Source organism: Trachypithecus francoisi, unplaced genomic scaffold (genome assembly GCF_009764315.1).
Source record: "Trachypithecus francoisi isolate TF-2019V2 unplaced genomic scaffold, Tfra_2.0 Lachesis_group4, whole genome shotgun sequence".
In the NCBI taxonomy this organism is placed as follows: Eukaryota; Metazoa; Chordata; class Mammalia; order Primates; family Cercopithecidae; genus Trachypithecus; species Trachypithecus francoisi.
In genome coordinates this window covers 98,925,376-99,206,492 of record NW_022681469.1, presented here as the reverse complement: position 1 = coordinate 99,206,492, position 281,117 = coordinate 98,925,376, and the positions used below count along the sequence as shown (strand labels likewise).

At 47.6% G+C, this 281,117-nt stretch overlaps 13 protein-coding genes, 6 long non-coding RNA genes and 2 pseudogenes across 25 annotated transcripts; 13 read left to right on the top strand and 8 right to left on the bottom strand.

The window, feature by feature from the left end:
* The first annotated feature begins 35,479 nt into the window (after positions 1 to 35,479).
* On the top strand, positions 35,480 to 35,841 carry LOC117072708 (annotated as a pseudogene).
* Positions 35,842 to 59,665: 23,824 nt separating this feature from the next.
* Positions 59,666 to 65,791, top strand: LOC117072547. The gene is made up of 3 exons (XR_004432837.1): positions 59,666 to 60,427; positions 65,328 to 65,423; positions 65,698 to 65,791. It is a non-coding gene; the product is annotated as an uncharacterized LOC117072547 (long non-coding RNA).
* On the bottom strand, positions 59,959 to 64,640 carry EVX1 (even-skipped homeobox 1). Of its 2 annotated transcripts, none has more exons than XM_033192848.1 (3): positions 63,937 to 64,640; positions 62,064 to 62,320; positions 59,959 to 61,481 (listed from the first exon to the last, which is right to left on the bottom strand). In XM_033192848.1, exons 2-3 carry the CDS (start codon positions 62,199 to 62,201, stop codon positions 60,939 to 60,941), a joined length of 681 nt encoding a protein of 226 aa, XP_033048739.1. In that variant the 5' UTR covers positions 62,202 to 62,320; positions 63,937 to 64,640; the 3' UTR covers positions 59,959 to 60,938. The 2 variants fall into 2 exon arrangements, with proteins under 2 accessions (XP_033048739.1, XP_033048738.1); XM_033192847.1 differs by having other exon boundaries at positions 63,882 to 64,532.
* Positions 65,792 to 100,571: 34,780 nt separating the features above from the next.
* Positions 100,572 to 107,404, bottom strand: LOC117072698. The gene is made up of 3 exons (XR_004432912.1): positions 107,304 to 107,404; positions 105,180 to 107,202; positions 100,572 to 103,102 (listed from the first exon to the last, which is right to left on the bottom strand). It is a non-coding gene; the product is annotated as an uncharacterized LOC117072698 (long non-coding RNA).
* A 329-nt stretch (positions 107,405 to 107,733) lies between these two features.
* On the top strand, positions 107,734 to 124,804 carry HOXA13 (homeobox A13). 2 transcript variants are annotated; one of them, XR_004432960.1, is made up of 3 exons: positions 107,757 to 108,681; positions 109,407 to 109,957; positions 124,731 to 124,804. XR_004432960.1 is itself a non-coding variant. In XM_033193253.1 (2 exons), exons 1-2 carry the CDS (start codon positions 107,757 to 107,759, stop codon positions 109,649 to 109,651), a joined length of 1,170 nt encoding a protein of 389 aa, XP_033049144.1. In that variant the 5' UTR covers positions 107,734 to 107,756; the 3' UTR covers positions 109,652 to 113,464. The 2 variants fall into 2 exon arrangements, 1 of the variants encoding a protein (XP_033049144.1); XM_033193253.1 differs by lacking the exon at positions 124,731 to 124,804 and having other exon boundaries at positions 107,734 to 108,681; positions 109,407 to 113,464.
* LOC117072829 lies at positions 118,487 to 119,327 on the bottom strand. Its single transcript, XR_004432961.1, has 2 exons — positions 119,068 to 119,327; positions 118,487 to 118,944 (listed from the first exon to the last, which is right to left on the bottom strand). It is a non-coding gene; the product is annotated as an uncharacterized LOC117072829 (long non-coding RNA).
* HOXA11 (homeobox A11) lies at positions 121,512 to 126,232 on the top strand. Its single transcript, XM_033193254.1, has 2 exons — positions 121,512 to 123,319; positions 124,731 to 126,232. The coding sequence occupies exons 1-2, from the start codon at positions 122,611 to 122,613 to the stop codon at positions 124,961 to 124,963; spliced, it is 942 nt and encodes a 313-aa protein (XP_033049145.1). The 5' UTR covers positions 121,512 to 122,610; the 3' UTR covers positions 124,964 to 126,232.
* A 6,102-nt stretch (positions 126,233 to 132,334) lies between these two features.
* On the top strand, positions 132,335 to 137,152 carry HOXA10 (homeobox A10). Its single transcript, XM_033194243.1, has 2 exons — positions 132,335 to 134,387; positions 135,564 to 137,152. The coding sequence occupies exons 1-2, from the start codon at positions 133,430 to 133,432 to the stop codon at positions 135,836 to 135,838; spliced, it is 1,233 nt and encodes a 410-aa protein (XP_033050134.1). The 5' UTR covers positions 132,335 to 133,429; the 3' UTR covers positions 135,839 to 137,152.
* On the bottom strand, positions 135,807 to 139,281 carry LOC117073421. Its single transcript, XR_004433230.1, has 2 exons — positions 137,994 to 139,281; positions 135,807 to 136,428 (listed from the first exon to the last, which is right to left on the bottom strand). It is a non-coding gene; the product is annotated as an uncharacterized LOC117073421 (long non-coding RNA).
* Positions 139,282 to 140,351: 1,070 nt separating this feature from the next.
* Positions 140,352 to 145,292, top strand: HOXA9 (homeobox A9). Its single transcript, XM_033194244.1, has 2 exons — positions 140,352 to 142,883; positions 143,905 to 145,292. Exons 1-2 carry the CDS (start codon positions 142,304 to 142,306, stop codon positions 144,141 to 144,143), a joined length of 819 nt encoding a protein of 272 aa, XP_033050135.1. The 5' UTR covers positions 140,352 to 142,303; the 3' UTR covers positions 144,144 to 145,292.
* Positions 145,293 to 150,417: 5,125 nt separating this feature from the next.
* HOXA7 (homeobox A7) lies at positions 150,418 to 152,893 on the top strand. The gene is made up of 3 exons (XM_033194242.1): positions 150,418 to 150,588; positions 150,932 to 151,519; positions 152,450 to 152,893. Exons 2-3 carry the CDS (start codon positions 151,141 to 151,143, stop codon positions 152,761 to 152,763), a joined length of 693 nt encoding a protein of 230 aa, XP_033050133.1. The 5' UTR covers positions 150,418 to 150,588; positions 150,932 to 151,140; the 3' UTR covers positions 152,764 to 152,893.
* On the bottom strand, positions 151,751 to 160,376 carry LOC117073418. The gene is made up of 3 exons (XR_004433229.1): positions 160,293 to 160,376; positions 155,973 to 156,079; positions 151,751 to 155,380 (listed from the first exon to the last, which is right to left on the bottom strand). It is a non-coding gene; the product is annotated as an uncharacterized LOC117073418 (long non-coding RNA).
* On the top strand, positions 155,113 to 201,429 carry HOXA3 (homeobox A3). Of its 4 annotated transcripts, none has more exons than XM_033194231.1 (5): positions 155,113 to 155,386; positions 167,484 to 167,585; positions 185,023 to 185,105; positions 196,830 to 197,475; positions 198,873 to 201,429. In XM_033194231.1, the coding sequence occupies exons 4-5, from the start codon at positions 196,950 to 196,952 to the stop codon at positions 199,676 to 199,678; spliced, it is 1,332 nt and encodes a 443-aa protein (XP_033050122.1). In that variant the 5' UTR covers positions 155,113 to 155,386; positions 167,484 to 167,585; positions 185,023 to 185,105; positions 196,830 to 196,949; the 3' UTR covers positions 199,679 to 201,429. The 4 variants fall into 4 exon arrangements, with proteins under 4 accessions (XP_033050122.1, XP_033050123.1, XP_033050124.1 ...); XM_033194232.1 differs by having other exon boundaries at positions 185,023 to 185,511; XM_033194233.1 differs by lacking the exons at positions 155,113 to 155,386; positions 167,484 to 167,585 and having other exon boundaries at positions 184,729 to 185,511.
* On the top strand, positions 159,604 to 162,112 carry HOXA6 (homeobox A6). The gene is made up of 2 exons (XM_033194241.1): positions 159,604 to 160,428; positions 161,778 to 162,112. Exons 1-2 carry the CDS (start codon positions 159,987 to 159,989, stop codon positions 162,035 to 162,037), a joined length of 702 nt encoding a protein of 233 aa, XP_033050132.1. The 5' UTR covers positions 159,604 to 159,986; the 3' UTR covers positions 162,038 to 162,112.
* Positions 163,701 to 166,619, top strand: HOXA5 (homeobox A5). Its single transcript, XM_033194235.1, has 2 exons — positions 163,701 to 164,629; positions 165,597 to 166,619. Exons 1-2 carry the CDS (start codon positions 163,735 to 163,737, stop codon positions 165,845 to 165,847), a joined length of 1,146 nt encoding a protein of 381 aa, XP_033050126.1. The 5' UTR covers positions 163,701 to 163,734; the 3' UTR covers positions 165,848 to 166,619.
* Positions 176,841 to 179,143, top strand: HOXA4 (homeobox A4). Its single transcript, XM_033194240.1, has 2 exons — positions 176,841 to 177,543; positions 178,090 to 179,143. The coding sequence occupies exons 1-2, from the start codon at positions 176,928 to 176,930 to the stop codon at positions 178,434 to 178,436; spliced, it is 963 nt and encodes a 320-aa protein (XP_033050131.1). The 5' UTR covers positions 176,841 to 176,927; the 3' UTR covers positions 178,437 to 179,143.
* LOC117073417 lies at positions 184,780 to 193,687 on the bottom strand. Its single transcript, XR_004433228.1, has 2 exons — positions 193,589 to 193,687; positions 184,780 to 185,742 (listed from the first exon to the last, which is right to left on the bottom strand). It is a non-coding gene; the product is annotated as an uncharacterized LOC117073417 (long non-coding RNA).
* A 3,036-nt stretch (positions 201,430 to 204,465) lies between the features above and the next one.
* Positions 204,466 to 214,365, top strand: HOXA2 (homeobox A2). Its single transcript, XM_033194236.1, has 4 exons — positions 204,466 to 205,558; positions 206,203 to 212,123; positions 212,327 to 212,421; positions 212,885 to 214,365. Exons 1-2 carry the CDS (start codon positions 205,174 to 205,176, stop codon positions 206,940 to 206,942), a joined length of 1,125 nt encoding a protein of 374 aa, XP_033050127.1. The 5' UTR covers positions 204,466 to 205,173; the 3' UTR covers positions 206,943 to 212,123; positions 212,327 to 212,421; positions 212,885 to 214,365.
* Positions 211,680 to 214,365, top strand: HOXA1 (homeobox A1). 2 transcript variants are annotated; one of them, XM_033194238.1, is made up of 3 exons: positions 211,682 to 212,123; positions 212,327 to 212,421; positions 212,885 to 214,365. In XM_033194238.1, exons 1-2 carry the CDS (start codon positions 211,770 to 211,772, stop codon positions 212,384 to 212,386), a joined length of 414 nt encoding a protein of 137 aa, XP_033050129.1. In that variant the 5' UTR covers positions 211,682 to 211,769; the 3' UTR covers positions 212,387 to 212,421; positions 212,885 to 214,365. The 2 variants fall into 2 exon arrangements, with proteins under 2 accessions (XP_033050128.1, XP_033050129.1); XM_033194237.1 differs by having other exon boundaries at positions 211,680 to 212,421.
* Positions 214,366 to 224,122: 9,757 nt separating this feature from the next.
* Positions 224,123 to 231,184, bottom strand: LOC117072584 (mitotic spindle assembly checkpoint protein MAD2A-like). Its single transcript, XM_033192896.1, has 2 exons — positions 231,018 to 231,184; positions 224,123 to 225,205 (listed from the first exon to the last, which is right to left on the bottom strand). Exon 2 carries the CDS (start codon positions 225,123 to 225,125, stop codon positions 224,478 to 224,480), a length of 648 nt encoding a protein of 215 aa, XP_033048787.1. The 5' UTR covers positions 225,126 to 225,205; positions 231,018 to 231,184; the 3' UTR covers positions 224,123 to 224,477.
* A 35,720-nt stretch (positions 231,185 to 266,904) lies between these two features.
* Positions 266,905 to 267,435, bottom strand: LOC117072498 (annotated as a pseudogene).
* Positions 267,436 to 281,117: the final 13,682 nt, after the last annotated feature.

The following is a 281,117-nucleotide window of genomic DNA, read 5'->3' as shown; positions in this document are numbered from 1 at the left end:
AATAGTATCACTTGTCTTAGTCTGCTCGGGCTGCTATAACAAAATACCACAGACTGCATGGCTTAAACAACAGAAATCAATTTATCACAGTTTTGGAGACTAGGAACTGCAAGATCAAGGTGCTGGCCAATTCAGGTTCTGGAGAGGAACCTCTTCCTGGCTTGTACATGGCCAACTCATATGGTAGAGGCTGGAGAAGGTGTTCTCTGGTGTCTCTTCTTATAAGGACACTAATTCTATTAAATAAGGGTCCCACCCTTATGATGTCATTTAACCTTAGTCACCTCTTAAAGGCCCTTTCTCCAAATACAGTCACATTGGGGGTTAGGGCTTCAACATATGAATCTTGGGACAACAGAATTCAGTTCAGAGCACTACTTCACAGGGTTTTTGTAAAGGTTAAATAAAGTAATGCATATAAAAAATTAGCATAGACTCTGGCATTTAGTGACAACACAATAACAGTAAAAAGTATCGACTCTGACTTATTAACAAAATACATAGAAAAAGCACAGTGCTTAAAGTCAGAAGACTTGTTTGATCTTGAGCAAGTCACTCAGCCACTCTCACTTCAGTTTCCTAATCCACAAAGTGGGATTGCACAAAACCTGAAGATTAGTGCCTTAACATATGAAATTTATTTTTTAAATTTATTTGGTGTGTTGGCTTCTATTCGATTGCTTGTTGTTTCATGATTACAAGATAGCTGCAGCACCTAAAGCTGTTTCATCTACATTCCACACAAGAAGATAGAAGTAAAGGCAAGGCACAGGCCAGCTGGATTTGTCTCTTTTACCAGAAAAACAAAAGTTTTCCCAGAAACTGGGTCCAACAGACTTCCACTTATGTTATGGTCATAACAGTGTCACATGGCTACTCTAACTGGAAAATAACTATGCAGAAGGGGTTTCTGTAGTGTTTGCCATAAAATAGGCTTTCTGAAGAAAAATCAGTGTTCACATACCCATATTATTGTGGTTGCACTAGAGATGACAAGGAAGCCTTATTGTGGGGTCACCAAGGATGGTCACCTTCATCATATGTGGTCACTGGTGATCTCTACCAAGAGCAATCTGATCTACAAAAAATATCAAGAACTGACTTGAGAAAGAGAGAAAAGGGGACGTTTACACTCAGACAAATTTGAAAAGAAAGAAAGAAAAAAACACACCACTACAGCACGTGCAATAGTAGACAGAGAGACTAGCTTCCTCTGTTTAGGTAATGAGGATGTCTCCATTCTGTCCGCCTTCCTCCTAGCAGACCCTATTTTCACAGAGACAATTAGGGAAGTCTCAAGGGAAACATGACTCACCCCCAGGTTCATATCACTCCTAGCCAAGCCCCAGTGAGAAGTCCCAAGCCCTGATCTGGTGTCTGGTCCTCCTCCAAAGGCTAAAAGGCTTTTTAATGAGGCGGGCAGGTGACTAGATCTCAGTCAGAAAATCTCATTCCCACAAAGGAAGGATCAAGGTCACAAAAGGCAGAATAAGCATTATGTAAAGCACAGAATCTAGGCAGAATGGGGAATCTTCACGCCATGGGGAGAGAAAATGTCTAAATAATGTTGCAGACATTCCAAAAATCTTCAACTCCTGAGGGGAAGAGAAGAGGTGGCCAACTCAATGTTTTTCATGAGTCTTGTCATTAAGGATCAGTGGCTTCTCTTTTATCTACAAGTAAAAGCAAACCAATGACTGAGCCATGTTTATTCCGGGAGGTTTCATGCAAATATTTTAAAATTCAGCTTTTGTCAAGCTGGTTTAACTAGGAAAGCTTAGTTGGAAGAATATGCTAATAAGTCATTAAAGTGCACTCATATCATGCCATATGGTACACTTGAAACATAAAACACTGGGTTCTATTCTTTGATCAGAGCCACTGATAAAAGAGAGCCCTGGGGAAAAGATTGTTGCCCTGTCCACCCGCTCTTTATATGCTAACTCTGATTCTAGGAGCTTGTTTGTTTTGATGAGGCTTGGCAGATATCTGTAAATGGCACTCCATTTGAGAACAGGATTGCAGATAATGTGTTCATCTAAAATCCAAGCTGGCAGAAATATGCTTGCATGAACTCAGTTTCCGGGGTGGCTTTTGTTTTGCTACTTATTAGTAAGTTTTTTGATAATTATACTCTAAGCTCCGTATCTATTATTTCTGGTCTTTAAAATACAATCATTTAAAAATGAAATATACTTGAGAGGGGTACATATGACAGGTAAACAGATTATACATTGATATTATGTGTTAGTGGATGTCTTTAATGTGCAAGTCAGGCCTAGGGAGATGTACTGGATTCAGAAACTCAACTTGGCAGTTTGGGTGTTTAATTGCACTGTGGCCTGTGGACTGCATTTGAGGAAATGTGCAGATGTGTGCAGAAACCCAATGCTCAATCGCTGGCTGCATCCTCACTTCTGAACTCAACCCACAACCTGGCAATTCAGAGAGGGGAGACGAACTCAGTCCCCAGAAGTACCACCAAAGTTAAGACAGCTACTGCTCAGCACTGGGTTATTTAGGAAAATATATATTTAGAAACTTCAGGACAGGGACTCTGCTTTTTACTTTTGCTTGAACCACAGTGTTTACTTCTGGCCCTGAGCACTTGGCACATGATTAATAAGACAAATAGGTTTGTCATACAATGTCTCACCTTGACATCCTATGGGGGAGTTTTTTAAAAAAGTTATTTGGAAAGAAAATTCTGTCTTGTAGTCTACGGAAGCAAAAGATGAAAAGAAGAAAGAGGGCCGGGCGCGGTGGCTCAAGCCTGTAATCCCAGCACTTTGGGAGGCCGAGACGGGCGGATCACGAGGTCAGGAGATCGAGACCATCCTGGCGAACACGGTGAAACCCCGTCTCTACTAAAAATACAAAAACTAGCCGGGCGACGTGGCGGGCGCCTGTAGTCCCAGCTACTCGGGAGGCTGAGGCAGGAGAATGGCGTAAACCCGGGAGGCGGAGCTTGCAGTGAGCTGAGATCCGCCACTGCACTCCAGTCCGGGCGACAGAGCGAGACTCCGCCTCAAAAAAAAAAAAAAAAAAAAAAAAAGAAAAGAAGAAAGAGAACCACTGCCAAGCACTTTGCCCATGGAAAGAGTTTTCCTGAGAAAGTCCACCGGCCACAGGGCTTCCTGGACTGCACACCGGCCAAATCCAGGCAGAGGCTGGAGGGAGGACAAATTTAAAACAGGAGTAAGACTTAGATCTTCTGGATTCCCAGAATGAAGCAGTATAACAATTATTTGTACTAATAAATTACATAAGCCTACCATTGATCAATTAATAAGTATGACTTCAATTTTTTTACCTCCATCATTACAATTTCTGAGTAATGCCTACATAGTAACTATAGTTATAAGAACTACTATAGGCCAGGCACAGTGGCTCACATCTGCAATCCCAGCACTTTGGGAGGCCGAAGCGGGCGGATCATCAGGTCAGAAGTTTGAGACCGGCTGGGCGCAGTGGCTCAAGCCTGTAATCCCAGCACTTTGGGAGGCTGAGACGGGCGGATCACGAGGTCAGGAGATCGAGACCATCCTGGCTAACACGGTGAAACCCCGTCTCTACTAAAAATACAAAAATTAGCCGGGCAAGGTGGCGGGCGCCTGTAGTCCCAGCTACTCGGGAGGCTGAGGCAGGAGAATGGCGTAAACCCGGGAGGTGGAGCTTGCAGTGAGCTGAGAACTGGCCACTGCACTCCAGTCCGGGCGACAGAGCGAGACTCCGCCTCAAAAAAAAAAAGAAGTTTGAGACCAGCCTGGCTAACATGGTGAAACCCCATCTCTACTAACAGTACAAAAAAATTAGCCAGGTGTTGGCCAGGTGCAGTGGCTCACCCCTGTAATCCCAGCACTTTGGGAGGCCGAGGTGGGCAGATCACGAGGTCAGGAGATTGAGACCATCCTGGCTAACATGGTGAAACCCCAAACCCCATCTCTACTAAAAAAAAAAAATTAGCCAGGCATGGTGGCACGCGCCTGTAGTCCTAGCTACTCAGGAGGCTGAGGCAGGGGAATCACTTGAACCCAGGAGGCGGAGGTTGCAGTGAACCAAGATCGCACCACCGTACTCCAGCCTGGGTAACAGAGACTCCGTCTAAAAAAAAAAAAAAAAAATTAGCTGGGCGTGGTGTAAAACTAGCTACTTGGGAGACTAAGGCAAGGAGAACCGCTTGAACCTGGGAGGCAGAGGTTGCAGTGAGCTGAGATCTCGCCACTGCACTCCAGCCTGAGTGACAGTACCAGACTCCATCTCAAAAAAAAAAAAAAAAAGAACTACTATAACTGCCTATATAATAATGACTCCACCTCCCTAGATATAGTGTTAAATTAAAAAGCAATTTGTAAAACCATGTCTAATATGGTGTCATTTTATTATGATTACTTTTCATCACATCCAAATTGGTTGGGTTTTGGGTGGGGGGTTCCCAGTGGCAAATAGAATACATGCTCAAACAAGTTCAAACACAAGAGTTAGCGCTAAATGTCAGCTCCTGTGATCCCCTCCCCACACAACTACCAGAGATAACTAGAGGTAACAGTTTAGCAGATTTTCTTCCACACTTTCTCTGTTAGGTAGGATTTTTATGGTAAGCATTTCTGAGATGGAGGTGTGTGTGTGTGTGTGTGTGTGTGTGTGTGTGTATGTGTGTCTTAATAAGCATGTGATGCTATTATCTGAAAAAACAGTAAGCCTATACAATTTAAGAAGAAAAATTTTTCCATCTTTTCCAAAATTTTCCAAAAATCCAAAAGGCACAGTACAAAGAAATAAAGATTTTTAAAGTCACCAAAATTCTCCGTAACAGTTCTGGGTAATTCTGATTCCTCTGTTATCCCCTAGAGTTCAGGTGAGCATTCATAAATCACCAAAACCTAGAGGTTTCTGCATAACCAGGTACCTGGGACTCCTTTGAATATAATTACAGGAACCAAAATATGACCTGCTGCTTCCTTCTCAGAGAGATGACAGTCTCTGTGGTCACCCTTGTCCCTGTCTTTCTGGATCACTGCAACAGCTGCCTGCTGGAGCCCAGTGAAGTGTCCAGCACATCAATGTGGAGATGGACTCATCTCCCCCTGCTCCCAGCCTCCATCCCCATGGATCCTTTCCATCCTTCCTGGTCAGATTAATCTCAGAGGGCGATGGGAGGAGATGGCTGGAGCACAGGTTTGGAACCAGAGACCTCAGTGTCAACTTCTCAGTGCTCCTCCACTTCCTAGCTACAGAGTTGCTTAAATTAGATAAACTATAAAAGGAGAGACAATCAGCCACTTTGTGCCTCCTCAGGAAAATACACATCACTACTTCTAAGTATTGTCGCCAAAAGAAGGACTTGGAGTGTGATTGAGCCCTTGTAAACAGCTATCACTACCAGTTTGCAGGAAATCAAAGGGGAGAGAAACACATTGCACCAAAGAAGGGCATGCATCGGCCAACTTCAGAATGTGCAAATACTCAGGACAGATCCTGGTTTCTTCAACAAATAATCTCCAAGGTAAAAAAAGGAAAGGGAGGAGGAGCTTTTCAATTAAAAGAGACTTAAGAGACATAACACTTTCAACATATAAGCTTTATTTGGATTGTGATTGAAACAAAAGAAATTATTTGTTTTTAATATATGTGACAATCAAGAGAACGTGAACAATGGTTGGATACTTGATGACATTGATACTAAGGAATTATTATCAATTCAGCAATGATAATAGTACTGTGGTTATTTTTTTTTCCGAGACACAGTCTTGGTCTGTCAACCAGGCTGGAGTACAGTGGCGCAATCTCAGCTCACTGCAACCTCCACCTCCCGGGTTCATGCTATTCTCCTGCTTCAGCCTCCTGAGTAGCTGGGATTACAGGCGCGTGTCACCACACCTGGTTAGTTTTTGTATTTTTAGTAGAGTCGGGGTTTCACCATGTTGGTCAGGCTAGTCTCAAACTCCTGACCTTGTGATCTGCCCACCTCGGCCTCCCAAAGTGTTGGGATTACAGGCGTGAGCCACTGCGCCCAGCCTCCCACTGTAGTTATTTTCTTTAGGAGTCTTTATCTTTTAAAGACATACATTGAAATATTTGTGGCTGAAGACATGTGACAACTGGGATTTCCTTCAAGGTAATTACTGGAGGGATGATAAGAGGGGATATCGGCCGGGTGCGGTGGATCACTCCTGTAATTCCAGCACTTTGGGAGGCCGAGGTGGGCAGATCACAAGGTCAGGAGATCGAGACCATCCTGGCTAACTCGGCAAAATCCCGTCTCTACTAAAAATACAAAAAATTAGTTGGACGTGGTGGCAGGCACCTGTAGTCCCAGCTACTTGGGAGGCTGAGGCAGGAGAATGGTGTGAACCCGGGAGGCAGAGGTTGCAGTGAGCTGAGATCGCACCACTGCACTCCAGCCTGGGTGACAGAGTGAGACTCGACTCTGTCTCAAAAAAAAAAAAAGAGGGGCTATCAATGAAACAAGATTGGCCATAAGTTGACAATTGCTGAAGCTAAGTGATGGATACATAGAGAGTTCATTATACTATTTTCTCTTTTTTTGTATACGTTTGTAATTTTCCAATTTTCTTAATCTTTTTTATTGTTTTCATCCTGTACTTTCTGGTATTCTGGATTGTATTTCATGTATCATTTAACATGCTCCTCTCTTCTCTGCTGGCCTGTAAACTATTGGTAGTGTTTAGAGACTTGACGCCATAGAAGCTCTATTTTTGGCAAGAATACTTTATGGGTGATTTTTGTACTTTTATCAAGAGGCACATAATAGTCCACAATAAAAACATTTCTTAAAGTTAGTTTTCCCAGTTGAAAAATGAAGATGCTTCCTGGAGAGATAATTTTGAGATGAAATTATTTATGTAAGTAAAAGACCAAGCACACAACTTGGCACATCATGGGTGCTTTACAGGTGTCAGATTTCTTCCCTCAACCTATTAATAAGCTCTCTAATAATGTCCATGATCTATTGGATCAAGATTGAAGTATACATAAAATTCCAGTTCTCCCATGATCTATTCCTGGTTTACCTTCCTGTCTAGTCTTGTTGCTTTTCTCTGCTTTAAACACACACATACACACACACAGTATTCATTAACCTCATTCCTTAGCTTACACTGATTCCCCCACTTGAGATGTCCTCCTTGCCTACTCTCTGCCATCCTTCAAGACTCAGGTCAAGCCCCACCTTCTTCAGGAGAATATCATGATCTTAACAGCCTGGTTATACCTCTCTTAACACTGCCTTGAGTTGTTGTTCAGTGCTTACATTAATAAACTTCCCATGAAATGAGCTACTTCACCAATAGCCCAGGGCAGGGCAGTGCACTGGCCCTGCTTATGTTTTTCATGGCAGTCTGCACCATGCACACAGCAGCATGCCACAGATGTCTGCCAAATTAAGAGAGAAAAGAATTAACCAGGAAATAGCTCCAACTTTAATAGAGGAGGGAAAAGCTGCCCAGTCACACATAAACAGATGCTCAATTTGGGGAAGAGGAGGAATATATGAAGATGTTTTTATCTCACCTGAAAGAGAAAATACCTGCCAAAATGTCCATCTTTACTTTGCTAATCTCACTCTAAAGTTCATGTATGAAGAAGTAGAAATTTCCCAGGCCCTGAAATTAATGCATTCGTGAACAAGATTGAATAAAATCAAGTGGCAAGCTCAAGTGTCTGAACACACAGTTTGGGTCACCAGCTATGACTGGATGGGGAGGGAAAGGGGGATTAAAGCGTATATACGGCTCATAGGAACCAACAGCCCCACAATCATTTCAGAAGACAACTACCCCTGTTCCAGCAAGATGTGCCTTGAACCTACCTAAACATTGAAGTCATGAAGAAGTCATGACTGCCTGAGTCATAAGGTGGCAAAGGGACTCTGGAACATTCTGTGGTTGAGGAGTCAAAATCCACCCTCTTCTCTTTTTCTCCCAAGACCCTAGAGAGGTCTCCAGGCAGCAAACAGGACAATAATGACCTTGAGACGACCCTGAAGTCTCCATAGCTCTTTGCCATATAATTAGGAGAGGTAGCTCTGGGAGGTTAGAATGTTTGTCTCAGATAGCAGAGTCGCACAGCAGAAGCATGCTTGGCCTAAAAATGTTTGTGTCACCAGCCGAATTTTAGCTATGATTATTTTTTAGTAATACTAACAATAGAGCATCCTAAGTCTCTTACATGGTACCGTTCCTTGGTGCCTGGCATGTAATGTGCATCTATGTCCCAGCTTACCAAAGGCTCAAGGGCAAAATCTGATGAAAGTGTAGCCCTTCCTGTAAGAAAAATGTGCGTGCGTATACATACAAAATGTCACATATCATTTTATATATGTTTCTGAAATGTTTGTTTTAAACAACTAGTTTACTCCCTCACAGTCCCACCAAACCTGCTTCTTACGATTTAGGAATAGTGAAATACTATTTCTTTACAAAAAAAATGAAACCTTCCAAAGCATATCACATTCCCTCGGAGAACATGTCACGTTCCTTGCTTTTATGCTGTAACAATTCTCCAATGTTTCAAGAACTATTTGAAACAATGGTCAGGGTCAAGTGGCCTTTATAAGAACTTTGGGCAATCTTGGATGATTCTTAATAAAGCAGTCATTATTTTTTCATGAGGGGGAAAACCCACACCACTTAATAGAATATGTTGAGTAAAAGCCTAACAGATCACGGGACTGTGAACGCGAGGTGGAAAATAGAGTGATATTGATTTGGGGCACTGATCTAAGGGAGCAGTTAAGGGTCCCTCTATGGGTATATCTTGCTCCATGCTAGACCCCTTTTTCTCCCCTAGTACAGTCCAGGAAAAGTATTTTGGCAGTCACAGTCAGTTATTAATGGAGTGACAAAAAGGGCACAATTCGCAAAGTCACTTTCCGCTGTGCCAAATTCTCCATTGTTAAAATGGCTCCTAACTTCCTCAGGCACTAAATTCACAAAAGATTCATCCATTTCCCTGTAGCCATGTTTTTACTGCAGTTCCAAAACAAAATCATCATCATGTTCCCTATTATCGTAACTGCCCATAGTTGATAACTTTCCTAATTAGCACTACACATGTTTAAGTCTCTCTAATTACTTAATGATGGTCACCAGGTAATCCATAATAGCAATTACATATCTGAACTGTCATGGACTATTGGACAAATATGTAATGGGGCATTATAAAAGCATTTAAAATGTAACGCTAATTAGAAAGGTTATCAAATAAGATACCACAATAGGGAACATGTTGGAATTTTTATTGCCAAAAAAAAGGAAATGGTTCTTATTAGGACTTAGATTCTGTGAAAGTAAGAATAAAATCAAAGGATGTGGAGAATTATCTGCAGCCAGATACATGAATTTAATGCAAGGTTCTTGTTTTATTTACCCATTTATTAGACAAGCAACAATTATGGGTAAATAAAACTCCATTTTTCTAAGTACTAAAAGCTAATACCAAAAAATTAAGGAAGACTATATTGCTTGTTTCTGCCCTTGGGAATCCTGATATCTGGTTGAAGAGACAGGTTGTAAAGAAATAGAATTACTGGAGACCAATGAACCAATTGCAATTGATATTGTCACCAAACAAAACAATCTGTAGGCTGGGCGCAGTGGCTCAAGCCTGTAATCCCAGCACTTTGGGAGGCTGAGACGGGCGGATCACAAGGTCAAGACATCGAGACCATCCTGGCTAACATGGTGAAACCCCGTCTCTACTAAAAAATACAAAAAACTAGCCGGGCGACGTGGCGGGCGCCTGTAGTCCCAGCTACTCGGGAGGCTGAGGCAGGAGAATGGCGTGAACCCGGGAGGCGGAGCTTGCAGTGAGCCGGGATCCGGCTACTACACTCCAGCCTGGGTGACAGAGTCAGACTTTGTCTTAAAAACAAAAAACAAAACAAAAAAACAACAATCTGTAGGCTGGGCACGGTGGCTCATGCCTGTAATGCCAGCACTTTGGGAGACCGAGGTGGGCGGATCATGAGGTAAGGAGTTTGAGACCAGCCTTGGCAACATGGTAAAACCCCGTGTCTACTAAAAATACAAAAAAAATTAGCCAGGCATAGTAGCACATGCCTGTAATCCCACCTACACAGGAGACTGAGGCACAAGATTTGCTTAAACCTTGGAGGTTGAGGTTGCAGTGAACTGAGATCATGCCATTGTACTCCAGCCTGGGTGACAGAGTGACTCTGTCTCCTAAAAAAAAAAGAGTCTGTAATTCAACTATATTCAAAGCATGAGAAAACATGACAAAGACTTCCATATGAGACAAATTTCAAGAAAGTTCTTGAAAGGGTTGGAGAGTAGAGGTAGACGTGCATCAACAGAAAGCCAAAGAGAAAGTATCACAGATTGAGAGTTTGCAAGAGAAAAGCTCAAGAAAGGACACTGGACATGGAATCAGAGAACTTGGGTTCAAATCCCAGCTCTGCCTCTTACTAGTTTTTTTTATCTTGAACAAGGAAACCTCTCTAACTCTTAGTTTCATATTAGAGAAATGAGGATAATAAAACCAATCTCATGGGTTGCTTGTAAAGATTAACTTAGTGAACACCGGTGAGAGCATCATGTTTAACAACATGTTTGACATAGAAAGAAGGCATAATGGATGCTTTTTAGATGAATAACAAAGCCATAGCCAGAAGTTGAAATAGGTAGTGTTTCAAGACTAATAAGGCCATATGATTGTACAAGTAGAGTTGGTTCGTCTGATAGAATTCCTTGAATACAAAGCAGAATCACTTCGGTTTGTTCAGAATCCATTGCCAGTTCTTGCATAGGGATGAGGGAAGGTAGCCGCGATATTGTCTTGACAGTTATGGGAAGACTGGATGGAGAAAGGATCAGACAGGGACTGGGAAACTAAAAGTCTCTGTGAGTGTTTAGACATGAGGAGATGCAACTACAAGCAAATGGAGTTATCAATCAAAAGAGAGAGAGGGAATCCCAGCACTTTGGGAGGCCAAGACGGGCGGATCATGAGGTCAGGAGATCGAGACCATCCTGGCTAACACGGTGAAACCCCATCTCTACTAAAAAAATACAAAAACTAGCTGGGCGAGGTGGCGGGCGCCTGTAGTCCCAGCTACTCGGGAGGCTGAGGCAGGAGAATGGCATAAACCCGGGAGGCGGAGCTTGCAGTGAGCTGAGATCTGGCCACTGCACTCCAGCCTGGGTGACAGAGCGTGACTCCATCTCAAAAAAAAAAAAAAAAGAGAGAGAGAGAGGGAAGCAATCACAATTGAAGATTAAGTATGGTAGTAATCTGCGTAAAGTTACTACTCAGCACTATCACCCTAGTCCAAGTCACCAATTCCCTTTTTAAAAAATTTTTGTGAGTACATAGTAGGTATATGTATCTATGGAGTACATGAGATATTCTGATACAGGCATGTAATGCATAATAATTGTATCAGAGTAAATGGGATATCCATCACCTCAAGCATTTATCCTTTGTGTTACAAACAAGTCAATTATACTCTTTCGGTTATTTTTAAATAACCAAATTAAATTATTAAATAATTAAATTATTATTGACTGTAGTCACCCTGTTGCCTGCTGTGCTATCAAATACTAGGTCTTATTCATTCATCTTTTTTTTTTTTTTTGAGGCAGAGTCTTGCTGCGTTGCCCAGGCTGGAGTGCAGTGGTGCAATCTCAGCTCACTGCAAACTCCGCCTCCTGGATTCAAGCAATTATCCTGCCTCAGCCTCCCAAGTAGCTGGATTACAGGCATGTGCCATTGTGCCCTGCTAATTTTTGTATTTTTAGTAGAGACAGGGTTTCATCATGTTGGCCAGGCTGCTCTTAACTTTTGACCTCAAGTGATCCACCTGCCTCGGCCTCCCAAAGTGCTGGGATTACAGGCTTGAGCCACCATGCCCGGCCTTTATTCATTCTTTCTTTCTTTTTTTTTTGAGACAGAGTCTTGCTCTGTCACCCAGGCTGGAGTGCAATGGCGAGATCTCAGCTCACTGCAAGCTCCGCCTTCCGGGTTTACGCCATTCTCCTGCCTCAGCCTCCCGAGTAGCTGGGACTACAGGCACCCACCACCTCGCCCGACTAGTTTTTTTGTATTTTTAGTAGAGACGGGGTTTCACCATGTTAGCCAGGATGGTCTCGATTTCCTGACCTTGTGATCCGCCCATCTCGGCCTCCCAAAGTGCTGGGATTACAGGCTTGAGCCACCGCACCCGGTCTCTATGTTTGTATTCTTATTGTCTGCCTCCCCCACTAAGATGTGAGCTATAGGAAGATGAATATCACCTTCTCGTTCACCCTTTTATGACCACCTTTTAGCACAGTACTTGATACATCATAAGTGTTCAGTAAATATTAGCTGAATGAACAAACACATTATCAAGAATTGGGGCCAGGCACAGTGGCTCATGCCTGTAATCTCAGAACTTTGGGAGGCTGGGTGGGAGGATCACTCAAACTCAGGAGTTCAAGACCAGCTTGGGCAACATAGTGAGACCTCATCTCTATGAAAAGTTGAAAAATTAGCCAGGCATGGTGATACACACCTGTGGTCCCAGGTGTGTATTTGGGAGGCTGAGGTGGGAGGATCACTTGAGCCCAGGAGGTTGAGGCTGCAGTAAGCCCTAATCACTCCACTGCACTCCAGCCTGGGAAACAGAGCAAGACTCCGTAAAAAAAAAAAAAGAATTGGTCTTAGATGATGAGAGGAGGAAAAAGAACCAATGAAAGAAGCAGAAAGTAATCAAAGGGATAAGAAGATATGCTCAAAGGAGTATATCTCATAGGCCAGGGGAAGATATGGCTTCAGGAGGGTAAGGGTAAGATTCACCAATATCAGATGCCACGAAAATATTAAAGAGAAGAAAGAGTTGAAAATGTCAATGGATTTGAGTTGGGGGAACCAGTGTTGAGTTGGGTCTAAAAGTTATGTAGGCAGTGCATGGTGTATCTCTTGCTTAAAGGTCCTCAAAAATCAAAGAGATAATGTAATGGCCCTGAAAGTAAATGGTTTGCTTCCCTTCTTGGATCCAAGAGACACTATATGTATCTTTTTTATGCTTCAATTTTCCAACTATGTAACAGCAAGAGAAATTTTTAAAATCTTCCTCCCTACCTTGGTGGGATACCTTGAACAACAAGTAACAGACATAAAATAATTTAAGCACCCAGGATGCTAAAAAACGGAATGTTTTAATACCAATCCAGGAGACAGATGTGTAATTGGAAAAGGACCCAAAACAAGCATGTTCATTCTTCTCCACTGGAATAACTAGTCCCTCCATATCATTCCATAATCTTTACTGCACTCTAAATCTACTCTGCCTAATATAACTTCCATACGTAATTATTACTAGTAGGTTGGCACAAAAGCCACACAAGTTTTGAGTGGAGAGACTGTGAGACTAATTGCTCATAAAGTTTTATCCTTTTCATTTAATTGTCGTGTGGTATGATTCAAGTCATCACAAGAGGAGCAGAGACAATTTGGAGACACCACCTATGAATCATATTAAAATGGAACTTGGTGAAATTTAGGAAAGAGTATTTAAGGGAAATCAGAAATGTCTCATGGCCATCCTTCCACAGTTATCCTCATAGCACAAATTCATGTGGTTATTTTCATTATACATCCACGAACTCTAAAATATTATCCTACATACTTTTAGAAAAGTCAACAGAAATAAATGCCTTACCTTCAGATCCACAGAGTAGGTTTTATTTGCACATCATCAAAATTGTTTCTTGTGAATAGCCCCATAGATGGAGGAAAAAGTGGATCAGAGGTTAGGTGGCCAAGATTCCATCTACATCCTTAACTGTGACAAGACCAAAGAACTCCACTAGGTCTTAGTAAAAGTAAGGATCTACTTAAATAGTCTGTTACTTAAGTCATCTAAAAATTAATGAAAGCACAGTCTTTAATTATAGCATAAAATGACATTTTGGAAATTAAAGTATGCTTTTTTTCATTGAAAAATTTAGTAAATGAATTGAGGGAAAGGATAGCTGTTCACTGTGGAGGTATAAATTAGAGGCCAAAAGGAAGAAATGTCTCAAGAAGAAAAATACGGCCGGGCGCGGTGGCTCAAGCCTGTAATCCCAGCACTTTGGGAGGCCGAGACGGGCGGATCACGACGTCAGGAGATCGAGACCATCCTGGCGAACACGGTGAAACCCCGTCTCTACTAAAAAATACAAAAAACTAGCCGGGCGAGGTGGCAGGCGCCTGTAGTCCCAGCTACTTGGGAGGCTGAGGCAGAGAATGGCGTAAGCCCGGGAGGCGGAGCTTGCAGTGAGCTGAGATCCGGCCACTGTACTCCAGCCTGGGCGACAGAGCGAGACTCCGTCTCAAAAAAAAAAAAAAAAAAAAAAAAAAAAAAAAAAAAAAAGAAAAATACAAAGAGATAGAGGAAAAAAGATAAAAGGCGTAAAGGATAGCTATTTTGTGAATAATAGGAATTCTAAAGGGAGAAAAACCAATGAAAGAGAGGTAATGATTAAACAAATGGAAGAAATATTCTTTAGCCTGCAGCTTAAAAGGGCATACCAAATTACTGGCAAGTTCAGTGATAGAAAGCACACCCCTGGGAGTATCACTGTAAGATTCCTGGACTCCAAGGATAAAAAGGAAAGCTTGCCAGCTTTTAGACAGAATGAATAACTCACAAAAGAGGAAGGCTGACACCAGATTTCTTTTCCTCAGCACAGGAATCTGAAATAACCTCACAGGTTTTCTAAGAAAAAGGCTATCCTCTTTCAAGCTGTCATTCACCTGTAGAGGGGAAAGGATGATATTTCCATTTATGGAAGGACTAAAAAATATATTGCCCATGGGCCTCATCTGAGAATATTACAGTTTAGATTAGAACAAAAATCACTAAATACCTCAGCCTAACCTAGGAGATGAGAGCAGAGGATGAGTGGGAAGGGAAGAAAAAGACTTCAAAGACCTTATCTGGAAGAGGAAGGAAACAGAGAAAAAGGGATAGGAAAGTAAAGGTCTCATTTATGGAGTTGAAGGAAATGGGGTCAGGGGGACATAACATCTTATCAAGGTACAAAGTAGGCTTTTTTTTTTTTTTTTAAAGAAATGATGTCTTCCTCTGTCGCCCAGGCTGGAGCACAGTGGCATGATCATAGCTCACTGCAGCCTTGAACTCCTAGCCTCAAGTGATCCTCTTACCTCAGCCTCCCCTCCCCTGCAAGTAACTGGGGTTACAGACACAAGCCACTGTGGCTCACTCCAGAGTAGGATCTCGTTTCCAGTAACTGTAGAAATACTTGTGTCTGATTGTGAGTATGCCAAGAAAGCACAGAAGCCAATAAGAAAGTCAATCCAGTGTGATTCCAGGTCATCCATAAAAAAAGATATGCCCGGTCCAGGCACGGCGGCTCACGCTTGTAATCCTAGCACTTTGGGAGGCCGAGGCAGGTGAATCACCTGAGGTCAGGAGTTTGAGACCAGGCTAGCCAACATGGCGAAACCCCGTTTCTACTAAAAATACAAAAAATTAGTGCCTGGTGGACGCCTGTAATCCCAGTTACTCAGGAGGCTGAGGCAGGAGAATTGCTTGAACCAAGGAGGCAGAGGCTGCAGTGAGCCGAGATCCACCACTTCACTTCAACCTGGGCAAAAGAGCAAAACTCAGTCTCAAAAAAAGATAAAAATACTAGGCCAGGTGTGGTGGCTCATGCCTGTAATCCCAGCACTTTGGGAGGCCGAGGTGAGTGGATCACTTCAGGTAAGGAATTTGAGACCAGTCTGGCCAACATGGTGAAACCCCATCTCTACTAGCCAGGTGTGGTGGTGTATGCCTGTAATCCTAGCTACTTGGGAGGCTGAGGCAGGAGAATCACTTGAACCCAGGAGGCGGAAGTTGCAGTGAGCTCATGCCATTACACTCCAGTCTGGGGGACAAGAGAAAACTTTGTCTCAAAATAAAAAAGACATGACAATGTGAGTGATTTAAAAGATGCCATTTTCATCTATCAGATTGGCAAAACAAGAATTGGCCAGGCACAGTGGCTCATGCCTGTAATGCCAACACTTTGGGAGGCCGACTGGGTGGATCACCTGAGGTCAGAAATTAGATACCAGCCTGGCCAACATGGTGAAACCCCATCTCTATTAGCCCGGCATGGTGGTGCGCACCTGTAATCCCAGCTACTCAGAGGCTGAGGCAGGAGAATCACTTGAGCCCAGGAGGCAGAGGTTGCAGTGAGCCAGGAGTGCAGTGAGCACTCCAGCCTGGATGCGTGACAGAGCAAGACTCTCTCAAAAGAAAAAAAAATTTAAAAAAAGAAAGAAATGAAAAAGTGTGATCATATCCAAGGACGCTGTCAAGGATGGTGGGGACAGGAAGATACACAGATTTTTGATAGGAATGTAATTGATGCATTTTTTTTTTGGAAGAGCAGTACTTATCAAATGTAATGTGAACATAACCCACAATGAATCATCCCGCTTGTATTTTTTTATGCACACATAAAATATGTATTATAGGCTGAGGCAGGAGAATGGCGTAAACCCAGGAGGCGGAGCTTGCAGTGAGCTGAGATCCGGCCACTGTACTCCAGCCCGGGCGACAGAGCGAGACTCCGTCTCAAAAAAAAAAAAAAAAAAATATGTATTACATTCGTGTTAGAACAGGAGACTGAGAAACTGTTATCATGGTCATGGTGGGGAGCTCAGAGCTTGAGAAAGAAACTTTTGCTTTTCACTTTCTTTTTTTTTTTCCTTCTGAGATGAGGTCTCACTCTGCCATCAGGCTGGAGTGCAGTGGCACAATCTTGGCTCACTGCAACCTCCGCCTCCCAGGTTCAAGCGATTCTCCTGTCTTGGCCTCCCGAGTAGCTGGGATTACAGGCGCCTGCCACTATACCCAGCTAACTTTTGTATTTTTAGTAGAGACGGGGTTTCACCATGTTGGCCAGGATGGTCTCAATCTCTTGACCTTGTGACCCACCCGCCTCAGCCTCTCAAAGTGTTGGGATTACAGGTGTGAGCTACTGCGCCCAGCCGCTTTTCACCTTCTATATAGATTGATCTTTTTACTCTAAGACATATTTTCTAAATTTTCATATTAGCTAAAAAACTAGATAATTGAAAATGCACGGGCCGGGCGTGGTGGCTCACACCTGTAATCCCAGCACTTTGGGAGGCCAAGACAGGCGGATCACCTGAGGTTGGGAGTTCGAGACCAGCCTGACCAACATGGAGAAGCCTTGTCTCTACTAAAAATACAAAATTAGCTGGGCGTGGTGGTGCACACCTGTAATCCCAGCTACTCAGGAGGCTGAGGCAGGAGAATCAGTTGAATCTGGGAAGCAGAGGTTGTGGTGAGCCAAGATCGCGCCATTGTACTCCAGCCTGGGCAACAAGAGCGAAACTCTGTCTCAAAAAAAAAAAAAAAAAAAAAATTGCACATGTCCTTTTACCTAGAGATTGCATTCCTAGGAAGTTACCCAACCATGCAATACTATACCTGCACATGTGTGGAAAAATAATGGTGTGATGTGTGTCCTTGTACATGGGTTTACAATAGGAAAACAAAACAAAAGTAGAAACCACCAAAATATCCACCAGTAAGGAACTGGTTAAGTAAGATTGGTACATTCTTACAATTGTATATTATACAGCCACCAAAAAGAATGAAAGAGATCTATATGTATAGATATAGAAAGATGAAGTTCAAGACATAATTTACTGAAAATCACAAGTTGCTCAACAGTATTGCAATCACATTTGTAGAGCTTTTTAAAGGACATATGTACATATGACAGTGAACATTGCTGGCAGGAAATTTTAACCCTGTTTATCTCTGGGTAGTATAATTAAACATTGAGAAGTAAGAAGGTGAACTTTTGTTTTTCTCCTTATCTACTTCTGTCTTTTGCATAGTTTTTTAATTTTTTCCCATTAACATAACCTTTTTAATTTAAAGTAACAGCTAACTTTTTAATAGTATAATAAATACGTGTGGACCAGGCTTGGTGGCTCACGCCTGTAATCCAAGCACTTTGGGAGGCCAAGGTGGGTGGATCACGAGATCAGGAGATTGAGACCATCCTGGCCAACATGGTGAAACCCTGTCTCTACTAAAAATACAAAAATTAGCTGGGCATGGTAGCATATGCCTGTAATCTCAGCTGCCTGGGAGGCTGAGGCAGAAGAATCACTTGAACCAGGGAGTTGGAGGTTGCAGTGAGCCGAGATTGTGCCGCTGCACTCCAGCCTGGCAACAGAGTGAGACTCTGTCTCAAAAAAATAAATAAATATGTGTGTGTGTATACACGTGTATGTGCATGTATGTGTGTGTGTGCATCTGCACCTCAAACATTAAAAAATCAGAGAGTATAAAACATCAAATACTGGTTACAAAAATATATTACTACATGGCATCTTTATTTTATTATTATTATTTTTTTTTTGAGACGGAGTCTTGCTCTGTCTGCCCAGGCTGTAGTGCAATGGCGCGATCTTGGCTCACTGCAACCTCCGCATCCCGGGTTCAAGTGATTCTCCCACCTCAGCCTTCCGACTAGCTGGAATTACAGAGGCCCGCTACCATGTCCAGCTAATTTTTGTATTTTTAGTAGAGACAGGATTTCACCCGTGTTAGCCAGGCTGGTCTTGAACTCCTGACCTCGTGAGCCACCGCTTTGGCCTCCCAAAGTGCTGGGATTACAGGCGTGAACCACCACGCCCAGCCATGGCATCTTGATTAAACAACTTGCATTTAATTTTAAAATTTCAAGCATTTTTACCTTGGTATTCTTGGATACCTTTTTCCACCTCCTGCAAATAATTACTCACACTGTTTCTCCCATAAAATGTATGGCCCCATTAGGAAGCCTGACTGGAGGGTACATGTACCATCCCTGTCTTCTGAAATCTTCAATATCTTGCAAAGCATTTGAGAAACATTTAATCCGTAATATATAAAAAGAGAAAATCAATTTAATGTGCTATTTGTAAAGTAGAGCATTTTGAAAATCTATGGCTGAACAGTTTCATCAATTATATTGGTGTAAATCAAATCTTTGAATAACAAGGATAGTTTTTAAATCTTATTGGGTCTGTTATAAGCATATTTTTATTTAAAAGGTGAACATCTGTTAATACAGCAACGTTACCTGCATATTCAAGAATCTGATGTCTTAGTATCTTTCTATTATAAAATATTTGCCTCATTTCTCTTTTGCAAGTTCATTAGAGTCCACAAATATTGCTCATGTCTCTCTCCAATGGGACGCTTATCTTCAGGGATGAGAGGTAAATTCATTAATACAAGAAGAAAACGTTCTCAGCACAGAAATGGAAGAGTACTATAATGACATATTAAGCATAATATTCAGAATAGAGATAAATCTTTAGAATACTAGGTTATCTCATCTAGTTAGTTTTCTATGAGTATTTTTATGTTATCACAAATACAGAACAAGTAAAGAAATTTGCGTCTTTCTTTTCACTTATGCATCTGCTTCTTGCTCTCATAAATGAGGAGGTAATGATCAAACTATTTATTTGCTATCACTGGACACCACCAAGCGCCTATAGAAATCACTGACCATTCAAACATCTTTCCAAATGGAAACTGCTCCTCAAAATAAAAACCAAGGTGGCTATGATAATCTATGATTCAAGGACAAGCTTTCAGGATTGGAGTCACAGAATCTGGGATCCAGTTTCAAGTTTCTCATTTTCTGTTACTGGGAGCTTTAGAAAACTACAGAGATTTTTCTGAGCAACACTTTCCTAGTTTTCCAAAGAGAAATGATAATTATGCCTATCTTCCATCAAAATCATCCAATAACTATTGATTCTACAACAGCAAGATTATATGGAAAGATAGATGACATAATATACTGGCAAACATGCAGTAGGTATGATATTGAGGGTGAGCTCTAGTCCCAGCACAGATCAGAACTTTCCTTGTGGGATGTGGAATTGCTGATTGTCTACACGCGCCACATTTAGCCACCTTGAGCAATGGCCTCTCTGGCTCCTCCCACCACATACGTCTAACAGAATCCTGGAAATTAAAATGCTCCATGGTTGTCCAAAAGCCCTCAACTGCCTACATGCTATAGGAGACACTCTGACCTAACCCTTTATAAGGACAATGAAATCCATTGCAGACTGAAAAACTAAAATGCTGAGCCCTGGCATTGTTGGAGTAATACACTGGCATCCCCCAAACCTCCTGGGAAAGTGCTTTCCTAGAGCAGTAGAAAAAATATAATGCAAATTTACTGTGATTTTTAAAAAATGTTTGGAGTCAGATTTTTTTGAGTATCTGATAGAAATTATTCCCCTCTCCCCAGAAAAAATACATATGCCTCTATCTATATACAATTTCACATACAATTTCAGGGAATTTGGGTGCTCCCTGAAACCCACCCATAATTAACTTCAGTTTAAAATATAAGTGTGCAGATAACAGAAGACAAATTTTTTAAAGGTCAATAGATACAAAAAATGTTTAAATCTAAGAAAAAGTATGCCAAAAAAAATTCTTTTTTTGAGACGGTCTCACTCTATTGCCCAGGCTAGAGAGCAGTGGTGCAATCTCGGCTCACTACAACCTCCACCTCCCTGGCTCAAGCAATCCTCCTATCTCAGTCTCCTGAGTAGCTGGGACTACAGGCACATGCCACCACACCCAGCTAATTTTCATTTTGTTTCATTTTGTTTTATTTTTGAGATGGAGTCTCGCTCTGTCACCCAGGCTGGGTTCAAGTGATTCTCTTGCCTCAGCCTCCTGAGTAGCTGGGATTACAGGTGCATACCACCATGCCTGGCTAATTTTTGTATTTTTAGTAAAGAGGGGTTTTGCCATGTTGGTCAGGCTAGACTCGAACTCCTGACCTCATGATCTGCCCGCCTTGGCCTCCCAAAGTTCTGGGATTACAGGCATGAGCCACTGTGCCTGGCTAATTTTTGTATTTTTAGTAGAGACAGGATTTTGACATATTGCCCAGGCTGGTCTTGAACTCCTGGGCTCAAGTGATCCACCTACCTTGGCCTCCCAAAATGCTGGGATTACAGGTGTGAGCCACTGCATCCAGCCCAAAATATTAATTCTAGGGTTTTACATCCCTTTTGCCAGTTTTCACTGTTTCCCTTGATGGGCTTATATAACTTTTATGATTAAAAATTCAAGTACATGAGGCTGGGTGCGGTGGCTCACACCTGTAATCTCAGCACTTTGGGAGGCTGAGGCAGGTGGATCATCTGAGGTTCAGAGTTCGAGACCAGCTTGGTCAACACGGTAAAACCTTGTCTCTACTAAAAATACAAAAAAATCAGCCAGTTGTGGTGGCGCACGCCTGCAATCCCAGCTACTTGGGAGGCTGAGGCAGGAGAATTGTTTGAACCCGGGAGGTGGAGGTTGCAGTGAGCTGAGATCATGCCACTGCACTCCAGCCTGGGCTACAGAGTCAGACTCTGTCAAAAAAAAAAAAAAAAATCAGGTACATGAATATTCACACAACACAGAAAAACGCAGTTTGTAACCTAAATCTGAACAATTATATTCAAAGGTAAAAATTCCTATTTGATATTTAAAGATAGGTCGGTGATTTTGTTGATACAAATAGGGTGAAATTGAAGAAAAATTTCCAGGAAGTGAGAGTTCACCACTTGTTTTTACTCGGTAAAAGACCTCTGGAAGAGGTGGGAGTCAGGTATGTGAGGAGGGAAGGTCCCTGATAATTTGTATCCATGGAGACAGTAACCATAGCAATGGAATCTGGTCTCCCCATTACCAACCCTGTTATCAACCCCAGTTCTGAACCAGAAAACACTGGGAAAGTCTGGATGAGCAAAGAAAAAACACAGCACCCTGCCCAGCTTGGGATCCTAAGGGCCTGGTGTTCAGCTAGTCTGTGAGTCACAACCAGTCAGAAAGACAAGGAGAAGGTCAGGTTGGCCTTTGAGAGCAAAGCAAATCAGAACATGTATTTACTCACGGATTCACTGCCTTGTGACAGTGCCAGCATAGTTGGGGACTAGCCCAGGTAAAAAGTCAGTCTATAAATCAGCTGCTAGGGTGGAGAACAGACATAGAAAGTATGAAGGAAATGACAACTGAAATGAACGTAAGTACCATTTGCCCAGAGTTTTATAACAAAGTTCCTTTCCTAATAATACTTAGGGTATCTTATTAGTCATTTGGTCCTAACCGCAATCCTTCTAGATATTAATAGAATGCATGGTAATTCTCAACCTTCCTCATTAAATGTTCCCACTGGTGGAGGCTGAACTTTGATCCATAAAGATCTGAAGAAGTAGCTCAAAACAGTACACCGAAGCCATGAAATATCTTTGGAGTTCCTGTGTGCTTATAGTTTGCTCTTTTTGTTTGTTTTTGAGACAGTCTTGCAGAGTGCAATGGCTTGATCTCGGCTCACTGTAACCTCCACCTCCAGGGTTCAAGAAATTCTCCTGCCTCAGCCTGAGAATAGCTGGGACTACAGGCACTCGCCACCATGTTCCCCATTCTATTTCTTCTTCTGAGTACTAGGGCTTGTTTTCCAGGAGGGGATTATCCTATACTAGGGGTCATTCTATAAGCATTTAGGACATTTTCAAAGTCCTTTTTCTACAAAGGAACTTCCATCAGTATGCAAGTTGAGGTCAGGATCAGTCAAGAGAACCTCTAAAAGTTCCCCTTGAGTGGTGTAGGTTTGAGCAATTACTTGTTGACAGTTATGTTCTATCTTTTCTTCATTGTCTGGAAGAAATGTGACTGGGTTAAGAGTTGCACAAGTGTGCAGTTGCAGCACTGGCCCTTCAAGTAATAGAGCCTGATACTTAAATAAACGGTTGTCTGACAGTCACAAGTCTCCTTAACAGTGAGTATGCTGTTCATATCATGAGATGTCCACACAGTAAGATCTCTTCCCTGTATTATTTTAACTGCTTCAGATACTAAGACTGCTACTGCTGCCACTACCTGTAAACAATGAGGCCAACCCTTTGCCACTGCATCAGTTTCCTTACTCAGTATGCCACGGGTTGCAGGCTCATCCCTCGGATATGTGTAAGGACTCCTAGAGCTATTCCTGCTTTTTCTGTCACATATAAAGAAAAGTCTTGCCCCATTGGCAAGCTTAACACTGGGGCTTGGGATAGGGCCTTCGCTGGGGGCTGGAAAGCTGCTTCTGCTTCAGGTGTCCATCTTACTAAATGGGTATTGGCTTTCTGAGTTTCCTTAATTCGTGTATATAATGGTCTGGTTTTCACCGTACCTGGGAATACATATTCAGCAGAAACCTGTTATACCAAGGAACGCTCTTAGTTGTTTTAGGGATTTGGGATGAGGATAAGCCAGTATAGGCTGGATACATTCCTCACTGAGGGCCCTGGTGCCTTTGGATAATTTTAGCCCTAAGTATTTAACCTGCTGTGAGCAGAGCTGAACCTTTGGTTTGGAAACCTTGTAGCCACAGGTAGTGAGGAAATATAAGAGCACTTGGGTAGCTTGAGGGCACAAGGTTTCTGAATGGGTGGCTAAAAGTAAATCATCCACGTACTGAAGACAAGAGTGTCCAGGTATGAGAACTGGCTCAAGTCTTGGGCTAATGCCTGGCAAAATAGATGGGGGCTATCCCTGAACCCTTGGGTAAAACAGTCCAGGTGAGTTGAGACGTTGGGTTCAAAGAATCTTCAAAGGCAAACAAGAATTGAGAGTCAGGATGTACAGGGATGCAGAAAAAGCCATCCTTAAAGTCCAGGACTGTAAACCACTCTGCTTCCTCTGGTATTTGGGAAAGCAGAGTGTAAGAGTCAGGTACAGCTGGGTATAGAGGGACAACGGCCTCATTGATAATCCTGGGATCTTACACTAACCTCCACTGTCCATTGTGTTTCTGTACTCCTAAAATTGGAGTATTGCAGGGGCTATGCGTGGTTTTACTAGGCCTTGGGCTTTTAGGTCCTTAACAATCTTTTGGGGTCCTTGTTGGGCCTCGGGTCTGAGGGGCTACTGCCTTTCGTAGGGAAAGGAGGGGGAATCCCTTAGTTTAACTTCAACAGGACGGGCATTCTTTGCTTGTCTATATTGTCCTTCTGTTGCCCAGACTTCAGGATTAATTTCTTCCTCAAGCAGGGGACAACAAATGGGTGTTCCTTCTCCTATGTTCAGGTATATAATGGCCCCTGCTTTTGCTAGAATGTGTCTCCCTAACAAGGGAGTGGGGCCTTCAGGCATAATTAGAAAAGCATGTGAAAGAGTAAAGTTCCCCAGTCACAACTTGGTGGCTGGGAGAGAAGTATCTAGTGACTGGCTGTCCTAGGACCCCTCGGATAGTAATAGATCTGGAGGACAGTTGTCCAGGACAGGAGAGTAAGACTGAGAAGGCTGCGCCAGTGTCCAGGAGACAGTTAACCTCCTGGCCCTCAATGGTCAAGCATATCCAGGGCTCTGTGAGGATGATGGCATGGGCTGGCACTTGCCCTGGGCACCCTCAGTCCTGCTGGTGGATCATCTGGTTAGTGGCTTCTGACTCAGAGGACCTTCATCCCCTGGGGCAGTGGGCCTTCCAGTGATTCCCTTGACATAAGGGGCATGGATGTGGGGGAGGCTTATTTCTACTTGGACAATCTTTTTAAAAATGTCCTTGTAGGCCGGGCGCGGTGGCTCAAGCCTGTAATCCCAGCACTTTGGGAGGCCGAGACGGGCGGATCACGAGGTCAGGAGATCGAGACCATCCTGGCTAATACGGTGAAACCCTGTCTCTACTTAAAAAAATACAAAAAACTAGCCGGGCGACGAGGCGGGCGCCTGTAGTCCCAGCTACTCGGGAGGCTGAGGCAGGAGAATGGCGTAAACCCGGGAGGCGGAGCTTGCAGTGAGCTGAGATCCGGCCACTGTACTCCAGCCTGGGTGGCAGAGCAAGACTCCGTCTCAAAAATAAAAAAAAAATAAAAAAAATAAAAATGTCCTTGTAGACCACACTGGAAGCAAGCCCTAGTAGGCATTTGATTGGCCCAGCTTTTCCCTTTTCCAGAGCCTCCAAAGTCTGCTTGCCTGAGGGTCATGACTAAAGTGGTGGCCTTTTGTTTATCCCGTTTGTCCCATTCCGCCTGCTCCTCCTGATTTCTATTATAAAAAACCAAGGTTATCCGGCCACTGCACTCCAGCCTGGGCGCGAGACTCCGTCTCAAAAAAAAAACAAAAAAAAAACCAAGGTTGCCAAGTTCAATAGGGTTTCTAAATTTTGTGGACTTTTGAAGTTTTTTCCTAATGTCTGCAGCTGACTGAGTGATAAACTTATCCTTTAAGATTAGTTGGCCTTCAATAGAGTCAGGTGACAGGGAGGTGTGCTTCCTCAGTACCTCCCTTAGTCTCTCCAGAAAGGCAGTAGGATTTTTTTTTCCTTTCCATGTGTTATAGTGGACATCACTGAATAATTCATAGGCTTTTTCCTAGTTTTCCTTAGTCCTTCTAGCACGCAAGTTAGCAAATGTCTGCGACACCAATCTCCATGTTCTGATTCTGTGTCCTAGTGAGGGTGTACACTGGGAACTGCCTGCTGGCCTGTGGGGAATTATTCTCTTTCCTCTGTTGTCATCCTATCATTGACCTGACTGAGATACCAGAGATCGCCAAACTCTCGGGCTGCAGTTATGGCGGCACTTCTCTCATTTGTTGTTAGTGTCTGATTTAGCAGTGACATTATATCTCTCCATGTCAGATCAAAGGATTGTCCTAACCCTTGTAAAACATCAGTATAGCCTTTAGGGTTATCTGAGAATTTACCTAGGTCTATTTTAATTTGCTTTAAGTCTGAGAGAGAAAAAGGTACATGCACTCTGGCTGGGCCAAATTCTCCTCCTCCCACTGCCTGGAGGACGCTTAACCAGGGAATATCAGCACCCTTTGGTTCATTGTTTATCCCTTTGTCTATCTCCTTTTGGACCATTTGTGTTGAAGGGGGATCCTTATTAGTTGGGGAAGGAGTTGGGGGGATGCTGGGGTAGGGAAGTAGACTCTAAGGGCTTCCTGTAGGGCATAAATCACACTTTTTACATAAGTGCTAGTTGTCTCTTGATGAAAAGAAAGTTTGTACATACGGCACTTCACTCCATTTGCCTGCTTTTCTACAAAAGAGGTCTAGCTGTAAGGTGGTGTTATAATTTATACTTCCCTTAGGAGGCCAGGTTTCTCCCCCTTGAAGAGGTTATCCTGGCCAGGCAGTACTGCAAAAGAATATAAGTTGTTTCTTTCTTAGCGTCAGAGGGTCAAATTGGTCCTAATTCTCCAGAATACATCTTAGGGGCGTTTTTGCCTTGGGGGGAATGTTTCCCATCTGAAAAAAGAACATAGGGATGACAGCACCCCTAGTCATTTTCCAATGAGCATTAGCACTAGAGTGTCCTCTGTGGTCCTAATGCTTATTCCTTTCCAGGGTGCGTAACCACCCATGTACCTCTGCTTATCAGATTAGTTACGCTCACCAATGTAGCTGTCCTGCACCCCTTTTCCCACCTCTCTTGAACACAAAGAAAGGGGTCCGGGCTGCTGGATTCTAGTGATCCTTTACCAGCGTACCCAACATTGCCTTCGTGCTCAGGGGTGAGTCCTAGAGCTGGGCTGGGTTCCTGAGTATTTCATAACAACCCAGCTGCCCCATCAAGATGAATTCCCATAACAACAGTTCTTATGCAAATTCATTTCAGAGAGGGTACAGGTAATCTTTTGAGTCAGGATTGAGATACTCTTTTTTGATTCTGTAAGTACTTTAAGGCTTGGCTAAATGCAAACAGCTCTCACGTTTGAGGAGACCGATTATTAGACAATTTTTCTAACTCTGCTTCCACAAGAGTCTCCCTATCAATTACTGGATGCCTATTGTGGTTTTTTCCTCAATCACCTGGGAGGAACCATCTATCTCCTGTCCTGAAGGGAGTTCCTCCAAGGTCTGGTAGGACCTTTGTATGGTAATTAAGATTTAAATCCCTTGTTAGGAAATCAGCTGGGTTAAGGGAATTACCAGTGGTTGGTGCTAAATTACCTTTTTCTAACAGAATAGCCCCATACTTTAAGATTTTTGAGTTAGTAAGCTACCTTTTTGCTTTTTTGACTTAAAATTTCTGAACTGGTGAGGTGTGCTCACAATGAGGTTTCCTCTGAAAGTTACTTTTCTACTCTCTTCTGTTAGCAAAGCAGTTGCCGCTACAGACTGAATGCATCCACGGGTTACTGGGTTAAGGATTTTTGATAGGAAAGCTATGGGCTGTCAATGGTCTCAGTGTTTTCAGGCTATGCCCTTGTTTACACTGACAACAAGGTAGTATTGAAGTGTTACAGGGTCACGGAGAAGACCTTCAATTATCAATTATAGGTTTCAAATTTGCCCTGGCTTTTAAAGGAATAGGGCACACTTTTTTTTTCTATTTCTTTCTCTTTCTTTTCTCTTTGACTCCCTCTTTATCTCTCTCCATCTCTCTCTCTGTCCTCCATCTCTCCATCTCTCTCCTCCGTCTCTCTCTCTCTCTCTCCCGTGTCTCTCTCTCTCTCCTCTGTCTCTCTCTCTCACTCCTCCATCTCTCTTTCCTCTGTCTCTCTCTCTCTCCTTCTCTTAGCCATTACAAACTTGGGGCTCTGGCAAGAGTGGTGGGGAATGGGTCCCACATAACTGCCCATGTCAAGAGCTGTATACCTATATCGAGAGGGACACCAGGGATAGGACTTCCTGGGTTTATAGCCTAGATGCGTAAGGACTCAGCATAGAACTTCCTTAGATCCCTTTGGAGATACAACTTGCTAGAGGAAATGAAAGTCTGAACCATTAGTACCTAGGAGGCAGGGATCAGAGGAAGTAGATTCAGAGGTAAGGAGAATTTTGGGGCTACACTTTCAAGAAAGTCATGGTCGGGACCCAGCAGGTATGGGTCAGAAGGAAAGGTAAGGGTGCACGCATGGGCGACTGTTGAGTAGAGACTTTTGGCTGTGCCATGATCTCAACCGGCTAATACCAGGAGTTCGGGACAACAGTTTTCTGACTCTAGTCAGCCCTCAGCTTCCTCAAGAAAACGGAAAGTGGAAGCTGGCTCCAGGCAGACCAATGTTCCCAACCGAGAAGGGTTGAGGGTTGTTAGAAAGCCCTTCCCCAGACAGCCTCACACCTGAGTCTTAAGTCTGGCAGCCACACTAATCATTTTTAACCTGCCAACAGGTGCCCAGTATTTTCCTCCAATTCTAAGGAAGGATAGGACAGAATAGCAAGCCAAAGTGGTCCAATATTACTCACCGCTTTGGAGGTCCCTTCATGGTCGCCAAATGTTACCAGGGGGTCCTTGCTCCCAGAGCTCCCAAGATGGTGGGGGGCTGCTTCCAAAATGGCAGCAGGGCCACTTCCAAGACGGTGGCAAGCCTTGTGTTCTCTGAACTGGGGTTCTTGGCCTCACAGATTCCAAGGAATGGAATCTTCGGCCATGCGGTGAGTGTTACAGTTCTATTAGAAGCCGTGGGTCACGGAAGAGAACCATGGAACCCAGTGACTAGTGTTCAACTAGATTAGGACGAACCCAGGCACTTATCTGTGCAGGAACAATGGCAAGCCTTTAGCCTGATCTGGAGCAGCAATGGGCACCTTGCTGGATCAGAGGCACAGCGGACACCCTGCGGTATCCGGAGGGATGGAAGTCAGCGGCAGGTCTGCAACGGCAGCAAACAGCAGTGGTGCACGGCAAGTGAAAATTCAGCTTGAGCCATAACAAACACGACCAGAAGAGAGTGTAGTTGCAAGATTTCATAGAGTGAAAACAGAGCTCCCATACAAAGGGAGGGGACCCAAAGAGGGTAGCTGTTGCTGGGTGGAATGCCTGGGTTTGTATTCCAATCATTGTTCCTCCCGCTGTGCTCTCAGGCAATAGATGATTGGCTATTTCTTTACCTCCTGTTTTTGCCTAATTAGCATTTTAGTGAGCTCTCTTTACTACCTGATTGGTCGGGTGTGAGCTAAGTTGCAAGCCCCGTGTTTAAAGGTGGATGCAGTAACCTTCCCAGCTAGGCTTAGGGATTGTTAGTCGGCCTAGGAAATCCAGCTAGTCCTGTCTGTCACTGCCAGGCTAATTTTTGTATTTTTAGAAGAGACAGGGTTTCACCATATTGGCCAGTCTGGTCTCAAACTCCTGACCTCAAGTGATCTGCCCACCTCAGCCTCCCAAAGTGCTGGGATTACAGGCGTGAGCCACCGCGCCCCGCTGTTTGCTCTTAAAATCATGCAAATTTCACATTCTAGTCAGTAGCATATCTGTTTAATCATTCAAAGTTATTGTTCCTAAATTTTCTAACAAAGTGAATGTTAGAACATTTTGCTTACTTGACAAGTAAAGAGTAAGGCATTACATTTTTTCCATTTTACAAGTGAGGAACCATTTTACAAGTGAGGGCCACACAGCTATTTAGTAAAAGAGTTTTTTATGTTGTTGTTGTTGTTGTTGTTGTTTGAGACGGAGTTTCACTCTGTCGCCTGGGCTAGAGTGCAGTGGCGCGATCTCGGCTCACTGCAACCTCTGTCTCCCGGGTTCAAGCGGTTCTCCTGCCTCAGCCTCCCAAGTAGCTGGGACTACAGGTGCCTGCTACTAGGCCCAGCTATTTTTTTATATTTTTAGTAGAGATGGAGTTTCACCATGTTGGCCAGGCTGGCCTCAAACTCCTGACCTTATAATTCGCCCGCCTCAGCCTCCCAAAGTGCTGGCATTACAGGCCCGAGCCACTGCGCCTGGCCAAGAGCTGAGTTTTAATCAGCATCTCCTTCAAACCTGGCTATATTCTTTCTATGATTACATGTGGTAAATCAGGAAAAGGTGGAGGAATGGGGAAAAGTAAAAGACTTCTTGGTGGAAAGTTTGCAGTCAGAAAATGAGATGGTAGATAAGGAAATTTGTTGAAGGGTTAAATAATGTAATAATCAGCCAAGTACATGAGAGTTTCAAAACTCTCTGCACCTCAGTTTCCCCATATATAAAATGGAGCCAATAACATTTACCTTATAGGGCTGTTGTTAGGGTCGAATGAGGTGATCTATGGAAATTCCTCAGCCCAGTACCTGACCATGGTAAGCATTCATTAAACAAATGATAGTCTTAGTTATTCTTGGTCAAGAGGACGTCTCTACCGTACATGTCTTGAGCACCTTAAATTGAATGTTCCCCAGGCCAAATGTATCACTCTTTTCCTTCCCTCTTCTCTTCCTTCTCCTAACCCACAAGAGAATGTGTTCCCCTTTCTGTGTAGTCTCAACTACTGTTAATGGCTCTACCATTCATCCAAATTAGACCTTTAAAGTCATCCTCAGTCCTCCCTTTTTCTTACCCACCACACCCACTCTGTTAATAACCTCGGAACATTCTATCTCTTACATAGATCTTGAATCCATTCCCTCCTCTTGTCCCCTTTGCTCCTGCCTTTCTCATGTCTCTCTGATAACTACAATAACTCGTCAGCTGATTTACCTGTCCTCTACACTGCAGACACAGTGATTGTTCCAACATATAAATCAGATAATCTCACTGCCTGATGAAGAAGGCCAAATTCTCTTCACAATCTGGCCCCGATGTATTTTCCCAAGTACTCATCCTCTCCACACACACACAAATACTCTCACACATGCATACACATATACATGCATGCGTGCAAACACATCAGAGCCCAGCCTCACAGGCCCTTTCAGTATGTCTCCTAAAACCTAGAATCTTCTTGCTCTCAATGATATGGGAAAACATCTACTCATCCTTCAAAACCCAGCTGAGCCAAGTGTTGTGGTTTGTGCCTGCAAGCCCTTCTACTCAGGAGGCTGAGGTAGGAGGATTGCTTGAGCCTGGGAGTTTGAGGCTGCAGTGAGCTATGATTGCACTACTGCACTCCAGCCTGGATGACAAAGTGAGACCTCACCTCAAAAAAAAAAAAAAAAAAGCTGAAATGCCAACCTTTGAGAAGCCTTTCAAACATTTTCCTTCTTGCCTGGCTCACCAAATTAGTCTCCTAATTGGTCTCCTCACATCCACCACTAACCTATTCCAGTCTGTTCCCCCTGCTGCATCCAGAGTATTCTTTTCAAATGCAAATCTAATCCTGGGTCAAGCCGTCTCCTCAGCGTAAACGGCTTCCCATTGCTAAACCCCAAATCCTTACCTTGACACACACACCACCTATGTTCATAGTCACATCTTGTGTCCCTTTCCCACCATTTTGTTATGATCCAACCACACTGGCCTTCTTTCAGTTTTCACAAACACATCAATCTCACTCACGCCACAAGGTATTCGAATACGCATCTCCTTCTACCCCTACCCTTTCGCTGGTTAAAGCTTACTCATCCTTCAAAACCCAGATCAAATGTCACTGCCTCCAGAAGCCTTCCCAGATCCACCACCCTAGACCAGATTATGGTGCCCCCAGCACCTAGCGTAGTGTCTGGCACATGAGAAGTATTTAGTAGATATTGGTTAAAATCTTTCCCCTGCACACCCCCCACCCCCCAGCCCTTACTCATACCTTGGCATTTAGCACACTGAAATAGAATTATTTGTACTGAACTGTGTCCATCTGAAGGCTCTGGAAAAAGGAAAAAGTTTTCTTTTTATCTTCTCTTTCTTCTTCTGTTTTACGTTGTATCCGTTTGTTTTGTTTTGTTTTGTTTTGTTTTTGAGACAGAGTCTTGTTCTGTCGCCCAGGCTAGAGTGCAGTGCCATGATCTTGGCTCACTGCAATCTCCGCCTCACTGTTTCAAGCAATTCTCTCCTGCCTCAGCCTCCTGAGTAGCTGGGATTACAGGCGTGCACCACCATGCCCAGCTAATTTTTTTTTTTTTTTTTAAGTAGAGATGAGGTTTCACCATGTTGGTCAGGCTGGTCTTGAATTCCTGACCTCATAATCTGCCTGCCTCAGCCTCCCAAAGTGCTGGGATTACAGATGTAATCCAGCCTGGGTGACAGAGACTCCATCATAAATAAATAAATAAATAAATAAAAAACACAGCCAGGCCGTGGCTCACGCCTGTAATCCCAACATTTTGGGAGGCCAAGGCAGGCGGATCACAAGGTCAAAAGATCATGACTCTCCTGGCCAACATGGTGAAACCCCATCTCTACTAAAAATACAAAAATTAGCTGGGCGTGGTGGCATGCACCTGTAGTCCCAGCTACTCAGGAGGCTGAAGCAGGAGAATCACTTAAACCCGGGAGGCGGAGGTTGCAATGAGCTGAGATTGCATGAATGCACTCCAGCCTGGAGACACAGTGAGACTCCATCACAAAAAAAAAAAAAAAAAAGAAAGAAAAAACAAAAACAAAAAAAGATAAACATAAACTCAAGCATATCAATAACTATATTAAATGTAAATGATCTAAGCATACCAATTAAAAGACAGAGATTGTCAAAATAGATTTTTTAAACATGACCGAACAAACTATACTCAGCATATAAGAAACTCACTTTAAATGTAATTATACAGGTAAATTGAAAGTAAAAAGAAATAAGACAAAAGCATGTAAATACTAATCAAAAGAGGGCTGGAGTGGGATTATTAATAGTAATCCTACTTTTTTTGGCATTTAGCACACTGAAATAGAATTATTTGTACTGAACTGTGTCCATCTGAAGGGTCTGGAAAAAGGTTTTTTAAAATCTTTTCTTTCTTCTTCTATTATATCCTTTTATTTCTCAGTATCCCCTCACACAACCCCATGCCTGTCGGTTGATGGTTGACATTTCAAAAAATATTTGTTGAAAGAATGAACTTTACTAACAACATAGTCTGTATATGGCATGGAGAAGGTCTAAGTCACCATTATTATTTATTCTAAATTAGGGTGAATTTTACAAACTGTCCGGTGGATCAAGGCTCTTTAAAATAGTATGGAAAGATTCCATTGTATTTCCTGGAGAAGGAGCGCAAGCATGTGGAATGATTCTGTCACTTTGGACCATTCTGTTTCAATGTGCTAAATGCCAACTAAAAATAGAAAAAGTAGACTTCAGAGCAAAGAAAATTACCAGAGATAAGGAGAGACATTATATAATAATGTAATAAAAGGGCCAATTCACCTAGAAAACGTAATAATAATTCTGTTATGAAAACATCATAATCCTAAATTCTGTTATTATGCACTTAATAACAGAGCTTCAAAATAAATGAACCAAAAACTGACAGAACTAACAGGAAAAATAGGCAAATTCACAATTGTAGTTGGAGGCTTCAACATTCCTCTCAATAACTGAGCAAACAAGTAGACAGAAAATGAGCAAAGACCGAGAAGGCACAAATAACATCATGAATCAATTGGACATATTTGACATTTATAGAGCACTCCACCCAACAGCCACAGAATACACATTGTTTCGAAATGCATATGAAATGGTCTTCTGACCTGTATCTTGGATCACAAAGCAAACATTAACAAATTTAAAATAATTAAAATCATACAAAGTATGTTCTCTAGTCAAAATGGAATTTAATTAGAAATCGATAGTATAGAATAACTGAAAAATCACCAAACATTTTTAAGTTAAGCAACACACGTCTAAATAATCCATGAGTCAAAGAAGGAATGTCAAGGGACATTAGAAAACAGTTTGAAATGAACAAAAATGAAAATATAACAAAACAAAATGTGTGGGATGCAACTAAAGCTATGCTTTAAAAAATGTATAGCATTGGCCGGGCGCGGTGGCTCAAGCCTGTAATCCCAGCACTTTGGGAGGCCGAGACGGGCGGATCACGAGGTCAGGAGATCGAGACCATCCTGGCGAACACGGTGAAACCCCGTCTCTACTAAAAATACAAAAAAAACTAGCCGGGCGAGGCGGCGGGCGCCTGTAGTCCCAGCTACTCGGGAGGCTGAGGCAGGAGAATGGCGTAAACCCGGGAGGCGGAGCTTGCAGTGAGCTGAGATCCGGCCACTGCACTCCAGTCCCGGCGACAGAGCGAGACTCCGCCTCAAAAAAAAAAAAAAAAAAAAATGTATAGCATTAAATAATTACATTAGGAAAAGAAGAAAGGCTGGGCATGGTGGCTCATGCCTGTAATCCTAGCACTTTGGGAGGCCAAGGTGGGTGGATCACTTGAGGTCAAGAGTTTGAGACCAGCCTGGCCAACAGGGCAAAACCCCATTTCTACTAAAAATACAAAAACTAGCTGGGCGTGGTGGCACACACCACCCAGCTACCTCAGAGGCTGAGGCAGGAGAATTGCCTGAACCTGGGAGGTGGAGGTTGCAGTGAGCCGAGATTGCACCACTGCACTCCAACCTGGGCAAAAGAGCAAGACTCAGTCTCAAAAAAAAAAAAAAAACAAAAAAGAATCAAATTATTCCACCTAAAGACACCAGACAAAGAAGAGTAAAATAGACCCAATGCAAGAAGAATAGAGAAAATAACAAAAATAACAACAGATCAATAAAATTTAAATCAGAACAGAGAAAATCAATTAATTCAAAAGCTGTTTAAAAAAAATCAGTAAAAATGATAAGCCTCTAGCAAGACTGACAAAGAAAAACACAGAGGAAACACAAATTACTAATATCAAGAATAAAAGAGGGACACCACAGATGCTGCAAACATTAAAAGGATAATAAAGGAATGTAATGAATGACTCAATACACATAAATTCCACAACTTAGATGAAATAGAATAATTCCTCAAACCAAAAATAATGAAGTTCATCTAAGATGAAACAGACACTCTGAATAGTCCTATATTTATTAAATAAATTGAATCAGCAGTTGAAAAGCTTTTTATAGAAGAAGTCTCCAGGTCTGTATGGATTCACTGGTAAATTCCACCTAGCATTTAAGGAAAAAAACAAGGCCAATTGCAGAGACTCATGCCTGTAATACCAACACTGGGAGGCAGAGGCAAGAAGATCGCTTGAGCCCCGGAGTTCAAGACCAGCCTAGGCAACAAAGCAAGAGATCTCATCCCTACAAGAAATTTAAAAATTACCTGGGCACGGTGGCATACATCTGTGGGCCTAGGTCTTCAGGAGGCTAAGGTGGGAGGATCACTAGCCCAGGAGGTGGAGGGCTCCATTTTGCCACTGCACTCTAGCCTGGGTGACAGCATGAGACTCTAAAAAGTAAATAAAAGTAAATAAAGAAAATAAAATTTAAAAAGTCTAAAAAGTAAATAAAGAAAATAAAATTAAAAAATACAAATTCTACATAATCTTTGTCAGAAACTAGAAGAGGAGGAATACTTCTCAACCTGCTTTATGATTTTGCTAACAAAATCATACAAAGACAGTAAGAAAATTATAGACCAGTATTGTAATCAACATAGATGCAAAAAATCCTCAATAAAATGTTAGTAAATCAAATCCAGGAATATATAAAAAGAATAATACATGACCAAACAGTTTGTCCCAGTAATACAAGGCTGACTTAATAGTCTACAATTTTAAAAATGCAATCCACCATATTAATAGTCTAGCTCTTTCCCTCAGAGCAGGCTGCGGCGGCAGCCTATGCAGCAATGGCCAAGATCAAGGCTAGAGACCTTCACGGGAAGGAGGAGCTGCTGAAACAGTTGGACGACCTGAAGGTGGAGCTGTCCCAGCTGAGTGTCGCCAAGGTGACAGACGGTGTGGCCTCCAAGCTCTCTAAGACCTGAATTGTTCGCAAATTGGACGTGTTCTCACGTTTATTAATCAGACTCAGAAAGAAAACTTCAGGAAATTCTACAAGGACAAGAAGTATAAGCCTCTGGACCTGTGGCCTAAGAAGACACACGCCATGTGCCGCTGGTTCAACAAGCACAAGTAGAACCAGAAGACCAAGAAGCACCAACGGAAGGAGAGGCTGTACCTGCTGCAGAAGTACCCAGTCAAGGCCTGAGTGGCCCATTGTCAATAAAGCACAGCTGGCTGAGAAAAACAAAAAAGTTTAAAGAAGATAAAACATAGGAACATAATAATTGATGCAGAAGAAGCACTTGGCAAAATTCAACATTATATGTATGGTAAAACCCTCAGCAAACTGGAAAAGAAGGGAACTTTCTCAAACTGATAAAGGGCATCTTCAAAAAACCTACAGGTAATAATATATTACATATTACTTATATGTGACTATACAAGTGACATGATATCACTCAATAGTGAAAGACTGAATGTTTTTCCTCTAAGACTAGAAACAAGGCAATAATGTGTACTTCTACCACATCTATTCCAAGTCACATTGAACTCCCAGCCAGTGCAATAGCATGAGAAAAAGGAATAAAAGTCATATAGATTGGGGGGAAAGATATAAAAAGAGTCCCTATTCTCAGATTATGTGATTGTGTAGAAAATCTCAAGGAATTTGTATTGAAAAACAAATTTCAAGACATAATTTAATTTGGCAAGGTTACAAAGTTAATAGACAAAAAGCAATAATATTTCTATACACTAGTAATAAACATTTGGAAATGAATAATTTAAATAACGTTTGTAATAGTTTTTAAAATGAAATACATATACATGTATACATGATATAAATGATATTTAATGGCATAAATCTAACAAAATAAGTACAGTATCTGTATCCTACGTACAATATAACGTTGATGACAGAAATCAAAGAAAACCTAGATAGGCCGGGCGCGGTGGCTCAAGCCTGTAATCCCAGCACTTTGGGAGGCCGAGACGGGCAAATCACGAGGTCAGGAGATCGAGACCATCCTGGCTAACACGGTGAAACCCCATCTCTACTAAAAAATACAAAAAACTAGCCGGGCGAGGTGGCGGGCGCCTGTAGTCCCAGCTACTCGGGAGGCTGAGGCAGGAGAATGGCGGAAACCCGGGAGGTGGAGCTTGCAGTGAACTGAGATCCGGCCACTGCACTCCAGCCTGGGCGACAGAGTGAGACTCCGTCTCAAAAAAAAAAAAAAAAAAAAAAAAAAAGAAAACCTAGATAAATGAAGACATATGCCTTTCCAACCAATTAGAAGATTCAATATAGGCCGGGCGCGGTGGCTCAAGCCTGTAATCCCAGCACTTTGGGAGGCCGAGACGGGCAAATCACGAGGTCAGGAGATCGAGACCATCCTGGCTAACACGGTGAAACCCCATCTCTACTAAAAAATACAAAAAACTAGCCGGGCGAGGTGGCGGGCGCCTGTAGTCCCAGCTACTCGGGAGGCTGAGGCAGGAGAATGGCGGAAACCCGGGAGGTGGAGCTTGCAGTGAACTGAGATCCGGCCACTGCACTCCAGCCTGGGCGACAGAGTGAGACTCCGTCTCAAAAAAAAAAAAAAAAAAAAAAAAAGAAAACCTAGATAAATGAAGACATATGCCTTTCCAACCAATTAGAAGATTCAATATGGGCCAGGCACAGTGGCTCATGCCTGTAATCCCAGCACTTTGGGAGGCCAAGGCAGGCAGATCACGAGGTCAGGGGTTTGAGACCAACCTGGCCAACATGGTGAAACCCCATCTCTACTAAAAATGCAAAAAAAATTAGCCAGGTGTGGTGGCACGTGCCTGTAGTCCCAGCTACTCTGGAGGCTGAGTCAGGAGAATGGCTTGAACCCGGGAGGCAGAGGTTGCAGTGAGCCTAGACTGCACCATTGTACTCCAACCTGGGCAAGAGAGCAAGACTCTGTCTCAAAAAAAAAAAAAAAGAAAGAAAGAAAAAAAAGATTCATTATAATAAAGATGCTATTTTTTCCAAAGATAGTTATAGATTTAATGCATTTCTGGGCAGGCACAGTGGCTCATGCTTGTAATCCCAGCACTTTGGGAGACCAAGGCAGGCAGATCGCCTGAGGTCAATCAGGAGTTCAAGACCAGCCTGGCCAACATGGCAAAACTCCATCCCTACTAAAATTACAAAAATTGGCCAAGCACAGTGACTCACGCCTGTAATCCCAACACTTTGGGAGGCCAAGGTGGGCGGATCACCTGAGGTCGGGAGTTCGAGACCAGCCTGACCAACATGGAGAAACCCCATCTCTACTAAAGCTGGGCATGGTGGCGCATGCCTGTAATCCCAGCTACTAGGATGGCTGAGGCAGAAGAATCGCTTGAACCCGGGAGGCAGAGGTTGCAGTGAGGTGAGATCATGCCATTGCACTCCAGCCTGGGCAACAAGAGCAAAATCCCATCCCAGTAATAATAATAATAATACAAAAATTAGCGGGGCATGGTAGCATGTGCCTGTAATCCCAGTTACTTGGGAGGCTGAGGCAGGAGAATTGCTTGAACCCAGGAGACGGAGGTTGCAGTGAGCTGAGATCATGCCACTGCACTCCAGCCTAGGCAACAGAGACAGACTCTGTCTCAAAAATAATAATAATATTAATAAAATAAATAAATAAAAATAAAATTTAATGCATTTCCAATCAAAATGCCAGAAATACTTTTTAAAATAATAAACAAGCTGATTCTGGTATTTATTTTTATTACTTACTTATTTATTTTTTTTTTTTTTTTTGAGACAGAGTCTCACTCTGTCACCCAGGCTGGAGTGCAGTGGCCGGATCTCAGCTCACTGCAAGCTCTGCCTCCCGGGTTTACGCCATTCTCCTGCCTCAGCCTCCCGAGTAGCTGCGACCACCTCGCCCGGCTAGTTTTTTGTATTTTTTAGTAGAGACGGGGTTTCATCGTGTCAGGTTTCGAACTCCTGACCTCAGCTGATCCGCCCACCTCGGCCTCCCAAAGTGATGGGATTACAGGCATGAGCCACTGTTCCTGGTCCTGTGATTTTTTTGTTTTTTGTTTTTTTTAACTGAACAACTCACCTCACCATCTTGGCGCCAGCCACTGTGCTTTGCATAGCCTTGATATTTCCAAGATTCAAAATGTTTCAAACAGGATTTTAGTGACACAATTTGCAATTCTCACTCCAAATAGATTTTATGTATAGATCACCTGCAGGGGAGGTAATCCCTGCTGATACAGTCTGCACTTCAAAGCTTCCTGCCTTATCTTCAGGTAAGGGAATTGTTAGAAGGGTGTGTGTTAGTAATTACTCAGTCTTTGGGGTAGGCAGGAAGTTTGTAGTATTGCTATCAGCTTTACATTCCTATTCAGGAGCTAGGTAAGTATTCTTCCTCAAGGAAGACCCTGAGGTTTAGGAAGCTAATTTTCACATACAGCCAGTACATGGTGAAAGGGGATTTGAACTCTGGTTTGCCTGGTTTCAAAGTCTAAACCTTTTCCCCTACATCAGGTTACCTCTTTCATTACTGAGTGAGCCACCGCACTTCCTATGAAAATGACTCTTCATTCTGAGCTGTTTTTTTAAAAAATGTTCCTACTGTTCTCCTAGCTGAGTTCAAATTATTCTATAGTGCAATAGCATAAACGAGTGTTTCACATGCTATGGAATTCTCAATGAACTGGGTTCATCGGTGAGTGTTATATTTAATGGGGATTGAAAATCATATAGGATGATTGTTCATTTGATCAGCTTCTTTGAAGAGACAGTAAGAGAAATAATTGCACAGAGACCAAGCATAAAGAATGTTGCTTGACATGAATACTAGAATTCTAAAGCTAGATTTCCAATTATATGTTAGATCAAAATAGTTGATATAAGAAAATATTTCCAGGCCAAGAAAATATTTCCAGGCCGGGCGCGGTGGCTCACGCCTGTAATCCTAGCACTTTGGGAGGCTGAGGCAGGGGGATCACCTGAGGTCAGGAGTTCAAGACCAGTCTGGCCAACATGGTGAAACCCTGTCTCTACTGAAAGTACAAAAATTAGCTGGGTGTGGTGGTGGTCTCCTGTAATCCTAGTTCCTCAGAAGGCTGAGGCAGGAGAATAGCTTGAACCCAGGAGGCAGAGGTTGCAGTGAGCCGAGATCTCGCCACTGCACTCCAGCCTGGGTGACAAGAGCGAGACTCCATCTCAAAAAAAAAAAAAAAAGGAAAGACTTCCAAAATTATAACCAAAATCATTAGTAGTGTATGATTAAAACACAATTCCTTTTAATAGAGCTTTTTCATGGCCACACCAACTGCAGAAAATTAAGTCAAGTTACATCAACTCTTTGTATATTGATGAGTGCTTATAACATACTAGAGGCTGGGGTGTGGTGGCTCACGCCTGTAATCCCAGCACTTTGGGAGGCCGAGGCAGACAGATCACCTGAGGTCAGGAGTTCGAAACCAGCCTGGCCAAAATGGTGAAACCCTGTCTCTACTAAAAATACAAAAAATTAGCTGGCTGTGGTGGTACATGCCTGTAATCCCACCTACTCGGGAAACTGAGATGGGAGAATCGCTTGAACCCGGGAGGTGGAGGTTGCAGTGAGCCAAGATCGTGCCACTGCACTCCAGCCTGGGCGACAGAGTGAGACTCCGTCTCAAAAAAAACACACAGAAAACCCAAGCTGTTGCATGGGCCAGTGCCCAGGACGCTCAGGGAAGAGGCCAGGGCAGTTTTCTGGGAATGAGAGCCCTTCTCCTACCTTTTTTTTTTTTTTTTTTTTTTTTGAGGCGGAGTCTCGCTCTGTCGCCCGGACTGGAGTGCAGTGGCCGGATCTCAGCTCACTGCAAGCTCCGCCTCCCGGGTTTACGCCATTCTCCTGCCTCAGCCTCCCGAGTAGCTGGGACTACAGGCGCCCGCCACCTCGCCCGGCTAGTTTTTGTATTTTTAGTAGAGACGGGGTTTCACTGTGTTAGCCAGGATGGTCTCGATCTCCTGACCTCATGATCCGCCCGTCTCGGCCTCCCAAAGTGCTGGGATTACAGGCTTGAGCCACCGCGCCCGGCTCTCCTACCTTTTTTTAAAGGATTCTCAGATCATTTGCAGGTTGGGGATTTGGGTCATGGGATCACTTCTAATTCAGGTCTGTTTCTCACCATCTCCCAGGGGTATTTCTGGCCTGGAAAGACACCTCTTCCTACCCTGCTCCCTCCACATATTCACGAGTTTTCAAATGTTTCAATGTTTTCAAATGTTTTACATGACAACCTCCTCCCCAGACAAAAGCTTGCTGAAATAATATTTACACTTACTTATACACTCTGATGGTTTCTCCTGTATTCCATTTAATTCCATGTCTTTACAAAGCATGCTGGTTGTAACCAGCTGGATTTCTTACTCCTTAGAGGGTGTCGGCCCATTGTTTGCAAAGCTCTAGCTTTAAATGAGTTATCCTCTGTTATACAAGAGCTTTAGAAGACTCCCGACAATAGAGAGCAGCCCTGGATTCACTCTCCCTGCCCATGCTGGCCCCATCCTGCCCCATACCATGTGTCCAGACTGTACCTGGACCACAAACTGGCCTAACTTTGAGTAGACAGTTGAGAGTTTTCTACAGTTTTGGGAGTCTCAGAAGGTTCCAGACTGAACTTGCAGCTCCCCCTCAGAGTATAGCTGATTTGGATCATAAATCTGTGAACATGGAACTGGAAGGGACTTTCCTTTTTTTTTTTTGAGACAGAGTCTCACTCTGTCACCCAGGCTGGAGTGCAGTGGCACGATCTTGGCTCACCACAACCTCCACCTCCTGGGTTCAAGCGATCCTCCTGCTTCAGTCCCCCAGTAGCTGGGACCACAGGTGGGTGCCACCATGCCCGGCTAATTTTTGTATTTTTAGTAGAGACGGGGTTTCGCCATGTTGGCCAGGCTGGTCTGAAACTCCTGAGCTCAGGTGATCCACCCACCTCGGCCTCCCAAAGTGCTGGGATTACAGGCGTGGGCTACTGCACCTGGCCAGGAGGAGACCTTCTTGAGGCCCACATTTTTATAGAGGAGGAAACTGAGGCCAGGGATTTCTTGTAGTCAGCATAATGAATTTGAGATTTATCCAAGTCGTGTGTATCAGTGGTTCATTTCTTTTGATTGCTGAGTAGTATTCCACTGATGAATGTACCATAGTTTGTTTCTCCATTTACCTATTGAAGCACACTTCGGTTTTTTCTAGTTTTTGATGATTATGAAAAGGGCTGCTATAAACATGTACAGATTTTTATGTGAACTTAAGTTTTCTTTTTTTTTTTTTTTGAGATGGAGTCTCGCTCTGTCGCCGAGGCTGGAGTGCAGTGTCCGGATCTCAGCTCACTACAAGCTCCGCCTCCCAGGTTCACGCCATTCTCCTGCCTCAGCCTCCCGAGTGACTGGGACTACAGGCGCCCACCACCTCACCCGGCTAGTTTTTTGTATTTTTTAGTAGAGACGGGGTTTCACCGTGTTAGCCAGGATGGTCTCGATCTCCTGACCTCGTGATCTGCCCGTCTCGGCCTCCCAAAGTGCTGGGATTACGGGCTTGAGCCACCGCGCCCGGCCTTAAGTTTTCATCTCTAGTAAATACTTATGTGTTAGATTGCAGGGCCTATGGTTAGTGTATATTTAGCTTTATTAGAAATTGCCAAACTATTTCCAGAATTGCTATATAATTTTGAATTCCTCCCAGCAATGTATGAAAGTTCCAGTTGATCCACATCCTCACCAGCATTTGATATTATCAGTTAAAAATAATTTTAAAAATATTTTAGCCATTCTAGTAGGTATATAGTGGTATCTCATTATGGTTTTAATCTATGTATCACTAATGGCTAACGATGTTAAAAACCTTTTCCTGCGTTTATTTGCCACTAGTATATCCTTTTTGGTGATGTTTCTGTTCGAGTCCTTTAAAAAAATACATTTTAGGCCGGGCGCGGTGGCTCACGCCTGTAATCTCAGCACTTTGGGAGGCTGAGGCGGGTGGATCACGAGGTCAGGAAATTGAGACCATCCTGGCTAACACAGTGAAACCCCATCTCTACTGAAAATACAAAAAATTAGCCGGGCGTGGTAGTGGGCACCTGTAGTCCCAGCTGCTCTGGAGGCTGAGGCAGGAGAATGGCGTGAACCTGGGAGGCAGAGCTTGCAGTGAGCGGAGATAGCGCCACTGCACTCCAGCCTGGGCGACAGACTGAGCAACTCCACCTCAAAAAAAAAAAAAATACATTTTAATTTTTTTTTTATTTTTATTTTTAGAGACAGGGTTTCACTCTGTCACCCAGGCTGGAGTGCAATGGTGTAAACATAGCTCACTGCAGCCTTAAACTCCTGGGCTCATGCGATTCTTTCAACTTAGCCTCCCAAGTAGCTGGGACTACAGATGTGTGTCACCATGCCTGGCAACTTAAAAAAATTTTTTTTGTAGAGACAGAGTCTTGCCATGTTGACCAGGTTGGTCTTGAACTCCTGGCCTCAAGTGATCTTTCCACCTTGGCCTCCCAAGGTGGTGGGATTACAAGTGTGAACCACTATGCCTAGGCCACGGTTCTTCATATATTCTGAACACAAATTCATTGTTGGATATTTGTGATTTGCAAATATTTTCTCCCCTAGCCTGTAGGTTATCTTTCATTTTGTTCTATTTATTGTTTTAATCCATTGACCAACATCTGTCCAAGCCATCTCATTTTCTTAATAGTGTCTTTTTCAGAGCAAATGTTTTAAAATTTGATAAGTCCATTTTTTTTTAATTTTATGTCAATTTTTTATTTTATGAATGTGCTTTTGGTGTCATATCTAAGAATTCTTTGCCCTAAACCCAGGTCACAATGGTTTTCTTCCACATTTTCTTCTAAAAGTTTTGTACTTTCAGCTGGGCATGAGCCTGTAATCCCAGCACTTTGGGAGGCCGAGGTGGGTGGATCACGAGGTCAGGAGTTCAAGACCAGCCTGGCCAAGATGGTGAAATCCTGTCTCTACTGAAAATACAAAAAATTAGCCAGGCTCGGTAACGGGCACCTGTAATCCCAGCTACTCGGGAGGCTGAGGCAGAGAATTGCTTGAACCCAGGAGGTGTAGGTTGCAGTGAGCCAAGATTGCGCCACTGCACTCCAGCCTTGGCAACAGACCGAGACTCCATCTCAAGAAAAAAAAAAAGGTAAGTTTTACCTCAAATAAGATATGAGGTTTAGCTTGCAGATTTTTGTTTTTTTTGTTTTGTTTTTGGCATAAGGATGTCAAATTATTCTAACACTAGTTGTTGAAAGGACTGTCCTTTCTTCATTTGCACCTTTGTCGAAAGCCAATTGGCCATATTTGGGTGGTACTATTCAGGGACTGTCTGTTCGGTTTCATCGATCTATTGTCTATTTCTTTCTAATACCACACTGTCTTGATTACTGTCGCTTATAGTAAGTCTTAAATAGGATAATGTGTTTCCTCCAACTTTTTTTTCATAATTTCTTTGGTTCTTCTAGTTCCTTTTCCTTTCCATTTAAATTCCAGAATTAGGCCAGGCGCGGTGGCTCAAGCCTGTAACCCCAGCACTTTGGGAGGCCGAGACGGGCGAATCATGAGGTCAGGAGATCAAGACCAGCCTGGCCAACATGGTGAAACCCCGTCTCTACTAAAAATACAAACATTAGCCAGGTGTGGTGGCGGGTGCCTGTAATTCCAACTACTCAGGAGGCTGAGGCAGGAGAGTCACTTGAAACCGGAAGGTGGAGGTTGCAGTGAGCCAAGATCGTGCCACTGCACTCCAACCTAGGCAAAAGAGCAAAACTCCGTCTAAAAAAAAAAAAAAAATCTATTGTGGAAATAAAATGTCCTTTGAAGATCTAACTCTTTGAGGGCCATTGTGCACTCTTACATGAATGTCATTTTACTTTGGCTTATTTTTGGCTTCTGAGATCGTTTTCCCATTTTCCTCTGAGATAAGCCAGACTGAAGAAGCTTAATTTTTCATCTTTCAGAAAATCAACATATATCCATTGATCTACTGTGCTAAGTAACTGATAAAATTGTCTAAATTAAGTATCCTCACTCCATCCATACAGCATTTTCAGGCATCTGTGTCATTCACTATGACTGACTCGTATTTCATGACTCAGTGTGATGGGAAGGGAGATGTCCTGAAGAATGAAATGGAATTGAAGGCAGAGCACTTATTTCAGACCCCCCTTCTCCCAAGGATGTATTGCTTTGTCCTGAAATTGGAATAACCGACTTTGAAGGAAGAAAAGAATACAGCACAGAACTTGTTCTAGGCCACATCCACTAGCCAATATCCAAGGCAACTTCCTTTAACCAGTGTGATTGTCCATCAACAGGCAGCACTCCAAAAAGCATTCAAACATGATCTATGTCAAGGTAATTTCTTGGGCACAATTAGTCTAAGAATTACATTGCGGGAAAAGGGCCAAACTAACTCTTTATGTCATTGGGACTTAACTTCACAGGTAAGGAGAAAAATTAAGGGGTCCACAGGTGATCGTTGAAGATAGAAATCCATCTCAAAATCATCATTGGTGTAAAACTACCATTCCACTACTAGACAAACCTATACCACACATCCAAAAATACACTATGTTAAAGTTGCATTCAGTTAAATTCACAACAATCACTTCTTTACCAAAGTCTCAACTACCCATCAGCTGAAACTGCCTCTGGAAAGGCTACTAATAAACTTTAAAAAGTTTTATAAAGCTGGGCATGGTGGCAAGTACCTGTAGTCCCACACACTCAGGAGGTTGAGGCAGGAGGATCACTTGAGCCCAGGAGGTTGAGGCTGTAGTGAGCTATGATCATGCCACTGCACTCCAGCCTGGGTAACAGAGTTGGTCAAAAAAAAAAAAAAAAAAAGAAGTTTTGTGAAACTCATCTAATCAGGTGGAGACTCCAATTTGAAGAGTGTTCCTTAGTAGAATTTTGGAGAGAGGTTGTGGAGAGAGAACTTGAATATCAGTTAACTGTAGGAAGGTTATGTGAAATGTAAAGTTTTAGAAATTAAAAGTCTGAGTTGTGGGTGACACATATTTTCGCATGAATAGTCCGGGAAATAAGCCCAAGCCACAAACAAAACCAGAACTTCCCTCTGTGGCTTGCCAGATCGGTGTAAACCTCCCATTTCATCCTCTTCAACCAAAGAGAGGCCATCCTGTAACATACAAGCATGGAGTATTCCATTAAATGTCCACCCTCAGACAGTCACGTGAAGTCATCTACACTTCTGCATTCCCCCTTGTGTATACCCACATGCCTGTATCCAAACCTGATTGGGAAAATACAGTGAAATTAGTTGAGGACCCCTTGTCACATCTTGCTAAAATGTGACATAAGATGAAATAAGAGTAAAATTTTTACCAGATCAAAATAATAATTCTAATTAACTAATTTATGAAAAGAGTATCAGATCTGGGATAGAGTTTCCAGTGTAGGAGTATGATCAGTTACTTTCCCGTAGGCCACCTCCAAGTGATTTGGACCTTGTATACTTAACAGCATGAGCTCAAATCCAAGTGTGGGTCTCCATGACCCAAGCAATGATTCCTGTTTCCAATAGTTGGCTTTACAACTTGAGTGATTTACCAAGATTTGTGGTTATATTCAACTCTCCCTTTCTTTCTTCTCTTCCCTCTTTACCTCCTTTGATCTAATGCAGACCTCTCAACTAATACAAGCCTCTGCCTATGGCATTACGGAGAAGACATCCTTATCAAGATGGCTCTCTTAGTTCAAGAATTACTATGTATGCATTGAATTAAATCTATTTCTTCAAAAAAATAAAATGACCTTTTTTCTCTGCAGGAAGTAGAATTATTGGCTCTTTTGCAGGGATATCATGATAGCAGCAGACCTATTCAGTCAGTGCCAAAAGCACTTTCCTGGAATTTAAAAAATTCTCTTTGGAACTGCTGGACTATTTTTGTACATATTTCTTCCACAGTCACCACTATCCCCAAAGACTATCTCTGATCTTAATCCTAATTCCCAAAGGCACCTGGCCAGTTCTGGCCATCTAGATAAGAAACTGGTGGGGCTCTCTAAACGTTTTTTCCCCTAAGGCACACTTAAGTCAACATGCAAGTTTATCTTCCAGAGTCTGCAACCTAAGCTTGCAACTCCTCCTTTGCACTTCCTTCCTGGTAGTTTAGAGGGGTAACATCTCGGTGGAAGTATGCCCGATTGCCCTGTTTTTCTCAATATTTGCATTTCACTAACTTCAGTTGCTGACCCTAGAGATGTACAACTGAAATGTCCACTTCCACTGAAGTTCCTAGACTGGCCATTAAGAAATGCAGCTTTGGGGCCACCACTTTGGGAGGCCGAGGTGGGAAGATTGATCACCTGAGCCAAGGAATTTAAGACTAGCCTAGAGAACACAGCAAGACCCCATTGCTACCAAAAAAAAAGAAAGAAAGAAAGAGGCCGGGCACGGTGGCTCAAGCCTGTAATCCCAGCACTTTGGGAGGCCGAGACGGGCGGATCACGAGGTCGGGAGATCGAGACCATCCTGGCTAACATGGTGAAACCCCGTCTCTACTAAAAAAAAATACAAAAACTAGCCGGGCGAGGTGGTGGGTGCCTGTAGTCCCAGCTACTCGGGAGGCTGAGGCAGGAGAATGGCGTAAACCCGGGAGGCGGAGCTTACAGTGAGCTGAGATCCGGCCACTGCACTCCAGCCTGGGCGACAGAGCAAGACTCCGTCTCAAAAAAAAAAAAAAAAAGAAAGAAAGAAAGAAAAAATAGTAATAATAACTGGACATGGTGGCATGCACCTGTAGTCCCAGCTGCTGGGGAGGTTGAGGTGGGAGGCTGAGGTAGAAGGATCTCTTGAGCCCAGGATGCCAAGGCTGCAGTCAGCTTTGATCACAACACCGCACTCCAACCTGGTGGACAGAGTGAGGCCCTGTCTCAAAAAAAAATGCAGCTTTGGCCTTTGGATCTGGACACATTATTGCAGCCCAAGTTAAATACAAAAGGCATGTAGGGCACCCAGCCTCTCCACTCCATCAAAATAAGATGAATAGAACTTGCGTATTTCCTGTGTAACATCCTGTATCTTCTCTAAATCCACTGTAGCCACAAAAGTTTCATTTTACTCACAGAAAACTGAAAGACCAATAAAGTGAAGTAGATTGGCTAATTGGTTATTTTGTTTGTTTGTCTGTTTGTTTGAGACAGCTTTTCGCTCTTATTGCCCAGGCTGGAGTGCAATGGCACAATCTCAGTTCACTGTAACCTCTGCCTCCCAGGTTCAAGCGATTCTCCTGCCTCAGCCTCCCAGCTAGCTGGGATTACAGGTGCGTGCCACCACACCCAGCTAATTTTTGTATTTTTAGTAGAGACGGGGTTTTGTCATGTTGGGCAGGCAGGTCTCAAACTCCTGACCTCAGGTGATCCGCCCACCTCGACTTCCCAAAGTTCTGGGATTACAGGCATAAGCCACCGTGCCTGGCCTGCTAAACAATCCTGAACATTGTTCCTGGCTCTAAAATGTCAGAGTTCCTCCAGTTATGCAGTATCTCTAAACTACTAAAACTTGGGTTAGTCAATAAATAATCTGAGTGGACCATGTGTATTTAAAGAAAATAAGGAGACCCAGATCCTTTCCCTATGAATCTCAATCTCAGGTCAATTACAATTCATTGCATTACTGAGTACCCACCAGGTGCTAGGGCATGCCTCTTCTTTCCCTTCTCCAGCAGTTCTCAATTTTCACTGTGCATCAGGATCACCTGGGGGAGCTTGGAAAAAGACTGATGTTCAGACTGCCCATGTCAAGACTTCAATTGATTTAGGGCAGAGTCTGTTGTAAAAATTAGCCCAAGTGATTCTAACATGGAGCCAACACTGAGCCTTCCATGGCTAAGTTTGTCACCACCACGTTCTGTGGCAAATTCCAACAGGCAGAATTTACATAAGTGGCCTCTATTTCCCTACATACCAGAGAAGGTGAGACTGGGAATTAAGTCATACTCTCAGTCCAGGGGGTAAATGGAAGTTAGGATTAGGGGTAAAGAGCAAGAAAAAGAACAAAGAAGACAGAAGGGAATTAAAAGGCTTTGTGTTTATTATCTCATTTAATCATAACCACCACCCCTCAGATAAACAAACTGAAGCTCAAGGGATTCAACAGTTCACCAGATCACTCAGCCAGTAAGCAACAAAACAAGAATTTAAACTAGCCTCTTACCCCCAAACCTAGATTCTACTCATGCTACCCTCCTCATCCTGCAAGTTTAACTTCAAGCTCCAGTACCATAAGCAACACCTCCTGTCTTCATTATCAACCAGATGTGAATCTGGGTGCCAGCGGTCACATCTCCCAAGTCCTGTCTCCTTGTGCAATCAATATTCAAAAATGTCTCCTGCTCACATTTGGCCTACTTAGTCTTAAATACTGTATTAATTAGAATTAGTTTCTACTCCATGGGACAGAAAATACAAAATAAGAGTGGCTCAATTAAGATAGTTCTTCCTCATGTAAAGGAAGCCCAAAGGTAGGTGGGTCCAGGGGGTTCCACAGCATCAGGGACCTGCGCTGCTTTGTGTCATTCTGCTTTGCTCAATCATGGCTTCCTCCAGGTACAGGGTAGCTTCTTCAGTTCCATCCATTCTGAGTGGTGGTGGTGGCTTATGCTATAATCCCAGCACTTTGGGAGGCCAAAGCAGGAGAATCACTTGAGGCCAGGAGTTGGAGACCAGCCTGGGCAACATAGTGAGACCTTGTCTCTACTATAAATGTTAAAAATTAGCCAGGCTTGGTGATGCACACTTGTAGTCCCAGGAGCCTGATTTACTTACTCTCCTTGTACCAGCTTCTCTTGCCAGTCCCACAGCTTTTCCCTTCACCTCAGACTTCTGGGTAATAACGTATCATCAGCTTCTGTGCCTTTTGCTGCTGGGCTCCACACCTCCACCTTCCTAATTGAGAAACCCAGTACCGAAAGCTTATGGAATCAGTCCCTTTAGATGCTGTGCCTTGTCGCCCAGGCTGGAATGCAGCCTTGACTTCCTAGGTTCAAGCAATCCTCCCACCTCAGCTTCCTGAGCAGTTTTAACTACAGGCACATGCTACCGTGCTTGACTTATTTTTTTTTTATTTTTATTTTCAGTAGAAATGAGGTCTCACTATGTTGTCCAGGCTGGTTTTGATCTCCTGAGCTTAAGGGATCCCCCCACCTCGACCTCCCAAAGTGCTGGGATCACAGGCATGAGCCATCATGTCTGGCCCTGGTTTCCCATTTTTGAGTCAGCTTTTAGCCAAGTTGATTTTACTTGCTGGGCCAGGCAGGGCTAGAAGACCTAACCCAGTATCTGACATGTCACCCCCCAGCATTATATTCATGCCATATGGCTTTCCATGACTCCAGCTGAAGCTATAACTTCATGGGAAAGAAGTTGGGCAGCTAAGTCAGACTGCAACAGAAAGATTCAAGGGCACAGGGTAAGACAGCCTGGACTGGAGTCTTTGATTCCCTGCTTACTAGCTGTGTGACCTTTCTGGGCTTTCCCCTTTATCTCTATTCTTTTTTTTTTTTGAGATGGAGTTTCGCTCTCGTTGCCCATGCTGGAGTGCAATGGCACAATCTTGGCTCACTGCAACCTCCGCCTCCCGGGTTCAAGCAATTCTCCTGCTTCAGCCTCCCGAGTAGCTGGGATTACAGGCATGTGCCACCACACCCGGCTAATTTTGTATTTTTTTTTTTTTTTTTTTTTTTTTTTTTTTTGAGGCAGAGTCTCGCTCTGTCGCCCGGACTGGAGTGCAGTGGCCGGATCTCAGCTCACTGCAAGCTCCGCCTCCCGGGTTTACGCCATTCTCCTGCCTCAGCCTCCCGAGTAGCTGGGACTACAGGCGCCCGCCACCTCGCCCGGCTAGTTTTTTGTATTTTTAGTAGAGACGGGGTTTCACTGTGTTAGCCAGGATGGTCTCGATCTCCTGACCTCATGATCCGCCCGTCTCGGCCTCCCAAAGTGCTGGGATTACAGGCTTGAGCCACCGCGCCCGGCCCTAATTTTGTATTTTTAATAGAAACAGGGTTTCTCCATGTTGGTCAGGCTGGTCTCAAACTCCCAACCTCAGGTGATCCGCCCACCTCAGCCTCCCAAAGTGCTGGGATTACAGGCGTGAGCCACCGCGCCCAGCCTCCCCTTTATCTCTAAAGTAGAAATAACAATTTTTATTTCACATAGCTGTGGTGAGTATCAATATGGTCACGTATGTGGAAATACTCTAAACAGAGTAAAGCTGGCCGGGCACAGTGGCTTATGCTTGTAGTCCCAGCACTTTGGGAGGCTGAGGCGGGCAAATCACTTGAGCCTAGGAGTTCAAGACCAGCCTGGGCAACATGGCAAAACCTGGTCTCTACTAATATTTATATATACATACTATATATATATATAAACTAGTTGAGTGTGGTGGCACATGCCTGTAGTCCCAGCTACTTAGGAGGCTGAGGCAGGAGGATTGCTTGAGCTCTGAAGGTGAAGGTTTCAGTGATTGGAGATCACACCACTGTACTCCAGCGTGGGTGCTGGGTGACAGAGAAAGTCATTGTCTCAAAAAAAAAAAAAAAAGGGTGTAAAGCCCACCATGGGAGACAAGGGTCTCCTACTTTCCCTTTTGTCTCTAGGCACCCTCCCCCAGAGTTTTGCAGGATCTCCCATGCTATCCCCTTTCTATTCTGCTTCCTCAGCCTCTTTCCTTGCAACGGTTACTGTCTTGCCTTTCCTACACTCTTTTACAGGGCATTGCAGGAAAAAATGAGAACTGTTGACATAGGAGGGTCTAGATGAAGAAATGCGTGCTTCATTGGATCAGAGGGATCACGTGATGATCAGAGCAAACAGGTGCTGTCCTAAGCTCTTCATAAATATAAGACCATATAAGCCTCAGAGCTATTATATAAAAGAGGGCCTGTGGGCAGCAGTTTCTAAGACAGCCTCCAGTGATCCCTGCCTCCTGGATTTGATGCTTTCTGTAATCCCCTTTCCTTGAGTGTGGGCTGGATCTACTGACTCACTTCTAACAAATATAATACAGCACAGTGATGGAAAGTCACTTCCAAGATTAGGTAACCAAAAGACTGTAGCTTCCGTCTTGGATGCTTTCTCCCTTCACCACTCTCTGTCTTGCTTACTCAGTCTGAGGAAAGACAGCTGCCACTTTATAAGCTACCGTATGGAGAGGCTCATATGGTAAGGAATAAAGAGAAACCTCTGGCCAACCACCAACAAGGAACTGAGGCCTTCAGCCAAATAGCCCACCAGCAAGGAACTGAATCCTGCCAACAACCCCATGAGTGAGCCCAGAACATATCCTCACCCAGTTGAATCTTTAGATAAGACCACAACCCCAGTGGAATAGCCTGGAGCCAGGAACACACAGCTAAGCTCACTAGATTCCTGACTCACGGAAACTGAGACATGGGTTAGTGAGTTAAGCAGCACTGCCTTCCTTGAGGCTAGATGCCCATCACCCAGAAGCTTGAAAAGTCCCAGCCTAGCAGCTGAGTTTCCTGATTGATGGATTCAGAAAGTAATGTTTCAAAATCAGCTAAAGAGTAAACTTCCGGCCGGGCACGGTGGCTCAAGCCTGTAATCCCAGCACTTTGGGAGGCCGAGACGGGCGGATCACGAGGTCAGGAGATCGAGACCATCCTGGCTAATACAGTGAAACCCTGTCTCTACTTAAAAAATACAAAAAACGGCCGGGCGCGGTGGCTCAAGCCTGTAATCCCAGCACTTTGGGAGGCCGAGACGGGCGGATCACGAGGTCAGGAGATCGAGACCATACTGGCTAACACGGTGAAACCCCATCTCTACTAAAAATACAAAAACTAGCCGGGCGAAGTGGCGGGCGCCTGTAGTCCCAGCTACTCGGGAGGCTGAGGCAGGAGAATGGCGTGAACCCGGGAGGCGGAGCTTGCAGTGAGCTGAGATCTGGCCACTGCACTCCAGTCCGGGCGACAGAGCGAGACTCCGCCTCAAAAAAAAAAAAAAAAAAAAAAAAAAAAAAAAAAAAATACAAAAAACTAGCCGGGCGACGAGGCGGGCGCCTGTAGTCCCAGCTACTCGGGAGGCTGAGGCAGGAGAATGGCGTAAACCCGGGAGGCGGAGCTTGCAGTGAGCTGAGATCTGGCCACTGCACTCCAGCCTGGGTGGCAGAGCAAGACTCCGTCTCAAAAAAAAAAAAAAAAAAAGAGTAAACTTCCTAGGCCGGGCACCATGGCTCATTCCTGTAATCTCAACACTTTGGGACACCAAGGTGGGAGGGTTCATTGAGCCCATGAGTTTGAGACCAGCCTGCGTAACACAGCAAGACCACCTCTCTACCCACCAACCAAAAAAAAAAAAAAAAAAAAATTAGCCAGGCATGGTGGCACATACCTGTGGCCCTTGCTACTCAGGAGACTGAGATGAGAGGATCACTTGAGCCTGGGAGTTTAAGGCTGCAGTGAGCCCTGATGGGGCCACTGCACTCCAGCCTGAGCAACAGAGCAAGACCCCCATCTCAAAAAGAAAAAGAGAGAGAGAGAGAGAGAGAGAGAGAGAGATTCCAACTACTGAAACAATATATAAACCAAAAATTGGCAATATTAGATGCATGAGACTTGGGCCTTCTAGTCAAATTCTGCAACCCTTACCTTTTGTTCACTGCCAAATCACCAGGATTCAGGAGGGGACCTTCTCTCTACTCTCCTACATAGTATCTCTGTTAAGGAGCTATTTCTGCAGTACTTATCCACTGACTTCCTTGCCAGTTCAACAAGTTCTTCACAGCTTTTGTCAACGCCCTTACCTTTCCCTCTATAGTTTCTCTACCCTGTACATACATACCCATCCTATTCTATTATCTTTGAAGTTCTTTCTCTTTCATCTTTTGTTATAAAACGTTATATTTGAGAATAACAGGGGAATATGAACTGATATTCTGCTCTCAGTTAAAAAATACATACTGCACCATGACTTGCACAGAGTAAGCCCTCAGATATTTGCTAAATAAAATTCTCTTTGACTGCATCCTGCAAGGTTTGGGGGAGACAGAGCATCTTATAAGGTGTTCAGTTCCCTAACTCTGGTGGGAAGCTGGAGAAAAGAAGAAATGCTATGCATCATCTACATCAAGCCCCATCTCCTGTCTCTCTTACACAGTAGAAAAATGAAGCTGGGAGAATAATGTAATAAAAATTCCACAGCGATTTAGGGGCAGAACCCAAACTAGAAGCCACATCTTCTGTCTTCTAATCCAATGCTGATCCCATGTAGGCACAAAGTGCCAGATGCATGACATGTGAGGACTGGGAGGCAGGGGATGGCCACCCCTCCTCAAAAGGGGGCCTTTGGTTCAGACCCCAGATGCTCCATGTCTGCCCTCCAGCCAACTACTCCGAGGGTTTGACCTCCACACCTCACTGGGGCTGGCTTCTATGTGGATTTTCTGTTTGACATGTGGAGGAGTTGGACCTGTCCTGGCATAGCAGGACACCCTAAAGAGGGCGCCCAGACCTTCCCTCCTCCTCTACCCCAGGGCTCCTCGCAGGCTGTGCTCCCACCTTCCTCCAGGCTCCAGAGAGCCAGACGGCTCCAGCGCAGGTCTCTGCACCGCGCGGCTTCCAAGTGCCTTGATGAGACGTGTTTAATCTTCCACCAGGATTATTTAACCTCCGCATCCTTGTTAACAAACAGCCATTATTAACGAGATGGTAGACCACATGGGGTGGGTTTGTTCAGACAATGAGAGCTCCCTTAGCCTTTCTGCAAGCAAATTCATAGTCGTCAGCGACTCAGCTGCCCCGAACCCTCTTACACAGAAAACTGAGTCGAACCCGGTGATCTGGGCCCTTCCCCACGACCCCCGGGGCTGGAGGCTCCATCCTCTGCAAACAGAGCTACATCTCTCCCTTTCTTCCCTGCCTCCCACTCTCGCTCGCTCTCCCAAGGGGTGGCTACAGTGCGTTATAAATTTTACCTTTCCAGTGTGCAGGAGAGGCGAGAGGAGGCTCTGTCCCAGCTCCGGGCCTGCCTGTCCCCGAGGACACCAATTAAAGACACTAATTGGACAGCAATACATCAAAGTCGCTCCCGGGAGTGAGTCCTCTCAGGGCGCCAGGAATCCGTTAGTTGGGCTTTTGTTTCAAACACAGAAATACAGAGGAAAAAACACGCACACACCTCTACGCGGGCAGGAGTAGGGGGCGTGCTGTGCCGCGTGGGCTTCTCTGTCTCCGCGCTCGCTGGGAGCCTCTCCCTCTCCTCTCTTTTTCCGGCTCGGCACATCTAACGATCGTTCCCGCTTCTCTGTTCTGAGTTCACCTCACTTACTTCTCCAAAGAGCGCCGCCTAGAAGGCCCGCTCTTCTGGGACACGCACACTAACAGAGCCCGCGTAGACGCGGCACACGGTTTTACCCAAGAGCGCCGGTTTCGGGAGAAACAAACGCACCTCCCGCGCACTTCGTTCTGGTCTTTCCCTTAATAGGTTGAGGGAGGGCAAGTAGACACCTGGGGAGGCACCTGTCGCCTGGACTCAACTGCACGGGGTCCTCACGAGGTTCCCGGACGCCTGCAGGAGGAGGGCGACGGAGGGGAACTGGCCTCACCCAGGAGGGGTTATTTCAGGATACAGAAAGGGACGCTTCGGTGGAGGAAGGAAAGGGTTCTTCTCTGGGGGAACTAGACGCTGCTGCTCACAGGCCCAAAGGCCCCCAGATGAGCCGGCCATGGAAGGGGCTCTGGCCCAGAGGGACCTGAAGCGACCGGGGCGCGCTTCACGTCCCCAAATAGCAAGCGGCGGGGATCGGGGGAGCTGTGGAAACGAGGTGATTTCCCTGCTATCGTCTTAGAAGGAAGGCCGAGCCTCCAGAGTCCAGAATTTACCAGCAACCTGTGCTGCGCGCGCAACGAGGCCTCCCGACTTCAGCTACAAAGGCCTCAGCGCCCTGTGGGTCAGACCCAGGCCAGGGGGCCCTAAGCCCCTTACAGGGAGGGACGGAGACCCGGGCACAAACTGGGACGTCCATGCGGTGAGCGTCCGGGGATCGCTGTTCCTCAGCTTGCCCAGCCCGGGCCACACGCGGCCGCTGCCTGCGCCGGGGAGGCGGGAACCTGAAGCTGGCGAGAGCGAGGCCCGGCCCGAGTCGCCACCGCAGCCACAGCCACCGCGCAGGCTGGTGCGCCGGGGACCCTCGGCCTCACCTGGGCCTTGGGGAGGCCAGAAGTGCCCCTAATCCTATAGGGCCGCGCCCGCTCCTTTCCCTCGGGAAGACAGATTGGAATGGCTGCTTTTGATCCCATTTGTTACCAACCCCGGCATTTGTTTTCCATTTTATAAACGCTTCCCTTTAAGTAATTGTCCCTGTTAACAGCGTATACCTTTCAGCAGCGCTCACTGCGCTATAAATAATCTCGATGAAGATGCAAGGATATGACTTTCACAAGATTGGACAATTGATTCAATCTGTGACCCGCGATGGCGAATAATATTGGAAGGCTATTTAAACAGATGAAGGCCTAAATTGTCTTGCTTGTATCTGAATTAATTTCTCATTCATCATCATTATGAAGTGATTGGTCTACTCAAGCTCTTCAGCCTGCTGGAACGGAGCGGGATTTAAATGAGATTGTAACACAATTTAAATGCTTGCCGACTTTAACGAGGCCAATTGAGCAGCTGCAATAAATACAAATATTTTTCTAAACAGCCTTGTTTTAAATAATTACTTAATGCTTTCATGTTTTTTTAAGTGGCAATCTTTCTCCCTCTCCTGCTCCTGCTCAGAATATCACACATTTATTTGCTGAGAAGGTGATTTTGGAAACGACTTTGTGTTTCTGTTTGCTTTGTAGACAGTAGGATGTGTTTTGTGATTGGGTTTTGTTTTGTTTTGACTTTTTCTCAGAGTCAACATTTCCAGGGTCCCTCAAACTGGCACAAATGGTGAGCTGAGCCTTAGTTTCACCCTAAAACAGTCTTCTGTGCTGCCCCCGCAGAGCTTGGGAGGAGCTGAGTGATGGAAGAAATTTGTCGTTTGGATCTAGTCACTTATCCAGATGCAGTTTAGCTGGGTTTTGCAAACGAATCCGTGTGATTGCTCTTACAAATGACACCCTGAAGAGTGGCATTGTTTCTGATTTGTACTGATGACCGTCATCATCTTGAACAAATCGGAATTCCAACATATCCCAAAGATGTCCCTTAGGAAGCTCAATCTGCAAGCAGTTTGGCTTCCTGCAAATCAAAAGGAGTAGGTGGAGGTTGACTGAGGATTTCTTTGTTAGGGAAGGGGCACAGAAAGAGAACTTGGCCATAACAAATGGTGGCAGGATGGCGGAGGAGGGGGTTGGTAATTAGAGAAATGCCAATTTTGTGGCCTCAACCTCCTTTCTCTCCTATCTGTACCCCTACTCCTACTCTTTCCTCTACCTATCTGGGGTGATGGTGTATGGAGAGGATGCTAAGATCCCTACTTTGAGAATGCCATCCGTCTGGACACCTTTGGCAGCAACGGTCCACCGCGACACTCACCTTCATTCTCCGGCGGACATATGGCGGCTGGTGTTTCCTCAGTTGGGGAATAATGGAAGCAACCAAGCGGGAGAAGCCTGAGAAACAAAAGAATCTTTTAAACTTTAGTGAAAGGGCTGGGGTTGGGGATGTGGGGGGACACTCGACTTACTGTGAGGACCTGAGTCCCATTTGGGGGTGACTGTCTAATACCATGTCCCCCAGAAGGCCTGGGGCAAAGAGATTCATTCTGAATCTCTTCTCCCTCAATCCCTAGTCGAGGGAGAGGGACTGCATGTCTGGAGAGTGCGGGTCCTAGTTTCAAACCTAGGAAGGTGGAGTGGACATAATCACTAAAGAAACCATTCGGGGGCATGCCACATTGGACAACAGGATCAAACTGTAGGATAAAAAAAATAGGGACAAGAATGCAGAAACCAAGTAGTGGTTTGCTATGTAACTGAGGAATTTAATGCCAGAGTTAGGGAGCTGCTGGCCAGAATCATTTTGTCTTCAAGGCTCTGCGGAGCTCATCCTCTTTATCCTGTTGTTTAAAATGAGCATTATCCCAAACATATGCAATGCAATCAGTTTGGTCACACTTACAAGAACACGCTTTAATAAGGCAATCAATCACACGCTAACAAGCCAGCAATTGCCAGGGGCCGGTGCGCACTCGGGCTGTAGGGTGGCCAGCCTTGCCCAGCTGGACGAATCTGGGCTGGGCGCTGGACCACGGTCCCAGGCCCTGCTGGCCAGCCGGAATTGAAGAGCCCTGGGAAAGCATGAGTCGGGAGTGAGGTGTCAGGTTTCACTGGGGGTTACCTCAGAATCTGTGCCCCAAAACAGGGTGAGAGAAGAGGAAGTGGGAGCCAGGAGCTCATAGCTACATCGGCCACTAATAGCTGTGTAGACCTGGAGTTTCTATTTTCCCACCTGCAAAATGGAACCAAGATGAGGCAAAGCCAACACTGAGAAAGTTGAAAAATGAAAACAACATCATGGTAGGTCCTGGTCTAGCCTTCTGTTTTACAGATAAGGAGTTTGTGATTGTGAAGGGGTAGTACCTTCTTCAAGTCAACTCCCACTTCCTCCCTGCTACCACTCAAATGGAACGTGTCATGCCAGATGGGGTTGCCTGATACAAGTGGGCTAAGAATGTTTGGGGGGGAGGGGGAGTGAGAAGGTTTGCCTAGTGCCAAACCGCAAACCTTGGCAAAAGGGAAATTTCATTATGAAGTAATGAGAAATTCCTCCTGGCAAGATGTATTGTTATATCTTCCACTTCAATTTGGAGGAAGAGAGGCTCAATTACCCAGAAAATACAGTCAATTAAAGGCTGCTGATTGGACACGAAGCCGGATCATTGATCTTGTACTTTCCAATATCGCTGCAGACACCTCATTTTCCCTCCCTATTAACTGAAAATACGCCTGGCATTAAGGCAACCCGCAGCCCATTTACCTGTCGCAAGCAATCTCTGCCCAACGTGGAGCAACGCAAAATTTACCGGGATTTGGCACTCAGGAGCTTTTGGCTGCAGGGGAGGGGGTGCTGGAAACCTCAGGGCACAATTTGCTTGGGAGGGCACCAGCTACTGTGTGCAGGAGGATTTGCTGTGGAACCCAAGGAGGGAGGAGGGCATTTGAGGAGTCTCTATGTGCTGGCAGATACAGTGGCAGAGGACCCCTCGTGTCTATGCAATCCAGAGCCTCCTGGACTCCCAGAAGGCTCCCATCTCTCCCCTGTTTGGGTGGGACTTCACACCCAGCCACATTTGGCTCTCCTTTGGGGGGTGCAGGTGGGGGCTGGAAGGTAGTTTCTGAGCACTGCCTTTCCTCTTGTCCTAATCCCTCAGAATCCCACCCTCAAGATGACTTCCAGTCTGAGGACAATTCAGACCAAGATGATCCCAACCAAGAAGCCTTGCTCCCTGCTGTCCTCCACCCTCAAGTGTGGACCCAGCTTGACCAGAACTCAGCTCTCTGCAGTACTCAGGCTCCACTGCCACTGCCCCACTTACCTTCCTTTGGGCTGGGGTGGAGGCAGGTTGCTCAGAGACCACAACCTGGGTCCCCTTTCAGTTGCTCAAAGGATTGGAACAACTGGAGAAGAAACCACAGGGGTGGGCCCCTGGCAGCATTCAGCTGCCACTTTACGCAGGAAAGGCTCCCAACATACCCAAAATTAAGGAAACATGCACCCCAGGGCAGCTTGGAGCCTGCCTTCTCCACCTCCATGCAATGTCTGTTTGGAGCCTACCAATGACAGAGGCTTGGAAGACTCTGTGGGTCCATCTTTTGGTTCATTTCCTACTGAAACCCATGGTGGCTGAACTAGCAATTTAAAAAGTCAATTAAGAGCTGCTTGCTGCCACAAAAACTAAAATGCTAAAGTGAGAATTATGTCCAGCTTTTATTGCAATACGGTTAACAAATCATAACAGCAAGTTCTTTGGGCTTCAAAGGAAAACCCCAAACCAAACCAAATTCATTCCCTACAGGAAGAATCACTCCCTCTCAGTCAGGGTGAAGCTTGCATTGGGTGTACACGTTCTCTTCTTCCTCAAAAACTGGCTGCAAGGATGAGTGTGGGAGTGAGGATTTGGGAGTGGCTCTAAACAAACCCTGGTGGAGGGTACAGACAGGGTCCCCAGAAGGGGCAGAAGGCTCCCACTGGTATCTAAAAGTCAAGCTCCAGTGGTAGCTTGGGGAGAAAATAAGAAAAAGTTGTAAAATGCCCAATGCAAAGGGTAGGGCCAGAAAACTCCTGGTGAAGTGAAGGTGAACAAGCAAAGGATGAAAATTGCCTACAATTTACCGCCAGATACTGAGAGAGGGAGGTGAAGTTCTCACTCCCTAAGCTCTTCCCCGGGCGCCTTGTTAACAGCTCCAGCTCTGGGCTCAGTGGCCAGCTCCGTGTTGATCATTATTACACATTCAACATTCATAAACCCTCCTCGCACACATCACTTGCTAATCAGGGTGTGTGCTGGGCCCAGGGAAAAAAGGCTTGGCCTCATAGAAGCGGCAAAGGGCTCCTGGAGCATCTGCAGCCTCCCTGGCCAACAAAAAAGTGGGGGCAGGGAGAGATGGAGCCGCAAGTTGAGAGGTGTCACAAAGCTGGGAATGAGGAAGGAGATCTGGTGCTGGCAGACGCCAGATCCAGAAGATGCTGTGTAGTCGAGGCTCCAGGTTCCATGCCAAGGGGCCGGATTCTCCCCAGCAGTAAATAATCCCTCACTCTCTCCTCCAAATGACTGGTATGTTGCCATCCACCAGCCCCTTGTCATGCCTTGGAAAGGCTGGCAAAGATTAATCTCTACCTGCTCTGCATACACAGCATTTTGTTCAGACAGACAGCAATTTCCCTTTCCAGTGCTTGAGTCTTGGCTGGGGAGAGGGGGCCCGGTGAGAAGGGAGTGTGAGATGGAGGGTGATGGGCCGAGGGGCCGGATATTGATTGCTGTTGCTGCTAAGTTTTGTTTAGATTTGGAGCTACAGCCTCGACCCTGATAGGGGGCGGTGGGTCCGGAGGCCGCCCGGGAGGAAGGTCTCTCAACCTCTGCTTCCCTATCCCCACTCCTGCTCCCCAAACGCGCCAGCCACGGCCACTTCCTAGGCTTTCCAATTCTCGCGGCCGGATCCCGCTGGTCCTTTTCCGCCCTCTCCTTTCCCCCTTGGCTTCCTAGGGGCGAGGAGCGAGAGGCTGAGTCCCGGGGATGGGGGGTGACCCCACGGGCGTCCTGGAGCCGGCAGCCGGCCGGAGGCCCCTTATCTAGTGAGGGGCACCTCCTCCCTCTGGTCCAGCGCGACGGAGGAGGCCTTGCTGAGCACCGAGGGCGCGAAGGTGAGGAAGGAGTCCGAGCGGGAGGTGGAGGCACAGGTGAAGTCCGAGGCGGCGGCAGCCCGGGGTGCCAGCCCGTTGGCCGGGCCGCTGTGACAGGCGAGGCAGGAGCAAGGGCCGCCGGCCGAGGCGCCCAGTCCGTGCGCGGGCCCGGGATAGAGCGGCGGGTGACGGAAGGCGCACAGCAGTTCGGGCCGCGGGTAGGGCTGCGACAGCACGCGGAACGTGTCGAGCGGGCGCAGCGGGCCGCTGAAGGGCGAGGCGGCGGCGGCGGAGGCAGCGGATGCGGCGCCCAGGCCCACAGGCGAGTAGTAGGGCAGGGGCAGGTGAGACGGGAAGGGGTAGGGCAGGCCGCCCGCGGCTGCCGCATGGCTCATCATGTAAGTGTAGAAGGCGGGGTCCGCCGGGTGCGGCCACGTCATGGCCAGGCGCTGCCGCTTGTCCTTCATGCGCCGGTTCTGGAACCATACCTGGGGAGAGGAGCGGAGCAGGTTCGGCAGCTGGACTCGGCCCGATAGTCAGAGGCCAGAAGTTTGGTCCCGCTCCGGGGACAGTGTTCTCAGGGCAGGAAGAGTCAAAGCAGACACCAGCTGGGTAGAGACGGACCCCACCACCACCACCACCTGGAGCTGGAATCCCTCCAGAGAGGTTTGGGGAGTGACTCCAGCCCGCTCCCTCCTTCCCTCTGCCCAGGTGGCCAGGCCCCGGGGTGCCAGAGGCCGGTGTGTGTACGGGAGGAGCAGTGAGAGGACGTGGACTCAATTGGTCTGCGGCCGCAGACGGCGTGTCCCCAGAAACTACCTTGTCACCCGCACAGGCACTCTATACCCTCCCCCTACTCCCACCCGCTGTCTATTTAACCAGGAAAGAGACAGAGTCAACCACATGGCAGCAATGCCTGCCTAGGAGCCGTCACGAGGGTCAATCTGCACGAGCTGGGCAGGGAGACCCCAGGCCCAGATTCCTGGCGTGCGGTTTATGGAGTGGGCAATTGGTATTTACTTCCCGCTAAGTAGGTGCACATCCGCCTCCCCAGCCTGGACCCAGCATACCTTGATGGTGGTTTCCGGCAGGTTTAGGGCGGCCGCCAGCTCGCATCTCCGCGGCCTGGATACGTAGTTCTCCCGGTAGAATTCCTTCTCCAGCCGCGCAATCTGCTCTCGGGTGAAGGCGGTGCGGTAACGACGCATCTGGTCACTGGCGCTGCACGCCAGGGTGCCTTGCGAGCCGCCCCCGCCACCGCCGCCGTTGCTCTTGGAGGTCTCGCTTCCTCCGTTCGGACTGCCGACCAGCGCCTCGGAGCCGGACCCTGCACAGCGACAGACACAGACACACAAATGCCACTGAAGTGGGGCTGTAGGCCTAAGGTGGGAGGGTGATTTGGGAAGGGACACCCTGTCAGCCACTCCGATAACTGTTTCTGCTAGGGTACTGCGGCCTCTGGGGAACCCAAGAAGGGAAGATAAGGGCCTGCCCTTGATTGGGTAGGTAGAGGTCTTTGGGGAGGCCTTCCCTTCCTCTAAGGCATTCTGGATACAGGGGTTCCCAGTCGCCCTTTCCACCTGCCCTGGGGCATAGGAGAGCTTTCTGCCTCCCGTTGGCAGGGGTGGGCAAGGGTGTGCACTTCTGACAGGCACATGAGTTGAGATGCACCTTTGTGCTAGAGCGTGGTAAACTCTGGGTCAAGTGCATTGTAGTATGCTGAGCAATCAGAGAGTTTCTTTGCTCTTCTGTGTGCCAAGCTGCCGGAACAGGTGTGGGAATGTGTACTAGGTTCCCTGTATTGCAGGGCTGGAGTGAGAATGCTTGTTGAGTATCTTATTTATTACCTTAGTATATGTGAGTGAAGTGCAGGTTGTTCTGAGGGCAGGTTGTGGGAAGGAGGCTGGGTGAAACTGGTGATAAGACAGTAAGGGGTATTCAACAAGGTGTTGGCTGCCAAGGCCAGGGGGTGGTCTTTCTTCCCTCCCAGGCTCTTTCCACCCACTCCTGCAGTTCTGTGGAGGAGTGTCTGCTGGTGGGCTCCCCTCTCCGCCCCCACCCCCAGTTTTCCACTCCCGTCTGGGGAGGTGGATTGTTGGCACAGAGGGAAACTCCCTTCCGAGCTATCCACCCCCTTCCCATTAGCCTTTGGTGGGGAGGGGTTCTCCAGTTAAACCAGCCCCCGTTTGGGCCTACCTCTGAGAAGGGTGGGGCTCCAGCCCCCTGCAGCTCCTTTTCCTTTGGGTGGAGAAGCGGGACTAGGAAGGAAAGGGGAAGGGGGGAGGACCCGATCTCTGCCTTTTCAAATGCAACCGGAGACCAAAGGCAATTAGACCATTGGGACCATTTCCGACCTGGCGCCGCCAAGCCCGGGAAGTGACAAGGTAATTTAGACCTCTGACCGACGTGCAAACTGGTCGGAGGGCTGCAGCACCCGGGCTGCCCAAGTGGGCCGCAATTTTACGGTCCTTTATGGACTCCTGGCTTCCGCGCCTCCATGCCTCTTACACCCCGCCAGCCACAAACTGCCCGGACCGGCGTTTGATCTTGCCCTCGCCTGGAGAAAGTGTCTTCTCCTAGCAGTTGAAGCATTCCCCGAGCAGTTGAAACACTGGGGGCTTGGGGTGAGCTTTGAATCCCCCAAGTCCAGGACTTGCATCCGCGCCCACTCCACCCCACACTCAAGGCACTGCTGTCACCCTTAGTCCCGCCAATGCCAGAACACAGTAGGAGACCCCCGCCAGAACGCAGATAGCAGGGAGAGTTGCTCAGGTGGGTCCCCCCAGCCATCCTGCCCTAGGGGAAGGGAGTGTCTTCCTCCTGGCCTGCGCCGAAGTGAAGGGTGGGCGCAATGGGAGGCCCGAGGAGCGGAGGGGCGCGGTGGCTACCTTTGCTGTGCTGGTACTCGGCGTTCCCGGTGGCGCAGTCCGGGGTGCAGCTCACCTCGATTTCTTCATAGAAATCCGACTCGGTGTCCGAGCTACTGGGTTGCCCCTGGCAGGAGAGGCTGTCGACGGAGGGGGCCGGGGGTCCCGGGCCAAGCATGGCCGCCCCGGCTACCCGGGGCTCGGCGCCCGGCCCCGCCGCGCTGCCTGCGAGTCCATCTACCGGCTCCTCCTCCGGGCCTCCCCCGCCGCGCTCCCGGGTGGCCGGAGGGACGGCCCGAGGGCTCAGGCAACCACGGGGCACCATCTTCTCGGGCGGCTCCGGCAGCGGGCTGTCCACGGTTTCGGACAAATTGGAGACCCTCTTGCCAACCAGAGTGCCAAGCTGACCCCCATCCAGAAACACAATCATGTCCTTTCGGCTTTCCATCCCGGGGCTCTCCGGTAGGGGAGGGGAAAGCCCCAAGTGAGTTCCTAACCCCGGTCCCCTGGGTCTCCAGCGGCCGGACGGATCTTGGTCGCAGGAGGGAGAAAGAGAGGCCGGGTTACTGGGATCGCGCAGAGCGGCTGGAGCGAGGTCCGTACCGCGACCGCGGCGATGGCGGTGGTGAGCTAGGGTCACCTTGTGATGCGAGCGCTCCTCTGTGCCGCACCGCCTCTGGGAGGAAGCCCCATTGCCCTCTTCTTTCTAAGCTGTCATCCTCCTGCTGCAATCGTCATTACAGTACCGCTGGTGACGCCACTCGGCGAGCGCAAGTGGATAAATAGAAACGTCTGCCACAGAGGAGATGAAAGGAGACCCGCAGCTAATGGCTCGGCAGTGATGCGCCAGGTGTGGGCCTCGCTCGAATGGGGAGGAGAGTGTGAAAACAGACAGAGAGACACACACACTGAGAGGGAGACACCCAGGCAGAGGGGATGCAAATGGAATTCCGCAGAAAGAAAAGAGAGCTTAATGCGCGCGGCGAGTTCCGCAGGGGCAGCGGGACTCGGTAATTAAATACGTTTTTGATTTTTTTCTTTTATTGTTGTTTTGATTTTTGTTTTCTTAACTTGGTGCCTTGATCTAACACCGATGAAAGAATCCATAACTGCATTTTAGAAGTGTGAAGCCCAGCTTACACGCCTCAATTCTGTCGGCATTATTACAACTGTCTGCCCCTGGCAGCTAACCTCAAACTGGCTGAAAAGTCTTTTTACAAGCTATGGAAAAATGTATCCCCCCGCCCCAAGTTGACTGGAGAGCTTGAGGCTGGGCCATCTTTTCCTCTCTTCTCCTCCCTCTCGCTACCCACCTCTGTCTCCTTACTCCTGGGAACCAAACTTTGCTATTTTTCTTCCCCAAGGGGCAAGAAATAAATACCTTACTTTTTTCTTAAATTTAAAGACCCACCTTGGCTGCTGTAAGAGTGTGTGCTGATTTCTTTTAAATACCTCCTTCCCATCCAGATGGCCTTAAGTTTTCCACAGCCTGGCTTCATCTTGAGACGGCTATTCGTAGAAGAAGTCGCTTTCCCGTTTGTCTGGGCCTCGCCTGCACTCCAGGTATGTTGGGTGGGGAGAGGTTCTAAGAGTTGTCTTTTTTTTTTCCTTGCCCATATTTTAAGGTATTCGTTCAGAATCAACGAATTCTCCTGGAAAGAGGTTTTCCAAATGAAGAGGCCCCAGGAAATGCGGCCCCTGCTGTGGCAGTACTAGAGGCCCCTAGCTGGGAGAAGGCAGTAGCTTTCATCGCAGTATTTTGGGCAGGGGTTCAGCCTCCCGGAGCACAAAAAGGTTGGGGTTCATAGAAGTTTGACTCATAAGGTCGTCTCCCAAGTCCCTGCCCAGGGGCAGTGGTCCCTGTCTCCAAAAGTGGATGGCGTTTGAGGTAGAAGAGAGTGAAGTCTCTGAAAATGCCCTGAAACAGCAAGTAAGTAGGGGCTCTGATGAAGGGCAGGAGGTGGGGGCAGGGGTTGTGGAACTTGATATTTGGGGGCTGCCATAGGTCTCTCTTGGCTCCTCTCCCAGGGAAGAAACTTGAATAGAACTCCTACAAACTGACACTTTGAGCTCCAAGCAAGTGTGCTGGGGCCAGGTGGGTGGGCTAAGTCTATCCCCACATTGCTGAGGGCAGGAGGTGGGCACCTTCTATGCTCTATCTGCCTTTCTCCGCCTCCTCCCCAAGAGCTTCCAGCCCTAGGCAGCCAGCTGCAAAGGGCAGCCCAGCACCTCCCTTCTTTCCATGTCCCTAGCAAACCCCCAGCTTTTACAGGTAAGTCCTCTTCCATGACCTTTTTGTCTGTTATCTCCTACTTTTCTCTCCTCCTGTTTCTCCTTCTGTGTTCTTCTCCCTCTTTGCTTCTCTCCTCCATCTTCCTATCCATAGGGTTAAGGAAGGTAGAGGAAGAAAGGGGTCCAAAGAAAGACAGTTTTCTCTCCACTCTAGCTTTCCACTTCTCCTTCAGTCTAAGAAGATGCTCATTAATCTTGCCTGGGGACAGAGGCAGTGGGATCCAGAAGGTGGTGTCCACATATATATCTCCACTCTTTGGGACTCCTGAAGCCACTGTGTGCTGAGCACTGCTAGCCCCAAAATCCAGGGAAGTGTTTTAGATGTGAGAAGAGCAATTGAGAGTGGGGGAGTCAAATCCTGGAACCTTTTGCTGCCTTGGAGAGCTGTCCAGGGATTCTATCATTCTCTGTCCTCCCTATGAGCAGCCACAGCCTGAGGCAGCACCTGGCTTGCTCTCTTTCCTGTCAATGGCAAGCCCCCTGGGCATCTGTCTTAGAGCTGCCAAGGTTGCCTACTCTCTATAGGGTCCTCCAGCACTGGGCCTTGGTGGTGGTGCCCACCCTCCTTTCCTCCTTGAGCACTTCACCTTCCCATGGGTAGCCTGCTGCCCCCATCTCCTGGGGACTGGGTCCTCAGAGGGACTCCTGGCTCCCCACCCCACCCCCAGCTCTGCATTCAATGAGAATCATCTGTTTGATCCTCTTTTCCTCTGGGTGAGATGAAAGCCGAGTAGGAGAGATCAAGGAGCCCTACTTAGTCTCCTTCCTGGGTCGGGCCCAACAGAGCAGGGCTTTTACATCCCAGGGAGAGGGCTGGATGGAGCTGAGGACAGGCTTTTCAGAGGGAGGTTGCCTCCCTTGGGCTCCAGATCTGAAGCTTCAGGGACACATCCCCTCAGCCCAAAGCCTTCCCCAGCCCTCTCTCGACTTCTGCCCCGCCCTTTCAAAGCTGACTGTTTCTCCAGTCTTAGGAGCCTAGGGAACCACCCCCACTCCCGCCCCTTTCCGTCGGCGCATTAGGGGAAAACGTTTTAACCAAATGTCACTTCTTCCAAAAGCATCCTTTCATCAACGTCACATTAAGAGTGGTTGGGTTTTTAAAGGAAAGAAGACAAAAAAAGAGGACTGGATAAGAGCACTGCTTTGGTTTTTTGGGTGGTGAATGTGGGGGGAGTATTTAATAACGTCATTATCATTGTATCGTGAAGGTTATTCGCGGCACAGCTCGAGAAGGAAGGTAAATTCCGAGAGCAAGTGAAGCCTTGCACAACCCCATTAAGCCTGGGCAATCCCGTAACAGCGGAGAAGGGGTGATAGCAGGTGAGGTGGAGGCCGCTCCAGGCCCTGTGCCTTCTCATTTCCCGCGGCGGGGAACACCCATCCCCCACCTGCCACATGGCAGGCCCCCAGTCCCTTCCCCGCCGGGGCGACGGGCTCCGATCCAACCGGCTCCTCTCGGATTGAAATTCTCGGGACTTCAAAAGCTCCCAGCTTGGCTTCCGCCGGAGCTGGGCTGGCCTGGGCCGGGGTGGGGGTGGGGGTGGGGGTGGGTGGGAACCCCGGGGAGGCGACGGAGATAAGGTGCGCGGGTCGTTTTAAATGGAATCGGAAGCCGGGTCTAGGCCCCCAGACGCGCTGGTCACCTGGAACAGCTTTGCTCCTCAAGAAAACCCGGCCCAGGAAAGCGGCGCCTGTGGGGCCTGCCTCCGCGGTCTGCCCGCCCGGCTCGGGGGAGACGGCCCATGGCCCAGATCGCCCTCCCCAGCCTGCAGCGGGCCTTTCAACAGCCACAGGGGCCGGAGAAGGGAAGAGAGCGAGGAGTCCTGCGCCCGGGGCCAGGAGCTGGCTTGTCGGCTCAGGTGTCGGTGAAAACGCGATCAGGAAAAAAAATGTTTTCGCTTCTCTTTGGTTAAAAAGTAAGAACAAAGGGAGCTTCCTTCTAAACAATAAGCGTGGTCTGGCTGTCGTGAATATTAGTCTTGGGCCCTCTATCATCTTCCAGCCCGTGGTGGGGGCGCCAGCCGTCGAAGTTCTCGGACTGCTGGGTCCTCGCGGTGGGGACAGCTGGAGGTGGGTGATTCTGGGACCCAGTTCCCCCTTCTGCCATGACAGCTGCTGATGTCCCTCTGGGAACCTGGTGCCACTGCTGGGTGCACCCCTGGGGAATAAGGTCGAGTGGATCTCACACTTGCAGGTCGATCGGGGTTGACCACTCCCCTCACCTCCTTGCACTGCAGTGGAATCTGCTGAGAAAGTCGGTGGCAGTCGTGCAACTGTGGCAGGCACCATGGAACAGTTTCTCCTTCAGACAGGGGGAACCTGTTCTGGAACTCTGATTTCGAAGAGTACCCCCTCCTCCACCTTCCTGGAACTGAGGGCCAGGTGCCTGAGACAGGAAGCTAGATGCCTCTCAGGTCTGGGAGGCAGCTGGCCCTGCTGCACACCTGCCAGTACACCTGTCTGCCTGGGCTCCTTGAGGCCAGCGTGGTAGCTTCCTGGCCCTGTGCTAAGGATGTCTGGTCCACAACCCCATGCCCACCACTGGCCCATCCTGGAGTTGGAGGACTCAGGGTGAGACTGGCAGCTGAGGACCTCCCCAAGCGCAAGGCTTGCCCCCACCTCAGCCTGACTGGAAGGGCCCAATGCAGTTTGTTTGTGTCTAAGAGCAATTCTGCAACTCCCAAGCACCCAAAGGCTCAGACATCTCCCTCCCCAACCCTAGCAGAGATGCTATGGATTCTTCTTCATCATTATTGTCCTGAAGTTCACTTTTATTACAAAGAACATTGACACCCATTTCTCATTTAATTTAACAGTTCTTTAAAAGGCCTCTTGTAGAATGACCAGTGGTCTTGACTCAGATGGCCATTTCATGGCTGAGTGTCAAAACCAGGCTGAGTCTTCCTTCCAAGGCCATGTCCCTTCCTGGCCTTCAGGTATGCCTCAACCCGCAGCAATGCTTTAACTCTCCATAAGGCAACCCTCCACAAAGCCTCAGCCTTTGCTGGGGTTTAGGCAGGTCTATGGGCCTCTCAGAGAGTGTCCTGCCTGCCCTTAGAAGCACCTGCACGGCTGGAAGGTTCAGGGCCCACAGAGCTGGACGGACTAGTCCTCACCTGGCCACCCCCATCCCTCACCCACACCACACACATGCTTTCCCAGGAGGGCAAACAGAAATTCCTTTAGAAGTCTGGAGTTCCCGCATAAGAGCAGTCAGGCTGGGCGCGTTGGCTCACACCTGTAATCCCAGCACTTTGGGAAGCCGAGGCGGGTGGATCACGAAGTCAGGAGATCGAGACCATCCTGGCGAACACTGTGAAACCCAGTCTCCACTAAAAATACAAAAAAAATAGCCAGGCGTGGTGGTGGGTGCCTGTAGTCCCAGCCACTCCGAAGGCTGAGGCAGGAGAATGGCTTGAATCCAGGGGGCGGAGCTTGCAGTGAGCGGAGATCATGTCACTTCACTCACTCCAGCCTGGGCAACAGAGCGAGACTCTGTCTCAAAAAAAAAAAAAAAAAAAAAGAGAGCAGTCGCAGATCTAAGCATTTCACATGTATTAACTCTCCAGCCTCACAACAGGCTCTGAGGAAGACAGCATGAATCATCCCTATTTTGTAGCTGAGAAACCCGAAGCACAGACAGAAAGCTGATGTGTAAATGAGCATCAGGATTCAACCCCTCCCTCCAGCTCAAAGGCCACTCTCACAATTTGAGCATTAGGAAGGTGCTAAGCATTGCCTTCTGAGACTTCCCTTCCAAAAATTCAACTTGTGATTTTTGTGGCCAAAACCTCTTCTCTACCTCATTTCTAGATTAACTCACAGAGGGGGTTAGGAGAGCCACCCTCAGGAATGTAGGGTAGGAGAACTGCTCTGCATAAGCATGTGGGAAGGGTCTCAGGGCCTGAGGCCAGAATGTCAGAAATATCACTGCAGCTGCTGATACTGGAGACCCTAAGAGACAAAGCCCAGTCCCTTGCTGACCATTGCAATCCATTGAGGCCCTGAGAACCTTTCTGTAAAGGAGCGGGACTCACCAAGGTCACCCAGACAGTTTTAACCTCTTAGGAATTAAGGCCCCTTCACATAGGCATCAGCCCTCTTCCCAGGAAAATGCAGAGGCAGAGAAGTTGGCCTTCAGTTCCCAGATCCCCCATCCCCTACTCCCTTGGAGCCACCATACTCCAGGCACAATTCCCTGAGCCATTTCATAGGGAGTGTAGCTTTACCAGGATATTTTTCCTTACATGGCTGCTACCTCCTTCAAACAGAACTCCAGGATTGATTGGTCCAAGGGGCAAAACCCAAGAGTCTGGCCAGGCCTGCCCACACCTGCAACCTGGCTGGGGACATCCTCTATGTTCTGCATGTGTCTCCATCCAAACCTCTAGGCTCTGGACCTGCATCAGAGAGAGAATGACCCCGCTGGGGTTTCTTCTGTAAAAGACTTGGACACTTCCTTTGGGATAAAGGGAACCCAGAGTCCAGGGAACTGTCCTGTTATTATCACCGTATTGCACTATTGCTTCCTTTCCATTATTGAGAAGAGATTGGAGTGGGGTCAGGGGAGGATATGTTTTCAGGATCTTTTGTTTGTTTTTAATAGATTTTGTCCAGACACAAATCCTTTCCAAGCACTGGACTACCCAAGGTCCAGACAAACCTGACCACCTTGCTCTGGTCCCCTGCCATGGGGCACCATCTCCACCCTCTTCCACCTCTGCACTGTAAGAGGTAACCTGCCCACTGCTGTGCCTGTCAGGGCCACCCAACCAGGGGAATGCAGGACCCCAAATCTGGATGGAGGCATCATTTCAGGCCCCTCGAGTTGTAAAGGGCAACTCAACGGTCCCAAAATGCTTCCTCCCAGGTGCAGGTCTCTCTCTGTCTCTGTGTGTTTTCTGACCCTCTGTCTCAGTTCCCAAGCTGAGGAGGCCAAAGCCCCTTCCCCTCTCCCTGACCTAGAAGACTCGGTGGCGCCTAATAAGGAGCAGAGGAGTTGGTTTACCAGGTGTGGGATGGGAGAACTCCCCCACCCCAGGCAAGGAAGTCCAACTAGTTGGGCGGGCTTAGCCTCTCCCTCCCGTGAAATGGAAAACTCTCTCTGTGCGGAGTTCTGGGGACTGACTTGCCTAGAGACCCCTCCTGGCCCAGACTAGTCCCCATCCCCCTCCTACTGAGCTTCGGAGCGCCCGACGAGGTACAGTCCCTCCCGTCGTGCAGCGGGAAAACGGACTCTCCGAGAGGTTGAGGAATTTGCTCAGAGTCACACAGCGGGGAGAGGCCGAGCGGGGATTTTAGCGCAAGTTGTCCAGACTCCAAGGGCCAGATTCTCCTTTGACGTTGACGCCGTGCCCCAGGACCGAGGACTGCTTTCCCTAACACCCAGACAACTGCGATGCCTTGGGTATGATTGAAAGACCCGGATAGGGGCCCCGCTTCCCAGGTAATTAAGTTTCTGTGATTCTCCAGGTGGGTTGGGCGGATGCGCGGTGAGCGCTGCGCGGGAGCCAGGTGAGGCTGGTATCCGAGGAGCGGAGCACGAGGGCCGGGTGGCTCACCGGGAGGGGCCGCAGGGCGCCACGGAGTGGAGGGACTGCGCGCTCCCAGTCCAGAAGCCTGGCGGTGAGTCTGTGCGGGTGAGTTTCAGAGGGTGGGGGACCGGCTATTAGGGGCGTGTTGCAGCGGGAGGAGGGTAGGAGGGATGCCAGCCCAGAAGCCAGGGAGCCGCTGGCTCGGGACTGAAGCACGCGCCACATGCTGGGCTCTGGCCGGGAGTGTCAGTCTCTCCCCTTGCCCCAGGTGCTGCCTGGAGCCCCTGAGCGTCCCTTTCCGTCCTGGAAGCTGGTCAGCCTCCCTGTCCTTTCTCCGTGGCCCCTTTCTGCGCCCTCCGCCCCTCTCCGCCTCGGTGACAAAGCGCAGCTCCCGAACTGCTGTCTTGGTGCGCCCCCCACTGCCGATCGCCAGAGGCGGAAGTCGCGGCGCGTCCCAGCATCCTCGCTGGCTCGGATCCCGCGGCTCTGCCGGGAGCAGCGGCCCCAATCCCCCAACCCCAGAGGGCAGCCGATCTTGACTGGGTAGGGAGTTCCATCCGGCCCTATGCGTCCGCTCTCTGAGCTGGACCCTAAGCGAGATGGGTGGTGGGTCACAGCCCCTTAGCCTCGGCTTCTCTAGACAGTTATTAATCGCGGGTGGGGCGGCAAATAACAAGCAGTTCTCCTGTGAGCTCCTTCCTCCGATCCCCACCCCACCTGGCACTGTCCTTTGAGAGGAAACGCTGAACACCTTCTCCCAAACTTCCCCCCCACACATCAGCCAAGGTCTGGATAAGGAGGGTCTCATGGGTGAGAGTGCCTGGTCAGCCTATATGTTCAATCATGCCACCAAGACACTAGTCGGCCCCATTTGTTGTGGCTCAGGAAGTCCAGGCTGTGGGGAGCCCCTGGACACTCCTATCTCTGTAGCTGCTGGGACTCTTTCTTGGGCCTGACTTAAGTCTGATGACCATTTCTAAAAAGACAGCCTTACAACAACTCTTCTCAGATTCCCTATGACAGTGATCCTTGTGTGGTCCCCATGTCACCTGGAAACCAAACAGAAATGAAATTCCTGAGGCCCCTCTCTGGACCTATTGAATCAGAAATTCTGGGGGTGGGCCCAGCAATGTTTTAACAAGCCCTTCAGGTGATTCTAATGCATACTCAACTTTAAGAACTGCAGCCCTACGAATTCCATTATTTGACTTGGTAAGTTTCTGTGATTCTCCATTCTGCCTGGAATGGCTTTATTTTTATTTTTTTATTTTATTTGTTTGAGATGGGGGTCTCACTGTGTTGCCCAGGCTGATCTCGAACTGCTGTGCTCAAGTATTCCTGTCACCTTGGCCTCCCAAGTGCTGTGATTACAGGCATAACCCACCGCAGCCGGCCTGGAATGGCTTTTTGAAAGTGTATCTTTAAAAAATAATAATAACAAAATAAAAATAAAAATAAATAATAATCCCTAGTACAGATTTCTGCATCTGTTACCCCCTGCTCCTTCCACCTTATCACCTCCATGTATCTCTTTGGGCACTAACTTATTACCTAATGATGCCATTATCTAACTTAGCTTCTAACTCATCCTGTCATTCATCCACTGCCTAAGGACATGGAAATCCTCACTCTGTGACAGCAGGTTAGAAACTGCTCTGGAACTGCAGGAGCTGGAGGAAGGTGGAAAAATTGTCCCACCTAGAGATTTCTTTCACAAAAGAGGAACAGAAGCCTTGAAATGTGATTGGCTTGCTGGCTCTAAAATGGAGAAGGCCAGGTGTGGTGGCTCACGCCTGTAATCCCAGAACTTTGGGAGGCCAAGGCGGGCAGATCACCTGAGCTCAGGAGTTCAAGACCAGCCTGACCAACGTGGTGAAACCCTGTCTCTACTAAAAATACAAAAATTAGGTGGGCATGGTAGTGGGCACCTGTAATCAGCAGGCTGAGGCAGGGAGAATTGCTTCAATCTAGGAGGCGGAGGTTGCAGTAGTGAGCCGAAATCATGCCACTGCACTCCAGCCTGGGTGACAGAGCTATATAGTCTGTCTCAAAAAGAAAGCAAATGGTTTTAGTAGGAGCCAAAAAAGCCTCAGTCATGTAGCTGTAGATGTAGATGCTTTTTCTTTCAGTCATATTTTTCTAGTATCAGGCTTACTCTGGGATGCTATTTGATAAATTTAACTTACAGCTAATGTTGCAAAGTAGGCAGTATGGGGCCAAGATGCCACCAAGAATACCCGAGAGTAATACCCTATATCCAAGAATAAAGATACCTACAAGTATGTTCTGTGTACTGGATAGTACACAAGTATTATGGCACTTAATTCTTACAACTCTAGAAGGTAAGTGACTACATAATTATCATCCCCATTCTATGGATGGAGAAACTAAGTGAAAGAAGGGTTAAATGCTTGCTCAGGATCACATAGCCTATTAGTGGCAGAGACGAAATTTGAATTCTAGCAGTGTGATGCTAGGAGTCAGGCTTCTACTCATTAGGCTCAATCCCTGCCTGTGACTACCGTGTGATCCCAAAAGATAGATTTCATTTCCAAAGGTGACCAAACTAGTTGAAGCCCTGGAAGAACACTGGAACTTCTTCTAGGATAACTACTATCAGTATTAATAATAATTAAGTTAGATGGTCTCTTCTTTTCCAAGTAACATTTTCACACCCACTGACCCATTTAATGCAATAGTCTTATCAAATGGAAAGAGCAGCTATTATTATAATCCCCACTTTACAGACGAGGAAGCTGAGACCAAGAGAGATTAGAGCCTCCCCCATGATCACTCAGCTAATAGATGGCAAATCAGGGAACCCTGTTGCTCCTTTCGACTTCCTTGTCTCTGTTTCTTATTTTTCTTTCATTTCCACGTCAGACACATATTCACAGATCATCATATTAATCCATCTATTACTTTAGGCTGCTCAGGCAGACTTGTGTCCAGCAGTTTTTTTGTTTGTTTGTTTGTTTGTTTGTTTGTTTTGCTTTGTTTTGTTTGAGATGGAGTCTCGCTCTGTTGCCAGGCTGGAGTGCAATGGCATCATCTTGGCACACTGCAACCTCCACCTCCCAGCTTCAAGCAATTCTCCTGCCTCAGCCTCCCAAGTAGCTGGGACTACAGGCATATACCGCCACACCTGGCTAATTTTTGTGTTTTTCTTTTCTTTCTTTTTTTTTTTTTTGAGACAGAGTTTTGCTCTTGTCTCCCAGGCTGGAGTGCAATGGCACGATCTCAGCTCACCACAACCTCCGCCTCCCAGGTTCAAGAGATTCTCCTGCCTTGGCCTCCCAAGTAGCTGGGATTGCAGGCATGCACTACCACACCTGGCTAATTTTTTTGTTTTTTTTTTAGTAGAGTAGTGGTTTCTCCATGTTGGTCAGGCTGGTCTTGAACTCTTGACCTCAGGTGATCCACCTGCCTCGGCCTCCCAAAGTGCTGGGATTACAAGCGTGAGCCACCCCACCTGGCCTATTAATTTGTGTGTTTTTAGTAGACCCGGGGTTTCACCATGTTGGCCAGTCTGGTCTCAAACTCCTGACCTTGTGATCTGCCTGCCTCAGCCTACCAAAGTGCTGGGATTACAGGCATGAGCCACCATACCCAGCCATGTCCAGTGTTTTATTAGCTCCTTTCCAGGTTTCTAATGAAGTTGGAGGTGCCAGAATTGTTCTTTTCAGTTTCCAGTTGAGGAAGCCAAGATTCGGAGAGTTCAGAGGACTTGGCCAAGTTCACAGAGCCATGACAAGAATCAGTCTCAGACTCTTCATGGGGCAAGAATATGAACTTTGTAAAGAATTCTGCAGAATGAATAAATTATTCTAGGTCCCTGCCTCATCCTTAAGGTCTAGAAATACTGACAGATGCACAAAAAGGCAGATGGTTGTGAAATGCTACCAACACTTTTAATTATACATGACATAACGTTTTTGGTTTTTGGTTTTTGGTTTTTTTTTGAGATGTTGTCTCGCTCTGTCACCCAGGCTGGAGCGCAATGGCATAATCTTGGCTCACTGCAACCTCTACCTCTTGGGTTCAAGTGATTGTCCTGCCTCAGGCTGGGCGTGGTGGCTCAAGCCTGTAATCCTAGCACTTTGGCAGGCCAAGGCAGGCGGATCACCAAGTCAGGAGATCGAGACCATCCTGGCTAACACAGTGAAATCCCGTCTTTACTAAAAATACAAAAAAATTAGCCAGGTGTGGTGGCAGGCATCTGTAGTCCCAGCTACTCAGGAGGCTGAGGCAGGAGAATGGCTTGAACCAGGGAGGCGGAGCTCACAGTGAGCTGAGATTGCGCCATTACATTCCAGCCTGGGCAACACAGCAAGACTCTGTCTCAAAAAAAAAAAAAAAAAAGAAAGAAAGAAAGAAATAACTACATAGCAAAACAAGGATGCATTAATGCATTTGTTGGAAAGCAGCAGATGTGTAGATGGTAAATGTGGAATTGAAATAAAGAATTATCTGGCTGCTATCTTTGCAGTGCTATAGTAAATGGCGTCCAGGATTTTGTGCCATTTTTGCAAAAGACATTCACTGGGATTTGGAATAGTGAGAAGAAAATCAAGGCGTGCCTGGTGTGATAAGGGAATGTTCCTTTTGTAGTAAAGGCATAAGATGATCCATAAATAATAACAGAGTACAATTGCTGCCCTCTTAATTACAGTGGCGATTTAGAATAATGATTAAGTGCCCATATGTAAATTAGACTGCTTGGGTTCTAATTTGGCCCCATCTGTAAAATGGCGCCATATGAGAGTAACATGAGTTAGTACATACAGAGCACTTCCAAGAATATCTAGCACTCACTAATCCTCAATAAATGTTAGCTATTACCACTGTGGCATGTTACTTCCCTGAATGTGAGCCTGAGGAATTTCAGTAAGTTTATGTACTGAAAGGAAAATGAAAGAGGCAACAACTCCATACCTGGAACAAATATACTAGTGGGTGGCCACTTATATTTAGAGCCAAATAAATTCTGGCCCATTGGAAGGTCAGCAGAAATGTCCTGTAGCAGACTCCAGGCACACTCTTTAAAAGACAGAGATGTACAAGCTCTTTGCATGGTTTTCTTTCTTTTCTTTTCTTTTCTTTTTTTTTTTTTTTGAGACAAAGTCTTACTCTGTCACCCAGGCTGGAGTGCAGTGGGGCAATCTTGGCCCACTGCAACCCACATCCAGGTAATTTTTGTAATTTTAGTATAGATGGGGTTTTGCCATGTTGGCCAGACTGGTCTTGAACTCCTGACCTCAAGTAATCCACCCATCTCAGCTTCCCAAAGTGCTGGGATTATAGGCCTGAGCCACTGCATCCGGCCAATGGTTTTCTTTATCATTCCTCCATCCTGTTGCCTGGATGGAGCTTGTCTACTGACATCTTGGGCCTGGATAAGGTAGAGCAACAAGGTAGAAGCAGCTCAGATCTCTGACATCATGAAGCATCACACCAGCCCTGGAGCCCCTATCCAGGCTTTTAGGTGGAAAACTGTAAACCTTTATCTTGCTTAAGCCCTGCTTATTTTAAGTTTTCAAAGACTGGAAGCCAGAGCTACTCCTCACTAGCACAATTATCTGAGACCAAATTCTTGGCCTGTAGGTGATGAGAATATGCTATGCCTGTGCCGTTACTCTGCCTTGCAAACATAAAAGTAAAGAGAACAGGGTCACAAGGACCGAAAGTCTACAGGAGAATGGGAAATGAAGGAGCCATGTTTTCCAAATGAGAGAGAGAGAAGAAGAAAATGTAAGTTTCCCAAGTCTTTCTGTGTGGTGATAAAGGGGTATGCATATGTGTTCATATATATTTTTCACTGACAAATTATACATCTTCATAGAACTTTAGGCTACAGTTAACGTTTTTCCAGGCAGGCAGCTGAACCTTTTTCCAGGCAGGCAGACTCAATTGTTTTTACGTGTACAACATACCACTTTAAAAATAAATTATTGCCGGGCGCGGTGGCTCAAGCCTGTAATCCCAGCACTTTGGGAGGCCGAGACGGGCGGATCACGAGGTCAGGAGATCGAGACCATCCTGGCGAACACGGTGAAACCCCGTCTCTACTAAAAATACAAAAACTAGCCGGGCGACGTGGCGGGCGCCTGTAGTCCCAGCTACTCGGGAGGCTGAGGCAGGAGAATGGCGTAAACCCGGGAGGCGGAGCTTGCAGTGAGCTGAGATCCGGCCACTGCACTCCAGCCTGGGCGACAGAGCGAGACTCCGCCTCAAAAAAAAAAAAAATAAATAAATAAATAAATAAATAAATTATTTTGCCGGGCGCAGTGGCTCAAGCCTGTAATCCCAGCACTTTGGAAGGCCGAGACGGGTGGATCACGAGGTCAGGAGATCGAGACCATCCTGGCTAACATGGTGAAACCCCGTCTCTACTAAAAAATACAAAAAACGGGCCGGGCGCGGTGGCTCAAGCCTGTAATCCCAGCACTTTGGGAGGCCGAGACGGGTGGATCACAAGGTCAGGAGATCGAGACCATCCTGGCGAACACAGTGAAACCGCGTCTCTACTAAAAAAATACAAAAAACTAGCCGGGCGAGGTGGCGGGCGCCTGTAGTCCCAGCTACTCGGGAGGCTGAGGCAGGAGAATGGCGTAAACCTGGGAGGCGGAGCTTGCAGTGAGCTGAGATCCGGCCACTGCACTCCAGCCTGGGCGACAGAGCGAGACTCCGTCTCAAAAAAAAAATAAAATAAAATAAAAAATAAAAAATACAAAATACAAAAAACTAGCCGGGCGAGGTGGCGGGTGCCTGGGAGGCTGAGGCAGGAGAATGGCATGAACCCGGGAGGCGGAGCTTGCAGTGAGCTGAGATCTGGCCACTGCACTCCAGCCTGGGCGATACGGCAAGACTCCGTCTCAAAATAAATAAATAATAAATAAATTATTTTGCCGGGCGCAGTGGCTCAAGCCTGTAATCCCAGCACTTTGGAAGGCCGAGACGGGTGGATCACGAGGTCAGGAGATCGAGACCATCCTGGCTAACATGGTGAAACCCCGTCTCTACTAAAAATACAAAAAACGGGCCGGGCGCGGTGGCTCAAGCCTGTAATCCCAGCACTTTGGGAGGCCGAGACGGGTGGATCACAAGGTCAGGAGATCGAGACCATCCTGGCGAACACAGTGAAACCGCGTCTCTACTAAAAAATACAAAAAACTAGCCGGGCGAGGTGGCGGGCGCCTGTAGTCCCAGCTACTCGGGAGGCTGAGGCAGGAGAATGGCGTAAACCTGGGAGGCGGAGCTTGCAGTGAGCTGAGATCCGGCCACTGCACTCCAGCCTGGGCGACAGAGCGAGACTCCGTCTCAAAAAAAAAATAAAATAAAATAAAAATAAAAAATACAAAATACAAAAAACTAGCCGGGCGAGGTGGCGGGTGCCTGGAGGCTGAGGCAGGAGAATGGCATGAACCCGGGAGGCGGAGCTTGCAGTGAGCTGAGATCTGGCCACTGCACTCCAGCCTGGGCGATACGGCAAGACTCCGTCTCAAAATAAATAAATAAATAAATAAATTATTTTACCCGCACAGTGATAACACCTAAGTGAGATATTAAGGAGGGATTGTGAAGAGGACAAATAAAACGATTTTCTGGAGATAGAATGAAAATGAACAAGCCTTTCTCAGGAGACTAAATGAGAAAAACAGTTAGCTCTGCTATTTCTGTTCCCAATTTGCTGTAAGACCTTAAGTGAGCTATTAAACATCTTGGACTTTATTAAAATAGGGTGGTAATTTCACATAGAGTGGGTGTTGTTAAGCCTTCTTGATTTCAAATCTAAATTGAGTTTCTCCCACAGAAACTGCAGCTTTTGTAAACTGTTCACTTACTCCTAGGGAGGTAAGAAGATATGTCTGAAGAGCTAATGCAGTCACAGATAAATATTCCATATGTTAACATAAATGCCTCAAACTTTCATTTCCTTAACGAGAAACATCTAAGTCTCTGGCCTGCTTTGCACGCTTTAGTCTTGGGTGGGGAATGCTCCCAAGTAAAATAAGAAGCCATTTCAGAAGTATTTCTTTTCCCCACACTGGTTGTTATCTCCAGCCATTCATTTTCCCTCCACTGTGTTTCCCTGTACTGGTTTTAAGATAGGGAGTTTCCACCCCTGTGGGCCTTCTGATAGTCTAGCCACTTCTTTCTGGCTTCCAAATGAAAAATGGAGGACAGAACTCAGGACTGTGACAGGGCTGGCAAGTGACATGGCTATTACTTTTCCAGTCTCCCTTTACCCTGGAGGTGGCAAGTATGAAGGTTTGGGAAACATTCCCCTGATAATTGGATGCACTGATTTCCAATGGGATTGGATCAGTAGGTTCAAATACAATTGCCATAGTATGGCCAGGTGTATTTTTAGACTATGCAAGAAGATAAGGAATATCTGCCCACAGTATGATGCAGTCATTTCTTAGGCAAGAACCCAGAACCTGGAAGCTGATAGCAAGACACAAGCCAGCCCTCATGGACTCCCTCCATTCTATAGCTACAGACAAAGGCAGTGGAAGCTCAGTTGGTCTGGGCAATGACTAGATGTTGAGTCAAAGCCTGAGAGCCCAAGCAAGGGTCATATGCAACATCTTTGGTCATAGGCTGTGTTTTACTGGGGCCCCTGTGCGGTCAGGAGAAGGGGCTAATGGTCAGAAACGTGGGCTCTAGGTGTGCCCCTGCCGCTCTCTGGCTGGGTGGTCCTGCAGAAGTGTCTCTGCCCTCCTCTGGGCTCTCATCAGTGAATAAAGTGCTAATCTCAACTCTGCCACACCCTGGTAACCTTGACCAATTCACAGCATCAAATATCAGTGGGAGCTAAAGGCGTCTATTTTTCAGGGTGCTCCCACCATGGTATTCTGTGACTCCAACAGGGGACACACATCAGTGACTACAGGAGTGGGCTGGTAACAGAAATGTAACAGAAATGAGAGAAATGACCATGGTCACATTTGGGAATTGAGAAGACTGGGGTCACAGAATCTCAGCTCCAGCTGATATCATTGTTAGGTATTTCATTTTCAAGTGTTTCTACATGTCGGCAACTAATTCGAATTGTTATAAAATTCTATATTGGCCAAAAAATGACTCTAGGACAGAAATGGCCTACTAGGTCAACTGGAGTCATCTGCAGTCCACTGACCCAAGGAAGAGACCAACTAGGTGGGAACCTGGGGGGCAGTGTCCCCCATGCGCAGTGGCCCCAGGTACTGACCAGAGCTGGGGGTCACACATCTGAGATCCTCAGCCTCACTGCAGCCACCCGGGCTTCAGTGTTCCCAGCTTCCTCTGCATTTCTGAGGTGGTGTAACCGGGCCTATTCTCTATACACAAGTAGGGGCCAACAGGCTTGAGCGCCTGCCGGGAGTCCCGGCAAACCGGGAGCAGCGCGAGTCGCCTGCGGACCTGGAAGCCAGGGTAGCGCGAGGGACTCTCCAAGCTGGGGACAGGTTCTACTGCGGCCTGCGGTTTAGGGGCGCTGGCTGAGATCCGAGGAAGCAGAGGCAGACGGGGCACCGAGTCGCGTACTCTCGGCGGTGGCCTCTGCGGGCTCTGCGGGTTGCAAACTCCCGGGTGCCTGCAAATGCCGGATGATGCGGCTTCGGCGGCTCAGGCTGCGCGCATGGTCCACCAAGAAAACCCAGGGCGCACGGCTTCCCGGGTTTGCGCACCACGGAGGGAATTCCCTAAAGCGAATGTTTTGAATTTATGGGGAGGAAATTTGACCTGCTAGGAGCGGTGGTCTGATGTCTCAGCCCATTCCTTCCTGAGGGTTAAAAATGAATTCTCCATCTGCTGAGAAAAGCTCACGCTTCCGGCGGCGGTGTCCGGGCGCTCTGAGTTACTGGGATCCCCGCAGACACCCCAGCCCCTGCGGATCCTCTCCCCGACCTGCCCTTCCCCTCCGACACTCACCAGTACTCCCTGGCCTGGTATTCCTTTCGAGACCCCCTCACCTATTCCAGGCTGTCCTCCAATGAGGCGAAGCTCTATGAATTTTAAAGAAGCCCAATTTCAATATAATTCACGTTGCGTAAAAGAACTTTGAAGACGAACTACATCGTGCAAGGACACTGTCACCCTCAAACCATTGGTGAAACGTTAAAACAAACAAAAAACAAAACGGCAAAACCTTTTTGAAGGCAATTTTGACATTTATGAATTTACAGTTATTATTCGGTTTGTCCCTTAAATGTCACTTCTGAAAATTTGCATATTTTTCATTATCACTAAAATAATCTAGTAAATATTCCCGAATGAATGCATTCAAGAATATTTACTAGATTATTTTAGTGATAAGGAAAAAGTGGAAATAGCTGATAGTCATCAAAGTATAAATAAAATGATGGTTATAGTCATCAATGTATAAATAAAATGATGGTTAAATAAAATGATGAACATTCATATAAAGGAATACTCTACATTCAGAGGAGATCTGTGTGCTCACAGGCAAACAGGTCTAAGCATACTTTAAATGAAAAAGGATAATTTGTGTAATATGATTCCATATTTGTAAAAATGGAGAAAGAAATTATAAGCAAATGTCTGCAAGCAATCAGATATGATTAGTGACTTAATTTCATGGATAGTTATATAGGAAATACATGTATATTTTTATATGCACATAGATATGGAGGAATATACATTCAACTGTTACTTTGGGATTATGGGGACATATGGGGCATTAACTTGCCACACTATATCTTCAAAAACTGATTATCTTTTTAAATGAGCATGCATTAGTTTTGTATTTCCTCCCACACAAAACAATAAAGGTTTTTAAAAATTATACCTCTTCCCCATCCCAAGGCCACCAGATTGTGATCACTTGAACGCTTTTCTCTAATCTTTTCATTACTATGTTAATCATCCTTTCAAACTCTTTCCCTCCCTGTACAGCATCCAAGAAATCTGCATTCCTTTCACTTAAATTTACAAGTTGCCTGTTTTATACATGCAAATAGTTTTAAATTACTTAAATCAAAAGAATGAAAGAAATGAGAATATTATTTTCACTTAATCTATCCATACAATTTAAATGAAAAAATGGTGCAATACTTTTTGGGCCTTGGAAGCACTGAAATTTTCAATCCATTACTTTTCAAGTTCTGTATAGATATGGCCTGTTTTTTTCTTCTAGCGGCACACATATTCTTCCTCAATGCAGCAAACCAAAAGAGTGGTTCTTTCAGGCATAATTTTTCTATTCAATCCAGAAAGACTCCCTATTTCATGGAGAAAATAGCATTGGAAAGGTAAAGAAGGACAGGAATGAGGCAAAGGGCACAAGGATGAAGAAGGGACCTGGAATGAGACTGGGGGAGGGGGAATGGAGCTTGGCACATCGTCCAAGTAACTCTGAGATTGTTTACATCAGTCTGAATGTTGTCCCCAAAACATGAGCTCGGCCGGGCGCGGTGGCTCAAGCCTGTAATCCCAGCACTTTGGGAGGCCGAGACGGGCGGATCACGAGGTCAGGAGATCGAGACCATCCTGGCTAACACGGTGAAACCCCGTCTCTACTAAAATATACAAAAAATTAGCCGGGCGAGATGGCGGGCGCCTGTAGTCCCAGCTACTCGGGAGGCTGAGGCGAGAGAATGGCGTAAACCCGGGAGGCGGAGCTTGCAGTGAGCTGAGATCCGGCCACTGCACTCCAGCCTGGGCGACAGAGCGAGACTCCGTCTCAAAAAAAAAAAAAAAAAAAAAAAAAAAAAAAAAACATGAGCTCAGTTCATACTCTGGGAAATGAGCATAGCCACACTTCAAACACAGAAGTGAAGGGGTTGTCTGGCATTTTAAGATATTCATATACAAAAATGATACCCATGCTGGATATCATCCATGCAATAGATGGTGGAGCAAATCCATCTCCCAGCAAGATATCTGGTGTAGTTCATACTTGTACATAAAACAACATCACATTTTTAAAGCAAAGTCTCAGAATGTTCCAGGCTCACGAATCCACACAACATAATTCCAGATTTTTGCCCAGAAACCTGACATTTCTCTCCTCCTTTTTATATGTATTAATAGCAACAGGGGTAAAATGCAGGTGCTTTGGAACAAGCTACTTGGGTTCAAATCCTGACCCTGCCATGTATTAGCTTATGACTGTGGTCAAGTTATTTACATTCTCTGTGCTTCAAGTTCATCATCTCAAAAATGAAGATAATAACACTACTCATTTTGTATTTTATACAGAAAGCTTTTAGAATAGTGCCTGGGCACACACTGAGAGTTTAATAAAAGTTAGCCACAATTATTATGCACTCTTTTACACTCCCCCAAAAGCTTATTTGTCTCCATTCTTCCCTCTGTAAGAAACTACCACCTCCACATTCTCTGAATTGTCTTAGTTCCATTCTCTTATTTAACGGAGATTCTAACCATGGTTCCTCCCCTGCTGTTTGCCTTCTCTCTCCTACCCAATGGGAGTTGGCAGAGTCTAAAAAACACCTAATAGGAAACCTAGATTCTATTCCCCCTCTTCTCCTGTGATATTTTGGGTTTTTAAAACAACTTTATTGAAGTATATGTTATACATCATAATATTAGGGTGTACAAAACCATGATTTTTAGTAGCTTTACCAAGTGGTACAACCATCACGATAAATCCATTTCAGAACATTTTCATCTCCCCAACCCATGAGATCCCTCACGTTTTTTTTTTTTTTTTAAGTTAATTCCCCTTCCCACCTCCAGCTTGAGGCAACTGCTAATGTTCTATCTCCATAAATTTACCTTTTCTGGACATTTTAGATAGACATAATCACACAAGGGGTAGTCTGTTGGGTCTGGCTTCTTTCACTTAGCATAATTTTTGAGGTTGATCCCTGCTATAGTAAATATCAGTAGTTCCATACAGTTTTATCACCTATAAAATCAGAATGAATTTTTTCTGCCATGTCTAAGAGAATCATATAAGAATATTGATAATATATATTGAAAGCTAACTAGTATTGCATCTACGTTACTTTAGGCACTGAGCTAAGTGCTTTATTTGCATCATAGAAATTAAACTGCACAACAGCCTTATGGGCTAACTAGGTAATATTGTTACATCCATTTTCAAGTTGAGGAAGCTAAAGTTTAGAAATATGTAAACAGACTTGCTGAAGGTAACAAAGCAAATAGGTGACAGAGTGGCGGCTCAAATCTAGGTGTCTGTAACTCCAAAGCCAAAGGCAGAGTCACCTTGCATTCAAAATACCAAAGGCTCTTTGCACTCAGTACCCTTCCATCCTCACAAAAACAAACACACAAAACCCAGGGAAGTCTTCCTATCAACCCCACTGAACGTGGAGAAATGGCCAGTGCCTTGTCAACTGTAAATCTCCACTCGTATGGAAGGAATTGTTACTCCATCATTTTCTCCATACCTACCACTGCCCTTGTTAGAGAACATTTAACCCCCTTGGGAAGGCACTGGTGGCCTGAAGGACTCAGGTCTGCTGATGAGGATTCTGATTTCTGATGAGGTTGCCCTAGGGAGTGCCCTGGTGCATCTCCAGGCCAGGGAGCCCAGGAAGGGAGGTTGGACGTTTACCCAATCACCCTGTCTTCACAGGGGATGAATGTGCAGGGAGAAAACTCTTTAGGGATCTACACCTCCTACTGTTAATTTTCAGGTTGGAATTCATGGCAGCACATTATAACAATTAGGCTGGACCTTCCAACCTACTACCTCCTTTCTTAAAGAGGGAAGAATGGAGACAAATAAGCTTCTGGGGGAGTGTAACAGAGGGAATCATAATTGTGGCTAATTTTTATTAAACTCTCAGTATGTGCCCAGGCACTGTTCTAAAAGCTTTCTGCATAAAACATAAAATGAGTTTTTCATTTTTGAGATGACTGCTTTAGAAGACTGCTCAGTAGAAGGATTCTATTTGCACAGGAAGAAACACTCTTCTCTAAAGCCACCTATGAGAACTTTTCAGTTGGTAAAGTAGTGAAACCTTCTTGGGGTTTTATGATGAGTCACAGGCCTCACATTTCTTCCAGCAGATCTGCCAAAGACATTCACCTGCAAATGTGTATTGTCATGAATGTGTGAATAACATTTGTGTTAGTAATCATAAATACAAGAAGCCACACTCAAATTGTGTCCTATTATTTCTAAAATGCACCCAATCCACCCTCATCAGTCACAGGAGGAAGGGTCCTTAGTGTGAAGGCCAGACGCCTTACTCTACTGAGGAGCTCCAGAGAGATCACAGGAGGTAGCCAGGGTGTTCAGTGACAGTGGAACCGAAAACCCATCTCCAGCCCCAGAAGAAGCAAGTACTGGGATAAATCCATCCCAGCTCAACAGCAGGAAATGTAGAGAACAGGCCTCTTACTGACACACTTTATTGCAGCGTGCAATACCCTCACACATTGCCAGTAAGTTTTACAGAATCATTTATTTGTTGAATGAAAGTAAATATTTGTTGGTGTTAGATGATCTTATGACTTCTGCGCTTTTTGTACATAGTATTTCAATAAAGTATACCAAAAGGACACGAAGCAAAATTAATATTTTAGAATGAAAAGATAAGTGCCTAGCACAGTGCCTGTTATATAGTAGGTGGGCATTAAATGCCTGTTCATGGAATACATGATCTCGTTTGTTCCTATACCCTAGAGGCAGGCAAGCACGTATGCTCCTATCAGTGGTGTCATTCTTAAGCTTTCTTCACAGATGAGAAGTTCCCTGACCGCGAGGGTCACGCTGCTGGTTAGGGGCGCAAAGCCCCAGGTTCCTCCCACCTAGCAGAAGAGGGTGGATCACGGTTTCCAGTGGGCCGTGGTTGCGCGGAGCAGGTCCCGCCACATCCCCGGGCAAGCCGGGCAAGCTGGGCTAGCGGGAGGCGGCTCTGCAAACCCGAAGCCCCGAGCGAACTCCGAGGACGCGGCCAGGTCGGGAGGAGGGCTCACCGCACCTTGGCCCGGCCTGCAGGGTCCCCGCCAGCCCCGCAGCCCGACCTCCTCCGAGGGGCTGCGGTTTCTCGCGGTCGCGGCCCGACCCCGCCCGCCACCCCAGATCAGTCCGGTAGTGTGTCCCTCGGATCCGTGCATTCTGCGCCTGGGAGCCCTTGCCCCAGCGATGGTGCCCTCTCCCTCATCCTGGGGAGGAGGGGGACTTCTCATCATTGGCGGATATCTTCTAAGATGGGGCCGGCAGTGGCACGGGGGAAATACAGAAATGTAAGACACGTGCAGCTTTTTCTTTTCTCTCTCTCTTTCTCTCTCTCTCTCTCTCTTTTCTTTTTCGAGATGGAGTTTCGCTCTTGTCGCCCAGGCTGGAGTGCAATGGCTCCATCTTGGCTCACTACAACCTCCGCCTCCCAGGTTCAAGCAATTCTTCTGCCTCAGCCTCCCAAGTAGCTGGGATTACAGACATGCGTGGCCACGCCCAGCTAATTTTTTTCTATTTTTAGTAGAGACGGGGTTTCTCCATGTTGATCAGGCTGGTCTCGAACTCCCGACCTCAGGTGATCCACCAGCCTCAGCCTCCCAAAGTGTTGGGATTACAGGCGTGAGCCACCACGCCCGGCTGCGTGCAGCTTTTTCTTATGAGAACCTTCTTAAGCAAGCAAGGCCACAAATCAAAATCAAAGCCTCCTACTAAGTTTCCCGTTTCCCAGGCTTCACTACAGGTGCTGGGCTTCCTCCTATGGACCAGTTCAGAGCAGCTCACAGAGGCTCTCTGCCACCCAGCCACAGGACCTTGCCCAAGTCACTGACCCTCTCTGCCTGTTTCCTCATCTGTAGAATTAGGGCAACACCAGTACCTACCACATGGGGATATTGTGAGGGTTCGATGAGATCATCCCTGCAAAGCACGGACAGCACCTGGTAGGTGCCACACAATGCCTCCTTTACCCTCCCTTCCCCTCTAGCCCAAGGGCCAGAGCTTGTTGCCAGTGTCCTCCTTGCATCTCCACCTGGGACAGCCCCTCTCCACCTGCCCAGGTCATTATCTCAGCCTCCTTGCTGCCCATCCTCAACCAGACCCTGACACCCCACACCTCTTGGCACCAGGTTCATACTGCTCCATCCCTAGGTTCTTATCTCAGCCTTCGGTGCAATCATTTATGTAGCTGTGTCACCCTCCATGTTTCCCTCACACGCAAACCCACTCATGTATGCACATTCTTTTTTTTTTTTTTTTTTTTGAGGCGGAGTCTCGCTTTGTTGCCCAGGCTGGAGTGCAGTGGCGCGATCTCGGCTCACTGCAAGCTCCGTCTCCCGGGTTCATGCCATTCTCCTGCCTCAGCCTCCCGAGTAGCTGGGACTACAGGCGCCCGCCACTGCGCCCGGCTAATTTTTTTTGTATTTTTAGTAGAGACGGGGTTTCACCATGGTCTCGATCTCCTGACCTTGTGATCCGCCCGCCTCGGCCTCCCAAAGCGCTGGGATTACAGGCTTGAGCCACCGCGCCCGGCCTGCACATTCTTATAGATGTGAAGGCTGCCTGAGGGTAAGGACCACCATGCTCATCCTAGTGCCAAGTGGGGCCAGGGCCTAGCACCGCAGCACTGCACGTTACTGCCCCAATATCTGTTCGGAGGAGGCTGTGGGCTGTGGATAGAGAAGGCCAGCTCCACCTCCAGCCTCCCCTCCCCACACCACCCTCCACAGCCCCTCCCCATCCCTGCAGCTGGTGGTGCTAAAGAGTAAACCTCCCCCCTCCCCCCAACTCAGAGGCCATATTCACCCTAGCCGTGGTGACAGGTTGATGACTCCTATAACAGGCCCCTTTCCTCTTCTGGGGGTTCCTGCCTGTATGGAGCCTGGTGGAGGGGCCACCAGCAGGGCCGGAAACCTGGGGAGAACGTCTCTGGCTGCCACTGATTTCTGTTCCTAAAACTGATGTTTTTCTACAATTACAAACTTCCCTCCTTCATTATGTCTCTCGTGCTCCCAAGGAAGTAAATACCGGGGATATATATTACATTTCCCGTAACTTACTTTCAATTATCAGAAAGGCTTATGTTAATAGACACACTGTGGACAAGGAATCCGGCCCCAAAGCTCAAAATGAGGCTTCCAGAGCAGTGGCTACATCCTTAGAGATACCCACCTCCTCAACAGTTGTCCCCTGGGCCACTGTCCCTACCCAGCATATTAACAGGTGGCAGCAGAAATTAGTCGTTGAAAATATGGACCCAGCTGGGCGAGGTGGCTCACGCCTGTAATCCCAGCACTTTGGGAGGCCGAGGTGGGCAGATCACCTGAGGTTGGGAGTTCGAGACCAGCCTGGCCAACTTGGAGAAACCTTGTCTCTAATAAAAATACAAAAATTAGCCAGGCATGATGGTGCATGCCTGTAATCCCAGCTACTCAGGAGGCTGAGGCAGGAGAATCGCTTGAATCTGGGAGGTGGAGGTTGTGGTGAGCCAAGATCACACCATTGCACTCCAGCCTGGGCAACAAGACTGAAACTCTGTATCAAAAAAAAAAAAAAAAAAAGAAAGAAAGAAAAAAGAAAATATGGACCCTAAATCCAATGCCTCAGTCCAATCCCAGTTGCTGTTCCTTAGTAGCTGGATGACCTTGGGCAAGTTACTTAAGTTTTCTAGGCCTCTGTTCACCATCTGTGAGATGAAGATGATTATAACAGTTCCTAGAGGTGTTCAACAGTTTACATGAGTTAACATTTGTAAAGTGATGAACACTCTGTAAGCACTCAACCGGTGATTTTAGTCAAGTACCTAAAGCTTAATTCATCTGGCTAAATATGCCTAGCCCGAAGTGGCTATAACCCACGCTAGATGTGAGAAATATATATAAGGGTCACATAAATTAACCCTATTGTTATTGCTATTATTGCAATGCAAACTTGATAGAACTGTCCTTGTCAATTAATCAATTTCTCTTCATCTTTACCATCCTTCATTTGTGTTCTATGTAAACACATTCTGGAAAGAAAATGAAAGGAAGAAAGAAAGGGAGGAAGGGAGGGAGGGAGGAAACAAAGGAGGTAGGGAAGGATGGGAGATGGAAGGAGGGAGATAAAGAGAGAGAAAGAAAGAAAGAAAGAAAAAGAAAGAAAGAAAGAAAGAAGACAGAAAAGGATGGATGGATCCGGTTGAGATGTCTGGATTGTGAAAAAAATTCTTTTTTTTTTTTTGAGGTGGAGTCTCACTCTGTCCACCAGGCTGGAGTGCAGTAGTATGATCTCGGCTCACTACAACCTCTGCCTCCCGGGTTCAAATGATTCCCCTGCCTCAGCCTCCTGAGTAGCTGGGACTACAGGCGCCCGCTACCAAGCCCAGTTACTTTTTGTATTTTTAGTAGGGACGGGGTTTTACCATATTGGCCAGGCTGGTCTCAAACTCCTGACCTTGAGATCCGCCTGCCTCTGCCTCCCGAAGTGCTGGGATTACAGGCGTGAGCCACCATGCCCAGCCTCCTATTTTTAAAATATTTTCTGTCAGCATTATAATAGTAATACCAAGTGTTCAATAAATTATGTCAAGCTCCTACTTTCTAGGATCTTAACAGTTTCCAGAAAGCCTATGTGAGAGGAGCTTGCTGAGAGTCAGAGCTAGAGGGAAGAGATGGGTAGGAGCTGTAAGACCACCTACTGCATAAGAATCTGGTAACAGCATCCTAGACACTACCTCTCACCTCAATATGTGTAACAGGCTTTCCATTCCCTGATAACCTCAACAACCGTTTTACAAAAACCCAGCCGTTTCCCACTTCAAGGCCAAGTATGCCAAAGAGAGAGCTTTCAAAGCTACAGGAAAAGGTGAGGCCTGGATATCTTTTCCCTAGCATTTATCTTAGACAGACCCATATATACACCTAGCCCCTGACCACCTTCCCCACCCACACACACACCTATCCTGGATTCAGTGTATCTAAAGATTCGGATTGTATGCCCTGGAAGCTCAAAGTCCTTGCTTAAAGCCTTAATGAAAGTGTACCACCTTCAATAAGGAGATCAAGACAGCCCTGGGAAGGAATTCATGATCTGCCCTGCTGGAGAGGTTCAAAGAAGGAGCGGGGGTACCCTGCCCTGCTCCCCTAGCTCTCTGAAACTATACAAAGATCATTTCAAGGAAAGCACTACACTTTTTCCCAGAAATGCCTGCCTCACAGAGGTCTACACTGGTGGTTCTTAAGTGGGGGCAATTTTTGCCCCCCAGGGGACATTTGGCAATGTCTGGAGACTTTTCTGGGTGTCTTAACTGGGGTAGGCACTACTGGCATCTATAAGTAGAGGCCAAAGATACTGGTAAACATCTTACAACACACAGGACAGCCCCCATGGCAAGGAATTAATCATCTAGCCCAAAACATCAATATTGCAGAGGTTTGAGAAATCCTGGCCTAGAGCAAACCCCTGCTGCCTTGGAGAAAGCATTCCCTCAGAACTCCTCCAGCCATTTAGGCAGATAGCAGACAGGCGCATCTGGAGGGGAGTCCAAGAGAATCCCTTCTCAGGCCCCAAACTAAGAATGGGGAAGTCTAGCAGACTCCTTCCTCCTTCTGCTTTGCTTCTAGAACACAAAACCCTGGCATCTGAAAAGATTAAATACAATCCATGATTCCCAGCCCGCCAGGCTGCATAACCCTGCCCCTCATATCCTATTTCCCTCCTGCATCCCCTCATTCTTGAAACACAGTTGGAAATTCAAATTGCAATCTTTACTGTCCGGCCCTCAAAGGCTCGGCCTGCTTCCTCTCCCAGGGACAAAGTCTCCTCAACGTCCTGCCTCCCTTTGAGATGAACCCCCAACCTGATTCTTTCACCAACTGTAAGTTTTTCTTCCCCATCTCCCACTACCCCTCCTTCTCTTTCTAATTAAGCTACATCCAGGGGGCTAGGAGGGAGGGGAAAGGATTCTGAAGACTTCCGTGCTGCAGGTTCTGCGGGCCTACAGCCTCATGTTTTTTGTGAGGTGCCAACCACGCTGTGATCATTAAACCCCACAGTGGTGGTGGGGATTTTCTTGTTGCTGTTAACCTGGGAGCCAGCTACATCTTGTTTATCAGACTTGTTTTAATTCAGCTTGGTCAGGTTCCAAGTGTTGAGGTGGAGATTAAAGGCAACTGAAGAATCCAATTAGCTGCCCAGTCTTCTTTAAGTCAAAAACTCAGGTCACAAACTAGATCAAAGTGAAATTATTTCTCGACAGCTCTGTTCATTAAGGGGAGGGTGGGAGCTCACACTGCTAAGCTGGGCTCATTACTGGGACTGGCATTTTAAATACAGTATCTCCCCCAAATTACATGTTTCAGAGGTCAGAGGGAGAAACACAGATTATCTTACATGAGTCTCTGGCTAATAGAAAACAGAAAGCCAAAGAATGAGCATACGACTTCTAGGAAAAGATTTAAATGAGGCTCCAATTTTCCTAGGCAGGCAAACCAAATCTGGAAACTGGAATTGGCACCAATCACTCCCAGGAGAGAATCCCTCCTCCAGGAGATGTAGAGTTGAGAAATCTAGGTCTTCCAGGTGGCTTACCATCTTCTGGAATCCTTCAAAACTCTTTCCGCCCCTTTCCCTGGTTGGGTGCAGCTGCAAGAGAGGCCCTCTCGCTGTGCAGGCAATCCTAGCCCCAGGACCCAAGCAGCCTTTGAAGAAAAACCACTCACCATTTCTGGTCTCTGAATCCCAGGCAGAGTTAGTCCCAGTGGCAACAGACTCCTCATGGGTCTCTCTGCGTTTCTGCAGGTTCTTTTGAATGGGCTGCAGAACAGAAGAGAAGGAGGAGGAGAGTAAAGAAGACCCTGATCAGATTCGCTTTCTATAGGGAGAATCAAACATTGGATTGCTGTGAGGGCACAGTTCTATGGGAGCGAGAGAGAGAGAGAGAGAGAGAGAGAGAGAGAGAGAGACAAAAATTACATTCAAGAGAGCAATCACAGACACATGACCTCTTCAGTGAGCCCTGATTTTGAACTGAACCTGGATATCTACAGAAACAATGGCCTTTTTCCCTGTCCCCTCTTGCTTAGGAAATTCTGCTCAGCCTCTCAGGCAACCAGCTGCCTCTAAGTTAAAAGATCAAATATTTTAGGCCTTCAAAGCTATAGGCTTGGGGGATACCCGAACGTGGTTAAAGTTTATTTTTGCAGGCTTTAAGTTATAGCCACCTCTGAGGTGTCTGCAATCTGAACCAAGAGTGAGACCTGGCCTTAAACTTCCCAGTCTCTCTGGCCCATCCAGGTAGGGCCTCAGAGCAAAGCCACTTGCCCCTGGAAGCCGGACTCTCTGGAAAGGTGGGAGAGAGAAAGGCAGACACAGGGGAGAGGAAAGAACAAGAGGCAGGAACCTGAAAGCTTTAGTCTGCACCTCCTGCCAGGGTCTTGCTGTTCCCAAACGGCTAGTTGCTGCATAACTAACCACCCCCCTCCAAGTCTGGGGGGCCTGGGAAACTTTGTTATGCAGAGGCACTCAAAGCATGGGGTTTACTTTGGGGCTGCAGCCACCCAGGAATCCTACTAGCCTCTTCCTCTCCTTTTCGCTTTGTAGCTACAGCCTGCACCTTCAAGGGGGAGATTGGGAGTGCAGATTTCAGGGAACTACCCCTACTATTGGTGGATCTGAGGGCCCCAGACCCTAAGCCCCAGTAAATGTAGCCCAAAGGGATTCTCTTTAGATGATTCATTTGGAGCAGGAACAAATCACGTCTAGTGGGTTTTGTTTTTCCTCTCTGTGTGAGCGTTTCCCTCCCTGGGGTTTCATCATACTCCCGGATCTTTCCATACTCGCCTGTTCTCCATGCCCTGGGGCTGCAGCAGTGCTGCCAGGCCCCAGAAAACGCACCCTGGATCCCACACAAGTTTTTTTTTAATATGTCCCACACCACCCCACGAGCGCCCAGTAGTTTGGTTTGGTTTTGTTTTAAATCAGCGCCCTAAAACGAGTTTTAAAATCCAGTCTTTTTCTAAAGACAAAGGAGAGGACACTGAGGGCGCCGGCAGTGACTCAAATGGGGTGCCTGCCCTCCTCCCGCAGAGAAGCCCTCGGGCAGGCGCCGGCAGCAGCCTCTCCCCTGCCTCTCGAGGGCCGCCCTTGAGTTTCATGACGAGGATCGCGGAACCAGTGGCTCTCCAGGCTGTCACCCGGGGTGAGAACCTGCACCACTCTGCAGCCCTGTTGATTTTGTCCTAAAAGCCTGAGCGAAATGGAAATACGGGGGGCCGGGGGCGGCTGTTGGCTTGTGAATGCTCGCCTTTGTCCCTCAGGCGGTCGGCCACCAGCCTGGCCATCTGTCCCTCCACTGGTCACTCTCATTTGGCAGGCGGGGCCGCAGACTACATAGGAGGAGGCCGAGGTGCATGTGTCTCGAATGGGGTTAGGTGCCAGCACGAGGCCTTACAAGGTTCCCGGATAGCCCTGGTGCACGCCTTGGCCATCGAAGAGGCGGGAGGGGGACCTGACACGGCGCGGATGTGCCAGACTGGAGGTGGAGGCGGGGGTCCCCCATCCCAGCTGTTCTCCTGGCCCTGCAGCACCCGGGACCCAAAATAGCAAGTTCACCCTGGGTCAGCCTTGCGAGAGCCAACTCGCACCCCACTCCAGGAAGGGCTCAGTCCGCACCTTTGGAGAACTGCTCGCGGGCCCAGGGCGTCGGCCTAGGGGTCACATTTCAACCCGGAGCAGCTTCGGAGGAGTCGAGTCTGGGGAGCAGGGAAGAGCGACCCGATTGGAAGGAAGGTGCCAAAGAGCCCTGGACAGCTGGAATGCCCGACCCTGCCCAAGAAGGGGCCTGCCCGCGGCCGCGAGAGCTCCAGACCACCAGTCTCAGCTGCCACTCAGTGCCTGGCCAAGACGCAGGGCCCGGCCTTCCAGGGCCGCGGGCACCGGGGACCTGCGTGGGCCTCTCCGCTGCGCTCCTCTGCTGGGCGCCCTCTCCCTGGCGCGCCTCTGAACCTGGCATCGAAGCCGCCTGATAGACATTTCGAACAATCCGGGAGAGAAACAAAAAGAACTCAGTTTGCCCGCATAAACGCTGCGAAGTCACTCTCAGTTTCCTGGCTTCTCGTAAAGGTGGCCGGGGCCGTTTACAGTAAGAACGGAATAATGTTTGCGACTGTACGACATAATTATCTCCAGACTTGCCTCTACCCCGCCCCCAGCTAGGGTTTTCACCAGCGAAAGCGGCTAATGCATTTGCACACATTAAACATCTTGAACGCATAATTACAGGCTGCAGACAGGCTGGATAATAAAATATCTCGGCTCGATATTTTTGGAAGTCTTTTGTGACGGTACCTGGAATAAATAACAACCGCTTTCTGTGTCCTCAGCCATCTAACTGCAGCCACCGTTATTTCAGAACACCCCCACCCCACCTCGACGGTGCTTTTGAGAAAAAACGGGGCAGAAGTGAGGGACTTCAGCGGGAGGGTGCGGTCGCCTGGAGAGGTCTCCTGAGCCTGGGATGCGTGTGGGCTTGGAGGACTAGAATAAGGAGAAGAAAATATGTTCCAAGCCCTTAGGGCCCTCTTCCTCATTAGAGGCACACAAGTGGGGCCCTCTAGGCCCCACACCCTCTGGGCACGTGCCCTCCCTGACTCTCTCCCTATTCGAAGACTAAAAAATTTGAAGAAGACGCAGACCACATGTTCCTACCTCACAATCTCTCTGAAAAGAGCGTCTCTATACTGAGCCGGCTCCTGTCACCTGAAAAATCTGCTGGAAAAGAAAGCTGGATATTGAAGCAGCAAGACTCAGAGGAAGAAGCTGCTGGTTAGTTTCTGGCTGGTTATTTTCTTCCACAGAGGCCTGGGACTCTAGCTTCCCTTGAGTCTTAGTTGCTTTGTCTGTAAAATGGAGATGATTATAATAACCTCGGGACCAACTTCACAGGTTGTTAGGAGGAAAAACTTAAAAAAATTTTTATTGCCATATAACTTACGTATAGCAAAGCATACAAATCTTAAGCCCCCAGTTCACTGAATTTTATATATGTATACATTTGTGTAACTACTACAAAGATCAAGATAAAGAGTATTAACAGCCCCCAGAAGCCCATGAAGAAGCACTTTGAGAACTAATTTTAGACGGTGATAGTGTTATCTCTAAGTCAAGAGATCAATAGGTCAGTCTAGTATGTGGCCCTTGAAGACACTTGATAGTGTCTTCAAGACAAGAATTGACAAACCAAATATACATGTCAAGGGGCTGTGGGAATCTCTGGTCTGGAGGGTCATTTGTAGGCCTTTTCTACAAACCCTAGGCATTCAGGGATTGGGGGAAAATTGAATATCAGGCTTTAATTCGTTTTGAGACAATGGCGTTCTCTTTTGTGAATGGCTGGGGCTTTATGTCTTTGGCTGGCATGTTCATTTACAAGTTAGGGGTAAGCCCAGAGAGAGAGGCCTGAGAACCTCTCCCAGGGGATGGAAATCTGAGTTGATGTCCATAAGACAAAGATTCAAGCCTTGGGGTAACTTATTTCAGTGTTCTCCCCTGAATCCAAGTCTGGTATAATGTGTGGAGGAAATTCCCCAAAGGAATATTTGGCCATGAGATACATAGGGTATCCAGTTTTCTGAAAAGTATAACCGCAATAGCTAATCGATGCAATTGGTTCTCTTCACAAACAATACAAAATATTTTATAGAAAAAAAAATTCTCTGCTCAGATTTTCTGAACACCAATTCTTCCCAGAGGTGGCCACTGTTACTGATCACTTGTCTGTCCTTCTAGCTCTTTTGTACATTCCCTCTTTTTTAAAAGCACAGTGGTAGCTCTCACTATACATGCTGCCCTGTTCTTAGAGCTTTTCCTAAACACTGCCCATGACAATTCTCCATGACAGGTATACTGGCTCAGAAAGATATGCTCAGACCCAGTGACTCAGCCCAGATAAAATTGAAGCTAACCTCGTCTAGCCTGACACACAGAAGGGCTGCTTTAGCCTGGGTTCTAGATCCTGGCCTACAGTTTATGGGTCTGGCGACCTTAAAAACAATCAGCTAACTTGGCCGCACCATCATTACCAGCACCCCCTTTCTCCCTAGGGGAGCAGAGCCATGGGGAGGAGGCAATAAGGCACTGACCATGAGTAGACCCTCAACCATTTTCTGGAGTCAGGGGAAATTGAAAGTACTTCTTGGAATTTTTAACTATTCTGTCTAGCAGCTATAAAAACTGTGCTCAGGTCATTAGCCCACCCTGGGTGTCTACCTCCGATCCCATTTCCTTAGTCCTCTTTGGAACTCGATGGGGTGGCCCTGGGCCTGGCCCCCACCCAGGCCTGACAGAGGCAGGAGGGTATGGCGGGGGCCTAGGGCTTTTCCCCAGACCTTGGACCCCGCAGCGTCTGCCAGGAGACGTCGGAGGAAACGCGTTTACCACCTGGGCGACCTTGACTGCAGCCGATTAAAGTTTAATCCGAGGTGTGTGCTCAGACTTGCCATGTTATTTAAACACATCAAAGGTCATAAAAAGATTCCAATGGCGTGAGCCGCTCCGACGCGGGCCCGCAGGGAGCCAGCATTTGATTCGGGTGGATTTCCAGAGCCAGGATTTAGAGCGCAGGGCGGGAAGGGGAGTACAGGAAAAAAAAGGGAAAAGTCAGCTTTCACAGAGGAACGCCAGACTTCAAAAAGCGGCAGGGGAAACCGAGTCTCGGCCCGGGGAGCAGAGACAGCGTCCTTCAATTCCGATTAACTGGGAAGACATCTAGCGGAAAGAGGTCGCAACTGCAGCGGTGTCCTGCGAGCATCCTCCGCCGCCGCCCACAGCGACTGCAACCTCCCGGATTGGATGGGTGTCGGAGGCCTCAAAAAGAAGCCTCTCTCTCCCTGGCCTCCCCGTCGACAGTGGAGTGCTTACTCTATTGCCTGCATGATTGCAGGGCTGGGACTGGGCTCCCACCCAGGGCAGAGGCGAAATTTCCACCTTGAAAGAAAGATCTAGCTGCCCACCGAAAGCACCCGGCCCAGGATCTCTGAATTCCCATCTAACCCTTCCTGGAGCTCCTGATCCTAAGGGGGGCAAATCCCTGGAGCGCCCATATGTAGGTTCTCCTGAAGGGTACTGAGCGGCTCTGGGGACCAGCAGATTGCTGCAGAAGTTAAGTGAGGCCAGGGGCCCCCATGCAAAACCGCTGGAACTACAGACTGCTGCCCACCAGGCCTTTGGCAGAGCACAGGAGCCTAGCTTCTTAGGATTCAAAGGTGACATTTTCCCTATCTCTGCCGTGGGGCCATCCGGTCAGACCTGATCCTGGCTGCCTTCTTGCATCCAGATTCTAATTTCTGTGAAGGATTGGCCTCTCTCACAACCCCATGGAAATGAGCCCCACATATAGAGAGCTGGCTCTTATCTGAGCTCCTCTGGCCCCACCAGCACCTCCGAACCTTATGGCCAAAAGATGGAGAACTCTGTGCAGGCCTCCCCATGTGCCTCGGAGATGCTCACTGCAGGTTCTCTATTGGGTGCCTTCACCTGCTTCAGATGGGGTCCCCCTTGTAGGGACATGCCTCCTTGCTGACCACTTTGGCTGAGTCTGAGTCTGAGTCTGAGTTCTCCTTTCTCAGTCTTTGTTTTTTTTTTTTAGACAGGGTCTCACTCTTTTGCCCAGGCTGGAGCATAGTGGTACTATCACGGCTCACTTCAGCCTCGACTTGCTGGGGATCAAGCGATCCTCCCACCTCAGCCTTCCCATAGCTGGGACCACAGGCACATGCTACCACACCTGGCTAATTTTTGTGTGTTTTTTTTTTTTTTAAAGAAACTGGGTTTCACCATGTTGCCCAGGCTCTCTCAGTCTGTTAGTTGTGGCATTAGATCATCCTAAAGTTGTCAGGAAGTGTGGCACCAGTATATTCCTTTTGGGAATGGTACAGAAGGCCAAGGAACCATGTTCCACATTTCAATGTATGAATCCCAGGACATTGTGGAGCCCCCACAGGCAGCTCCACCGATAGACTTTGCAGGCCTTCTGTAGAAGGGATTCATGCTCAAGTCCCTGGGACTAGCATCGGCCCAGCCTCTGGGAAGCAGCTTCTTCCTTTTTCATTTTACCCATCAAGTTGCCTACCATACTCCTCCAGGGTTTGCACTCTCCCTGATTCTCAAATGAAGGCTCAAGGGACCCTGTTCTTTGGCTTTTTTACACAACCCCCTACAATCCCCCCTGAAAAAATGGAAGAACTGGAAATGGTGGAAGAGGATATTCTAGCAAATGCCTTGAAATCCTTCACTGAGACATTAGCCATCTCTTATCACTCACAGAAGTGTTTCCCCAAAGGGGTATAAGGGCTATGACTCCTTCTGTGCTCCCACCAATCACCTAATGACTGGATAAACCTCAGGTAGGAAGACTCCCTTATGTTTTATTTAATCAGCTACAGACTATTAAAGTAGCAGTGGGTAAGGGCTAGGGGAAGAAAGGACTGTAGCTGGGCTAACCAGACTTAACTTCAGAAAAACTGAGACCAGGATCATATCACAAGTGAACCTGGGATCCAAGGGCCTGGATCAGTCCAGGTTCCACACTGAGTTCCAATGGGCTGCTGTGTGTGCTTGGAGCACAGCTGATCCCTTAATCCTTTCAACCTGAGACAGACAGACAGACACACACACACACACACACACACACCACGATCCAGAAAGTCCCCTCCCAGCTCACCTGGTTAGGCCCACACTGGACCCCTGGCTGGATTCCACACCCCCAGCCAATCAACTCTGCTCTGCTCCCAGCAGAAATCACACGGACTTCTATTCCTCAGGGTGACAAACGAGTCTGCTTGCTCTTGGTGACATCAAATTACTTTGCACCAGCCTAGGGTCCCATGACCTGACATAACCTCACATTAGATCCTAGAAATGTAAAGAAATATGGCCTTTTAAAAAGTGGCTGAGAGCAGGTAATTGCTAGCAGGCTTGAAGGGTTGTCCCAAGCTCAGCTCTCGACCTCTGCCTCCGAAGCTGATAGCAGCAGGAATTCACGTGTTTGGACTCTCTATGGGGAGAAGGTCGAGCCTGCATTTAACTCCGGACAATAATCAGATTCTCAAAGGTTGTTTTTGAGCAGTTACAGAAATCACAGGGAGGCTTGGGACCTAAAAGGCAAGGAAGACTCAACAGCGGCACCACCCCCACTAACCCCCAAGCCAGGCTTCCGCAAAGAACAGGCTTCAGCAGAGAATGGGCTTCTGCTGAGCTTTAAAAACAGGCCATCTTTGAGCTGCTGTAGCTTAAATTTTTGTGGAGAATTACAGTTTCATTGCTTCTTATTCTTCTCCCTCCCATCTCTCCCTTCCTCTTTGTCTCCTGGCTTGTCTGTGGCTTCTCTCTTCCCCTCTCCCTCTTCCTCCGAATTGTTTGACTTCTACAGTCCCCACCCTTACCCTGACCCAAGCCCTCACCCCTGTGGTGAACTCCATCTTAGGATCAAGAGACATAGGATCCATAAACCCACCACTGTGCCCAAGGCTTGGTAGGAGTCGATCTTGCTGATACCCCACAGACAGTGGGCAGAGAGCTCATGGCTTCTGCAACATACAGTTGGAGTCATTCGAGATTATTGTAAAATATGTACACACACTTTCTTCTCTTTTTAAATTTACATACCCCTTATGAGTTTCATCAAATAGCTCTTTTCTAATACCATGAGAATTTATATACTTAGTGTAAAAGCATCCCAGATATTTAATCACTACTCAAAAAAATTAATTAAGAAACCATAAACAACCCAAATACAAAATACTGCCATAGAAAAGATGATCAGTATCCACTCAGACAAGTGGGGTCAGAATTTATTAAGCAGCCGGGTAGTGTAAAAGTTGTCAAATTCAACAGTGTGCTATTTTCTGTTTTTACCGTTTTGCTTTCTGAAGTTGCCAAGGCTTTCAGTTAAGTCACTTTCAGAGTTTGATGGGGAGAATCATGCTCATTGTAAATTAGACTACCAGATTAAAACAAAAGAAACCATAACACCTTTATTCATTATTTAAAAAAAAAATCCCTTATTGCTAGGGGGATATTTTCAATGCTCGGCATTGAATTTCTTTCTGAAAACTGCAGCTGTTCTGATGAGCCATCAATTCAGTGCAAACTTTCCTAGTTTAATCATTAGAAATTTCTTTTGAGTTTCTGCCAGGGGAGGAGTTGTGCTGAAATGGAATATAGTCATTTACCCACTAATAAGTGAATACATGTCAATTTAGGACACACTGAGGACTGAGGTATGTTTTTTGTGTTCCCCCATAATTCTGACGCAGCAACAGAAAATTTCTATTAAAGGACGATTCACTCATATAAAAAGGTAACATAAATCTTCCTCTTTCATATGTAATTTTTAGAAAGACGAGACAAGATTTTTAGGCAAGATGGGTCTACCTCTCAAACCCCTCTTTTGTCCAGCTTACTCCTGGGTGAACCCTCAAGTTTTTTCTAGAGTTTCATTGCAATAACCCCAGTTCAAGTCCTTTTGCTCAATCTTGAAATATAACAGATCTTCGAAATCCTATGGTGGGGGTGAAATGATGTGATGCTATCTGGGATTTACTTCAAAATACTAAAGAGAGAGAGAGAGAGGAAGTGGATAATAAAACATTTGAAGATGAAATTATAATAGGGGTCAAAACTAGGAGCTGGGTACATAGGGGTTTGTTATGCTTATGTGTGTGTTTGACAAAGTCCATAATAAAAGGATTAAAAAAAAAACTGTGTGGGGCAAAGGTGGAAAAACTATCCCTGCCAAAGGGCTACCAAAAAACAAAAAAGTGGTCTGTTGGTTAGCACCTGTAGTTGCCCATTCCTAATTCTTGATTTCCAGAAACAGAAAACGACCTTACTCCCTTTTCATTTCTCTGGAGTCAGCGGCCAACCCTGATGCTTTCTTTCCGGTAAACTCCCTCTCCCAACCCATAAACTGAATATCTAAACCCAAGGTTGGGGGCTGATTAATGGAGCTTCCGTACTCAGCTCCCCTCACCAGAGTGTAAATACCCATAAAAACTAATATCAGAAGTTCGTACTGAGCGCTTCGTTTCCCTGAGAGCTGGGCGGAACGGGGCTAGAGCCGCGGGACAAAGGAACCGCGGCTCCTCCTTGAACAGTGCCGGGTGCTCTAAACTCGCTCAGCGAAGGTCCCTGGAGCCAGATGGAGGTTCTGGGGAGGACATGTGAACCGGGCAACGCCAGTCCACGACTCACCTTCCACGGGGGACAGGTGTATTTACAAAGCCACAGGAGAGGGAATGGTGAGTGGTCGGAAAAGTGAGTTAGGAGATGCGCCAGCGAAGTAGGTCACCAGGCTGGTCCGACAGGGTGAATTTTTTTTCGTAGGGCTGGTTATGATGCCTGTATTTCACCCACATGACATTGGATGTGCACATTCACTCTGTGTGTATACGCACGTTTGATGCGTGAATGTGCGTGCATATCGAGGCACACACATCGTTATAATTACAGCATATAACGTGCCCATAAAACTCTGATCACACCTCAGTGTGTACTTGAAGGGGTCCTGAGTTCCCCTTCCTCGTCGCTGCGCTGGTGAATTTCCTTCCCTCCGTCGCGTTGTGCAATAAGAATTCGCAGCTGGGAACAGGGCCGTGGGAGTTCTTAGGAGTCTAGGGCGAGATGGACCCCCGCGGGCGCAGGCCGCCTGGCTGCCTGCGCCGCTTTCTCAGCGAGAAAGCCGAGCCCGGCTTTCGTTCAAACACCCTACTTCCTTCAAACGCTCGAAGTCTTCAGTGTATTTGTTGACTTAAAGAATGCACTGCCCAGTCCTGGTTTCCTGTTTTGTTGCGAGCGTAAGCATCAAGCTAGGGTGGGGGTGGGCGCCCGAGGGTAAAATTCCTTTGGGCCAGTGGCAGAGTCGGGTACAGAGACCCCTCGTCCTCTTCACGTCGCAGCCGGACGGAATTCTCCGGGCCGTCCCGCGCTCGCCCAGCGCCCCGGCTGAGTGACCCGCAGGTCACTCCTTGGGTGGCACGGGCCCCACAGTCCAGCAAGCCGATGTCCCCTGCGGGCTGGCCGCGGACTGCGAGAAGGCATTTCCTCCTTCCGGCCGAGCCCTTCTCCAAGCTCCCTCTGCTTCTAACGCACGCTCCGGTCCTTTACGCGAAGTCTGTCTTCAGCTCCAGTGAAGAGCGATCAGTGGCACTGTCGGAGGAAAGAGCTCTTCCACCACCGCCGCCGCTGCCACGGCCGCCGCCGGCTTCGAAGTCACCTAGGCCTCCCAGAGCTGAGTTTTGGAGGCCGGAGTTTGCGCCAACTCTGGGGAGTCCAGGCGCGGCTGGCCAAGGCTTTGCAGTGGAGGATGCTACTCATGGGAGTCTGGAACCTGGTTGTTCTGAAATGGTGTGTGTCCGGTGGAGATCTCCTTGCTCAGGGACTCTCTGGGGGAAACAGGGCAGGGCTGTACTCAAATTGGAGTTTTCCTTGAGCTCCTGCCGTATTTTCTGAGGCCCTGTGCACTAGTGGCTTTGTGGTACCTGGAAACAAACAAACAAACAAACAAACAAAAAAAGAACTCTACAGGCAGCAGGAGAGCTGCTCCTCCAAAAATCTGCTGTCCTTGAGATCCACCCCATGAAGGGATCTTAAAGGCAAAGTGGGGGTCCCTGTGGATCTTCCTGGACCTTGCACTTCCACTTTCACCATGTTAACATTTGGTCACCAGAGTGACCGTAGCCCAAAACTATCCCCACAGCCTCAAGCCTTTTACTGCCTTATTATTGTTTCAAATGCACAAAAATCTAGAACAAAAGCTTGAGTGAGTGACTCAATGTGCCATTTCCCTGTCCACTGGCTAACTTCAACCCAGATCTCAGGACCTACCAACCCTTTCCCCTTAAGAAAGAGGGTACAGCTTCCACCTGATGGGGACACTCAAAATTCCCTCCGTAAGCAGAGCAGTCCCCCACTTGCTCCTTTCCCAAATGATCTGCTCAAGTTTGGCTACACTGTTTGAAGATTTTGTCTTTTCTCTTTCTCTCTCTTCAGCCCCTCAACCAGTTTTTCCTCTGGATCTTTCTTCCTTTGCCATTATCTCTGTGCCCCAGCCCACCTAGGATGGGAGAGAGTGGGTTAAGATGTCCTGCAAAAGTGGCTTGTAAAGCTGCTTGGATACATTAAAAGCACATGAATATCCTGAAATACAAAGTGTCTTTAGAACCAACCAAGGAATGTTTATCCTAATGCTGGATGAATACAAAGAAATGGTGCCAGGGAGCAGTGCTGACAGCCTCCTTGGAGTTAAAGTGAGAGCAGGTAAATTTCATTTGCTAATGAAAATCAAACTCGATTAAAACCTGGTTTCCCTTTGTCCTTTTCTCCTCCAACGCTGGGAGCCCAGAGCCCCGTGGACCAGGCTGGCATCCAGTCCCCCAACCAGAAAAACCTAGCCACAGTCTTTTTCTTCAGTGAGAAGCTTTTGGGCAACCAAACCCTGCAGGGCACCCTGGCCTACCCCAGGAGGTAAGAAGCCTTGTCAGCCAAGGCATTTTGGAACACTGAGAAATGCTCTGGTAACAAAGGCCGTGCTGCAGAAACTACCCTCCAGTTCTTCCTGCGCTGCCCTCTCAGGGCTCCTCTGGGGAAATCGGTGCACCACGCAGTACCTGGGAAATGACTGCAGCCTCTCCCACCTCTCCCACCTCTACACATGCAGCACTCTGCTTGGCTGTCATGCCTAAGGTGCCACCGCTGCCGGCCGATCCTAGTGGGTGCCCTGGCTTCCCCAGTCTAACCCATGAGGAGTCTGAGAATATGAAATTGTCAGGTTGATGGTGTCTCTATGCAATCCTATAGGAATTCTTGAGCCTGGAGAACAAAAAATCAGAGGGACAGACAGCTCAGAAGGTCAGGACCCATTACTTTGGCAGGCAAGCAAATCTTGACCTTGCCGTTGGGAAAAGAGGAAGAATGCTAGGAGGATCTGTGCTTGCTTCCCAGAGCACACTTGCCTTAATTTTCCTCCAACCTTTCTTTTGCCACAGCAAGTCAATTTGTTGGCTGCCTGGCAGGGAAAGAAATTATATTGGGAACCATTAAGAAATGTCTTATCTCCCTCAGCAGAAGACAGGGAAGGAAGATTATTCTTGCTTAAAAGCGAGTAGAAATTCTGAAACTCAGACCCAAAATTATTCAGAGCTTGTTCTCCTTCTACAAACCACCTCCACTGATTGGTGGCTACAACTCAATACTGACAGGACATGCAGACATTTGAAAACAGTGGGGGCATGCCAGGACGCCATGGACATGTCTGGTAGAAAAATAAAATATATATTGAGATCCAAGACAAGAAGAGAACAAGCAGGGTGCGTTCTTCTAAGTAAGCATGTTTTGAGAGGGATTTTTTTGTTTTGTTTTTGTGGTTGTTGTTGTTATTGTTTTAACATGGGGGAACTAAGAAAAGCCCAGATAAATTTGATCGCTAAAGGTGCACCACAAATCTCAATAATTCAGGCCCCAAGCTCTTTCTTGGCGAGAGCGCCACATTTAAGGAGCAAAGCTTAATTTGAGACGCAATCCAAAGCCTTCCCCCAGCACCATCCCTCCCAGACAAACCTGCTTGTGGCTTCTCGGCCGACAAGATGAAATCTTGTCTCACCAATTTTGGTGAGGAGGGACCCAGTCGTCTGTGGAGCTGAGGCCCTTTCTCTGTGCGCAGGGTTCGGGGCTCCGGTGAAGTGGAAGGGGGAGGGAAGAATGTGGAGCCGGCGTTGGCCGCAGTGTGCACCGGCAGCTGCGCTATGGCCAGAGGTGAGCTGGCACAGGCGCAGGCTAGTGGGGGCTCCCCAAGCTGTGTTTTCGTTTTTCCGGGTCTGGCTGGAAAACCGAAGACGCTCAAAGCCCTAGCTGAGTAGGGCGGAGGCAGAGAAGAGTCGGTAAACACCGCCCCAAAAACCCCACGAAGGCACCAAAAAATTCTGGGCAGCCGAACTGAGTCAGAGCTGAGAACTTTAAAAAGAGAGAGAAAATTAAGCGTGAGGGCATGTGGGCAATGGGCCTTTTGCTGCTGCCCGGGTCTCCACGCTTGCATGGCAGTTCTCATGCTGGCTAGACTGCAACTTTCAACTTGACCTTGGCCTCCAGCCGTGTCTGACCCGTATGTAAAACCGCCTTCAAGTCCCCAGGAACAGGGGCCTCGAACCCTACTCTGTCTCTTTGTCACTGTGAGTTTTACAATGCCACTTGGAGGGAGGAAGGGGGGTGGTGAAAGGGCCAGAAAGTAACAGAAAAGGCAAGTCCCTACAGAAGCTAGTTCCTGAGTCTGCAAATGACCAGTCAGGGAGAAGGTAAACTGGGGGCAAATCAATATTTACCCAGAACTGCTAAAAAGTCAAGAAGGAAAGGGCACACTTGGAAGGGGGGGTGGTGGCTGGTGTGGTGGTCATAGAAGGTTTTATTGGGCGACACTTACATTGGTCAGGACAAACCCAGGATCAGGACAGATAAATGCCCAAGCCCAGCCACATTGGTCTGGACGCTGCAGGAAGACCAGGGGCCTTAGAGAGCAGATGGTGGGGTGTGTGTGGGGGGGGTGGTATGCGTGCTGCTCTGAGTTTAGGGCTGAGTGTGCAAGCTAGGAGCAGAGGACAGGTCCAAGCCTGGCTTCTCACTAGTCAGCCTAGGGTGAAAAAGAATCCAGCACTCTCCCCAGCACTATTCCGGTAATGTGCCCACTTTCACTTTGAACACTTGTTCCTCTTCTAGGCATCTCACCAGCTCACAGTAGTGAATCAGGAAGTGGAAGTATGTGACCCTAAAGCAGCAGGACCCCCAGAGCCCCTCGTCAAAACATGGCAGCTGCAAGAGGGGTCGCTGCTTGGTTCTTCAGCACTAACACACTGCCTTGCTACCAATAAAAGGTTGCATTTCCCAGGCACAGAGGAAAGGCTTCTTGGGCTGGTTCTTGGGCAAAGAAGGACTAGGCATCCTCTGCAGGCTGGAGATCCTACTTGAGGGGAAGGCAGGAAGTGGCCCCAAAGAGCCCCTTTTTCTTGTCCCAAAATAGAGTGAAACAGTGGGTTCCCAGGTTCCTGGAGAGTCAGGTCCGGTCCACAAAGAAGCTGGAGGCGTTAGGGCCCAGAAGGGGGGCTTGAGTCCCAGCCAGAAGCCCAGCTGGGGCTTGTTCCTTTTAAGCCCCTTCCAGAACAAGCCAGCCACACTGGCAAGGTGGGAGCATGGATGAATGGTGCACACGGATCGCTCACTCTATCTCAGAGTCTCTGGAGGAGGAAGCGTTGTTACAGGGTCAGAGCAAGGAACAGGCTGTATACCTAAGTGTGTGAGTGCGAGTGAGTGTGTCAGTGTACACGGTGTTTGCGTGTGTGATGAGTCGTTCTGAGTCTATGGGTCTAAATGCAAACATATGAAATTGCTTACTAACAGTGTGGAGAGGGAAGGGATAGGGGGCTTCTAAATGCAGTCCAAGCCTCCAGTGGAATGTCCTAGGATATCCGCAGGAACCGACAAGCAGCAAACACCCTGCCACTGTTTCCCTGGAAAGAGCAAAATCGCAACTCCATGGAAGCCGAAGGCGCCGATGTCCGTCCTAGGGTCTCACTGCAGAAATAAGCGCTGGTTCCTGGAAAGAAAACAGCCCCAGAGGCCCCAGGAAACACCCATTCTGAGCTAGGCTGGTCCCGTCCTCCCCACTCTCCCATCCCTGACGGCCGGCAGAATTACCTGACCTGTCCCCACCGCTCCAGATCGCAACCCAATCGCGAGCCCACCTCCCCTCCCCGCCTGGTTGCGCGGGTCTGGGCCCCACTGGGATGAAGGGAGGGAAGAGGGGAGGAGATGGGGCCGCCCTTCCTTCCCTGCCCCACCCGCACGTTCCCCCGCCTCTCCCCCCGGTGAATGGTGCGCGGCCGCGCGGCTGGCGCTGGCGCTGGGGATGGCGCGGGCCGCGGCGCGGACGGCGGGTGCACCGTGCAGAGCTGGAGTCGGAGCCGCCCGCTTTGCATACGCCGTGGGCGGAGCGGGGGGGGGGCGGGCCAATGGGCGGCCGCCTGGCGCGACCCCGCGGGGCGCGATCCGCCCCCCTCGCTCGGGCCCCGGCCCCGCGCTGCGCGCTCTTCACTTCTTGGGGGCTTTTTAAAACAGCGCCACTGGGGTCTTCTCCATGCGGCTCAGGCTATGACAGCCTCCGTGCTCCTCCACCCCCGCTGGATCGAGCCCACCGTCATGTTTCTCTACGACAACGGCGGCGGCCTGGTGGCCGACGAGCTCAACAAGAACATGGAAGGGGCGGCGGCGGCTGCAGCAGCGGCGGCGGCGGCTGCGGCGGCCGGGGCCGGGGGCGGGGGCTTCCCCCACCCGGCGGCGGCGGCGGCAGGGGGCAACTTCTCGGTGGCGGCGGCGGCCGCGGCCGCGGCGGCGGCGGCGGCCAACCAGTGCCGCAACCTGATGGCGCACCCGGCGCCCTTGGCGCCAGGAGCCGCGTCCGCCTACAGCAGCGCCCCCGGCGAGGCGCCCCCGTCGGCAGCCGCCGCTGCCGCCGCCGCTGCTGCTGCCGCCGCCGCCGCCGCCGCCGCGTCGTCCTCAGGAGGGCCCGGCCCGGCTGGCCCGGCGGGCGCAGAGGCCGCCAAGCAATGCAGTCCCTGCTCGGCAGCGGCGCAGAGCTCGTCGGGGCCCGCGGCGCTGCCCTATGGCTACTTCGGCAGCGGCTACTACCCGTGCGCCCGCATGGGCCCGCACCCCAACGCCATCAAGTCGTGCGCACAGCCCGCCTCGGCCGCCGCCGCCGCCGCCGCCTTCGCGGACAAGTACATGGATACCGCCGGCCCGGCGGCCGAGGAGTTCAGCTCCCGCGCTAAGGAGTTCGCCTTCTACCACCAGGGCTACGCAACCGGGCCTTACCACCACCATCAGCCCATGCCTGGCTACCTGGATATGCCAGTGGTGCCGGGCCTCGGGGGCCCCGGCGAGTCGCGCCACGAGCCCCTGGGTCTTCCCATGGAAAGCTACCAGCCCTGGGCGCTGCCCAACGGCTGGAACGGCCAAATGTACTGCCCCAAAGAGCAGGCGCAGCCTCCCCACCTCTGGAAGTCCACTCTGCCCGGTAAATGGCGACATATTCCCAGCCCTGGTCTTCCGGCTCTGCTCCAGCTTCTCCTCCGCTCGCACCCGGGCGATCCCGGGTTCCCTTCTGTTCTCTTCCTGGTCTGCCCTAGCGGCTCTGCACCCCTGGGAGCCCAAGCATGGCTGGCTGGGGCTGCCTGCACTGCCTTGAGTTGAGCCGGTCCCTGGCCCTCCCTGGGTAAGGGGGTGGCTGGGAGAGAACTTGTGGGGACCGCGACTAGCTTCCTTCTCTCTCTGCGCCCCGCCCTCCCCAGCCCCTGACACCAATTTAAGGATGAGAAATTTACCAGAAAACGGCTCCCCAAATTGCCCCTCCCTATTCATTCTCTCAAAAATGGCTTCAGTGTAGAAGCTTCGAGTATTAGGACGGGCACCCAGAAAGGAGCCAGGCACAAAAGTGTTGTACCTTGAGCCTGGCGCTAAGGTGTGGGCCGCTGGACCAGGCTATCTCTCGAAGCTGCCTACGCGTTGCTCCTTCAGGATGGCCGGGTTGGGGACGTCACTGGAGCCCTGGGCGATTTCATTTCAGTTCAGAACTAACCACCTTCCCCACTGACCCTCTAGGCTTTGGCAGAAGGCCGGATTGTACAGCGCGTGGCAAAGAGCAGCCGGGCGCTGCAAGGCGGGTGGCTCAGATCGAGCTGTCGCCTATGCCCTGGCTGGGGTCCGATCCCTGTGTAACTTGCCTTCTCCCTTATCTTCTAGACGTGGTCTCCCATCCCTCGGATGCCAGCTCTTATAGGAGGGGGAGAAAGAAGCGCGTGCCTTATACCAAGGTGCAATTAAAAGAACTTGAACGGGAATACGCCACGAACAAATTCATTACTAAGGACAAACGGAGGCGGATATCAGCCACGACGAATCTCTCTGAGCGGCAGGTCACAATCTGGTTCCAAAACAGGAGGGTTAAAGAGAAAAAAGTCATCAACAAACTGAAAACCACTAGTTAATGGATTAAAAATGGAACAAGAAGGCAACTTGAAGAAACGCTTCAGAACTTGTTGCTTTGCCCAGATAATGATAATAATGCTTAATAATAATTGAAGAATGGGAAAGAGAAAGAGACAGACACTGGCATTTTGCTCTCCTGAAGGAGATCTCTGTCTCTTTAATGGAATCTACAACTGTTTTAAAACTTTAAGAAAGGTAAAGACTGCCAGTTCTTTCGCCAACCCCACCAGCCCAGCCCGTTAAATGTCAAACGTCAACCCCCAAAATACGCAATTTCAGATAAATTACACAGTTACTGAAATCTTGTAAGTATTTATGTGATCGTTATATTTTAGGACACTGTGTTAGATGGTAATAATCTGGAAGTTGGTTACAAAAGCAAGAGGCCATTGTAAACATCTGCTTGTCCTTCTTAGGTCGCCATTCCCTTTGCATGTTAAGCGTCTGCTCAGGTAAATCTTAGTGAAATTCCTGCCGTTGTTGTATGTTCTGCGAAACATTTTATGTGTAGATTTAGAGGGGAAACGAGAAGGTACTGAAATAATAATCTTGGAATATTTGCTGTGAAGGGAAAACGGGAGAGAAAACTCTTCTGAGGATCATTTGTCTTGGTAGTATAGTAAAACCAACTAGCTGAACCTTTCAGGCTACAAGAGAAACCGAGTTGGTAATGTCCTTTCCAGAATAACTTTTAATTGCTTATAACAAGCATATTTTGTGGCATTTGGACTATATTTACTGCCCCAATATCCGTTATTTTCCAAAGGATTTGGTATCTTTTTGAAAATGTTTAAATCATCAGATGATCCGCAGAATTCACTTTATTTGAGAAATCCCAAAAGTTTCCATCCCAACATGATGGACTTCGGTTTGAACACAATTCGTTTTTTCATTTGAATTGGCATTTCGCAATATTTGCTAAACATTTGCTGGAGAAATCATTTTTCTTTTTTCTTTTTTAGAAAACTCAAAATGAAAATTCATTCCCCTGAAATATTTAGGTGTCTTCATTCTATATTTTGATCTATTAAGAGATTAGTATTTTTCCATGTTTATTGTTTTATCAGACTGCTTTAGAAAGATTAGTGATTCATCTTCACAGCACATTTTTAAGCAGTTATTTCAACCAGCACATTCGTTTTGTTCATATTCACTATAGAATGATATCTTGTAAATAAAGGCACAAAGCACACTGTGAAAATGTATTTGTGCACCTGCTTTTTAAATATTTCTACTAAAAATGAAAAAAATAAAACCCCTTAGACCTGTAGATAGTGATGTAGTGGTATTAATTCTGTTAATAAAATAGTCACTGCCATTAAAATCTGCAGAAAATACTCTTTTCTTTCCTATGCTAAATGTGCACTGCACAGAAAGAAAAGGAGCAGGTTTGTCTTATATAAACCAAGGACCATTCTTTATTATTATTCAGTACTTTTTTTGCTACCAAATTTTTAAGAAAAGGGAGAAACCCCCATAACTAAAATCCTAAAAAATGATAAGTGCTTCAAGGAGATTAAAGTGTCAGATATTCCAAAAGGGAGAGAAAAGAAAGGAGGAAGAGATAGTATGAATTCCCAGGCTCCCTGTGGAAAATGAAAACCAGTTGTTTTGTATCAGCAATGCCTAGGCTGTCGTATTTTAAAATCTGCTGTTGGGTCTGCATGTGTCTGAGAGGGCAGGTTTTGATATCTGTTGAAATGACAGGACTACGAAAGGCCTTAAACCTTGACCTTGACGAAAAAAGACAATTTGTGACCTTGACTTTTGACAGCTCATGAATTGGCCTTAGCTGGATTAGTAGATCAAGGGCGCCACCTCGCGTTGACAAGCCTCCTTGTAATTCTTCAACCAAGGGAATCAAGAGCTCTTACCTCCTTGACTTTAGAGATTCAGTACTCAATGATTTGGCTCCAGATGGAGCAAATTTGAATATATGTAAATTATACATGTCCCTGTATATATGTAAATATATATCATATGTGTACACATGTATACATTTGCATATTAGTGCTTGTGTGTGCTTGTATATATATTTGTAGAATCTGTACAGATATCGTATCATTAATTGCTAATGACCCAAGATATTGTAATTTAAGGTGATTCCTAGAGTTGAGGTACAAAATGTACTTTACAAGATGAAGCCTTGTTCCTTTTCTCTAATGGCTAAGTTCGATTTGTCTTCACAGTGGCTTTCTCTGCATCAGATTTCTGCAGATCTGCTTTAAAACTGTACATTTTTGTTACAGTCAAAGATGTGTTCTTAAATCACCATTCTTTCCTGGTCCTCACCCTCCAACGTGGTCTCGCATTCTAATTAGACCTACTGAGGAGTCTTTACAGCAAATTAAGATTCAGATGCCTTGCTAATTCTAGAGTTCTAGAGTTATGTTTCAGAAATTCTAAGAAACCCCTCTTGAGAGGTCAGTAAAGAGGACTTAATATTTCATATCTACAAAATGACCACAGGATTGGATACAGATCTGAGTTATCCTGGATAACTCAGAGCTGAGTACTGCTCCAGGGTGGTGTGCAATCTTATATTGATGCTTGTGAATCTGCCATTTTATTTGTAGGATAAATAAATATGTTTAGTATTAACAACTTCCATCAAAACTATAATAATAATATATCTGCTGTTGACCTCTAACAACAATCAGGTGCTGTATTCAGAGTCATAAAGAATACATATGTATGTTTGTATATTTAATACACACATAGGATAATGTGTTTTTGTCGAATCTATGCTATGCACATATGTATTAAAATGTTGGTGGAACCAGTAGCCGTGGGATGCAGAATTGTGAGATGCAGGCTAATTTTATCTTTATATTAGAGGAAAGTAACAGTGAATGGAAGAACCAGATTCAACATTTTATGGAAAATAATATTGATTGGTTACAAAAGTGGCTGCCGGAAACCTCTCCAACCTCTCCTGAGGACTCACAGCTTCTTTATAGATGAGAATTATGGAAAGAGTCTCTAAAGCTGTCTCAAAAACAGGCTGGTGTTGAAACATACATATCAAAAGGGCTTGAGAAATTCAATTATATTTTGCTGCCCTGAGGATTTTCACTCCACTTGTGGAAACAAATGATAATGTTGCTTCAGACCCACTTCTCCACCTCTTGTTCCAAACAGTACTCCATTTCCAAATGATCTGCCATCAAGCCAAAGTAACAACTTTCTCCCAAAATGTTTAAAGTGGTGGAAAATCCCCTCAAAGCTGGATCAAACTGTGTGTTTAAGAACACCTCCAAAAGGGACTCTTCTGTTGACGGGGGATATTTTTCTTTAGATGTAAGAAATATTCTGAGCCTCGAGCCTAGGAAGGAGGCCAACAGCAGCTCTCCAGCCGGGATACCGCCCCTTTCGAAAGCCATCACCACTACAGGAACCCTGGGTAAAGTAGTAGCTTTCTTTTTTTCTCTCTAGTTTTTGAAACTGTAATGACAGAAGATATTTCAGGGTTGTTGTGGGGTTTTTTTCCCCCAGTTCTAAAATGGTCATTGATAGGATCGATCTTACCTAACTCTCCTCCTATTTAAAATTTCTATGGATCTACCAGATAACCAGAGGTGGGCATGGATTATTTATGATGGCTCCTTTAATGCCCAAATAGCTATCAGTCTAAAACCTGAAAGAAAAAAAAAAAAGTCCAAGGAGAGACCAGCTACCTCCTGAAAAACAGGAATAATAGTATCAGCCACTGATCCATGGATAATGTTGTTGAAAACCTGACTGAAGTATTTTTTTCTAAAAAGAAAACTCTTCCTGAATAAAAAAATAATAAAAATAGGACTTTAAAAAAACCCTACTTTTTCTATCTGCTCTCAGTACTGTCATATTTATTTAGTTACTTTAAGTGGATGATTGTTAAATGTCGCTGTGCATTTTACTCCTATTTGTGACTGATGCAGAGCTGAAGCCACCCATTCAAGTTGTGGGTTAAAAATAAATAAATAACAGAAAAGGAAAGAAAAAAATTAAAACAACCTAGTTGAAATCTTTTCTTAAAAATTCACCACTAGGCAGCGAAATTCAGCTGCAGATGCAACATTTGTGTATGGAGAGTTGACACAGATTTCACTTTGTAATAGATGTAAGTGCAGATTGCACTCTGCTGCATGTGTTTGGAGGGCTCGGTGAAGATGCAGTGTCTTGCTTCCTCTGCGAATTCCCGAGTTCAGGAGCCCAGACGGAGGTTGCCCTGGACTGCTAATCCCCAGACCCGGTGGGTTCAGAGGCGCCCTCCTGGATTTGCGGACCTCTCCCAAGGAGACGCTGGGGCTTGCTGATTTATGCGCATTCCTTTAAACTTGATCGAATGCGTGTCAGCCGACCAAGACCTGGAGAATCAGAGAAATGTGCAGCGAGTTGCTCACATCCCGTTTCTCATAAGCGAAGATGTAGAGTTATCCAAAAGGCAGAGGGAGATTTATGCCTAGGTTTTAGGACAGGCACGCTAATTAAGTTTTCATCTGCTAGGCCGCCGAGTCCATAACAGCCGGCCTCATTCTTTATGAAAATGCCCACTCAATCCTCGTGCATCTACCTATCTCTGATGAATGGCTGAATAGTGCTTGCTATTTTTAATTTTATTTTAAAGGGAAGAAAAAAGACACTGGCGCAGAAAAATTCCTCCACGAAAGCAGCCAAGGCCTTGCCACAGTTGATTTCATTTCTGCCCGGCTCTCGTGGCACTGAAGAGCCGTATCCACCGGGCAGAAATAATTACAACGCGTCTCAGAGATTTCCAAACCTCTAAGGGCTGTTGTGCGGCGACATAGGACCTCCCCCAGGTACTGGGGTGTGAACTCCGGGAGCTACCTGATGTCGCGCCCCTCGGGGACTGAGGCGCAGCCCCAAACCCTCCAAGCTTCTACAAGAACCCCCTACTCAAAATGGAGGCTCAGGCCGGTGCAAAGCCGGCCTCCCTCGGACGGCACGCGGGCCGGTCGGGGCTGCGGTAGGACGGCGGGCTACTGTCCCAGCGCGGAACCGCGAGGGCCGGGTCTGTGCGGGTGAGTGGCCCCGCAACTGCAGGCTGACGTCACCGCAGGCCGCGCGGGCCTTCGCGGGACTCCCCGGGCGCGGCTGGATCAGCACAAGCCGACTTCAAGGAATGTTTGGTGCGGGTGCCCACTTCTCCGCCCCGCCCCGCCCTCCCCAAGAGAATAATCCGGTATTTAATCTCTCCCGGTCTTAATTCTTGGCAGCGTGGAAGGTGGTTTGCAACGGGAAATAAAACTTGACAGGAGCATTTTCTCTAAAAGGGATTTTGAGACGAGCTGAAAAGAAACCGTGTTTTGCTCTACCAAATACTTCCGCTTTCTGAACCCGGAGCCGAGGGGAGGGAGCGATCCGAGGGAGCGGAGAGCAACCCGGGCACGCGGGGCCACGCTGTGCACCCCACTGGCCGCGCCGGCCGCCAGGGCGGGAGGCAGCCTCGGGCACGGCTGCGCCCCGCGCCTCTACCACGCTCCGCGCCGCTAGGCTGTAGGCCCCGGCGCCGCCCGCAGCCCGAGGTCGGGACCCCGCGCATGGGACCGTGGCACCGGCAGGTCCCGGTTGGCACCCAGAGTGGTACCCAGGCGCTGGCTGAGGGAGGCTGGGGTCAGGCGAGAGAAGAGGGCCCTGGAGAGAGGGCCTTAAGGAGCTTGGCGTTAGCTCTGAGCCTCTGGCCTGGGGGGGTTGGCAACAGCAGCTTGCAAGAAGGGTGGTTAGAGCAGGGCTGGGGGCTTTGTTTCCGGCCTCGAGTCTGCGGACTCTGCACAAAATGGAGGGGGAAAGGGGGTGAGCGCGCAGCAGGCGTGGGTCGAGCGGACTGCTATTGGGTGGAGGAGGCTGGAGAGAGCAGAGTCCCCCTCCCCGCCGCTCAGCTAGCGCCCTTCTCTCTCGCCGTAAAGGTCAAGTCCTCCGCGCCACGGCCGCCTTCCATGGTCAGGGCCGGTCGCTGCCGCGGCCTCAAGAAGGCACAAGACGCACAGTTAGCTTGCTGCAAGCGGGTTCTGGTAGCCTGGGCTCTGGGCTCGTGCACTGGAGGCAGAGATTCTTTCTTGATTTCCAACTCTCCCATTCCCAGCCCTGTTGGAAAGGAGTCCTGGCAGCCACGGTTGGCCCAGTCTGTGTCCCCGTCCCAGAAGAGCGGGATTTGCCCCAGTCCAGCAGACTTCGGAGCCCGCTGAGGCCTAGCAGGGGCGAGAGGGAGCGCCTGCAAGCCCAGGGGAGAGGACGTGGCTGGATCGGAGTTCTGGGTCCTGGTAGGAACATAGGGCCGAGCAGGGCCGACTTGGCGGGGAAGAGGATAGGGGAGCCAAGACCCTGCTGGAGAGCCTCTCCTGGGGTCCCTGAGTCCAGGCCCCTCCGTAGTGCGTGGCAGGCCTTTGGTGAGACCCTTGATGCTCCTCTCCTACCTAAAATCCACACTGAGATGTGAGGCGCAATCTTCCAAGGTAAAAACCCCTGACTCCCAGCCCCCAAGAATCCTTCACTGCACTCTGCAAGGGAGAGAGCCCCTTACCTCCTGCCCATAGCCTGCCTCCAGCAGGTCAGAGCATCAGGCCCTGCGGTAAACAGTTAGCTTAAGCCTGATCTGCCGCTGAGCCTATCTCTCCAGGTGAACCAAAGAGGACGTGCAAAGGATTTCTTTTCGCGGAAGCGAAAAATCTGGGTTGTACCCCTAGGGCTACATGGCTGGGCTGGGCTGTGGGGGTATATATAGCAGAAACAATTGTCTGTGAATGGGTAGCAGGAATGCCTGGCAGCGTGTGTAGGGGAGGAGGGCTGGATGGGGTGATGGTTCTTCTCAAGCCTGGAATGTGAGCTACCACGAGCACTGAGTGGAAATAGAGCTGCCCTAGGAAGCAGTTGGAGCTTTGTGGCATGGGGGCTTTCTGTGAGCTACAGCTGTGGGGACCGAGACCCAAGGACCAGAGCCAACCTTCGGGTTGGGCCACCCCCTTTTGTCTTCTTTATCTCAGACACACTCTGCTGGGAAACCCGTTTGGGCCAAAGCTGCACGGCGAATGGAAGGCAGACCCTGAGAACTAGGGCTTCGCCCTTCAAAGTCTCCCCCACCCCATTTGTTCCCACTCTATAGGAAAAAGAAGTCTAATAATTGGCAACAATAAAAATAAAAATAGTTATTAAAGGAAGTAATCTTCTCTTCTCCCTTCAGTTTGGGATCCACTAATGTAAATGATAACCAGATTGCTTGGGTACTTGAGACCCTCAGCTGAGCCCTGTGCCCTACTCTGCAGTGGCCAGGGGAAGAGTATGGGCCTTTTCAGATATTTAGGGGCTTTGAAGGATGACTGAAACTGCCAGTCAGACCAAGCAGAATTATGAGGTCAACTTCAGGGCACTACCTGTTTCTGAGCTTTTAGGAAGTGTAGGGGACCTTGGAGGAGGGTGAGTGTCTCAGCAAAGGGACAAATTAACTCCTGCCTCCACCTGGTAGTGACAGAGGTGATCTCTTGATTTTTTATCGAAGCCTCAGTGCTGCCTTTGGGCAGCACCTGGAAAATGTGATGGATTGGCAATGATCTGGCAATAAGCCATGCCCTGAAAACAAATACTGGGAGATCTCCTGGGCCTTCCCAGGCAACCCACCTCCCCAGCTCACCATGGAAGACAGAGGTGCCCACAGGAACCCTTCTATTTGGAAGGAGATATTCCTGAAATGGAGGAGAAGAGCTCTGTTGCCATTTCTACCCAGGGCCTCCCGGCCAGTTCTTGCACCTGTGTGCAGTATGATCACCAGGGTTGAAATACTCTTCTGTGTAGCTTTCTAGAAACAGCACGACATTTGTGGACAGAGGAAAGTAAGGGCTTAGGCAAGCAGGAGGAGGCAAAATATTGATGGTGCCCTAAGCAATCCAACAAGAGAGAAACTTAACTGTAGCCATCTGGGAGTGAGATTCAGTCTGTGAAGTGGGTCCTCACCCCTCCCAGGCCTATCCCATCTGGGTTGCCCAGCCTAGAAAAGCAGCAGCTGGGTCTGCAGAAGAGAAGGAGGAAGTGTTGGGGAAGAAAGGAGGGTAGAGAAGGGAGGGGAGAGGAAGAGAGATAAGCTGGACTTGGTGGGGCCTTGGGGTGGAGTATTCCAAAGAAGGAGGTGGGAGACTTAGTTCAGGCTCTGGTGGAGGCCCAAAGTTGGGGAAGAGTCAGGGACCTAACAGCCCCTCTTCTCTGCACCTGAGTATTGGGTGCCCTCCAGTGGCACCTCAGCCCTTGCTCAGTCTAGCAGAGGCATCAAAAAAGGTAGGGAAGAGTCCCAGCAGGTGAGAATGGCTGGAAGGAGGCAGGGCAGGAGACAGGAACTGTAGGAGGCACAGGAGCAGGAGCAGGAACTGTAGGGGGACAGGACCCCCTTGAGAAGGACAGTGGTGACTGGGGCAGCTTGGCATTGACATTGAGACTATGGACAAATGCTGGGCATTCAAAGGCCTGCATGTGCAAGTACTGGGGACTTCGCATTCTCAGATTTCTGGAACAAGGAGCAGCTGCTGCCTCCCAAGCCAACCCCAAGGAGAGAAGAGGGTGGCCCAGCAGCTTTGTCAGTTGGAGCTGGGAAGCCTGGAGTGTGGAGGTGCTCCCGGCCACCCGGCTCTATCCTCCCTTGGAGTAAGAGGGTGTTAAGCTGCCTGTCAAGTAACGATCCTTGCAGCTCATGTCCCTTGAATGACTGTGCTGGAAACGCCCCCAGCACAACAACCACGGTAACAAGGCCTCGCATTGCTTCAAGGCCACGCAGCCTGGGCACTGCCCGCCGGCGCCCTCCCGCTGCCTCCCGGACCCCTCCGGCTGCAAGAAGAAGCGGAGGCAGCAGAGGAGCCTGGACCCACTTTATTCCGATATTCCGCCTGCAAAGGCGGTGGAACGAAGCGTAAGGCTCAGGGATGGTCGTCCCCAGAGAGGAGGGTCTCGGAGGCGCTGCGCAAGCCCCCCCTCCCCAACCCTTCGGGCCAAATCAGACGAAGCCTCGGAAAGGCTCGGTCTGTTTTGCTGACCAAATCTCCTTGTTAGCCGTTTCCGCCTGACAAGCCTGGCGCGGGCGTCGGCCTTCTCCTCTCCGGGTGGCCACCTCCAAATGCCGCACGGGGAGCGATGGGGCCCGGCCTTGCGGAGGGCTGCCTGGACCTTGAAATTTGGAAAAACAAGAAGAGACTGAACCGGCTCCCTCCCTTCTCTGCAGACACACACGCACCGTCAGGCCGCCGCCACTTCCTGCCTTTGTTTTTCTTCCTCCGAACATTTTTTGGCCTCTTTCATTAGCCGCGGTGGGGCTCTGGGTTGACGATAAAAGGAAATACACCCTGAACAGTTTTCTGGAGATGGCGCGAGCTCTGGAGCTCCTGAGAAAGAACAGCTCTTGGGAAGCCAGTCGCCAGGGCCAATGTCACAGCCTTACCCGCGCCGGCCTCTTCAAGTAATGGAACTCGGACTTGGCCTTCCGGGGCGGCTTTAGCCTCAGTCGGGTCTTTCCCAGAGCCCAGTGGGTTACGCTCGGCTGTTGGACCTCCTGCAAAGCTGAAGAGTCAATCATAGGATCAGAGCAAAGTCAAAACCAAGGACCCGAAGGTCTGCCTTCTCTTCTTCCCCTAAATTTGGTCTGATCCTCAGAGCTGCGCCCACCCCTCACCCCAGCCGCCTGCCTGGAGAAACCTTCACATTCACACCGCCAGCGTATTCCGCACACAAGGGCAGGAGCGGGCAAAACTGGAACATTGCGCAGTCTTGGGGACCTGAGTACCCTTCTCCTATTCCTGCTGGGCAACTAAAAGCGTTCGATCACTCCAGGCTTTTTCCCTTCTGCTGATATCAAAAGTCTTTTCCCTCATCCATCTTCAGGGCAGCGCCCCCACACACCCCCTTCCAGGCTGCAAGTCCCTCCGGGCACCCGGCTTCGGTGCAGCCTGCCGGAATGCCCTGCCAGCCGCTCCCGGAACGCCTTTTTCACCCCCAGCCTTTTATCCGGAATTCGCCTTTGTCTCCTGCGGACACCCATGGGATCCAGCCCTGCCAGCACCCTCTCGGTCTGGCCCTCCAGGAGGACATGGGAGGCAATGGTTATGTGGAACAGCGCATCCCCCCATACCGACCTTTCTGCCGGGACCGCTCTCCCTGACACCAGGGGAAAACCGATCTAATTAAGAGAGGGGCTGCCTGCCGCTGGGGGAGGTGGCCTGGCATCTCCCGCTGGCGGGCCACCACAGCCCCGTCTGTTCAGGCACAAGCTGAAGTTGACTGCCAAAACTGCTATAAAACCGCAGGTCTGTCTAGAACTGTTTTCGGTTTTCCTAGACGCCCCCGGGTTCAATTATGGTCTTAAAAGCCCTAATACAAGTGCAAGAATTTGTTTGCCTTCACCCAGAGGCGGGGCGAGCCCCGCAATGGTGGCGCCTTTGTTATGGCAAAGTCACTGAAACCCTTCATGCATTCCTTTTGTTCGAAGGTAGGGGTGGTGAGGACTGGGTGGGCTGCAGAGAGAGTTTGGGATAGCCAAAATCAAGCCAGGGAACAGCTCGAATACCTTTGTTTGAAACCTCTCCTTCTGTCTTTTATATTCTGTCTCTAAAAAAGAGATGCTGTGGAGAAACAAATATTTTGCCTTGTTGGTCACTGCTGGAAATAGAAGTTTTTTCACCGCAGGGCAATTCTGTAAATGTGCTTCCCAGCTTTAGGAGGTCTGAAGCTACTCTTCTCCAATAACCTTCCTTCCCATTGGAACTTCTCACTCACAGCACTGCTGCCCTCTGGACAAGCCACAGTGGACAAATATGTCAAGCTAAAGATGCACAAATAATTTCAGGTTCAGTTCTCAGGGATTCAAGGGACATGAAAGTTCTTGTAGCAAATCTTGAATAAAGAGTTCATTAAACCAATGTGTCCAAGTAGCTTGATTTGTGATAAGCAATCCTTGCAAAGGTGGTGGTGGGGGGAGGTGGAGAGCCACAGAAACATTAATGCTAGTAAATTAGTTTACTCGACTACAGAGTAATTACTCGATATTATTTATATTTACAGCAGGTATTCAAATGCAATGGTAGACCATTATTTGGAGAAAATACATAATGAGAATATTTCTTTTCCAGTGCAATACATGATTAGATTTGTTATTGAGTCAGTTACAGTCAGCTCAGCAATAAATAAATAAATCGATGATGACACTTATATACTAAAGATCTTAGAGTTTATACTCTAAATTTCCCCCAAAATATGTAAATACCTTTGGCTATTTCCTGGAGAGGGAAAAGCAAAAGGTTATCTTTTTATATATCTTTTATTTTCCTTCAGCAAACCCCAGATCCTTCCAAGAAGAGAGTTGTTGGGAGGCCTCAGGTCTGGGCCCCTCTCAGCTCCTGGCCCTGCCTGGCTGCTCTGTGTCCTCTCCCTTCTTTCGCTTCCTCCAAACATTGCTCCTTCAATCCTGCAGGTTGTGGAGCATATTTTGCCTTCTTAATTTATTTTTTTCCTCTTCTCAAGAAAGCTAGACTCAGAGTATTGTTATGGTTTCTCTTTATCCTTAGCACAAACCTAGCCTTTTAAAGGCATACCTGTCCCCCCAGGTGCAGGGAGTTGGGGAAGCACCTCTCCTTTCTCTGGCATTGTATTCCTTCTGTGGAATCAACAGTAGGAAAGGCACAGAGCTCTCTGATTTTTGCCCTGCACATCCCTTGCTTTCACTCTCACACATTGCAAGGAAAGAGAGAAGGAGAGCAGGAGAGTAGGCGAGTTACCCCTTTCTCAGCCACCTCTCCTTGGCCCTCAGCCCGTCCTTTCCACCCCCATTCTCCCCACACCCCTGGAGCTCTGCAAGCAGCCTGGTGGGCCCCCCACGAAGATGCAGCATACCCAGGAGAAGGCTCCTCGGATGTCAGCGCCTCTAAAGCAGCCCAAGGGTTGCCTCAATTGCATGGTTTCCCGCGTCCTCAGCTCCAGAAGACCAGGCAGATGGGTGGACCGGTGAGCAGCGGGGCAGCCCCTCTGCCGAGTCACTCCGAAGCCCGGCAGGCAGCGAGGAGGAGGGGGTTTCTCCAAGGACAGAAGGTGGGATGAGGAGGCAGGCAGGGAAGATGAGGGGAGAGGTGGATCCCGGGTAAGACGAAGGCCCTTCCGGGCCCTGCGGATCAGTGACAAACCGCGGGGAGAAGCCGTTCTGGCTGTGGGCAGTTTAGGGACGGAAGGCACTAAAGCGCTTCGGAAGTGACCATGAATGAGAGAGTGTAATCAAGTCACCGTGCAAATCGGACAAGCCACCAGGCAGGCACATCCACGGCTTCAAACTCTGGCCCCGAAGGGGTTCCGGCTAGGAGCGGAGGCAGAGGCGCTTCCCACAGCAAGTCTATGGGAGGGGGACTGCGAAGAAGAGGGTGCAAATGCGAGCCTCCAGGAGAACAGACTCCGAGACCACAAGCCACACAGCGACAGGCTCCCACCTGGCTATCCCCAGTCCAGGGCACCCCTCACCCACCCGGGGAGCTGCGGGTGGGAGGTGGGGACGAGAGTTGAGCTCTCACCGCCCTCTGCACACTCGAGAACCAGGACCCTGCAATTGAGCACAAGCATGCTGCATGGGGGCGCACCCCAGCCTCTCCGCTCGCCGGGAGACCCCCAGCCAACATGAGTTACACCGGCGATTACGTGCTTTCGGTGAGAACACCGAGTGACGATCTGTTGCTTCCCCTGAGGTGGCTACAAAGAAAGGAAGCCGGGAGGGAGGGGAGGGGAGGAAAAAAAAAAAGGAAAGGGGGGGAGAAAGGCCCGGACTAGCTCGCAGCTTGTCAATTTCAACATCGGGTCACATGACCAGCACCTCCCTGCTAAGGATGGGGATAGATTTCCACGTCAGCTTACGTCTCCAAATTTCTACTTCACGGATCCGCTTCAAAGAGGCAGCTGCAGTGGAGAATCATGTTAAGCTCGGCTACTGCGGAGAGCCCAAGGTAGCCCAATGATGGATTTTGATGAGCGTGGTCCCTGCTCCTCTAACATGTATTTGCCAAGTTGTACTTACTACGTCTCGGGTCCAGATTTCTCCAGCCTCCCTTCTTTTCTGCCCCAGACCCCGTCTTCGCGCCCAATGACATACTCCTACTCCTCCAACCTGCCCCAGGTCCAACCCGTGCGCGAAGTGACCTTCAGAGAGTACGCCATTGAGCCCGCCACTAAATGGCACCCCCGCGGCAATCTGGCCCACTGCTACTCCGCGGAGGAGCTCGTGCACAGAGACTGCCTGCAGGCGCCCAGCGCGGCCGGCGTGCCTGGCGACGTGCTGGCCAAGAGCTCGGCCAACGTCTACCACCACCCCACCCCCGCCGTCTCGTCCAATTTCTATAGCACCGTGGGCAGGAACGGCGTCCTGCCACAGGCTTTCGACCAGTTTTTCGAGACAGCCTACGGCACCCCGGAAAACCTCGCCTCCTCCGACTACCCCGGGGACAAGAGCGCCGAGAAGGGGCCCCCGGCGGCCACGGCGACCTCCGCGGCGGCGGCGGCTGCAGCCACGGGCGCGCCGGCAACTTCAAGTTCGGACAGCGGCGGCGGCGGCTGCCGGGAGACGGCGGCGGCGGCGGAGGAGAAAGAGCGGCGGCGGCGCCCCGAGAGCAGCAGCAGCCCAGAGTCGTCTTCCGGCCACACTGAGGACAAGGCCGGCGGCTCCAGTACGTATAAAGGCAGCGCCCTGCGCTTTATGAAAGGGGAGTTGGAAATCTAGCGCAGCACCGCTGTTAAATTTTTATATGCTGTTTTATAAGCATATAAGGTTTATGAAGGGCCTTTAGGTTTCCCCCAACAAAACTTTGTTATAAAAGGCGGGATCACGTGGCGAGTGCTGAAATTGGCCGTGAAATACCCACCGGCCAAGGCATGCCTGCAAAAAAAAAAAAAAAAAAACAACTCTTTTCCCTTTTTTCCCTTCTCAGCTCCCAAGCCCGGCAGCTCGACCCCGCTCGGGGCCAGCTCCGGGCTGGGGAGCCAGAGGTGGGTGCCTGTAAATTCCCCCTGCAAGGGCTTCGGGAGCCTTTGATAGCGAGGTAATCCGGAGATTTTTATAAAAGCCATGTGTTGCGCCGGGACTCCAGTCCGGCCGGGATTCAAAGGCGTCGCTGTTTAACGACGGCGCTAGGAGCGCGTTTAACAGATAAAGTAGCCCGCTTAGCTCCAGCAATATATTAAAAGAAACAAATTAACCCAAAGTTGGCCTTTTTGTCCAAAGGAAGCCATTTTCCTCTGGCATGGTGGCAATTACGTGCCTCCTTCTGCCCAAGTGCATGTTATTCACAATTGTTATTCAATCTGTCAAAAGCGATTTTTTTTCTTGTCTTGTGGGTCTTTTTTTTTTTTTTTTTTTTTTGTAAGGGGGATCAAGTAGAGCCTGCCCGCAGCTTCGGGAAGCCCCCTTTCCCTTCACCCTACCTAAGATAGCACCGCTGCTCTGCCGTGTGCAGGGTGACCGTATGTCCGTGGTGCTCAGCGAAGGCCTAGGGTAGGGGGCTTCCGCTGCCACCTCCCCACCTCGGGGGAGCCGGGAGGCTGGCTGGGGAGGCAGGAGCTGGTGGCCAGGACTCAGGCTGACAAAGACCCGGCAGCCGCCCCAGATGTTAACGACTGCCCAGTCTTGGCCGCAGCCTGGAAAGATTGGGACTGGAGCCGCCTTTACTGCCTTGGGAAGGGGCAGCCCAGGTGCTGGAAGGTGAAATGTCCGCAGGCGGCTGTTTGTTTAGTCTGGCCGGCGAGAGGCAGCCGGCAACCCCCACTCGGCTGCTTTCAAAGAGGCTTAGGCAGCGCAAACTCGCCTGTTGCTGTGCGAAGCCCTCCTTTCTGTTCTGGGGGCAGCGGGAGCGGCTTCCCCGGGGGCCTATCTAGGGAGCTGGCTTTTATCTGTGGCTGAGCCTCCAACTGCGACGGTTCCAAGCATGCAGTCATAGCGTTAAAGGCAGGGGCCTGGGGAGACTTTGACGGGGCTTGGGCTGGACCACCCGTCCCTGTGGCAGCCCTTCTCCTCAGCTATGGGCTCTGGTGTGGATTGCAGCCCCACACCTGACTCACCCCCTGCCTTTTCTCCCTCCACAGGTGGCCAACGCACCCGCAAAAAGCGCTGCCCCTATACCAAGTACCAGATCCGAGAGCTGGAGCGGGAGTTCTTCTTCAGCGTCTACATCAACAAAGAGAAGCGCCTGCAACTGTCCCGCATGCTCAACCTCACTGATCGTCAAGTCAAAATCTGGTTTCAGAACAGGAGAATGAAGGAAAAAAAAATTAACAGAGACCGTTTACAGTACTACTCAGCGAATCCACTCCTCTAAGGCTCCAGCGGCTGGAATTGGGTGGGGGGCTTCATACACATGAGATAATATGCAGATTTTGCCCTTGACAAGGTCAAGCCACATGGTGACTTTTGAAAAGAGGTGTGCAAGAGAGGGATGCATGGAGATAGCCCCACAAGAGGCGGCTTGGGACTCTCTTGATTAAGATCTCAGTGGTTAAGATTCCTAATAATCATTGGATTCTGAGAGCTGTGTATCAGCTAGAATGACAGGTTTGGGACCCCTGGTGGTTCACTCTTGGAGCCTGCAGAGCTGCAGGCTGGGTGTGGTCTCCACTGGGGACTGGGCCCCCTGCCAGACCCCTTGGAGGCTAACCCCTCCACATCCTCCCTCTACTGGGAGCCTACCCACCCCCAGGACCCCTGAGTCAAAAAGCTGTGTGCTCTCCAAGACCAGTTCAGCCTGGGGACAGGGGCAGGAGGAAGGGGTAGGATTACTAGGTGCCCAGAATGAGGCTGCTTTCCAAAGCCAATGTGAACGGCGGCGGCTGGACTTAGAGGTGGCTATGAGGTGGAAGAGGGCTGCAAATCCTTGTGGGAAAAGAAATCTGTGATTCCAGGTGGCGTCAGTGTCGGTCCACTCCTCCTAGCCACCCACCACACTTATCCAGCCCTGAGTTCCTAGCCACCGCCTCCTACAGCCCACCTGGCTTTTCTTTCTACCAAAAGAGGGTGTTGGTTCCAGCCTACCACTCAGGCCCAAAGCCTGGTCGCAGAGTGGACTGTTCCCTGAGGTGGGAGATAAGGAAAAGCCAAGAAGCTGCAGCTGAGATCTCTGCAGGAAATGGCTGTGGAGTGCAGCAGTTTGGCAAACTCTCCACCACATGTAATGAAGCTTGGATTTGCTCAGTGTCTGGCTGCGGAGCAGCAGGCCTGGCCAGCAGGTCTCCAGCTTTGGCTATGAGGGCCTTGAGTCCCCCAAAACACCGGATTCCAGCACCACACTCTACCCTCATTGGCTCCTGAACTGAGCTTGGAAGCTTCTGGTGACCTTCCAAGAGCCTGAGAGTGAGGTGGAATTATTTTAAAAGATAAATATTATATTATATATATATATTTCCCTGAAGGAACCAAAGCGAATTTTAAAAGATGCAATGTAGAGGGGAAAAGAGATGATGAAAATATTTAAAGCCTCTATCTGTTTACAGTGTTCCACGGTTAAACTCGCTCACTGCTAAGAATATTTGAATGTATGCTTCATACAGGGATGGTGTTCAAAAAACTTGTAAATAAAGGAACCATAACCAATTTTGTTTTTCTTTCTTTCTTTCTTTCTTTCTTTCTTTCTTTCTTTCTTCGCCATTAGTTGATTTCCTTTGGGGTGTTGGAGGGGGTGGAAAAGGTATTGAGAATGGTCTTTTTAATCTCTTGCAACATTTGGAAAGTGTTAGGGAAATGCTCAGAGGCAATCGGCCTGCCTAGACTGGGGATCTCATCTGGGAAAGCCAGGCACCCTCCCGTTGAATCTCCTTTGCCTCCCTGTATTAAGAAATGTCTATTGGCTCCATTTGTACTGGGAGTGTTGGCCTGTCCTCAATTCTGGTTCTTACCCACCGTGTGTGTTGCAGCATGTATACAGGCAACTGGACACAAGGAAAATAAAGACACAAGGAAATTGGAGTATCCTGGTGTGACATTCCTCTCCCTGATCGCCTTTTACTGCCAAATGTCTGCCCCCCTCCCCCCCCCCCCCCCCCAAGAAAAACGCCCTACCTAGTTGAGGGGCAAGTTATCAGGCCCCTGAGAGGGTGAGAAGGTGACTAAGTCAGGAATTGGCTACAATAGAAGCCAGGCTTAGGAAGCCAAGGTGGTTGGCTATGTCCTTGTGGGAAGCGGGGACCTGGGGATGGGGTATCTCAGGGCCTGGAATAATGGACTTTATCCCCTCAGACTGACCTCAGCCCTGGAGAGGGCCTTGGGGCCTGAGGTGGCCAACAGGTCAGACCCCAGGCTGCCCTCGCTCACCTCAGGACCGCTAGGCCTACAGTGGGACCGTCCGGGGGCCCGTGGAGGCTTCAGCAAGCCCGGTCTGGGTTCCAAGGCAGAGCAGACTCCCAGGAGCCTCTAAGGGTGCTTTCTCCCCACTCCCAGCGGAGGCTGTTTTTTCCCTTTGGGAAAAAAGAAAAAAAAAAAGGATGCCAGTTTCCTCTTTGTTTGCTGCCTTTGAACTTCTGCCTTAAAATTGGACATCACCCATAACCTTGAGGAGAAGGACTGAAAGGACAGAGCCCTTTGTTGCCCACCCCACCCTCTCTTCAGCCACCCAGGCAGGGCCAGAGCAGCAGATAGGGTCGCATTTGGAGAGAGGCCCCAGACCCCACTCTGTTTATTTGTTTGTGTGTTTGTCTAACTGGAGCGACTGGGGAAATCGAGCTGAAAGGGGAGTGGGACAGACCCCGAGATGAATGTCTAGGTTGATAGGCAGACACGCAGAGACGAACAAGGGCCCTCCTGGGGGGCAGGGAGGGGGCGGGCTGGGAAGCCTGAGTTTAGGGAAAGACTTCCTTTGGGATGGTTAAAGATTAACCAAAGTCTCTCAAGTTGCTAGAGAGAGTCTAGTCAGGAGGACTGCTCGCGGGCGGGCGGCGGGCGGGCTCGGGTTTGATTTCTGAGCCCTATAAAAGCCCATCCTCTGATTGCTGTGACAATGCGGTCGTAAACCCGTCCGGGGCCGGCGAATTTGCATATTTGGAATGCGCTGCTATAAACCCGGCTAGGGTTTTGCAGCGATTTCTTAGATGTAAAAATGAGATCTCAATAGCAGCGGGCTGGGCACATCCTCTCCTCTCTCCCTCTCTGCCCGGAGCCGATTTCCCTCTCTCGGCTCGGGGCTGGAGCTCCGGCCCAACCTAGGCGCGCAGCCGCCACGAGATGGCGCACTTCCGATCAATGTCAAAGCCGCCGGGGAGCCGGGAACCCCAGCGTGATTCTTGGCCTTTGTTCGTTTCTGATACTAAGAGCAGCACGGTACATTATTTCACTTGTCCCGCTCCCCTTCGTATCAGAAAAAGGGGGCTCACCCTCAAGAAGTGCTTGGTATTGTAATTTTAAGCAACGCGCATTCGCTAGGCCTCGCGAGCGTCGCCGCGCGGAGAAGCCAGCTGCCCCTTGGCAGTGATTTCGGAAATGTGTCAAGGTAAGAGGCCACAAGTTTAGCAATTTCAGTCTGGTGGGGCGCGAGTGGGAAGGTGGCCGATGTCTAAGCAGGGTTCTCGGGAACTTGGCTGGGTTTGTGGGGTGATGCGGTAAGGAGCCCCCACCCCATTGCTGCCGAAGGTTGGAAAGCAGGGGGAGGCCTAAGTAGAAAAGTTGAGGATTTTATTTCCTTGCGCTAGCATTTCACCCAAGGCGAATCGTTCGATTTTTGTAGAAATATTCAGAATAGAATGGGCTAGGGATGAGAGGTAACTAGGAGAAAGGGTTCCAGCTGTGCTGGGATAGGGGGCTGTGGGAGCGGAAAAAAAAAGAGAGAGAGAGAGATGATGGGGGTTGAGGAAAACAGAAAGTTTCCATTCTAAACAATGGGGTGGTAGAAGTCTGCGGCCGCTAAGGCGAGCGCATTCCCAGGGGCAGACGTCCTGGAGGTCACTGGTTTCCTACTAGGTGCATCTCTAGGTCTGCCCAGTAGCTTGGAGAAAACCTTTGTTCCGAAGAAGGCCAATTCGGAGAAGTCGCATGTGATTTTTGAGAGTGCCAGACAAGTCTCTGTATTGCATACTTGGAGTGCGCTGTTATAAACCTGGCAATTTTGCAGCAATTTCTTACATGTGAAAATTAGATCTTTTGTAAAAGATATTTTGCAAATATGCAAAAATGTATTGGTAAATACTAACACTTTATTTTTTTTTAAAGCTGGGGCCGAGGATAAATTTTGACGGAGCAATCACTCCATCGGGGTTGTCATCAAACACATTTTAAATGATAAAAATTCACTTACATTTGGAGGGCCGATTCAAATTCCCTCTTTCTCCTGTATTTATTTTTTAATACTATTTTTCCATTAGTTTCCCACATTTTTTTCTTTTCCCAAATATACAGTGCATGGTGAGTGGGGGGAATCCCAGAGAAAGTAGGCACTCCCTGTTGTGTAAATTTTGCCTATCATAGTCTTTGCTGAAGGCTGGCTCCCAAACTGTGCCGGAGCAAAGCAACAAGGCAAGAAATGAGCGCTCACCCAGTGAGCTGCTCTCTGCAGCGGGAGCCCGCCCTACAATGCCCGAACTGCCTCCAGTTCTAAGGCAAGAGGAGGTTTATTATGAACAAAACTAAGAATATTGCAACTCAAAGGGTGTGTGAAAAGGCCCCAACACTTCCCTAACAGGGGTGGGGCCATCTCAATGGTTGGATTTAGAAAAACTTTAGAAGTATGTTGTTTAGTAATAGATTGCACCTGATAGATTCAAAACAGACACATCAAATATCCCTGAAAATGTTGACATTCTTAAAGATGAATCAGAAAAGAACGTCATTGCTTGTGGAAAAATTTTCTAACTATGCATAAATGCATGGATCTGAGAAGCTCTGATTTTTTAAAAATTTTTTTGCTAAAGCCAGATATGTAAAAGCAGACTTTATTTTTCCTCTGTGGGGCTGCAGCCCAACTCCACCGCTGGATAATTCAGAGCCTTGAAAGCATTGAGAGTGCCCTCCAGAAACAAATTTTTTACCAGCAGTTTCGATCTCAGGACCTGGTATTTTTTCTTTAGGAACTTGTTTTTCATAATAGTTTATTTCTCATTGCTTACAAGGGCCTACTCAGAAGGAGTACCTAGTGAACTGCAGCCTGATCCTTGCCGAAGGCCTTAATCCATGGGCCTGGTGTTTACTTTGGCCCCATAGGGCTGGCGGGCTATTACCCAGGTAGAAATGGGCAGTATTTCCTCCTAAATTAAACATGGGCTCTGGAGGTGACTGTGTAACCGCTGCATAAGGCCTGGTTGAGGCAAGCAGGCACTGAAGATTTAGGTCAAAGTTACCCTGAGGGAGAGGGAGAAATTTAGTAGCTGGGAAGAATGGCAAAAAAGAAAGAAGGCAAACGAGCACGAGGGAGGAAAAGTGCTTGGAAGCCGACCCACACTACAATTGAATCGCTTTCTTAATCTCTTGGGGTAGGGAATCTCAGGAAAGCCTAAGCGCTCAAAAACTGGAATATTTTATTGAGAAACCTAACACTTCAGTGTTAAAGTCTCGGGAGCCTTGGGGATCGGTCGCGGATGCTGGGGGCTAGGAGACCAACCGAGAGGGCCAGGGAGGCGTTTAACTTGAGCTTCTGCTGCGTTGGTATCCTCTCATTTGAACCAGCAGCAGCAGGCCCGCCCGCAGCCAGCCGGCTCACAGACAGTGTCTCGCTGTGTTTCCCGCTCAGCAAGCCCTGGTGGGAGTTGGAAGGCAGTCCTGGGCCAGAGAGGGGCTGCCATACACGAGCTTACACACTCTTTTTAAAAGCAAGAAAGAGCTCAAGCCCAACATCCCGTTTGGTTTATTACAAGGGGGAAAAGTCATGCTAAAGAAACACATCTGGCTCACCACAAAAAGGTCACTGAAGACCCAAGTGCCAATGCCATGGCCTGCGAGGCCCATAGCAGGCCTTCCAGCTCCTCTACTCTTCAGCTGAGGCAGCCTTTTGTAGCAGATGCAGTACAAACTGACTTTTGTAACCTTGGTTGGCACGTGCAGGTCCCTGGATTCTATCCAGCCTAGAAGCCCATTTGGCTGCCCTACAGGGCCCTGACCTGAGCTGTCTGCCGCAGGGCACCCAGCTTGTCTTACCAGCCAAATTGGCAGGGCCCCCAAGTCCCAGGAGACTGGGGGACTCTGGAGGACCTAAGGAAAAGACTGAGGGGTGTGTGAACTCCTTCGAAATGATGGGTCAAATTGTGGGAATATACCGATATGCGTTTTTCACAGAATGAGTCAAAACTTACTTAGATTTTCCAGAAGGGTCCTGACTCCCTAAAAGGTTAGGAAAGATAAGTTAAGATCATTGTCTTTTACTTTATTTGTATAGCCTCCACTATCTCAAACACATACTGGACCTTCCCAGATGTTGGCCTGGGAAACTGCTTTCTGTATTTAGCCTGGAGAGGCATGACTCTAGGCCCAAGTCCTGGCCCACTGACCTGCTATGGCTCATTATCCTCGAGGAAACCTCGATGCTCTTGCGACCCACTTCCCAAATGACACAGCTTTTCTGAGAGGCATGAGCAGTGCTGAAGAGCAAAGCTTCCTTCCTAGGCAGTCCCCAGCTCTGTGGCATTTCCAGGTGGCATTGCTAAGGGCAACAGTCCCAGCCAGTTCCACCCGTCTGGCGAGCAGGGTAAGGACAAGGCAGATCCAGGAAGCTAAAGATAGGGCCATTGGCTGTGGTGCTCTGAAGCTTTTCTGCGTTCAGGTTTGTCTGCCTCATGGGCCTAGCAGGTAGAGAATTTGCCTTGGCCTTGGGCACAGGAGCATGCAAAGAGCGAAGGAGAGTTAATCTCTCGGTCTTGATTCCTCTAAGCCGCTGCTGCGGCTTCAAGACCCTGTCAGGCTGGAGAGAACTGGTTTTCTTATGCGCTCTCCCCTCCTGTTTCTCTCTCTCTTTTCTCTCCCTCTGTCCGTCTCTCCTTCTATCTCTCTCTTTTTCTCTCCATCCTCCTCCTCGGCACCCTGATGCTCAGTCCTCAAGGCCCGGTCACCCTGGGGCGCCGAGGTTGAAGTGGCCGGAAGGCCGCGCTAGCGGTGGCATGGCCTTCTGGGCCCGGAGCTCGGAGCAGCCATGGCCCGCAGCGACCACAGCTGCTTGAATCTCAGAAGCCAGACCTGGAGCTCTACCTAGCCAGCTCTCTCGTGCGCTTTCGGGGTCCTTTCAGGCTCCTCTTCCACCTTGGGCTGGATTCACATTGGGAGGAAGGAGGCAAAGTGCCGCGTATGACATGGATGCAAGAGTCTTTCCCAGCTGAAGGCAGCGGCCTGAGCGGTCTGTTTCCTGGGATGCCGACGTTCAGCAATGCCAGCTCCGAGTGGAGCCGGAGGGGCGGGCGGCCTGGAGTATCCTGGAGACCTGTAGCCCACAGGCCAGGGGCAAGGCAGTGACCTCTCAGGCTCCCCTGGATCTGCCCGGAAAAGGTTGCATTTCCTGAGACTAGCATGAGGCTCACACTTGGGGGCTAGCACCCCAGGCCGGCCATTTCCAGTTGGCTAAAACAGAGCCCCTGAGTCTGCTGAGCAAAGGGCCTGGCCTCCACATGCTCTTATAACAGGGCCATGAGCCCAGCCCGGCCTTGCAGGGAAAGGATTTCCTCACCGGGGCCTCGTTAAAATGCACACACTGCAGGAGCAAGGACTGCCCTAGCTGAGGGTATGGGAGGGAGGGGAAGAGGGGAGGGGACAGAGAGGCAGGAGTGTAGTGACACTGGTTCTTGTTGTAGCCTCCAGGAGCATATGAGTGCCAAAGCTAACAGGAGAGCAGGAACATAAGGCAGCAGAGGTGTACACCGGGCACACCCCTCGAAGTCTCTCACTTTGGTCCAGCCAAGGACCCCAGGGCCAGCATTTTACTTCCCTGAAATGACTGTGGGCTTAGAGTCTTCCCTACGTGATGAGGGGATGCTTGGACCTGGCTCTGGCCTCGGGAGTGGGAGTGGGGCCAGCTTTCCGTCAAGGTTGACAGCAGCTTCCCACCCCCAGTCCTGCCAGCCCACCAAAGTCCGCTGACAGGAGTTGTAGAGAAGGCAAGCCAGATGAGCACAACACCACAGAAGAACATCCTAAATGGATCAACGGACTGGGGGAGAAAAGTGTTGGAGGTTAGGGGCTAGGGAACAACCATTGCATTTTGAGGAAAAATCTGTGGGATGCTGGAAGTAGAGGCAAGTCGGCTTCCAGTTCACTCTGGGCCCCTGACACTCTGAGGATTTTGACAGCCATAGGGCCAGGTCATTTTGAGGACGCAGAATTCAGACAAGGGGCCAGCTCCTGATCCAGAGCTGAATGGGAAACGCGTGAGTCCCAGACATGGCCAGTGGTCAGAGTACACCGGGGACTAGTGACAGCTTCTGCGACAGGGATGGTGAGCACCCAAGGCAGACTGGGCGCGCACCATAAACACCCCACTCGTTAACTGTGCGGGGCCCAAGGGCGCTTCAAACGGACCCCGGTACGGGGCTCACGTCCGGGTAGGGGCGGGGCGAGCCCAGTTGCCAGGCCCCCCACCAGCCACGTTGGGGCAGCCCCCACAGCTCCCGGCCTTCGGGCCAAGGTGCCGGGCGTGCGTCTCCTGGCCCATCAATACAGATTACATATTTATATCAATCGCGGGCTTCGAGGGCGCCCTCGGAGAGCGGCCCCGCGCCTACGAAACCAAACTGGGAGTGGTCGCGCGGAAACTCTGGCTCGGGATTGGCTGCGGGCGCCCGCCGCGGTGCGGGGGGATTGCTAATCGTATTCAGCATGTTTTGCACAAGAAATGTCAGCCAGAAAGGGCTATCTGCTCCCTTCGCCAAATTATCCCACAACAATGTCATGCTCGGAGAGCCCCGCCGCGAACTCTTTTTTGGTCGACTCGCTCATCAACTCTGGCAGAGGCGAGGCGGGCGGCGGTGGCGGCGGCGCAGGGGGCGGCGGCGGTGGCGGTTACTACGCCCACGGCGGGGTCTACCTGCCGCCCGCCGCCGACCTGCCCTACGGGCTGCAGAGCTGCGGGCTCTTCCCCGCGCTGGGCGGCAAGCGCAATGAGGCGGCGTCGCCAGGCGGCGGTGGCGGTGGCGGGGGTCTAGGTCCCGGGGTGCACGGCTACGGGCCCGCGCCCATAGACCTGTGGCTAGACGCGCCCCGGTCTTGCCGGATGGAGCCGCCTGAGGGGCCGCCACCGCCGCCCCAGCAGCCGCCGCCGCCCCCGCCGCAACCACCCCAGCCCCCGCCTCAGGCCACCTCGTGCTCTTTCGCGCAGAACATCAAAGAAGAGAACTCCTACTGCCTCTACGACTCGGCGGACAAATGCCCCAAAGGCTCGGCCACTGCTGCCGAACTGGCTCCTTTCCCGCGGGGCCCGCCGCCCGACGGCTGCGTCCTGGGCGCCTCCAGCGGGGTGCCAGTGCCTGGCTACTTCCGCCTTTCTCAGGCCTATGGCACGACCAAGGGCTATGGCAGCGGCGGCGGCGGCGCTCAGCAACTCGGGGCAGGCCCGTTCCCCGCGCAGCCCCCGGGGCGCGGCTTCGATCCGCCGCCTGCGCTAGCCTCCGGCTCGGCCGATGCGACCCGGAAGGAGCGAGCCCTCGATTCGCCGCCGCCCCCGACGCTGGCTTGCGGCAGCGGCGGGGGCTCGCAGTGCGACGAGGAGGCGCACGCGTCGTCCTCGGCCGCGGAGGAGCTCTCCCCGGCCCCTTCCGAGAGCAGCAAAGCCTCGCCGGAGAAGGACTCCCTGGGTAAGCAGGACTGCAGAGGGCTGCAGTCAGGCGGGTAGACAGGCAGACGCAAGGAGGAGAAGGATCAGAGAACTAGGAGCCCGCGCAGCAGCCGGCCGGCCTTGGCCCAAGCTGCAGGCAGGCTGACCTTGTGAACTTGCTTTTTAATATTTGGGCGTGGGGACGCAGTAAAATTCATGTCCGGCTTAGCGCCCCACAGCAAGACGTCCTCGGCGCTGGCCTCAGCTTCCCCTGACTCGGGGCGAGGACACCAGCGAGCAGGCCCCCTCCTGTGCGCTCTTCCCTGTGGCCGGGAGCACCCAGAGCCCTGGTGCCTGCCCAGCCTTCGCGGCGCGGCCCACACGGGGGGAGGGGGAGGGAGGGAAAGTAGCTCGCCCGCAGATAGCGCGGATGTTTGTAAGGCATCCAAAATAAGCAGCCGCCAGCGCCAATAAATAAGCCCATTAACCGGCGAAGTTCGAGTTTACGATCCCCCATGCTTTTTTCAAAGTTGCTGAGGGGCGGGAATCTTCGTTGCGGGAAGAAGAAAAGGCAAATCCAGCCTGGAAGCTGGGGGCCCTGATCTGAGAGCCAGAGAAGGGACGTTTCGCTTCCCCTGGACCTCGGAATCGCCCAGCTATCTACCCCTGGCTCCTGGAGAAACTTGAGGGAGGGCCCTGGACCCCCGAATAGGTTTTTTCTCCTTTTCCCCATTGGACCAATGATGCCCTTCATTCTCCCCTTATCGAGTCTTGGGCAATCAGGGCCCTGGGGTGAGACAGCCAAGCTGCCTGGCCCTCCTTCCAAGTAAGCACCCCGCGCTCCTAGCCTGGGGGCTACAGGAAATGCTTGTTTGCCATATGGCAAGAAGCAAAGAAAAGCGTTAAGTTCAAGATGTACAGTCTGCCCTCCCAGGCCTTTCCTTCTGCAAGCATCTATGGCTTAATGCTAAAACAGGTGTTTGGGAAAGTGGGGGAAATGTAAATTGGAAGGGTCATGTAGATTGAAGGCCCACTCGATTTTTGTCATGACTTTTGGAGGAACTGCTTGCTCTCAGCAAGCCAAAAACGGGGGCACGACTCTCTTCTCTGTGACTTGGGACATCTCTCTTATGGGAGAAACGGAGGTGTTTCACCGCCGCGGGCAGCCCGTGTGGCCTCGACTTAATCATCCCCTCTTTATTCTTTTACATGCCAGGCAATTCCAAAGGTGAAAACGCAGCCAACTGGCTCACCGCAAAGAGTGGTCGGAAGAAGCGCTGCCCCTACACGAAGCACCAGACACTGGAGCTGGAGAAGGAGTTTCTGTTCAACATGTACCTTACTCGAGAGCGGCGCCTAGAGATTAGCCGCAGCGTCCACCTCACGGACAGACAAGTGAAAATCTGGTTTCAGAACCGCAGGATGAAACTGAAGAAAATGAATCGAGAAAACCGGATTCGGGAGCTCACAGCCAATTTTAATTTTTCCTGATGAATCTCCAGGCGACACGGTTTTTTCACTTCCCGAGCGCTGGTCCCTTCCCTCTGTCTTCAGCCTCTGCCCAGGAACTCGCACCTGTGCTGGAGCCCTGTTCTTTCCTCCCACACTCGCCATCTCCTGGGCCGTTACGTCTGTGCAGGGCTGGTTTGTTCTGACTTTTTGTTTCTTTGTGTTTGCTTGGTGCTGGTTTATTTGTTGTTTTCTGGGGGAAAAAGCCATATCGTGCTAAAATTCTATAGAGATAGATATTGTCCTAAGTGTCAAGTCGTGACTGAGCTGGGTTTGCTGTCTTGGGGTCCTACTGCTTGAAATGGCCCCTGTGTTCGGCCGAGCTGGTTTCCTGCCCAGCCTGGGGCAAACCTAGCCGGAAGGCCGAGGTCCCATTGTTGGCGCTGAGGTGTCTGGCCTGAGGTCAATGGTGCAAGGAGCCGCCACCGGGCATGTCTGCCTGGAGTGCTGTGCTGTGTTTAATCAGGGGATACAGGCCCCTGGGTTTCTTTTTTCTTTCTTCCTTTCTTCCTTGGCCAAGGGAAGGGCTTACAGGCATGGACATGCAGGTTGGCAAACGGGCTTGACTTTGGCTGATTTAAAAAGTAAGAAAGAAAGTAGAAAAGAGTAATTTTTCCTTCCTCTGTAAGATATCCCAGCTTTAAAAAGAAAAAAAAAATAGGAATTACCAACAGAAGGGGACTTCTTTTCCAGTTTCTGTAAGGTCTTACAAATTGCTTGACTAAAATGTTTCATTTACCTCTAAATTTCCATATCCTTCTGGCTGTAGATAAATAATGTAGTTTTGTTTATACATTTGGAATTAGTGGATTTTTTGTCATTAAAATTGTTACCACTGGTAACATGCGACAAGCACACCACAATTCTCCCTATCTTGTGAAGTTGTTTTTTAAAAATTGCCTTGAACAAAAAGTTTTTTTTATTTTTATTTTTGCTTTCTGAAATTCACAGAAGCCTAAGAGGACTGGGGTAACTAGAATAAACTAGAGAAGGGAGACATTGTTTGGATTTCCTTTATACTGTGAAGTTACATGCATAAAAGGGTCAAACCTGTAGATGCAGAAAAAGAAAAAAAACTATAAATACAAATCTGTATAAATGTCTATTATTATGAAGAATTGCCAAGCTTGTTTTAAGCAAATGCATTCTATCGTTATTATAAATGTTAGTTCTAGCTCTATTTACTTCTAATCTTAAATCAGAATAAATTAATATTGTATTGCTGCTGTGCGTGGAAAAAGACGATGTTTATGTTCTTATAGAATAAAAGCTGTGGAATGAAGCTTTTTAATTTTACCTCTTTTTTGACTTCTTATCTTCACCTTCCACTTTATCCCGTTCACCACTTTTACAACAGGAGGACTAACCCGAGCCCCCTGCAATTACTTTAGGCATCTATTTAAATATTACCTAGACGGTCGTAATTTGTCTGGGCCCTATAGCCCTGGTGCCGTAAGGTTTGTCGGCTTTTGTTCAGTTTTATGGCTTGCCAGTATATCTGGATTGTGGCTGTCTTGGACCAGTGATTTCAGTTGAGAGGGGAGCTGCATAGACAGAGGAAGCCAAACAGGATTTCTTTCGGGAGCCCCAGGGAGGCTTGCAGAGGCCGGTTATTTTGCGGGTGTCTGAGTCTCAGATGACCCTCAATCTGAATCGGGGAGCAGGCCTGGCCCACAGCGCATCCCTAGCCGCTGGAGGCAACCGTTAGGTGGACCCGGGCTGGGCGGCATGGGGGCCGCCCCCTCCCCCAGTACGGCCTCCCCCACCTGGCGGCCCTCCGTAGGGCCACGCGTTTCCTGCTGGCCAGAGTTGTGTGGGGGGGGGGCTGGGGGGGGCGCTAGGGGGAGGGGGCGCGGGAGCGCGCTCCCCGGCGGGAGGGCAGCTAGGAGGCAGAGGCGGGAGAGCGAGCGGCGGGAGGCCGGGGCCAGACAGGGAGCCGGACTCTGTACGGTCCCTGGCGCTTTCGAGCCTTACATGGCTACCGCCGCTTGGCGCCGGCTCGCTGGGCTGCAAGATTTGAGAAAGCAGCGTGCACACTGCTCCTCGGAGCTACTCTCGTCTCGCCTGCTCCCCGCCTTTATTCCTCTCTCCCTTTCTTTCCTCGCTCTCTTTTCCTCCCTCTCCCTCCAAGGCATACCTTACTGGGGCCTGTGGCTTCCCCTTCAGTGACGCATTTGCGGCGGCCTGGGGCATTCCGTTGCAGCGGCGGGCGCAGGTTGCCTAGGGGCTGCGCTGGGCCGGGCGCGATCGCAGGGTTCTCTCCTTGGCGGCGGCGGCGGCGGCGGCGGCGGCAGCGGCGGCGGCGGCGGCGGCGGGCAAGGCAGCCCTGCGCGGGCAGCACCAGAACTGGTCGGTGATTTAGGTAGTTTCCTGTTGTTGGGATCCACCTTTCTCTCGACAGCACGACACTGCCTTCATTACTTCAGTTGAAATCGTCTCCAGGTACTCTGCGCGCTGGGGTCGGGCCGGGCGGGGCATCACGGCCCTGGTCGTGCCAGGCCTACGGTGGCATCCTCGGCTTTCCCTGCTCAGGAGCCTTGTGTCTTTCTCCGTAGCGCTCTGCCAGCCGGCCGGCTTTCCCCTTCCACCACACACCTCCACCTGGCCCACAGCAGGTGGGGTCAGGTTGGCTGCTACTTCGCCGACGCCGGGGGCGTGGTAGGAATTCTGGGCCTTGGGCCATTCAAGGTCAGGGGCGCACACTTCCATCCTGAGCCTCCCCCACTTGAGGCCTGCGCCTGCCTAGGGACCTCCTGCCAGTCTCTTGTAAGGCTGGAACACACACACACACCAGGCCTGGGTGTGAGCTCAGGAAAGATTCTTCTTCCAGTGGAGACTCAGGCTGGACTAGGAAGATAGGGCAGGCAGAGGTTGGGATCCTGGCCTTGTCACTTACCCTTCTCTCTGTAAGCCTGGCCTCTGCTAGGAGTCACTTCTTTCTCTTTTCTTCCTTCTTTTCCCTCTCTTCCCTTCCTCCTTTTCCCTCTCTTCCCTTCCTCTTTTATCCCTTCTTTCTTTTTTCTTTCCTTTGCTCCTTCCTGCTTTCTTTTCTTCCGTTTCTCTTTTTTTCATCTTTCATCTCTGCCAGATTCTATCTCACCTCCTTATCTCCTTCCCAAAGCATCCTTGGGGAGAGGCTCAGGGCTGGCTTCAGGAGAGCCTAGGGAGTCTCACTTTCCTCTGCGGCTCAAGTAGAGGTTGGGAAGTCTGCTGAGGAAGGGCCCGCGTGGGGCAGCTGCCGAGGGCAGTGGGTTTGGGCCTGGTGTGTTACTGTGCAGACAAGGCCTCGGTTATGATCACGACCGGATGGCGGCGGCCTTGCGTTTCTTCTCCGCCTGTCGCTAAAGGCTGACTAGGAGATCTGATTAGGGGGCATTCCCTGCAGCTTTGTGTGCCCATATCGAGGGCAGGGAGGCCTTTGCTAGCCTCACTGGGAACTGGAGCTGAGGCCCAACCAGCCTCGCTGGAGCCTGGCCATTCTCTGGGAAGCTGTTAGCCAGCTCTTCCCGGCCTGCCGGTCACAGCTTGGGGTTTGACCGCATTGAGGAAGACTGGCTAGGGCAAAGCTTGACTGCTCGCTTGCTAGTGGCTTCTATTAGGTACAAAATATGTTCCATACGGCACCTTTGTGCCACTGGGTACTGGAGAAGGGGACCCTTACAAGAGCCAGTATGTTTCAGATGGGCAGAAAGAATCCCAAATTCCAGAACCGTTGATAAAAACTTGGGTCATGGTTCCAACTTGTAGTCTACAGATGGGAGCCATTCTGACCATTTTCACTCCCGAAAACAGAAAACAAACTATCTCTCCCTACCCCCAACACACAGAGTTACAGATTCGTGCCCACAGAGCTGTTTCCCTTCCCTGCCTGGACTGGAGGCCCAGGAACTGTTCCATTGCACAGCCACCGGCCTCCTGTCTGAAAGGATCGCATACCCCATTTCCTTCAACTCCTCCGTGCCATTTTCTGGACCAGAGTATTTATTAATTTCAGAGATCACAGTTTTAGAAATCTCAGTCGAGAAGGGGTGGTTTTAAATTATAGTCATTTACTATTTCTTTATGATACTCAATCTCTTTAACTTCCAAAATAAAAGCAGACAAAAAAGTCTGAATATTCTGGCTCCAAACCTTTGGGCTGAAGGGAGACAATATTTGGTTTTCTGGTTTTTCTTCTCTTTCTAGGCACCAGTAACATCTGCTTAACACTCAAGGCCTGCTAATTGTTCAGTAATTCTCTTATTTTGAGGCTAAGGCTGTTTAAAGGAACAGCTTTTTTACTTAAAAAATACTAAAATAATCAGTGTCTTCTCTGGTATAAAAAGTGGAAAAGGCAGCCAGACATGCCCAGCCCATTTGCAGACACTTAAAATTAGGAGCCAGGGTTTCCTCCAGGGTTAATTTTTTAAATGAAAATCTCAGAGGCCTGGCGGACTGCCGGGTATTTAGGACACGGTGGACTGTGGTGGGGGTGGGCATGACCTAGAGGAATTTATAGGGCAAGGAAAATATTAGGGGGAGGGAGATGAGGCGGACAGGACGGGGTTCATTGTGTCGGCGGCTTCCCTTTTCCAGGCGTGGGTGCAGCAAGGGGCACCCAGTCAGTATCCGCCCGGCTTGGCAACCTCGCTGGTATATGGGAGTCCCAGCCGGAAGTGTGTCAGGGTGTTTGGGGGGGAATACTGGAACTGCTGGTGAGGATGAAGGCAAAAAAGAAAGAGAGGGAGGGAAGCGCCCGAGTCTGCCAGCCTCGCCGTCAGGGAAGTGGGCTAATGAAAAACACACTGTTGCAGGCACAGTATCCACACGTGAATTTGATTACCCCTTTTCTAGGAGTCGCCGCTTTCTGTTAGGAATTGGGGGTGGGGGGGAATTTCCTTCCAATTAACAGAGTGCCTGTGACCTTTTAATTTACCTGCAATGGGTGAGAAATAAACTTCCCCAGTGTGGCCAGGCCCAGGAATGGGACTGGAGTCGATGCCCTTGTGCCCCTCCCCGTTCTAATTTCCAGCCCTGGCCTTGAGCTGTGGTTGCCTCTCTTCGGGCCTTGTACCTCTCCGCCGAGTCGCCGGGTCCGTAGGTAACCAAGGCGAGGCCCGGAGTAGTAGCCAGAAAGAGAGGAAGGAGCCCTGAAAGGCTCACACGGCCCCGGGACAGGCCACATCGGTGCGGGCCTCCCAGCCGCCGGAGCCGCGGGGTCTCAGGCGAGGCTGCCTTTTCCCAAGCCGGACTCTCCTTCCATTGATGCCACTTGGAGTATTTTTTTTCCCAGGTGGGATTCAGGGAGCTCAACTAGGCTTGCAGGGCTCAGGGTTAGAGCCTCTGAGGCTGGAACACAGGGCTGAGTCGCCAGCCGCCTGCGCCTGGGAATCCTGATTTCCAGCTGATAAGAAGGGTGGGCTGGGCGCGCGTTTGCGTGGGGTCGACGGCCGGGGGCCGAGCGCCCCACACAACCAACCAGGCCCTCAAACCCTTCGCCCTGGGGGCGACTGGCCGCTCCCTCCTGGCCAGCTCCTCAGTGGGGTCCTGGCAGCAAAGGTGAATTTAAGGACTGCTCGTGCGCCCCTCGCTCCAGGCGGGTAGCCGTGAGGACTTACATCCGCGGTACTCCCTGAGCGACCAGTCCCTGCCTGGAGTGCCCTGGTAGGGCCGGCGGCTGCTCCGTTTGGGACGGATCCTGCGTTGAATTTGACTTTTTGCAGGCGGCCAGGGGTAAACTCGCCTCTCCCGGGGACCGCAGGGATTATTTACAGGGAGCTCGCCTACCAAACACAACAGTCTAACCTTTCCAAGTCCTCGTAAATTTTTACTGCTGGGAGCCAGGGCGAGGCAAACGAATCTGTTGGTCGTTCCAGACTTCCCGCCAGCCTGTGTGGCTTCTGAAACAATAACTCCTTATGAAATATCATAAATACAGATTTAAATACAGTAGAGCGAGAATGCGATTTGGCTGCTTTTTTATGGCTTCAATTATTGTCTAATTTTATGTGAGGGGGTCCGCTGGCCGCACTCGCACGCGGGACCCGCGCCTCCCTGATGGCGTGATTAATTGTGATATAAAATAGTCCGCTTAAGCAGTGTGTGTATGGAGCGGGGGGAGCGGGGGAGTACAGAGGCAAGGCTAGATTTGATCTTTTAATCTTCGTTGGCCACAATTAAAACAAACCCGATCGTAGAGCGGCACGATCCCTTTACATAAAAACATATGGCTTTTGCTATAAAAATTATGACTGCAAAACACTGGGCCATTAATAGCGTGCGGAGTGATTTACGCGTTATTGTTCTGCTGGGCGGGCACGTGACGCGCACGGCCAATGGGGGCGCAGGCGCCGGCAACTTATTAGGTGACTGTACTTCCCCCCCTGGTGCCACCAAGTTGTTACATGAAATCTGCAGTTTCATAATTTCCGTGGGTCGGGCCGGGCCGGCCAGGCGCTGGGCACGGCGATGGCCACCACTGGGGCCCTGGGCAACTACTACGTGGACTCTTTCCTGCTGGGCGCCGACGCCGCCGATGAGCTGAGCGCTGGCCGCTATGCGCCGGGGACCCTGGGCCAGCCCCCCCGGCAGGCGGCGACGCTGGCTGAGCACCCTGACTTCAGCCCGTGCAGCTTCCAGTCCAAGGCAGCAGTGTTCGGCGCCTCGTGGAACCCGGTGCACGCGGCGGGCGCCAACGCTGTACCCGCTGCGGTGTACCACCACCATCACCACCACCCCTACGTGCACCCCCAGGCGCCCGTGGCGGCGGCGGCGCCGGACGGCAGGTATATGCGCTCCTGGCTGGAGCCCACGCCCGGTGCGCTATCCTTCGCGGGCTTGCCCTCCAGCCGGCCTTATGGCATTAAACCTGAACCACTGTCGGCCAGAAGGGGTGACTGTCCCACGCTTGACACTCACACTTTGTCCCTGACTGACTATGCTTGTGGTTCTCCTCCAGTTGATAGAGAAAAACAACCCAGCGAAGGCGCCTTCTCCGAAAACAATGCTGAGAATGAGAGCGGCGGAGACAAGCCCCCCATCGATCCGAGTAAGTGTCTCCTCCCTTCGAATCAGCCGCCACCGCCGCCTCCATGCCGGCCTCCCGGATCTGCTGGCCCGCCAGCTTTCTCTCGAGCCTGTCTTCGTCTTCGCTAGGAGCCTCTGGAGTTGGGGCCAGGAGCCAGAAGTTGGTGTTTGGAACGCCTCAGATGGGGCCCCAAGTCCGGAGAGCCGTGAAGAGCGGCCCGCAGGGCTACGGGAGAGGAGCCTGCTGCTGCAGCGACAGGGGGCGGGGCGGGCACTTCGGGCCGAGCCAAGACTGGCCGCCCCTCTCTTTGGCTGCCCGGGCCCAGGACCGAGATACTTTGGGCCGTTCTTCGAAAGCAATGCAGCCCAGAGAGCCTTCTGTGCAACTAGATTGTCCGTGAGCGGCGGCAGCCAGGGCAGCCGGAGCCGGGACGCTGGGGGAGACGGCCGATTTCCTTCCACTTCTTGCCTTCGGCCAGTGGCGGCGTAAATCCTGCCAAGATAAGGCGCGAGCGACCCGGGCCACAAGGGTCCCCATGCCAGATTATTCAAATAAGCCACAGACTTGATCAACGGCCTTGGGGCGCCCTGACGGCATGCCCAGCTCCGAAGGCCTTCCAGGAAGGTCAAATAAGGAGTGGGGGGTGGGAGCGTAGAGAGAAAGGTTGGGAAGGAAAGACGAGTCAGTGAACGGGACAGAGGAATCCTAATCTTGCTACAGGACACAAGGCAGCATGCTTTCCGTCTGCGTGGCAAGGAGATCCGTTTCCAAATTTCATTCTATACAGCGTTCGGGGAGTGGGAGGAAGGAGAAAGGAGGGTCTGGGAGGGGAGGGGGAGCTGAAGTTTTACTGCGTGCAATTGTAAGTGACCGTCTGTGCGTCTGTTTGCCAGGGTTCCATTGTGTCCGAGGCCTGACTGCCTTTCCTAACCAATTCAGCAGAGTTCTGCACTTCGGCCAGAGACCCCACCCAGGAGGTTCCTTTGCCCCCAGCAGGGTGTGCGTCTCCTCCTCCTAAACCCAGTGTTTCTCTTCTCCACAGATAACCCAGCGGCCAACTGGCTTCATGCGCGCTCCACTCGGAAAAAGCGCTGCCCCTATACAAAACACCAGACCCTGGAACTGGAGAAAGAGTTTCTGTTCAACATGTACCTCACCAGGGACCGCAGGTACGAGGTGGCCCGACTGCTCAACCTCACCGAGAGGCAGGTCAAGATCTGGTTCCAGAACCGCAGGATGAAAATGAAGAAAATCAACAAAGACCGAGCAAAAGACGAGTGATGCCATTTGGGTTTATTTAGAAAAAAGGGTGAGCTAGAGAGAAAGAGAACTGCCCGTCCCCCTTCCGCCTTCTTCCTTCTCTCACCCCCACCCTAGCCTCCACCATCCCCGCACAAAGCGGCTCTAAACCTCAGGCCACATCTCCCCCAAGGCAAACCCTGTTCAGGCTGGCTCATAGGCCTGCCGCTTTGATGGAGGAGGTATTGTAAGCTTTCCATTTTCTATAAGAAAAAAAAAGGGGGGGGGCATTAGTGCTGATAGATGTGTGTGCTACCTTGTATATATATTTTTAAAAATCTACCTGTTCCTGACTTAAAAGGAAAGAAACTACCTTTTTATAATGCACAACTGTTGATGGTAGGCTGTATAGTTTTTAGTCTGTGTAGTTAATTTAATTTGCTGTTTGTGCGGCAGATTGCTCTGCCAAGATACTTGAACACTGTGTTTTATTGTGGTAATTATGTTTTGTGACTCAAACTTCTGTGTACTGGGTGATGCACCCGTTGTGATTGTGGAAGATAGAATTCAATTTGAACTCAGGTTGTTTATGAGGGGAAAAAACAGTTGCATAGAGTATAGCTCTGTAGTGGAATATGTCTTCTGTAAAACTAGGCTGTTAACCTATGATTGTAAACTAGCTGTAAGGATTTCCCAGTGAAATAAAAAAAAATTTTTTAAAGTGTTCTCGGGGATGCATAGATTCATCGTTTTCTCCACATTAAAAATGCGGGCATTTTCGTCTTTCCATGATCTGTAGTCCTGTCTTGTCTATTGTATATATAATCTATATAATTAAAGAAAATATGCATAATCAGACAAGCTTGAATATTGTTTTTGCACCAGACAAACAGTGAGGAAATTCGGAGCTATACATATGTGCAGAAGGTTACTACTTAGGGTTTGTGCTTAATTTTAATCAGAGGAAATGGATGCTGATTGTAACGGAGTTAATTTTATTGATAATAAATTATACACTATGAAACCGCCATGGGCTACTGTAGATTTGTATCCTTGATGAATCTGGGGTTTCCATCAGACTGAACCTACACTGTATATTTTGCAATAGTTACCTCAAGGCCTACTGACCAAATTGTTGTGTTGAGATGATATTTAACTTTTTGCCAAATAAAATATATTGATTCTTTTCTATTTTTTGCGGTTCTGCTCTTTGCACCTTCTTCTCTGGGCAGGGGAGCCTGTGTAGAGTCTCTGGGTAGGGGCGGGCTGGGATGGGGAGAAAGAGCCCCAATTTTGCCTCTGGCTGGCTTTCAGGAGCGGGACCTGCCACAACCAGTCCGCCGAGCTAAGCTCTCCCAAACAGGCCAGCTGCCTGGCGGCGGAACCAGGCTCCCGGCCTTGTGTCTATGTGCTGGACGGCGGAGAAGCCCCTGAGAAGCTGGGCTGGGCTGGCCAGTAGCGGTGGAAAAACGACTCTTTCACCTTGGTGCCCCCGAGAAAATTCCCAAACCTGGGCCTTCGTTAGTTTGGTGGGGAAAAGGGGGAGAAGGTGGCAGGATAGAGCTGGGGACCGCCTTCTAAGCAGGCTCTGAAGAGGGAAATAGGAGCCCCACTGGCCCAACGCGGCCATGCAGGCAAACATTTTGGGGGCTTGCAAAGGAACAAAGCCCTGCATCCTCGTACCGCTCGCCACCCTCCCCCGCGGCGTTCTGCCAGCCTGGCCCGAGAGAATTTGGGTCCTGCACTGCAAGCGCCTCCCGAGCACAAGTCCTAATAGAGGCAGGGCTGAGGCAACTGACTAGCCCCGAAGCGCCATAAAAGAAAATGAGGGCTGTTACCGTTTATGGGGTGTAAAGGACTGCGGGGGGAACGGCCACAACTTCGGAGGCCTGAGCGCTTTCCAGATGTGGCCGGAGGGTTCGGCCTCGCTTCCACCCCCTTGCTTCTCTCGCCCTTCCCCCTCCCCCACTCCACGACTTCTGCAAAGTTGGATGTATTCTAAGTTTAAAAGGGGAACCAGGGCGCGGGTGGATGAGGCGTCTCCTTACCCCCACCCCCACCCCGCCGCCAGGCTGGGACGCCCTCTGTTGTTGTAGACAGAAGGAACTTCAAAGAATAGGCAGTAAGAGTGTGCCATAAAGGCCAGGTCTGCGAACTGTCTGGAATTCGTCCCTTAATGAGTTTACAACTGTCCAGCCCTAATTAGGATATTCCACCAAAGCCCTTTCATTTGTTCATTTGTTCTGTCTGCCGCCGATAAAGCGACTGCGGAAACAGCTCTTTTATTGGCATTGCCTCCTCTGCAGTAGATTCCGGGCTCCACGCAGACTCCCCAGGACCTAGGCCCACGCCCCTCCTCTGGGAGTGGAGTGCGGTGGGCTAGCCGGGGGCTCCCAAAACTCAGGCCGGCCGAGGTAGCTGAGGCTGCAGTACCGAATGATGGCCAGCAGATGGCAGTGTGGCTCCATGCAAGAGGCTTCCTCGCCGCCATCTCCGGCCTCCGCAGCCCTGGGGAAGTTCCTAAGATGTCGACTTGACACGAGCCTTTCTGGAATGGGAGCCCCAGATTTTAGTGAACAGCCGCCCTATATTTTCGGTGCTCCTCACGCCTGGCTAGAAGCCTCGCTGGGAAACAAGGAATCGGCGGGGGCTTGCCCGACCCTCACCGCTCGCGCCTCCCTGACCCCATCCTGAGGGCCCAGCGAGCCGGGCTGCAGCTGTCCGGGCAGCCGCGGGGCAGCAGCTCCAGGCGCCGGCGCGGCTCCAGGGTCACCGTCCTCAGCTGAGACAGGCCTGACACAACCAGGCTCCATGGAGCCGCGGCTGACTGTTGGACACTGGAGGAGCGCCTGCAGCCCCCGGACCTGATGACCGCCCAGAGGGTGTGGACAGTGCGTGCCGAAGGCGCACACCGTGGCCCCGGGTCCCGCGGCCGCCCAGGAGGCCCTCGAAACCTGCGACCTGGGTCAGGGCCCGGCGAGTCAGAACCCAAGACAGAGTCAGGACGCCGGGACTCGGCTGGCTTGAATCGAAACAATAAAATTAGGCGGTGAACATTGGGCGTAAAGGCAATCTCGGTGTCTGTCCACTGTAGGTCTAGGGGACGGGCCGAGTTGAATGGGAAGAGAATCCCGGGGGACAAACCAGGCACTGCTTTGATTATTTTTTTAATGTGATGTTTAATATAACAATCACACCGTAGCACAAAAAGTGTCGCACACGGTGTGCAAGCCGCCCGGGCTGTCTCTAGCCGCGGCATGTCCTCCGCTGTAGAGGAACCGAGGCTGCTCACCCATCAGGAGGCCAGAAGGGAGGGGACCCCAATCCAGGCCCAGCCTCTCGCGGACCCTAGGCGGGGAACACGCTGCGGCCTCCTCTCGGGTGCGAGCATCAGCCACGGATGTCGAATGGTTCCAGAGGGAAAACGCAAAAGCAAACAGAGAACCTTTCGAAGCGTCCCAGAGCCCTGTGAACACGCAGCACAGTGCATTTATTTGGGTCGTAATAGTCTCCGCCAAGCCCACACAATGTTTACGGCCCGCATCTCCGCGCTGTACACGCTGTAAAACTGGGAACTGGATTTTGGCTGATGTCTCTCCCCGGCGTTTGTTTTCTCTCTCCTTTCATACATACACACACACACACAATATCTCTCCTTTCTCTCTCTCCGTCTCTCTCTCATCTCATATATGCGTATATGTATACACATCGATATTAGAGACACACGCCTTCATTATATTTCCGTATATAACTTCACAACATCTGATTGTAAGAAGGGTTTTATAGCTTCCCCGGGAGTCAACCGTGGCTTTGTATTCAAGCCGCAGATAGCTCAATTTCTTTAACTACAAATAAATGGTGAAGTCGCAGATCTGTGGATTCAGAGAGAAAGCTCGATTTGTGTAACTACAAATAAATGAAATCACAGATCGGTGGCTACTGCGTCTCTCCACCGAGCACGGAGGCCTCAGGTAGGTGCAGGCAGCCCAGGGTCTCCCAGGCCTGGGTGGACTGTCCAAAGGCGCCTCCCTTGCCCTTGGCAGGCTGGTGACTGGGAGTCTGCTTTTCCTCTGGGAAGCCTGGGAGTGGTTTCCTCGCAGCGGGCCTTCACCTAGGCAGGACCCCACGCCAACCCAGTCTCATTTGTACCGACGGGGACGGGTTTGTCTTTGCGCCCAGGCCAGGGATCACTCACTGACTGGGTGGGGAACAGATGCAGCCCGTGAGAGAGGCAAGGGTGGAAACCTTGAGGAAGCAATTCGCCAGCCACCCACCAAATCTCTGGAAGATGCTATTCCCTGCCTAGAGCTGGCTTTACCTTCATAATTGAATTTAGATATTGGTGTTTGGTAACAAGAAGCAGGGTGAACACGCTCTGCCAGTAGGTAGGAAGGAAGCTCAGGGACAGCAGTTGAAAATATCTATCCAAAGATAGCTCGGCTGATTAGATACCCGCCTACATGTGCGTGCTTCAGGCTGAGGGTTAATGAGTATTTCTGTGAAAATTATCTCACATAACCTAGTGCATTTGTGTCTTTTCAGTCAAATAAGTAGAGAACCAATGAATAGAGAACACGCAGTTAAAGAAGCCTTATTGAAAGCCTGATTTTATCCGACCTTTTCGTTTTAAATCAGGCCACACAGGGCAGGAGGGGAGAAAGAAGCCTGTAAACGAAAGGGAGGTTTCGGTGTCCGCAGGACTCGGCCCAGTTGGCTGACTTGGGTCCATAAGGGCCGAAGCCTTGCGGGCGGTATCCGGATCCTCCTAGGCCAGGGCAGAGGGGCAGTGTGTCCTGCCAGGACCTCCTGGACGCGCGCCGGGCAAAACCGGGGCAGGGATGAGCCGGTGGCGAGGGCGCCCAGCCCTCCCTTGGCGAAGTGCGTTCCTTCCCGCACTCCCCGAAATCGCTCCCCGCTCGGGCTGTTGGACTGGGCAGGTTCTACTTTAAACACCAGCTCTGTCAGCCCCTCCAGCCGCTTGAGTCTAGACAGACGGCGGCGGCGGCGGGGGCCTTGGTCTTTTTTCTTTGCATCTTGCTCTGTGTCACCCCAGGAACAATTTATTGGTCTAAAGCGGTCTAATTCTGCCTCTTTGATCTCCTAGCCTTCTTGTTTGTTTCATCTTCCTTTAACTTGCTTGGGTTTTTATTTCCTTCCAGAAGGCGATGCGACAGGGATTATTTAGGTTTTTTCTTTTTGTCTTACTCCCTCTATTCTCCATCGGACACCCAGTATCATCTGATCCGCCATAAAGGCATCTCCGGATATTGTCCCCCATCCCACATCCCTACCCCTGGACTTCCGTGGCCCGGGAGGAGACAGCCCAGGGCCCACCTGCCCCACCAGCCCCCGCCTTCACTCCCAAGCCCGGGTGGTTCACTGCGCAGGGACTGGGGCTCCATGGCGTCTCAATCTGAAGCCTCCCTCCACCTTTTGTATTCCTGGGACCCCCTGAGAGGGTGCGGTAAACGGGGGCGGCCTGGACCCTCTGAAAGTGATGGGAAGTGCTTTGTACACAAGGAACTCAACTCTATAATTTACAGGAGAATTTCCGGGGCAATTCCATTGTGAGGTCGGGTTTATGGTGTGTAATCGAGCTGAGCAGTAAAAGGTGGCTGGGCTTCCAGAGCAGCCCGGCAGTTTATGAGGCGTTTAGAGGAAGGGTTCTCCCCACCATCCTCCACCGAGCGGTGGGCCGCAGGAGCTTCAGCTGGTTCAACATGGTGCAGGGGTCGGAGGCCTGGGAAGGCAGGAATTGGAGGCCTGGATGGGAGGGAGTGAGACCACCGTGCGCTCAGCTCCGTGTGAGCTGGTACTTGGATAGGTGAAGCCTCCACAGCTGGGTGGCATTTAGGGGGTGGTCCCCCTATTTGTTTTTGGTGTCTTCAAAAGAAATGGAAGTCCACAGGGGGTTGCAGTCCCTAGACGCCAGAGCCCACTCTCCAAATCGGCTCTAAAGCACGTATTGTTCCCAGGCACCCCAGCCTAGGAGGTGGAGGCCTAAGGGTGGCTGAGGTGAAGGCTACCAGAAACCTTCCACTGTTGGGAGCGTCTGGAAGGGTGCAGGCCTGAGATTTCTCCAAGCTGGGGAAACAGCCCTGGGTCCCCATGCGCCAGAGGGGAACCAGAAGTTGTGGCAAGGACAAAAGAATATTTAGCCATTTATCGGACTGCTGGAGCCAGCCAGGTGCCCAGGAGCCAAGGCACAGAGCCTGCAGCACTACAGCGTCCGGGAGGAGGGAGAGGAACCCCACGTTAATAAATCTGTTGGCAAATGAGTCTCATTAATAGATAAATATTTCACTGTTTCCTTTAGGGCGGATAAACAGTGTGCCTGCGATTAAGGAAAGGAAGCTGAGAGACGTTGACTTTATTCGAACCACATGGTTCCAGTTTGCGGTGGCATTCTCGCTGCAGCTGCAAGCGATGCTCCGCCTTCCCCGTCTGGATCCGAGTCTAAGTCCGGCCTGTCGCCCATTGGACCTGGGTGAGAGAAGACTTGGGCAGAGTCGATCTGCTCATAGCTGAGTCCTGCCCACAAGGCCACCGAGGGGCAGGCTGTTGCGGGGAACAGAGATCCTTCCAGGGGCTGGGCAAGCGGACAAGAGAGGGATGGGGAGGATCCCAAGCTGGGTCCAGGGCTCACTAGCAGGAGTGGGGGGTTTGCGCGAGGCCGGGGCCTCCCGGCGTCTGCAGACCCCAGTGCCGAGGTTGGCGGCCAGCTGGGCGCTCCCGCGGAGCCTCAGGGTCTTTTTCCGCCGGACGCGCCAGGCCCGCAGGGCGCGGGCGGATTCGTTGGCCGCATATTTGAGCCTCCCCTTCCATTCTAGGCGGCCGTGGGCCCAGCGGAGCGAGACCACCTGTGAGGGCTGCTGAGATTGGCGGAGGCGGTCATGTGGGCGGTCACGTGCTGCGGCGAGCTCAGTCCAAAAGAAAATGGGGTTTGGTGTAAATCTGGGGGTGTAATGTTATCATATATCACGCTACCTCGTAAAACCGACACTGAAAGCTGCCGGACAACAAATCACAGGTCAAAATTATGAGTTCTTCGTATTATGTGAACGCGCTTTTTAGCAAATATACGGCGGGGGCTTCTCTGTTCCAAAATGCCGAGCCGACTTCTTGCTCCTTTGCGCCCAACTCACAGAGAAGCGGCTACGGGGCGGGCGCCGGCGCCTTCGCCTCGACCGTTCCGGGCTTATACAATGTCAACAGCCCCCTTTATCAGAGCCCCTTTGCATCCGGCTACGGTCTGGGCGCCGACGCCTACAGCAACCTGCCTTGCGCCTCCTACGACCAAAACATCCCCGGGCTCTGCAGTGACCTCGCCAAAGGCGCCTGCGACAAGGCGGACGAGGGCGTGCTGCACGGCTCAGCCGAGGCCAATTTCCGCATCTACCCCTGGATGCGGTCTTCAGGTAGGCGCAGTCGCTAGGCTGGCCGGGCTGGCGGAGCGGGACCGGGAGCGGGGAGCGCGGCGCTGGTGAGCGCGGAGCCGGGGGCCGGAAGAGCGGAGCCAGGCTGTTGCGAGCTGGCAGCCCCGTGACTCCCGGCGCAGCCTTTCTGGTTTTAATTAGAGCGGAGGCGCCATTGCGTGGAGCCCATAACATTGTATGTAAATGAGGCTCATAAAACTTTTTATGGCCCAATTAATGGGTTCGGTCCTCGTAAATTTATTTAACTCCATTTGCCTTGGAATTTTAATATTAAGTTTGTTCGCTATTCTTTCTCCCTCTTCTGTCACCCTCCCTCCCTTTCTTCTTCTTTCCCTCCTCCTTTTCCTTGCTGCCTGGCTTTCCTTTCTCAAAAGCTGGGAGAGCCAAGCCCTCCAGGGCCTCTCACCCGACCCTGTGCCAGGGGCCATTTCAAGATGGGGGCGAGGGAATGAGGACAGAGGGTCGGGGTGCCCTAGGAAGGTCCTGGGGATTGAGGTCTCAGGCTGCTGGGAAGAGTCGCCCACTTGCCTAGCAAGGTGGGGGAATGGCCGGGCTCATCTTTGAATGGCAAAAGTGCAGCTTTTCCCACTTGCCCACACTCTATATTTACAGTTTTCCTTTGTCAGGGGAAGCAGGACATTGTGGAAGCTTAGCCGGCTGGAAAAGGCGGTTGTAAAGTTGGGATTCTGTGCCTTTGCTGATTACAGAGCTGCCTGCGCGTCTGGCACTGCAGTTGGGGTCTTTCCCTACCACCCCCCCCCCTCCTCTAGCTCAGTTTGGGGCCTGGGGCAGAGGGCGATGCTTGCCTGGGACTAGGCCAGGAGGAAGGTGTGGGCTCTGGGACAGCAGCCTAACGAGTGCCCTGTCTACTTGTCTGTCCGTGTGTTCCTGTGTCTGCATGTCTGTTCTCAGGACCTGACAGGAAGCGGGGCCGCCAGACCTACACGCGCTACCAGACACTGGAGCTGGAGAAGGAGTTCCACTTCAACCGCTACCTGACGCGGCGCCGCCGCATTGAAATCGCCCACGCGCTCTGCCTCACCGAGCGCCAGATCAAGATCTGGTTCCAGAACCGCCGCATGAAGTGGAAGAAAGAGCATAAGGACGAAGGTCCAGCTACCGCCGCAGCTCCGGAGGGCGCCGTGCCCTCTGCCGCTGTCACCGCTGCCGCAGACAAGGCTGACGAGGAGGACGATGATGAAGAAGAGGAAGACGAGGAGGAATGAGGGGCTGAGCCGGGGCCCTTGCTGCACCGGACAGTCGGAAAAGCGTCTTTAAGAGACTCACTGGTTTTATTTACAAAAATGGGAAAAATAAAAGAAAATGTAAAAAAAAAAAAAAAGAACAAACAAAACAGTCCCCAACCTGCACTCTACCCGGCCCCCATCACCTACTCCAGCTCCCAACTTTTGTGGACTGAGCGGCCGCAGCGACTGGGTCGCCTTGGATTCCCTCTGCCTCCGAGGACCCCAAAAGACACCCCCAACCCCAGGTCAGCCGGCCCTGCGCTGGCGCGGCCAAAATACTACCTAGCACAGGCCTCTGCTCGAGGCACCCCCAAACTACCTATGTATCCAGCCCAGAGGGCCTCCATTCCCAGGAAGCCCCTATGTATCCCAGCACTGGCAGACACCCAGCACCACCCTTCCAGATCCGCAAGAACATGAATCTCACTACTACCTACTCCCCTAAAACTACCTATTTTGTGCTGACTGGCTTGCCTGCTACCTAGTGCCAACTGCTCCCAGGCAAGGCCCCTGCTGCTTACAGCTGGCAGCTTTTGGGGTCCCTGAGGCTGCCCTGAGAATGTGCTGAGGTCCAGGATCAGGGTATTGGCATCTATTTAAATTGAAAAATAATATATTTATTCCAAAAAGCATTCTAAGTGCTGCACCCTAGAATCAATCCCTCCTTCTCTGGCTTGGCACCCAAAGTTCAGGCCCATCAACCCCCACTTCTGGAGGGGAATGTTCCTGAGCTGGCTGCAGATCTCTGGGTTAGCTTCTGCTTAGTAGGACTGTGGAGATGCTCCCAGCTTCGCTGTCCTTTCCTCTGGCTCCTGTATCTTACTGTTCAGCTGTGTTAAATATGTACGCCCTGATGTTTCCTATAATTGCAGATACTGTATATTTGAACAAGATTTTTTTGTTTGATCGTTTCTATAGTCTTGGAGTTCATTTGTAAGGCAGTGTCTTGACTTGGAAAGGATGTGTTAATGGGGTGACTTTGTAGCATGGTATGTTGTCTTGAGCTAACTGTAGTGGGTGGGGAGGTCCAATGCCCTCCACAATGCCCTTCATCTCCTGTGTTGTCCTGTGTCCCCCTCAGCTCCATCCTGGGGTTCAGGGAAGGCACACTTCCCAGCCCAGCTAACTGTGTTTTATGTAACTGAAAAATAAAGATGCTTGGTGACAAAGAAAAACGTGGACTGCCTTATCCAGAGGAGACTGGGAAAGGGGAGGTGAGCATGGCTGGAGGGAAAGGGGCAGTGGGGAGGCAAAAGTGGGGTGGCTGTCCTGTGATGGTCCAAGTGTTGGAGCCCATGTATTGGTGTCATGTATCTTTTTATGTATTTTTATGTGTGTATTTGTATGAGTATGTGCTTATTTTTCTGTGTATGTATTTCTGTGTGTGTGTTTTTACCTAATTTCACAATTGTGTATATTTTGGTGTCCATAATTGGGTGCATGTGTTTCTGTGTGTCCATAATTGCATGTCATTCTGTGCCCACAATAGAGTGTATGCCCTTCCCTGTGTGCATAATTGTATATGTGCCTTTATCCGTGTAGAGACGTTTGTCTGGTTTTTGTGTGTGCACTAACATCTTCTAGATCCCTTGAAAACGGAATCTCTGGTAGATACGTTATATTCTATGAAGCTCCCTAAAAATCTCCATAAATTCCATGAGGAAATTTCAAATCCACCCTTTCCTCTAAGGCTGCGCAGTGGGCTTGGAAAGGGGCATTACCCAGAGGCTGATAACGGATTTCGCATGCGCCCTGAACCCAGCCCCAGGCTAGGAAATGGGATTTAAGGCCCCCATCCCGCCTGCAGGCAAGGCAAGGGCGCCCCAGGGTCCGGCACTGCTGTAGGTGGCGCGGGGAGGGGCTAGGACCGCAGACCCCCGCTGCGCTGCGCAGCCTGGGCAGGAGCTGGGGCATCTGGGTGCAGGGAAGGGGCGAGGGGCGAAGGGCGAGGGATTGTGCAGGCAGCTCAGAGCATCCTGAGTTCCGCCTGCAAGACCTCGTCTCCAGTCTCCTGCCTGGGTTGGGTCCGCTTCTTATGGCTCTTTTAGTAAACCCGGGCCCAAAAGGGTCTATAAAACCTGAGGCCCCAAGTCTGGGCGGCCTCGGTGGTAAGATGGCGCCGGTGTAAGAGCTGCCTCCTCTCAGTGATGGGGAAAGGGTCATAAATCCGTTGTTGTTTATGAAAATTTACAACTTTGCAATACAACTTTATGAGTTGTTCGGCCCTTCCATTGGCCGCTGTCGGTCATGTGGATGAGAACCGTGAACATGAACTTTTTTATAATTTCCCTTGCGAGAATAGAGCCGCATTCTTTTGCTCCGCTCCGTCCTGCCTGCTTCGGAGCTCTGCCTTCGAGCCCGGCTGGGCTGCGCTTTGTCCGGAGATGGCGAGCGAAGGCAAGCCCCGACCAGGCCAGGCCTGGCGGCTCCGGCTGGAGATGGGGCGCGCCCCGTTCCCGGCGCCGCGGCAGCAGCTTTGCAACTCGCAACCTGGCTAATTTCCTGCGTCCTCTGGCACCAGGAAGGAGGACAATTCGTCTCTCGGGCTGCCCAAGCGACAGCTGTCACAGGGGCAGGAGCTTCTGGGAGTCGCCGTCTGAAGGTGAGACATGTGGGGAGGAGATAGGAGCAAAGGTGGTGAGGTGACAGGCGGCGGCGGCAGCGGTGGGAGAGGGCATCCAGGAAGGCTTTAAGAGGGGCACACTCCCCCTTACCATACTCACCCATTCACACTCGCCCCCATCACACACTACAGCACACACATGTCACACACACAGGCACACACGCACGCACACACCAGTCCCTTTCCCCTCCCTGGCTCGCCTTGGCAGTAAGTGCCCTTCCCTCGGCCCTCCGTGGCACAGCTCCCAGGCACAGGGCAGCATCCCTTGGGTCGTCTCTCTTCCCTTCCCCAGTGACCCCGTGAAGCCCAAAAGGAAGTGGCCCGGCACACTGTGTTCCCCGCCAGCCCCTTGGGTTTGGATTTTTGTGTTTTCATTCATGGCCCTATTTGGTTTTGTTGGATTCCCCAACAACAGGAAACCGTTTTTGACCTGGGAAGGTGGGAAGAGGTGAGGACAAAGTGCATTAATCCACAGTCATTTTATTAGCATCAGCACAGCACCTTCTACTCCGTGGGAATTGGTTTCAGAGAGAAAGGTGAAAGGGAGAAACAGAGAAAAACTTACTAATTCAGCCAGAGTTCTCCGCTCGTTGACGGCTTCCTTTCGCCCAGTTTTTCGATGAGAGAGGTGTCTGAAGCGCTGGGAGAGGGAATAGGTGCGTGGGTGGAATTCTGTGTTGGAGGAGAGGATGGGGTTAATTGGTGTTACTTGGTGGGAAGTTTCGGTGCAGAGGACATAATGGTGTTAGCGCGGGTGGCAGGGGCCCGCAGTTAAGGTTGAAGGAAGGACGCAAACCGAGTCTGGGCGATAGGGGGACCCCCCAATCCACCTTGGCGCAACGGACTGGCGACCGCACTCCCTACCTCCCGCGAGCCGGGAGAGGACTGTGGAGCTGCCAGGGAGGAAGCGCGGAGCGTGCTGCTGGCGGTGGCTTTGCGTAGCGCGGTGGCTCGAACTGTAGCTCGGCCTAAGTGCGTATCAGACCAGATTTGCCCCGGGAACTCCCCGGACAGCGACAAGAAAGGAGTCCGAGGTTCTTTTTGTTTATTTTTTGTTTGGGTTGTTGTTTCCCCATCTTGAGACAATATCTTGGTATGGATTCGATAAATAGGAAGGGGCTGTGGATGTCTGGAACGTTCGCCCGTGCTCTGGGTGCGTTCGGGGCGGATAAAGCGGCGTATTTGCATCCTAGGGTCGCTGCCTTCCTGCCTGCGGCTGCCGCTGGCGGATTATTTATTGCGACTGTGCTGGCGCTCGCTGCTGCCACGCCGTGGCCGTCGCCGGGACCGGCGCCAGCTGCAGCCCGCCTCTTGCAGCCGGGCGCGACTGCTGTACCGGCCCCTCAGAGATTTCCCAGCAAGCAGGGTAGAGGGGGACGAAAGGGGACCTGGGGGCTATCACCCAGAGCCTATTTGGCCGGGAAATCTCCCCGCCTCGGCTACCCCTGACCGCAGCTGGACGCCGGTATAAACTCGGGTCCTCCCTCCACCCCCACTCCAGCACCATGGAGACTGGTTGCACAGGCCGCCTGGCACGACATGGCTACTTCTGCCCAAACTGCACGTCCCAAGGCGTCCTGGGGGTGCACGCTGGTTCAGGGAACACTCTGACTTTGCGATTCTGAAATTGGAGAGACTACCTGTAGTCCTGAGGCTTGTAGGCCTGGCTGCTCTGAGGAGGATGGGCTATGGCAAAGAAGGACGGCTTTGGCTCCAGGGGAAGGCCTGTGAAGGGCAGAGGCCGCACCTGTGTGCTTTGGGCTCTGGCCTGGGCTAGCGAGCTGGCTGGACTGAGGTGGCCTTCAAGGTACCACACCTACATACTCCAGGCTGGCGAAGGTGGAGCTGTTCAATGGGCAGCCCAGGGCAAGGGCAGACGGTGGGGCCCAGCTCACCATCCTGCCCCCCTTGGAGAGAAACTGTAAGGTAAGTCGCTTTCTGCGTGGCTTTGGCAGGGAAGAGAGAGAGCCCTGGGGTGGCCATTCTCACCATCACAGGAGAGGCTCTCTGGAAGGTCTGGGCTGCCTATTCTTGCCGGAATGGTCCTCTCTCTGAGAGAGAGAGAGAGAGAGAGAGAGAGAGAGAGAGAGAGAGAGAGAGAGAGAGAGAGAGAGAGGTGTGTGTGTGTGTGTGTGTGTGTGTGTGTGTGTATCCGGTTGGAGAAATGAATTGGTCAGCTGCCAACATGATATGCACTAGCCTTGGCTAACATGTAAAGATTCCAATGTAATATATATTTTTCCATCTTAGGGCCTATAGAAGCTAGAAATATAATGTTTTCTGGCTCTTAGCTGAGAAATCAAATTCTCTTGTCAGCTGGAACAATAATTAGATCGAGAATCCTGGTCAAGCCATGACAAATAATAATAACAACAGTAAATTGACACCAACCCCACCACTGTGTGGGACATAGAGGAATGAAAAGGAAATTATAAATGTAAACATTGATTGACATCTCCAAACGGTTGTTTTCATCTTAAACAATACCTTGCTTAAAATCACCGTTGTCTGATAATTTTAAGAAAAAAACTCCACAAACATTATTTTCTTCAAACAGCTATTTTTAAAAGTCCCTTTTAATTTTTTGACTCCAGTTTTCATTTTCACCTATTGAATTCTTTCCCTGAAGTAATGTGTGGGAAATGCCCAATTCTATCCTCTCATTGAAGGCCCTGCTTTATATGCAAAGTAAACCCTTTCCAGGACAGATTGACTGGGGAACAGGCATCCAGCTTCCAGGGGTAGCCCCCATTGCCGGGCTAGTAGCCGCCTTCCAGGAGTGCCTCTTGGACTCTTTGGAGGTCTACCTTAGGCCAGTCCTTTCCCAATTTTTTCCCTTTGGGGGAGAAGAGCTCAGGAAAAAAATTGAAAAAGCAAGGAAGAGACTAAGTCATTACTAGATTCCTACTGGAACACTGCCAATTGCCACCTCCCCACTAAGTCCGGAACCGGTGAGCCTGCATTGGCCAGGGTTTTACAGATCTGTAAACAGTCTCCAGAAATCCATCCAAATCACCTAAATAGTCTTTCTTCAACCTCCACAGAATTGAGGATTTTAAAGCTAATTCAGGGGGTTTTACAAGCCTAACAAACACAGTTGTAAAAATGCCATTGGGCTGCTATCACATTTTACAAAACGAGATTGATCCATGTGTTGTAAAAGTCAACTATCTCGAAGGCACACCTCTCAGGCAAGAGTGAGCAGCCCAGGACAGGCTTTTAATGTCCTGTCTGGGGACCGCCAGGCCTGGAACAGCAATGAAAGCAGTTCAGGATTTCTGGAGCCGGTGAGACAACTATTCCCGGTTCCGGAGAGACTGAGGGGCGGCAGCCCTCCGTGCGATCCCAGGAAGGGCAGTAAAGAGGGCGGCCCCAGGACAGTGTCGGTTGTCGGGCGCCCCGGAAACCGAGCCCATCAATTATCCCGCGGCCTTGGGCCCCGCAGAGCTGCCCTCTGTGCCCAGCTTGGCCAGGGCCCCTGCGTCTTCTGTGCCTCTGGAATGTGGACAGAAAGATTCCACATCTGGATTTTTATCCGCCTCAGCTCTGAGCGGTTCTCGCAGCAGATGCCGAGTCCCCAGGCGCTGGGCAGGGGAGCAGGTCCCTCGGCTGGCTTAGGAGCCCAGTCTGACGGCCGCTGCTCTGTCGGTCCTTTCTTGTTAAAACCAGTGGTTTCTGGCCTCTTAATTCCTTGGGTTCAAAGGTGGGACGGGGACGCCCAGCTGGAAGGGGTGCTTTAAGACCAGGCAGGCGCGGGTCATTGAGCCCCTTGGGACTCAAACAGGATGTGTATGTGGGAGGAGGGAATGGGTGGGAAGAACCTACGTTTGGCTGAGTCCTGGTCAGCTGGAGGTGATCCTTCAGCTCTGGGCTGCAAGGCCCAGGCCCCTGGTGTGAGTGGAGAAGGAGAGAATAAGGGAGTTCACCGATTGCTAAGGCGCACGAGTGAAGAGGATAGAGTGAAGGCCTGGTTTCTCATGGCCCTTGCTCCAGCTCAAGAACTCGCACCCACGAATAGGGGAGCGCTAGGGGAGGGGCAATTCGGGGCCGTGCCTGGAGTGCAGGCCGGCAGGGAGCAAAGCCACCTTTGTCACCGCCCCTCCTGGCGCAGGACCTTCAGGTTTCCTGTTTGGAGGAGGAGGGGCGGGGAACCCGCAAAATTCAATAAAGCAAAAAGGGGAGGAGGAAGGAGGGGGCCTGGCGGGGCCTTTGCGGCGGCCAGAGCGTTAGTGTCCCTACTCTGGCCTGATCGGCTCGCCCCTGAACGGGCCGTGCCCGCCGCTGGCGTTCAGGAAGAGAGCCGGGCCGGCTGGCTGTGCGCGCCCATTAATCTGCCGGGCGGACGGCGGGCGGGCGAGCTGGGGGCTGTTTGTAACTTTGCTGCCTCGGTCGCCGCGGTCCCTGGGGAGCGGGCTCCGGCGCTTGCTCCCATTGGCCGCCGCGGCGTCAGCTGGTGCGATTTGCTGCTGTCGCTTTTGGCGTTCGGCCATCCAGAAACAAACCAGTTCGATGACTACTAATAGTTATAGCCAGATGTACTAATACACAACAAATCACAGTCCTGCAGAGGGGCGCGCAAATGAGTTCCTATTTTGTGAATCCCACTTTCCCCGGGAGCCTGCCCAGCGGCCAGGACTCCTTCTTGGGCCAGCTGCCCCTCTACCAGGCCGGCTATGACGCGCTGAGGCCCTTCCCGGCCTCGTACGGGGCGTCGAGTCTCCCGGACAAGACGTACACCTCACCTTGTTTCTACCAACAGTCCAACTCTGTCCTGGCCTGCAACCGGGCTTCCTACGAGTACGGGGCCTCGTGTTTCTATTCTGATAAGGACCTCAGTGGCGCCTCGCCCTCGGGCAGTGGCAAGCAGAGGGGCCCCGGGGACTACCTGCACTTTTCTCCCGAGCAGCAGTACAAACCCGACAGCAGCAGCGGGCAGGGCAAAGCACTCCATGACGAAGGCGTCGACCGGAAGTACACGAGTCCCGTTTACCCTTGGATGCAGCGGATGAACTCCTGCGCGGGTAAGGCATATCCCAAGACAGTGGAGGGAGAGGGGAAAGGAGGCAGGAAAAGAAAGAAAGAAGGAGGAAACAGAGTAGAAAGAGGAATAGAGAGAAAGGAGGAAAGAACTAGCAAAGTTTCTTTGGCTTTTTAAAAGAGAAGAAAAAATCAGTTCCCAATGGGACAATCAGGCCATGGCAGAGGAAGGGCAGGGCCCCAGTGTCCATGTAAGGTGACACTTTAGGGGAGGATGGGGGCACTGAGACATATATGAGACCTGTGACAGGGACAGCCTGAAGAGAGAGAGAGGCTGATGGGGACCCATGCGCCCTGGGTACCCTGCTCAGCTTCCCAAGCCAGAGGGCCTTTTGCACCGATCACTGATAAATACCCTTTGCTTCCCAACCCCCTCTCCTTTCTGTCCTTCAGAAACCCGTACACAGAGAGGTGGCCATTTGGCCTCTTCCAGTGTCTCCCCAAAGCCTTGGAGGGCCACAGCCCCAGACTCAGGATTTTTTCTCTCTCTCCTCCCTCACCTCCTCCCCCTTCCACTCAACTGCTCACTCTTAGCCAACTTCTGCCTTCTTCTGAGCCCATGCCTGAGTTCATACACCTGTCTTGGAGGGATCCCCACCACCCTTGGGGATCTTTGGCACAGATCAGACAGCCCAACACGATCCTACATTGCTAGAAATCCTAGACTAACTATAGCTCCATCTCTTAGCCTCTGGTTTCCAAAGACTCCACAGGGAATCCCAAAGACTCCTAGGAATTCCCTAGGACAGAGCCTAATGCGGATTGTTAAAATTATAATGTTTTGCATTAAAATCCACTTAATCCTTGGGGGAGTTCTGCATTTCTCAGAAGGGTCATATAATATGGGAGAATGTGTAAAGATTCAAGAGGGCTGACCATTTTTAACTCTTCAAAAAATGTGTTGAGTTCTGACATGGCTGGTCACAGTAGCATCCTCAGAGAGACCACTATGAATTCAGAGTGTGTACACTACTTATATGGTTCCACACCTCCCCCACGCCCCCCCCCACACACCCTGCATCCCCACAAAAACACGACCTGGGCGTCCCAAATTAAGAATGCCCATTCTGTTATTTTGATTGTAATGGTTTTCCTATGAGGCAGATTTTTCAAAAACAATAATGTCCACCCCAAGTCCTTATAGGTGGAAAACATCTCGCTTGGTATGAAATAATCTCCCATTCAGTATGCTTTGGGCCCCAGACATAGTGGGAGAGGCTGGAGTGGAGGTGGGGTGGTTTTCAGTTCATATGCCCCTTGTGGAAGGCACTGGGCTGAGTGGGTCAACCATTCAGGTCCTGGCTTACCGGCGCCCGGCTGTTTCTGCTCGCAGGTGCTGTGTACGGGAGCCATGGGCGCCGAGGCCGCCAGACCTACACGCGCTACCAGACACTGGAGCTGGAGAAGGAGTTCCACTTCAACCGCTACCTGACACGGCGCCGCCGCATCGAGATCGCCAACGCGCTCTGCCTCACCGAGCGCCAGATCAAGATCTGGTTCCAGAACCGCCGCATGAAGTGGAAAAAGGAAAACAAGCTCATCAATTCCACGCAGCCCAGCGGGGAGGACTCAGAGGCAAAGGCGGGCGAGTAGACGCCTGGGCGGGGACCAGGCCAGCGCTGCAACCTCCTTCGGCTTTGCCCCCTTGCTCTCGCCTGCTCCCCAACTTTTCTCCCCGCCTGCTCCCATCCGGGGGCTTCCGCAGCTTCAGGGGAGCCCGGAACTTTGCAAGCGTCTGTGCATTTATTTCTTAAGAAACAAAACAAAACAAAACCTCACACACAGCCAATACCAGCGGTGGAGCGGGGCGCATTGCACACACCCAGTCCCACTCCACAAGGCTGCCCATACCGGCTCCCGAGTTCTGAGGTGCGCCCTGAATGCGTCCGGGGTTCCTGTGCTAGTGCCTCTGAGCTCCCCGACCTCGGGACGCGGGGCTGCTAGGGAGGAAAGAGCCCTGGGCCGAGCCCCGTTTCGCGTCTGGGAGTCTCTGCCTAGGTCCCTCGCCAGTAAGTCCCGAAGGGCATCATCAAATTATCTCTGGCCAGTGGAAAGAGGGGGTCTAAGTGCTGGAGCCCGGCCTTGTCGCGGCCTCCCAAGCCGCCTCCCAGAACAGGAAGCTCGAGGAACAAAGGGGGCCCCAACAGAGCCCAGTCTCGGTCCCGCGTGTGCAACCGTCAGTGGAAAAGAAGCAGCCTTAGCCGAGGCAAGCTAACCTGGGCGCGGGTGGAACATTACATCCCGGGGAGCCCCTGGGATCCCTCAGGCCCCCGGCTCCGGATTCCCGCTCCCTGCCTCCGATAGCGCCCGCGTCGCCGCCACAGCAGCGTTCAGGACCCAACGAGGGGCCCAGGGCCATGGAAGTCGCCAGAGTCCTGGCTTCCAGACGTGCCGGGGGCGCCTGCAACGCCAGGCCTCCAGCGGGGAGACTCCACTTGCCTCTCAGCTATATTTGTGATTTACTGGAATCTTTCGGAGCCATGGAAAATAACTACAGAGATACTACGCACTGCCACGAAATGCTTCCATTATCACCCTCGTTTTACTCCTGGAGGTCTAAGCAAGACCCCAGTAACCCGCCCCACGGATCCCCAGACCCCAAGCAGCCTCTGTGGCTGCAGGGAGCCTGGGCCCACTCGCTGGGTTCAAGGAGAACCCTCCAACTTGGGGCCTGGCTGGCTCGAGGAACCGGACCCTGTGATGAAGATTTTCCAGGCTGGATACGTTAGCAAATCAAATAGCAAACTAATGACACGAAAACCATATTCACACGAAAGAAAAATCGACTACGGTTATAAAAGTGTATGGAATTTGACCTCGCCTTGCAGAAACACTACACAAAAGCTATCTTTAATAGACGCCTGTCATTTAAGAGCGGCAGGGACACTGTCCCTCATGCGCTCGCTAAAACAGAGCCGTAATTGTAGCTGCTGCTGCTGCGGGCAGGATTTATTTATCCAGTTGGCTAAATGACTTTCCCCCTTCCCCGAAGGTGGTATCTGTATTTTCAAAATTCAGAGCTGCTGGCAGGACGGGCAGAACCGACCCCAACCTGGACACAAAAATAAGAGGGGCTGCAAAACGGGGGAAATAAAGTTGTTGTAAATAAAATGCAAGTCACCACCTTCCCCCAGTCCTCTGCATCCTCGCCGGGCGCGCGATCGGCAGCTGACGGCCTAACAATTGGTACATCCTAATGGAACTGCGAGGGAAATGCAATAATTTTGCCATAATGGGCTGTAACCTCAATTCGACCCCGGCCCTTGCAGCCCCCGGTCGGAAACTGGGCGATGCGCCCTGCCTCCAGCGGGTGGCGCTCGAGTCCGACTGAACGGCGGCAACTGGCGGCGGGCACGCGCCCGAGGCGCGCGCGCCACCCCTCTCGCCTCCACCCAACTCCCCCATTAGTGCACGAGTTTACCTCTAGAGGTCATCAGGCAGGATTTACGACTGGACAACAAAAGCACGTGATTCCAAGTCGTACCCCATATTTGGGTGCCTACGTAGGAGGGAACCAAGTACATGTCCCAGTCATTTCCATAATTCATCATAAATTGTGCAAGGGTGCTATAGACGCACAAACGACCGCGAGCCACAAATCAAGCACACATATCAAAAAACAAATGAGCTCTTATTTTGTAAACTCATTTTGCGGTCGCTATCCAAATGGCCCGGACTACCAGTTGCATAATTATGGAGATCATAGTTCCGTGAGCGAGCAATTCAGGGACTCGGCGAGCATGCACTCCGGCAGGTACGGCTACGGCTACAATGGCATGGATCTCAGCGTCGGCCGCTCGGGCTCCGGCCACTTTGGCTCCGGAGAGCGCGCCCGCAGCTACGCGGCCAGCGCCAGCACGGCGCCCGCCGAGCCCAGGTACAGCCAGCCGGCCACGTCCACGCACTCGCCTCCGCCCGACCCGCTGCCCTGCTCCGCCGTGGCCCCCTCGCCCGGCAGCGACAGCCACCACGGCGGGAAAAACTCCCTGAGCAACTCCAGCGGCGCCTCGGCCAACGCCGGCAGCACCCACATCAGCAGCAGAGAGGGGGTTGGCACGGCGTCCGGAGCCGAGGAGGACGCCCCTGCCAGCAGCGAGCAGGCGAGTGCGCAGAGCGAGCCGAGCCCGGCGCCGCCCGCCCAACCCCAGATCTACCCCTGGATGCGCAAGCTGCACATAAGTCATGGTAAAGCCAGCCTTTTCCTAAATCCACTCGACCGCGGGGACGCGGCTCTCGGTCCCCCTCTCCCCCCTGCCGCCCTCTCCCAGTCTCTCTCCTGGTCTCATTTCTCCCAGCCCTGCGGAGCCTCTCCTTGCCGTTCTCCCTCCCCTGCCTTCCTCCTTCCTCCTCTTCTTTGCAAGCACCCCGCGCTCACAAATAGTGGGGGAAATAGGCATTCGCTGGGCCAGTTTAGACGTTGAAAGGGGGAGGAAGCAAAAAACCCCTCTGGAACCCTACGCCTTGGAACGCGCTCCCGGGTCAGGCCAGCTGAGCAAGACGCAGAGAGGTAGAGGATGGCAGTAGGAGCCGTGAATCGGGCTTGTCAGGGCGGATAATTTATGAGGAGGGCTACGCTGGGGAAACAGCGTTACTAATTAGAGCCCCCGAAAAGGGGCTTGGGGGGAAGAATCGAGGCGAGAGCCGGCAGGATTCTGAATTTTGGGGGCAGGAGGGAGAGAGAAGGAAAGGGAAGGGAAGAGAAAGAAAGCAGGCGCCCCAACCCTGCAGGCTGGAAACTGGAGGCGGCTCTCGGAGCTGGAACTTTGAGGGAGGGTGACCCGAAGGCCACTTGGACGCTCAGGAAAGGGCCTTGCTTCCTGGGTTTCTGTGCGGTGGGCAGCCAGGGAGGGCTGTGCCTCCCGATCGGGGCGCCCGGGGCAGGGTGCAGAGGGCAGGAGAGGGGCCAGGGAACGCCGGAGTCCTCTGGGACACGGCCCCAGCCTCAGATGGGCAGATTGTTCCCAGGATCCAAATCGTATTGTTTTCTCTCTAGAAAGGAAGAGGGAAGGAAATTCGGGAGGGGTGTGCGGGCTGGTAGGGAGAACTTGTTGAGCTTTTCGCCTGGGTTCCCTGCTCAGGACCCAAGGTTGTCCCCCTGGCGGACTTTGGAAGACAGGCGTTGGTAGCTAAACCGCTGACTTTTCTATTGCAGACAACATAGGCGGCCCGGAAGGCAAAAGGGCCCGGACGGCCTACACGCGCTACCAGACCCTGGAGCTGGAGAAGGAGTTCCACTTCAACCGTTACCTGACACGCCGAAGAAGGATTGAAATAGCACATGCTCTTTGCCTCTCCGAGAGACAAATTAAAATCTGGTTCCAAAACCGGAGAATGAAGTGGAAAAAAGATAATAAGCTGAAAAGCATGAGCATGGCCGCGGCAGGAGGGGCCTTCCGTCCCTGAGTATCTGAGCGTTTAAAGTACTGAGCAGTATTAGCGGATCCCGCGTAGTGTCAGTACTAAGGTGACTTTCTGAAACTCCCTTGTGTTCCTTCTGTGAAGAAGCCCTGTTCTCGTTGCCCTAATTCATCTTTTAATCATGAGCCTGTTTATTGCCATTATAGCGCCTGTATAAGTAGATCTGCTTTCTGTTCATCTCTTTGTCCTGAATGGCTTTGTCTTGAAAAAAAAAAAAATAGATGTTTTAACTTATTTATATGAAGCAAGCTGTGTTACTTGAAGTAACTATAACAAAAAAAGAGAAAAAAACACACAAAAAGTCCCCTTTCAATCTCGTTTAGTGCCAATGTTGTGTGTTGCACTCAAGTTGTTTAACTGTGCATGTGCGTGGAAGTGTTCCTGTCTCAATAGCTCCAAGCTGTTAAAGATATTTTTATTCAAACTACCTATATTCCTTGTGTAATTAATGCTGTTGTAGAGGTGACTTGATGAGACACAACTTGTTCGACGTGTAGTGACTAGTGACTCTGTGATGAAAACTGTGACTCCAAGCGGTGTGTCCCTGCGTGCCTTTGTAGGACCCTTTGCACGAACTCTGGAAGTGGCTCTTATAAGCGCAGCTTCAGTGATGTATGTTTTTGTGAACAAAGTTACCAATATTGTCCAAGTCTGTCTGTTTTAAGCAAACTGTGATCAGCTTTTTTTTTTTTTTTGTATTTGTTTTTAAGGAAAAAATACTGACTGGAACAAAAAATAAACTTTCTATTGTAAGTTCTCCTGGTCTGGTTTGTGCCAAATAGTGAGTGGCTCTGTCTGCTTTTGTCTGTCTGTCCAGTCCTGAAAACTGTTGGGTCTGAGGCTACCTGAGCAGATGACCTGTGCAGGGAGACCTCATACCAAGACTGGTCCATCGCTTCCCTAACTCTGACCCATCACAAAGTTCAGGGCAGAAGGTGGAAAAAGCTGTAGGCGGTTCCAAAGCTCCAGGCCACCCTGCCCATCTCTGAGGAAACCAAGTTAACTTGCTGGGTACAAGAAAAAGAGAGAAAGAGCAAGAAAAAAGGAGAAAAACCCAGGGCTTTATTAGCCACCCTCAGGCCACACAGATCCCGCCTCTTTCCTAAGGCTGTCCTAGGCCTCCACTTGCTGAAGACGCTGCTCTGTCTGGCTGTGGACCCCAAACCCTCTGCCCTTAACCCATCCCAGCACCCCTTCCCCACTCTTCACCCTGGACCCAGTTGGCTTCTTTTGCTACTATTAATTTGCTACAAATGGAAGGTACTTACCCCATCCTAGCTCGATTGGGAAACTCCTCAGAGCAGCTAAAGCGCAACTAGAGATTTGCACATTTACCGACTGCTTACACTGATGCCGTCTTTCCTTTTAAAAGTTATAAAACAGTAAACTTTATAAGCCCCAGTTCCGGCTATATGACATTTGGGTGCCAAATGAATAGGGTTTTGTCTATGAATTAGATCGTAAAATCATCCATAGCACAGACAGATCGGCTCACTGGCTATAAAACGTCACGTGGGGCCATTAAAGTAAGTTTTATGGTTTTGGGGAGTTGACATCCAACATTATATACCACATAACATATAATCTCACTAACGCTGGACTCCATTTGACTCTTTTGCAGGCTACGTGTGCCGCCTGGCCATTCAAACTGTCAATTTTAGGTCCAGAAGTGTCCAAACCACAAGTTCTCAAAACTCTGAAAAATGGCTCCCTCCGAGTTAAGGTAAGCTCGCTTCCTGAGCGCTTTCAAGTTTATTTGTACTTTGGAAACTTTCTCTCTCTCTCTCTGTCTCTCTCTCTCTCTGGTTCAATAACTGTGAGGCTGCCTCTGAATTCGAAAAGGCAGAGTAAACTTTCCCTCTGCCCGAAAGAGCAGCGCCAGGAACCAGCTCTGCGGAGGCAGCAGGGTGAGCAGCGCCTGTGGCCGCGCCGCATCCCCAGGCCTAACTTTAATTGCTGCACAACCGCGGATGTTAATGACTTCCGCTGCTCCCGCCGGCGTGCAAAAAGATGATTTTTTGTGTGCGAATGAGCCTGTGTGTGGAGACCTGGCAATGCCGCACCCCCAGTCCGCCGCGCAATTGCTGGGCCGGCCGGGGCCGGCTCCTGGGGGTCGCGGAGCCCTGGGGTGGGGGCTGGGAGACAGTGGGGCGCCGGCCGCGGGCGCCGAGGCCGCGCTGCGCTCAGGAGTTTGAAAGAAAGGCCCGGGCAGGGCCGAGGCGGACTCTGGCGGGATTCCTTACGGGGCTGTGGCAATAAGTCTTCGCGGGCCGGGGTCATCTGGCAGGGCTGAATTGAGGCGGCGGCCTTCGGGGCCGGGTTTCAGGCTAGCTCGTGAGAGCGGGAGGGTGGCAGAGGCCGGTGAGGCGGGGGCTGCACCTCCAGGCTGGGCCCCCGGGTTGCAAGGTGGATCCTGGGCTGCTAGCGCCCGCTGGACCCTGAGGACCAAGGGTCCCCACCCTGGTGTGTGGGGGTGTTCAGCACCCCCTCCCCCGCACCCGGGACCAGGCCCTGAACCCTGTTTGCCTGCACGTTCTTTTTATTTCGGTGGGACTGTTCTCACCCGCCTGTGAGTCTGAAGCAATAAACTTTATGGCCGGATTTAACTTTAGTCTTTGAATCCCCAGGCTAATTGAAAGGGGTTACAGCGCTTTCTTTTCTTCCTCTTTGCCTTTCTTCTCCCTCTCTTCTTTCCTTTTCCTCTCCTTCTTTGTAGAATTAAAAACATCTAGGCACAGGACCCTCAGAAGGCAACTTAGGCGGCCCCCTAGATAACATTAAGATTGGAGAAATTCACTCCCCCTCAACATGCAGGCGAATTCTGTGTTCCAAACTGTGCTCTAAAGTTTTGGGGGGAAATTGAGGTGTTTTCAACGCCCAACTTAAAAGTCCCCAGAGCCATTAGGTTGTTTTTCCTGACACATCATAGACGGTAGTTTAGGGAAGAAATTGGTCCTTTGTCAGTAGGAGATTTCCGCCTTTCTTTTGTTAGCTGCTCTTTCTGTTTGATCCCAGGAAATTTACATAATCTGTGATTTCCAGAACAATCTCCAAAATTGCACCAATGGGTGAAGTAAGGTGAAATAAGTTTATCCTGGGTACAATTCCATACTGGCCCCAGTCACCCCTTCTGGCCCCAACCCCCCATATTCTTCAATGGCAAAACCCAAGCCCAGTGACTGGAGACTGTGGCCTGTCCCGGGATCTTTTTCTGGATGGGTACCCACAAGGGACCCAGTAGATTTCCCTCAATCCTATTTTAGAAATTAAGCCAAATTCTCCTACTGCATTCAGAAATGAAACAAAAAATAGGACCTGCTTTTCTCCTTAGGAGCTGGGCAGTTTTCAGCAAGTATTAATTGGTAAAGATAACTATTAAGTGCTTAAAGTGAAAAAATTGAAAGTATAGATTTGGAATTTCAATAAACTTTATTGTGCAGAGGCCACCTACACTCAACATAAGTCCAACAGATGTCCCCAAAGTCAGAGGTCCAGAAAGCAAAACCTAGAAAGTTTTTTTTTGAAAAATAGAAACCCTCCCACAAGTGTTACTTCTCATGAATAGTGGCAAGGTGAAGAATCCTGAAGTAATTGTATGTAACCTATTAAAGTAAACATTGGTACTTCAGCATTCAAGAAGATGTGTCCACATCTTAGTGGGAACAAGGATATAAACTCTACATGGGTATGGGTTCTCTTTTATAATGTTATGTGTCTGTGAGAATACTGGATTCCTTGTTTTGCTGCTCTGAATTGTGGGCTCCTTATTGAAAATATTGGGTTAGGGTTCCATTTTAGTTACTCATTTGGTGATCTTGCTTGAGTGATTTCTTGGTGATTGAAATTAGAAAAAAAAAAAGTGACAGGGATTCTGCCAGTTTAGTTTGAGTAACTTACACAGAAAATATCCACACTACTTCATGGCCATATTCCACCTTGGGGTGTGGGAATGAGCAGAAAGCCTGTTGAAGTCATATCCAGCACCACAGAACATAGAGAATCTTTCCAAGGAATGAGAAAAATTATAGGCTGTAAATATTGTCAGCTTGCTTATTTCTCTGTTTTAATCTTCACAAAACTTAAGTAGAATTTAAGAGAGCAGGCAAACCCACACGGCCACATGGAATTAAATGACTTTAAAAATACATCATGCAGTCAGACCTATGTGTTATTGGAGGATTTCTTTTTCTTTCTTCCTACTTTCATAGAAAGCATAATAAAGAGGATGGCTGGTTTTCTGCTCATTCTGTAGATAAGTTATTTCTTTTGTGGATTCTTTTGGGTTGTTCTTGCAGAGGAACTTTCTAAGAAAAAATATGTCTGTCACTGAGGGCTTTATGAAGACATCCAGCTTCAGCCGGTGGCAGAAGTGCGTGTCTGTGCTCCTCCTCAGCGGCAATGTGCGGGGGCTCGTTTGTTCCCACAAGCTGAAGAGACAATATTTCTGAACTATAAATACAACAGGAAGCTTCTGGTCACACTTGCTTAGGGGTTTGTTAGGGTTTCCATGGTCTAATTTCACAACATTATGCCAAGATTCCTTTTCTCCTGCTCTTTCCCCTGCTTCATTGTTGGCGGCTCTGGGAGAGCAAGACAGAATTTCCTACCAAAAACAGAGTCCTGTTCATTTGCTGAGATTCTGAGAGTACTATATTGAAATAATTAGTGAGTGGAAAGCAAATCACATCTTAAAAGATGGGCAATTAAGGAGGAAAACAATCTTTTTAGCTTAAAAGATGCCCTTCTCAGCCTCTCCCCTGACTTGGCTGGGGGTCTGTCCATGGCTTGCCCACCATGGAGACTGCAGAGCATTGTGGGCTCCATTCCTTTGGTTTCTAAGGAGGAATTTCCTTCTAGTCAATGGCAAAACTATAAACGGGGCTCCCAGGCAGGGCTGAGGGGGTCAGCCTAAGCTCCCACCCACATAGGGGAGGGGATCCACAGCCCCAGCCTTTCTAAGCCCCAGAACTTGAAGGTCTGCCCAGGTTTGTTTTGTTTGGTGTTGTTCACAATAAATTTGTTCTTCTCCCACCAGATCCCCTCCCACAAGCCAGTCTTTTCAATAATAATATTTGTTATGAAGGTTATTAGATAATTATTGCGATTTTGTGAAGCAGCCCTTGCTGGAGGTGAAGTCTGTCATCGCCTAACAAATGACGCCCGCGCAGTTCACTGCCGGGTTAAGTAAATGCAGAGAAGATAAATCTGCACACCCTAGGAATCGCCAGCAGAGCACGCTTTAGTACAAGTTCACAGTCAACTCACCCGCCTGGGCCAGCTCTCCCAACAATTAGAGCTGCGTCTTTAGTTTTAAATAAAGGGAAAAAGTGTCTCCACCTCCCATTGCTTGTTTTCCCCCATCTTCTCTTTTCTTTCACTTTTTACAAGGTTCTCCCATTCTGCTCCAAATTTTCCTCGTAAAATAGAATCACGAGTGATTTCAAGTTAATCTAGTACCTAGGTGCTGACAAAGGGGTCGTAGGCTGATTTAACAAAAAGTCCAGTCACAAACACACAAAAATATCCATTTCACCCTCCACATATGGCAGTGGCAGAAGCAGGGTGTCCTGAGATGCTAGGGGGGCCCCTTCCCCCTGAAAGAAGAGGCTCAGCTTTGTGTATCTTTGTGGTTAGTGCGTTACAACTGCAGGTCAAAAAGTTGAGGGTCAAAAGTTTACATTGTGCAGTGCTCTTAGTCATCTGCCCAGACAGAGTTTGATGTCAATGTTAGAGCTGTGATCTTGACTATCAGCACAAAAGATAAAATGGCTCGGAGTGACGCGTGTATCACAGTATGGACTCCAGGTGAACCCTAGTGGTTGAATGACCTCAATTACGGAGGAAAGGATAGAAAATTCCTCTTTTCAAGAGTAATACATGCTGTATTTCATCTTGAATTATCTCTCCTGTTCTGAGGGAATAGCAGCAGGTAAATAGGCATAGATTACTGAAACACCAACACCTTAGGTGTTGGAGAACCAGGAGTCTGTGGGTTTGTCACAAAATAAAAATGCTAAAAACTCATCTGTGGAGCTTTAAAAACTAATGTCGCAAGTTTCCAATATTTCATTATGCCTTCAAAGGCAACAGAATGGTGCAGGAAACCTCCTTTATTTGAAAAGAGGGATTTTGATTGGCCAGTTTTTTGCTTTTTAGTACATATGATGACCCCTAAAGTGTGTAAGAACAAATGCAAACACAGGCACTTCTTGCAAAATGTAATCTTTGCAGTTTTCAAACATAGAATATGCTTTTTGTGAAACTACAGTCCGCTGAATGCAAAGCGTTCTGAGATCTGAGAAGGGGAAGGAAGGAAGTGGACACCCTCCTGAAAGACACAGAATTCTCCCTTCACCCCTTCCACCAGCACTACCAGTGACAAAATGCTTATTGGTGCCATGAAAATGTTCCTGTTTGGAAATTTTTGTTATGTTTATTATTAAACCACAATTGAATGTAAGAGAAGTACTATAAGCTATAAGTGAATAACTAGACTGTAGGGAATGCAGAAAGGTGAAATCCACAAATACCAGGCCACTGTGTAAGACAACCAGGACAGAATAGAATATTTTCTATTCTTCAGAATGTACTTTTTAATAATACACGTGAAATTGAAGAAAAAGTCAAGGAGAAGAGAAAGCAACCTAAGGAGAAGGGTAGGAGAGCAGAAAAGAAAGAGAATAGTGTATTAAGGAAGCCTACTGGAACCATGCTTCATGTGTGAGTTGCAACTGAAGAACTAAACAATATTTTATTTTTCATGCATCTAGAATGGCTTTAAGTGTTGGTGCTATAAGAATCTATTTTCCAGAGGACATATTTCTCTTTTCGATGAATTGACCTTCAAGGGATCAGTATAGGAAAACAGAGAAGAGAAAGGTGAAATATTTTCCCTAGGTTTTTCTTTTTTAACTTTGGAGATAATTCAACTACTCAGAATGTAGACTCTTGCAGGAATGTTTAAGATCATCCCAATATGTTTTGGTTGATTGGATTTAACAGTGCCAGGTATGTTCAGTTTTAAAATAAATATTTACCAAACACTGCCTTCATGGAAGTAATCAGGGTGCTTCTGTGCAACGTGTAAAGTTTTCACTCTGGCCAAGAGCTTGAAGCCAAATGGGGGTTTGCCAGATGAAACAGAAGAAAGGAAACAACTGTGGTGATTGCTGTTGCAGCAGTGAACATTTCACCACATTTGGGCTAGTGAAATGAAGAAAACTGAAACCCCTCGATGAGTCAACAAGACAATTATGTGTCTCTTTGGGAAAAAACTTTTTATTGTGTTTTTTGTTAAAAACATGTGACACACCTTAGAAACACGTCAACTTCAAAAACCATAGATATCTCTTAGTTAGTCTTCAAAGTAAAAGAAAAGGGTACTAGCAGAAGTTATTGCTTTTAGAGTGCTTGCTTCTTTATTTGGAGGAATTTGAACCTCAGGCCTCTCAAACAATCCAAGTTAAAATTCATGTGTAATCCCAATATGAATATCAGTCCTCATCCCTGGGTTGTGTGCATTATTTTAAACTACTACAAGAAAATTACCCTCAAACTATTAATTGGTCAAATGGCTGGTAAAGTGTTGTTCCTCTCAAATCTTGTGTCTAGTGTAGGTGTGGGGGGGAAGCCTTCAAATGCCACCATCAGGCGTTTTGAAATTCTGCCACTCCACTGTTCAGCTCCAGAAACACGCATCAGATAGAGAACAGTCTGGGGGACTCTCGCTCTAAAGAACAAAGGACAAATACAGTCAATACATTCCATAACATTTACATTTCCTTTGGCTTTTCCCCTTGGTTTTTCCTGAGAAGGAGTGACCTGGGCAAAGCACCCTGCTCGCTAAAAGACACTGTATAGACCTTTTACAAGCGCAAAGTCCAAGGCCGAGGTGAACTTCAGGTCAGTGCGTCTAACAAATATGAAAATGTCGGCTGGTGAAGGGCGCGCCTTGTGATTTAACAAAGACTGTCAATGTGTAAGATTAATAAGAAACAAAATGCACACGGTGTCACTGTTCGGTCACTTTGAAACTTGGGACAGGATTGCATTCAAGAGGGAAGGCTGTTACAAATATATTCAAAATGATTCAAATCAGATTCAAACCAAGCTGCAAAACGTTGCCTCCCTCTCACCCTCCCGCTCCCTCCAACTCCCTTCACTCTTCTCCATCTGGGATTCGAGGACATGACGAAAAGTTATGTCACCTAATGGGATTTTAAGAAAGGTTTTGTTGGGAATATGTTACCCCTGCACGTGGAAATGAGCAAATGTGCTCACCAGTTTCCTGAGGAAAGGATAACGCTTCCACCCCGCTTGGGACTGGAGCCAGTTGGTGTGCGAGGATTTGCATGCTCCCTCTCTGCTACATTTCAGGGCATCCCATCTTTTCTCAGGCGAGATGCTGCTGGTAAACTTCAGTTTGTTTATTAATTGAGTTAGTTTCTTCCTGGCTTTACTTTGGTGTCTTGGATATTGTGTAAAAGCAAGAGGTATTTTAAAAAATGTTTTTCAAAAGATTATTTGATTCAATGGAATGATGCTACGGTTTGCAAAGGGAGATTGAGGAAGGTTCAGAAAAGGTACTGAGATTGTTTATTACAGCCATAAATCTTGCAGTAAAATGTCAAAATGTCGGTGTGTGAGATAACACTTGGTGGTCCTGGCTCCGTTTGTGTTTATGATACGAACCACAAAGACAAGTTACAGGCCTTGAGGGATTCTGTGTAAGGCCATCTTCCTAAAGTAATAGAACCACACAAAACACAGGCACAGCTAACTCGTTTGGGTTAACCGTATACAAAACAGTGCTTATGTCTCATTAATACTTAAAAATAGAAACTTGGTACAAGGTTCTGAGGCTAAACAACAGAATTTTGTGTTTTAGTGTCTGTAAATATTAAACAGATATGGTTAAGACGCTGGTACTCAAGGTTGATGAAATGAGGAGGGAAGATTTCCTTGTCATGCTTTTTGTCCCCCTGAAACTTATAGGGTTCAGATTTGTAATACATATAACTATATATTATCTATATTACATTGTATACAACCTATGTGTATATTATTTTTTCTTGCTAGGGAGAGATATTGGTTCAGGTAGATGTATCACAGGCTGAATTTTTCCTCCAGTCTAGAGAGGATGGCTAAAGATTACACTCAGTGTTGATTTCTGTCTGTGGCTCAGATTTCATTAAAAACAAATTTTCAGGATGCCTCATGTGAATGGACAGCACTCTTCACACACACATACACCTAATATGGAAAATCTCTTTGTACCACTTCAGGGTGATTCCAGTTAGAAAGCTAATATGATCCCCCTTTTAACCTCTTTTCCTAAATTAGTTTAAAGATTAGTCCCATATAATAGGCTTTATGTGGCTAAGCATTAAATGACTATCCATCAAATGGATATATTCCAGTATTTAGTAACTCCTATGAGTAACCAATATGAATGAAGATAGAATTGACATTCCTTTTGAAGTGTCTCCAGGCTTAGGAAATAATTTTCCTTGTCTGCGTTCCAGACTCAGTTGTGAGAAGGCTGTTTATACTGCTCTTTGAAAAATCAACTAAGGTGCACCAGCTGAAAAATCCTTGTTTTTGCATGCCAATATGAAAATATTTTTAGAATGGTGACTATGCTAGTTTGCACTGCTTTAATCTAGGCTGAAAAATAGAGGATCTAGATATGTCTCTTACTCAGAAAAGAAAGGGAGAAAGTACACAGTACAAATAAGGCATAAGTGTTTACTTCAAAGATCAACATTAGGTGGAATAAGTAATTTATTTGTTAATAATGGCGTTATTAGTGTACCCATCAAATTTCAATTACCAAATGGCAGGCAACAGTCTCCTCTCCCTCCTTTCCGGAGCTTCTGATATCGTTAATACGCTAATTTTCAGCAATTAAGAAATTATAGACTGTCCTGTAAATATAACTCTAGTCTCAGATACTGCCTGAGAAAGCAGGATCTAAAAGAGAAAACACGAAATTCTTAGCTGGAAAAGACCCATCAGCGATCAGACCGGCAAGGCGTTTATTCTACCCTTAGCTTGCTTTTGTTTGGGGATTGTTCTGAAATAGAAAGTTATTGTTTTCAAAGCTCGGTTCTGTGGAGGTATTGCTTCTATCCATTCCCATCCTTGGGCCACCTTCTCTCTCACAATCGCACCTTGCAATCGCGGGCATATTTAGCTCTCACATCGACAATCCCATCAAATTAGATGCTATTAGGAAGGTTCCAATTTTTCTTAGGAAAAAGCGAAACAGATTGTCTCTGAAAGAAGGAAAAAATGAAAAGCGTCCATCCAGTTATAATGGAATGGCCTCGCTTTACATCCTTGGGTCGATTTCTCTTAGCTGCCCACTCACCCTTTGCAGCTTCTGCCAAGCTTCTCAAAACAAGGGCTCTCAGGCCGACACGCAAGGAGCAGGGTGTGGGGAAGGGGGATCTGAGGTTGGGAGAATGTGTCTGGTGGCCTCTCAGGGGCGTACATAAAAGCCAGGATGCCCCTTGGTCCCAACACCCTTCCTTTCCCCCGTTAGCCTAGAACCCCTGAAGGACGCGAAGCCTGACTGGCTTGCGCCCGAGGTCAGCGCTGAGTCGCGGCTGCCAGACTGCCCGAGGCCTAGGCCAGCAGTAGGGCAAGCAGAGGGCTCCCAAGAGGACCTACAGCCTGACAGGGCCCGAATTCCCAGGGGGAACCAAAGTTGGGGGGCTGAGGTCCAAAGCTCCTGCTCCCTCCCCCAGCCCAGGGACAGGACAGCAGCATCCATCACGCACCCGCGCGTTTCCTGATCCGGGTCCGCGCGCGCGGTGCGCCCATTGGTGGGGGCGCTGCACGTGGGGCACGGGGCGGGGCGCGCGCTGGGCTGGGGAGGAGCGGCTCGAACTTTGGTGGCGGCGTCTGCGGGAGGGGGAAGGGTGGGCACTTGACAGCGGGGGGAGGGGAAGGGCGCAGAGGAAAGGGGGATGGGAAGCGAGGCAGGAGGGGGAGGGGCCTCGGCGAGCCCAGAAAAAACGACAACGCGAGAAAAATTAGTATTTTTGCACTTCACAAATTAATGACCATGAGCTCGTTTTTGATAAACTCCAACTACATCGAGCCCAAGTTCCCTCCCTTCGAGGAGTACGCGCAGCACAGCGGCCCGGGCGGCGAAGACGGCGGCCCGGGCGGGGGCCCCGGCTACCAGCAGCCCCCGGCGCCCCCGACCCAGCACCTGCCGCCGCAGCAGCCCCAGCTCCCTCACGCGGGCGGCGGCCGAGAGCCCCCTGCCTCCTACTACGCGCCGCGGACCGCCCGCGAGCCCGCCTACCCTGCCGCCGCGCTGTACCCCGCGCACGGGGCCGCGGACACTGCCTACCCCTATGGCTACCGCGGCGGCGCCAGCCCCGGGCGGCCACCCCAGCCCGAGCAGCCCCCGGCGCACGCCAAGGGCCCAGCGCACGGCCTGCATGCGAGCCACGTCCTGCAGCCCCAGCCGCCTCCGCCCTTGCAGCCTCGCGCGGTGCCCCCAGCGGCCCCGCGGCGCTGCGAGGCGGCCCCCGCCACCCCAGGCGTCCCGGCAGGGGGCAGCGCCCCCGCGTGCCCGCTGCTCTTGGCCGACAAGAGCCCGCTGGGCCTGAAGGGCAAGGAGCCCGTGGTGTACCCCTGGATGAAGAAGATCCATGTCAGCGCCGGTACGTGGCGCCGCTGGGGAGGCGCGGGAGGTGGGCCGGGGCTGGACCTGGGTTCGAGGGTCGGGGTCAGGAGGGAGAAGCTCAGGGGAAGGGGGCCTCGGGAGGGGAGTCCCCATCTGGCCCGGGCTGCGGTGAGATGTGGGTATGTGTGCGCCAGCCAGCCGCCTGATCCCAACGTGAGAACCCTTTTGTACCCAGGGTCCCTTTATCAGGAGATTTACGAGACGCCAAGCTGTTAGGGCAGTAATTATAGCCCCCATAAATTTAATTGCCCTGGCAGAGGCTTCAGGCCATGTGTCTTTGAAGCTTTTCTTCAGCCCCAATGCCCAGCACCATTCTTTATGGCTCTCGGGTGTTTCCCGTTGTCAATAGCCTGTGAAACATTTTCTTTGCGGTTTTATGTATCTTGCGTGAACTTGGTGTCAGGTTATTATATAATGATGATGTCCAATTGCTCTTCCCCACCCCACCTTCTCTCTCCTCCTCCTTTCTCTCTCTTCCGCTCCCTCCTCCTTGGCCTTCTCTTTCGGGGTTCTGGGTTTTCAGTCAACCCCAGTTATAACGGAGGGGAGCCTAAGCGCTCTCGAACCGCCTACACCCGGCAGCAGGTTTTGGAGCTGGAGAAGGAGTTCCACTTCAATCGCTACCTGACCCGGCGGCGCCGCATCGAGATCGCCCACACGCTCTGCTTGTCCGAGCGCCAGGTCAAGATCTGGTTTCAGAACCGGAGGATGAAGTGGAAGAAAGACCACAAACTGCCCAACACCAAGATGCGATCCTCCAATTCGGCCTCGGCCTCTGCCGGCCCACCAGGGAAAGCACAAACTGAGAGCCTGCACCTCCATCCCCACCCCCACCCGAGCACCTCCACACCGGTTCCCTCCTCCATATAATCTTCTAGAGACCTTGACCAGTTTCTATCCCTTACTTGCTTTTCTCTTCTCTTCTCCTGCTCCTTTCCTCATCCACCCCTCCCCACCCGGACCATAATAGACACCAAAACAAACCCAAATTGGTGAAAAGGATAACCAAAAAGAAGACATTATCCGGGTAAGAGTGTGTGCTGGTTGCCACCCAAGAGAGGACAGTTGTCCCGGATGCTGGTTGGTGGAACAACCTGCTGGCCTGAAACAAGGCTGCCAGGTGTGGATACCTGAGAAGGACTACTTGGTATCAAATACTTTTGAGATGGCTACAGTCAGCTAGCTGGACAGCCCATGCTGACTGGGGACGTATACTTGCATCTTTGTTGAAAGCAGAAGAAAAGAGACTCTTTCCCCACCTTCCTTACCTCCTCCTCCCCCATTAAGGCAGCTCATCCAAGCTTGTATTGAACTGAATAAAAGAGTAGACACTGTGGACCTCACAAGATTATTTAATTCTTAAGATGTGTAGACCTTGATGGTAGGTGTGACATGTTAGTTTTCCTTACTTGCATTTATTTAAGATACTGTCACAGAGATACTGTTGTCCCCTTCTGGGACACAGTCTTTGGGGAGAGGGGAGTGCATTTAGACTTATGTGGAACTGTACAAATTGTGATGTGGCTATATAGAAAGCCATGTGCTAAGAATAAACTCCATTTAAAAAACATTAAAAATCTAAGATTCATGTGTTTTCTAAGCTTTTCATTAAGAAAACAAAAGTCCTCTGGATTGAGATACTTGACCTTTCATGTAAAAACCTTGTAGATAGCTTGAGCTGTATTCACTTGGATTCTGACAGCTCACATAATTTGTGTGTGAGAGTGTGTGTATGTATGCTCAACTTGAGCTGAACTCTTGTCAAGCTTGGCCTACTGTGGAAAAGTTCCAAAGATCAGGAAGGCTCTTGAGCTCTGAGAGGGCTCCTCTTCTTCCCAAACTTGGCCAGTCTTTCAGGCTTCAAGTCTCTGTAAGGCATAGAAACGTGTCCTTCCCTGCAATGAAAGTTGAAACCATGCAGTGCTGTGGGCCCAGGAGTTTCTGCAGTTGTTCTACACACTGAACTCTGAGCACACTTGGAAAGAAGTGGTCTCTTTGGTATTTATTGCACCTTCACACTTAATCTGCCTGTTTCCCTGGAGATAAAAAATAGTTCGTGCAAAGGGTTGAGATTACTTTTTGTTTCTTGGCTGTTCTTAAGGTCCTCTTCACTAACTACAGACTAGGAATTTTTGTTTGTTTGCTTGGTTGTTTCTCTTTTTTGAAGAAGGAGCTTTCAAATAAACTGAAATTTACAAGGACACTCTCCAAAGTTTCTCCTGAGGAAAGAAAAAGCATAATATACCCCCAAAGTTACCCCATGCAAAGTAGACCTGGGAGAGTTTACTGCTGGAAAATAGCCAAACTCTGAATTAGGGTCACTTTCCTCAAATGCTTTGTGATTTTTCTGCTCGATTCCAGAGATCTAGATCCAAAAGGCTGAAAATCAAAACCCACTTCTCAATCTCTATAGCCCTAGTATTTGTTTATTGATTTAGATTTGGTGCTTACTGCAGGGAGTCCCCTACAATAAGACAGCAAAAACCAGTGCTCACTAGCCCCAGAATATTAGAACTGTCACCTGGCCTTGAAAAAGTGCAGCTTTTAGGTTATGTAATTTTAGCATAGATGGGAGTAGGTGCTCACCTGCCTCTGCAACATCAGAGAATTTTTAAACACATTTTTTTTTCATTAGTGGCAAAACCCTTTAGCCACTGTCAGAGCTGTTACCCCTTTCACCCCTGCTGCCCTGTGTGTGATACAAACAAGGGTGATCAGTTTTATACCCACAAATCAGATTTGAGAGGGAAGTGATAGATACCAGTCTCTGAGGAGCCAAGAAAATTCAGGAGCAAACAAATACACACTTACCTCCCCAAATCAGGAGAAACCTGGCATAAAGTGCATTTTATAAGGTGTGAACGGGTGCCAGGAATTTCTGGAGGCAATGCAACTGCTGCTGAAACTTATTAACCCTCCCCCTACTACACACACTTGTAAAACAAAATTAAATCACGCTGAAAATAGCAATTTTCCTAGGAATCATTAATCACCTCAAACAATAAATACTTCTTTGTAATTCAACAGCAATTCTGAAAGGCATTCTCTGGGAAAAGTCTGTGGAAGAGAGAGGGATCTTCTTGCAAATAATGTGGTCTCAGGCAAGGACACAGCATCTTGGCTGTCTGCTAAAAAAAAAAAAAAAAATGCCTAGACTCTCAGTGGAAATTGAGTGTCAAGCTGCAAAATCTCAAATGGCAGACTATCATCATTTAAGGTAAATTCTTATATTTCTCCTTTGTGGGAAAATAGGGGTATGGGAACATTCATTAGCTTCATGCTAGAGGCAGTTGTATGAGGATGAAGGGGGTGACTTTTTTTCACTTGCACTTATAAGTCTATCCAGAAAGGGAAGATAGAGGATTGAGATCATTTTTTCTGATATTACAGGACGAGGTGGCTTTTTTGTCCCAACTGTATTGATTATTAAGGTATTGGTGAGTTTTACAAAACCAAGATTATAGAAAATGATCCAAATGATTGTCATTTCTTTAGTGTTGTTTTGCCTGCTTCAAATTGTCCTTTAAGGGAGCTTGTTATAAGAGATTGGAAAATCCTACTTTGTGCTTCAAAATCATGCATTGTCTGCCCTTTGCTGGGGCAACCTTAAGAGTTCACTGAGAGGACAAATTTTCTATCTCATTAATTGTTTTTTGTTTTGTTTTGTTTTCTTTTCTTTTTTAAGCAAACCCTACTGGCCCCTCAAACCCTTGACCTTTAAAGACAGTATTTTGTGTAAGCTCTATAATTTTACCAAAATAAGCCTTACACATGCTCTCCTCTCTTTCTCCCTCCCTCCAATACACACTCATCTGCTTTAGTCACAGAGCCAAGTTGGGCATGACTCTGGAGATAAAAGTTTTGTCAACATCTGAAATCAACCCAAATCGGATAGGAGACACTTTAATAGTCACAGTTTGAATTAAGTACTTAACACTCTCCCCCTTGAAGAAAAATGGCACTTTGCAGGCTTCCTTCCCTAGTTTTGCTGAAATCTACGATATACCCGGTGTTTTATTACAGCAGGAATTCAACTGTGACAGGCATAGTAGAGTACTTAATACCCAGGATGGAGCTCGTGGGAAGATTACCTAGATGGATGGGGGAGGAGGGAAGTCCCTTTGCATAGCATCTCCAACTTCATACCCAGTTGTCCCAGGGGGCCCCATTCCCCTACATCTCAGCCACCTCCCCGTGGGGTGGGGCGGGGTGGATATCCCTATCTTTCCTCTGTCCCCCTGTTCCCCTAAGCTTCCAAACTCTGCTTCTCTCCTCACTGTTGCCTTCTCTCTAGCAGTTCCCGCATAGAAACAGATCAATGACTCTTTAGAATGAAAGAGAAGAAAAACCCAAAGAATCAGTGTAGCAAAAAGGCCTGGGGCTTCCCATCTGAATGAGTGGGTTCTGTGCAGGCAGTAGGCTTTCCTTGGCACTCCCTTGGTTTCTGCATCCCTAGACACAGTCTTGTATAGAAGAACACAGGCTCACCTTTCTCAACTGCTGCTCTGTTGCCCCTTCTCTATATTATACACTGTCCCAAGAATAATTCTGCTTCGTGTTTCAAAGAAACACATGGGCTGGAAACAATAGGAGGAAGAGACTTGTGTTCTGTTCCCTTGGTGGTATGAGGGAGGCTGCTGTGGTTGTCTTGAAACCCTCTAGTCTGCAACTTACAGAACTGGCATCTCTTCAGAAGACTCCAAACTCATGGGGAAACCCCCTCCCTTTCAAGCCAGCCCCACTTTCTCTGGGATTGATTCCTAGATTGAAAGACTGTCCAAAGTGAAGGAGACCTGGAGGCCATTTTGCTTCAATCCGCTTAATTTACAGATGAGAAAACTGAGGCAGCTGAATGATCCTCCCTCCACCGTTCCTTATGTTAACCAGTATGAGGGTGGAATGCAACCTTTAGTCTCACTCTAGAGAGCAGTAAGGGCACAGACATCCTTCCTCTTAGGAAGGTATTCTGCCAGGAATGGAGGTATGCATCTAAGCTTACACTTGACCTGGGTGGTCACAGGTGTGTACATCCAGAGAAGAAGGATGGGTTCTTGCCTCATGGGCCATCAAAGCTGTTGGGGAGATTTTGTAACCAAGCCACCCTAGTCATGAAGCTTAGACAGGTGGACTGGCCACTGGGCTCAGGAGGGGACAGATGTCAGGGTGCCTCGGAGTGGGGAGCAGAGGACTCCCCACTACCCACAACAGTCATAATCCCAGGATGACTAATTCTGTCAGGCTTGCCCTGCTATTTCGATGGTGGTGGCTTGCCTCGGACCAGGGCAAGGATGAATGTGCCCCGAGGCCTGCAGAGCCAAACAAGGACCCTGGTTGCAGCTGATAAAGGTGTAGCGTCTGTTCGAGGGAGATATTGAAATTGTAATCTTTGAGGTCACGTGACTCATTAAATAATTAATGCAGATAGTCAGGAATGGATCGGAGTCGTCAGGGCCTCACTAGGAATAAATCTCTCAGAAATGAGACTCCAACTTACCATTTGATTTTTAAAAACACACACCCTCAGATTTATCTCCAAAAGCTTTTAACTCCTTCAGGAAGGCAGGAGACAGCCCTTCGGCAGGGAGGACGGAGCTGGCGGGCCCTCGCCAGGTCTTGGGGCTTTTTCCGCAGGGTTTCTGCGAGTCCGGGGAGTGCGCCGCGTCCGGGGAATCGTGAGTTCGGGCTTGGGTTTTCTGCGGTCACATCCTGGCTTTGGTGGTGAAGTGGGACGGATGCGCAGACAGTTGGTAATGTTCTGATTCACGCTGGGGAAGGCTGCAGAGATACCACAGGACGGGCGCGCGGCTTTGTTCAATTTTCCCGGCGTTCATAAATCACCCGCGCCGGGCGAGCGAGGGAGCAAGCGAGCGCCAAAAACGCGGAGAGCGAGGCCACGGCGGCAGTGGCGGCCATTGCAGAGTGAGAGACCTGGGCAGCATCTCTCTGTGACTCATTAGTCTGAACGATTTATGGGGGACAGCAGCCATGAATATTAGACTTGGGGATAAGGAAACAGCAAAAATAATAATAACCATAATAATTACATACTCCTAAGTGTCACGCAGGGGAGTGCTGGATGGCGGCATAGCAGATCTTTCTCGGGTGAAATTGAGAGGCAAAGTGCAGGATGGCTGAGTCCACCTTGCTCACGGTCATGCCAGGATCCCCAAGACCAGTGGGCACTCCCTTTGGGGACACAGAAAGCAAGTTTGAACAAGAGAAAGGGGGTGCAGCGTGGATCCCAAGTCCTTTTCCTTTACTTTGTGGGGGCTGCGGGTCGAATGGTGGCAGAGCGCAGCTCCTGTTGTGCGGCCACTTGTTCAACGTGCTCGGGGGCTCCGAAGCCAGGAGGGCTATTTGATAGCCCCTCTTAGTGCTATCTACAGAATTGCGTGAAGGCAGACAGACAGCGGAGGGCTGGTTTGGGGCAGGCTGGGGTAAGAGGTTACCTGGGTCTGAGTGAAGGGGTAGTGGGGGCAGGGATAGGTCTGTAGACGCAAAGGGCCCACAGAGTCCCAGCGGAGCGCAGAACTTCTTCAAGCCAGGGTCCGGAGAGTGGACGATTCTTTGCCCCTTCCCCAGCGTCTCCCACTCCCAGAAGGCTGACTGCTGGCTCGGTGACCATTTGTTGGTTAGAGGGCAAGAGAGGGTTGCAAACATTGTGAGGGACTAGATTTGAGCAGAATCAAGGCATCAAATCGGCCTGTGGCCGCTGCGCAAGGCCAGGCAGGAGCAGGGCGCCTGAGCAGGTATTGTACCAGCTGGCGTCCCTCCCAGTTTCCAGTAGTCTTAGCTGGCCTGCTCTGAGGAACTAGGTGCTGCGGTAGCCCCGCCAGCCCACTAGGACCTAGAAGCAACGCACCTAGAGTTGCATAAACCAGAAGACAAAACCTCCCAAGACTGCCTTTGGCCAGTGGACTGAGTTCGGGTCTGATTTCGCGCCAACAGAAATGAACACTATTAGTGAGGTTTCAGGAGAGTCCGTGATTGAATGCTCCCAGACAAGGCTTCCTTTTGTTAGGAAAGGAAAATCAAGCGAGCATTCACATTCTCCAAGTTGGGGTGCCTGAGGAGAGAGCTCTCTGAGAGCAGTCCACACCACCAGCAAAGCCACTTCCACCCTCTCAGCTTCCTCTGCTTCGTTTTCTTTCCTTCCCCATTCCACCCCCCGCACCCCCCTCCCCCCAAAAAAAGAAAGAAAAAGGAGAAAGTATGGGTGCGGAGATGGAGTATGTATTTATTTTACAAAAATAAATCACCATCTTCGGGCCATTTGTAGACTGGAACATTTCGAGCAATGAGTGCGCCGCATGGACGAGTGCCCTGGCGACTCCTTGGTGTTCGCGTTACCTCCAGGGCCACCTTGGCGCCCGCAGGAGCCGCGCTTCCCACTCCCGGCCTCCAACTCCCTTCCCTCGCAGCCGCCATTCACCTTCTGCTGTTTATTTGTCTGCAGAGCGCCTGGACACCGGAAAAGGCGATTCCCTGAGCGCCTGGAGTTGGAGACAATTCCTGGTTCAGATTTAAACGTCTTTCTAGGTAAGCGCTGCTCCAAAACTCTTTACCGCGTGGGACTTTGCACCAGGACGGTTGGGAGGAGTTGGCCCTCCACGGTTCCTGGCAACCGCGGCCTATTGAAAGAGGTTCTGGTCAATATTTAACTTCAGAGGAGTTTGGAGTTGGATTCCTTTAAGCTTCTTGCCCTGCGAATGCGGGGCGTCAGGCAGACAAAGAGCCTACCCCAAAGCCAGCGATGGGCAGGAGAAGCTGTTGCAGAAGGCAAATATGGGTTGTGGAGAGTCAGAGGGGGTGTGCTTGTTTCTTCCTGCAAGCCCCAAACCACTACACTGAACTTCAGGGCAAAAGCAAGTAAAGGCCACGGGCACGGGCGCGGCGGCCGCTGCGTGGGCTGCTCTTCTTGTCGACTGAGGCGACTGAGGAGGCTGTGAGTTAAGAAATTGTCTACAGTCCCAGCCCCGCTGTTGAGGAAAACTTGTATCACTGCCTTGCAGTTTTTCTCAGATCCTTTTGCCTTTCCTTCGGCATGAGAAAGATTGCTGTATTTCTAATCTTTAGGACTTCGCAGACAGCGGGTCTTCTCCCTTCTTTCATCCGGGCTCATCATGGGTTCTTCCTACGGGAAAAGCATGGTTTTCTGTCTTGGCGTTTTCTTTTCCTATTCGAAACAAGGGAAAACTCTTTTAAGTTATTTTCAAGTTCTGACCTAATTTGTCGTCTTAGTTTGGGATGCAGGGAGGCAATTGCTGTGGTTTATTACCTTGTAAAAGATCCATAAATTACGTGCCTGTTTGGGGGAGGGGCTGCTGGAATAGCTTTCAAAAGCATGGTATGAAGGAATGGGTTTGCTTTGTTCTTTCAGTAATTACTTCTTTTTAAAAAGTTTTGAGATTTTGTATTCTATTCCCTCGGCCTCAGTCTTCCCTTAAATTTGCTCCCAAATAGATATCAGGTTGTTAATTAATTGCAACATGATATTCAGTGGTGCTCTAAGGCTGATATGGTGTTCTGGATACAATTATTTTTTCCAATAGAAGGTAAACAGAGCAATAGTCAACCTGGGTTACTTGCTCAGCTACTGTGTGTCTGTTTATATCAAATATAGATGGAACGTTTCAGGAATTTGCAACTCTGTGTATATGATTTCCATCTCAGCAAACAACAGAACAATTGCATGTATAAATAGTTGCAGGAGTTTGGGGCCTTGTGTATAACACAATATACACATCTACACGTGTCCAGAGAACTTGGCCCATTTGTACTACCCTTGCACCCATAGGACATATCTCATGTTAAATAAGAATCTATCATACACACACACACACACACACACACACACACATACACAGAGTGGGCTAAGAGAGCCTTACCTGATGCTGAGTAGAAAATCCACTAGATTTAAGTAATGGGACAAAAATGTTAAGTGTACTTTTGACAGAGAAATCAGATTGCAGTGTTTGAGTACAGATATATCTAATCTGCCAACAGCCTTGCAAATATTGACTAACAGTCTGTATCCTTGGTTGCCTGCTTTTTCCAAGCCAGCTTTCCCCCTATTTTGGCTCTGGTGACCAGGACCACAGCATGAGTCCCAGCCCAGGCCAAGTTGGAGGCCTGTGAAGTGAGTGAAGAGGGACTGGCAGCTGGGTTTTTAAAAGGCCTGTAGCTTTGCTCCAGGAAAGTGGATTGCAGAGTGGCAAAGGAGAACTCTCAGCTGCTGGTTCCCCAGATAGGCTGTCCAGGCCAAGATCTCTCATAGAGAAGCTGCTTTTTTTTTTTTTTTTTTTACCTCAAAAGTTAAATGTCTTTTGACTTCTCAGATTTTTCCCTTCTCATCCCACCAAATCACCGCATCCCACCCCAAGTCGTTAATGTTAATTGTTAAACAGCAGTTGGAGCATTAACTGGGATGTTAGCAGCCCTGTGGAGGCCCCAGGCTGGAGCTGAGATGCCTCTGAGCTTTGCTGGCGTTAAGGCATTTCTCTGAAGCAGTACCAATGACTTCTCTCATTGATTTATGGCTTTTTTTTTTTTTTGACAGAGTCTCGCTCTGTCCCAGGCTGGAGTGCAGTGGTGTGATCGCAGCTCACTGCCACCTCTGCCTTCTGGTTTCAAGTGATTTTCCTGCCTCATCCTCCCGACTAGCTGGGATTACAGGCATGCACCACCACACCTGGCTAATTTTTGTATTTTTAGTACAGACGGGGGTTGCACCATGTTGTTCAGGCTGGTCTCGAACTCCTGACCTCGTGATCCACCTACCTCGGTCTCCCAAAGTGCTGGGATTACAGGCATGAGCCACCATACCCAGCCAATTTATGGCTTTAAGAGTTTTGATTTGCTTGACTGTTCCGAGAGTTTTTAAGGGGGCCCCTTCTCATCTTTGAGTTGATGCCTCTTCAGAAACTTGGGGGTGGGGAGGAACTTGCCAGTAATACCTCCAGGTCCCTTTCTAGGGTATCTGGAGAGCTCAATGTGAATGATTGGTGAGGGGTATGAGGGAGGCAGCAGTAAGAAAGAGAGGAGTGAGTTTTCGGGGGACAGGAGAATGCTTTTTGGAAACAAGCTCTTACTCCTGTCCTATATCCCCCAAACCTGAGAAAGGCAGGTTTTCACTTGGAGTTCTTACTTTCCAGCTTGTAACTTACATAAAAGCTGGAAAAGTTCACATGGAGGTTCTCTTCCAGCTACACCACAGATTGAACCTTACTGAAATACTGTCACCAGCTTAGGCCAGGACTTGCTTCCAAGGGATTAGGTCTCTTCTTTTATTACCCTTCTGATTTGGACAACCCATGACCAGGTTCTCTTATTAAGGACCTTACATTTTCATCAGACCCCTTCTGTTCCTCTGGAGGGGAGGAGTGAAGGGGAGGAATCACATCATGCACAGCCTCCTGCAGCTGCTATAAGTGAGTCCTCACACTTAGGCATAGCCAGCTGAAGACCCATTCTCCAGGAACAAAAGAATATGGCCTGAGGATCTCACTAGCCTCAGAGTACTCTCAGAAGTCCAGAAACTAAGACCAGAAAAGAGAAGATTTTTAGACAGCTCATGAAAGGGTACAATGTTGAAATTAGTGAGCAATGTCACCAGGCAGAAGGCAGGAGTAGGGGTGGAATCAGGGGTGGGAGCAGCTTATTTGTTTCAGTTAGGTTCTTCCTGAGCACAGTTGGTTCTCTACTGGTTTTCTGCTCAAGATTATTTTGAGAGTTCTGAAGGGGGCTCTTTCTCATCTTTGAGTTTATGTCTCTATAGGAATTGTGTGGGGGTGGGGGTAGAATTTGCTGGTGGACACAGAATTGTCTTGGAAAAGTGGGTGGACAGACCTGCCTGTGGAGAGGTCGCAGATTGCCTTGCCTTGTTAACTTAAGGCACTCCAGTGAAGGTTGATTCTTTCTTTTCCTTTTCTTTTCTTTTCTTTTTTTTTGGAGGGGGAGGGTCTCTTGCAGAGCAATTAGATCATTTCCTCTGATATTTTTCATATTTAGAAACCTATAATTCCATGTATCACTCAGCTGTGTACTGAGGAAATGCTTAAGTGCAAGTTTGGTCAGGGCACTAGGTTTCTTTAGATTTTGCAAAACCCAGACCCACCACTCTATAGCCAAGCACATCTTTCCTAGTGGGCTCCCACTGAACAAAACCAACTGGACTTGGAGGAGATGCTTTAACCTTTTGTCAGGTAATTATGGTCCTTTTTGGTTTCTGTAGTGGCTGTGGTGTATGGTGTGTGTCTTAGCAAATTCCATACAATGGCAGGCTGTGAGGAAGTCCACTGTCCAGGTCAGTTATTTCTGGGCCTGCCCCTTGCCTTTTGATATACTAGCCTGCCGGCCAGAGGAGACTGGAGTGCATGGGTGTGCAGGATCCAGCTTGTCTGTGGGTGGGAGGCTGTAAGGAAAGTTAAATGGATTTTTAAAATGTGAATAGCATTGCTGTACCCTTGTATTTGGAGTGTGTGTAAAGAAATGTAAGTGGAGATAAGCTTGTGTGTCTTGCATGGCATTCATTGGGAGATGGCTCCCAGCATCCTATTGCTTAGACAGAACTCTTAAACTCAAAACTGCTGGTCAAGGTTCCCCACCTACCCTCCCCCAAAGCTAAATATTCTGTTTGGCAACCTAGTTCCTTCAGTGGTTCCATATTTCAAATAAAAGGATTTAAGTTGACGTATGACCACGTGAGCACATAATACAGCGCATTATTGTGGCATTTGGAGCAGAGACCCAGGCAGGCTTCGCCTGTGATTACGTTTTCTAGATTCTCTACAGAGCCAGAGCTTTCCCCCAACCCCCACGCACCCACCTCCTCCTTCTTCTTTCCCTTCTCCGGAGAGCGCTCTCTGAGCCGATTGCAGTTTTCAGCACTCATGGAGCGGTTCTGGGCGAGTTAGCCGATGGAAGTCGAGGCCATACCAGGAGGATGGAATTTATTTTAAGGTATTTCCGCTGATTGTTCATATCTAGAGTGAGTTATGGCTGTGAGAGACAAAGGTCAGGCGAGGAGACCCTGGCTCATGGACAGGACCCTCAGCCTCTCTCTTCCTTTGTTTCTCTTTTAGAACCGAAACCATATGAAAGATTACCAGTAGCGCCTCAGACTCTGAGTTTAATTCCCTGGAAAGTGTTGGGGGTGTAAAGGAGGGGGCACTAGGGGGGCACCTAGGTGGGCCCAATGGCCCCCAGTGCACGGGTGGCTTTGTCCATTGTAGCAGGGCACGGCTGGAGTCTCAGGAGCTGATCCCCAGGCAGAAAGAGGGTACGAAGCCAGGTGTAGGCAGAGGTGGACCGGCTTGCAGGGCTAGACTGCCTGGGAGGCATGAGGGATGGGTGGGTAAGAAGGGGAATCTCTCCCTGGATGGTGGTGTTTTCAGGCAGGGGATGGAGGGTTAGGGCTGACCTGAGCAGCCTGAACAGCTGGAAGAGGGAAATCGATGAGAGAAATGTGCAGATGCACTGCCATTTTATTGATGATGCTTCCGGGCACTTTGTTTAGTGCCAGATTGCAGAGCATGCTTCCCCACAAGCCAGACCCAAGGATCTGAACTGAAGGGCCCGCCATTGTTTCCCTGAGCACCCTCTGCCCCAGAGGGCTGAAGAAAGACAGCTCAGACCTAGGAGAGCCTTGGGGTAGGGTGAGCATGCTGGATGCCCAGGGGCTCCTTATTCTAACATTCAGGAGACAGAGGAAGGAGGGAGCCAGGATTAGGTTTGGACTTCATTAGTGTGCCTGATCTGGGCATTCCTTGTATACCCCCAGCTGGCTTGGAGAGTTCCAGAACTGGCCAGTGGGCCCTGGGTTGGAGGGAAGTCCAGAGGTAAGAATCCTCAGGAAGCAGAGGCAGACATCTCTCCACTTCATAGCCCCCAAAACAGAGCTGTAGCCAGGGTGGAGGCAGATGAAAGTTAAACTGCATGTTTCCAGATTATTGGGAAAGCCCCAGCTAATTGGGCTTTGGGGACCCCACGCTCCTGGAAAGGATGGAAACTCCCTGGAAAGTGCAGGAAACTCTACTTTATTCTGCTCCTTGGAGTAGGGAAAGGGATGCTTATAAGGAGTTAGAGGTTGGATTTGCCCCTTTGGCTTCTTAAAATATAGATTATTCCTTTCTGTACTTGAAAAAAATATCAAATCAGGCATCCCCTACTTGAGTGGGATTTACTACCCCAGAACGAAAGGGCCCTTCTGCTCTCCCCAGTGCCGGCCTCAGCAGTAACCATGCTTAACTGAGCCCCTTTCAAGTGCTCTAAAACACCCCTTGGAAATAAAATGTAAGCTTTAATTGCTGTTCAATTACTTGTCAGCATTTCATATGATTTATGACCTAGTTCTGGCGCATTTTTGACCCAGTTAAAGACTCATAAATAATATAGTTTTGCTAGAAAGAATGAGAGAGAGAATAGAGGTCTGTTAGAGGCATCTTTTTATTGTTGCTTCAGTGCCAGCAAGCTGAATAAATATCTAAGGATGGACTCTGGTTCTATATAAAAGCATGCACAGTGAGAAGCCAAGAGCCACATTTGTAGAGCTCAGATTGGTTTTTCCTCCCATGAAAGTGCTGAAGGCAGTCCATTATGTATAAACTATGAGATATCAAAAAAGGCTGGTCCCCTTCTACCTCAAAATGCCAGCTTCACCCTCACAAGCAAGTACATTTCCTCAATAATTTTCCTCCCTGTTCTGTGATTTTGATGCCTCTTCTTACCCACGATATTCCTCACCTTCCTCCCTGGCTGCACAGCCTTGGAACCATCAGAGGCCCTCTCAGACGCCTTCAGGAGGACACCCCCTTGAACGGTAGAAAGGCACCACGGGCACCTTTGCTGCTCCAAGTATTCTTCTAGTGCTGAGAAAAATCTTTTCTTCTAGTTCCCCTAGATGAGATATCGGGAGCCATGGGGATCTGGGGCAATTGGTGGAACCAAGGGGTCCTCTCAGTAAAGAAAAGCTCTGCGGTTTTGGCGGAGCCGGGTGAACTGCTGTGGGATTTGTCTAGAAAGGGCTCAGAGGCGGCGGCTGGTAATTTCTGGAGGTGGAAATCAACAACCGGCATTTTCGCTTAAAAAACAAAACAAAACACCAGTAACAAACCGACAAATAAAAACATTCCGCCAGTATAAATTATTATTTTAAAATCCTCTCGCCTACGTTTGCTCCAAAGCCAGTCCTTTGGATTTCAGCAGAGCGGCTTGAGGCTGGGGCACCGACCATCTGCGTGCCAGGACGCCGGACCTTCGTCTTGAGGTCGGAGCCCCACTTCTGCCCGCTGAGGCCCGCGGCCCGCGAGCCACGTATCGGGGCGGATAGAGGCCCTGGCCGGAACGAAGCTCCAGCCCCAGATCTCCCTGGGCTCCTGCGGCTCCTCAGGTCCGGTCCCCGCGTTTTGCCCGGCAGGGTCTTGGCGCCAGTGGAAAGGTATGCATTCCGGGCGCCCCAGCCCTAGCTCGGGCGCCCTAGGTCCCCTCGGCCCAGAGAATCCCTTTCCCCGGCAGGTTCTCACGGAGAGCTGGCCTTCCCGGCAGCTGGCTTAGCTGAGAAGGCGGTGAGAGTCGCGTCAGCAGTTTGGAGGAGAAAGTGCGGGTTGATTATTGACCCACGCCTTCTTTCTTCAAATGCCACATCTGACCGGGCGGGTTTGAAGAGAAAATGCCGCCGAACGGATTTTTGCGGCTGGCTCTCACCTCCTACGCGGCCGGCTCCCCCTTTCAAGTTGCTCTGCAATATGCCATAAGGAGCAAGTGTTTGCTGTTTTGTGCTCTGTTTACAGCTTTGGGGCGCCGAGTCATAAATCTTGCCCAGCCATAAATGACAAAAACCATTGGTATGCATGAGGCCACCCTGGCCCGGAGTGCTTTTTGATTTCTCCCTTTTCCCCTGGCTTTGTTTTTGCTCTAAGGTGACACTTTGGCTCCTTGACAGTTTAAACATACTACTTATATTTTTAACACCTTCCTTTGAGAAGGACCCGCCGTTGACGCCTTGGGATTGCAGGAAATCTCCATTTCTCTCTTTTTGCCACACTCATAACCCTTGCAGAGTTTGCTTCTGAAGCTGGGGAGCAAAGGAGGCTTTAGGAGGAAAATCATCCTCTTTCAAGTTGTGGCAATATTACCAGGCAAATTCGAGACTTTCTTTTGCCCAGCTCAGCGTTACTCCCTCCCACTAATGAGGAAAATATGTTTGAAAAACCACATATTCCTCTGCCCTGCATATGTGTTTGTGTTTGTGTTTATATACATATACGATATCAGTTTCTGTTGGGGTCAGAGCTTTCTCTGTCTTCCCTGCGGGTGAGCTGCGTGTGTGCACTGTGAAATGGGCACACGAGCACTGGAGATCCGCGTTTCTAAACACCCTTGTGTGTACCTGAGCCCGGAGCATCCCATTTCACTGCTGGAACAAGTGCCTGTCTCTCCCAGGACACTACCTTCCTGGCTGCTAAGATGTCAGCAATTTCTGCCTAAAATATAACCAAAGAGAGCCCAGTTGGCTCTTTGGGGTCCCTAGAGAAAAGCCTTGTCCCAGCTCCCCACATCCCCGCCCAAAGATCTGTTTGGTGGTTGCAGGTGAAATAAACTGGGCAAAGTCTGGGAAACTCACTTTTCTTAGTTCTTTTTCCCCTCACCCCACAATTGGAAGTGTCCAGGGCAGAGGAATACGTGGTTCTATTCTATTCTCAAACGAATTCCTAAGAAATAGAGCCCAGCAAGATAGCCCCTTTGTGAGAGCCGTTTGTCCTCATTAGCATAATTTTCCTGGACTTTAGTGACGCCTGGGAGCAGGAGAGGGAGGGCGTTGGGGGGTGGGGGCAGGCTGCCCTCCTCCCGCCACAGCCAAGCTCCCCTTCTCCCTTCGGTCCCTCCCCTCGCCTCAGCCCCATCCCCCACACCGGCCCGCGCTTCCCCAGCCGCCTTGGTCTCCCCTCCCGCCCGCCCCAGCACCCCCCACCGCACCCCCGGACCAGACGCTACTCCGCGTGTAATATTCATAAGAAACATACCCAAGTCGGTGCCACTAGCCCAGGCAGAGCCCGGCGCCGCACTAGCGCTTATCTCCGGGCCGCGGCTGCTGCCCTCAGGAAGGGCAGGGGGCGGGGGTGTGGGGGAGGGGTGGGTGGGTGGGGTGGGTGGGAGGGGGGGTCCAAGCCGCCCCAGTCGGCCCTGGACGAGCTGTGCTGGAGCAGCGAGGCGGCCACGCTCTGCGCGGCGGTGACCGGGCCTCAGGGTCTCCCGCCCGCCTGCCGTCTCGGCTGATGCTGAGGGTCGGTGCCCATCCCGCGCCGAGGGGACCCGGCCGGGCCGCTGAGCCAGGCCGGGGGCCGGAGCCCGTGTCTGAGTCTGAGCCCAAGCCTGCGCTTGCGGCGCTCATCAGAAGTTAAGGTAAGCAGGGCCGCAACCGGCCGCTCCCGGCGCTGAATGGCGGAGTTTACGTCTCGGTGATTTATGGCTGCAGACTTAAATCTCGGTTCAAGAAGAGTTCACAAGCCGGAGCTTCCTTCCCGGCAGTGACTGATACCCTTACACTTCGAGTTCAGGCCGCTTTCCCATCCCCGCCCCCACCTCTTGTCTCTCCCCTAGCCCAGCCTTAACTTTTCTGGGTTGCAGAGGGAAGGAGAGGTGGGCAGGGGACTCGGGGCTCCTATCCGACGAACCTGCTCAGATTTGGGGTGAGGGAAGGCTAAGGAAGAGGAGGGAATGGGAAGAGGGAGCGATGTCTGAAGGACGGAGGGTGAATTTGGGCACATCTTCCAGAGAGGCAATAGGGCTTGCTTCTTGCACTCAATTTAGCCTCTTCAACTCTTTTTCGGCTCTTGCACCTGGAGATTATTGTCCAGACACAGATCTTTGTGGAGGAATCTCCCCTCATCCCTGCCCTTGCTTGGCAGTGCAAAGCAAAGTTTCCTGGCTGGCAAATCTCCAACTTCTTTACTAGGTTGCAAACTTTGGGGGCTGGGTTGGGGTGCGGGGATGTATGAGCTCCAAGGTGGTGGTCTGCTGACCTCAAACAATGGGAAGGATTTTGGTGGGATCCCAGAATCGAATTCATATTTTAAGTTTATGGGGACTGTTGTATGCTCTTTGATTTTCAAAGATATTTTTGTTATTTTGCGAAACAATGCACAACTTGATAAAAAGACTTAAGTAAGTAGTAGGCTGGTATAACCTGTGATAATGGATTAGCAAGTCACTAGAAATATTGCATGTACAAAATCAACTTAATTTTGTTTTATCTAATATCTTGCTGTTCGAGTGTCTAATTTTCTTAACCTGACATTTTATTTTACACAAGCCTGGTATCTAAAAAATTTATAATGACCGACATTAACTCTGCCAAATGTAATAGGAACTGTTTTCAGTAAAAGAAAAGGAAATTGATACATTAAATTGCTATTCAGTTTTATTTTATCCTTTATTTACTTTCAACTATAGTATGTGTAGCTTCCTATTTCCAAAAGAGGAACAATGCTCCGGGGCTCATGATCACTGACAATAACTCTGGATAAGGGATGCTGTAATTTTTAATTGAGGTTCTGGAAAATTAATTGTGCCTATTTTGCAGGTGTTGGTCAGATTGTTGGCTTAATAATGAAATCTAAAGGAGTCCATTATTAGCAATGGAATTATAATCATCTACTGGTAGATGCAATACATTATCTTTTTTTTTCTAGTTAACAAAGCATCTAATATTCCTGGAAAACGTGAATAATTCTGGGACTCAATATATATAGTTGGACTGAATGTTAACCATTTTCTTTTGAATTTGTTATGATTTTCTTAAGTGGTCAGAGGGACTAACATTCCGAGTGTGTGTGGGGGTGAATATTTGAAACTCACATGGAACTTTTCTGTACTGAGAACTAGAGGTTGACCATGCATTGGCTGAAAACAAAAAGAAAACAGATTGAACTTTTGCAAACTGCTTTCTAAATGAAAGAGGGTTCAGGGGGTTTTCAACTGCTTTTTAGATTTTCAGGGTTATCCCTTACTTGGTATTTCTGAAGCAGGTAAATAGGCCAAGTAACAAATATCAACAACAACAACAGTACACAAAGATCAGGAAACTCTGGCAGGATTTTATGGCTTGTGCTTCCATCCCTCCTCCGGAGCCAAATGACCCCCATACATCAAATTACATAGCAGTTTCTAAGACAGAACCTATTATCGTTAAGTTGGAAGGAGAGTTCAAGCCGTGGTCATGGAGATGAACGCTGGTTTTTCAGGTTCCTGGAGGGTTTTTTTTTCTCTCTAATCCATCATGTTTTAACAGGTAGAATTTGATAGCTGCCCCGAATAACAGCACCTCAGAAAGTCCAAGATAGGAGGTTCTGGGAACCTCCTGTAACTGGGGGAAAGAAGTAAAGAAGTGGGGGTGGCTTGCTGGGAAGTGCCTAAGAAACAGGGAGAGGAAAGGAGTAAAGAACTCTCCAGGATTTTAGTTGGGACTTGCTGGGTGGGGTGTTACTGTTGTTCCCTCCCCCAAACACACACACACACACACACACACACACATACACGCAATGTGTTCCAACCAAAGTTTTCCCTCCCCCCTTCTTGGCCACAAGGAGTTCGTTTGAAGGAGGTGAGTCATATCCCCAACAAGGTGGATTAACTGCCTAACAAGCTCAGCTTCTGAAATCCAGCATAGTTGGATGAGGCAAATTGCCTGAAAATTTTTTGTGCAAATCTCTGTTGGGAGCAGGAAGGTCCAAGAAGGAGCTGGGTGGGAGGTTACTCCATGTCAGGGCTCTTTTGGCAAACATCAGTCCTAAAGCCGAGAAAACATTGGCGACCCAAGCTCCCCTTTGCCTCCTCGTTCACTTCCCAAGATTCCCAGAGTGGAGGAGTCTTGGGCCCTCTGTAGGAGGCCAAGGAGCAGAAACTAAGCGACACCCCAAGTTTCTTCTTCCCTGGAAAAGAAAGCTCCCAGCCTTGTTCCTTTCTAGCCTATCAAGCCTTTTTCCTTTTGGACCCTGGCTCCTGAGAGTCGGCTTCCAGCCCTCATTCATTCTCCTCTCTCCCCGGAAAATCCCCCAACTCCAGACGCAAGTTAAGCAAATATTTGTAGCTGCCAGTAAATTCCAGTGGTTTTTTTTATAGCGCGGCTCCCTGCGCCCGGGGCCAAGTCGTGCTGCTAAATATTGCTGACCACTTTTTCTTTTATGGCTTTCATGTCACTTAGCTATTGAGAGTAAGATGGATTTGCGCGGAGCCCTCACCGCGCTGCGCTTCTCGCCCCCCCAGGTCTGCGCGGGGCGGCCATTGGCGGCGGAGTGTCACGTGACCGCGGGGGCGTGCCAATGTGCGCCCTCACGAGTGTCAAACCCCTGTCAGAGTGTGCGATCAAGATCGTGAAACAACGCGATGCAAAAAGCGACCTACTACGACAGCTCGGCGATCTACGGTGGCTACCCCTACCAGGCAGCCAACGGGTTCGCTTATAATGCCAATCAGCAGCCGTACCCGGCGTCCGTCGCTTTGGGTGCCGACGGCGAGTACCATCGACCCACCTGCTCCCTCCAGTCTCCCTCCAGCGCCGGGGGCCACCCCAAGGCACATGAACTGAGTGACGCGTGCCTGCGCACCCTGAGCGCCCCACCTAGCCAGCCTCCAAGCCTGGGCGAGCCGCCCCTGCACCCGCCGCCGACCCAGGCCGCGCCCCCTGCCCCACAGCCGCCTCAGCCCCCACCTCAGCCCCCTGCACCTACCCCTGCCGCGCCCCTGCCTCCCTCTTCTGTCTCCCCACCTCAGAATGCCAGCAGCAACCCCACCCCCGCCAACGCGGCCAAGAGCCCCCTGCTCAACTCGCCCACAGTGGCCAAACAAATCTTCCCCTGGATGAAAGAGTCTCGACAAAACACAAAGCAGAAAACCAGCAGCTCTAGCTCAGGTAAAGGAGTGCCTTCTGGAAGAGGGTCCTCTGGCCTGGCTCCCGGTTCCCGAGCTACTGCCCACCACATCCAGCACAGCCTAGAAGCGATGGAGCATATCTGGAATTCACTGCTCCCACACCACTGCCCACCAAAAAGGTTTTCAGAGTCTTTGCAACTTAGGGAGGTGATAGGCCTCTGTAGGCTGGAAAACCCCAGAGACCTGCTGGGAGTCCCTTTGGACTTCTCCAAGGGCAAGTAGGGTCTAGTGCAGTTGGAATCCCTTCTTGCTCCACTCTTGGAGTTAGGGCCTCTGTGCAGAAACAACCTGAGCTCCACTGTCTATCTTTTTAGCATAGCTCTTCTAATAAAACAGTGACATCCTCCCCATACTACAATGTGGCAGAATAAAAACAGGCCTAATCACCCTCCAAGACAGAATCAATGCTTTGCCTATAATCAGAGCCAATTTTTGCTCCAGCAGATGGAGTGGCTGCCTTACCTCTGGGAAGACCCTACTCAGACTTAGTACAATGAAAGCAGCCAAAGATCTCCTGGAGGAGGGGGATGCAGACTTGTCATCCTAATGGGAACCACATGGGCCTCCTGGAAGCAGGCTCCAGTAGAGGAAAGGCCCCAGGCCTTAGGCTTCCTAGCATTTTGGTTACCTTTGCCCCTGCCTTCTCCAGTTGCCAGTGCCCTGCTCTGAGCCTGAGCATCTGGGACCTCCATAGCTAGGATCTGGGGGGCCAGGGAGGACAGAAGGGTACAAGATTAGTGGACAAAAGCTGGGGCAGGCTGCTTGATGACATAGGGAACCCTAAAGAATAGGACATGGCATGAAGGGCCTAGGCCTCCCCACCAGAAATACCTTCAATGGGATCTCTTCTTTGGGCCTTCTCTGCCCAAAGTTTGAGGTTTCCAGTCTGCCCATCTCCTCTGGGTAGAGAGAAAAAAGTGGCCAGTTGAAGCTACTGACTAATTATTGTCGGACAGTGTGGGAGGGGAATGAGTGTGTACATTAGGTTTCCCACATTTCAGTTACTGTGAAGGGAATGGAGATGCTGAGACTGGCCCACAGGGAGGCTGTTGTCCGATAGGCCAAAGGGACCAGTAAATGAGTCAGAAAGTTAACAGCTCTAAAAAGAAAATCCAGACCAGGAAGGCAAACCGGGAGTTCTACCTCTCTGTCCTTTCCCCCTTGAGAGAAGCCTGTGATTTGCTCCTTGGCTGAATGGGGAGTACCACTGTTTTACCCACCAGGAGAAGAGAAGAGCACCTAGTTCCTACTTTTCTCTGGGACCTGACAGATTCAGGAACCTTTGGGGCCTGGTGGAAGGAGGGGCCAGGCTGGGTCAAGGGCTGGGCGGGGCCGCGGCAGCCCCTGACGCCGCTCTTCCTCTCTCTGTCCTCGCAGGCGAGAGCTGCGCTGGCGACAAGAGCCCGCCGGGGCAGGCTTCGTCCAAGCGCGCGCGCACGGCCTACACGAGCGCCCAGCTGGTGGAGCTGGAAAAAGAGTTCCACTTCAACCGCTACCTGTGCCGGCCGCGCCGGGTGGAGATGGCCAATCTGCTGAACCTCACTGAGCGCCAGATCAAGATCTGGTTCCAGAATCGCCGCATGAAGTACAAAAAGGATCAGAAGGGCAAGGGCATGCTAACCTCATCGGGGGGCCAGTCTCCAAGTCGCAGTCCCGTGCCTCCTGGCGCCGGTGGCTATCTGAACTCTATGCATTCGTTGGTCAACAGCGTCCCGTACGAGCCCCAGTCGCCCCCGCCCTTCTCCAAGCCCCCCCAGGGTACCTACGGGCTGCCCCCCGCCTCCTACCCTGCATCCCTGCCCAGTTGTGCACCCCCACCACCCCCACAGAAGCGCTACACGGCTGCAGGGGCGGGCGCAGGGGGCACCCCCGACTATGACCCGCACGCTCATGGCCTGCAGGGCAATGGCAGCTATGGGACCCCACACATACAGGGAAGCCCCGTCTTCGTAGGGGGCAGCTATGTGGAGCCCATGAGCAACTCCGGGCCAGCCCTCTTTGGTCTAACTCACCTCCCCCACGCTGCCTCGGGCGCCATGGACTATGGGGGCGCCGGGCCGCTGGGTAGCGGCCACCACCACGTGCCGGGGCCTGGGGAGCCGCACCCCACCTACACGGACCTTACCGCCCACCATCCTTCTCAGGGAAGAATTCAGGAAGCACCCAAGCTCACCCACCTGTGATGGTGGGCTCGGGGCTACGCGCCAGGAGAGTCTCCCCCCACCCACCTTTTTTCTTTGGTTACTTTTTTTTTTTTTTTTAAGGTTCTTCCTGCCCTTTCCTTCCTTCCTTCCTTTTCTCTCTTCTCCGCCCCCGCACTCCGTTTCCCGGTTTCCCCCCTCGTTGGTAAGGCGTTTTTATAGTTTATGTGACGTAGCAATCTTGGTTGCTGGAATGGCTGTATCAGTAGCGATATTTATCTCTTCCTGCTCCTCGATAGGCCGCTGGCCCTGCACCCTTTACCTTCTCCACTCTTTGATCAGAAACAGGGTATATGAACAAATTTTCTAGTCGAGTTTTCAATGTGAATTTGTTCGTACATTATGGCTCCCGAGGGGAAGCGATTACTTTTTTAATTTTAATTTTTTTTAATTGCACTTCTTGTAAAGAATGAGAAAAAAAAAAAAAATCAAAGGCGCTTTGAAACAGGGGCTCCCTGTGCAAGGATGACTAAGTGTACGTCTTTCCGTGTGTGTATGCTGGTGAACAGTCAGATTTATTTATATTTTTTTGCAAGCATTGAATAATCTAAGTTTTAAATATTATTTATCCCCATCCGTTCGTATTTATATTAAAGAAATTCTGTACCCTGATGGTTCAGAGGGTTCTTGGGCCTTTTGTTCAATTGTGTATTGGCGTACTTAGAGGTTTTTTTTTATTTCAAAGGGAAATATAATCCCTTTAAACGGTAATGATGCAATAAAACCAGAGAAGGTCCAGCTTTTGAAAACAGTGATTTAGGTTTGTAACATCCGGCAAAACTGAAAAAGAAAAAAAAAATCTGTAAACGCGAAAAATACTAGATTTGTTTTGAGAATTCTACATTCCTTGCTGCTCACATTCTGAGAAACAAAAAGAAATAAAGTTTTTATTCTGAATAATACCCGTGTTAAGAAGGGGTTCTTTGGCCGAAGACGTGGGTCTGCGTGGAATTCAGGCCGAGGCGAGCCGGCAGAGCAGGCCGGGCTCAGCAGCCCTCCGGCTCCAGCATGGGGCCTGGCCAGGCTATTCGCCTGGAAGCTCGGCGAATTCTCAGGATGGCGGCTGGGGCTCCAGACGGCTGCGGCAGCCCTGGTAACGCCGTGCGGCCAGCCCGCTGGGCTGCCCGGTTCCCAGCTGCTGCGGAGGTAGGCCGAGGGCACAGGGGCTGCCGAGTGCTGTGCTCTGAAGAAACAAAGACAGCCCGGCCCAAGGCGCAGCGGGAGCGCACAGGTGCCCCGCCGCCGAGCCGGGGGATAACGCAGGGCGGTCTTCTGCTCCACGCTCTTGCTCCGGTCAAAGCGGACCAACTAACGCCTAAACCTCGGGATTAGCCAGCCGCGCAGAGGATGCCGAGCACTTTCCGGGAGCAATCAGACTCCTGGTCTCCTCTGGGATGCTTCGCAGTCTATTACAGAGTCAGAAGGAAGGAATGGTTCCTAAAATCTGCACGAGGAGCGAAACAGTTTGAAAGGGACTGAGGCTCACCCGGGTCTCCAGCAAACGGAGGACTGAGCTGGGGAGAGAAACGGAGGACTGAGCTGGGGAGAGTCACCTGAGTCAGTCCTTCCCTGGACTGCCTGAATCCCAGCATCAGCTTCCTACTGAATGTAGTATTTGGCATTCTCTGAATTTATTTCCTCTCCTTCCCTCCCAGCTTTCTTTTTATGGCCCCAGGGGGAGGGGGAGAGAGCAAGGAGATCGGTATCTTCGTAATAAAAATGCAATTTTATAAGTACTTTTTTGATTTGATGTTACAGGAGCTAAATATTACATTTCCACTCCTGGATTTAAGATAGGGCTGCTTACTGACTCGCTGGTAGAGGCAAAAGAAGGCACAGTAAAGGGAAATATTTTCATCTTCAGATTTAAGGATTCCTCGAGAAAGGAATCAAATTCAGAAAATGCAAACCTCAGACCTGCATCCCTATCATCACCCGCTTCAGAGCTAGAAGTGAGGAACCGCTTTCGTCTGGGGATCAGGAGCATCGGATGTGGGAAATAAATCCCTATTCTCCCTGGATTGTATCTTTCAGAGGCAGAAGTGGAAAATGTCGCCATTTTGTTTGCAATCCAAAATATCTATCATCATGGCCGTTATCTTCCCCCTGTGAAGCTCCCTCAGATTATTCTTAGAAGCAGACACTGGAGCCATTTCTGGGTACTGCTGGGTACCAACGAGCTGCTTTTAGACAAACTCCTCAGTTTAAGGAAAAGGCTCGGAGGATGCCAAGCCAGGCTGCTGCGGAGAGCTTAGTGTTTCTCTCACACCCAGAGGTGCTTTCCCCATATCTGTCCTAAGGCTGTTGAGATATATATATCATATATATATCTATCACATATATACATATATTAAATATTATGTATATCCTTTTTAAAGAGTTTGGGCTATGGGAGAAATAGATTTGCTCTCCGCACCTCAACATCTGTGCCAAAATATGGCGCACCTCAGAAATGCAGAGGCTGCAAAACTAGGCTTTGTGAGGACTAGAGCTTCCACCTTTTGGTCACACTGAGCAGATACAGGAGGCTTCTTTTAAGTAATCAGTTTAGAGACACGTGTAAAATTACCTGGAAAAATAAGGATCAGCTAGTAAAATTACCTGGAAAAATAAAGATCTTCAAGGATGAAGATCTTTCAGAGATATCACTATTTGAACCCATTTCTGAAATCTACTCTTTAGCTGAGGGAGGGATGGTTTGGAGGCTTCCTTCTTCCCCCAGGGCTAAGATTTTAAAATGAGATTCTAATGTGATTTCCCATATCTTACCAGTCAAGACATTCATTTTGGCTTTCAAAGAAAAAAGTATTGACTTCAGCCCCCCAGTTTCCTAGATATTAAAAAGAAATCCTTATTAAAATATCTCATGAGTTAAAGTAATAGACTTGGGGAAGATTTCAGCGTTGAGTGGTCAAAGAAAAGGGTTTTCTTCCAGATGGTATTTGAATTAAGGTGGCTGAGGCGGCAGAAAGCTCTCACCCACGCAGCCCCTGACAAAGCCTCAGAGATATGGGGGCAGCGCTGCTCCCTCTCTGCACCCCCCTTCCCTTAAGCCTGTAATATTTTCTGGTACAAACAAATGCCAAAAGCAGCCATCCCAGAGTCCGCAAAGCACCTTTCCTAAAAGGAGCCCTAATCCTTTTCACTGCCAAATATATTTTTTTAAAGACTAGTTTTCCTTATTTACTTGCATTTCCTGCTCTCCTCTTTGCTCGGTCACATTTTATCTTGGAAGGAGCTGGAAGCTGAAATGTGTTCTTAAGGGCTAGAAGCTGTCAAGGCTTTTGGTGAGCAAGATTGATCGTGCCCAGACTTCCTTCGGAGCTTTGTTTGGAATAAAAGCAAGAAAACTAAAAAACCTCACATTTTCCGAAATAGCATCTCCATCTGCAAGGCAATGCTCTGGGTTGGTCAATGATATAGGCCACTTATTTCTGATTTCCACCCCAAACCCTCTTTGATGCTGGCCTCAGAGATGGGGTCCTGACTTTGCTCCTTGGTTGTCCTTTCTTGTTTTCTACGTAGATTTTTCTCCCCCTCCAACCTCTCTCTCCCTGGCCATCAGAATGATTTATTTTCCTGCCATTGATGCCTGCCGGCCTGGGGGACTCTGATCACTTGGTCTATTTCAAAGGAAGCAAAAGCGAATCCCCATCCTTAGGGTTTGGGGGGGAAAAGAGGTACCTCCAGATCTACCTCTTAGCCTCCTTACCTCTTTCTGGCTTGGTGGATTTTTAAAAATTATTTTTTGGTACCTAAAGGTGTTATCTTTTGAACCCTCTAGCACCGTCCAAGATGCGCTCAGTCTCAAGTCTCCGAATTGGAAAAAAGAGAATGAAGGAGAACGAGAATCTTTATAATTCCTCCTTGGGTCGCCTCCTCTCCCCCGCAGTGCTGTTTCCCACAACAGAACCCGGAAGCAAACATCCCCGGTGCCCAAGGATCAGGAAGGTGTGGGAGGCAGTTCAGGCTGCCAGGGAGCACTCGCTGTATCTACACCAACCAGCCCCCAACCAGAGTGTCAAGGACAAGAAGAAGGGTAGAAAAAAAGAGAGAGGGAGGGAGAGAGAGGAACAAGCATCTTCTCTTTCCTTGCTGGTAAATTCCAACAGACTTTCTGGAAATCGGAAATACTCACCGCACCCGAGCCCTACGGGTATGAAACCCAGAATGCCAGGAGCCGCACGCGCCTGCTCGGGGCGGCATTTCTTTGGCTGGCCGCCGCCCTGGCTACGGGGATTTGGACACATGGACCTGGGGTTGTTGTCTCGCTTGGCACATGCATCTTTCTCCAGCCACTCCTGAGAAGTTGATGGCGCAGGAAGGTCGGGAAGCTTTGAGAGCCGCCTCCCGTTTTCCGCTTCCCGCCGGAGCCAGATGCAAAGCTGCCGTGGAATAGCCTGCTAACAATGGGCCGGGGGCACAGACTCTGGGCTGGACACTGGGAGGGGGGCGAGAGGCTGCGGGAAGAAGGGGAGGCGGACATAAGAGAGAGGGAGGGAGAAAGGGGGAGAAGAGGAAAAAGAGGGAAAGAGACAGGCAGGAAGCAAAACAGACCGAGAGAGATCAGTTTTGAGATCCAGGAACTGGTTTCAGGAAAAGTGAAGGAGGAAAAGGGAAAGAAAAGGAGGACCCCCTCCCAACCAAAATCTTTCTTTTCTTCTCTCTTTTCTGTCTTCTCTTTCTCCATCTCTCCATCTCTCTCTTCTTCCCTCTCTCTTTATTCTCCCTCTCGCATCTCCTCTCTCCCTCTGCTCCTTTCTCCTGCTTTAACAGAACTTATGTGGCTGGGATGCAGGGCCCTCGGGTGTCAAAACTTTGAAGATTAATGGATTACTTTGTTAATGACTGCAGGCGTCAGACTGAGGTGCTTAAATGATTTGTGAGGTGCGAGGCGTCTTCCCGACAGTCCCAAACAATGCGCGGAGTGTGCGGGGGAGGCAGAGGGCAGCCGCCGGCGGGACCGACAGCAGGGCTTACACTCGCGCACATTCACACACACACACTCCCAGGCGCACACACCAGATCCTTGCAGATCAGGAGGCGCTCAGGCACCCTCGCCCCCACGTACTCCGGGACATCCCCACCCACACCAACATATATGTATTTTTGCCCTGAAAAAAGTGTAAATAAAGCCTCGCTGGCCCCCAATGAGGCGTTCCTTCCCGACTTTTTTGGATCAATCAAACAGACAGTGGCTTCTTTTGATTAAAGCCCAAATTGTCATTGGGCAGAAGCAATCATGTGACAGCCAATTCGGTCCAATTTCAACCTTGTCTCCATGAATTCAATAGTTTAATAGTAGCGCGGTCCCCATACGGCTGTAATCAGTGAATTAGAAAAAAAACACCCTAGCAGCGATATTCTATGATAGATTTTTTTTTTCCTCTGCGCTCGCCTTTTTCCTGGGCCTTGCCCCCCCAAATCCCCTCCAAAAGAGGGAACTTTTTCTCTGAGGGGGCTCCAAGGAGAAGGCCATGAATTACGAATTTGAGCGAGAGATTGGTTTTATCAATAGCCAGCCGTCGCTCGCTGAGTGCCTGACATCTTTTCCCCCTGTCGCTGATACATTTCAAAGTTCATCAATCAAGACCTCGACGCTTTCACACTCGACACTGATTCCTCCTCCTTTTGAGCAGACCATTCCCAGCCTGAACCCCGGCAGTCACCCTCGCCACGGCGCTGGCGGCCGCCCCAAGCCGAGCCCCGCGGGCAGCCGCGGCAGCCCGGTGCCCGCCGGCGCCCTGCAGCCGCCCGAATACCCCTGGATGAAGGAGAAGAAGGCGGCCAAGAAAACCGCACTTCCGCCGGCCGCCGCCGCCGCCGCCGCAGCCACCGGCCCTGCTTGCCTCAGCCACAAAGGTCAGTCCAAAGACTTGGCCCCAGGTCTCCGGGACCCTCTTCCTTCCCCGGGCTGCCCCTAGAGTGGCTGTTGGGGGAGGGGAGAGTGGGCTGGGAGAGAAGGAGGAGAGGGAGAGATGCTTGGTTGCCTTGTCCCTGCCCCTGTGGGCTCAGGAGTGGGTTTGATGGAGAGGAAAGGGGATCCTGTGCTCTACAATGAGACATATATATTTTTAGGAAGTGGGGGGAAACTTTCCCGAACTTGTGTAATGTGGGATGATTTATTTGAGTTGGAACTGACCTCCTCCTGTCTAGTTGTCCTAGAGTTTGGCTTTTTGACAGTAATGAAGAGTGATAGATCGCTCTTGCTCAGCTAAGCAGCTGATGCATTAATTATAAATTGTGTTGTGACTAATATAAAGTTTGCTCCCGGATGAAGAGGTTGAGGGGAGTCACAGGCATGAATTCGATAGAGGTGGAGGAGACGGGGTCTCCCCAGGCTGGGCTCCCGGGAAAGGCAGCACAATAGCTCTACTGCATCCAGGGGCGGCCATTTTGTTGCAGTTGATCTTTTCTGCTATATTTATTCTCCAGTGGAATAACCCCGCTCGGACCCCTCCACCTCCAACTGTGCGTGTGTCTCTTGTTGGTTTCCCTTTCCGCAGAATCCCTGGAAATCGCCGATGGCAGCGGCGGGGGATCGCGGCGCCTGAGAACTGCTTACACCAACACACAGCTTCTAGAGCTGGAAAAAGAATTTCATTTCAACAAGTACCTTTGCAGACCCCGAAGGGTGGAGATTGCAGCGCTGCTGGATTTGACTGAGAGACAAGTGAAAGTGTGGTTTCAGAACCGGAGGATGAAGCACAAGAGGCAGACCCAGTGCAAGGAAAACCAAAATAGCGAAGGGAAATGTAAAAGCCTTGAGGACTCCGAGAAAGTAGAGGAGGACGAGGAAGAGAAGACGCTCTTTGAGCAAGCCCTTAGCGTCTCTGGGGCCCTTCTGGAGAGGGAAGGCTACACTTTTCAGCAAAATGCCCTCTCTCAGCAGCAGGCTCCCAATGGACACAATGGCGACTCCCAAAGTTTCCCAGTCTCGCCTTTAACCAGCAATGAGAAAAATCTGAAACATTTTCAGCACCAGTCACCCACTGTTCCTAACTGCTTGTCAACAATGGGCCAGAACTGTGGAGCTGGCCTAAACAATGACAGTCCTGAGGCCCTCGAGGTCCCCTCTTTGCAGGACTTTAACGTTTTCTCCACAGATTCCTGCCTGCAGCTTTCAGATACAGTTTCACCCAGTTTGCCAGGTTCCCTCGACAGTCCCGTAGATATTTCAGCTGACAGCTTTGACTTTTTTACAGACACACTCACCACAATCGACTTGCAGCATCTGAATTACTAAAAACATTAAAGCAAAACAAAGCATCACAAAACAAAAACCCCTTTGACCAGGTGGTTTTGCCTTCTTTTATTCTGGAGTTTATTTTTATTTTCTTCTTGACCTACCCCTTCCCTCCTTTAAATGTGGAGGATTTTCTGTTTAGTGATTCCCTGACCCAGTTCCAAACAGAGAAATCTTTTACAGATTATTTTGGAGTTTTAGTTGTTTTAAACCTAACTCAACCACCTTTTATGTGATTTCCTGAGAGCAATATGAGACCTGCAAGAAAGTGATCATCTAATTGTATCTTCACTTTCTTTTTATTTTTGTATTACATTAGGATGCATTGTCATGCATATTTTTTGTAGAATAAATTCTCCTTTGCTATAAATAGCTTTCTTATTTTTCTCCCCCTTTTCAAGGCTCATAACAGTTTCCTTTTCTTCTTTTAGTCTAACTTGGTAAATAAAATTCTAGTCACAATTTATCCTCTTTTTCAATTTTAATACATTTATTAAGGCGGCATGTTCAAAGTCTTCTATGGACAGCAACAAAACAGAAAGCCAAAAAATGACTAGGGCTTCTAATAAGTGTTTTTTTTTTGTTGTTGTTTGTTTGTTTTTGCTTTTTTGCTTCTTCTCCTCCTTCTTTTTAAAGGGAATAGATTTGATTTTCAGTGCACAGGTTCAAGCCATAGATTTAAATTGGTAATAGAGACAGAATTGGGCAGTCTAAGATTTGGGCCAAGCCCAAGCTCTTGAAAGTGGAGAAATAAAGTGCCTACAGAAACCTCCAACTCCAGGAATGAGTAACATGGAGTTTCTTTAATAAGCTACCAGTCTCCAGGTCAATAACTAAGTTATCAACAATTCATTTATTTATACACTTTTGTTTCAAACATCCACATTTCAACCCCCTCCCCCATAAATCTCTCCACATTTTCAGTGTGGTTGATTAATCTCCCAGCTCTTGATGGGTTCAGGCAAAACAGACCTAAAAGACAGAGAAAAACAAAAATAAAACAAAACAGTGATTACTATCTGGAAAATGCACCCCAGAAAATGTTCTTTCCAATCCTCTGGTTCAGTCACTCTAGGATTCTTTTTTTTTTTTTCAGGGTCAGAAAAATCAATATTTCATTCTTAAATCTGTTTACATTGCTAATAATGGATCATTAATGTTTCGAAGTCAGGTTAGCAAGTTGAGATTTAAAATGGTGTGTTTCTACACCCTAGGTTATAAATTAACCCGGGTTCTAGAGAGAGAGAAAAGCACTTTAAATGAAATATCAATAAAACGTGATCTAGGGTGTGTCACTGGGTTGCTGCTTTTATCCCCCTCCCTTGTTAGGTCTCTCCACGTTATTTTTCCCTTTCTGAGTTCTCTTCTGATGCCTACTTACTTACCGTAAGAAAACACAGCATGTAAGCAACATGTGTGTGGGACGGGTTGATTTAAGAACCTGGCTCTTAACAGCAAAGGCTTGGAAGTTCCAATGACAACGCGATGTTTCTTCATAGGTTTGCTCCCTACCTTCCCTCGCCCCTTCCTCCGCTAAATCCCAGCTGCTGCGGCGGAGTGTGGGGACTATGGCTGGTTTCCGGCCCCAAGCTCCTCGCGGAGCAGGGCGTCCCGGTCGCGGCCAGGGCTGCGCAGCTCCTGGATGCGATTCGTCCTACGCTCATAAATCAAACGCTTTCTATGAATGAAAATGTCGTCAAAGAGATCAATTGCAGGAACACATGCACAAATAAAAATCCTCTTACGTATTTGCCGGGGATCCCCGTCTGAAAGCATTAAGTTAGAAGGCGTTTAGTCATAATTCATTTTTATTGCTCTTTTAAAACAACAGCTTGGCTGAGCCGCGTATGCCATGAACAGTTCAGGGCCTCGGCGGCGTTTTGTCTCCTCCTCATTCCTTTCCTTTCTAGTATAAAAGCCCTGAAAGAGGCGTTTTGAGCCAAGAGAACCGCTTGTAGGCGATCATTTTAAGCGTAACCAAGCTCGCCTTTCACCCAGTCTCCCAAGGCGTTGAAAGAGTCTTGGGGCGCTGACCTACTTGCCTAGAGGGCCAAGGATCTCCTGCTGGGTGGAACAGCCCCCAGAATTTCTTGGGGGAGGGGTGTGGGGAAAGAACCGAGCTACAGAAGCCTAAGGGCTCGAGGCCAGGGGAGGCTGCCTTTGTCTGCTGTTCCCGGAGAGCGGCGCTCTGGGCTGCCAGCCGAGGCATAGCCAGCCCGGCTGCGAGCGCCCGGCCTGCGGGGAGCCGGGAACAGTAAGCGGAGGAGGGCGGGCGCGGGCCTGTGTGTCTGCCGGCCTGTGTGCGAGTGCAAGCTCGTGATCCCAAGAAAAACACTCCACCCAGGATACCCCCGAAAAGAGGCCAGGAGAGAAGAGAGGCTGAGGGAGAGCAGCGCCGAGGCAGCGAACTAGCAGAGGGAGAGTGGCTCCTGCCGGGGTCGGCTTTGTGGCAGGCGCCCTGCAGCCGAGGGGGTCCTGCAAACCCAGGCTGAGGAGGGCAACCAAGGTACAGGAATGAGGCAGCGGGGGAAAATGTACCGACTTGCTCAGGCTTGGAGGAAGGATTGCTCGCATAGCCAGCACCGACCTCCTCACATCCTGCCCACTGCCCCACAGGAGCTCTTTCTCTCCCTGCCGCTGGAAGCTGGCGCTCCCAAGGAAGCCACCTCCAGGAGGACCGCCTTGCCTTTCCCCTTCCCCAGAAGGAGGATTCCCAGGAGCCGAAACTGGGGCAGGGGTGGCTGCCCAACCCCAGGAAGTGGGTCTTTCCTGCTCCTGCTCCCTCTTAACCATGCTTGGAATGGATCAAAGTCACAGAGAAATACCATCCTGAAAGGAAATGTTTGGGGAGAATGTTTCATTGTTACTGAGGGAGTCCAGAGTCAGCATGGGTTTTCCCTCTTGAGGGGACAGGTTTGGGGGAGCTTCGGTACGTGGAGAACAGAATACAGAAGACCGAAAGGGTGACTAACATATTTGAAATGTGCCTGCCTTGAAAAAAACCTTCCTTGTTCTAACAGGGGAGGAAAGGCTGAAGGAGAGTGGAAACCCCAAACCCACATACTTTCCTCACTATAAATTTCATCTGATTCCAACATTGTACACATGGTTGGAGTAAAATTTATACAGCATTGGCTGCAAAGCTTCCTGGACGAGCTCTCGATTTCTCCTACCCAAGACTGCATCAATTATTGGTCTCCGTTTGGCTTTTTCCTCTCTACAAGCCCAGGGTTGAAGTGAAACCTCATAGTAAACAACAATTAACGACCTCAGCAGCGTCAGGGTAGAAGGAGGGTGATGGGGAACAGGACCCCTGGCCTGGGATGAGGGTCAGATTTTCACGTGTCTCTCTAAGGAAAGACTTGAAGGTTCTCATAAGCAACTACTCAGCCAGTTGGAAAGGGGAGGAGGTGTCGTTGGGGTAAAGTGTTCCGTCCACCATCAGCCATCTGTCCACCGCCCCTCCCACCTGCCAGTCCCCACACCCACTCTAGACGCGCAGCAGAATAAGGAAGGTTACAAAAGGAAGCTCTCTCTCTCTTCTGACATTCCCCTCTAGAAAAAGAGGAACGCAACGAAGGGAGTTCAGCTACTTTGTTGGAGCTGTGGACCGGCCCTGCGAGGCCCACGCGGGAGCGGAGGCTCCTGGGTCTCGGGCGCCGGCAGATGGCCTGCAGCGCACGGCCCGGCCCCCACGCTGGCCACGTCCGCCAGCGTCATCTCTCTCCCCCGCCTCCTACCCCTAAAAATCCGGCGGTCGAGTAGGTCCGCATCCCGGAGGGCTCCCGGTGCAAAACTGAGTGGGAAAGAAACGGCGGAGAGCGAGGAGAGAGGGAGGGTGGGGAAGAAGAGCCCGGCCCCCTCCCCCCCCGGCCTTTTCCGGCGAGCCCAGTTTCCAGGGCTCATCCGCACCCCCCCTTCCCCGGTCGAATTACAGAAACTCCTCATTGCCATGCTAATGAAGAGCGGGGGCTGTAGGGAGAGGGTTTCGGAGACTCTCCTGGAAGAAGGGAAGTTTCTTTTCTTGCCCTCGTCTCCTTCACGCCCACCCGAGTTCCTCCCAGCCAGCCCTCTGCGCTCTTCCCTCTCCATTCCGCGTTTGGAGAGCCGGTGGCCCAGCCTCGCCCTCTGCCACGGTTCTGTGCGCTCCTCACAGCCCCATGGTCTCCCAGCACAGCCTCAGAGCAGAGAAGGCGGCCTGGGAACCCGGGGCTCGGTGTCAGCCGGATTCCCCGCCTTCCGGTTGGGCGCGCTCCGGGCTGGGCCCGCGAACCTGCGGCCACCCGGCGAACTCCCGCCCACTGATTCCCGCCCCGAGAGAGCCGGGAGCCCTCTTCCCTTCTCACCTCTCGCCAGTTCATCTTTCAGTGCACAGTGGGGAGGGGGCGGGAGCGGGGGACGCCTCCCAGCCCCCACCTCCTGGAGGCCTGGTGGGGCGGGCAGTGGAGTCCGGCGCGCGCAGAAGGCAGCCTTTGCTCTTCTTCGCTCCAGCACTCCAAATCTGCCGTTGCAGTCGCCGCAGCAGCTGCCGCCGCCTGGGCTGCCTGGGGGGGCGACTGCGCGTCACCTAGACGGCGGAGCGCCGGGGATTTAAATGCCACTGAAACGGTGATCCATCACCGCGGAAGCCGGCAAACTTTTGCAGGAGGCTCAGCCATTGGCTGACACCGTCACGTGCCCCTCCCCTAGCGTCCTCCGCCCTCCCGCCCCCCCCCCCCCCTTGCGCACTGTACATTCATATCATTTTTCTTCTCAGGCCCCATGGAGGAAGTGAGAAAGTTGGCACGGTCACCCAGGGCTTCGCAGGACCAGGTCACTCAGTGACAGATGGACAATGCAAGAATGAACTCCTTCCTGGAATACCCCATCCTTAGCAGTGGCGACTCGGGGACCTGCTCAGCCCGAGCCTACCCCTCGGACCATGGGATTACAACTTTCCAGTCGTGCGCGGTCAGTACCAACAGCTGCGGCGGCGACGACCGCTTCCTAGTGGGCAGGGGGGTGCAGATCGGTTCGCCTCACCACCACCACCACCACCACCATCACCACCCCCAGCCGGCTACCTACCAGACTTCCGGGAACCTGGGGGTGTCCTACTCCCACTCGAGTTGTGGTCCAAGCTATGGCTCACAGAACTTCACTGCTCCTTACAGCCCCTACGCGTTAAATCAGGAAGCAGACGTAAGTGGTGGGTACCCCCAGTGCGCTCCCGCTGTTTACTCTGGAAATCTTTCATCTCCCATGGTCCAGCATCACCACCACCACCAGGGTTATGCCGGGGGCGCGGTGGGCTCGCCTCAGTACATTCACCACTCATATGGACAAGAGCACCAGAGCCTGGCCCTGGCTACGTATAATAACTCCTTGTCCCCTCTCCACGCCAGCCACCAAGAAGCCTGTCGTTCCCCTGCATCGGAGACATCTTCTCCAGCGCAGACTTTTGACTGGATGAAAGTCAAAAGAAACCCTCCCAAAACAGGTCAGTCCTGCTGGTTGGTGGATGCTCCTTGATTAATCTGGAAGGAGCTGGTATGCTTAATTTCCAAGGAAAATTAATAATTATCTTTTTTTTTTTAAAGGCTTTAAGACTAGTGTTGTAGTGCATGGAGAGGGTGCCCACAGGTGTTGGGGCAAAGAAGCCTCAGGGATTGGTGTGTTTTCAAGGATTTTATACATTTGGGAAGTAGGAAGTGTGTGGGGGTGGTTATTGTGACGGTAGTGTTCTGTTAATATCTTAAGGCTCCATTAATCACCGATCTGACCACGCTAATGGTTGACTTCAGGTTAACACTTTACACCTCATCACTCACCCTCCACAGCCCGATTTGTGTTGAGTTCTTGATCTTTTCTTTACCTGAGTGTTGCCATGAAGCGTGTAGGTAATCTCAAGTCAGTTTACAAATTTTTACTTTTCCATCTCATGGCTTCCCACTTTGCCCCAGGGAAAGTTGGAGAGTATGGCTACCTGGGTCAACCCAACGCGGTGCGCACCAACTTCACTACCAAGCAGCTCACGGAGCTGGAGAAGGAGTTCCACTTCAACAAGTACCTGACGCGCGCCCGCAGGGTGGAGATCGCTGCATCCCTGCAGCTTAACGAGACCCAAGTGAAGATCTGGTTCCAGAACCGCCGAATGAAGCAAAAGAAACGTGAGAAGGAGGGTCTCTTGCCCATCTCTCCAGCCACCCCGCCAGGAAACGACGAGAAGGCCGAGGAATCCTCAGAGAAATCCAGCTCTTCGCCCTGCGTTCCTTCCCCAGGGTCTTCTACCTCAGACACTCTGACCACCTCCCACTGAGGCGGCTCCAGTCCCAGACCACAGCCCAGGCATCTCCTTGGGCTGGGACTTCTTACCCCAAGCACATGCTTAGCTTATCTTTCTTTCCATTTACAGTCTCTTCCTTTCTGATCCTATCTGGGGAACTCCTGGCCAGGATAATATGTTTGCAGATAATTCTGGACCAGAGACCTGGTGCCTGGTTAACACCTTAATCCAGATTGGGTGCCAGCATACATTTTCTGGTGGGCCTTAACATCCCTCCTGCTTTTAGGAGAATTCACAGAACCTACTGTTCCTTTCAGATGACTTTTTGGAAAATAGTTCCCTTTGTCAACAGAAACATGCCAGAAGGAATCTTCTCATCTTTTATCTAACTATATGTACAGCGCTCTCCTCCCTTGTCCTTGAAAGTAGGATATAGTGAAAGGAGAGTCCAGGAGCTCACGAAGAAGAGATACACTATGTGTTTACACAATTAATTCATCCCTTAATTTAAGTCATTTTCATGTGTGTGAGTTTGCTGGTTGTAAATACTTTGTCCTAAGAGATTTATCTTTATACAGATTTTCTAGAAATGTTTAGGTTACTAAAACAGGGTGGGCAAACTCTCAAAACTGGTACAATTTTATAAGTGAAAGAACAAATTCCCTCATTTAAACCCAATCAGATGCCTCAGAGGGTAGCCTCAATTTGTTCTTACATTTAAGAAGCCCTGCAGAGCACAAAGTTCAGAAATCCAGCTTCCTGTGCTAAGTCTTTCCCAATCCCCACTCCTTTCTTCTTGGGCCACCCTCTGTTTAAAATTTGTGCTGGGTTATTCAGAACCTAAAAGTATTATTCAAACCAACTTCTTCCTTCTAGTTATCTTAGTTGGATATAATGTATTTTCAGGTCAATTGTTAATGTGATGGATGGCACAATGAATGTATATTTTGTGTGATTCGTGAATAGTCTTTTGCATGTCGCACAATGTTTGATGTCCCCGAAGTACCACACTGAGTTCTATCAGTTATCCTTTGTGAGCCTATGATATTCCCCATTTCCTGTACAATCATGAATAGCTCTGAGATCCTGGAGAGATATGATCCAGAGCAGAGTTTACGGGTCTTAGGATGTCTGTAATAAATAAATATACTCAAGTTTCAGGTATGCTTAAGCATCCATGTATTTGGCTGGGCTACAATTTGTTAATTCCTACGAAGTTGGCATATTTCATGAGGGGAAAGGGAGAAGGGTGGTAAATATTTTCAAAGAGATGGGCCTTTTCTTGAATAAAAGTTAGTAACAGCTCCTTTATTATAATCAAAGCTCATAATGGAAAAAAAAAGACTGATGAAGAAATTTATGAAGCAGATTTATTTTTGAAACAAACATGGACACTTCCTGGGTCAAGTGCTAACCTTTTCACCTCCAACTGGATGTTGACATATATATACACAGAACTCCCTTCAAAAGCCAGAACTGTCTTCAGTCAGTCTTTCCTCACATCAGTGAACCAAGAGCTAAGAGATTCACATTTAATTAGCTCCAGTATAAAGTTGTTGTGAGGATGGGGCCCTCATTCCACTCCTCTTCCTTCTTTTTGGATTGTCACGCAGAGTTCTGATATATTCCACCCTTCAAATGGAGTGTTTTTAGTAAACCCTTGCATTCCTTCCCCCATTCTTCCTGTCAACATCCATCCCTTCCTGTGGCTCTTCCCTCCTTCTTCCCCATCTCTGGGTTGCATATCTCATTCCCTTCAGACTCAGCTTTGATTTCATAGCCACCATGGCTGTAATGGATCCATAGTTCTAATTCCGTGCCACATAACCCAGCAAAAAAAAAGTCATTTTCTTCTCTGGGCTCAACAGGTACTTCCCAGGTGGAAGCTACCCTGAAGCCTTTCAATATCCAAGTTGTTTCTGACCAAGGTACATATCTGCTCTCAAAAGAGGAAACCAGCAAATTATAGAGTTCAAAGTGGCTCTCCTCCCAGGCCTCTTTATTGCTTTCCTTTACTTTCACACATTTTTGGAGGCATTTTATTTAGACCAACAGTAGAGCAGAGAATTTACGACATTGAAAACAAATACAGACATATGACTTCCTTCCTCCCCAAAGGGTGTTTTACAAAGGATGGGCTGGAGGAGAAAAATCCTACAAAAACTTGGAATTTGCAGGCCGTCTAGAGCCCTCGTGAGAATTCCTGCACTTCCCTGTCAAAGAAGAGAAGGCTGAACTTTGCGGTGCAGTTGCTGCGGCCATATCAAGGGCACCGGGTGCCCTCCCCTCAGCAGCTGGGTTCGGAGGTTGCCTGTAAAAGACTCAAGTGGATGGAGAAGAACTTCAAAGACGGTCAACCCTTTCTTTCATTTCCTGCCTGGCCTTATACTGTATCTTTTGTTTATTAGTGTAAGGCCACACAGCAAAACAGATGGCTGGCTTCCAAATACTTTAATGTGTTAAAGTGTCATTAGCATGCCATTGACTTCATTTCAATATCTAAAAGCAGGGCCTGATCCGCTGGAATCCGGGAGATTCCAGTCTTTAAGGTGCTGGTTTTAATGTAACAGAGAGAGAGAACAATAAATTATGGCTAACCATCTCTAGCTTTCTCTAGGTCATGGAATAAATCAGTTAACAAGCAATGCATTTAGGAAACATTAATACACCTTTCAACAAGGAAAACATTTGTATCTTTTTAGCCGTCCCAATCGATTAAATCAAAGGCGCTTAACACATCCTATTTCAAGGTCTCTCTCTTTCTGCTTTGGTCTCTAAGGAGCACAGTTAGCTACGTGAAAAATGACAGCAATGGTAACTGAAATAACATAGATCGGGAAAACTGAAAATAACGTTTTATTGATACATTTAAAAAGGAGACAAGGGTCTCAATTAGACACCTGAGATAATTGTGATATAAAATTCTAGTTTTCTAATGTTTTTTTCCTTACTTCCTCTATGTTTATCCAAAGTACTCCCCAAATACAGTGTTCCCAAACTAGGCTGAGTTAAGGTCTTGCTTTGGCTCTGAAGTCTGCTCTGGGTTTCACCTTTTAAAGTTTACTTTTGGAGGCTATTCAAATGCGGTGGTGTTTTCCTTTGGGACAATCAGATTCAAACCGATCAATATTTACTCAGTCTGAAAGGGTTGTTGAAAAGGCTGCTAACAACAAACTGCTTAGCTGCTCACCCCTGTTTAATCTCAGGTTCACTGAAAGTTCAAGAAGAGATGAATGCAGTGATGGGTCACTTTAGAATGAGTCCCAGCAGTTTATCTGAGCTCTCAGCTAAAGGCAACAATTATAGTTTCATCCCTCTTTGGGAAAGGGGCAACTTGCCTATTATTCTTTTGCTAAACAATGTTTACCAGAAACTTAAAACACTTTCCTCTCCCCTCCTGGTTCTTTTCTTTTCTTCTTTTTTTTTCTTTTTTCTTTTTTTTGGAAGCTTCCAGCTGCCCTTCTCCTGCCTCCTCCTCTAGTTTTCTGCTAATCCATTCGGTTTGACTTTAAATAAATTACATCAAACATTTTAAAAATGTTAAATTAGTCTCACAGAAGATATCTGATTTATTTCAGATGGCACGATCTATGAAATGAAGCTCTTTGGGCCATTAGAGTTTATCTTTGTGAAAGTACAGGGCAAGATTGAATTGAAATCCATTTGTGTTTGAGTAATATTGACAATCAGAGCCCCAATATCCATCTGAGATGGCTGTTGAGTGGGAAAGACGGGAGGGAGAATTGGCTTGCGCAGAAGCAAATACCTCAGGTGGAAAGTCAACTTTTAAATTTTACGCTTTCTTAATGCATGAAGTATTGAGATATGAAAAAGGAAGACACAAGGAAGCCAGTGGGGAATGGTGAGTAGAAGATGCTAGACACTGAAGCTAATTGCTACAGCTCTTCAGAGGTCAAAGTTCATATAATCACTGCATAAATGCATACTAAATAGGGATTTATTAAGCTTTCCTGATGGCTGAGCACGTCTGTAAAAAATGGTCACTGCTGTTTGTTTCCTCCTTAAGAATAATCATTCTTAAAGTAGAAGCTCTAGGCGTTTCAGGCTTTAATTTGTTTTGAGAGGCAACTCCTCTGCTTAAAAATTTTGAAATTAGTGCATGAACAACATCTTTCTTTACATTGGATGGGGCTGTAAAAGAAACGCTGTAGCTTTTTCAGTACATACAAGAACACACGTTAGCATGCCACTATTGGATAAGCTAGTCACTGGTCAATTTTGGTGACCCTCTGCCTTAGATAAGTCCCCTTTGTGCCTGCATTTCTGAGAACACACAAAAATTCTGCCTTAGGACTCCTTGTGCCTAAATGATCAGAATTGAATGGGACCCACATCCCTAATCTCTCACCCTATGGATCAGAAAAAGGCACCCAGAGGTGGATTGGTTTGACTGAGAGCAGTCAGTATTCATACTCTCACTTCCTAAATAAAAGACAGGGCACCTTAGAACCTGAGTCCAGTGCACTTTTAAATTCTAAAATCCTTATTCGATTTTGTCCCTCCCTGACTTATTCCATGCAATTTGTTTCAGGCTAGATATGATTTATTTTTTCCATTTCTGTTTTACTGGCCACCCACTCAGTCAAGTCCTTGACTTTGAGGCCACTAGGAACACTGAATCTTTGAAACAACCTGAGTTGAATGCTTCTGCCATCTTGTTTTAATAATAAAATGTGCTACTTACCTTTAAAGACATATGTTTTTAAAATATAAAAATAACAATCTTAGAGGGCAAGTAAAATTCAACACACACACATATATTTCTGTTTTGTTTTTAAACTTAGATGGGAAAGAATAAATGAAAGAGGAGTTGCCTACACACAAATTCGACCTCCGTTAAATTGTCAAGAAGTATCATCTAGAAAGGGCTTCAAGATACAAGGGACATTCCAGGAGGGGTTCTAACTCTGAACCTTTTAAAAATGTGTTTGCTTTTTCTGGCTAGTTTGTGGCGCAGCATACCTTCTAAATTGTTCTGACTCATATATCTTAATATTTTCCAAGACTCACTCATGTACCTAACACACACACACACACACACACACACACACCCGCAAGCCCAAACTATTAACATAAAGTCTCTTTGCAATACAACTTTCCACATTCTCCTTCATCTCATCCCCGTGGGGTCCTACTGATCTCAGCAGAACCTGATGCCCAAAGGGACATCAATGCTTGTCAGTGTTTGAAGGAGCGAGCTGGAATCCTCAGTGTTTTAGTGCCTTATTTTTAATAATACCAGCTATCAAATACAGCTAGCTGACCTTCGATAGCAGAACTACAAACAAAATATCAATTAAACAGGTATGTTCAATAGGCGCTAGCCTCTAAACACCTTTGCTTTTTTTTTCCTTAGGCAACTCTAAACACTCATCATGTCATGCAAAACACGCTTAAATGACTGCATTTTGAGTTTACTGGAAATAAATGAAAAGACCAACGTCGCTTTTTGCAACATGTTCAAACACAACTAAAACACGTGTTTCCATTTTTTAATCAGCTCATTACATTTTACTCTTGTATTAAAAACGTGTTGGTAAAACGTCTAGTCACAAGGCTAATCTATTGAAATCAGTTTTGCATTTTCATTTAGGCTTGCGTGGTTAATTGGTTGGGAAAAAATACACAAATGCTTGCAACAGAAAATAAAAGAAAAATTATTGAGCGACTTTTCTTTTCAAACTGGGACACTTTTCAGCCGCGTTGGACATTTTTACGATTTACGACCCACTTCGTTTTAAGTCGCCACAGAACCATGACAAGAAGGCAGAAAGCCACAATTTAAAATGGTACCCCCAACCCCCGAAATATCAGCAACACAGTTCTGGCAAAGTATGCACGGGAATTTTCCCATTCTGAGGAACAAATGGGGTCTTTCCTTTAGGGTGCGCAGGGGTCAGCTGTCCAAGGCTTGGGAAGAGGTCGGCTCGGGCGATCGAGTCGCTCGGGCAGCGGCGGCCGCGGGAACTCCGGCTCTGCCGGGGCCGCGAGGAGCGGGCAGGGGGTACCAGCGCCTGCCCCCGGTCGGCTGGGCAAGGGCAACTGCTAAAGGAGATGCCGCAGGACCTTCGCGGCCCTGCGAGGTTGCAGGGGAGCCCAGAGGCCGAGGTCAGGACGGCTTTCATTCCTTGGCTTCCCAGCCTTCACCCTCTGAGTTCTTGACCCAACGCCGCCGCTCCGTTTCTCCTGTTTCCTGGGCCCCAGGCAGAGCAAGAAGGGAGCAGCATCCGGGCCCTTCTCCGGCCTGCAGGCGTCGCGCCTCTGGATGGACCGGGGCCGGTCTGGGGCGGGAAAGGAGCAGCATCCGGGCTCTTCCCTGGTTCGCGCTGAGGGCCCAGCTTGGGGCCTGTGCGTTTCCTGGCCGGCGCCGGTAGGTGGTTTCGGAGGGAAAGGAAAGTGACTCCGGGCACGTCCCCGAGGCTGCGAAGAGCCCCGCTTTGTCTCTGGGGACAAGGAGGCCTCGCGTTTCTTTCTGTCAGCGTCGCCCGGCTTCGAGCGCTCCTGAGGCGCGGTCTGAGCTGCCTCGGGCCGCCACCTGACTCTCCCGGCGAGGGCCTCGGGACTCAACACTTCCTCAGAGGAGGAAACCCAGGTCAGAGGCCTCATCCATCGTCTGTCTCTCCAAGATTTGAAAGGGGAAAGGAGATTTGATTCCCTGTCCGCCCCTTGCCCCAGATGTCTTCAGAATGTGTTTAATTGAGTAACATATTCATTCTTCTCCTAGTTCAATTGAGTTGTTTTAAACAGTAGCGGTGCGGGTTTCTGAACATTGGATGTTCAGGGACGCATCCTTGCCTTGCTTCTGCTCCTCCAGTTGCTGAGTCAAATGCCTTAACGCCTTGCCTCGTCTCACTTCTTTCTAGAAAGTTTCCAAGTACTGCTTTCCAGTTTTTCTGCTTTCCCCTCCTAACAACAGCACTTTTTGTTTTTGTTTTTGTTTTTTTGAGATGGAGTCTAGCTCTGTCGCCCAGGCTGGAGTGCAGCGGTGCATTCTCGGCTCACTGCAACCTCTGTCTCCTGGGTTCTAGTGACTCTCCTGCCTCAGTCTCCCGAGTAGTTGGGATTACAGACCCGTGCCACCAAGCCCGGCTAATTTTTGTACTTTTAGTAGAGACGGGGTTTCACCATGTTGGCCAGGCTGGTCTCAAACTCCTGACCTCAAGTGATCCGCCCGCCTTGGCCTCCCAAAGTGCTGGGGCCACTGCACCTAGCCTCCCCCCCCCCCTTTTTTTTAACTTGCAAAAGTGAACAAGGACTTGGTATAATTATCGACATTAGAAATTACTGACATTGGCCGGGCGCGGTGGTTTATACTTCTAATCCCAGCACTTTGGGAGGCCGAGACGGGCAGATCTCCTGAGGTCAGAAGTTCGAGACCAGCTTGGCCAACATGGTGAATCCTTGTTTCTACTAAAAATACAAAAATTAGCTGGACATGGTGGCAGGTGCCTGTAATCCCAGCTTCTCGGGAGGCTGAGGCAGGAGAATCGCTTGAACCTGGGAGGCAGAGGTTGCAGTGAGCCTAGACTGTGCCATTGCACTACCACCTGGGCAACAAGAGCAAAACTACGTCTCAAAAAGAAAAAAAAAAGAAAGAAAAAGAAATTACTGACATTAATTATATCTATAATCACAGAATCAAATAAGAGACTTTTAAAATAATCTAATCTGGCTTCTCCATCGTACAGGTGAAGAAACTGAGGCCCAGAAGGGTGTTAGCAGCAATAATGGTAAGAAAAAAAATTAGTTATATCTTTAATATGTACTTTAAGTATGTATTTAATAAAACAGGCAAAAATTAATTCCAGACTAGATATATTAACATTAATTATTAATTACTATATTAAGCATACTAATTATAGTTATCATTAAATATTGAAGAACTTAAAGCTATTAAAAATAAGCAGGTTTGAATAAACAGATATTTGGCCAGAGGGTTTTTTCCTTCCTGTTTACTTTCATGAACCCTGTAGGAAGGGTAACAGCTTAGATCTCTCCTGCCCAATGGATAAAGAGAAACTGGTTGATCTATTTTATGCCTTCCGTTTCACAAATTCCTTACATGATTTGCCAGATGAGATAGAGAAAAAAATCAAGAAAGCAAGCTTTATAATTGCCCTGCCCAAGCTGCTCAGATGGCATGTTAACTCCCTAGTCAACTGTTTGATTCAAGAACCTTGGAAATTGAGGGCATTCTGGCTTCATGGATGAACCATAAAGACTTTACTTGCAGTTCATTATCTTACATAAAATATACTCTTTCCTCTTGGGGGCACAGTGGCTCATGCCTATAATCACAGCACTTTGGGAGGCCAAGGCAGGAGGATCACTTGACCTCAGGAGTTCTAGACCAATTTGGGCAACATGGAGAAACCCTGTCTCTACAAAAAGTATGAAAAATTAGCTGGATGTGGTGGTACATGCCTGTAGTCCCAGCTACCCAGGAGCCTTAGGTGGGAGAATCACCTGAACCTGAGCCTGGTGATCACGGCTGCAGCGAACTGTGATTGTGCCACTTCACTGTCCAGCCTGGGCAACACAGACCCTGTCTCAAAAAAAAAAAAAAAGAAAAAAGTACTCTTTCTATGAGAGAAATCTAGACTTCAGAAAATTGTGACAACTTATATTTTTATGTTAACATTTATTGAAGACTTTTTCGGCACTAGATGCTGAGCTAAAGGTTTTTTATGTATGATCTTGTTTTTCCTCACAGCAACCTTATGATATGGGTTTTTTTATTCCCATCTACACATGGAGAAACTGAGACTTAGGGAAGTTCTGTAAGTGTCTCACCATTACACAGTAAGTGATTAGCAAAGTTGGAATTTGCAGCCCATGCATTTCATTCAGTTATCACATGTTGAAATCTCATATTTTAGGACTGCAAAAGTAGAAATGTAATTAAAACTAATCTTAAATTTAACTTCATATTTAAAATACATTTATATTTTAGAAACCTGGTGTTGGGCTGTTAAAATCTATACAGGTGGAGCATCCCTAATCCAAAAATCCAAAATCTGAAATACTCTCAAATCTTGAATTTTTGTGTCAACATGGCACCACAAGTGGAAAATTCCACATGTAAGTACTTAACAAAAACTTTGTTTCATGCAAAAGTTATTAAAAATATTGCACAACAGGCGTGATGGCTCAAGCCTGTAATACCAGCACTTTGGGAGGCCGAGGTGGGTGGATCACCTGAGGTTAGGAGTTTGAGACCAGCCTGGCCAACATGGTGAAACGCTGTCTCTACTAAAAATACAAAAATTAGCTGGGCGTGGTGGCAGGCGCCTGTAATCTCAGCTACTCAGGAGGCTAAGGCAGGAGAATCACTTGAACCCAGGAGGCAGAGGTTGCGGTGAGCCAAGATCGTGCCATTGCACTCCAGCCTGGGGGACCAGAGTGAGACTCCGTCTCAAAAAAAAAAAAAATTGCATAAAATTACCTTCAGGCTTATGTGTATAATAGGTATATGAAATGTAAGTGAATTTCGTGTTTAGACTTGGGTTCCATCCCCAAGATAACTCATTAGGCATATGCAAATGTTCCAAAATCCAAAAAAATCCGAAATCTGAAACACTTTTTGTCCCAAGCATCTCAGACATGTAATACTCAACCTGTATGTACAATATGATCTTAGTTTTGTACAATAAAACATAGATGACTATATACACACATAGAATAAAGTTCATTTATTTTTTTGAGATGGAGTTTCTTGTCACCCAGGCTGGAGTGCAATGGCATGATCTCGGCTTACTGCAACCTCTGCTGCCTGGGTTCAAGTGATTCTCCTGTCTCAGCCTCCTGAGTAGCTGGGATTACAGAAGTCCACCCCCACGCCTGGCTAATATTTGTATTCTTAGGAGAGATGGGGTTTCACCATGTTGGCCAGGCTGGTCTTGAACTCCTGACTTCAGGCAATCCACCGGCCTCAGCCTCCCAAAGTGCCGAGATTACCGGCGTGAGCCACCGTGCCGGCTTCTTTTTTCTTTTTTGATGGGCTTGGCTACCGTCTGAACCCTTTATGTTTAGAGAATTTTTCATTATAAGTCTGAGAAGGCCATATCCTCGCTTTCTCAGCAGGGTCATCTATTTCTAGCACAGCCATGATAAAGGTGCTAAAGATGGCATCCAATAGTGACCAGGTCTAGTGGCTTGACAGTGCAGGTGGCAGCATAAGGTTTGGGGCAGAAGAAGTTGTCTGCTCACCAGACTGACTTTGTGGTGACAGTTAGCCCTGGATCTGACTGCCAAGCTTTTCATTTTTCAAGCTTGCTTTCCAGTCTTTCTAGCAATGTTCTGAGCTACCCATCTGTTCCTGTTCCAATTAAAATACCAATAGTCAGTTGCTGTTGCTTACAACTAAGAAACCTGATATGTGTACCATATAATATACCAAATAATTGAGCTTTGATATTTTTGGGGGCCTGTGGACTGTGGTCTGGAATTGTGGGAGGAAAATTGGACTATATGATTTAGTAAGTATCTATAGAAGGTGGACCAGAAGCCAGTTTCTTCATATTCCGTTTTTTCTCTTTGCCTAGCTTTGGTTTATTTTATTTTATTTATTTTCTTTTTAAAACAAACAACTTTATTTCCTCACTTTTACTTAAAACTTGATTTTATAAAACACACACACACACAAAAACATTTTTAAGAGTTCTGTATCACAGAACATTAAAGAGTACAAATATCCATTGCTTCATAGGTTCAAGTTACATAAATTAAAGTCAAATAATTGGAAACTGATTCATTAGGGAAAACTATACATGCAATGAAGGTCAAAAGAAGCTAATACAGCAATATTTCATTGTTTATAGATTATTAGTTACTTTCAGGACCTTAACAAAGATTCTGAATATTTAGACTTCTTTTGCTGTATTTTATATCCCTACCTATACTGAGTCGAGCTACTTGACCAAAATATCTGATTTAGGAAAGCATTTAGCTTTACAGCACAAGTTTTTCCATCTACAGTTACTATCTTCAAAGGAATATACATCACAACGTTGACAAAAAAAATTCCTGGTTCCTTTTGAACAATGTGCAATAAATTCATGATGTTAACTCCATGATAAGTCAAATAGGTACCAAAAAATAAAAGGAACAATTACAGTTCAGTAAGTATCATTTTGGTTTTCTCCATGTAAAAATTAACCAATGAAATAAAACATATTAACTATAGATGACTTGATTTCAGGAAAACCAAATTTCAAAATTACAATTACATTATTTTCCTCATGTCATCCTCAGTCATTGACAGGAATTTTGTAGGCCACCATGCTATTTACTTTGTGGATTGTAGTAGTAAATGAATGAAGGCAGACTTCCTCAGAATTGGTAATAAACTGTGGTACCAACTCTTCCCATTTTTCAGGTACAACCAAATCGTTGTCTGTATAAATCAGCAGATCAAATGAACAAGAAACTTCCAACAGTGGCAGAAATGTCACTGTAGCTGTGATCTGTCTGATCACTGAACGGATTTCGTCCTGGATAGCTGTCTGAGATTTTTCTCTGGATGCGCTGTCATCTTTTGCAGTCTTGTCACACTCAATATCAAACTGCCGTCTTTCCAGGACCTCACCATTTTCAATATTTGAGATAACTACAACCAGTTTCTGAACTGAACACTTGTATAACCAATCTTTTAGTTGTTCCACTACATTATTCAGATATTTTATGAGCTCAAGATCAGTAGTTACAAGCAAGGTAAGTCCGTATTTCTGCACTCGAGTAAAAGTGTCAGACGGATATATGCCATGCTGATATAAAATGCTGTTGATGATGAATGAGAAGAACTCGGCCACGATTTCGGCGCTCCCGCGAAGGGTGATTCCCTGCTCCCGGGAGAGCTGCAGCGCCATGGCCAGGGACACTAACAAAGGCATGCACATCCACTCCGCGGACAGCAACCACAGCGGCTCCCACAGCCGCTTTGGTTTATTTTAATGCACACTCTCTTGCCTTGTTAAACCTATACAAATATATAAAAAGGGTGAATGATGGCCCTTTTCTTTACCCACCAAGAAAACACAAATTTATCTAATTGAGTTGGACAGCATAATTTATTTTCTATTTTATTTGACAGACTTCCTATCATATCCGCTTGAGTATTTATTCTTCTGAGGCTCCTATATGTATAGCAGTAGTTGACACTTGTTGATCCCTTACATTGTGCTGGGCACTGTGCTAAGTACTTCACATGGATTGATTCATTTAAATCCTCTTCACAACCTTATGAGATGTAGTTGCCATTATAACCCACATTTTACAGAAGAGGAAACCGAAGATGAGAGGTCGCCCAGCTGTGAAATGGCAAAGTTCACTTTTAAACTCAGCTGCCTCACTCCCAAGCGCTCATTCTTAATGACACTCTCTACTTTTTCCCTAACTGGTTTGACTGACTAGAAATTTCTTTTTTTTCCCTTCCCTTCCCTTCCCTTCCCTTCCCTTCCCTTCCCTTCCCTTCCTTCCCTTCCCTTCCCTTCCCTCCCCTTCCCTTCCCTCCCCTTCCCTTCCCTCCCCTTCCCTTCCCTTCCTTCCCTTCCCTTCCCTCCCCTTCCCTTCCCTCCCCTTCCCTTCCCTTCCCTCCCCTCCCTTCCCCTCTCCTTCTCTCCCTTCCCCTCTCCTTCTCTCCCTTCCCCTCTCCTTCCCTCCCCTCCCCTCTCCTTCCCTCCCCTTCCCTCCCCTCGCCTTCCATTATGTTCCTTCCTTCTTCTTCTTTCTCTCTTTTCTTTCTATTCTTTTCTTTCTTTTTTTGAGCATGTCATGAAGGCATCTGTGGAGACCCTGATTGAGCATCTATAACTGTGTAAGGTGAGTGGTTGAGCTTGATTCAAAGAGCCAAGCTCTTTCTTGCCTTAGGTCTTTGCATGCTAGAATGGACTCCCTCTCCCCATTTCTTTCTATGACCTTGAGGCCTTAGCTAGATGATGCTTCCTCAGGGAGGCCTTAGTGGACTATTTCACTCAGAATGTATTCCTCTCTGTTATATTCTACTTCAGCATTCTCTTTGTTTCCTTTACATACTTAGCACAGTTTGAAAATTTAGTTTTACATTTTTTGTTAGTATCATTTTCTAGAGCAAACTTGTCCAATCCATGGCCTATGGGCGTGTGTAGCATAGGATGGCTTTGAATGTGGCCCAACACAAATTTGTAAACTTTCTTAAAACATTATGAGATTTTTTTGGTGATACATATTTTTAGCTCATCAGGTATCGTTAGTGTTAGTGTATTTTATGTGTGGCCCAAGACAATTCTTCTTCCAAGGTGGCCTCGGGAAGCTAAAAGATTAGACACCCCTGGGGCCAGGCGCAGTGGCTCAACCCTGTAATCCCAGCACTTTGGGAGGCCGAGACGGGCGGATCACGAGGTCAGGAGATCGAGACCATCCTGGCTAACACGGTGAAACCCCGTCTCTACTAAAAAATACAAAAAACTAGCTGGGCGAGGTGGCGGGTGTCTGTAGTCCCAGCTACTTGGGAGGCTGAGGCAGGAGAATGGCGTGAACCTGGGAGGTGGAGCTTGCAGTGAGCTGAGATCCGGCCACTGCACTCCAGCCTGGGCGACAGAGCGAGACTCCGTCTGAAAAAAAACAAAAACAAAAACAAAAAACAAAAAACTAGGGTCCAGCTAAGCTACTGTAACAAAGAAACCAAAAAATTAAGTGACGTTAAATATGGCTGAAGTTTAATTCTCTTGCATGTAACATGTTAGAGGAATGTAAGCGTCCACACTGGTGGGGTACCTCAGCATGTGAAGTCATTCAGAATCTGTTTCTTTCACTGTGCTGCTCTGACATTCCCTAGTCTTGTCTACATGGTTGAAGCTGTGTCAGCTCCACATCCCTATTTCAGTTTTTAGGAAGAGGAGTAGAGCAAGAATGTAGAGCAAGCAATTTCCTGTGAAGTAGATGACTTGTATGTTGTACACATTACTTCCATTTACATTCTATTCTTTTTCATGTTTCTAGAATCATAAAATTTATTTCTGATCCAAAATATATAGTATGGATGAAACATTAGTCAAGATAAAAAGCTAGATTAACAATCATTTATTAACATAATACTGGATGGGTACTGTTGGAAATAAAATATATTATATGTAAAGACAGGGTTTCTGATCACCAGGAATTTACAATATAGTTGGAGATTTCACTGACATTCCATTCTGATAAATGTAGTCGTGTGGCCACACCTAGGATACTAGGAAATACCATCTTTGGGTGGGTGGCCATGAGCCCAGCTAAAATGGAAGAAGGAGACAATGGGCATTGAGGGGATAACTAACCCGTTGCCTCACTGTTGGATAAATGCTGTTGAAAGAATGAATATATTTTTTAAAAGAATGAAGAATGGATATTCATTGTTACATTAGCAGAGTTTGGAATAATGTAGGGGTTTGAGGGCTATTTTGTTTTTGTTTTTTGTGACGGAGTTTCACTCTTGTTGCCCAGGCTGGAATGCAGTGGTACGATCTTGGCTCACTGGGACCTCCGCCTCCTGGGTTCAAGTGATTCTCCTGCCTCAGCCTCCCAAGTAGCTGGGATTACAGGCATGTGCCACCCACTCCTGGCTAATTTTTGTATTTTTAGTAGAGAGGGGGTTTTGCCATGTTGGCCAGGCTAGTCTTGAACTCCTGACCTCAGGTGATACACCCACCTTGGTGTCCCAAAGTGCTAGGATTACAGACATGAACCACGGTGCCCAGCCTTGAGAGCTATATTTTAGAACTCTAAGAAAGATGCGTGTGATACAAAAATATTAGACACTGACTAAAATAACATCAAATATGCTTTATGACAACCTATTCATCTGCACATTTTGGGGCAAGGGAGGGTTAAAGACCTAAGAAAGTTGCTTAGGCCAAGAAATTGTGCAAAAGAGGTCAGCACTGGATTTTGTAGAGACACACCTGGCTTTGCTAGAATTTAGGGAGGATGGAATAGGAGCTTCTCTGCCTTCAACAAGTTTCCAGGAATAAGCCTTTATCTGCTATAGTTAGGCAAGACCCCCTCTAATACTTCCCTGGCTAGAAGGAAGCTATTTTGAGGCAAGGATGTTGTTTGATTACAAACCTTTGTTATCCTAACACCAACAAAGGCTTTGAAATTCTTAGGTGAAAAACAGGGCAAAACCAAATTGTAATAACTATTTTAAAGGATGTGGATAAAATTTATGTTCCAATGATATATCCTGATACAAACATAACTTTTTAAAGAGTGTAGGCTGAGCATGGAGTTATATGAAAATGTTTGCACCTGTCCTCCCCTAAAGTGGCTAAGGGCATCTTGGCAAGGCTTGTCATCAACTGTCTTCTCTGTGTGACTGCAGATAAGAGGAAAGGGCCCAGCTGCTGCCACAGCCCTTTTTCTTTGTGGCTGCGGTAGACACTGGGCTTGCCATTAGCTTCTCTGGCCTTGCCATTATCTTCTCTGGCCTTAAATTCCCTCTGCACAAAGAAAGGTAACCCATTCCCCTCATCCTGTCTCCTTTCATATTTGGCTGAAAGTTTGGGAAACCCATTTCAACCCTTTCTTTGCCTTTCAACATGTCACATTCCTTCAAGCTGAGCTCACAGATCTGTCCTTATGAAACCTGTTCTGACTCCCCAGGGGGAGTGAATCCCATCTCTCCTGTTCTTTTTCAGTGTTTTCTACTTGTCAGAGCACTTCTCACTTTGGGGCTTTAAATATTTTTAATATGTTTGTGACTCCTCCTTGCAAAATACTTCAGGATAGAGACCATATCTTATTAATCATTGATTCTCTCTGCCTTGTACAATACCTGGCACATGGTAGACCCTTGGTAAATGTTTACTGAATGCATGAATGAGTGATTAAATGAGCAAATGATCCTTTGGGTTCTTTCTTTATAGCCTCTCAGCTATTTTTTTTTTTTTTGAGACAGAGTCTTGCTCTGTCGCCTAGGCTGGAATGCAGTGGTGGGATCTTGACTCACCACAACCTCTGCCTCCCGGGTTCAAGAGATTCTCCTGCCTCAGCCTCCCGAGTAGCTGGGACCACTGGCACATGCCACCACGCCCAGCTAATTTTTTGTATTTTTAGTAGAGATGGGGTTTCACTGTGTTAGCCAGGATGGTCTCGACCTCCTGACCTCATGATCCACCTGCCTCGGCCTCCCAAAGTGCTGGGATTACAAGCATGAGCTACTGTGCCCAGCTCCTCTCAGCTATTCTAATGTTGTTCATGCCTCCCCAAGACTAGGAATACAAAGTGTGGTTGCAAGTTCTTCCTTGTTTCCAAAATATTTTCTCACTTGCTTACTGAAGTTAAATTGAAGGTCAGAATTCTTTAATGGAGAAGCAATTGGCCTTTCATTATGCAATAAGGGATAAAATGACTTAAAATGTAAATATTGCTTGAATTAACATACTGCTAAAACTTACTAGGACTAAAGTGGGCCAGGTGTGGTGGCTCATGCCTGTAATCCTAGCACTTTGGGAGGTTGAGGGGGAAGGATTACTTGAGCACAGGAGTTGGAGAACAGCCTGGGCAACAGAATGATACCTCGTCTCTACTAAAAATAAAATAAAATAAATTAAAATAAAAATTAGCAGAGTGTGGTGGTACACACCCATTGTCCCAGCTACTTGGGAGGCTGAGGCAAGAGGATTGCTTGAGCCTGGGAAGTCAAGGCTGCAGTGAGCAGTCACTGAACCACTGCACTCCAGCCTGGGTGACAGAGTGAAACTCTATCTCAACAACAACAACAACAACAACAACAACAACAGCAACAACAACAACAACATCAAAGGAACTAAAGTGTAACTAGTCAGTCAATCAAAAAGTGTAAATAACATACTAGTTTCTTTTCTGTTTTGCAGGGGGTGGAGGTCAGAGAGAAGTTAGTGTTTGGGTTTTAGTGAGGGATGGGAGGGAAAGGGGGGGTCAAAAGGTCATTTAGATAGCTACAGAGCATAGAAAGAGAAACTAGGGATTACTGATTTAGCATTTCCTTAATGTTTCAATTTTCAAGAGAAGTATGGCATAACTGCTCTTGTTTGTAATTTTATGAGAATATTGTTGGGAACTATATAGCATGATGAACACCATCTTATATTATAGAATTTGATAAGATCTGGGGTGTTTGTGAATGTGTGGACTTAAAAATGTTGACTTTGTTTCAGAGGAACTAAATTTTCAGAAGAGTTAATAAAGGAGTCATATAATCTAGATTGTACCTAAAATACCTCTCCCAGTAGTAGAGCAGTTTGGGTACTTTGCATGACTAAGTGAAATTGGAGATGGCCCCAGACAGGAAGGGGTAGATGGTATGGCAAGATTTAGTTTTGAGTTGGAGCTTCCTAAATGGAGGCTATCATAATGTACATTTTTGGGTAAATTGCTATTATCAAAGGATCACTGATAACTCATATATATAATAATAATTTTTTTTTTCTTAGAGACAAGATTTTACTCTCTCGCCCAGGCTGAAGTAGTACAGTGGCATCTTTGGAAGTGGAAAGCAAATGTAGTCATATGTTGCTTAATGACAGGACTATGTTCTGATAAATGTGTTGTTAGATTATTTCATCTTTGTGCAAACATCATAGAGTGTATTTACACTAATCTAGATGGTATATAACCTACCACACACTTAGGCTATATGGTATAGCTCTTCCTAGGCTACAAACTTATTACTATACTGAATACTGTAGGCAATTGTAATGCAGTGGTAAGTATTTGTGTATCTAAATGTTGAAAAGACACAATAAAAATATAGTATAAAAGATAAAAATGGTATGGCTGTATAGGACACTTACCATGAATGGAGCTTGTAGGACTGGAAGTTGCTCTGGATGAGTCAGGGAGCGAGTGGTTGGTGAATGAGAAGGCCCAGGTCATTATTATCCACTGTTGTAAACTTAATAAACACTGTACACTGGCCAGGCACAGTGGCTCATGGCTGTAATCCCAGCACTTTGGGAGGCCAGGGTGGGTGGATCACCTGAGGTCAGGAATTCGAGATCAGTTTGGCCAACGTGGTGAAACCCCATCTCTTATAAAAATACAAAAATTAGCCGGTTATAGTGGCAGGTACCTGTAATCCCTGCTACTTAGGAGGCTGAGGCAGGAGAATCACTTGAACCTGGGAGGCCGAGGTTGCAGTGAGCCAAGATCTGCCACTGCACTCCAGAGCAAAACTCCATTTCAAAAAAAACAAAACAAAACAAACAAATGAAAAAACGAAACAAACCAAAAAAGTCCACTGTACACTTAGTCTACACTAAGTTTATTTATTTTTAAATTTTTATTTTTTTGAGACGGAATTTCACTCTTGTTGCTCAGGCTGGAGTGCAATGGCACAATCTTGGCTCACTGCAACCTCCACCACCCAGGTTCAAATGATTTTCCTACTTCAGCCTCCCGAGTAGCTGGGATTACAGGTGAGTGCCACCACGCCGGGCTAATTTTTGTATTTTTAGTAGAGATGGGGTTTTGCCATGTTTTTGAGATAGAGTCTCACTCTGTAGCCCAAGCTGGAGTACAGTGACGTGATCTTGGCTTTGCAACCTCTGCTGCCCGGGGTCGAGCGTTTCTCGTGCCTCTGCCTCCTGAGTAGCTGGGATTACAGGCATGTGCCATTATGTCCAGCTCATATTTTGTATTTTAGTAGAGATGGGGTTTTGCCATGTTGCCCAGGGTGGTCTCGAACTCCTGAGCTCAGGCAATCCACCCCGCTCAGCCTCCCAAATTTCTGGGCTTATAGGCCTGAGCCACTGTGCCTGGCCCACTAAATTTATTTTTTTTTAAATTAATTTCATTATGTCCTGACAGCTATGACATCACTAGGTGATAGTAATTTTTCAGCTCCATTATAATCTTATAGGACCACCATTGTATATGAGGTCTATTGTTGACCAAAACATCTTTTTTTTTTTGAGACAAAGTCTCGCTCTTGTCCCCTGGACTGGAGTGTGATGGTGCCATCTTGGCTCACTGAAACCTCTGCCTCCTGGGTTCAGGTGATTCTCCTGCCTCGGTCCCCCGAATAGCTGGGATTACAGGCGCCTGCCACCACGCCTGGTTAATTTTTGTGTTTTTAGTGGAGATGGGGTTTCACCATGTTGGTCAGGCTGGTCTAGAACCTCTGACCTCAGGTGATCCACCCGCCTCGGCCTCCCAAAGTGTTGGGATTACAGTCATGAGCCACCGTGCCCGACCATTGTTGACCAAAACATCTTATGTGGCACATGACTGTATGTGTAAACAGAGGCCCAGTATTACACAATTCATTGAAAATTTGCTACTTCTGTAGTGTCAAATGATTAGTTTGACTTTTTAAAAATCTCACTTGAACTGGAATTGAACAAGAGTCTGAGAGTCAGTTGTCCTAGGTTTTCACTTCTGCCTCCACAACTGACTAGCATAGTGATATTTCAGAGATCATTTCTCCTCTGTAGATCAAAGTGAGATTATGTGAGTTCCAGGGCCTGTTCCAGGCCTAACACTTTCTGTATTTTTATTCAGTAGCAACAATTAAAGCATTTCACATAACACAGCAGTAGCAAAGTCTGGACTGGAATGCATGCCTTACAAGCCACTTAACCTCTTTTTTTTTTTCTTTACCTTTCAAACTTTTTAAAAGTAAAGTATAATATACACATAGTATAGGAAGTACATAGAGTACACTAATCTTTTTTTTTTTTTTTTGAGACAGAATTTCACTCATGTTGCCCAGACTGGAGTGCAGTGGCGCCATCTCGGAACACTGCAACATCCACCTTCCGGGTTCAAGGGATTCTTCTGCCTCAGCCTCCTAAGTAGCTGGGATTACAGGCATGTGCCACCATGCCCAGCTGATTTTTGTATTTTTAGTAGAGATGGGGTTTCTCCATTGGTCAGGCTGGTCTGGAACTCCCCACCTCAGGTGATCCGCCTGTCTCTGCTTCCCAAAGTGCTGGAATTACTCTGCTTCCCAAAGTGCTGGGATTACAGGCGTAAACCATGACGCCCAGCCGAAGTATACTAATCTTAAGTGTTTAGATTGTTAGAATGTTTTCAAAGTAGGCAATGAATTATAATTGAGCTTTAAGATTCATCCTTTTAAATGTATAGTTTGATGAGTGTTGATAACTGTGTAGAGTCAGATAACCACAACCACAGTCAAGATATGGACTGTTTCTATGATCCCCAAAAGTTTGCTTCTAACCCTTTGCAGTTAGTTCCCTCCTTTTACCCAAATCTTCTGGTAGCCACTGACCTATTGTCTATCCCTACAGTTTTGCCCTTTCCAAAATGAAATCATACTACGTATAGACTTTTGTGTCTCTTTTCTATAATGCTTTTAAGATTCATCACAGGCTGGGCGCGATGGCTCAAGCCTGTAATCCCAGCACTTTGGGAGGCCGAGACTGGTGGGTCACGAGGTCAGGAGATCGAGGCCATCCTGGCTAACCCGGTGAAACCCCGTCTCTACTAAAAAATACAAAAAACTAGCCGGGCGAGGTGGCGGGCGCCTGTAGTCCCAGCTACTCGGGAGGCTGAGGCAGGAGAATGGCGTAAACCCGGGAGGCGGAGCTTGCAGTGAGCTGAGATCCAGCCACTGCACTCCAGCCTGGGCGACAGAGCGAAACTCCGTCTCAAAAAAAAAAAAAAGATTCATCACATACCTGTATTTGATGTGTATCTTGATCATACCTGATGTGATGTGTATCTTGATTACTTAGATCAAGATACAGAACTTTTCTAGCACCCCAGAAGATACTTTTGTGTCCTTTTCCAGTCAGTTCCCACCCCTCACGCCTCACCCCCACTATTCTGACTTTTACTGCTGGATTACTTTTCCTATTTTTGTATTCCATATAAATGGATTCATATGGTAGATACTGTGTGTCTACTTTCTTTTTTCTTTTTTTTGAGATGGAGTCTCGCTCTGTTGCCCAGGCTGGAGTGCAGTGGCCGGATCTCACCTCACTGCAAGCTCCACCTCCCGGGTTTACGCCATTCTCCTGCCTCAGCCTCCCGAGTAGCTGGGACTACAGGCGCCTGCCACCTCGCCTGGCTAGTTTTTTGTATTTTTTAGTAGAGACGGGGTTTCACCGTGTTAGCCAGTATGGTCTCGATCTCCTGACCTCGTGATCCGCCCGTCTCGGCCTCCCAAAGTGCTGGGATTACAGGCTTGAACCACCGCGCCCGGACTGTGTGTCTATTTTCTTAATGCAATATCTGTAGGACTCATTCATGTTATAGCTAGTAATAATAGTTTGTCCTTTTAAAAAAATCACAGTATAATATTCCATTGTATGAATATACCGTGTTTCATTTATTTCTTCTACTGTGGTGACATTTTGGTTGTTTCGAATTTTTGGCTGTTTTGAGTAAATCTTTTCTTTTTCTTTTTAGAAATGGAGTCTCACTATGTTGCCCAGGTTGGCCTTGATCTCCTGGGCTCAAGTAATCATTCCACCTCAGCCTCCTGAGTAGCTGGGACTACAGACACATGCCACCACACCTGGCTTTGAGTAAGTCTTTTGTGAACACTCTTGTTAATGTCTTTTGGTGAGAGTATGTATCCATATCTCTTGGCTATGTTCCTAAGAGTGGAATTGTTAGATCATAGGCTAGGTATGTGTTTAGCTTTCATAGAGGCTGCCAAACAATTTTCTAAAGTGGTTGTACCAATTTATTTATTTACTTATTTATTATTCTTTTTTTGAGATGGAGTCTTGTTCTGTCACCCAGGCTAGAGTGCAGTGGCATGATCTCAGCTCACTGCAAGCTCTGCCTCCCAGGTTCAAGCAATTCTCCTGTCTCAGCCTCCCAAGTAGCTGGGACTATAGGCGCCCACCACCACACCCAGCCAATTTTTGTATTATTTTTTAGTAGAGATGGGGTTTCACCATATTAGTCAGGCTGGTCTTGAACTCCTGACCTCAGGTGATCTGTCTGCCTTGGCCTCCCAAAGTGCTGGGATTACAGGTGTGAGTCACCACATCCAGCCAGTTGTATCAATTTAATACTCTCACCATCAATGTATGAGAGTTCCAGTTACTCCACATCCTTGCCAACACTTGGTATTGCCAGTCTTATTAATTTTAGCTTTTTGGAGAATATACTGTAACCACTGCTTTTGGATTGAAATTGCATCTACACCACCAATAGTGTCATTCAGAGATGTAGAGAGTTGGGAGATATCAGTCAAGTTCCTTATGTTTCTGGGCAGAGACTTAACAAGGCAAGCAGTAGGGATGAACAGTGGTAGAGCTACCTTATATTGTCAAGAAGACTTGAGTCCTTATTTACCATTCCACCATAGTGATGGTACTGGGGAGCCTTCCCTCCCTAATTCTATAACCCTAATCCTGTCCTTTAATATTTATTTAATAGCAGTTAACCTGGAAGAAAAGATATGGGGGATTGGTTGGTGAGGACTGCCCTTGTTCAACCTTCTTAAACGAAATCTGTGAGCTTATTCCTCCTTCATTTGAGATGGCCTTTGGAAACCTGTATCAAATCTCCACTGCAATCAGGGTAATTAATCATCAAGAATGGCAAGATGATTGTAGAGAATCCAGGAATGGAATGTGGATCCATGTGCATGTGTAGAGCAAAAATCTGCTTTTTATTTGCAAAGATAGTAGTCTCCAGGAAACGTAGTGAGGCTAAAAGGTCCATTTAAGATTTGGCTGTTATCCTTGATGTTGATAGTAGCAGTTGGGTTTGAGCTGGTGGGTTTTGGGTGTGCCCTGCAATGTGGTTGTTTAATAATAATATGCCTATGAAAATAAAGCCCAAACTGACAGATATGTTTTACTCTAAACTTGGTATAGACTGTTTAATGGGGTTTTTATGTGTACCTAAGAATCACTATGCTTTTAGAGTACTTCTGGCCACTCTACAAATACATGAATCAGATTAAAGAACAGTCAATCAGACTTGAATTAAATATATATTCCCATAATGGTGATTATCTTTTTTCTTGACTTGGCATTATTATAACAAGCTAAAATAATAGGAGATAAGTAGCTGTTATAAATGAACCATTAAAAGCAGCAGTAAGCCAAAGTTATCATTGATCTCTCCCTGTCTCTTACTTTATAAAAACTAATGTGAATTGCTATGGAGTTACCTACTTTAATAATAAATCTGTTGTGTCAGGGTAGTGACCTGAAGTTATTTTTACATATAATTTATAGTTTCTCGATTTAATCCTCTGAATATCTCATCCTATTGGCATAGCATAAAACCATTTCTAAATTGAAAGACAAAAGTAGCTTGGGAAAAATATTTTTATTGAAGATATCCATTTGATCAATAGTCAAATAAATATGAGCTTATTTTGAATGACAGTTTCAAGTTTAAAAGACTAAAAAGGAGGCTGGGCCTGGTGGCTCAGACCTGTAATCCTAGCACTTTGGGAGGCCGAGGCGGGTAGATCATGATGTCAGGAGGTTGAGACCATCCTGGCTAACACAGTGAAACCCCATCTCTACTAAGAACACAAAAAATTATCCGGGCGTGATGGCACATGCCTGTAGTTCCAGCTACTCAGGAGGCTGAGGCAGGAGAATCACTTGAACCCAGGGGTCGGAGGTTGCGGTGAGCTGAGATTGTGCCACTGCACTCCAGGCTGGGCAACAGAGTGAGACTCCCTCTCAAAAAAAAAAAAAAAAAAAGACCAGAAAGGAGATGCTTTGATTCATTACCTATTTGGGTAATTGATTTATAGGTGTATTTTGAAATTTAGATTTTTTTTCTTCATGAGCAGGGATGTGAGGCGTATGGAGACATTTTATGAAGACACTAGCTTTTTGAAAAGTGAATCATAAACTGGAATGTGGAAAATGAACTCAAGTAGCAGACAGTTTAATGTGACTACATAAAACACTGGTGTCGTGCTGCTAAAACTCTTCCTTCCCTTAATTTGCTTAATTTTTGGAAGAGAAAATCAGTAGTTTATGCTATTCCAGCCAATACCTGGCACCTTTCCATTTGGCTATACATGCCAGGATGCCAAGAACCATACCACTACTTTGTCACTTGAATAGAGCTGCTGGTTTCCTCTTAATGCCAATTTCAAATTTCTGGCAATGACTGACTGTTACCATAGTCCTCTCATCCCTCCTGTTTATCTGTACATCTCTTAAGCTTAGTGTTCCGCTCCTGAACTTTTATTACCTGTCTCAGGCAAAAGTGTAATGAATACCTTTAAATATCACCGAGAAAAAACTGAGAAATAGCACATATGATTAACACATAAATAATTAATTTGGGAGAATACTTTCCTCTATTTTTGTCCACTTGCCTACTTATTCATTTGTTGCTTTTCTTTAGATGTCACAGATCTAACCCAGTTAGTCTAAAGAAATGACCATGCATCATTGTCATATCATAAACATAACTCAACTTGGAAGGAAGTAATTTCAGGATAGCTATCCTATTACTATGCTTTATTTTTTTCTTCACCTAATGCAAGTAGCCATAGAGAATATGAAGAAGATCTTAATACTCACCCTTTGAAGAGAAAGCAGTGATTTTTTTTTCTTTTTTTTTGAGACAGAGTCTTACTCTGTCACCTAGGCTGGAGGGCGGTGGCGTGATCTCGGCTCACTGCAACCTCCACCTCCTGAGTTCAAGTGATTCTCCTACCTCAGCCTCCCAAGTAGCTGGGATTACAGGCAAACACCACCACGTCTGGCTAATTTTTGTATTTTTTGTAGAGATGGGGTTTCACCATGTTGGCCAGTCTGGTCTCAAACTCCTGACCTCAGGTGATCCACCCACCTTGGCCTCCCAAAGTGCTGGAATTATAGGCGTGAGCCACTGTGTCCAGCCAGAAAGCAGTGATTTTTTTTATGGTCCTTATTACTCATGCTATCAATTTTATCTGTAATAGGTCCCTGTCAAAATCAGAGTAATTAAGTGGAATGACAATTCTGTTAAATGTGTTCATGCCATTGCATTGGCAATAAAGCATGCACATATTTACAATTAAGACTTATCTTTTTACTTTGCCATGGAGAATTGTGATGAACATTAAGTTGCACAGGCGTGGGGATCCCAAAGGGTATTCATAAAAATAACACCAGGTATATACGCTCAGGATTATAATATCTTCTTATGCAATTGCTTATTTTCACTGCCTATTTTTTGACTGAATAATAATTACCTTAGCACTGATAGGGAGGCAGGATCAGCTAGTTTCAACCTTTTATTATAACCTCCCTTTTAAAAATTTGTAGCACAGCATAGAACCATAACTATTTATTCAAATATATTTGTTCCAGTTCTTAGTTTTTAAAGGGTAGCCAACTTTCACATACAGCACTCTGAGCTTTTTAATACAGTCACTTTGGTGCTACACAACAGAACATTGAGATGCATACTGATAGTATGGTTACTTTCTTAAGCTACTACTAGGAATCATCAATATAACAGAGATAAAGGAGACTTGAAACCTAGCCCAAGCAGTGAATTGACAGCCGTCTTTAACCACTATGACCTAAGAATGACCCTGAGCTCTGCTGGATTCAGGAGATAGATCTGTTGCAGAGCACAGGAATCAGATAGATATCTCACGGGCCTAGAAACTCCCATTGTGCAACAACTGCAGAATCACTTGCAAAGTCTGATAGACACATAGGTGATAAACAGTGATGCAAACGCCTTGCTCTTTTATTATATATATTGAAATATAGTTGTGAGTGGTTAATATTTATTTTATTTGCTTCTTCCTTTGTAAAGTTAACATTTATAAAAAAACAGTAAGTTTTAAAATACTATTTAAAATTTTCCAATTTAACCATGTTTTCAAATATTGATACTATTTTATATATATATATATATATATATATTTTTTTTTTTTTTTCTTTTTCCTTTTTTTTTGAGATAGAGTCTCAGTCTGTTGCCCAGGCTGGAGTACAGTGGCACAATCTCGGCTCACTGCAACCTCTGCCTCCCAGGTTCAAGCGATTCTTCTGCCTCAGCCTCCTGAGTAGCTGGGATTACAGGCATGTACCACCATGCCTGGATAATTTTTGTATTTTTAGTAGAGATGGGGTTTCTACTTCTGGGCTCGAACTTCTGACCTTGTGATCTGCCCACCTCTACCTCCCAAAAGCTGGGATTACAGGCGTGAGCCACTGCACCCGGCCACTGTAAGTAAATGTATATATTCCTTCCCTCCCTCCTCCCTCCTCCCTCCCCCCTCCCTCCCTCCCTCCCTCCCTCCCTCCCTTCCTTCCTTCCTTCCTCCCTCCCTTCCTCCCTCCCTCCCTCCCTTCCTCCTCCCTCCCTCCCTCCCTCCCTTCCTTCCTTCCTCCCTCCCTCCCTCCTTCCTTCCTTCCTTCCTCCCTCCCTCCGTCCCTCCTTTCCTCCCTCCCTCCCTCCTTCCTCCCTCCCCCTCCCTCCCTCCTTCCTTCCTTCCTTCTTTCTTTCTTTCTTCTTTCTTTCTTCTTTCTTTCTCTCTCTCTCTCTCTCTCTCTTTCTTTCTTTCTTTCTTTCTTTCTTTCTTTCTTTTTGAGAAAGAGTCTTAGTCTGCAATCTCAGCTTACTGCAACCTCCACCTCCCGAGTTCAAGTGATTCTTGTGCCTCAGCCTCCAGAGTAGCTGGGATTACAGGTGTGCACCACCATGCCTGGCTAATTTTCATATTTTTAGTAGAGATGGGGTTTCACCATGTTGGTCAGTCTGGTCTCGATCTCCTGACCTCAAGTGATCCACCTGCCTTGGCCTCCCAAAGTGCTGGGATTACAGGTGTGAGCCACCAGCTCGGCCTGTAAATACATTTTGTACACCTACACATACATATCAATAGTTGATTTTATGTGGGTGGAATGATATACTCTAAAGTGCATAAAGTCACATGTGGCATTTTATGATAAAATACACCCTTTGTTTTGTTTGGTAGCTCTTTAACCCTAAGGTGTGCTTACATTTAAACTTTCTAACATCTTTCCAACTGGATTAATGATAGTTTAGTAGGGGAAGCACACAAACAGAACTTTAGAATATGGACTTGAGCTTGATTGCCCTGCTACCTTGTTGCAGAAATGCTATGTGAGACAGTTTTATATATATAATATATATATATATATTTTTTTTTTTTTTCTTTTTCCTTTTTTTTTGAGATAGAGTCTCAGTCTGTTGCCCAGGCTGGAGTACAGTGGCACAATCTCGGCTCACTGCAACCTCTGCCTCCCAGGTTCAAGCGATTCTTCTGCCTCAGCCTCCTGAGTAGCTGGGATTACAGGCATGTACCACCATGCCTGGATAATTTTTGTATTTTTAGTAGAGATGGGGTTTCTACTTCTGGGCTCGAACTTCTGACCTTGTGATCTGCCCACCTCTACCTCCCAAAATGCTGGGATTACAGGCGTGAGCCACTGCACCCGGCCACTGTAAGTAAATGTATATATTCCTTCCTCCCTCCCTCCTTCCTCCCTCCCTCCCTCCCTCCCTCCCTCCTCCCTCCCTCCTTCCTTCCTTCTCCTCCCTCCCTTCCTCCTCCCTCCCTCCCTTCCTTCCTTCCTCCCTCCCTCCCTCCCTTCCTTCCTTCCTCCCTCCCTCCTCCTTCCTTCCTTCCTCCCTCCCTCCGTCCCTCCTTTCCTCCCTCCCTCCCTCCTTTCCTCCCTCCCTCCTTCCTTCCTTTCTTTCTTCTTTCTTTCTTTCTTCTTCTTTCTTTCTTTCTTCTCTCTCTCTCTCTCTCTCTCTCTTCTTTCTTTCTTTCTTTCTTTTTGAGAAAGAGTCTTAGTCTGCAATCTCAGCTTACTGCAACCTCCACCTCCCGAGTTCAAGTGATTCTTGTGCCTCAGCCTCCAGAGTAGCTGGGATTACAGGTGTGCACCACCATGCCTGGCTAATTTTCATATTTTTAGTAGAGATGGGGTTTCACCATGTTGGTCAGTCTGGTCTCGATCTCCTGACCTCAAGTGATCCACCTGCCTTGGCCTCCCAAAGTGCTGGGATTACAGGTGTGAGCCACCATGCTCGGCCTGTAAATACATTTTGTACACCTACACATACATATCAATAGTTGATTTTATGTGGGTGGAATGATATACTCTAAAGTGCATAAAGTCACATGTGGCATTTTATGATAAAATACACCCTTTGTTTTGTTTGGTAGCTCTTTAACCCTAAGGTGTGCTTACATTTAAACTTTCTAACATCTTTCCAACTGGATTAATGATAGTTTAGTAGGGGAAGCACACAAACAGAACTTTAGAATATGGACTTGAGCTTGATTGCCCTGCTACCTTGTTGCAGAAATGCTATGTGAGACAGTTTTATATATATATATATATATAGCTGGAATTACAGGCACCTGCCACCACGCCTGGCTAATTTTTGTGTTTTTAATAGTGACAGGGTTTCACCACGTTGGCCAGGCTGCTCTCGAACTCCCAACCTCAGGTGATCTGCCCGCCTCAGCCTCCCAAAGTGCTGGGATTACAGGCGTCAGCCACCGCGCCTGGCTGAGACAGTTATTTTAATAAAGCAGAGTTATTAACAAGGGAACAGACATTTAGAGAAACTAAATAATAGGAATGCAGCCTACTTCATTAGCTTTTATTCATTAAAGTAGAGATTTTGGCTATTGTTTTCTTTTTGGTAACACTTTTTCCTCTAGGGTTCTCACAAATGAAAAGTAGATATACTAAAAAAAAGATATAAACAAAATTTTTATACTTTTAGCATATATATAATAACTAAAATGTTTATATGTCATTCAGTGAAAATGCAAATGGATGATTTTGGTACAATCTTCTCCAAGTGTAAAATGCATTTAAAAATTATTCAACTCTGGGAAACAGTGAGATCCCATCTCTACAAAAAATTTAAATGTTAGCCAGGCATGGTGGTGTGTGCCTGTGGTCCCAGCTACTTGGGAGACTGAGACTGGAGAATCACTTGAGCCCAGGAGATCAAAGCTGCAGTGAGCTATGATTATGCCACTGCACTTCAGCCTAGATGACAGAGTAGACCCCTATCTTAAAAAAGAAAAGAGAAAAAAAATTATTCACAAGCAATGAATAATCCTCATACTCTGCTCCTCAAGTTTCTCTTTAAGTTTTTCAAAGGCTACTGCAGCTTGCAGGTAGATCCTGCCTTGAGAATTTGCTGGAGACACCTTGGGGGTTCCATGGGCGGTTCCATGGGAACTGGACTCCCAGGTCTTTTGGGGGTATATGACCCTAAATTAGTGCTAAACACGGGATAGAGCTGGAGCTCCCAGCCTGACTCCATTGGGGGAAGAAAAAGCCCTTGCCTCATACTTGTAGCACTGAAAAGTGATAGAGGTTTTTAATTAAATCCTAACAAATCCCAATATTAGTTGAATCACCTTTCCTCTAGGGCCATTAAAGAATGCTAAGTTCAACTTTCATATTTACCTTCAAGCCCATCCTTTTCCCAGGATAGCATTTTATGGTTTTTTATTCCTTACTGTGCTTTTTATGAGAGAAACAGGTAGTGATCTGCGTATTCTAATTGGTAATGCTTTCTAATAATACTGTAATTATTATAACAGTTCTATAATAGTTCTTCTCTGAAAAGTGTGGAGAGATCTGTGGCTAAGGGAAGAGCATTGCCTCCCTTGCTCTGTGACAAATGAGGATTTTAATCTGATTCATAACCTTTTACAAACAGCTACATCTTGACCAGACCACTGTATTTGGTGACCTATTCAATTCATTAATGTTTCACATTGTGCGTAAGTGCCTACAATGGGAAAATGACAAGTGAGTACCAGTGACCTCATTAACTTGGCTAACACTGCTAAACAAATGGCTTGGCATTATGGAATTTTGCCCCATAGAAACATGTCTAGCTGAGGACAGTAACACAGTCTTACTATTGGCTGCTTCAGAGATTAATATGCTCTGCCACTTTGCTCACTTGCATATACCCCAATGCTTTTTCCAAGTAATATTTTTTGTGTCCAACTGACACCTCCCTGTAAATGAGATGCATCTTTGGTTTGACTTGTTTGTCATCACATATCTATAATGCTTTAGAAAGTAGAATGCTTTAGCATTTAGTTTCAGGAAACAGAAATCGTTCTAGATCTTTTTACGAAGAAAGAGATTTAAATATAAGGAATTAGGTCCTCATAAAATTGGAGTAGTGAGCTCAAGGTTGGGCTTGCAAGAGTGACTCCCAGAATAATACTGATAAACTGACCTGACATTTTAGCTGCTACTTGATCATGAAGATGAGGAATCAGGAGGCTGCCATGGAACTGTAGAATTTAAGAACTCACTACAATAGCCTCACAAAGCTAGTGACAGGACACTGGAATTCTGCTGCAGAAAAACCCAGCATCTCTCCTCCCTAACCATACAGAGAGGGCAGCAGGGTGATTGCCATCATATATCTTCCACCTTTTAGATCTCACATGATTGAATCTTATTGGTGGGTCCTAGAACTCTTGCTGCAGGGGAGTGTAGGGGAAATGTGAATTTAGCATTCTAGTTTCTGCAGTACTGAAAGGCATTTTGGAAGGACGTTGGAATGGTGTGGCTAATTTGCTATTTCCATCTAAAGAAGCAGAAGTATGTAACAGTAACATCTGAAGCCAGTGCGGTGGCTCGCGCCTGTAATCCCCGCACTTTGGGAGGCTGAAGCGGGCAGATCACCTGAGGTCGGGAGTTCGAGACCAGCGTGACCAACATGGAGAAACCCTGCCTCTACTGAAAATACAAAATTTGCCAGGCATGGTGGCGCATGCCTATAATCCCAGCTACTCGGGAGGCTGAGGCAGGAGAATCGCTTGAACCTGGGAGGTGGAGGTTGCCATGAGCTAAGATTGTACCATTGCACTCTAGCCTGCGCAACCAGAGTGAAACTCTGTCTCCAAAAAAAAAAAAAAAAGAAAAGAAAAGAAAAAAAGGGAAATCTGTGAGTTCTCTTCCTCTTCCTATGACCTTTGATTTTCATTTAGATGAGTACATTTTTTTCACTAAAGTAGTAAAAATTTAAAAATGGCTCTCCAATATTTTTCTAGTATTTATCTGAAACAGCTTAGCACCTCCATAGCCCTTTCCCAAGTGTTGATTGAAGATGTAGTAACCAGGGTCTCAGAGGTTCTCTGTCTTCTTCCATCTTCTCTTCCAACCAGTTGCTCTTGATTTCTCCATTGACTCTCTTACCCTATGTACATTCCCATTTATTTCTCTCTTACCCTATGTACATTCCCCTCATATTATTGCTTTGGTGGGATTGTGTTGCTTGTTCTCAGCTTTCTTTCCAGAAGCTGTCTTTGGGATCTTCATAGTTTCTAGACTTAGCAGCCATAGAGTTTCTTACTCAAATTCCCACCCCTGTTCTTAAAAACCTAGCCTGCATATGTCATTTGGACCCCCAAATATCTAGGACGGAGTCTGACTAGTAACAGTTACATTACTGAAATGCTCTTAAAATGTTTCCTTATATGCAGGGTGTGGTGGCTCACGCCTGTAATCCCAGCACTTTGGGAAGCTGAGGTGGGTGGATCATGAGGTCAGGAGATCGAGACCATCCTGGCTAACACGGTGAAACCCCATCTCTACTAAGAATACAAAAAATTAGCCGGGCGTGGTGGCAGGTGCCTTTAGTCCCAGCTACTCGGGATGCTGAGGCAGGAGGATGGCGTGAACCTGGGAGGTGGAGCTTGCAGTGAGCTGAGATTGCGCCACTGCACTCCAACCTGGGCGACAGAGCAAGACTCAGTCTCAAAAAAAAAAAAAAAAAAAAGTTTCATTATAAAAGTTTCAAAAAGAAATAGATATGTCAGTTGAGCAAATTAAAACATTTAGGGACTGCATTTATTTTCCATTGCTGAGCTGCCCTTATCTTGCTAGAATCAGCACTTAGCACAGTCACAAAATAGGCATGCAATATGAGTTGAATTAATCACAGAATTTAATGACCATGACGCCACAGTTCCAGAACTCATTCATGTATTTTGATAAGTAAGAATTATGCTTTAAGTTTATGCATCTTCTTTTGGCGTGCAAACCTTAGAAAGTGCTATATTATCAAGCTATCTGACTATACAGTGTGGCTTAATTATAAGAGGAAGCGATTAAACTACGGATTAGCCAGCACTCCTCAGGTAATTTATTGGCTCACATAACAGAAAGGACAGGGACAGTCTTCAAGGGCAACTGGTCAGAGCTCACATGACGTCTTTAGAACCTATCTTCTTTTCACATCCGTTGGCTACATTGCTACTTTCTGCTGTATTTAATTAGTTGGCAGGCTATCCATGATGGCTTCAAGCCCTACAAGAACACATTAACCCAATACCAAATCACATGAGAAAGAGAGTATACTTCCTGGCAGCACAAATATAGGTTTAAGTCTGAAACCTGAACCTCCCTTAATTCTTATTGGCCTGACTTAGGTCAGGTGCCCATCTATGAAAAAGTCAGTGGCTGGGGGAATGGGATGCTCTGATTGACTTACTCTTGATCTTAAACTCCACCCCCATATCCAAAGGTAGAATTAGCCTCATCATGGACTGAGAATGGGGCTAGGGTGGATCCCCAAATGGAAATCTAGGGACTTTTTTAATCGCAGGAAACAGTGTAAATCCTGGACAGCAAAAGCAACACATGTCCACCACAAATAGAAAGCAATCTACCCATACCAAGAGGATACTGTGTCCCCAGAAACTTAGAGATGAGATATGAAGTCATGAACCATCCTGAAATTTCTGGCTGTGTTTTAGTGCCCTGGACCACAGGCACATCTCACTTTTGAGTTGGACTTCCTGAAAAAACATTTTTAAAATGTATTATTATTGTTATTTTTTTTTTTAGAGATAGAATCTTGCCTATCACCCAGGTTAGAGTGCAGTGGCACAGTCATAGCTCACTGTAGCTTCTGTCCTGGGTCAAGAGATCCTTGCACCTCATCCTCCCTAGTAGCTGGGACTATAGGCACGTGCCATCATGCCTTGCTAAAAAAAAAACACCTTTTTTTTTCTTCCCCGAGATGGAGTCTTGCTCTGTTGCCAAGGCTGGAGTGCAGTGGCTTGTTCTCGGCTCACTGCAACCTCCGCCTCCTAGGTTCAAGTGATTCTCCTGCCTCAGCCTCCTGAGTAAGCTGGGATTACAGGTGCACGCCACCATGCCTGGCTAATTTTTGTATTTTTAATATAGACAGAGTTTCATCATGTTGGGCAAGCTGGTTTCGAACCCCTGACCTCAGGTGATCTGCCTGCCTCAGTCTCCCAAAGTGTTGAGATTACAGGCGTGAGCCACGACACCCAGCGAACACTTTTTTTTTTTTAAAGGAAACAACAAAGCTGAGAGCCAGCATGCAAACTTTAAGGACATGAGTCTAGAGTTGAACTAAGATACACTAAGATGGAATACACCCTGCAGTTCTCAAGAATGATTCAGGACTCTAGGCCCTGTTTGTCCAGATTTCTGTTTTTAATTTAAAATTGTTATTGCAATAAAGTAACACTCAAAAAGAAAAAATCCAAACATACACAAATGTTAGAGAAGTAGTACAATGAACTCCTGTCTACTCACCACACAAATGAAATTACTATCTAGATTTTGTAATTGTCTTCATCTGTCATCTCCTTTCCCCCCTTTGCTTAAGTATTTTAAAGCAAGTCCCAGATACCATGCCATTTTACCCCTACATACCACAGTATCAAAATTTTTTAAAAGAAAAATTGGCCTTGTTTTGTTAGTTATTTAATACAACTAGAAAGGATTTAGCTATAAATCCAAATAAGCTGGGGTATCAGAAGCTTAAACTCGTTTTTCCTAAAACCCTAGAAGCCAAATACACCTTTGACCCAGTATCAGGCCTAGAGAGCATTCACAATACAACAATATTACAGTATTCCACACAATAAGAAAGGAATTAAAAGGGTAAGTTTGTTCTATGCCTGAATGGACAGAACTTTGGCTGGCTTCCTGTTGAAGCAGTTTAGACATTTTGAAAACTGCTGCAGCTGCCGATTTTGTGGATCTGATTGTCTAACGGTTGTCTGTTTTTTTGAAAGTAAGGTTTTCTCCCTTGGGATTTCAACATGATTGTTTTCTGGAAACTGAATTCCTTAGAAAACTATTTATAAATTGCATGTGAAGCTCAAAATTTATTTTAATGTTTTAAAATACTATCTTGAGTTTCAACACAGGCAACCCAGTCAGTCTGGTTAGCCTGAGCCAATTTCTTTTTTTTTTTGAAACGGAGTCTCACTCTGTCCCCCAGGCTGGAGTGCAATGGCGGGATCTTGACTTACCACAACCTCTGCCTCCTGGGTTCAAGCGATTCTCCTGTTTCAGCCTCCCTAGTAGCTGAGATTACAGGCGCGTGCCACCATGCCAGGCTAATTTTTGTACTTTTAGTAGAGATGGAGTTTCACCATGTTGATCAGGCTGGTGTCGAACTCCTGAGCTCGTGATCCACCTGCCTCAGCCTCCCAAAGTGCTGGGATTATAGGCATGAGCCACCACGCCCAGCCCAGCCTGCACCAATTTCTTATGTATGGATTGATATGCTGGGATAACCAGGTTCCAAAAGAAACTGGTGGTTGGAATTTTTACGCTAAAAATTTCAATTAGGACTGTTGTAAGACAGATTATAAATCAAAGTTTAGACCTGCGACTTAACAGTATCTTCTTTTTCTTTTTTTTTTTTGAGAGGGAGTTTTGCTCTTGTTGTCCAGGCTGGAGTGCAATGGTGTGATCTCAGCTCACTGCAACTTCCACTTCCAGGGTTGAAGTGATTCTTCCGCCTCAGCCTCCCGAGTAGCTGGGATTACAGGTGCTTGCCACCACGCCCGACCAAATTTTTGTATTTTTAGTAGAGACGGAGTTTCACTATGTTGGCCAGGCTGGCCTCAAACTCCTGACCTTAGGTTATCCTCCTGCCTCGGCCTCCCTAAGTGCTGGGTTTACAGGCGGGAGCCACTGCCCCTGCCCATCAGTATCTTTTTAAGTAAAATATCTGGCATAGTTTCTACCAAGTTGTCAGTGAGGCTTCTCCTCCCCTGCAGCCTGTAATTCAAAAGGTCCCATTGAGGCTTTGACCTCTAGCAGCATGTCCAGCATGAACAGCTTGTCCACTGATACTGAAACAAGGCAGGGTGGAAAGAGCAACTGGAAATAGCTATTGATTTATTCATTTGATAAATATTTTTGGAGCTTTTGTTACATGCCAAGCACTATTCCGAGTTCTGTAGGTAACTTAAAGTGGAAATGACGAGAACCCTGGTTACAAGGTGCTTACCATCTACTGGAGATAAGCCCTTACACTAAGTAGAATATGAAGTGCCATAAGAGGAAAATGGGAATTCTGAAAAGGAGAAAATTTGTTACTCCCAGATTCTGGGATCTGGGAAGCTGCATGGAGTTGAAATAAGCTGAGGAATATATATTGGATTTGGATATGCAGAAATATGCAGGAAAGAACATAAAGGCCTTGCAATTATTATGAAGCATTGCATTGCTTTTTTTTTCTTTTTAAAGACAGGGTCTCGGTCTGTCACCCAGGCTGGAGTACAGTGGCACGATTCCAGCTCAGTGAAACCTCTGCCTTCCAGGTTCAAGTGATTCTCCTACTTCACCCTCCTGAGTAACTGGGACTACAGGCACGTGCCACCATGGCCAGCTAATTTTTGCATTTTTAGTAGAGACAAGGTTTCCCCATATTGGCCAAGCTGGTCTCGAACCCCTGACCTCAAGTGATCTGCTTGCCTCAGCCTCCCAAAGTGCTGGGATTACAGGCGTGAGCCACCACACCTGGCCTGCATTGCATTTTTTAGGGAAGAGCCATAGCCATAGGGAGGCTGCTGCCTCAACAAGTGATATTGCTGTTTGTCAGCGTATGCCGCCTTCTTCTTCTTCTTCCTCCTCCTCCTCCTCCTCCTCCTCCTGCTCTTCTTCTTCTTCTTCCTCTTCCTCTTCCTCTTCCTCCTCCTCCTCATCCTCCTCCTCCTCCTCCTCCCCTTCCCCTTCCCCTTCCCCTTCTTCTTCTTTCTTTTTGAGACAGGGTCTCATTCTGTCACCCAGGCTGGAGTATAGTGGCATCATCATGGTTACTTCAGCCTCTACCTCTGAGGCGCAAGTAATCCTCCCACCTCAGCCTCCTGAGCAGCTGGAGCTATAAACGTGTGTCACCCCTGGCTAAAATATTTTATATTTTTCTTTGTAGAGACAGGATTTTGCCATGTTGCCCAAGTTGTTCTCAAACCCCTGGGCTCCAGCAATCCTCCTGCCTCAGCCTCCCAAAGTGCTGGGATTACAGGTGTGAGCCACTGCACCTGGCTGTCAACTTATGTCTTATATAATACATATGTATCATGTATAAGTTATCTCTAAGTTATGTCTTACTAGTTGTAACAGGGATAAAAGAAATGACATGACAATAGCCGGGTATGGTAGCACATGCCTGTAGTCATAGCCACTTGGGAGGCTGAGGTGAGAGGATCCCTTGAGTTTGAGACTGCAGTGTGCTATGATTATGCCACTGCACTGGGTGACAGAGTGAGACCCTGTCCCTAAGTGTTAAAAAATGGGCTGGGCTCAAGCCTGTAATCCCAGCACTTTGGGAGGCCGAGACGGGCGGATCACGAGGTCAGGAGATCGAGACCATCCTGGCTAACATGGTGAAACCCCATCTCTACTAAAAATACAAAAAAAAAAACCTAGCCGGGCGAGGTGGTGGGCGCCTGTAGTCCCAGCTACTCCGGAGGCTGAGGCAGGAGAATGGCGTAAAACCCGGGAGGCGGAGCTTGCAGTGAGCTGAGATCCGGCCACTGCACTCCAGCCCGGGCGACAGAGCAAGACTCCGTCTCAAAAAAAAAAAAAAAAAAAAAAAAAAATATATATATATATATAAATTAGCCGGGCATGGTGGTGCACGCTTGTAATCCCAGCTATCTCAGGAGGCTGAGACAGGAGAACCGATTGAACCTGGGAGGTGGAGTTGTGCAGTGAGCCAAGATCATGCCATTGCACTCCAGCCTGGGCGATAGAGGAGACTCCATCTCAAACAAAACAAAACAAAACAAAACAAAACCCAACAAAGAAACAAAAAGACAAAAAAAGTAATAAAAAGAAATTACATGGTGAATATTATTTTATTTATTTAAATTTACACATAATAATTGTACATATTTATAGGGTGTATGTGATGTTTCAGTACATACAATGTATAGTGATCAGATCAGGGCAATTAGCATTCCATCATCTCAAACATTTATTATTTCTTCTTGTTGGGACATTTCATATCTTCTCTCAGCTATTTGAAAATACATACAATTGTTAATTACAGTCATCCTAAGGTGCTATAGAACGCTAGAACTTATTCCTCCTATCTAGCTGTAATTTTGTAGCCTTTAAGGAGTCTCTCCTTATCCTCTTCTTCCCTATGCTCTTTCCAGTCTCCATTAACCTCTGTTCTACTTATTATTTCTAGGAGTTTTTGTTTTTTTTTAAAGCTTTTCTACATATGAGTGAGAAAATGTGGTGTTTAGCTTTCTGTTCCTGGCTGATTTCACTTAACATAATTGTCCTTCAGTTCCATTCATGTTGCTGTGAATGACGGGATTCCATATTTTCTTTATCCATTCATCTGTTGTTGGACACTTAGGTTGCTTCTGTATCTTGGCAATTTTGAATAGTGCTGCAGTAAACATGGAGTGTAGATATCTCTTCAATATACTGATTTCCTTTCCTTTGGATAAACGCCCAGTAGTGGAACTGCTGGATCACCTGATCGTTCTACTGGTAATTTTTTGAGGAACTTCCATACTGTTTTCCATAGTAGCTATACTAGTTTACATTCCCACCAACAATGTATGAGTTCCTTTTTCTCTACATTCTCACCTGCATTTGTTATTTTTTGTCTTTTTGATAATAGCCATCCTAACTGGAGTGAGATAATATTTTATTGTAGTTTTGATTTTCATTTTATTGATGATTAGTGATGTTGGGCATTTTTTTTCATATATTTGTTGACCATTTGTATATGTCCTTTTGAGAAATGTCTATTCGGATTGTTTGCCCATTTTTAAATTGGATTCTTTGCTTTATTTTGTTTTTCTGTTGAGGTGTTTGATTTTCCTGCATATTCTGGTTATTAATCCCCCTGCAGGAAGAATAGTTGGCAAATATTTTCCGCCATTCTGTATGTTGTCTTTTCACTCTCTTGATTGTTTCCCTGGCTGTACAGGAGCTTTTTAGTTAGATATAATCTCATCTGTTTATTTTTGCTTTTGTTGCCTATGGTTTTAAAGTCACATTCATAAAATCTTTTCCCAGACCAATGTCCTGAAGTGTGTCCCTTATATTTTCTTCTAGCAATTTTTTTTTTTTTTTTTTTTTTTTTTTTTTTTTTGAGACGGAGTCTCGCAGTCGCCCAGGCTGGAGTGCAGTGGCCGGATCTCAGCTCACTGCAAGCTCCGCCTCCCGGGTTTACGCCATTCTCCTGCCTCAGCCTCCGGAGTAGCTGGAACTACAGGCGCCTGCCAACTCGCCCGGCTAGTTTTTTCTATTTTTTAGTAGAGACGGGGTTTCGCCGTGTTAGCCAGGATGGTCTCGATCTCCTGACCTCGCGATCCACCCGTCTCGGCCTCCCAAAGTGCTGGGATTACAGGCTTGAGCCACCGCGCCCGGCCTCTTCTAGCAATTTTATGCTTTGGGTTTGTAAGTCATTTTGAGTTGAGTTTTTTATAAGATGAGATGGGAGAGTCTAGTATCATTCTTTTGTGTGTGAACATCCAGTTTTCCCAGCACCATTTATTGAAGACACTGTCTTTTCCTCAGTGATTGTTCTTGGTATACATGGTAAATAGTTCGATGCTACATCTAATCAGTATTCTGTGAATCTGTTGAAAGCTTTGCCTCCATAAATCCCCTAAGATTGGGGCCGGGCATGGTGGCTCAAGCCTGTAATCCCAGCACTTTGGGAGGCCGAGACGGGCGGATCACGAGGTCAGGAGATCGAGACCATCCTGGCTAACACGGTGAAACCCTGTCTCTACTAAAAAATAAAAAAAAAACTAGCCGGGCATGGTGGTGGGCACCTGTAGTCCCAGCTACTCGGGAGGCTGAGGCAGGAGAATGGCGTAAACCCGGGAGGCGGAGCTTGCAGTGAGCTGAGATCCAGCCCCTGCACTCCAGCCTGGGTGACAGAGCGAGACTCCGTCTCAAAAAAAAAAAAAAAAAAAAATCCCCTAAGATTTTGAAATGAATAGAAACAAGATATTATTTCAACCAGTATTTAATGTGAAATAGCTTTAGTTTGTAAACTTTGAACCCCCTCCCTATATGTAAAATGCACAAAGAGTATAAGTAGAAGGGGACAAGATATAATAAACAGTGCTGATTAGATTCTGTTTCACCTCCTTAAGTCTTTCTAGAATCTGCTTTTTCTCATGTTCATTGCCACTATTCAATTTTAGGTGGGTAGCTAGCTCTCATTTATGACTCCTCATCTTGAGCCCTGATATCTTTCACTCCATTTGCCATCCTGCAGAGTGAAATTTCTAAAATACCAAATCTAATAGTTTCTTGTTGTTTTAGAATGCTTCAATGGCATTGCATGGCTCTTAAGATTTGAATTCTGTTACATGATTTGCAAAGTTCTCTATGATCATTTTATCAGGGTTGATGTGTGTGATCAAACAGTATCTAAATAGAATGCAAGCCACTCAAAAAAGTCAGTTAAATGTTATGGTGTGAGTAGTAGGCAGTAATAGATATCACATGATAATACATTTACTCCTTCTTGTTTGATACTTTCCTTATCCTGTTTCTTTTTTCTTTTTCTTTTTTTTTTTGAGACGGAGTCTCGCTCCGTCGCCCAGACTGGAGTGCCCGGATCTCAGCTCACTGCAAGCTCCGTCTCCCAGGGGAGTTCGCTCCATTCTCCTGCCTCAGCCTCCCAAGTAGCTGGGACTACAGGCGCCCGCCACCCCACCCGGTTAGTTTCTTGTATTTTTTAGTAGAGACGGGGTTTCACCGTGTTAGCCAGGATGGTCTCAATCTCCTGACCTTGTGATCCACCCGTCTCGGCCTCCCAAAGTGCTGGGACTACAGGCTTGAGCCACCGCGCCCGGCCTCTTATCCTGTTTCTTATGTGAGCCATTAGCTGAAACTTACTTTATGGAATAGATGAATTCTTTAAATATTCTCTATAAAGTGAATTTCTGTATTTTAAGTCTTTTCCACACTAAATTTCATTATAGAATTAGAAATTGATCCATCTGTAAGGACTGTTGACCTTAAGATAAAAAAGTTTAAACTTTCCAGCATATATTGAAAGGAAATGAAAATATGATATACTAATTTAATTCATTTTAATATATAAACATATATATTTAATACATGAATTTAAATCAAGATTATTTCTATTTTTAATCTAATGAAATAAAGGTTAAACTAAAAAGATGTCAGTGACTTTATTAAATGTAATACAGCAGAATGAATAATCTTCATACCTTATCAACATCCAAGTCTCAATAATTTTCAGCAGGATAACGTGTGATTTTCATACCTTGCTGAAAATTATTGAGACTTGTTTTTTACTACCTTTGGAAATTGTTGACTTTGGCCAGGCACGATGGCTCACGTTTGTAATCCCAGTGCTTTGGGAGGCCGAGGCGGGCGGATCACAAGGTCAGGAGATTGAGACCATCCTGGCTAACACGGGGAAATCCTGTCTCTACTAAAAATACACACACACACACAAAATATTAGCCGGGCGTGGTGGCGGGCGCCTGTAGTGCCAGCTACTCTGGAGACTGAGACAGGAGAATAGCGTGAACCCGGGAGGCGGAGCTTGCAGTGAGCTGAGAATGTGCCACTGCACTCCAGCCTGGGTGACAGAGTGAGACTCCGTCTCAAAAAAACCAAACTGTTGACGTTGGGAAACATAAGTTGATCTGGGTAGATGGTGTAAAATCAACATTGACTTTAACAAATGGCACAGAACATTTATTGGCACATATTCAAAGAGAAATAGTGATCAGAGAGTAATATCATACATATGTTACTAAAAGGTCAGGATGTTCTTGAACTTTTCAGTAGTCTATCGTTCATTCATTTAAATGCTTATTCACATTAATTCAGAAATATTTACTGAGGCCCTGTGTGGTCCTTCACATCTGCAATTCTAGCACTTTGGAAGGGCCAAGAGGGAGGATTACTTGAGCTCAGGAGTTTGAGAACAGCTTGGGCAACACGGCAAAAACTCGTCTCTACTAAAACAACAACAACAACAACAAAAATTAGCCAGGTGTGGTGGTGCATGCCTGTGGTCCCAGCTACTTGGGAGACTGAGACGGGAGGATTGCTGGAGCCGAGGAGTTCAAGACCAGCGTGGGCAACATTGATACAAAAAATTTAAAAATTAACTGGACACAGTGGCACGTGCTTGTAGTCTCAGCTACCTGGGAGGCTGAGGTGAGAGGATTACTTGAGACCTGAAGATCAAGGTTGCAGTGAGCCATGATTGCACCACTGTACTCTGGCCTGTGTGACAGAGCAAGCCCTGTCTCAGAAAAACAAACAAACAAAAAAAGTGATTTCCACATTTTTCAATGGTTCTTAGTTCTGACTCTCTTAGAATTTACAATCTAGTGTGCAGGTTGTTGGGAACAGACAATAAATAAATTGATAATAAATAAGAAAGTTAGTATTTGGTAGAGGTAAGTTCCATGAAGGAAATGACAGTAGGAGGTGATAGAGACCATAAAGGGAGTGGTTATTTTTATATAGGCTGGTCAGGAAAGGACTTTCCAGGTACAGAGTAGAGACTTCTGTGATGAAAATGAGCCAGAGAGGGCGGACGCAGTGGCTCATACTTGTAATCCCAGCACTTTGGGAGGCCGAGGCAAGCAGGTCACGAGGTCAAGAGTTCAAGACCAGCCTGGCCAACACAGTGAAACCCTGTCTCTACTAAAAATACAAAAATTAGCCGGGCATGGTAGCAGGAGCCTGTAATCCCAGCTACTCGGGAGGCTGAGGCAGGAGAATAGCTTGAACCTGGGAGGGAGAGATTGCAGTGAGCCGAGATCATGCCACTGCACCCCAGCCTGGGCGACAGAGCCAGACTCTGTCTCAAAAAAAAAAAAAAAAAAAAAAGCCACAGAAATAAAGGCCTGGGAGAAGTGTTGCCTGTAGAGGGGATGATAAATGCAAAGGCCTAGAGGTAGGAATAAATTTGGCATGTTTGCAAGACACTCGGGGCAGTGGGGAGGTGTAAGGTGGACAGGCTAGGGAAAGATCACACTGGGCCATTAGGCCATGGTATGGAGTTTGGACTTTTAAAAAAATTTTTATTATTTATTTATTTATTTATTTTATTTTTTTGAAATGGAGATTCACTCTTGTTGCCCAGGCTGGAGTGCAATGGCACGATCTCAGCTTACTTCATCCTCCACCTCCCAGGTTCAAGCAATTCTCCTGCCTCAGCCTCCCAAGTAGCTGGGATTACAGGCTCCTGCTACTATGCCCAGCTAATTTTTGTATTTTTTTTTTTTTTTTTGAGACGGAGTCTCGCTCTGTTGCCCAGGCTGGAGTGCAGTGGCGCGATCTCGGCTCACTGCAAGCTCCGCCTCCCGGGTTTACGCCATTCTCCTGCCTCAGACTCCCGAGTAGCTGGGACTACAGGCGTCTGCCACCTCGCTCGGCTAGTTTTTTGTATTTTTTAGTAGAGACGGGGTTTCACTGTGTTAGCCAGGATGGTCTCGATCTCCTGACCTCGTGATCCGCCCGTCTCGGCCTCCCAAAGTGCTGGGATTACAGGCTTGAGCCACCGCGCCCGGCCTTAATTTTTGTATTTTTAGTAGAGATGGGGTTTCGTCATGTTGGCCAGGCTGGTCTTGAACTCCTGACCTCAGATGATCCACCTGCCTCAGCCTCCCAAAGTGCTGGAATTTCAGGCGTGAGCCGCCACACCCGGCTTCTATTTTATTTTTTTGAGATAGGGTCTTGCTGTGTCACCCAGGCTGGAGTGCAGTGGTGTGATTACAGCTCATTGCACCCTCAACTTCCCAGGTTCAAGCAATCCTCCTGCCTTGGCCTCCCAAAGTGCTGGGATTACAGGTGTGAGCCAACTTGCTTGGTCTGGATTTTTATTTTATATGAAATTATTGGGTACCTGCTATGGGTTACCAGAAATACACAGAAATAATGTCAAGTCAATGTGATAAATTTGGAAATAACTGATTTCTACCTATTATCAGTAGTTCTCAGTTTCGGCTGCAAAGTAGAGAAAGTTAGGAACTATACATATCTGGGTGCCATCACCAAAATTTCTGATTTTAATTGAGTCAGGCTGGGGTCAGGCCTCCACATGTTTAAGAAGCTGTACAGGTGATGGTAATGCCATCAGAGTTGCTAACTGCTGAGTACAAAGGCTTGATTTCAGTGGGCAGATGGTAGTTTCCAGACAGGTTCACTCAAGGAACCACAAATGCAGCACCCTGAAAAGTTTATCTGAAGATCAAGGCTGGAACCAGATAGCACATGCAATATCCACAAGTTAATGTTTATAAAAATGTGTTCAAGGCCAGGCACAGTGGCTCACGCTTGTAATCCCAGCACTTTGGGAGGCTGAAGCGGGTGGATCACGTGAGGTCAGGAGTTTGAGACCAGCCTGACCAACATGGAGAAACCCTGCCTCTACTAAAAATACAAAATTAATCAGGTGTGCTGGTGCATCCCTGTAATCCCAGCTACTCAGGAGGCGGAGGCAGGAGAATCGCTTGAACCTGGGAAGTGGAGGTTGCGGTGAGCCGAGATCCTGCCATTGCACTCTAGCCTGGGCAACAAGAGTGAAACTCCGTCTCAAAAAAAAAAAAAAAAAAAAGGTATATTCAAAAGATAATCACAGAGGTGGGGCTGGGTGTGGTGGCTCATGCCTGTAATCCCAACACTTTTTGGGAGGCCCCAGGTGGGAGGATTGTTTGATTCCAGGAGCTCAAGACCAGCGTGGGCAGCAAAGTGAGACCCTGTCTTTCAAAAAAAAAAAAACAAAAAAAATTAGCCGGGCATGGTGGCATGCCTTTGTAGTCTCAGCTACTGTGGAGACTGGGACAAGAAGAGCTCTTAAACCCGAGAGTTCCAGGCTGCAGTAAGCTATGATCACGCCACTGCATTCCAGTCTGGGTGACAGAGTGAGATCCTGTCTCTAAAAATAAATCAATAAAATAGTAAATAACAATATATATTAATGAAAATTTAGAGGCAACACTCCAAGAATGACTCCTTAGGCTGGGCATGTTGGCTCACGGCTGTAATCCCAGCACTTTGTGAGGTTGAGGCAGATACTTGAGTCCAGGAGTTCGAGACCAGCCTGGCCAACATGCCAAAACCCCATCTCTACTAAAAATACAAAAATTAGCTGGGCTTGGTGGAGGGCGCCTATAGTCCCAGCTGCTGCAGGAGGCTGAGGCATGAGAATTGCTTGAACCCAGAAAGCAGAGGTTGTAGTGAGTCGAGATAGCACCACTGTACTCCAGAGTAAGACTGTCTCAAAAAAAAAAAAAAGAATGACTTTTTACCTTAGATTTTGACAATAGAATTTAACAGAATATACTTAATGTATTGAGTTGATTCTGATATCTCAGTTCAGTATAAACACACTAACCTTATTAGTTATACAATCTCTGTGTTATATAGGTATGTGTATGTGTTTGGGAATAGTTTGGACTATTTAGACTCATATCCTGCTCATTCTATTTCATATTTTCTGTATTAAATCACTCTATGCAATAGTTTCTCCTACTTATTTTTATTTTTTGCTTTTTCTGAGACAGAGTCTTGTTCTGTCACCCAGGCTGGAGAGAAGTGGCACGACCACAACTCCTGGGCTCAATGGATCCTCCCACCTCAGCCTCCTGAGTAGCTGGGACTACAGGCTTGCACCACCACACTAGGCTAATTTTTTTTGTTTTTGCCATATTGCCCAGGTTGGTCTTGAACTCCTGAGCCCAATTAATACGCTCACCTCAGCTTCCTAAAGTGCTGGGATTACAGGCATGAGACACCATGCCCAGCCAAGTTTCTTCCTTTTATATTAAAACTTTTTTTTTAACATTTTACTAAATTACCTTTTCTAAAGTCAATTCAGAAGATGTCAACAAATAACAACCATCTAATCTATTATTACCATTGTACTACTCCAGTCTTATTCCATACTCAGAGATCATTTCAATTGCCTGTAGAATTAAATGTATACTTTTCTCTCCATGACCTTTAGGACAATAGTTTCTAAACTTTTGGATTTCATGTACTTTTAAAATTTTAAAATAAAGTTAGGAAACTCATATATGTTTGCAAATATTTTATTTTCCTAAGTAAGGCCACTAAGGAAAACAAATATTATCTTTTTTTTTTTTTAGAGACGGAGTCTTGCTCTGTCGCCCGGGCTGGAGTGCAGTGGCTGGATCTCAGCTCACTGCAAGCTCCGCCTCCTGGGTTCACGCCATGCTCCTGCCTCAGCCTCCGGAGTAGCTGGGACTACAGGCACCTGCCACCTCGCCCGGCTAGTTTTTTGTATTTTTAGTAGAGACGGGGTTTCACCGGGTTAGCCAGGATGGTCTCGATCTCCTGACCTCGTGATCCGCCCGTCTCGGCCTCCCAAAGTGCTGGGATTACAGGCTTGAGCCACCGCGCCCGGCCTAACAAATACTATCTAACAGAATTATCATTCCACTTAAAAAGTGTTAACTCAAAAATGTAAGGACTCACTGCTTTAATATTTCTTCAGTTCTAAAATTCTATTTTAAATGCTGATTGTATGGAAGTGATAGTTGCCTCTCCACATTCCTCTATAATAATTGCCACCATATTTAGCACAGTGCTAAATACATAGGTGGTGCCCACAAAATATTTTGAAGCTGATATTCTAGTTGTTTTAGACCCACATGATATTGGATAGGTAGCAGTAGCTATTCAATAAAGGTTTATAGAAATGGTCGGTGAATAAATGAATGAATGTTCATTCTAAGTATATCCAGAGAGCTTGGACACTGATTCCCAGCACTTTGAACAGGTAGATATCATCACCAAAGCATGAAGACTGGATTCTTCTCTATATCTGTCTCTGTGTTGCTGTAAATAAAACAGCCACGTTCAATGGAAATACGAATTTTGATTACAAATGGTTGTGTTTCTGCTATTAGCTCATTTTATATAGATAATTTTTAGTAAGTACAGAAAGATTTTCCAATTTAATTTTTATTCTTGTATTTTTTTTTTTTTTTTGAGATGGAGTCTTGCTGTGTCATCCAGGCTGGAGTGCAGTGGCTGGATCTCAGCTCACTGCAAGCTCCGCCTCCCGGGTTTACGCCATTCTCCTGCCTCAGCCTCCCGAGTAGCTGGGACTACAGGCGCCTGCCACCTCGCCTGGCTAGTTTTTTGTATTTTTTAGTAGAGACGGGGTTTCACCGTGTTAGCCAGTATGGTCTCGATCTCCTGACCTCGTGATCCGCCCGTCTCGGCCTCCCAAAGTGCTGGGATTACAGGCTTGAGCCACCGATCCTGGCCTATTCTTGTATTTGAATGTGAACTGATCAGTAAATTTGTAAAGTTTTGATATTTTTCATCTGTTCCATTCTTTCTCCTAAGTACAATAATCTTTTCTTTTTCCAACACTTTGCCATTACTAAGTTGATTTAAAAAGGTAACTTCTTAGGGAAATGATCCATGTGTTTAAATGTTTCCCAATTGTGCTTTGATTTACAGGCTGCATGTTTTTATTGATTGTTAAATTGGACACAAGTGACTTAGCTCATTATTCTTTTATTGAAAGTTATAGCAATTAAAAGCAAGAAACTACAAATGGACCTAGGTCTCAGTCCAATTAAAAAAAAAAAGTGACAGTAGTACCAGCTTACTGAGAATATTTTTGTTTGTTTGTTTGGAGACAGGGTCTTGCTTTGTTGCTCAGGCCAGAGTGCAGTGGCATGATCATCGCTCACTCTGAGACAGCCAAGTATAAAGGGGTCCACGGAGAACCTTTGACTGGCCTGTGCACCTGGAGAATGGGGTAGAGCCCTGGGATGTTCGTGCCCTTTGCATGGGGGAGGAGCCTGGCCTCTCCTATTCCTGGGTGGTAACTTGAGATTCAGTCTGTGAGGCAGGAAGCCAGCTAGCAGGACTCTTACTTTTCTGAGAGTCCCTATTTCCCTTTTTTTTTCCTTTTCACCCAATAAATCCTGCCTTTCTCACCCTTCAAAATGTCTGAGAACCTAATCTTTCCTGGTTGTGTGACAAGAACTGAGTCACGGCACCAAAATGTCATGCACGTCCATGTGAAGAGACCACCAAACAGGCTTTATGTGAGCAATAAAGCTTTTTAATCACCTGGGTGCAGGTGGGCTGAGTCAGAAAAGAGTCAGCGAAGGGAGATAAGGGTGGGCCAGTTTTATAGGATTTGGGTAGATAAAGGAAAATTACAGTCAAAGGGGATTTGTTCTCTGGAAGGCAGGAGTGGGGATCGCAAGGTGCTCAGTTGGGGAGCTTTTTGAGCCAGGATGACCGAGGAAAAGGACTTCCACAAAGTAATGTTATCACTTAAGGCAAGGACCGGCATTTTCACTTCTTTTGTGGTGGAATGTCATCAGTTAAGGCGGGGCAGGGCATTTTCGCTTCTTTTGTGATTCTTCAGTTACTTCAGGCCATTTGGGCGTATACATGCAAGTCACAGGGGATGCGATGGCTTGGCTTGGGCTCAGAGGCCTGACAAGGAGAAAGTCCTATGACAACTGCAACTTTGAACTCCAGAGCTCAAGGGATCATCCCACCTCAGCCTCCTGAATAGCTGGGATTATAGGCACCAGTCACTGTGCCCAAACTTAAAAAACAAAACAAAACAGTCTGGGCAACATGGTGAAACCCGTCTCTACAAAAAACACAAAAAATTAGCTAGGCACGGTGGCAGGGTGTCTATAGCCCCAGCTACTCAAGAGGTTGAGGTGGGAGGATCGCTTGAGCCTGGGAGGTGACAGTTGCAATGAGCCAAGATTGTGCCACTGTGCTTCAGCCTGAGTGACAGAGTGAGACCCTGTCTCAAAAAAACAAAAACAAAAATAAGATTAATCTATATTCACTTTTAAGTATTTGCTTTTTGAAAAAATTGATTGTATCTGAATACATTCATGCCTTTCATTTTTAAAAAAAGTAAAATTTATTTGCTTTCAGTTCCCAACCCATTTTCTATCATTATAAAAATACTACATTCTCATTATAAAATGTTTGGAAAGTACTGAAAAGTAAGTGTGAAGAACTAGAAAAAATTCACCCATGGCCTCCTCAAACTAGAAACTACTATTGTTATCATCATTTCTATTTGGTCTTTTTATTTTTATTATTTATTATTATTATTTGAGACGAAGTCTGGCCCTGTCGCCCAGACTGGAGTGCAGTGGCGTGATCTCGGCTCACTGCAAGCTTCGCCTCCCGGGTTCATGCCATTCTCCTGACAGCCTCCCGAGTAGCTGGCACTGCAGGTGCCCGCCACCACGCCTGGCTAATTTTTTGTATTTTTAGCAGAGACAGGGTTTCACCATGTTAGCCAGGATGGTCTTGATCTTCTGACCTTGTGATTCACCCGCCTTGGCCTCCCAAAGTGCTGGGATTACAGGTGTGAGCCACCTCACCTGGCTTAGTCTTTTTATTTTTAAATCCACTTTCCTCCCTCCATTCCTGTTTAGATCATAGAGCACATATAATTTTGTGTCCTGCCTTTTTCACTTAACATTTCATTGAAGCATTTTGGCTTGTCATTAAAAAATATTTGTATAAGCCAGGTATGGTGGCTTGTGCCTATAATCTCAGTACTTTGGGAGGCTGAGGTGGGAGGATTGCTTGAAGCCAGGAGTTCAAGAACAGCCTGGGCAACATAGCAAGACCTTGTCTCTACAAAAAAATTAAAAACAAAAAAATTTGCCAGGCATGGTGGCATGTGGCTATAGTCTTAGCTACTTGGGAGGCTGAGGCAGAAGGATCCTTTGAGCCCAGGAGGTAGAGGCTGCAGTGAGCTATGATCATGTCACTGCACTCCAGCATGAATGACAGAGCGAGACCCTTTCTCTTAAAAAAAGTTATATATGGCCGGGCGTGGTGGCTCAAGCCTGTAATCCCAGCACTTTGGGAGGCTGAGACAGGCGGATCATGAGGTCAGGAGATCGAGACCATCCTGGCTAACACGGTGAAACCCCGTCTCTACTAAAAAATACAAAAAAAAAACTAGCCAGGCGAGGTGGCAGGCGCCTGTAGTCCCAGCTACTCGGGAGGCTGAGGCAGGAGAATGGCGTGAACCTGGGAGGAGGAGCTTGCAGTGAGCTGAGATCCAGCCACTGCACTCTAGCCTGGGCGACAGAGCGAGACTCCATCTCAAAAAAAAAAAAAAGTTATATATATATGTTATATATATAACTTATATGTATATGTTATATATAACTTATATGTATATGTTATATATAAGATATATGTTATATATGTGTGTTATATATGTTATATAAGTTATATGTATATGTTATATATGTTATATGTATATGTTATATATAAGTTATATGTATGTTATATATAAGTTATATGTATATGTTATATATAAGTTATATGTATATGTTATATATATGTTATATGTATAAGTTATATGTATATGTTATATATAAGTTATATGTGTATGTTATATATATAAGTTATATGTATATGCTATATATAAGTTATATGTATGTGTTATATATAACAGTTATATGTGTATGTTATATATATAAGTTATATGTATGTGTTATATATAAGTTATATATACATGCATAATTTTTTTTTTGAAACGGAGTCTTCTCTGTTGCCCAGGCTGGAGTCTCACCATGTTGGCCAGGCTGTTCTGGAACTCCTGGCCTCAGGTGATCCACCCATCTCGGCCACCCAAAGTGCTGAGATTACAGGCATGAGCCACCACGTGGCCAATGCATACATAATTTTTAATAGCTGCAAAATACTTCATTCTTTGCATTACCATAATTTGCTTTAACATTCCTTTTGTTGGACTTTTAGATCATTTCTGGCATTTTGCTATTATTAACATCTTTGGCACATTTTTGGGAGTAGTCAGCATTTTGCGTCACTTTCCAAGGATAGACTTCCAGAAGTAGTAGTACTGGGTCAAAGGGTGAGATTATTCACAAGGCTTCTGATTCATATTAACCATATTGCTTTTGGCTGGGCACAGTGACGCACATCTGTAATCCTAGCACTTTGGGAGGTCAAGGGAGGTGAGTTGCTTGAGCTCAGGAGTTCGAGACCAGCCTGGGCAACACAGCAAGACCTCATCTCTACTTAAAAAATATACATATATATTGGCCGGCTGCAGTGATTCATGCCTGTCATCCCAGCACTTTGGGAGGCTGAGGCGAGTGGATCTTCTGGGGTGGGGAGTTCAATACTAGCCTAGCTAACATGGTAAAACCCCATCTCTACTGAAAATACAAAATGAGCTGGGTATGGTGGTCCATGCCTGTAACCCCAGCTACTCAGGATGCTGAGGCAGGAGAATGGCTTGAACCCGGTAGGTGGAGGTTGCAGTGAGCCAAGCTTGCACCATTGCACTTCAGCCTGGGCGACAGTGTGAGACTCTGTCTCAAAAAAAAAAAAAAAAAAAAGGCCGGGCGCGGTGGCTCAAGCCTGTAATCCCAGCACTTTGGGAGGCTGAGACGGGCGGATCACGAGGTCAGGAGATCGAGACCATCCTGGCTAACACGGTGAAACCCCGTCTCTACTAAAAATACAAAAAACTAGCCGGGCGAGGTGGCGGGCGCCTGTAGTCCCAGCTACTCGGGTGGCTGAGGCAGGAGAATGGCGTGAACCCGGGAGGCGGAGCTTGCAGTGAGCTGAGATCCGGCCACCGCACTCCAGCCTGGGCGACAGAGCAAGACTCCGTCTCAAAAAAAAAAAAAAAAAAAAAAAAAGCCAGGCATGGTGGCACACCCCTGTAGTCCCAGCTACTTCGGAAGCTGAAACAGGTGGATCACTTGTGCCCTGGAGGTCGAGACTGCTGTGAGCTGTGATCATGCCACTGCACCCCTGCCTTGGTGACAGAGCAAAACCCTGTCTCAAAACAAGCATATTGCTCTCCAAAAAGTGCTAATTTACTTTGCGAAATGAAGTGAATATAAGTGTCCAACTTATTGCACCCTGGCCAGCATTAAGAATTAAAATACACATAAATCTGTACTAATTTGAATTTTGGAGATAGTATTTTATCATTTTAAAATATTTTAGGACCAGGTGCGGTGGCTCAAGCCTCTAATCCCAGCACTTTGAGAGGCCGAGGCAAGTGGATCACTTGAGGTCAGGAGTTCGAGACCAGCCTCACCAACATGGTGAAACCCTGTCTCTACTAAAACTACAAAATTAGCTGGGTGTGGTGGCGCATGCCTGTAGTCTCAGCTACTTGGGAGGCTGAGGCAGGAGAATCGCTTGAACCCGGGAGGTGGAGGCTGCAGTGAGCCAAGATGGCACCAGTGTACTCCAGCCTGGGCAACAAAGCAAAACTCTGTGTCAAAAAAATATATGTATACACACATACAGACACACACACACACACACACACACACACACACACACACACACAGAGATCATTCTTTTCCTCTTTCTGTAGTGACCCATATACTTTATATTTGATTAAGTTCCCTACATAGAATCTAGCACATATGGGAAGAAAGTTAACAGATTTGGCATCTGAGGTCTTTGGATACAAATAATTTGTCTAACTGTGAGATATGTTGTTGGCTTGTAGTAATGGGGGTAATTTTGTAGCTAGAATAGAATTCTCACCTATGAGATTGCAAACGTTGCTAAATTGTATCAATTTACTATCTCTCTAGTTCTGTCTCTATGAAACAGAAATGGGAATATAGGGGTTTACAAACATAAAAATCATCTGAAATGGTACTACCAGGAAAATCTTGCATAAACTCCTACAATAAAGAAGCTAGCAAAAGAAAGCTTCATTGTGAAGTAAGGAACAAGGAGTTTTATTTAAATGGTTGAAAAACATTTCCATTCAATTTTAATGTCTTAAATGATATATCCTACTGTTAATAGCAGTAATCCCCCTGGTGAGTAACATTCTTGTTAACGTCATAATAGATCTCCATTCACTAATTTAACAGCTTGAAGGTACACTTTTCAGACAGTAGAACAGTAATTAATCTTTGCAGCAATATTTCTTCAATAGCTTCTGAGAAAGCAGGATTTTTTTTTTTTTTTCCTGAGGCAGAGTCTCACTCTGTCGCCCAGACTGGAGTGCAGTGGTGCGATCTCGGCCACTGCAACCTCCTCTCCCGGGTTCAAGCGATTCTCCTGCCTTAGACTCCCGAGAAGCTGGGACTACAGGTACGTGTCACCATGCCCAGCTAATTTTTTATTTATTTTTTGGTATTTTTAGTAGAGACGGGTTTCACCATGTTAGCCAGGATGGTCTTGATCTCCTGACCTCATGATCTGCCCACCTCGGCCTCCCAAAGTGCTGGGATTACAGGCGTGAGCCACCATGCCTGGCCTGGATTTTTTTTTTTTTTTTTTTTGAGACAGAGTTTCACTCTTTTTGCCCAGGCTGGAGTGCAATGGTGCGATCTCGGCTCACCGCAACCTCCGTCTCCCAGGTTCAAGCGATTCTCCTGCCTCAGCCTCCTGAGTAGCTAGGATTACAGGCATGTGCCACTACCCCAGCTAATTTTGTATTTTTAGTAGAGACAGGGTTTCTCCATCTTGGTCAGGCTGGTCTTGAACTCCCAACCTCAGGTGATCCACCCGCCTCAGCCTCCCAAAGTGCTGGGATTACAGGCGTGAGCCACCGTGTCCAGGGAAAGCAGGATTTTTAAAAAATTTACCATTACAGCTGGTGAATCTGTGGAATTATTTAGAATAAGTTAATTTAATTTAATTAATTTATTTTTGAAATGAGGTCTTGCCATGTTGCCCAGGCTGGTCTCAAACTCCTGGCTTCAGGCTATCCTTCCACCTCGGCCTCCCGAAGTGCTGGGATTATAGGCGTGAGGCACTGTGCCTGACTGATTTACTTATTTTTTTAGCAATGGGGCCTCACTGTCTTGCTCAGCTTGGACTCAAGTGATCTTCCTGCCTCAGCATCCTGAGTAGCTGGGAATGCAGGCACATACCACCATGCCTGGCCAAGAAGAAGTTTAACATTTATTTTATTTTATTTTATTTTTATTTATTTATTTATTTATTTTGAGACGGAGTCTCGCTCTGTCACCCAGGCTGGAGTGCAGTGGCCGGATCTCAGCTCACTGCAAGCTCCGCCTCCCGGGTTCACGCCATTCTCCTGCCTCAGCCTCCCAGGTAGCTGGAACTTACAGGCGCCGCCACCTCGCCCGGCTAGTTTTTTGTAGTTTTTAGTAGAGACGGGGTTTCACCGTGTTAGCCAGGATGGTCTCGATCTCCTGACCTCGCGATCCGCCCGTCTCGGCCTCCCAAAGTGCTAGGATTACAGGCTTGAGCCACCGCGCCCGGCCTTATTTTATTTTTATTATTATTTTTTTTTAGTCTTAGCATTTACTTTCCCCACCCCATACTCTTGGAACAGGCTTCAGTTTTACAGGAAATGGCACCGATGGAGAGAAGGCTGGCATTACCTTCATGAAAGGGCTGCAAGAGCTGCCTGGGAAGAAGGCGTGCCTTGGGGAACTGGAAAGATGCCGTCAGTGTGGGTGGGCAAGAGGACAGTCAGTCGTCCCGCTGCCAGCCCAGTAGCTTCCAGAGGCAGGTGCCCAGTGCTACTGGAGCCCCTCATAGGGGTAGGGGTAGGGACTGCACCTCCTCCACGCGCTTGTTGTAGGCCTCCTGGTACTCCTCGTGGGGCTTGACCATTATCACACAGGTGGGGCACTTGGAGCCTGCGGCTGCACCCAGGTCCGCCTTAGAGGGATAGAGACATAGGCCAGATTTCGGTCCTCACACATGACTGGGAGATGGCAGTATACCTCAATGGGCAGTGTTTCTCCTGCAAAAACTATGATCCCTTTTTCTCCTTTGTGGACAGTTTTCTGAACCTCTTTCACCCCGCGCCGAATCTGCTTCTGCTTCACGGCTTTTTTGATGCATTTGTAGAGCTTCCACGTGAGGCAGCGAGAAGCCAGGGGCTGTACCATGGGGTTCTGGTTGACCAGCAGCTCCTGGTAGCTGCGTTCCCCAGAGCACGCCTCCGCCTGAGCCTGGGGCCTGTCAAATCTACCTTTATTTTGGTCATGGCAGCGGCCGCGGAAACCTAGTCCCAAGGAGGCCAAAGAACTTTAACATTTCTATAAAGAAATTATTTTCGCTATAATTGTAAATTCTAACTTTGGCCCGTGGAAATTATATGTTTTTTACATGTCATCCTATGCCTCTCATTGGAAATTTGTCAAAATGTTGTTCTGATATTTAGCAAAGTTTTATTTATTTTTTTGAGATGGAGTTTCGCTCATGTGGCCCAGGCTGGAGTGCAATGGTGCCATCTCGGCTCACTGCAACCTCCATCTCCCAGGTTCAAGCGATTCTCCTGCCTCAGCCTCTGAAGTGGCTGGGATTACAGGCATGTGCTACCAAGCCTGGCTAATTTTTTGTATTTAGTAGAGACCAGGTTTCACCATGTTGGCCAGGCTGGTCTCAAACTCCCGACCTCAGGTGATCCACCCGCTTCAACCTCCCAAAGTGCTGGGATTATAGGTGTGAGCCACCACGCCTGGCCCAAAGTGTTTTTTTTTTTTAAACAGAGTCTCGCTCTGTCACCCAAGCTGGACTGCAGTGGTGCAATCTTGGCTCACTGCAACTTCTGCCTCCCGGGTTCAAGCGATTCTCCTGCCTCAGCCTCCCAAGTAGCTGGGACTACAGGCGCATGCCACCACACCCAGCTAATTTTTTGTATTTTTAGCAGAGATGGGGTTTCACCGTGTTCGCCAGGATGGTCTCAATCTCCTGACCTCGTGATCCACCCACCTCGGCCTCCCAAAGTGCTGGGATTACAGGCATGAGCCACTGCGCCCGGCAAGTGTTTTAATATAATAACAATCTAACTCAAATTCCATGGTCAATAATCTCAGTTACAATCTAAGAACACATTTTTATCAAATAAAAATTTCATGTATTAGAACAGGCACGGTGGTTCATGCCTGTAATCCAAGCACTTTGAGAGGCTGAGGCAGGTGGATCACCTGAGGACTGGAGTTTGAAACCATCCTGGCTAACAGGATGAAACCCTGTCTCTACTAAAAATACAAAAAAAGTAACCGGATATGGTGGCGAGCGCTTGTAGTCCCAGCTACTCAGGAGGCTGACTCAGGAGAATGGCTTGAACCCGGGAGGCAGAGGTTGGAATGAGCTGAGATTGCACTACTGCACTCCAGCTTGGGTGACAAAGTCAGACTCTGTCTCAAAACAAAAAAACAAACAAACAAAAAACCCAAAACAAACCAAAAGAAAAAAAAGAAAAGAAAAGAAAAAAAAATTCATGTGTTAGACTACAGAAGTACATTATCTGAACTGGGTCTTTATGGGTTTACATTCATTTCTCATTTTCACTGAAAGCTCTTAATGTAAATATACTCTATAGATATCTTCCTAATTCAACAATTGTTGTTATTCCTTTTGAAAGAGAAACAGAGGTTAAGTGCCTTGCTAGGGCCATAGAGCTAAGAGGAAGTTACTAAGATTGCTGATTCAATCCTTAGTCATTAGACCAACTGTTAGTATATAATGATATATAACCATTGTTAAACTTTTGCGGCCTTTGAAAAACACACATGTGCATAGGAAAGGTAGCATGTTCTAAAATCAATACAAAGCTAAACCAAGATTTGATTAAGGAAGAGCTCGTTAAAAAGGAAGCATTGGTAACTACAGTATTTTTCATTGTTATCTCAGTGTGCTTGCAAAGTATTACCTTATGATAAATATATATAATTTTCTTTTCCTTTTCAAAATGCAAAATGGATTTTTTTCATTTTATTTTAAGTTCAGGGGTACATGTGCAGGTTTGTTATATAGGTAAATGTGTGTCGTATGGGTTTGTTGTGCAGATTATTTCATCACCCAGGCGATTAAGACTATTACCCTAAGTTATTTTTCCTGATCCTCTCCCTCCTCCCACCCTCTACCCTCTGATAGGCCCCAGTGTGTCTTGTTCCCCACTGTGCGTCCATGTGTTTTCATCATTTAGCTCCAACTTACAAGCGAGAACATGCAGTATTTGGTTTTCTGTTCCTGTGTGAGTTTGCTAAGGATAATGGCCTCTAGCTTCATCCATGTTCCTGCAAAGGACATGATCTTGTTCTTTTTTAGGGGCTGCATAGTATTCCATGGTGTATATATACCACATTTTCTTTATCCAGTCTATCACTGATGACCTTTTTTTTTTTTTTTTTTTTTTGAGACGGAGTCTCACTCTGCCACCCAGGCTGGAGTGCTGTGGCCGGATCTCAGCTCACTGCAAGCTCCGCCTCCCGGGTTCACGCCATTCTCCTGCCTCAGCCTCCCGAGTAGCTGGGACTACAGGCGCCCGCCACCTCGCCCAGCTAATTTTTTTTATTTTTTATTTTTTAGTAGAGACGGGGTTTCACCGTGTTAGCCAGGATGGTCTCGATCTCCTGACCTTATGATCCGCCCGTCACTGATGACCATTTAGGTTGATTCCATGTCTTTGCTATTGTGAGTAGTGTTGCAATGAACATACACGTGCATGACTTACATTCTTTTGGGTATATACCCAGTAATGGGATTGCTGGGTCAAATGGTATTTCTGTCTTTAAGTCTTTGAGGAACACTGTCTTCCACAATAGTTAGACTAATTTACACTCCCACTAACAGTGTATAAACATTTCTTTTTCTCCACAACCTCACCAGCATCAGTTATTTTTTGACTTTTTAATAATAGCCATTGACTGGTGTGAGGGGTATCTCACTGTGGTTTTGATTTGCATTTCTTTAATGATCAGTGATGTTGAGCTTTTTTCGTATGATTGTTGGCCATATATATGTCTTCTTTTGAAAAGTGTCTGTTCATGTCCTTTGCCCACTTTTTTTTATGGGGTTTTTGTTTTTTCTTGTAAATTTGTTTAAGTTCCTTATAGATGCTAGATATTAGACCTTTCTCAGATGCATAGTTTGCAAAAATTTTCTCCCATTCTGTAAGTTGTCTCTTTACTCTGTTGATAGTTTCTTTTGCTGTGCATAAGCTCTTTATTTTAATTAGATCTCACAAAATGGATATTTTTTAAAAAATAAACAACTCTAAAATTACATTACTCTAACTTAACTATTCACTTGTTTATGAAATATATTGCTGTTTGTGGATTGTTTTTTAGACTTTGCTCACACCCATGATTTTTTCTTTACACAATTGCAATTATAATGTACATACAACTTTTTCCATGGAATTTTGTAATTTTATTTTACATTGAGATTTAAGAAATTTCCTAAGGACCCATATGAATTGAAAATTTGCAAACTCATAAACAAAGTCTAGGCCTTCTCATAATCTGTCACATACTGAGACCATTTTGCAACACAGACACTTTGTTAAACTTTCTTGTTTTCATACAGAGAACCTGCTGGAATAATGAAATTAATTCATTAGATATAGTTGTGAAAGGAGAACAGCAATACAAAAATTCTCAGTGACATTTCAGAATAGAGTCAAGTATGAACAGACCACTTGGCGCAGAACTGGCAGAGTGGGAAGGAATAAGACTGTAATTGATCTGAGGTCTTCGAAATGATCATTATCATGAGAGACTCTGGGTAAATTAAGAGAGAAAGTCCATGCTGATGGGCACTCCATGGTATGTGTATGGGGTGGAAGATATCCCAGTAAAATGTCGTGTATCTTGAAAGTCCCATGTGGGGATAATGGTCCTCAACAGGCATGTAAAACATACGTACAGAGAACCCAGAAGCTTGTGATATTTGAAAACCAGCATGGTGAGGTTGGCAAACCCTTGGTTCAGGACTTATGATCTGCTGCAGGATTCTCTTCCCTGTGAGGGGCCTGACAAGAGTATGGGAGGGTTCCAATCCCCAAGGACTGAAGTACCAATTTAAATTCAGGGAATGAGACCATCAAGGATTTACTTACTGTAATTGGAAATTTAGATGGGCACTGATGACCTATGGAATAAGACCAAAGTGCTCTAGATAGAGCTGGGCTATTTGAGCTAGAGACAAATTGAGCTTGGTTCCATAGTATTGAGTGAAAACTCATTAAATCACTATTGTCTAAGGTCAGAATTGATGGTAGACACAGGAGTCAGAGTTGAGCCTAAGGGTGGGGAAGTAGGGGTAGAGAATGAGGATGGGTATGGAATGCTGTCAAAATCAAATAGCTTGAACTGTGTGGAGGGGTGAGAAAGAATGGGGAAACTGGCAGGAGTAAATTGTCTGGATGTGGCTGAAATATCCTGGATACTTTTAATATTCTTTACAACTCAAAATGGAAGTCAGAAAATTTCGTAGTTTCACGGATACTCAGGGCAAAAATTACCTGAGATTTTTCAGTAAAGAAGGACAAGTATTCAGGCAAAATAATGTAATTACTGTACCAGTTATGCAAAGCTTCAGTTGCCAGTTTTAGTGTCTTAACAATCAAACCAACTTTTTACTTTTCCTGGAATAATCTATTTTCTTCTAAATAAGTGGTTGAAGTCGTCCTCATTTAATGATTATTAAAATGATATGCATGATTTGATTCCCCCCCCTTTTTTTTTTTTTGAGACAGAGTCTGGCTCTGTCTCCCAGGCTGGAGTGTAGTGGCCGGATCTTGGCTCACTGCAAGCTCCGCCTCCCGGGTTTACACCATTCTCCTGCCTCAGCCTCCGGAGTAGCTGGGACTACAGGCGCCCGCCACCTCGCCCGGCTAGTTTTTTGTATTTTTAGTAGAGACGGGGTTTCACAGTGTTAGCCAGGATGGTCTCAATCTCCTGACCTCGTGATCCGCCTGTCTCGGCCTCCCAAAGTGCTGGGATTACAGGCTTGAGCCACCGCGCCTGGCCAACTATTTTCCCCCTTTTGACTTTTACTGTCTTGTGCTATTTGATCGACCCAACCCTAACTGTAGGTATCAGCAGTACTCTGACCAGGCAGGTAATTTTTTAAAGAATTATAAGTGTGGTAGCTATATAATTTCTTGTCCAAACTGGTACACCTGCAAGAGTGAAAAGAGGTGCTGTTAATAATTAACTAAGACAACTAGTATTGGGTAAGACTGTCACAAGCAAACTAGGATATATGGTCACCCTAGTATTGGGACATAACTCTCCTTGGTTCTCTAACATTTATGCATGTCTTGTGAGCAGAGGCACTGCTAGCCTCTTATTCTGGACTTTTTTTTCATGAATGTTGGTATAGCAAACAGCCTTGGAAGAGAGAATGTCTTTCTCTGGAGCAAAGGAGAAAGATTGAGGTTTTCTAAGCTCAGGGTTAGTCTTCTGTAATACAACCCAGTGTGTGTGCAGGTGTCTCCTAGCCCTTGGGTTACCCTGTGGGAACTGGGGCTTGGGCTACTGCCACAAGAAAATGAAGATGCTCTGGCTACTGCCATTGATATTAGTAATAAACTGTCACCTGTCTTTGATCCAGGAGTCTTGTGTCTTCTGCCAGCACCCATGAAACTAGCAGACTAATTTCCAAACAAATAAGGTAAAGTGTCAGACCTTCACAGTTCTTGCTACCTAGTATAATTATAAATCACTGTGTAAGCTTAAGATATTACTGCTACTACTATTGTTGTTCTTATTAATTTAGTAGAAATTTTATTCTGTGCATTTAAGAATTTATCTTCCAAAAAATGTTTGAAAACTTTAACAGCAGAAAAAAAAAAAAAAAGAAAAAGATAGGCATTATTGGATCTGGTCTCACTGATGTCAGATAGCCTCTTTCAACTAATAAGATTAAACATGTAACTATTATGATTAATAATTAAATTGCAATAAAATAAATTATAAGTTTATCTTAATGCAATGTATACTTCAGTTGCTTAGTTCTATTGTAGATTGATTTCTTAAAACTATGTAGCATATTTTGAATTCAAAATGTATGTGACTAAATTTTTTCTTCTAGCATAGTGGTCTGTAATTTCAAGAAGCATGTAATATGATGTAACAAAAAGCATGTAATAAACGTGTCAGATTTTGAATTTCCCTTTCTTCTACCTTACCTTAACCTACATGCTTTTTTTTCCTCTTGAACTTTCTTTAACCTTTTGTAAATATTCCAAGAGAGTGGCACAAGCCACAGCATTTTAAGGTGGCAGATAATTGCAAAGAGATATACAATGCACACTAGTGATAACATTTAGTACTTAGGCAGTGCTTTAAGAACATTAACCAATTAATTCACATAGCACCCCCTGTGAAGCAGTAAGTAGCATTATTTCCACTTACATAGTGAGAAAATATGTAGATAGAAGCTGGCTTACTTTTCTGAGACATTAGAGCCAGTGAAATCTTGAAAACAAGTTAAAATGCTCCTGTGTTCAAACTACTGAAATAGGCTCTGTTCATAATAGAAGTTTCTTTGAGAGTCCTTGGAAAAACGCTATATTTTAAAGACTATATGTCTTGTATCTATTCATTTTCTTTCTTTATTTTGCAAAACATTTTATTGAAATTCCCTTGTCCAAAAAAAACCAGAAGTCCTTTTATTAGCCAAATGTTTTGAATTAAATGACTTTTTATAGCAATCACAAGAAGACGATTATCCTCAGAAGAACTCTGTGACAAACTTTACAGTTATAATAAAATGATACAGGGTTTGTATATTATGTTTGTATTACTTTAAGGATCAGCAGTTAATGTTATTATTTTACTCTTTTTTTTTTTCATTTTTTACCTGTTCGTTTTACATGTGAGGTTGCTGGATGTTAACTTAAGCTGTGTTAACTTATAATTTGTTTTCACATTTTAATAATTTAACTTTATTTTTTATTGTGGTAAAATACACATAACATTCAATTTACTATTTAACCATTTAAAATGTACAATTCAGTGTCATACACATTGTTTTGCAACCACTATCTCCAGAACTTTTTATTTTACTCTTATAACCAAATCTTACATACTGAAATATTGGAATTTTTCATATCAAAAGGATGCACAGTTCATTTATTACCTGTTTAATTTCTAAATTATTTGTATTAGAGTAGTGATGAATTGTATTAAACTATTTCTTCCTCTCTCTGCTTGTCTAATTTTCCTCGCAGTCATAGGAGAGATGGCTTGTTAGAACAAGGTATGAAATTGTGACTAGAATAAGGTCAAAAGATCGTTTTGGGAATTGAGTCCTTGACCTCAGTTCCTTGCATTAATAAACTGAGCTAATTAGCCACATTGCCTGTTTCAGTATGGTACAACTTGGCAGTTGCTTTTCAATAAGTCAACTGTGTTGTGGTATCACTGGTTTAACAAACACTTTTTAAGCACCTACAATGTGCAGGCAATGGGCTAGATACTCCGTGTACAAAGGTAAAAGAAATACATTTCTTGGCCTAGCGTTGTGACTCACGCCTGTAATCCCAGCACTTTGGGAGGCTATGGCGGGCAGATCACCTTAAGTCGGGAGTTTGAGACCAGCCTGAACAACGTGGAGAAACCCCGTCTCCACTAAATAAAAATTAGCTGGGCGTGGTGGTGCATGCCTATAATCCCAGCTACTTGGGAGGCTGAGGTAGGAGAATCACTTGAATCCAGGAGGCGGAGGTTGCAGTGAGCCGAGATTGTGCCATTGTACTTCAGCCTGGGCAGAAAGAGCAAAACTCCATCTCAATTAAAAAAAAAAAAAAAATACATTTCCTGTCCTTCAAAGAACTAATGATTACCTATAGGTAGCAAGTAGAATTCCCCATTTGTGAAACAAAATATATGCTTTCAGGTACTAACCACACTTTAGAAAGGTTTCAGTGAATCCATAGACAAAATAGTCAAACCATTCTGTATGCATGAACTACCTTGTCAGCTTGTCACTGTTTCTCCTATTGGTAAAACATAACATGTATGTGCCAAAGAAATGGTGCATTTTGGCATAATGGGAACTGGTATATTTTAGTACATTTTGTTTCTTCTCAAAATAGCATCACTAGCAGCTCTTATCCTTGACATGATTTGGGCACTTGATAAGGCATTTGGGTCAGTTAGATGTGAGTGAACAAATTCAGTACAAAGACATAGTCATAAAATTAACTTGGGAAAGAGCAATGGCATAGTCAAATAAGGCAGTTTTTTTTTTTTTATTCAAGTGCTCTAAAAGCAAGATTTGGGTTTGGAATAAATTTAAAAGTTAGATTTTTTTCCTCCTTGGTAAAGACTGTGTAAAAGTGCTTTGTAAATTAAATCAATATAGATATTACTAGAAAGAGAATGGGAATTGCAAACTCTAGTAAGAGATGTGTTTTAAAAAGTACATGAAAAGTACCAGAAAATGAAAAAATGAAAAACAAGTATTTTGAATTTTATATTTAAGGTAACACAAAATCATTCACATTAGAAACACGACTTTATGGAATGAGATTTTCTGACAAATAGTAGACATTTTCTTTTCTTCCTCTTCTTTTTTTTATTTTTATTTTTTATTTTGTTTTGAGACAGGGTCTTGCTCTGTTACCCAGGCTGGAGTGCAGTGGCACGATCTCAGCTCACTGCAGCCTCTGCCTTTTGGGCTCAAACAGTCCTTCCACCTCAGCCTCTTCAGTAACGGGGACTACAGTCACATGCCACTGTGCTTGGCTAGTTTTTAAATTGTTTCTTGTAGAGACAAAGTCTCACTATATTGCCCAGGCTGGTCTCAAACTCCTGGGCTCAAGCGATCTACCTGTCTTGGCCTTCCAAAGTACCAGAATTACAGGGGTGAGTCACCAAGCCCCACCTCTTCTTCTTAAAAAAAAAAAATTCCCCCAGTATGGAAACATTAAGTGCCGTTAAGTACATTTGAAAAACTTGTGACGGCCGGGCGCGGTGGCTCAAGCCTGTAATCCCAGCACTTTGGGAGGCCCAGATGGGCGGATCACGAGGTCAGGAGATCAAGACTATCCTGGCTAACACGGTGAAACCCCGTCTCTACTAAAAAATACAAAAAAACTAGCCGGGCGAGGTGGCGGGCGCCTGTAGTCCCAGCTAACGTAGTCCCAGCTACTTGGGAGGCTGAGGCAGGAGAATGGCGTAAACCAGGAAGACAGAGCTTGCAGTGAGCTGAGGTCTGGCCACTGCACTCCAGCCTGGGCGACAGAGTGAGACTCCGTCTCAAAAAAAAAAAAAAAAAACAAAGAAAAACTTGTGAACCTTGACATTTGATGATGATCTAGAAAAATGCTTAAGCTTGTTGAACATATGGGCAAATATGATTCTTTCAAACAGCAACTTTACTTAAGAAGGATAATGTTCAGAAGTGAGTGAAAGAAAGGGTAGCTTTGGATTCTGAAATACTGTTAAAGATGATATTGCATTTATGTCACACCTATAGAGATAGAAGACAGGTTCTTACAGTGAGTGAGAATATATTTGAGTAATAAAAACGAAAGGAGTGACATTTTTACTCGCTGGTTAAAATTATTGAAATTATTTTAAAATTAGGACCAAAGAAATCTGGTTTAAGTTAAATTAAATGGAATTATTTATTTTTGATACAGAGTCACACTCTATTGCCCAGGCTGGAGTGCAGTGGCACCATCTCTGCTCACTGCAACCTCTGCCTCCTGGGTTCAAGTGATTCTTGTGCCTCAGTTTCCCAAGTAGCTGGAATTACAGGTGTGCACCACCACACCCGGCTAATTTTTGTATTTTAGTAGAGACAGGTTTTCACCATGTTGGCCAGGCCTCAAACTCCTGACCTCAAGTGATCCGCCTGCCTCAGCCTCCCAAAATGCTGGGATTATAGGTATGAGCCACCGTGCCTGGCCTAAATTTTATTTTTGTTATCTAACAAGTACTGCCTGAAATACAACATAGTCTGATTTAGTTTATTTATTTATTTATTTATTTATTTTGAGACGAAGTCTCACTCTGTCACCCAGGCTGGAGTACAGTGGCGCGATCTCGACTCACTGCAAGCTCCGCCTCCCGAGTTCACGCCATTCTCCTGCCTCAGCCTCCTGAGTAGCTGGGACTGCAGGCGCCCGCCACCGCGACTGGCTAATTTTTTGTATTTTTAGTAGAGATGGGGAGTCACTGTGTTAGCCAGGATGGTCTCGATCTCCTGACCTCGTGATCCACCCATCTAGGCCTCCCAAAGTGCTGGGATTACAGGCTTGAGCCACCGCGCCTGGCCAGTTAATTTTTATTTAAGAAAATGAACTATCCTAGAGCCTATATAATAGTGAAATGATGCAATCCAAAGATACAATATTCATAGCTCTTAAATTTATTTATTTGTATAGCTTTTTAATTACTGTTGAAAGTTTATCTTTCTTTTTATTATTTGTTTATTTATTTTGTTTTTTTTTTTGAGATGGAGTCTCGCTCTGTCGCCCAAGCTGGAGTGCAGTGGCACAATCTCAGCTCACCGCAGCCTCCATCTCCCGCATTCAAGATATCCTCCTGCTTCAGCCTCCCGAATAGCTGGAAATACAGGTGTGCCGCCATGCCCGGCTAATTTTTGTATTTTTAGTAGAGATGGGGTTTCACCATGTTGGCCAGGCTGATCTTGAACTCCTGACCTCAGGTGATCCATCTGTCTCAGCCTCCCAAAGTGTTGGGATTACAGGTGTGAGCCACTGTGCCTACGCTATTTTTTTTTGAGACAGAGTTTCACTCTTGTTGCCCAAGCAGGAGTGCAATGGTGCGATCTTGGTTCACTGCAACCTCCGCCTCCCTCCCAGGTTCAAGCGATTCTCCTGCCTTAGCCTCCTGAGTAGCTGGGATTACAGGTGCCTGCCATCATGCCTGGCTAATGTTTTGTATTTTTTTTAGTGGACATGGGGTTTCACCACATAAGCCAGGCTGATCTTGAGCTCCTGACCTCAGATGATCCACCTGCCTCGGCCTCCCAAAGTGCTGGGATTACAGGTGTGAGCCACTGCACCCAGTCCTACTTTTTTTTTGAGATTGAGTCTAGCTCTGTCGCCCAGGCTGGAGTGCAGTGGCGTTATCTTGGCTCACTGCAACCTCCACCTTCTAGGTTCAAGTGGTTATCCTGCCTCAGCCTCCTGAGTAGCTGGGATTACAGGCGCCTGCCACCATGGCCAGCTATTTTTTGTATTTTTAGTAGAGATGGATTTTCACTGTATTGGGCAGGCTGATCTTGAACTCCTGACCTCATGATCCACCTGCTTCGCCCTCCCAGAGTGCTGGGATTACAAGCGTGAGCCACCGTGCCTGGTCCCTGGTCCTATTTTAAATTTTTTTGAGAGACAAGGTCTTGCTCTGTCACCCAGGCTTCAGTGCAGTGGCATAATCACAGCTTGCTGCAGTCTCAAACTCCTGGGTTCAAGCAATCTTCCTGACTCAAGCCTCCGGAGTAGCTGGGACTATAGGCACACACCATCACACCCAGCTAATTAAAAAGAATTTTTGTAGAGACAGGGTCTTGCTGTGATGCCCAGGCTGGTCTTGAACTCCTGACCTCAAGCAATCCTCCTGCCTTGGCCTCCCAAAGTGCTGGGATTACAGGTGTGAGCCACTATGCCTGGACTCTCTTTCTTTTCTTTTTTTTTTTTTTTGAGGTGGAGTCTCGCTCTGTCACCTGGACTGGAGTGCAGTGGCCGGATCTCAGCTCACTGCAAGCTCCGCCTCCCAGGTTTATGCTATTCTCCTGCCTCAGCCTCCCAAGTAGCTGGGACTACAGGTGCCTGCCACCTCGCCCGGCTAGTTTTTTGTATTTTTTTTAGTAGAGACGGGGTTTCACCGTGTTAGCCAGGATGGTCTCAATCTCCTGACCTCATGATCCGCCCATCTCGGCCTCCCAAAGTGCTGGGATTACAGACTTGAACCACCGTGCCCGGCCCAACTCTCTTTATTTTCAAGGTAATGTGTACTTAACAATATTTGGAAAATATAAAATAATATAAAAAAGAAACTACTCATTCTCTTACCTTGGAATAACTTTTATTAGCGTTTTGGTGTACTTCCAATAATTTTTTTGTGTGTGTGTGTGTGAATTGATGTTTCTTTTTTATATATTGTCAAGGTAGATGTACAGTTTTGATGCTACATTTTTTTGTTTAACACTTCATCTTTTTTTTTTTTGAGACAGAGTCTCACTCTGTGGCCCAGGCTGGAGTGCAGTGGCGTGATCTCTGCAAGCTCTGCCTCCTGGGTTCAGGCCATTCTCCTGCCTCAGCCTCTTGAGTAGCTGGGACTACAGGCGCCCATCACCACACCCAGCTAATTTTTTGTATTTTTAGTAGAGACAGGGTTTCACCATGTTTAGCCAGGATGGTCTCAATCTGCTGACCTCGTGATCCACCCGCCTCAGCCTCCCAAAGTGCTGGGATTACAGGCGTAAGCCACCACTCCCGGCTAACACTTCATCTTAAACATTCCTCATTTTTGTAATTATATCATCTTTTAAAATAATGTTTATAATTTAAAAATTGTTGTATAGTGTTTCATCGTTAATATGCAGTAATTTACTTAGCCATTCCCGTTTGTTGGATGTTTAAATTATTTCACATTCATTATTATTCGATCTAATATCTGAACATTGTTGTGCTTAAAATTTTTCCATGTTTACATGTTTTTCCTTAGGATTAATAACAGGAAGTATAATTAGTGAGTAAGAAAAAATAAGGCCAGGTGCAGTGGCTCATGCCTGTAATCCCAGCACTTTGGGAGGCCAAGGCAGGAGGATCACTTGAGCCAAGGAGTTCGAGACCAGCCTGGGAAACATAGTGAGACCCCATCTCTACAAAAAAATAAAAAAAATAGCCAGGCATGATGCATGCCTACAGACCTAGCTACTCAGGACCTGAGGTGGGAGGATTGCTTGAACCCAGGAGTTTGAAGCTGCAGTGAGCTATTATCATACCACTGTACTCCAGCCTGGGTGATAGAGTGAGACTCTGTCTTTTTTTTTTTTGAGATGGAATCTTGCTCTGTTGCCCAGCCTGGAATGCAGTGGCACAATCTCAGCTCACTGCAACCTCCACCTCCTGGGTTCAAGCAGCTGTCCTGTCTCAGCCTCCTGAGTAGCTGGGATTACAGGCATGCACCACCACGCCGGGCTGATTTTTGTGTTTTTAGTAGAGACAGGGTTTTGCCATGTTGGTCAGGCTGATCTCGAACTCCTGACCTGCCTTGGCCTCCCAAAGTGCTAGGATTACAAGCATGAGCCATTGTGTGCGGCTGACCATGTCTCTTAGAAAAAAAAAAAATGAAAAAATGAAAAAATGAAAAGATTTAAGGCTTTTGATAAATATTGCCAAATTGCTTGCCAAAGAATGTACTGTGGTCTGAATGTTTTTGTTCCCTCACCAAATTCATATGTTGAAACCTAATCTCCAATGCAATAATATTAAGTAGTGGGGCTTTGGGGAGGTAATAAGGTCATGAGGACTCTGCCCTCATGAATAGGATTGGTGCTCTTATAAAAGAGGCTTGAGGGAGCCTTTTTGCTCTTCCACTATGTGAGGACTCAGCAAGAAGGCACATCTGTGAAGCAAAAAGCCATCACCAGACACTGAATCTGTGGCTCTTTGATCTTGGACTTCCCAGCTTCTAGAACTACGAGAAATAAATTTCTTTGCATATTACCCAGTCTAAGACATTTTTAAAAATAATAGCCTGAATGGACTAAGACAAAGGTGCAGTAGTTTTCAAAAACACTTTCACATATGTTATCTGATTTGATGGCATAACAGACTCCACTTAGGCAGGGCAGATACTATTAGCCTCACTTGCTAGATGAGGAAATTGAGGTGCATAAAGTATGAATGTATTAAGCAGCCTTATTCACCTGACACTTAACAATTTGAAC

Coding starts and splice junctions, on each gene's coding strand:
- EVX1 (XM_033192847.1), bottom strand. CDS start 64,308: ATGGAAAGCCGAAAGGACATGATTGTGTTTCTGGATGGGGGTCAGCTT. Junction 62,321..63,881: donor CGAGTACCAGCACAGCAAAG/GTAGCCACCGCG, acceptor GTCGCTGTGCAG/GGTCCGGCTCCGAGGCGCTG. Junction 61,482..62,063: donor TGCCGGAAACCACCATCAAG/GTATGCTGGGTC, acceptor TCCTCTCCCCAG/GTATGGTTCCAGAACCGGCG.
- HOXA13 (XM_033193253.1), top strand. CDS start 107,757: ATGACAGCCTCCGTGCTCCTCCACCCCCGCTGGATCGAGCCCACCGTC. Junction 108,682..109,406: donor CTGGAAGTCCACTCTGCCCG/GTAAATGGCGAC, acceptor CTTATCTTCTAG/ACGTGGTCTCCCATCCCTCG.
- HOXA11 (XM_033193254.1), top strand. CDS start 122,611: ATGATGGATTTTGATGAGCGTGGTCCCTGCTCCTCTAACATGTATTTG. Junction 123,320..124,730: donor GGACAAGGCCGGCGGCTCCA/GTACGTATAAAG, acceptor CTCCCTCCACAG/GTGGCCAACGCACCCGCAAA.
- HOXA10 (XM_033194243.1), top strand. CDS start 133,430: ATGTCAGCCAGAAAGGGCTATCTGCTCCCTTCGCCAAATTATCCCACA. Junction 134,388..135,563: donor GCCGGAGAAGGACTCCCTGG/GTAAGCAGGACT, acceptor TTTACATGCCAG/GCAATTCCAAAGGTGAAAAC.
- HOXA9 (XM_033194244.1), top strand. CDS start 142,304: ATGGCCACCACTGGGGCCCTGGGCAACTACTACGTGGACTCTTTCCTG. Junction 142,884..143,904: donor CAAGCCCCCCATCGATCCGA/GTAAGTGTCTCC, acceptor TCTTCTCCACAG/ATAACCCAGCGGCCAACTGG.
- HOXA7 (XM_033194242.1), top strand. CDS start 151,141: ATGAGTTCTTCGTATTATGTGAACGCGCTTTTTAGCAAATATACGGCG. Junction 151,520..152,449: donor CCCCTGGATGCGGTCTTCAG/GTAGGCGCAGTC, acceptor GTCTGTTCTCAG/GACCTGACAGGAAGCGGGGC.
- HOXA6 (XM_033194241.1), top strand. CDS start 159,987: ATGAGTTCCTATTTTGTGAATCCCACTTTCCCCGGGAGCCTGCCCAGC. Junction 160,429..161,777: donor GCGGATGAACTCCTGCGCGG/GTAAGGCATATC, acceptor TTCTGCTCGCAG/GTGCTGTGTACGGGAGCCAT.
- HOXA5 (XM_033194235.1), top strand. CDS start 163,735: ATGCGCCCTGCCTCCAGCGGGTGGCGCTCGAGTCCGACTGAACGGCGG. Junction 164,630..165,596: donor CAAGCTGCACATAAGTCATG/GTAAAGCCAGCC, acceptor TTTCTATTGCAG/ACAACATAGGCGGCCCGGAA.
- HOXA4 (XM_033194240.1), top strand. CDS start 176,928: ATGACCATGAGCTCGTTTTTGATAAACTCCAACTACATCGAGCCCAAG. Junction 177,544..178,089: donor GAAGATCCATGTCAGCGCCG/GTACGTGGCGCC, acceptor CTGGGTTTTCAG/TCAACCCCAGTTATAACGGA.
- HOXA3 (XM_033194231.1), top strand. CDS start 196,950: ATGCAAAAAGCGACCTACTACGACAGCTCGGCGATCTACGGTGGCTAC. Junction 197,476..198,872: donor AACCAGCAGCTCTAGCTCAG/GTAAAGGAGTGC, acceptor CTGTCCTCGCAG/GCGAGAGCTGCGCTGGCGAC.
- HOXA2 (XM_033194236.1), top strand. CDS start 205,174: ATGAATTACGAATTTGAGCGAGAGATTGGTTTTATCAATAGCCAGCCG. Junction 205,559..206,202: donor TGCTTGCCTCAGCCACAAAG/GTCAGTCCAAAG, acceptor CCCTTTCCGCAG/AATCCCTGGAAATCGCCGAT.
- HOXA1 (XM_033194237.1), top strand. CDS start 211,770: ATGGACAATGCAAGAATGAACTCCTTCCTGGAATACCCCATCCTTAGC. Junction 212,422..212,884: donor AAGAAACCCTCCCAAAACAG/GTCAGTCCTGCT, acceptor ACTTTGCCCCAG/GGAAAGTTGGAGAGTATGGC.
- LOC117072584 (XM_033192896.1), bottom strand. CDS start 225,125: ATGTGCATGCCTTTGTTAGTGTCCCTGGCCATGGCGCTGCAGCTCTCC.